The sequence below is a fragment of the Ctenopharyngodon idella genome, chromosome 13 (genome assembly GCF_019924925.1).
Source record: "Ctenopharyngodon idella isolate HZGC_01 chromosome 13, HZGC01, whole genome shotgun sequence".
Classification (NCBI taxonomy): domain Eukaryota; kingdom Metazoa; phylum Chordata; class Actinopteri; order Cypriniformes; family Xenocyprididae; genus Ctenopharyngodon; species Ctenopharyngodon idella.
Window position 1 is genome coordinate 35,063,681 of NC_067232.1, and position 288,358 is coordinate 35,352,038.

The window sequence follows — 288,358 nt, forward strand, 5'->3', positions numbered from 1 at the left end:
TCAGATTATAGCCTGGTGAAATCTTAATGCATCACACTCTTTTCGGTAAAAGTGGCCTTGTCTTCTGTAATGAGATATGCGCTGTGAAATGTTAATTACACGCAGGGCGAGAAGCAAGAACTGCTTCCAGTTCTGACCCCATTTCTATTCTTTTAATAACAATTACTCGAAGAGAAAGTGGGTTAGAAGAAAATGTAGAGACTTCACTCGGCCACACATCTGAGACAAAGAAAGCCCTATGCGAACACACCTTACACTTGCGTTGTACGCTGAACTGCCGATATCAGATACTCTGTCTAATATTCCTTCCCACCTTTTCTTGAATTCTAACCAGACCCAGACGGAATATTCTGCGGAATGGATTTAAACAAGGTAGAATGTGTTAAATCGACCAGAGTTGCTGATTAAATTAGCCAAAATATGTCAACTTTGTGAATGACAAGAGCTCTAATTCTGTGGAAATCAGCAGAGTTCTGCACTCACAGATTCCATGTTAGAATCTTTTTCATATTATGAATAATAATGAGCTGCACTTCCAGTGTGAATTCACGCCAGGCACGGACTGACAGATGATTAAGAGTATTTCTACACTTAGGGTACATCTAACTCAAAGTAAGAACGAATCTGGTCCTCTGCGCGTAGCGGCTGTTATGAATAACAGTAATTGTTCGGTCGCTCGCCTCCTTTGCGCCTTTGCCAACTGGCACCTGCTCCCCCACACATGTCACATGACACTACAGCTGTGTCCACATGTTCCCCGGGTCACCACATCAGTGCGGATAATGCCTGCTTTTGATCAGTCCCCCTGACTTTTTCCAAATGATCTCATCATATTACCGCAGATTGCTACCTATTACGAAGCGATACTCATTCGGCAATTTAGCTGCGAAAATTGCTCAGCTCTGAGGCTAATTTCGGCGCTGACATTTTACTGCGCCGCTGCTGGATAGACAGCAAATGACAAAGAGTAATTAACGCTAAATGAGTCCCTCGTTTTGTGTGTGTTTAAAGGTCTAGCCCATTCATTGAGTTCTCTTGTCTGACCCAGAAGGAATTAAACTTTGTGTTTGTCTATTAAAACAAAGGCGAACACAGCAGTGAGCTAAACAGCATAACTCAGGAGTCTAGGGTAATGCTACACTGCTTCAGGGACACTGTGAGATAATTGCTATGTGTTGTGTGTGTCTTACACCCCATTTCCCTCGCACACAAAGAGCTTCACACACTCACAAAAAGAAACACATGGATTTATTGTGTCGCCTCACTTGCTGGTAATTTGTTTTTCGCCTTACAGAGGACATTATTGTGGTTAAAAAAAAAAGACTGTGAGTGATTAGCTGTTTAGCATGATTGTGTTGCACGGCCAGTCAAATGAATGAGCCACTGGCTTTTTCCCAGGCATTGCATGACACCACTTCAGGAAGAAAAGCAATTCCAGTGTAGATTTATGCTGGCTCATTGACGCGAATTCAGTTGTACATGATAGATGTTACCTCACTAGTTTGAACCATTTCAGCTGCTTTTTAACTCCATATTGTCACTCTAAAGTAGCTTGATGAGTTGATTCTGTGGGTAACAGGGAGGAGACCTACACAAAAATACATCTTCATTCTCATGTCACCATTTTATCTAAGATGCATCATTCAAAAGAAGCTCAAAACCAAGTGCAAACAGAGCGACACGCGCGGAGAGTTATGAACTCATCTCCATTATGGACTGACCCCGGGATTTATGGAAGAGGAAGTTCGGACGAGGTAGTAAAAATGAAATCATGATGACATTTAAATACGCTGCCTATTAAACGTACGAAAACAGAAGCTTCTCCTGCCAAAAATAACTCGGTGCGGCCCGCCGTCCAAGGCTAAAGTATGGTGCATCGATCAGACCGATAGATATTTCCCCATATGTCTCTCACGCTCTGGAAAAATCTCCACAGGCTTATATATCGGGAATATTATCTATTAGGAGAGATGAAAACCTCCTTTCGTGGAAGGCTCGGATGCTAGAGATGAATAAGGCGGCCGTGGCTACAAGCTGCTTTGGGGTTTGGGAAAAAAGCCACCAGAGATGCCATTATTAGATATAACTCCACATTAGCGAATGAACGGCATTTGAATGATATACTAATGATGACCTATTGCGAGGGTCCTACAGGACTCAGCTGTGTTTAGGGCCAGAAGTATTGGCCTTTGATGAGGAAAAGCCAGACCACTTAATGGAGAGAGCTCTGCAGAGTGGCTCTGCCACCAAAACATATATGCATAATGGAAAAATAATGGAATTTATAATAATTTGTTTAGCTGGAGAGAGAAACAGAGGGAATTAGAGCTGCTTGGTGCCGCAGCCTGCAGACTACATGCACCTCTGCCATAACAAGATTAGAATTTAAACTATGGAGCGAAAGACTCTCTCTGGCTAGATGAAATATTAAAATAGGCCATGCCTTGGCGCTAGGCTGGAAAGCCTAGCTCTGTCTCTTTCTCCATGTGACATTTTCCAATTCTGACATATGCCTGCCAATCAAAGTGATTGACACCGAACACATCAGGCCACCTGAGCCGTTTCACGCGATGAATTGCAATGCGCCGCATAAGCATCTCTGCATACGTTACGCTTGCAGTATATACATCTGTTTTTATCCTTGTTTGGGAGCTGTAGCCCCCGAATGTCCCGTTCATAACTATTTGAATGCGAATTGTCATGAATTATCCACAGCGTTCCGGCTTGGCCAGCGGAGACTGGATTGAGCATCCTGGTGTGTCTGTTTATTTCACAGGGAGACGGGTTAAAAGGTTGTCAGAGTCTTCCTCCGGGCTTTAGGCTGACGTGGACACGTGTTTCCCTCCTGTGATCTTGCCGGAGCTGTGTGTGTTGTGCAGGGTGCGTCAGGAGGCATTTGGATCTAGAAAATCTCTGAATGATGCAGGAGGTGTGGAGCAGCGCTGTGACCTGGCCTCCAGGGAAAGAGACCTCCTCCAGACAGACCTTTACCTGCTATGTGAGTTTAAGCTCTATCTAAGCACTAAACAGACTTTTTGAGATGTCATATTGAATAAAGTTTGTATATATGAATGTGTATATTCAATGCCAGTACAAAGTACTGTATCTCAAAGGTTTGTATATGTGTCTGATTTGACTAAGAATGTGATGTATCATCGTAGTTATGACCTCAGAATGAACACAAAAGGCACTGAGATGTAATGGGGAAGAGGAAGGTAAAGATTTTCACTCACTAATTTGTAATTGCCACCAGAGGGAGCTAGGATAGTAGCTTTGGGTTAGGATGAAATGAGAGCTGACTCTGAAATGTTCTTTTCCTGGCCAACCAGATGGAATATTGCAACACCAAAATGCCATTTATGAAACATTATGAAAACCCTGGGAATTACAAAAGATTAAAACCAGGTTGTTGTTGTTGTTTTACTTACCTGTTCTTACTTATAAATTATTGAAAAAAATGTGAAAAATTAAAGCAAATATAAAAATAGTAATCAGAAGAAAACACCTAGTTAGTTTTTAAAATAATTAATATGCATAATAATAATAATAATAATAATTAGCATTCTAAATCTTTTTTCATGATTAGCACAAAATAAACTGACTTATCTATTATCTAGGCTTATTATTGGATTAATTAAAATATTACTATTAGTTATTATTATTATTATTACTATTGTTATACTACTACTACTAACATCTAGCATTCTAATTCAGGATTAGCACAAAAAAATAATAAACCTACTTATTAACTATTAGGCTCATTATTAGAAGTAAAAATATGAATAATTATTATTATTGTTTAATAATAAAAATAATAAAAAATAATCATCTTAATTTTTTGCTGCATAGCATAGTTTTAGTTTGTTTGTGTTAATCATGAAGAAAGGATACTGCCAAGTTTCTCTAATATAGACTTTTGTTTGAAAGACTTGCGTCTTCACCTTCAGTACATTCAAGCCAAATCAAACTGCGATCAGATTCACTGCTGTTTTTCAAAAGGCAATGACAATCAAGTGACTTTCACTGCTGTCTCTGCCAACAAAGCGCGTCATAAATGGAGATATCCCCGTCACATCTGCTGCAAGCCATGTTGTATTTCTCTCACGCAGTCACAATTCCACGAACTCATGGTTAAAAGCAAATTCCTTTCTTTGTCATCTGATTTTAATTTTGATTATAATTGTTGCCTAATGTCACGCCATAGCTTCCTGTCCATGATTCATCACTGAGGAATCTGTAGAGGCTTTGCCAGAAAGCTGTTTAGCAAGTGCATAACAGAACAGCCCAATAGAGATGTCCCTTTATTGACACTGTTAGAGCAGACTCACCCTCACCCCGTGTGTTTACACACACAAATGAGCACACAAGCACCCACACACACACACACACAGATGTCCTGAAATGTAAGTCTTACAGCTGCCAACTCTCCCCTCCTCATACCTGGTGAATTCTCTGCTTGTTACCCAGAACGGTTGTTGTATCTGCTAATGATATGTTTATTTTCACTCAGTAGGTGTTCATACTGTAAAAACATAATGACCAGAAGCCCCTTCTAAGGGTGTTGATTTGATTCAGGGGTTTTAAAACTTTTCAAGAATTTTGTCTCATATGTGAATGCTCTGAACGAACTCAAAAGCACAGTTAATTTATTAATTAATTTAATTTAATTTAATTAATTTTATTATCGGTATAAAATGGACCAAAATTAGAATTTCAGTCCGGTTTTAAGGTCAGACTTTGACATTGTCAAGCAGACTATTCATATCAGTTTTTGGTCCACTTAAATGGGGGTTGGAGGGGGGTCTAGTTCTGTTAGAGATACTCATGTGAAAATACTTTATTCCATTAGCATGAACAATTGTTGGGGACCCACAAATATTGTCAAATAGGTATGATGCCACACTTTAGAGTTCTGTTTGTTTCTTTGTTTGGTTGTGGTAATGGCTCAACTAATATGGAACATACAGCACATTAACCCTACAAACAGTGTTTAGTTGGAGCTTGTGTGAATGTGGACATTTCCTACACTGTAAAAAAAAAATATTTTCATGATTTTATCACAACATTTTTTCTCTTGTCAAATCAACTTAGATAATTAATGTGGTTCAGATAACATAATATTTTGAGCTTCTGTTGATTAAACCAATCACCTTCATTGTTTTAGCTTAAATTTTTAATTTCAATGAACTCAAAATTTTAAGGCAACTTACTTTTTTAAGTTAAACCAATTCATTTTTACAGTGGATGGAAATCTAATCTATCTTTAGATAGAACAAAGAAAAAGCATAGATAGATAGATTTTGGATTGATAAAATGTATCACGGTTTCCACAAAAACATGAAGCAGCAGCTCAACTGTTTTCAACATTGATAATAAGAAGAAATATTTATTGAACAGCAAATCAGCATCTTAGAATGATTTCTGAAGGATCATGTGACACTGAAGACTGGAGCAATGATTCTGAAAAATCACCTTTTTCAGCACAAGAATAAAATTTTAAAATGTGTTAAAATAGAAAACAGTTATTTTACATTGTAAAATTTCGCAGTATTACTGTTTTTACTTGTTTTTTATTATTAAATAGTGAGTAGCCTTGGTGAGCATGAAAGCCTTTCAAAAACATCAAAAAACCCTTACCAACCCTAAACTTTTTAACAGTATTCACTCTCTCTCTCTCTTTCTCTCATTATATATGAAATTGTTAGCAATTATTTTGTTAACAGCTTAGTTCTGTGTATATGCAAAACAGGCTGCTGTCACAGTATGTTCTCACAGTCCTGTGTAATTCCATAGAGTGTGTATGTGTGTGTTTGTATGTGAGAAACACTGAATGGGAGTGGAAGATACGGAGAGGCACGCTGAGATAATGAAAAAGAGACAATTCTTCCAGACACTGTCTCTTCTCATACTCTGCTTCTCCTTCTGTTGCACAGTTCTGTTTGGAGCCAAACAGTCAAGAATGTGGGGTATCATTTCCTGCAGAGAGATGACGTTCATGGAAAAGAAAAAAAGAGAAAGTGGCGAAGGAAAAAAAGCCCTCGCCAAAGGGAGGCTTAGTGGTGTCAGACTCAGGAAACAGAGTTTTCAGATTTGAGGGGTTAGAGACTGAATGTGTGGGGAGAAAGCACTGGAGCTTCCATGGAGTGTGTGTGTGTGAGGCCGAGAGCTGGCAGCTGTTGTGGTAGGGCAAGACTGGGCAGGCTCCGGTGCTCGGCCCCAGGGAAGCACCAAGCTGCCAAAGTGCCCTGGCAGGGGCCCGGGATGGGTCCGCAGGAACAGAAGAGCCTCTTTGTGCTCACCTTGCCAGCAGAAACCCGGCCTGCCTTCTCTCCTCCGCGCTCAGATCGGGTCTGCTCCGTTTTGCTGTGCTTAAAACACAATACGGCGACTCGCTAGCAGCGAAGCCACAAATCAGAGCCAGAGTCATGAAAAGAGACTCTTCTCTCGAGACGTTCTAAATTTAAATAAATGCACGACGAATTCAGAGCTTTTACAGACCAGATTGTCGGACCCGTACGTTTGGTCGGCCAGGCTTCAGAGGTGAGAGACGTCTGCCCACGTCTCCTTCAGCGGGCAACTCCAGAGTCAGCTGTCTAACAGCGCTCTCAGCTCATTAAACGAAATCCCACAGCCCGCATAGAAGAATTTAAATGAGAACACGCGTTTGATGTGTGGGACTCCCCCCTCCTTACTGGCCCTCCGTATGTGGTATGGCCAGGAAGAGACTGGGTGGTAAACGCCTTGTTTAAGGCACTGACGGGTGAAGGTCTCGCAGGCCGACCTTGGGGAACTTAGCTGAAACTGTATATGTGTAAATCCATTGCAAATCCCCAGACCTTTTTTCTCCCTTACAGACCGACTCCCTCAAGAAACTGGATCGCTGCACTGTTTACAAGACCTCATGATTCATTTGGGATAAGGGGGCTTGACAAGGCAGGACCTGGGTCACTATTTGCAAAGATTGTAACCTAAAACCAAAGTGAAAAAAAATGTCTTTAATGAGGACATGAGGTAACTAGTATGAAATAATTGGACTTTAACCCTGTTTTCTACCTTTCTCCTGAATATGGGAGAGAAAAATTTAGAGAGTTGGGTTCGGTTGGAGTGATACACAATTGAACCTCCCCCGTTTTTTAATAACTCCAAGAGCAACTAAGATATGGGTCAAAGATGACATAAGAGTGTCCACAATAAAGACAGGAGAAACTCTAGTTTAAAACACATATGACGAGTACTCATTTTGCATTTGAATTCACGTTGGTTCCATAGTTTCGAAAAACCTTTATACCTTTTTCAAGAAATAATTGTATTACTGATGTCATGTGGTCTAACCAAGTAAAATAACCTGGGCCATGCCTTGTCATAAAAAGGACAAATTATCTGATTCTTTAAGAGACTTGTTGACTTTGAAGGATAGTCATGAGAGTCTTCTGGGGTCTTTCTGGATTATTTCCTTTTATTTATTTATTTATTTATCCGCATATTGGTTGCACTACATGACTAATTTGGTGGATCAGTGAAGCCGTTTTGTTAAAAAAATTTTTTTAATATTTTTCTAAAACATTAAACAAAAAAAGATTACATTACGCAAAACTACTTGACAAGGTTTTTTAATTTTTTTTATTTTTAATAATATTAGAACAGTTGTATAACCCTGATATTTTTGACTGATTTTTTTTTTTAAATACTTTTTCTAAGAAATTATACAAAAAAAGATTACGCAAAACTACTTCAGGTTTTTTATCAAGAATATTCTTCTTTTTAATTTAGTATAATATTAAAACAGTTGTATAACCCTGATATTTTTTTTATTTATGCACCCCCCCATCCCCCGAAAATATCAAAACGATCTTAATTCAGAAATTAAATACATGCTTATGTATTCATGTTGCTGTATGTATGAACTGCATTTTATGTATTTTTATTAGTAAATTAATAGATATGATGAAAATGAGCATCATCATTGACCCCTAAAGTTAAATGTGAAAATCTATTGAAATAAACAAATACATTCTGTTCTTAATTCTTGATTAGGCTATTTATGCCAAGTGACAACAAATGACAAGGGTTTTGTTTGCATGGTCCCGTCCTTTTTATACACTGTCATTATGTCTTACAGACTCTGTTTATGACAACACCTTTTTGATATCAGGCTGCTCTCGCTACGCTGCATTCCCTGTTGTCGTGTTATTTGATTATTTGGTACTCGCACGAAACCACAAGGTCGAAACAATCACCAGCTCATAAACTCCCTGATCGGGTTTGTACATGGAATCATATCCACATGGCCACTCGATAATGATCAAATCTGTGAAAAGCAATACAAGATTTTATGGGATATTGCAGAACTTACCCACTTGGCACTTGGGCTTAAGGAGTCAGAATGGAAGATCTGAAGCCTCTATTTGAGTGTTTACGGAGGGCTCAAGGAGCTGGTGCGTTTCAGAGGAGCATCTTAACCCACCTCAAACCCCTTCATCCTCCTCCTCTCGCACCCCCCACCCTCCAGCGCTTTCGGTCTCTGTATCGGGTTTTGTAAGGGATTTGCCTCCCGAATCCCTCAAATCAACAGAGGATAGATGCCCATTGTGTTTAATCAAAGCACTTCCTTCCCATAATCCTTCAATTCTAACAGGAAGAATGGGAATGTGAAGGGGAATGCCATGGATGTAGCCCATGAAGGCCCACATTATCCAGTCTCATTTGGATTTCTCCAGCAGGCAGTGCCAGGGCCTGGTCCTTGTTTGTTGATATTTCATTTATCTGTTCTTTCTTACTTTGGTTTGTGTGTATTGGGCTGTTTGTGTTGCCATTGCTGACATGTTCAGTTGTGGATAGATGTCAGCTCCCCAATCATGTTTACATTGGAGAATAATTGACTTGTCACCTGTAGAAACCTGCTTATGGGTTTAAATCTGTAGCCGTGCTTGGCAACGTATGTGCATACTGTTTATGCCCCCGTCAGGTGAGAGCAGCAAAACGTGTTGGAGTTGGCTTGCCGTAATCCTGTTCGGTCTAGTAATCGAGTTAATCCTCTGGGACTCACCCTGTTTGCACTTTCTCCCATAAGTCCCTGGGGCAGTGCACCCACCTGACACCAAGGTATTCTAGACTGTTTTTTTACCACACTTAACACAGTGCTACGCATGGTACAAGTTCAGTACAAGCAATGCTCAGTTGACATAACGCTGACTACCTCAAAAATTAATTTCAATTTTTTTTTTTTTTTTTTTTTTAAATCTGGGTTACACTGAGATACTTTCAGTGGAAGTGAATGGAGCCAATACACTATTTTTCATCAATCGGAAGGAATCCAATCTGATTCTGTTTATATGAACCCTAAACATTGCAAATCTCATTCACATTTTTGTTTACATGTGTATTACAAGTATTCCAAAACTTTAGCAGATGCGCAGTCAAGCATTCAGAACCGTTTTTGCCTTTATGACATATCTAAAAAGAAAGCTGACATTTATATCAGAAGACCTTTTAACAAACATTTAGTAAATATTCAGTCTCCTTCACTGAGCAGTTCATAAGATGAGACATTAATAAACACGCACATTCATAAGTTGTAAAATGTATGTAAACAAATGCATCACTGCATATGTGTGCAAAGTATTGTTGATTCCAAATGAGAAAATAGTCAGATTCAAGTGTTTTTTTTTTTGTTTTTTTTGTTTTTTTCCACTATTACCAAATATTTCACTATTGTAATATTGGAGTGTTTATGGATGTTTTTTTTGTTTTTTTATGCATGATTTTGTTGTGAAAAATCGTTTACTGATCTTTTCTGTGTAACATTATATCCAATTTTGCAACTTTATCTATGACAACACAATACCATTAACAATAAAACCCTAAAATAAACCCTGAAACAGCTTTGCAGATCAAGCATATACAGTTTCAAAAGAAAAATAAAATAAATAGAAGTTTTATAAAAGTAGAAAATTCATATTTCTGTTTTTAAATCTTCCAAAAATTGGCTCCATTTACTTCAGTTGTAAGTCCCTCATCGTAACATTTAAAAAAAAAAAAAAAAAAAATAGAAAATTGAGGGACGAGTCAAAATAATTTCTAGTGCTAATCAACATTATTGCTACAAATGCTGTTGATTAAGCTTTACCTGTACTGAACCTCAAGGATTCCTTCAGCATGTTTTGCTGACTGAATGCATGTGCAGAATCCAGTTCCGAAAACAGTATGTCATCAGCAGACGGCAGGCAAGAGAAAGCGGAGAAAGCAAAATGGTTTAAGTTCACACGACATGGACTCTTGGTGGATCATTCATCCTTTACTCTGGACCACAAGCCTGGGCTCAGATCCAACCAGATCTCAGCCAAGGCCTTTCCATGGGCCTGTATTACTCCTGAGGGAAAGGTATCTAAGCCTTCTCCACTGCACAATTTCCCAATGTCTTTCTACTTGAGTGGGTGGCCCCCGTGTGCCCTAGCTTCTGGTCTTTCGGTGACGGAGACCGCTCTCTGCTCTGGAGGAGGTGAAATCAAATCCCGCTGTCGGAGACAGCAGCAAACGGCAGGAGACCATAGAGTGAAGATTAAAGATCCATCTCATATTTTCCCTCCATGTGCACTGAATAAGCATTGTAATCCGTGGAATCAAATGCTTCTAATGTACCCCTCAAGGGTCATGATATCTCGCATGTGACATTTAGCTATTTTAAAACATTTTCCCATCTCATATCAAATGCTGACAGTGAAGCCTGAACAGAATACTGTGTGTCGTCTATGCCGAATGCCTGACAATGACATTACCTTGGATCCCATGCATTTCAGCTTGAATTGTAAACGGATACTTCTGTATGTGATGTGTAAATTGATATTGATGATCAAAGTAAACAATGTGACCCTTCATATGAGGCTTGGATTTGAACCTTTTGAAGAGAGTCCAAACCAATTAATGAAGTTTGGAGTTGAGTCCCAGGAGCTTCATTAGAATCACGAACGGTGATTTCAAAGACAGCTGCCATTCCTCTCCTCCTTTCAACTTTATTCAGCACTTCAGCACTAGACAACTAACAGTTTGTTTCAGCTCATAATTTGTTGAAGCAGCAATTGCTGAATTGGAGTATGAATGCCAAATGATTTTTCAGTTTCTTCATGTAACATGACGTTTTCAAACAAGGACAAATGCCCTTCTTCCTGAGAAAGATTAATGATAGCTGGTAATCTGACTAGGGTAGTTTAAGAGAGGAACAGGTTTGCTGGATATTGATAGCTATTCCCATTTTGGACCATTCTCCAAGGAAACAGGAAGTGGCCACTGAGACTGCTGAGCTTAGGAGGAAATGCGTTATAGCTGTTTGTGACATCTGAGACTGCATTTAGATTTTTAAGCTGAATTGAGAAAAACAAATCTATACAAATAGATATATCATCAAGTTATTTTCATGAGTTTGCTATTTGCTGAAAATCTACTGCGTACAGCTCTCAATCCTTATTTGCACTTTTGAAATTTCAAACTTGGTATTTCAGGATTGATTATATGACTAGAGCGAAACAATGGCTTTTGGCATAACTGACGTCAAACTAGGGCTGCTCGATTTATAAAAATTGTGATTGCGATTAAAAATGTGTTGTTGTTTTTAACGCTCCAGAGCTGCACAATTTGTACAAAAATGTTGTGATTATACATCAATATCACCATAATACTTCTACTACTACTACTACTACTAGGAAAACAGTACTAACAAGTGGATGAAAATGGGCAAAATCCATGGAATAAGAGAAAAGATGTTGTCTTGTGCCTTTTGATGTCAGAATCGAATTTTTATATTAATCGTTTTTTTATAGAATACAGTCGTTGAAGACGCCCTTTTTAAACCTATTACATTTTACATAGTTAACATTTAAACAACATTTGATCTCACAATTCTGACTTTTTTCTCACAGTTGCAATTTTATATCATAATTCTGAGGAAATAAAAGTCTGAATTGTGAGTCATAAACTTGAAATGACCTTTTTTTATTCTTTTATTCTGTGACTTCCATAGACTGCTACTGCCGTATTGCGATTTCAGTTTTCTTTTGATTAACTGAGTTGCCCTGCATCAAACCTGGCATGATGTGTCCTTTTTGAATATGTACAAGCATAAATGAGATTTGAGAGAAAAATTCAGTTTCACACAAAGGGCTTCAGAAGACTTAAAATACAGTGCATGAGTCGTACATACTTTTATGGTGTGCTTGGTCATATCCTACAGCTTTTGTTGTATGGGATAGAGCAGGACAGGGAGTCAGACAATTTAGGAATGACATGAGGTGGACAGAATTTTCATTTTTAGGTAAACTCCACCTGAAACTATGATGCCTAGATAAGGTGTACTATGAAACTTTCAACCCGATCTCACTGCAATTCGTACGTATTTTACGAGTTGCTAAATTTATATGAATGAACTACCCCTAACCCCGCCCCTAAACCTACCTGTCACTGGGGTTTAGACAAAACGTACAAATTCGTACGACCTAACTCGAATTAGCCACCTCGTAAAATACGTACGAGTTGGTCGTGAGATAGCATTGTTTATTTATATAGCCAGATATCATCAAAATTGATTACTGAACAAATTGCTAAATGAACTAATATTTGCATTAAAGTTCCACATTTACAGGCTAATTTCTTTGGAGCGCGGTTTTTCCGTCTACTCTTCAACAGTGGCAGGGAAACCCCTCAGTTACACACACTTATGAAAAGCAGAGCAGCTTAACCGAGGCCGGCCTCCTGCAGGAGATTTTGTCAGTTTGCTTTTTTCCACCAGCAACAGGATCAGCCGTAAATACTCTCTTCCCAGGAGTGCGCATGGCTTCTCTTTTACACAGATTCACACACTCTCTATAGCTCGCTCTCTCTCTCCTTCCCTCTTTTTGTGGGTCCTACAAACAGTCCAACTCCTTTCTCAGCCATTGGTTCCTAACCCAGATCAAATGTTAGGGTTTAAAAAGCTAAAGTCTGATGTGGATGAGCAACTGCCCATAAAACACTTTAATCCCTAATGCTGTAATGTATTTAATTTCACACTCTCTGATGCTGTTGCCCCTTTTTAGGATTACTGAGGGTGGGGGCTGGGTCAGGGTCTGGGACAGTGGGGGCCACTCAAGCCCTTCCAATGCAAAAGATGAAGATTGAGGACGCCGCTCTAAAACAGTTGAGCTCTTCATAGAGCTGGATCCACAGAATGCCACTGCACTATTTGGATGCTTGTATTTAAATTGGAGCGGAGGGCTTTAAAGAGCAGGGGAATGCAATGATATCTGCATTGTCCTAAACCCTGCTTGAGAGACCCGGGCAAATCCCATTGTATGCGTGTTACTATGGAGCTTCATAAAGTTGAAGACCAATATAGTTGTGCCTTTATTAGATGAGGATCTGCACAGGCGGATGGGATATTGGATGCAATAATTCCCTGCTAGGAGCGCACACATAGCCTCTTTTATATCGCCCTCTAATATCCAATTTACGGGCGAGAGGACCTCAGCCAACTGAGCCCACTAAGTTAAAATGCAAAGTCTTCAGCGTGAGATGGAATTAAGGCCAACTTTTCCTCTCTTGTGTTTGCCAGCACTTTTGAGGTTTAAAGAAATATGAAACTTTTCTCTTTTTTATTTTCCCCCAGTCTCATTTATGTGAGATAGATGCAACTGAACACAACAACTAACTCAGTGTGAGATGAAAACTTGCAGCTTATGTTGTTCGATAAAAGGGTTTATATCATGTTTGGATAACTGTGTGTTTAATTAAAAAAGTAAATTAAGAAGATGGCAAAGTTGGCAAAGTTAAAGCACTGTTGGACATATTAGCTACTAACAGTTTCCTTTGGACCTACTAGAATCCTGTTATTCGGTTTAGGGAAATAGCTTAAACTTCACTTTGTGCACTTAACAAAAAAAGAACAGACTTCTTATCAGTTTAGACAAATCCTTAAGAGGCATTGTATTCAAATGCTTTAGTTCTCTAGTTCTTCTAAGAGGTTTGTTTTACGCGCACACACACACACACACACACACACACACACACACACACAGAGAGAGAGAGTCACTTTCCACTTTCTTTTGCTGTCTAATTCTCCCATGGACCCTGATACAATCACTGCCAGCGGATGTATTTACTCATAACAAGGGCTTAGCTGCAGCCCTGTAAATAAGAATATATGGTGATTTATACGCTAAGCACCAAGGATTGTGTTGCCCTGCTGGTTTAGGCATTTTACACTTTGATAAACTCACCCGAGGCTCTCTGCCACTTTGGGTACTAAACCCCCCAGTGTTGACCCAGCCCTGCTGCCTTTTGCCCTATTAAGCAGGCAAAACCAATCTGATAAGCGCACATGCCGTTTTTTGGCTCAGTGTTATTCGTGCTTGCCATGTAGTTTCTAGTTTGGAGCTGTTGTGATGATTTTAAAATACCTCAAACAATCCATTGTAAAGTTCCATAAGAATGCTGATGTCACCAACACAGCTGACACAAAAGCTTGAAATGGGGATGTTTACTGCATTTATTATTTACTTTCATGAATGCAAAAGCTAATGACAGTGGGCAAAAGTCATAAAACAATCGTTCATCTTATTTGATCATTTCTACTTGATGGCTTCATGGCCAGGAAAATGGAATGAAATACTGGACATGTCAATAGTGGATCCATAATGACTGTGCTATTTGGCTTTTGCTTTAGAATAATTTAAAAGCTCAGTAATCAATAACTAATCTTGGCTATAGTCAGATGAAATGAAATAAAGTGGTAAATGATGAGGCACACTATCATAAGATACACTCACACCTTCCTTAGGAAAAATCACTATCACAATGACTAATTTGATTAAAAAAAAAAAAAAAAAAAAAAAAAAACTCTGTTTGGGGGAAAATCTGCTCAGTTCTGTGGAATAGATTTAAACATGACACAATTTGTTAAATGAGCTGAGGGTACTACACACTGCATAAGTCTTTTTCTAAATGACTATGTCTTGCTTTCCAACAACAACAAAAATCTAAATGTCCTCAAAACAAGATAAATTTACCTGAAGTAAATCTGCACAACATATTAAGACTGATTTCTTATGCTTAAACCATGTGAGGGAAAAATACTAATGCATGAAGACAAAATACACATATATTAAAATCTATGAGAACGAATCTTAACTAGATTTTTCTTGGTTTTAAGGATACATAATTTTTTTTTTTTTTTTTTTTTTACTGACGGTAGTAAAATGAGATATTTTTAGAAACAAGACTTGACATTTATGAGAAAAGAAAGCATAAAAAAATTAGGCAGAATAAAACATTTTGCAGAACTTTAGAAAAGATGGGCATCTTGATTCTCTGGAAACTTGCAAATTATTTCTGCAAGTACAAGCCTTGTGGGTCTGCTCATTTCTGAAGATTTTAAACTTCACAATCTGGAGCAATACAGAAAGTAGCAAAAACTATTAGTCTGGGATCATGCTGAACTTCTACATGTGTGCCTTTACAGTGGCCCCGAAAGAATTAGCAAACCCAATCTCACAGCAATTCGTACGTATTTTACGAGGTGGCTAATTCACACGACCTCACTCATGCGAATTTGCACGCTTTTTGCTAAATCGTACCAGTGGCGTAACTTTGTTTTGAAAAGTGGGTGGGACATGTCATTGTACATACAGTGATATGTACAGTAACAGTTGCAGAAAAAATAACATTACAATGTCCAGAAATCAATTTCAATAGTACATTCAGTTTAATTTATCGACACAGAAGTCATGTTTAACGTGATAGTTTCATGCTTACGTCTATTATAATACAATATGTTAGTCCCAAGATTCTTCACGTTAGTGAATAAATATATAGATTCGCACTCAAGGCTTGTGTTCCGCAATAGTTTAGTTGTAGACCTTTTGTTAAGCATGTCAGAAAGGTTCTGGGTTCTAATCCGCCCTCGTATAGTTGTTTTTTTTGTTGTTGTTGTTTTTTTTTCTCATTAAATTCAAAGGTGTTCATTTGTTAATCAATGCATTTTGTTTTGTGATTTCACCGGAATCAACAGAGAGTATCCACGCAACAGCTTTAAGCGATTAAAGTGCTCGTCTGTGTGAAGGCTGCACTAGCCAAGCGCCAAGAGAACACTGTTCTGTTGCGCCACTGATAACTCATTTGACTCACACTCAGCATGATTTCAAAAACAGCATTCCTTCGCCAGATCGCCGCAAAAAGTTTTGTGGACATGTCCCACCTGTCCCACCTGCAAATTATGCCTATGAATCGTACGTATTTTACGAGTTGCCAATTCGTATGAATTCATACGAATGACCTACACCCTAACCCCACCCCTAAACCTACCCGTCACTGGGGTTTAGACAAATCGTATGAATTCGTATGAGTGATGATGTTGAATTTGTTGAATTAGCAATGAATTAGCCACCTCGTAAAATAAGTATGACGAATTGGTCATGAGATAGCGTTGAGAATTTGAACACTGTCTGAATGCCATTGCATTAAAATATCAACCAAGTGGCATCTGCAAACAGATGGCACACAAGTTTTTGGAGATGTTTTTGCAATGTCTGTTAATCAACTGGTGTTTCAATGATTTTTAGTGGATGTGTGAATTCATTTCTCAAATTCATAGATGTGTCCTATCTGATTAACCACATGTGTAGAAAATCACATGAACTATCAACATGATTGACTGCCAGTATTATCTATTTTCTATTATTTTATCTATTAGCTTATCATTTAAAAACAAACAAGCACCCTTTGTGAAGTCCAATCACTGTATGTAAAGGACATGACTTTCACAGTGCAACATTTGAGACATGCAGTGGAGTTCGGCTGCTTGCATTTATTAGCGCAGGCCCATCTGTAAATGTTTCTGGAGCTTTAGTGTGTAGTATTTAGTGGACATGCTCACAGCTGCTTTGAAACAGACCACTGCTTTGTGCAGTCACCCTGTGCCCTCTATGACCTCTACCTGCACTGCAGAGCAAACAGAGTCAGGAGAAGAGAAAGGATGAGAGAGAGAGAGAGAGAGTGAGAGAGGAGGGCGCTGGCGGAGCTCTGTTAATTCTTCCATATCTAAGCCTCTTTGCTGAGGCTCTCTTTGTCTTCAAAGTCCGAGTCATTAAGGACTAATCCTATCACTCCACCTAATCTGAAGTCGTGGAGTCAGAGTCCAGCTTTCCCTAAAATGGCCTTTGTAGAGCCCAAATAGACATGGTTAAGTTTTAGTCAAGAGCATCCAAAAGTGCCCCTCTCCTCTATTTTGTGACCCCAGTCCTTCAGGCTCAGTCCTCCCCAAAAATTTAATGGAGTGCTGTTAATGAATCTTCCCCTCTGCTCTCTATTCAGTCCAGCTCATGGGTCTACAGGCCCCACGGGTGGGGGGAAGAGCACCGCTCAGTTTCACAAAAAAGCAAGGTTTAAGGCCTTATATACTGGCAAAATCGAAGAACAAAATAATTTCGAACGAAATCGGGACAAAACGAAGTTCCCTTGGAGTTTGCTTCGGGAGTTCGAAGCAGCTGGTAAACACCTTCAAACTATCATTGGTCCTTGGCAATTACGTAATAAGTTGATGTGCTCTGGGGCTCTGCCATCTTTGACATGGAAATCTTTTCCGCTTCATTTCTTCTGTTCATTCTGTTTTTATATATCTGTGCAATATAAATGGAAGTGATTTGACTTGACTGGAGTGTCTAATTGAAGAGCTTGAGCAAACATATCCACATCGCTATCATCAGATGCTTTCTTACCTGCTGCTTTCTCAACACTGTCTTTTTTTTTCTTCTCTTTTTTTTATTGAAAGGAAAGCGCATATATTTCCATATTAATCTAAATGCCAGCAGCGTCAGGATGTTTGCTAACAGTTTACTTTTGCAAAGGTGTTTTGAACTTCTTTTTACCCCTTAACAAAGAATGAAAAGAACTTTGGCTTTAGTATATAAGGACCTTTATTTTATGGAAATCCCCATTGAGACATTGAGACAGGACATGTTCCTCCCTGATATTCAGATCGTCACTTAATCAACATGTGCTTTTCAATGACAAATTCTTAGACTTGAACATTCCCTCCCGTCTAAACTTGAATATGTGGTTACATCCTTGTTTTGCAGCATGCTTTATAGCAACATGACATCTGCCAGCGTGGATTTTCCCCCAGTTCTGTTTGAGGACAGCTGTTCCTAAACACACTGTTCAGGCATAGTTGTCTGGCGTATTAAACTGTTAAGAGAGCATTGCTCAAATAGTTCAAACCATTTGATTCTGGAGAGCACTGGAGGAAAGTGTTTACATAGTGTCTTTCTGGGGCTTGTTAGCCAGGCTGTTGCAGAGAGAGTTGGGTCTGCTCTGGTGAACTGGAGTGCTTTTGGCAGTTACCCACCCTACTTGACTAAATGTGGCTTAATTAGGCTCAGGCAAAACTTTGTAAACATGTTAAGGTAGCCTGCTGGTTTATGTGTTTCTTATCAAGAGCTGAAGCAATAAAAATGAATGATAAGGAAGTAACCCAAGCAGATACTCGATTGACTGGTAAGTGAAGAACTTCTTGATCTCTATATGTTTACACTTGTTTTGTCTTTTGTCATGCTTGTGAGAGCCAAGTTTTTAAAAATGTCCTGGCAAGAAACTTGTCATGAATATGTCTGGGTCATATTTCATGCCAATATCAAACAAAATAAATATTATTAGGACCATTATTATTATTATTATTATTATTTTGCTTTTGTTGTCATGACAGTTAAGCACATTTTCAACACTCATTTGTGCCTTCTTTGCAGTGTAAAGGCACCTATCGATGTGAACATTCTAAAAAAAAAAAAAAAAAATGCTGGGTTATTTCAACCCGAATTTGGGTCAAATATGGACAAACCAAACCACTGGGTTAAAATTTTTATTTAACTATTTAACCCAACGGCTGGGTTTGTCCATATTTGACCCAAATTTGAGTTGAAACAACCCAGCATTTTTTTAGAGTGTAGAAAGATGCAAGAAAGAAAAGACCAATTAAAACTCAATATGGAAATAAATGCAAGAAAGAAGACTGATAGTATTTTGGTGTGCAGTTATTACAATGAGATCATTGCTGTTAGTTTAGCAAACAAAGGCAAACAAAACTTCTGTCAAACTTTAGATTAGGGTCCAATTCTTACTATTAACGAACTATTAACTACGACTTTTGCCTCAATAAACTTCTAATTACTGCTTATTAATAGTTAGTAAGGTAGTTAAGTTTAGGTATTGGATATTAGGGGATGTAGAATATGGTCATGCAGAATAAGGCATTAATATGTGCTTTATAAGTACTAATAAACAGCCAATATCCTAGCAATATGTATGCTAAGAAGCTAGTTAACAAGCATTAACTAGTTAATGAGAATTGGACCCTAAGCTAAAGTGTTACCAAAAATTATTTTTTTTTAAACTTTAATCTTAAGTTTCTCATATGTACAACAGAAATCTTAAACTGTTCAAAAGTTTGGTGTTGGTCAGAGTTTCACCAAGGCTGTATTAAAAATACAGTTTAATGCATCTTTGCTGGAATGAATATATATATATATATATATATATATATATATATATATATATATATATATACAGTCAAACCAAAATTTTTTCAGACACCTTGAATATTATATTCATTAATACAGTTTATTCACTATAGTAATGGTAATCAAATATGACAAGATCTCAGAGTTAAACTGTGTCTGAAAAAAATTAATCTTAATTATGTCAGATAACAAAACATGGTCAGGTCAAAGTGTCTGAATAATTTTGGTTCCAAATTTTAATCAATTTTACTGGTAGTCCACTGTATGAAGAATGTTTGGGTATAATATGTCACAGTTTACTTTATTTTGCTATCCTCATTTACATAAATGAACTATAGTGTCCTGCACCCACTAGTAAAAATATATAAAAAATATCAAAAATGGCTGAATAATTTTTGGTTTGATCGCACTTAATTCATGCAAATTTACATTCAAGAGACAGATTTAGAATAAAAAACAACACAAAAATAAATGCAAATTCATTTGCAACGCAGCTCTGCACTAACCTCCATGTAAACAGTAAGCATGAATTCTCATTTATTATCAGGTTTATCTAGCAGTAAGGTTGTTTCGTATTGTATAATTCATGCACATAACTATGTACATACAGCCATCTTCTGCCTAAAGCCTAGTGTCTGTCTTTCTGCTTTTATTGTCACTGGAGAAACAAATGAAAACCATGTGTTGTTCAAGGGTAATTATGGTGCTGTAAAGTGACAGAACAACAAGAGTGTAGTTTTACTGTGCCGTAAATGCAGGTACGAGTCTTTATCAAGGGATCTCGTGTTGCAGGGATGCTGGTCTGGGAACTCCTGCCCATGGAGACAGAAACGGCCCTCACTCTGGCTCCAGGGCCCCCACCCACGCCAGGAATTACGCCAACACCAAAGGGTCAGGGGTCAGTCTCTAAAATGTTTATGCTCCGTCCTGTGATTTTGAACTCCCCCCGCTATTTTGGTAGGAGCCCCAAATTTCAAAATGACTTCAAATGTGTATTTTTGTTGTCACAGGCTCAAACTCTGAGAGACTGCTGGGGTGTGTTTATGAACGCTGTCTCCGATGGTAAAGATCAACGGCTGCTCTCGCCACAGTGAGTTGGCGGTTATGGCTACGCCATTGTAACTGGCATCACTATAGGGAAATAATGGTGAACATAATGGAGTCTATATTTTATTTTACTTAATTATAAAATCAGGGTTATTATTAGTAACTAAAACCAATAACTGAAATAAAATATATAAAACTCAACATTTTTCTTTTATTTTTATTAAGTTTAGCTTGTAGTACTAAAATAATTACAGCTAAATAAACTAAAACTAATAAATAAAAAAAAAAACTATATATTAAATGATACAATCATACAACAAAATTACTAAAACTTTAACTTAAAATATAATGACACATCAGTTAATTTTTACAGACGATATGTGTATTAACCTAAAAAATTTAATATTTCATAAAAAAAGTATCATCTATATGTCAACAAAGTCACTGATGAGGGACACGGCTAGCTCACTCCCATAACAACCTTCTTGTAAAGCCACGCAATTACTATAGAGGTGTAAAACTCTGACAGCTTGTTATCTTTCAGTGACAGAAGCCAAATCAGCATGGCTTACCGACCCAATGTAAATCAGCAGCGTAAAATAAGCAGTGGCTAAATCAGCCGGAGACAGAGAGGCTCTTTGTTGCAGCGTGCAGATTAATATCTTAAGCGTGTACCATTGTTCAGAGTTATGTCACCAGCGGCCGTAATGATATCTTAAATTAATGAAGTGATGAAAGCAGCGAGGGAGAGGCCTGTGATTTACAGGATTGCTTTTAGCTGATGCACACCGCCATCAGTGGAGATAAATCAGCCGCTGGGAGCCATGGGGGAAAATGAATGGATCTGCACACGGGTTTACAGTTCAATTAGTAAGGCACAAGGACGCCAGCGCAAAGTAATTCGCCCGGCCAGGTGTTTAGATGAAAGAAGCAGCAAATGAAACAACGGAAGATGTATTTTCTGTCAGAGGAACATCTTAGGTCTTTGATGAGTTAACATCTGAGTTATGCTTGTAGAATAGATGTACAGCAAACACATCATTTCTTATTTTTTTTATGTAATAGCAGGTGACAAATTCAATCATTTAAAAAATAATCAGTTTCCAAGCTGGCTTTCTGAACACTCCCTCCATCTTTGGTTGATCTTTAACAGTCAGGTAACACTTTATTTCAATGGTCCACTTTAGACATTCTACTAACTGTAAGTAACTTCGCAACTACATGTCAACTATTATTAGAGTATTAGTAGACTGTATATTTAACATCTGCGAACATTTTGATGCTCCCCAACAGACATTCTATTGACTATAATTAACTTTGCAACTACATGTCAACTTATTCTACTAACTTGAACCCTAATGTCCTAACCAGACGCGACGCCGCAACATGCAATAAAAGGTATCTTTTCCATGTTAATCAGAGTTTTTGTCCTTACTAGCCTTTGACGGCGACACGTGACGATTCTGTTTTAGAAACGATTTCTATTTTTCTGCGATGTCGTGGGTGGAACAACAACACAAAGTATGGCAAAGATAGTCTCAGGTACTGTTTATGTGCTTTATTTAATGTAAAAGCATCTAATGTGAGTTTGAATCTCATTTTGTGTGCCGTACTGAAAGCAAAAATGGACAATTCACCTCAGATCTTCAAAATAAATTAAAGGAAACAAGAACGTTCAAACTGTCAACTCATTTTGAACAGACAAGTATGACAAAGATTGTTTCAGTAATTCAGTATGTATTTTTAATAATGTTAAAATGGTATAATATTCATGAATTTGATTATGTACTTGTCCATTTCGTTGTGAGTGCTAGGAGTTTGCCGAGAGAGCCCGCCCACGCGGTCTTCTGATTGGCTGTGATTTTTGATTGACTTTATCGCTTCTCATAGTCGTGTCGCTTCTAGTGTGGACAGACAAATTGTTTGTCGCTGGAATCTTATCGCATCGCATCTGGTTAGGACATGGTGTAACCCTAACCCAACAGTCTACTACAGTCTACTAATACTCTAATGAGAGTTAGTTGACATGTAGTTGCAAAGTTACCTTTGTTACAATGTCTAAAGTCGACCATAGAAATAAAGTGTAAATGACAGTCCCGCCTCAAACTCACGCTATTGGTTCAACAGATCAAGATGCAGTGTTTAGATAGAACCAAAACCGACATGACTCGATACCAGTGAATTGGCTTTTCGAACAAGTAAAAATATAGGGCGGGACTTGATTTTGTTCATCTGGAATTGATTGGATGGTTGTGGTTTGCTATTGCTGTGATGTCATGTGAGTGACAGGATGCCCCGCACTCGCACCAGTAAACACATCATCAGAGAAGGGAAGAGATTTTGTCACAAGAGGGAGAAGTTATTTTGATTAAAGATTATGAGGGCACGTGAATTAAAAAAAAAAATAATGAGGTCCAGAGATAAATCATTTCTAATACATACTGCAATATTCCATTAAAAAAAGAAAAAGAAAAAAAGAACTGCCGATTCTGATTTCATGGTGACTTTGAAAGATTAAACGTGTGTAACTGCTAATGGCAAAGTTAGCCCTAATTACTCCCAACCTGAGACGGTTCCCCAGTAAAGCAGAATGACCTCCACATGCCCTGACCTTCCTTTTATTCTGCTTAAAAGGCAGGCTAAGGTAACTACTAAGGTAACTGATGCCACTTTCTCAGAAAATCAATAATTAAATTCGGTCGTACATGGACCGGTGGCCTGCACCTGAACTGGAGTTTTGTTTTCCATTCCCCCATAAAGTGGTCCAGCATTCTCTCCAGATTACTTTACGCCATGTCAGATCACATACACTGGCAGTCAAAAGTTTGATTACTATTTTCCACATTTTAGAGTATTAGGAAAGTCTTCATTCAAAACTATGAAATAACACAATTGGAAGTATCAGAATTATAACATACTCAATAGATAAATAAATAAATAATAAAACCTATGTTATATCTGAGCTTATATTTGCTAGTGCCTCTGCTGGACATTCTCTACAACTTCATGAGGTCATGTCCACTTGTTGACTGCTTTTCTGATCCATCTCATTTATTTCTTTTGTCTTTAATTATTATTTTAGTGTCATCATTTTTTAAAGTAAAATTTTAGTTTAGGCACAAATTGATATTTGTCTACAAACTCAATCTGAAGCATTGGAGCATAAGCATTTAGATTCAAATGTTTTAAGATCATGAGAAACATATTCAGTCAAGTTTGTTTACACTTCTGACTGATAGCGTACATAATCTGTGGTGTTTTATCATTTGATTTTTTTATTTTTTTATTTAGCAGTTAAATTGATCAAAAATGGCTGTAAAGACATTTATAATGTTACAAAAGATTTATATGTCAAATAAATGCTGTTCTTTTAAACTTTCTATACATCAAAGAATCCTGAAAAAAGTGTTAGCACTTTATTTTACAGTCCTGTTCCCCATGTGTACTATGTACTTATTATAGTAATTGCAATAACTGGGTAATAACTAGGTACTAACCCTGAACCTTCCCCTAAAGCTAACCTTAACCCATGTAGTTACCTTATATTACCCAGTAGTTTCTTAGGTAAGTCCATTGTAAGTACACATACTGTAAAATAAAGTGCAAAAAAAAAAAAAAAATGTATCAGTTTCCTCCAAATATTAAGCAGCACAACTGTTTTCAACATAATAATAATAATAATAATAATAATAATAAGATGAAGAAGAAGAAGAAATGTTTCTTAAGCAGCAAATCAGCATATTAGAATCATTAGATCATGTGACACTAAAAACTGGAGTAATGATGCTGAAAATTCAGCTTTGATCACAGGAATAAATGACATTTTAAAATATATTCAAATAGAAAACAGTTCTTTTAAATTGTAATAATTTTTTACAATAATACAGTTTTTAATTTTGATTGCAGCCTCTGAGCGTCAGAGACTTTCAAAAGCATTCACAATCGTACCAACTCCAAACTTTTGAATGGTGGTGTAAATCTTTAAGGTCTTGCTATAACATCAATTCTCAGCTGTCAGTTTCCTGTATATGTTTAAAGGGTGTTGTGGCATTACCATGTTGTAGTTATCACCTTATCTGATGTTGTTTTTTTGTTGAATTGAGCTGTAAACTCATTTAACAGGGGTGCTGCATGTGACAGTGGTGTAAACTTCACTCTCAGCCAGCACCTCAGTGTAAACCACATTCCCTGTGGCCCGGCTCAGCGCTCCTGTTCCCACACCATTTGTTCGCAGACGCAGTCCCACTTTCCCGTGGCACAAGAGGCTCACCTTGAGAGTGAGAATTCCTTCTCTGGTGAACCCATTTTGTTTTGAACTATGTCATTTCATTACACAATTTTTGACATTTATGTTGATATTTTTTATAAACTGTAAATCTGATTACAGATCAGCACACGACCAGCGATGTTCGAGCTAATGTTTGCCTGAATACAGCCTGTATCGCCTTGGAGCACCTCTCTCTCTCTCTCTTTCTGGTTTAAGTTTCCATTAGGGACTCGGCGAGACCCACAGCGTCAGAGCCCATTCAGTCTATTGTTAATCGAGAGCGTCTACAATCAAAGTGTGGAGTGTTTGGGTCAGAAGCCTCAGCCATTGTGGCCTACCCCAGGGCAAGAGTGTGGCCCCCAGGGACGCAAGCTCACCAACCTCCTTTACGCCGCACCGCTATGAGGTTTAGCCTGGGGACTCGAGTGCTTCAAAGAGCTAATGACCAACTCCAGAAATATTTGCTTGATTGAGTGCGTGGTTGACTTTAAGGCTATCTTTTTTCTCATGTCGATCCACAGGTGAGGTCTTCTTTTTCACTTATATAAAAAAAAAAATAAAATAAAACTTTTTTTTTTCAGCCAGCTCATCAATCAAACTTGTTTAACCATTGAAATGAAATTGTAGTAGTAAATGTAATATCGAAATCTGTTTTATTTTTTTTTATTTTTTTTTTAATCAAAATTGGTTTTTTTTCATGGCTTTTATTCCATGCCTGTTGTCATTGAGATCATTTATTTGCTAGTGTACTTGAATTAACTTGGCAAATAGACATAATTTAAAAAAAAATAAACACAAACAAAAAAAATATATATTGATGACTCATCTTGCACTAATGGGCGTGTCCAAATTTTGGTCAAATAAAATGCTCTGCCGATGAGGAATGTCCCTCCCCTTAATACTCAATCAGCCTTGTAGTATTGTATGAAATTTAAGTAATACATTTTATATTAAATCTTTTTTTTTTTTTTTTTTTTTTAAACCAGTATTGGAGTTGTCTGGCATTTATTCCATGTCTGTTAGCATTGAGATCATCTATATGCTAGTGTACTTAACTTCATTTGGCAGATAGACATAATAAAAATTAATAAAAACAAACCAAACACATTGATGACTCATCTTGCACTAATGGGCGTGTCCAAATTTAATGCTCTGCAGATGAGGAATGTCCCTCCCCTTAATACTCAGTAAGCCTTGTTGTATTATTCCAACACTATCTCACGACCAATTTGTACGTATTTTACGATGTGGCTAATTCGTACAAATTCATACGATTTGTCTAAACCCCAGTGACGGGTAGGTTTAGGGGCGGAGTTAGGGGTAGGTCATTCATGCGAATTCATACGAATTTGGCAACTTGTAAAATACGTACGATTTAGCAAAAAATGTACAAATTCGTACAAGTGAGGTTAATGAGTGAGATTGTACGAATTACCCACCTCGTAAAATATGTACGAATTGCTGTAAGATCGGGGTGAGTATTCAATGAAATTATAGTAATACCTTTCATATTAAATCTATTATTTTATTTATTTATTTTTTTTTACCAAAATTGGAGTTCTCTGACTTTATTCCATGTCTGTTAGCATTGAGATCATCTATATGCTAGTGTACTTAATTTGGTGGATAGACATAATTAAAATAAATAAAAACAGACCAAAAATATTGATGACTCATCTTGCACTAATGGGCGTGTCCAAATTTTGGTCAAGTAAAATGTTCTGCAGATGAGGAATGTCCTTTCCCTTAATACTCAATCAACCTGTTAGTATTCCAATGCTATCTCATGAACAATTCGTACGTATTATACGAGGTGGTTAATCTGTACGAATTTGTATGATTTGTCTAAACCCCAGTGATGGGTAGGTTTAGGGGCGGGGTTAGGGGTAGGTAATTTGTGTGAATTCATACGAATTTGGCAACTCGTAAAATACGTACGATTTAGCAAAAATAAATAAATAAATAAAATAAAACACCAAAAATATTGATGACTCATCATGCACTCATGGGTGTGTCCAGATTTTGGTCCAATAAAATGCTTTCTAGATGAGAATGAGGACCTACTACTATCTACTAATACAACCTGCTTTGCAATATCAAGAAGCATGTTATGGTTTACATCTATGCAGAAGAAAGACTATTGGCTATAAAAGGAAGGGCCCATTTGACATAGTTTCAATATGTATTACATAAACACTGAGGAGAAAACTATGCTCGGTAAGAGCTATTTCTATCTCAGACCACCCTTGTGTTGGTGTAACCTCGGGTTGATAATATTATTGACAAATAGGAACTTATTTTAGGTTACAGTCCACGCTCATGTATTACCTTAGTTGGCATTAGTGGGAATGTACAGTACATCCAAAAAAGTGCCCTATAACTTCTGAATGTAAAGAGGCGGATGTGACGATGTACATGAAGCGCACTCAAGGATGGTCTTAATATTAAGACGTCTGTGTGTACAGACAGAGCGCCACTGAAGAGCTCATTAGAGTGTGCTGGTACTCTGAGCCCAGGCCTGGCTCTCCCAGTGTCCTTGCACGAATATATGGGTCTTCACACGTCCTCCGCAAAAGCACTCTTTTGCCGCTACCCCTCCTTTTTTTCCTCTTCTCTCTTTCTCTCAAAGGTGCTGATCAATTCACAGCCTCCTCCGGAGGTGTGAGACTCATCCCTGCACTTTGTGATTGGCTTAGGCGTCACAAACCCTCTGTCGTTCTCTCCCGTTCTCTTTCTCCCCTTCTCGCTATCTCTCATTGAGGGCAGCGGCCTACTCTTTTCACCTCTGGGCTCTGCCAGCCTGTGGCTGGGCTCCGGTCAAATGAAATCACACTAATCAAACCCCCTCCTCCTGCCTCTCTCTCCCTCACCTTCTCCTCCTCCTCTCTCGTGGCTCTGAGCCCATTAGCACACCTGAAATAATAACTCAAGTGACAAATGTTTTGGCACTTATAGCTGATAGACCAAGAGAAAGGGTGGGATAGAGCACACCCCGCTCTCAGAGACTCAGACATGGTATTTTCCGATCCCAACTGTGTCAACAGGGAGAGCTGACATATTCAGAAATCATCCAAAACTTGATGTTCACAATAAAAACACAAATTCAAGTGCAGTGTTTTGTTTTAATAGAAATCTCATTTTCAGACATTTACAGTGAATTCACGTTAGTTTCATGTTTAATCATTTTCAACAACACAATTCAATTCAACGATACAAAATTCATAAATGTAACAACACACTGATATCTCACAAGTGCTTTTCTTTATGCGTCTTCAATCTATTAATGTTATTGAAAAATGCGCCATGCACCTTTCTTAGTGTGAAATCCAACGATAATCCCTAGTGAATAAAACTGATTATAATATTTAAAACTTTAAGGTAAAAGTAAACGCTGTCGTGTAATTTGTGAAGAGCTGTTGACTTGTTTAGTTTTTCATTTTTGATTTTGACACAAGCGTGCGTTGACGAAAGCTATTATACATATCTGCATATTCATTTTTATTTATTTAGATTTATAATTTTAATAGCCTATTACTGTTTTTGTTTTACTTATTACTAATTGATGTTTGCCAGTTACGGAAAACAGATTTACAGCCGAAAACCTCAAGAAGTCAACGGGCCATTTATTTGTATTAATTTTTAGCTAATTAATATGAACACAGGCGAAGTGAGACATTTTCTGATGATTTGTCATTAGCATTGCTTTTAACAAAAAGTATCCAAATGACTACATAAGTATCTACTTTATGATAAACAATACAGATTTTTAGTAGCTAATGGAGGAATAAAGATGAAATAATAACGATTAAGCGTAATCTGAATTAATAGTAAGTTACCAGATTTTGAACCTTTGACGGATCTGTCACAATGATCCGTCTTCAAACAAACACTTTGTCAAGTTTTAAATAGTCATTAATACATATGCAGTCTCCTAAATTGTCACAATCGATTATTATCATCATTAATAAACTAAGAATTAGTATTTTAACAATTATCTAAGAGTAAAGCGATATTATTGACGGCAATCCGTCTGTTTTTGTGAGTGTCAAAAAAGTCATTGCGTCTCTCATTAAGAAACAAAGAAAGAAAATTCTTCATGTTTCCAGTAGAAGGCGCACATGATCAAGCATACAGGTCACTGCAAGCCTTTGCAAATGAAAAATATGTTTTTCTTTAGGATCTTGTGTAGTAGTTTACATTACTGCAAATCCAATTGACCTGCAGTACGTTTCTTAGAATTAAGAATGTTTTGAAAATAAAATAAGATCAAGCAAAATAAAACAACAAAGTAAAATAAAATCACAAAGCGAAATAAAGTCAAAACACTGATTTCTATGTTTAATTAGGCCTATAAATAAACACGAAATATGCTTATTGCCAAAATACCGCTTTCATTTCAAATGTTTCCAACTAATAAAACGTACGTAAATAGCCTCTATCCAGTCATTTTAACTACACCTGTAGTGTAAAAATTATTTTATCCATTGTTTACCCCCTCCGATTAATTATACCTAAATTCCTAGACTCAGTGTACGTATTTGATTCATTCACGTAGCCTGGAAAACGCATGAATCAAAGTTTTTGTTTAGTTTTACAGTTTCGTCGTCATATATAGCCTTACCATGTAATTTTATTTTCCCCACGATTAGTAAATAATGTTTCTCTTATTATTTTATTAGCTAGTAATTGTCTAACACGTCTCCGTTGTGCGCAGAGAAACGCATAGAGTAGCTAAACGATTATTTGAATATTCACACACTTCACATTTGACAAGCACATGAAACACACATGCAGTGGAAAGATTAAAAAAAGAAAGTTAGTAGCCTGCTGTTTTATACCAGTGCGTCTTACCCATTCCCGATAGTCTTGTAACTTTCAGGCAGTTGTCAGTAGTGGAGAAGGCAGGGTTCACTGCTGACTGGCCCCTGGTCGCTGATCGCTGCGGGGGGATATAAAGGATGACCTCCGTTTGACTTCTGAACCACAGCGGCATGTTGCTTTCAATAGCGACTTAGGGAGAGAAAGATTCAAATGAATAACAAATATTGAGGGAGAACGGGAACATTTTTTTTTTTTTTTTTTTTTTTTGTAATAAACATCCACTTGACTTCATGCGTTCCATGCGTTCTTGTTTTCAAATATGTCCGAATTGTTTAAAAGCCCCTTGTTTTAAAGTTAGATATATCTACTTTATACTCTACCTTAATATATTTGGTACACGTGCTCCTAATTATATAAATAATTTTGGTTACTTTATTTTAAGGTGTCCTTGTTAAAGTGTAATTATACATTTAAATTCTGAGTAATATTAATTAACTACATGTACTTACTGTAGGGTTAGGGTTTGGCTTAGGGTTAATTGCATTATTTATAGTTATTACTATAGTAACTACATTGTAAATAAAACACTCTAAATTAAATTAAACCTAAATTAAGCATAAATGAATACTTTGAAACACACTCGACCCTATTGCGTAGTTGTACAAATGTTGTGCAGATATGCTCCATCTTTTCCATGTGATAATATCTGTTTAGTTTACTCGGCAAATAGTCGGACTTATTTTTAAACATTTTACGTCGAACGTTTCACATCTCTGTCTAAGCCCAAATTATCTGAAATGATGGCATTAACTCAGTGATGCGTGCTGCAATCTGCTGACCCTCACTAAAAGGCAACCTAAACAGTGAAAGTCCATGCACTCATTGTGCTCTATTGCGTCCTTTTATAGATGCTAATTGAAGGAACTTAATTACTTTATAATGCTATTCTGGTTCTGTGACAGCAGTTAAGCGTTTGGGTAAGTACAGCCTTAATGTCATCCCGTTTGGTTCTCACATAATTGAGACAGACACAAAAACTAATGTTAAGATTATAAACATCAATAAAACAAACGAGTTAACTCCAGGTATATATAAATTATAATATGTGTTACATCTATTGTACAAGCTTAACTTAAATTATAAGACATTTTTTGAACTAACAATATTTTAGATAAACTAAAACTTTATTGTCCTTGAAAAAGACAATATAGGGCACTTACCAATAAACGCGTGCGTGTTTATCTGTTGTACGGCGTTGGGTTAGTCATATATCTGTTACATTTGCTTCACGAATCCTCCTTTCATTTGTGTTTAAGTCCACATCCGATCCCTCACCCGCGCGGCGCGCACCCTTCGTTTGCCGAGCGCTTTGGGGATTTGATAGTAATTTCATGCCTGTAAATGCGCGCGGCGGATCCTACCGCTGCTCTTCTGCGGGAAGCGAGGATTGTGTGATGCTCGTGGCAGCTGATAAGACACTGTTCCTTGCATTAATCGCTTCTGATCGATGACAGATGCTCCTCAGACAAACTTCATACACCTTGTCACCGGGTCAGTTGTATTGCCCACAATGGTGCACTTCAGCCTACACCAGTCAGTGTGTGTTTAAAGCCTTCACTTGAGCATTTTATGGAGGATGTATTATTTATAATAACAAAGAGATTTCTTTATTTGGGGAGATGGATTTTAAATTGACCAGAACACAAAGCTCCTCTCCAAATTGTTTAATCTTGTACATCACTGTACAGACTGACACTGAAACTACTACTGGAATGCCTGTTAAAAGTTCTGTCCACAACTTTGAATGATATAGGAATAGACAAAATATGGAACGAAAGACTTATTGCAAATGACATAAGTAAAAAATAAAACAAACATTAACATTCAGATATTAAAAATAAAGATCTCCGTGAGTATTATGTGTGTTTAAGTGGGAGAGAGAGAAGGAGACTATGTGGGAGAGAGAGAGAGAGCATTAGAACAAAACAGAATATACGAAGACTACATTTTCCCTCCAGATTACAGTATTTTCATTCCACCCTTTCTTCATTTATGGAAGCATATCGAGCGATAAATTAATGATTGATCATTCTTTGCACCAATAGACGACTTGATTCGCTGTAGCACGCTTTCATTGGACACTGCACCAAACTCCTAAGATCCTACAGTAAGTGGATGAGCCCATTCACAAATGGCGGGGGTGTTTTGGCTCAGAGCGCACACAACACTGCTGAAGTGCAGCATATGCTGTTTCTGAATAATGATGTTTGTGTGAAATATAAAGTAAACAGGCATATGGTTCGGGGGGAAAAAATGATATTTCGTATTTTTAATGCAGTACATTCTATATAGCTTCCGCGTAATAGTACACAACGCGTGGGTAAACTTCATTACGCTGCTTTAACGTGGTGTCCAAGTTTCTCGACTATAGCATTCTCCCTTTCGGATACTAAAATCATAACTGATAATAGCAGTTTTGAGTGTGACCTAATGTGAAAGAGTATACGCTTCCCTAATAATCATATTTAAAACATTGTTTTTACTTATTGTACTTCTTGGCGTGCATTATGAACGCAGCGCCGTCAACCAAAAGCACAACGCGGTCTCTCTGCGTGTTACACCTCGGCTCATGTCGAGTCGTGGTAGTGGTCTGCGCTTTTTTTCTGCGTCCCACACATTTCACCCCCCTGCTTTGGCAGGGACTTGATGTGGCCCATCGCATTGTGCAAGACGCGACCTGTTATGGCCACCACTACTTCCGGGTTTCAGCAGTCTGGTCCAGATTCAGCTGCTGAGCCGCGTTCAACACACACTCATTGTACACAAACGGGGAAAGGCAGCTCGCAGCATCGATCGTGGCTCCTTTAAGAAAAACTAAGCCAGAATTATCAGCCCACCTCCTCTTGATCTCATTTAGAAGCTATTGCATAAAAAATCAACTCAGGAGCCGAGAGTGATCAAAGAAACGAGAGAGAGCTTCATTTTTGTGCATTTGAGTAGTATTCTCGTTAGGGGTGCTAACCAGTGGAAGCGCGCGGAGGATCATCATTCATTCAGCACTTTGACAAGCTCGCGTTTGATTGATTGACAGCCGGAGTGGCAAAAAGCCATGAGATGCGCTAGTTTTGTTTGAGGGGCTATTTTCATACTGCTTTGGAAAAGAAGATTTTGCTCGGTCCTTGTCGCTGTCCAGGGGAAAGAACGCGAAGGGGACTTACCGCCGAACGCTTCTGGCTGAACTTGCGGTGAAGGACTGGCTTCATCGCTCGCTTGAAAGAGGCGCTTGGATTTTTTGGGGAAAACATATCCCACGTTTGGAATTTGCGTGTTTATTTCCTATTCACCCTGGCCACATAGGGGATATATTTTTCATTAAAGGAAGACGAGGGAGTGTGGAGGGCGATGGCGCAGAGGGTACGTATCCCGAAAAGTTTCTTCGACTCCGTATTGTTGAATGCAGTTGGAAATACTGAAACGTGGCCGATGACAGTCTCGCAGTCAAACTTTCTCTTCTTTTGCCTGCCAGTTTTTTTTTTTTTTTTTTACATCCAACTTTACATCGCTCACTTGCGTGCATGTCTCTTTTGGGACACTATTTAGGAAAAAAATAGTATACTGTCCAATTACGTTTGACAGCGAGCAATTCCTAATTTTTAAACCATACTTTTACTACACGTACTGCGCTTGTTTAAGTATCTTTTCAAAAGGCCAAATTATTTAAAGCTTTTAAACTATTAGAATAGTTCAACTTTCATAAGTAAACCTTATTATAATACATGTTATGCTAATACACTGTGCAGGAATATTAATCAGCCGAGCTGTATTATTTCTATCTTCTATATAATAACAGTCACTTTCAAATAGCATTACAATGAAACATTTGTGCGCTTGAACTTGTCAAGTTGACATCTACTGGTTGGCCACTTTTTCTTTGCATTTGTAATCAAATGTAAACAATCACAAAGTAGATTTGATCGCAACCCTCCGACCTTTTGCTTTTGACGGTGGAACTACAACAGCACCCTGCTGTCTTTCTTACACCTCTGTAGATTTAAATGTGTCATGTTCTCATCATCACACTTTCTCATATTACTATATCATGAAACTTATAATAATTACGATGAATTGATTATTTTAAATAAACTAACCAGATATTCATTTTAACTGGTAGGCACGAATTGACAATGTAAATTTGTATTTAATCAGACTAATCTTAATAGTGCTACAAATGTTAATATTTGAACTAGCATATAATGAATTTAGTTTGACAACAATATAATCAACAACAGTTATTACATGCTAATTACATGACCTGTTACTCGAGTTGCACTTGTGAAAATAAAAATGCACATAAAAAGTGGCACAGTCGTGTGATATTTTTGTGATGATCTCGATAAAGCTGTAGCTCAGTACTTCATGTGACCGACGCTGAATTCTAAGTCTGTTTATTTAAAAGCACATGATAGTTTTTGCAATAAATTGCTTTTTTTTTGCGTATAGTCTTAGAAGCACGAGATAGGATGTACAGTTGATGTATTTAATTACTTTGTAATACTAAAACAAAGTGTTTTCATTTCGCAAAAGCCATATATATATATATATTATTTTTTATTTTTTTTATTTTATTTTTTTTTAAATCCGAGAACATCCGATGTAGCTGGCATTTATATTTTCTTTTAGTGCAGATTTTTCTCTCTCTATTTATGCATTCTGTAAGAGATAAAAGTGACAACATGGGAATGTTGCCCTTCGTGTGTGTGCAGTACGAAGATATACCCCACTATGGGATGGACGGAGTAGGAATCCCGAGCACGATGTACGGGGACCCGCACGCTGCCAGATCCATGCAGGCTGTTCACCTGAATCACGGGCCCCAGCTCCACTCCCACCAGTACCCGCACACAGCCCACACCAACGCCATGCCGCCCAGCATGGGCTCATCCGTCAATGACGCTCTAAAAAGAGATAAAGACGCCATTTACGGGTACGTGTAGATAGCCAAGACATGTATTTTATGATGAAGTTTGTCCATAGCACATTATTTGACCCGTAATAGTTTCTGTATTGAGAACTTGAGGCGCCATGAATGTTTAGTTTTTGTCTTTAAGGTTTTTTTTTTTTTCTTCTTTCCTAAAAGTTTCTCCATTACTTTTGGATTAGTTCATTCTTTACAAAAATATTTTTTGTGACAGATCTTTTTTATTTGTTTACTAATATTTAGTTTTAAACTTCAATATTTATGTCGATAAATATTGCATTTAAAAAATCGTTGCGCCTAAAACATCGATGTTTATGTTATATGCTATTTCAGCTAGAACTTTTTAATTGTTAACATCAGGCCTACTTATTTATTTGTAAAATACATATTTGCACAGATGCGCACAGAAATGATTCTCATGAAAATTACGATGAACACTCTTAGAAAGCCATAAAGGATTTTCCCCCCACATGTTATGGTAATAATATGTGCAAATATATCTGGTTGTGCGGAGTACTAACTCCTAATGCGCCTAGCATACAAAAGCTGCTTGAGTATAAGAGTTCTCGTCACAGTATATAAATGTTGTAACAAGCTATAGAACTTCCTCTCATTCATTATGGATTAGATACATTACTCAAGATATAGGCCCACTATTTGAACCATGGTTAAATTGCATGCATGGCCTAGACTCAGCGTGGGCATTTTAGGTGCTCTAACTTTGTACTCCACTGTTTATATTGACTGTTGTCTTTGACAATACGTTCAGGAATCCAATTTACATGCGATTTGACACTTAAGCACAACTAACAAGCTCGTTATAATGCAAGTCACGGGAAAATAATCAACATTTCTTTATATTATCGTGGCGCAGTTGTACGCTAGTAGTTTTGTTTGCTGACATAATTTAAAAAGTAAAAATATAAACTTCTCAAATAAAACTTAGATTGTTAGAATGCGTTCTTATAGAATGAGAGGGAGTTGTGAAGTGTTATGTGCTAATTCAGAGCTTCCCCCGCAATGACCTCTGTGTTTTTATTCCAGGCACCCTCTGTTCCCACTTCTAGCACTGATTTTTGAGAAATGTGAATTAGCCACTTGCACACCTAGAGAGCCCGGTGTGGCTGGGGGCGATGTGTGTTCATCAGAGTCTTTCAATGAAGATATAGCAGTGTTTGCAAAACAGGTCAGAAACTGTTTTATTGCGCTGGAAGTTTTTGCATATTTTAATGTGTAGTTTTAATGTACCGTCTGTAACTTTATGCCATACTGTCATAATACTTTATATCACAAATAAACACATGCATTTAAATTTAATTTGCGTTAAAAAAAAATGAACGTAATTTTTTCTCACAATTTTAAATGATTTACATGCATATCGTCTCAGATTCGAGCAGAAAAGCCGCTATTTTCATCAAATCCTGAGCTGGATAATTTGGTGAGTGCAAATTATTATTTTTATTATTATTATTTTGTATTTGCCTGCAAGAGTTTTAATTTTAAACTTTTGTAAAATATTCAGAAAGTGTTGTTTTGTTGATTTCTTGATAGCATTGCTTATTGTTATGGATAAGTGCCGTTTTGGTTTTTATTTTATTTTATTTTTTTCCTTTTTGGTAAGGTTGGAATTTTTTTAATACAATTTATTGCTTAGCATTAACTCTTATGTTGACACATATCACTCTCATTAAAGCATGGATTAAAGTGATAATTTATTCATAAATTAAGTATAATCTGACTTAATTGCAATGCATTGCCTAGATAGTGATCTCAAGTCCTAAATTATCCTAAATGTCATAAATCACTTAATTGGGAAAGTATTGTTTGTAATTGTCCTGGGCCTGTTGATTTCGTCACCTTTAAAGTGAACCCCCCTTTTTTTCTTCATTTGTTCATTTCCCCCAGATGATACAAGCCATTCAAGTTTTACGGTTTCATCTTTTGGAGCTCGAAAAGGTAATCAAAGTTTACCCCAACTGGCCGGTCCTCTCCTCAAACCTATGGGCCTCATCTGCATAAATGTATTTTTCCTGGTCTGTTGTAATTAGTGTCAAAATCAATCACGCTGCCTATTTCTCCTCCGAGTTTAATTACAATGCAACCTGCTTCCACGGCCACAGATATTTCATAGCAGTAATTTCAATGTTTCTCTGCTTGTTGTGCCACCTAACGTAGTTGTGAGCGGTGTTGTGTTAATTTATTACCTATAAGATGTCGACTATCGTTATTGCCGGAATAACGTCGACCATGTTGATGGCACGTTTGGCGCGCTTCTCTGTTATCAGCAATACACTTAGGAGGAATTTTATCAACACCTGTTTCCACGACTAGAGTGGGCCTATCAAGTGATTTATCGCCAAACCATATAGCTTTACAGTATTGGATACACATAATAACCATTGGCTCCGAGTCTCCAGATATTTGCACGAGCCTCTAGGGTTATGTGTGCTGAGATAACGCGGCAAAGCGATAGTTTGAGCATTCAGCCATAAATGAAGAATTCTCCCATCGCCACTGAATGTCATCCGCCATATTATTCCCTTGTAAAGAGGTGGTAATGAAATAACTAGACGAAATTAAACAGTTTACCTTAAATGTCAGTCAAGCAGGTCATCTCTCTAATGGCCACAACCCCGGGAGCAGATGAATTTAACACGGGTGTTGAATACGGTGTAGCCCGTGAGTCGTCTTGTCAGTGTCAATTTTCTGCGATATCTCTATTTTGAGAGGCAGTAAAGTTATTTCCCATTCCGGATGCGTCCGATAGCTATCAGAGAAGGCCATTGGGAGAGGTTTTCCATGTCAATAGGAGTTCTGGATGCACTTGTCAACTCTCTGTGATGACCCTTTGTGATTTTTATTTTTTTTCCCCCCTCCCTGCTTCCATTTGTATCTATAGGTACATGAACTTTGTGACAATTTCTGTCATCGGTACATCAGCTGTTTGAAGGGAAAGATGCCCATCGACTTGGTTATAGACGACAGAGAAGGAGGATCAAAATCAGACAGTGAAGAAATTACAAGATCATCGGGGCCCCTTGATCAGGTACGTGAAGGAGTCCATTTCTTTTCTGGTCATTCAGATCGTCTTTTGGGTCACTTTCTCTGCCTCATTGTTATTTGCATACGATTAAGGCTTTTAAATTCCATCGGATTGAAAAATTTGGAATAATGTGGCCCATTATTGCTTCATTACGGTTTGATCCCGGAACTGACCCGAGGAGATTAGCTCGTGAAAGCATTGCCATAAACTTGACCTGTTTCTTGTCGATTTTAATTTAGTCCTTTCCCTCTTTCTTTTCTCTCGTTTGCCTTTTTTTTAATCAAACCAAATGGTTAGCCTGTCTATGGTGTATATTACGAAAATATTACGAACCTAATGGAGACATATCTATAGTAGACATTTAGAGATTTGGTGCTTTGGTTTTCTGCTGTTGTTCACGCTTCATTAGTTGCCTTGTCAGTGTTTTTCCTCACACAAGAGCGCGCATATGCTCAGAGTTCTACTCTCAGCGCTTTGAATAGCATAAGCAGCGCGCGTTCATGTTTGAGTAGCACTGTGTCATACAGTATTCTGTGTATATACGAAAATATGGAATTCTCTGCATGTTTAACTATACGCCAGCTTGTGCTGGTGGGTTCTTTGACGTTTCTTGAACTTTACGCACTTTAAAATAAACTTTTACGCGTCCGTTGGTTTAATCGCAACACGCCGATAATATTTATTTTAAATATAGGCTACCTATATATTTTTTTAATTAATAATATGAGTCCTGGGAGAGACAATTGTTAAAAAATAATAATAATTGGTTATATTAGGGGGATTAGTGGATTCACCAGCATAAAAAGTAATGAAGCGATTAGGCTAAATAATTTAAATCCGTCATCTTCCATATGGCTGAGTGATCGAATAAACCAGTTTTAGCTTTCCAATGAGTGCGTCGGACACCAGCTTTTATATGAGGGAGAGAAAACCTTGTTCCATTCATTACTAAACAGGGGCTTCAATAAAACGAGCTCTGGTTGCTTTAGTCTATCTCGGCTGTATTGATGATTATGTTAATGAGCAGATCTGTACAGATAATGCATCTAATTCAAAGGCAGCATTAAATAGCATCATGTCAATTGTGTTACAACTTTAACAAAACTCTATCAGAGGGCATGTCAATTTTTTTTTCTTTTTTTTTTCTTTCTTTTTTTTTTTTTTTTACTTTTGAGCAGAGATGAATTTAAGCGATAGAAATAAATTAGGCTTATATGAAGACCCCTGGGTATGCAGGTATATAACTTGATAAGAGCAATTTATGCTTTGCTCGAGGGCACGAATTCAGATCTTTAATTGACTTTAAGATGAAGACGTGTCCTATATTTTTTTTTCTTGATGACGTCTAATGTCTAAATATTAGGGCCTATATTAGGTGTTTACATCTTCATGAAAGTCTGATTCCTCAAAGTAAACTGACCAACTTTTCAAAAGTTTGTTAATGCGAGGTAGAATCTGTTTTTGTTTTATTTTGAATCGTACATAAATGCCGCTGGTTAGTATTGTACTGCTTAAAATCAGATAGGCAGTAAAAAGAGCTTTAAAACTTAAATTTAAAAATAAGTTTAAGATAACTAGAAGCTCAGTGGGCGATCTCTGTGTAGTTTTTGGTTAACTGTGTTAAAGTTAACTTCGAGTGTTTGACTGTCCTATATGTATTTTACTGTGTGTGTGTGTGTGTGTGTGTGTGTGTGTGTGTGTGTGTGGCTACAGTTCTGAGTTTGCTAGGCGGTGACATCCCTAACGAATTTGCGTCGCTCATGCATTATCTCGTTCCATATGTATTTTTAATATATGCCCTCGGGCATAAAGTTGAATTGGACTGGAAAAAAAATCTCCTTTGTGCAAATTCTCAACAATGTTAACAAGAGGGAGAGAGACGGTTCATTTATTCAAAGGCCAATTTATTCCAGCAGGAATACTGCAGCATAAGAAAATCAGAAATATACATAGAATTTATTAAACTCTGTGGTCCAGCGCTGTTCTCTGTTTTCGTCCTCCGTGCACCGAAGCATCGTATCAATAATGTCTCAACTCCAGCTTAGCATTGTTTTGCAAGTATCGAGTGAGGAGAAGGAGGGCAGAGCTCAGGGGTGAAAAAGTCAGAAGGACCCCCCCCCCCCCCCCTCTCTCTCTCTCTTCTCTCTCATCTCTTTCTCTTTCTCTCTTTCTCTCTCTTCTCTCTGATGAATGCGGCCGAGCCAGTTTGGATCACGTTGTTTTCCTCGTACTGCGCTGATAAACGCGCGGCCATATGAGCCTCAGGTGCCGTATGAGCGGAGGGACTAGTTAACAAGTAGTTAACCCCTTCACTGCTGTACCTTCATTCTGGAGGATCCTGTTTAGAAGTTTTGGGTTGTTTGACTGCTACCACTTTATATTGTATGTGTATAATTACCACACTAATGGAAAAAAATAATAATTTGACATAATAGTAGGCCTATATCTTGTATTAAGTAGTGTATTATAACAAAATTAACGCTAACGTAAAGTGTGACACACACACACACACACACACACACACACATATGCATCTTCAGGCACATTTTTTACTAGGTGAATTTTTTTAAGCTATGTTTCAGACTGTTTCTCTAATATTGATCTGATCACAGGCTTGATCAATCTTAAAGTGTATGTTTGTATAATTAGTTCTAGACTGGATTTATGACAACAGGACGCAACAGGTTACCTAGTACTCAATTAACTTGAAACTCATAAAATGAAATTGGTTGTTTCTGAATTAAAATTATGAAATACTAACTCCATTGGTTAAAAAAAAAGCTACTCTCACATAGTTTTTTTAATGGAAAAACTCTTAATTCTCTAAAATTCTTTGTGTGATGGTAATGACAGCAGTATAGACAGTGATTTTTGTTATAAAATACTAAATTTATTGAGATTATAAATTAACTGAAATTATGAAATTAATTTAGGAAATAATGCAAAGTTGAATTTCTCTGTTATTAACACTTTTTATGCATTTATTATCAAGGAGAAGTTAAAAAAAAGTCTGGGTAAGGGACAAACCCGAAATGAAATTATGTCAAATTCAACGTTTCAACCTTTTTAAAAAAAGAACTTATAAAGCTACAATAAAAGTATAAATCTATTATAATGTAAACTTTAAAACTTGCTAAGACTTGGTTAAAGCTCGAATGATTTTCTTTTCTTTTCTTTTCTTTTCTTTTCTTTTCTTTTCTTTTCTTTTCTTTTCTTTTCAATGTAGGGGACAGAAAAGTTTTCCCATTTTAAGAATCACCCATATATCATCTTTTCCCTCCCCTTATTTGCTATAATTATTGTTTAAATATAAAAAGTGTGCTGTGTTATAGAAATTAGTCAGATTGGTTTTGAAACAACCATTTATCAACTAATATATTTAGTGTTGTCAGGTCAGAGTAATGACTTTATCTTTTGTTTCGGCATGTTTATTGCCTTCTTGTGCCTCAGCGCAAAGTAGGATAATTTGTTTTCCGATTGGCTGGCTTATGGTAACTTGTCTGTGACGTGTTTGCTCCGTGCTGACGCTCAAAGTAAAGAGTCTGAATGCATTTCCATGGGCTGCAGCGTTTGCACAGTTGTCTTTAATTGCAGAGAGGCACTGCCATTTGCTAATGAACTCAACGCCATGAAATCCTCTGCAGTGCTTAAGACTTCAGTACTCGAGGGCTCTTTAGATTATTCCATGCGGCCTGAAGAGGGGTTGAAATAATTGAAATGCTGAATAGTTTCTCTGTTTGCAGTTTCCTTTCTGTTTTGTTCAGGGACAATTTAAAAACTAGGGGTGTTATTACAGAGTAAGCTATGTTATTGATGTATGGCGTAGAGGCCACACAGAAGTTGTGTAGTTTTTGTGTTTAATAATTTGTGATTGAAAATATAATTCTATAGTGAATAAGAACATTTAAAGGGTTGTATAAATAATGTCACTGTTTCCCTGTCATGAGAGATTCTTTTGGTTGTTGTTATATCCTAACCGTCGAATGTATCACTTGTGCTCAAGCAAACATCTTTTTGCACTTTTGGATAAGAACTCAGCACACAAAATCTGTTTTTATTCTCTCTGTTTATTATGTCTTTTTTTAAAGTGCAGACTGAAGTGCATCTTTTGATAGTACAATAGTTGTGGGCAATGTTAAAATGTGCTGTAATCATAGCTTTTGTTGAAGTAATGAGAAGGTGAGATCCCTCGTTCTTTATCTGAACAAATGTGGGCTGTTGTCAACGATTCAACAAGTGTTATAAAGAGCAAACGTGACTGTTTTACCCTGTGAAAAAGTGGCACAGGAATATCTCATATATGTGATTACTCTGATTTATTAAACTGAAAACAGGTAGTTTAATAACTGCTCTTTTTAAGTTCGTGAAAATTAAAATTACACTTAGCATGAAAAAACATATAATGTTTCTTCATGCTAAGTGTAACTTTCTCTCTAAATTATATTATTTAGAGTTTTTCTACAGACTTCTTTGCAGTTATTCTATAGGGTTTTCCCCCCCCCCAACTTTTAAGAAACGAAACTAGAGGATTCTACTCCAAAGTCTTTTAGCCAGTGAGGTGAAAGCTTTTGTAATTAAAGGAGATGTGTGATTATCCTATAGTGCCATTAAGGGTGACTGTACTTGTTTCTAAACGAGATCTCACCCACAGGCCATTTTAAGAGATTTCGCTTTCTCTGTAGAGCAAAACTCCCTCCTCCTCAATTTTGCTGGATTTTGCTTTGTAAGATTTGTTAAAGGAGGTGTTTGGGGTATTGGACTCTTCTAGCATTCGCCCTCCCTTTCTGTGCATGCCATTACCACATCCATTCATTTAAGAAGCCCTAATGTTTTTCAGCAGAGTTGAACCAACAGCCACGTGGTCTGTTATCAACATCGAGGATCTCAGCCTTATCAACAAGCTGGGGTAAACAAATAAACAAGTGTCCTGAACAGATTTAGTTTTTGGTTGCAATCCACTGGGCAAAGTTCATGTGTGAATCTTGTGCTTCCCAAGTATTTCCCAGCAGAGCTTGAGTATTTTAGTGAGCTTGTTCAAGTGTCCTTGCTAATCTGGTTTGATGAGGCATATAAAACTCTCTCTCTCTCTCTCTCTTTCTTTCTCTCTCTCTCTCTGTCTCTCTCTCTCAGTCCGTTTTGTTGTGCTATCTAGATGAAGCCAGAACCAAAAATAGTACAATGTGACACTGGTGAGTCTGTGTTAAAAAAAATAGAGAGAGTGAGAGAGCAGTCACTGTGGCATGAAATTGTAAACATATACTGTTTATGAGTTTTCTTTCCCCTGTGAAGTCTACAGTAACCTGAAACATTTTTCTTTATTATTATAAATGAATTGGAAGCCCAATATTCTTTGCATGAGTGCGTGTATAATGTGCAGAGAAAGAGAGCTTCCATCTAAGACCCAACACAATGAAAATGCAATGAATTGGAATGCCTCACCGATCATAGCAGAATCAGAATTTCCAGCAAGGAAAATCTTTTCATGGCGAATTAAGTGGTGGAGGAAGAAAATGGTAATGAAAAAAAAAAAAAAAAAAAAAAAAAGGAAAGGCACAGATGACAAACGCTGCTCCCTGGGCTACGCACTGCAGATTTAAGAACTTTAGCTAAAGCTATGCAGAATAGAATGTGGAAAATTGAATTTACTAAACAATTAAGCATTGAATTAATCTACATCCTGCACTGGAGAGAGGGAAGGACATAAGGAGGGAGAGAAAGAAAAAGAGCAAGGGAAGAGAAAATGTGAAGGGGGAGGGGAAGAAGCCCCCCCACCAAAAAAAAGACAAAAAAAAACCGCACTGAATAAATTCTAGCTAGCTCATTAGAGGGACAGTGAATATATCAAGTGTGTTGTTGTGTGCAGCAGACAGCATTCTCTCCGCCACAGCACTCATCTCTCCTGTAACCATCTGCATCCACACCGCCTCCACCCGCTGTTCATTTTGGCCCACATATTTACTCCTTCGCTTATGCGCCTGTGCGGTTTCCTCCGGGTGTCTGCTCGATGGTGGACTGCTCTGCGTTTTGGGTGTTTTTTGGTTTTTTTATTAATTAACTGTTAGATCTGTGGTGGACGAGATTGTTGGGGCAGTTATAAATAGACTCGAGTACACCCTGGAGATGTCACTCACCCTCGGCCGAGACCCTCCCCCATTCCCATGGGGCCGAGCGTCAGCCTCCCACAAGCCCCGCTGCTCTTTTGTTCAATTACAGTTAATGCAATAGTTTGCTATTTTCTCCATTCTAATTATATTTTCAAGTGGGATTTGTTGTGCGTAAAAAACATCCTTTTACGTGTGGAGACTCTAGGGTTCTCGGTCTCCAGGGTGCTGTACCATTCTTTTCCACAAAGCTCTGAATAAACAAGTTCCCTCCATTTTTTTTTTCTCCCTCTCTCTCTTTCTTTTACAAAGAGTTGTAGAAACTGGCAATTTCAGTTTTAACTGTTTGCTCCCTGGGCATGTGTTCTAGATTACCTCTTACGGCATACTTTTGGTATGCTGCAGAATACACCATTTTTTTTTAATTTTTTTTTTGTGACTGTTTCTGGACATTATTTTAATATATATATATATATATATATATATATATATATATGTATATATGTATATATATATATATATTAGTCTCTTCTGCTCACCAAGGCTTAATTTATTTGATCCAAAATACAGCAAAACAATAATATTGTGAAATATTTTTACAATTTAAAATAACTAACTTAATGTTGCAAAAGCTTTATATTTCAGATAAATGCTGTTCTTTTGAACTTTCTATTCATCAAATAATCCTGAATTTTTTTTTACACAACTGTTTTCAACATTGATAATAAAAATAAATGTTTCTTGAGCAGCAAATCATCATATTAGAATGATTTCTGAAGGATCATGTGACACTGAAGACTGGAGTAATGATGCTGAAAATTCAGCTTTGCCAATACAGAAATAAATTGTATTTTAAAGTATATTCAAATAGAAAACAGTTAATTTACATTGTAAAAATATTTCACAATATTACTGTTTATATTTATATATAATAGAGTGTCTGGCACTATTACGCCTCACAAGTCTTTAGGAGACTTGTGGCAAATATATCAAATGCAGTTTGGTTTGTTCCATAATTTGTTTTAATTTTTTTTTTTTTTTTTTAAAGATTTATTTTGTGGTTTTTATTCCAAGAGTACAGTAAATAAACGAGATCAATATTTATATGTTTAGCTACTTCAGGAGTGTCATAAAATCAAAAGAGCTAAAACTTTCTCTTTTATATTTTTTCTCTATGCATTTATCCATACATCCATCCATTTTCCAAACTGCTTGTCCTTTATACATATATGTTTATGTTTACATTTAGACATTGTTATGAATAATGAAACATTTGACCACATTCACACATGAATACATTTTTCACTTTTTTTTCACAGCTATTTTTGTGAATACATGTAGTAATCTGTGGGTGCAAAACTCTTCTCAGTTTTCCACAGAAATGGAAAGTTGTAAAGCCATTCCTGAAGTTCTACTCATTCGCTTATTCAATATTGTGTCTATTTTGATTATACTTTCAGCTATCAGTAAGAATACTTAACTAAGTTTAGCACATTATTCCATGTTTAAATCCTGAGAACTGCGAATATTCACCTCAAAATCTGCATTTAAAATGCAAAAAAAGATTTCCTGGGCCTGCTCTTGAGCATTGTCATCTCTGATCCTCGTCTTTCTACATCAGAAAAGATGCTGCGGCCTTCATCTCATATTTTCCTCCCACACTAATGTTACTTTTGTGGAGGCACCCAGTGATAAGAGGCAACATCTGTTTTGTTCTATAGTACAAGTAGGCCCTGCATGGGGCTGAGTGTGTGCAGGCCCCGGCTCGCCATTGTTCCGTCCACTTCTCTTTATCCCCATGTCTGCTCCATTTGCCACATACCATCCGCCCAACAGCTGACACTTTCTCTCTATTATACACCTAAGCTTAATTGTCAATAGGATTTCTCTCTCTTTTTTTTCCTCCTCCTCTTCCCAACTTCAAGGAGAATGGCTCTTATTTGATTTCATTTTGATTCGCTAGGCCAGCGACAAGCGAACAGGCACACACGCACTCTCACACATATACCCTCCCTCGCTCTGGGATATAAGAGAGATGACTGACTGGCTCTTGTTGTATTCAGAGATCTCAAGTTAGCCAGTGCATGTGTGTGGACAGGCATACACATCTTAGCTGCTATTGCTAATACTTCTTTCATTGTTTTTATTTTTTGGTTTCTGGATTATGGATATCCTGTCTCGGGTAATACAACATTTTTATTTTACTTTGTGTTAATTAAAATAGTGCTGTTTTCTTTTTACAGTACCTGCCTTCTGTTTGGCCACATTCTGTTTGTTTTGTGAAAGTCTAAGGAAGCCAGCGACTGTGTGGTGTCATTAAAATGCTTGGTCCATAAGTCTTGTGAGCTTTGCTGATTGAAGGTTGTAGGGATTGGTAAGAGGATGAAAAACAATGAAATGAGGAACATCTGATAAAGCCAGCTGCCTTTGTAACATGGGACTGTAGCGTGTTCATGTTTCCCTGTGATCTGATGCCTGATTGTGAGCTTTACTCTCTGTCTGTCTCTCTCTCCCTTTCCGCACAGACCTCATGGAACAGAGACCATGATGATACAGCTTCTACACGCTCCGGGGGCACACCGGGACCATCCAGCGGAGGACACACATCGCACAGCGGTGACAACAGCAGCGAACAAGGTAAGGTTCTGAGACATCCTTTGATGCATATGTAAGGGATAATGTACAGTCAGCCCGTCATTATCATAAAATAAACCCTGAGAGTGTCATCAGGACTGTAAATGATCTTGCATGTTAAACAGCTACTTAAGTAAATCGAAGGACATGGAATATTGATTTAGAAAGAGTCCACAGAGTGAAACGAGAAAAACTAGCAGAGTTAGGTAGAAAATATGGGATCAGTTGTATAGTTTGCACAATACTTGATCGCAGCATGACCGTGATTGACCAATCAGAGTCAAGTATTCCAGAGGGCAGTGTAAAAAGTATGTTTCTATGAAAGTGTCACTGTCTGACGATGCAGATGTGTCTATTTGAAGCCAAGCTTGTGTATAAAGAGAGAGTTAAAGCAGATGTTTAGGCCGGTGATGTGGCGTAGGTCCATCAGCTGGTTGTGATAAGGCTGCATTAATGAACCTTCCTCTGGGCCCATCTGGATAGGGTGTCTGAAGAAAGCCGCTGGTGATGACAGTCTAACAAAAGAGATTTTACACTGATGGAGCTTTATATGTTCTGTTATACTCCAGTCCAAGATTTTTGAATTTTCAAAGAGAAGAGATATTTTCTCTTGGATATCTTCTTGGTAGGATTTCCCTCTCAAAGGAGTGAAAGCCAGCTTCACTCACTTCTTCATGTCAGTAAAATTCAAACCGTAAACAGAGTCATCAGATGTTCGCCATGGCGATTGGCTAGTTGTGTGGTTTAGCCAATGAGAACTGGTGTAGGAGGTGCCGACTGGAGGAGTGGAGGAGGGTTTCAAGCAAACTGTAGGCAAAAAGCAACTTCATTTATTATTGAAAGGGATGTCAAGGCAGCAGTTTGAGGGCTGCACAGCCAGCAGGCAAAGCAGGATGAGAGCAGAAAGGACCACATTATGTTCCAGATGACTGAGCAACGATTTATATACCAGCGCCGGTTTTCCCCCTCCACAGAGAGGGAGAGCAATAAGAGAGAGGCCGGCCTGGCCGAGTCGGTCAGATGGCCGATGACTAATGGCCGGTTGCTCGCCACACTCTGATTGGATGCCTTAATGAGCACATTTTGTGCCGAGTTTGGGCTCCTGCTTACGGTGACCTTTGCTCTTTATTGACCAAAGTGACACGTCATTTTTCACATACTTCCAATTATCGCCAGGCTTTTAATGTCCACCCCCCTCCTTCCTCCCCTCATGTTCCCTCACCCCAGTGTTTTGGATGAGTGTTTGTTGTGTCGTGCGCTAGCAGGAAGGGCCGCTGTGAGGCTGAGCTATGAACCTGGATGTATGCTGAGTTTGTTCAGCGTGAACAAATGACCCGAGCGCTTCAGCCCCTTCGGTCTTATTCACGCCAGTGGAGGTTTAGTGGAAGTATTATGTTAATGTGGGTTAATTGCTGATTGTGTAAAGCAGTGCTGCTAACCGCATTAGCATGTTCTGTAAGGAGTGACTTCATAATCCCAATAAGACCATTATTCTGCTGTTAGCCAAGAAACTCATGCCAATATGTCCCCAACTGGTCCCCTCGCTCACTCTCAGACTTTTTTTCGGAGACTGTTTCTTTCCATGTGCTTACACTTATAATTAGCTTTAACAAGCTATCTACCTTATAAATATCTATAAAACCACTGAAAAAAGTCGTGTTGCTACTGCGTTTTTCCTGCATCTTTGAAATTAAAACTGGAGTGAATGAAATGAGAATGGCTTCCATGCAATAACAGCATCATAACAAACCTTCAAACTGTACCCACATGCATAACATTGTACATCTGTAACCCATCAACGTAGAGATTGGCACCATAGCTGATGGTTCTAGTGGTTGCCATCCACACCATGTTTTCCATACCGCACCTAAATAGCATCTTAGTACGACTGAGGACAGCATTTTCCTTGTTCATGATTCCGTGCCCTTCAAAGTGCATGTGTCCCCCTCTAAGGCGGGAGAATAAAGCCCGCTCCTCCCTCACTGCACTCATAGAAACTTTCTTAGCGGAGTCCAGCAGAGACTCAGTCCGGCCCATCTCTAATTAGACCCCGTTTATTAGCGTAGCGTGCTCGTATGCACCCGCCTTTGTTTAACAGCTGCCCTCTCGGGGGACATCTTCTGGAATTGTATCTTGAAGCCATCTTTTCTGAGCATCCACCCTCAGTGGCTAAAAAGAAAACAAATCATTATTATGGACTGTTGAGTATTGCTCGCTCTGGATGCTTGGCAAGACCAGCGCCCACCCAGATTAAAAGAGACACCCTTGGGCTGCAGGGAGAACCAAGGCGATATGAACCCCTACCAAAAAAGGGCAGGGCGCGTGGAAAATGACATGCTCTCACATACGCAGAGATCATGCTGAGTGTTTTGAAAGGCTTTGGGTTTCTCTGCCTCATCAAAGGGTCTGGGAACAAGGTGATGACTACAGGAGTCAGATATGTATCAGCAATTACCAGGACCCATTTGCGAAAGGCCCCATGTGTGCCAAGTCAAATAGTTCCTGTGAGGCTCTTGTTATTGTCTGCATAAATTTACATGCAGAGCCATGGACTCCAAAACTGTACTGCGGTAAGAATGTGGGAGCCAGTCAGAGCTTACTCAAAGCGAGGTAAGAAGTTCATTTACTTCGACCAAACTCTTCTGGAATGACTATTGACGAATGTGACCATTCAGCTGTGGTGTAAACAGCTCAATGTACTGTAAAAACCCACTGAAACGGCCTAAGATGTGTGAAAAATTTGGAATGTGCTTGTACAATATATACAGGTCAATGAACAGTACTGTGAATGTTACAAGGACTCACTTGGTGCTGTTACTTGTGTCGAGAAAAGCTGCAGCTAAACTTCATGCATCAAACTAATCATTATTTTGTCGGATTGATTGTGGTGAGTGCTGTTGTCATCATTGACTTAATGGTCAGTTTGCTACCGGCCTGTGTGAAGGTCAGTCTGAGCAAGAGATCTCATTGGCTCCTGGCCACCATCTCTGCTCTGCGATTGGCTGACATCTGAGACTGACCAGCAGACACGGCCTCTGACAGGATGCCAGCGAACCTCTAAGGCTGGATCCGCCCACCGAGCCCCCGCCTCACGTGTTTGTCAAAGTCACCCGTTAATTGCAACGATTGTCCAGCAGACTGGAAGAACCCTGCCCCTTTCTCTCTCGCTCTTTCTTTCTGTCTCTGAGTGCCGCCTGCATGCCTTTGCATTTCTCATGTGCTATTTTCAGTGCTCTCCTCAATTGCTGAGTGCACTACAATGCTGATCACTTTCCTTTTTGATTTTACAGCAGGGTCCTGGCTTTGTTTAGCTCAGTCACTTTGAGCTGTTAGGAGGACGCTTCTCCATTCGCTCGCTGTCTAGATGCCCTTGCTCTTTGACTTTGTTTTTTTGCTTTAATCGTGCCTGGTGTGTGCGAATGTTGTGCTTCAAAGAGCAATAGGAGCTGTATGTTGTCATTCAGGTGTAGTCAGTCAGCGGTTGTTCCTGCCTCACTAGATTCTCCTCTGTGCATGCAAAAGTGCTGCACGCAGGAGGGGGAGGCTGAACGCTCTGTGCTCTCCCCGTGTATCAGTGGCAGCACGTTGGTGGGGTAATCTGGTTAAATCAGAGGCATAATGGCTGATAAAAGGTGTGCGGTTTTTATAGTGCAGGGATCTAAGACCGGCACCGGGCGGCCCGAGCAGCCCCTGCTGTTTTTCTCTCTCATTCACATCACACATCACATCATGCACACCCACAGAAGGAGCAGGGAAGAAAGAAAGAGAGGGAAAGGCATAGAGAAACAAGGGATCACAGGAAACAGAGCAAGGTACCAATTCCAGTAAGTGTTTGGGAATGCACTGACAGGAAGTACGAAATCAAAGAACAGTTTTTATTTCACACAATGCATCATGTTCTCTCTTACAAGCCCCTTTGCATGATGCGCTCATGAATTTCACATTGTGCCAACAAATGGCTGAATTTTGCCATTATGTCAAAGTCATAGAGGGACATATATGGAGCTGTGTCCTCAGGAGTCACTTGCAAATTTTGTTAGGTTACCTAGGGGAAGGACAGCGTGGGGAACCTAGGGGAATCTGAACCACTGGCGTGTTTATGATCCCGCTGAATCTCAGAAGTGATGGCACAACCAACAAAATCTACCGCTTGTTTCTCCGAATACGATCAGCACCAATGGCTTTATGGCCCCACTCCTGATAAGACTGTAAGTACGCATAGCGGTCCCATGGTGAAAAAAAGGGGAAACGCCACTGGTTCCCACACCAAGGGACAGTTTGCCTTTGGGATTAGGCTGATGTCCTGTGTCATGTGGGAAAAAGGAGAGTGAAAAGTGAGAAGGTGCAAGCAAACAACCTTCCCCCCCCTCCTTTCCCCATATATCAGTTGTTTCTTCTGCTTTCCTAATCATTGCCTTTAACTAGCTTTCATAGCCTGATTGAGCACCTTGTCTCTGGGCAGATAATACTCATAAAGCTGGTATGATAAAGTGTCACTGTTGTGTTTGCTCTTCTGTTTGCTCTGGGATTTAACTACTGCTGAAGTACTTCTCTTATCCCCCCACCCATGACCATGTGAACTCTTGGGAGATGGATGGCTATAGCGCTACTGACATCTTTTTCTTCCTCTATCTACTCATTCTCTGAGCTTGGTTTAATGTGATAATGTGGCATCTAGTTTTTTTGTTGTAAAGACTTTTTGTAAAGGTTTTTTTGTAATTGTTGTGCCTCTAGTGGTACCAAACAGAATTGAAATTAAGCATTTTCTCAACCAATGGTGTGGGGTGGGACTACTTGTTTATTTGAGAAATGGAAGAGTGTTTTAAACATGTTTAAAAGCCATCATTATTTTTTGAAATTGTCTTTGGTACCACCGGTAGTGCAGAAGTTCCACACTTCACATTTTAAGGAGTTTCGGGTTGGACTCATTTGCTATGTGATGTTCAGTTTAAGTGGGAAGCAGGCGTAAATTTAGATCAAATGCTATAATTGTGGTGTGTTAATGATGTAGACACTTTGCATCTGTCTCCATGTGTACAGGAAGTCCTTCTAAACCAATCCTCCTTAACTTGCCAAAACCAGATTTTTGGTGTTTGCTGAATATTCCCTTCACAGCCACTCACTGTCATCATCGCTCATCTGCTTGTACGTTCTCAGAACTTGAAATTCTTTCATCTCTTTTCTGATGTTCTGGTTAGCAACATTGCTGTATAAGATCAGATCAACTGTGGAATTGTTGGTCATCAGTAGAATACTGATAATTGTTTATTAAAGTAGCTAGTGGGAAAATACTTTTTTTCAGATAAATACTCCAGCTTTCCACTTCATTCATAGTTGATAGTCAGATGCAGGGTCACTGCTGAGAGGGGTCACGTTTTTTTTTTTTTTGCGCAATTTCTGTTGCTTTTCCTGATCTGCTTCTAATGGCTGGGAAACCCCATGGCTCCTTTCAAAAAAATCCCCACGCCATGCCCCGTCATCTGATCTGTGCTGTAGAGGTTCATGTGAATTTGACAAATCAGAGCAGCTCATCACTGATGTGTCACAATGCATTAGGTCTGCTTTAGAAGACCTGAGTGAACATTACTCAGCACGGCCCGGGAGGAGCAGTGCGAACCCACCAGCGTCTATCAGATACGCTGTATCCAAGTTTTTAGGAAAGAGCTGATATCACCCAATGAGATATGCTATCACCGTTTGGCTCGCCTGATAAAGAGGGCAGGAAGGCCAGAGAGGGGAGGCAAAAAGGAAGGGAGGGAGAAAGGGGGATGTTGGGAAGAGAGTTTGAGGAACAGTGAGTGACAGTAAACAAACAGGCTTTAACTCTTTGTTCATTAATCAGGTGCTTTTGTGTTGTTGTGTCACATGCACTCGCCTTAGTTTATTTAGGCCTTTGATAAAGAGATTAGCAATCTCTTTTCGGGTTATCCTCTGCCAAAAAGACGTCTCTTGTTGACGATTCACTTTTACAATATCCCCACTGACCTGTAGGAGCTATTTTAGTCAACCATGATGAGCGCCTGATAGATTGTTTCCGAATAAAATTAGATTAAAAATATAAATCTTTCTGCAGCCATTGCAGGAAAAAACATTATCCCAGCAGGATAATCCTCCTGTGATCTGTAGGGATGTACATTCTTTCTCTAAGCAGGAGGCCAGTCTTTTTATTAGCGGTATCACAGTGGGTTTGAGTCCAGCTTAAAGCCACAAACAGTATTGTGCTAATTTTAGCCTCCAAAGAGGATGAGGATGAGTAGCCTGCTGCTAGTTTGCCATATGCTGCCCTACCGATAATACTGCATGAGGAATATTTTCCTGCCGATAGTGACTGGGACAGTGCGTGTGAGGTCCTGGGACTGTTACAAAGACATGTGAGCCGTCCAGAAGAGATATGACGAGGAGATGCTTGGGAGCAGGTCAAAATATACTCTTTGATAGACAAAACTGTACTCTCTGATTGTTTTTCTCTTCCATATGTCTTTCTCCTCACATTTATTGACATTTTCCAGAGCCTTTTTAGTATGTCCATTCCTGTTTTCCCTGACATGTTAATTTACCCTGATAAATAACAATGAATTTTCCACCACTTGACACCAAATAAGGAAATTTAGATATGTCAGAACTTCAATCGCAAAGACATTTAATGCATGAAGCCCAACAAAGAACGAAGGAATTTACCAGGCCTTTTTGGAGACACCCCAGAAAGCCAATTTCATGCGAGCAAACACCACCAAAGCTCCATATTTGGGGAATTTGGCTTCCCTTGCACTGTGTGCTAAAGCTATTTGACCTTTGTATTTGTCACCAGAGACTTCTCACAGAGAGGGATTATTTGCTGGGGTGCTGGAGTTTTGGAGTGGCGGTCGACGAAGGTGTGTGCAGATGGAGGCCGGTGCAAAAAGCACCAGGGGGAGGGCTGTGTTAACAACGGGCCGAAAGCTTGACCCAGGACTGACCCTTACTAAACAATCCTCTCCCAGAGCCCAGCCCTGGTCTTTTGACATGGATACCTGCTGAAGGGATTTAGGGGGAAAGATAAAGACCTCCTCAAGCATTTTTTTTTTTAAAGATTTAAGGAGTGAAAGAGAGATAACAAACAAACAAAAGTTGTATGCTTTTAGAGGGTGTGTATGTATATGGAGAGAGGGTGTGTTTGCTTAATGTGTGCTTGAGGGAGAGTGAATGCATGTGTGTGCGAGCATGCGTGCACTTTTTTTTTTGCGTGCCGTAACCTGATCACCAACCATGCCCTGGGAGCCCGAATGAGTCAAAGAATGGCAGGAACCAAAAAGATTCCCAGCTTGATAACCTAAAAAATGTCCAAAAAATTCCTCAGAGCTGTCCCTGCTCTTTGTGAATATATATGCAAGTGCGTGTGTATGTGTTTTGTGGTCTCAATAGAGGACTGCACAGCCGAGCTGTAATGGTATCGCCCACGTCCAGCCGCCCCTGCTCTGTTGCTGTCAGGAAGCAGACGTTCAGCCCAGCTCTGTTTCCGTCACTTCCAGCCCTGAGCCTTATCTCCCTAGTTCACCCCAAGCTGATAGAACTACAATTCCCCCACATTCCCTCTGCTCCACTTCCTGTGGCCTCAGCATGTCTGACAGGGGTGAAACTGAGGCCTTCGTTAGACTGCAGTAAGTATAGGTATAATGAATATGCCACTTTTAAATGAAGGACAGCCTATTAAAGAAATGCCCCCTGATGTTATAGTTCATCCTTGAATTACTATTTTTTGTCCTATGTCTTTATTCTTAACCATTTTTCACAACCAAGGGGTCAAGGTTTGTCTGTCAGCATGGCTGTCTACATTAAGCGCCATTCAAAACGGACTTTGGATACAGTCCCTGTGAAAAGTTTGGAAACATTACAATTTTTGTAATGCACTTATGCTTACCAAGGCTACATTTTGTTTAATCAAAAATACAGTAAAACAGTAATATTATTATAATTTAAAATAATTGTTTTCTATTTTAATACATTTAAAAATGTAATTTATTCTTGTGATGACAAAGCTGAATTTTCAGCATCATTACCCCAGTCTTCAGTGTCACATGATACTTCAGAAATCATTCTATGTTGATTTGCATTTATTATTATTAGTTTTTGCAGCAGTTTTTGTTGCTTAACATTTTTGTGAAATCAATGATACCATTCAAATATTTGTGAAGAGATTAAAAAAAGAGAGAAATTAATACTTCTATTCATCAAGGATGCATTAAATTGATCAAAAGAGACAACATGTTACAAAATATTTCTATTTAGTAAATGCTTTAATAAATGTAATAAATAAATGTAATAAATGCAAATAAATGCTGTTCATTGAACTTTCTATTCATCAAAGAATCTTCACAATTTCACAAAAATGTTAAGCAGCACAACTGTTTTTAACATTGATAAAAATGAAAATAAGGAATGTTTCTTTAGCAGCAAATCAGCATATTAAAATTATTTCTGAAGGATCATGTGACACTGACTGTGACAAAGACTGATTTAGTAATGATGCTGAAAATTCAGCTTTGCATCACAGGAATAAATAACATTTTAAAATATATTCAAATAGAAAATGGTTCTTTTCCATATTTCGCAATATTACTGGTTTTACTGCATTTTTTATCAAATAAATGCAGGCTTGGTGAGCATAAGAAAGAGACTTCTTTCAAAAACGTAAAAAAAATTTAATGTTTCCACATAAATAACACATAAATCTAAGTCACCAGCAAAATGCTTGGAAGTGTGTTCTTGTAGTTCCACAAGCCAATCTGTTTTCAGCGTCATGTATATATGTATATGTGACTGCCAAAAAAAACTTTGTCTAACTTTGTCACCTTAAAATAAAGTGTTACCAAAATAAATCATTGTGTATGAGTGCCTATGAGCAAAGGTGTCAGGAAGCAGGTTGTCTACTTGTGACAGGCTATCCAAGCAGATGGAATTGAGATGAATAAGAGCGCTAGCTTTTAACTTTCTCCAGATATTATACACTCTTTAAGTGAAACGGGGGTCTTCGTTAAACTGCAGTATGTGTAGACATAATGGATCTGAATGAAGAGCAGCTTATCATTGATGTTACATTTCAACCTTTAGATGACTTATTATTTTCCCTGGCTGCCTTTTCTTTATAAGCAGGGATCATTGTATGCAATTCTGCCATACAATTCACTCTCCATATTAACTACATTTAACAAACGCAGGGGAGACCAAGCAGGCTATTATTAGAAGTGAAATACCCTCACATTATCTACTGTACTACAGCCCAATGGATGGCGATACGCTGTAGTTGGGGAAAATCCCTGTGCATTAGAGCACTTATCTCAGCCTGTGTCATTTAGATAGCCGCCATGTGGAAAATTATCTGCCAGAAGCCAATAATGAAGACCGCCGCAGTTAACCACACGGCTCTGGTTCCGTTTCGCTCATTACCAAAATATACCAAAAAAACACAAAGGAACAATACAAAACCGTTTGTCTACAGGCCTCTGTCTGTTACCGATATTGAAAAGTAGCTCTGCTCAATTGAGTCAGAGGATGGGTGTCATGTCTTTATTTGGCTGTGTGTGTGTATTGTTTTAGGTTCACCTAGAGTAGATGATGAGAGGTTTAAAAGCGCTCAGATGAGTTGAATTCCAGGCAGATTGCTGCAGTAGTGCTGTTGTTGCGACCAGCGAAGGCTCTTAGCTTTTGTTGCGAGCCATGTTCCTTTTTTTAAAAAACACTTTCCTCTCAGCCATCCGGTCTGCCTGGATATCGAACAAAGCTGGCCCTGGAGAAGGTGTCAAAAGCTGTCTGAGAGAGAGAGAGAGAGCGAGGGAGAGAGAGGGAGAATAGAGCATGTATACTCTTTGTGAGTGTGTGTGTGTGTGTTGCCTCGGTGGAATCAGAGGACTCTTAAAGTGTTCCCGTTTGAACCTCACCAGCCTGCCTTTTCTGCCCGCCTTATATCTTCAGATTAAAAAAAAATTACAAAGGAGAAAAATCAATAGTTACACAGTAAAAGTGCTCGACATGAAAGGGTAAACTCAGGGCCCTACACTTTCATTTGACCGTTTTCCCCCCTCGACACACGGACCGGAGGAAGAATGAAAAGAGGAGGAGGGGAGGGAAAGGGAGAGAGTGAGTGAGAGAGACCTCAGTTTAATGCTGTGTTTGTGCCCCTGGGCCTCGGTACGCTTTCCAACGTGTCGGGGGCTTCAGTGGAAGTGACCCCTACACAGACATGGACGAAAAAGAGCCGTAACATTTGCAATGACATTTTTGCCATCACCTGTGGGTATGTCAGCGGCCTGATCCCGGAGACCTGGGAATATGCATGAGGAGCTCTCAGCTAGGACTCACGCGGGTGACTCTGTTTAATTAGAGGCATTATAACACTGAATATGAGCCACATTATGCATTACCCTCTCTGTTAGCCCCGCTGCGAAGCGATGACAGAGACGCACGAGGTACGGCTGAAAGACTTGTAATTACACTCTTTTTCCCCTCAAATTATGAATTACAGATCTGTCACTGTCATCATACATGTGTAATAAAAGGGGGGGAAAACAGTGTCATTATTTAAGATGCCTGCAGTTATTTAAAACCGTCATTATTTACTGTCATTATTTAAAATGAATCCTGGGTAATTACAGATTGCAATTATGACTCTCCGCAGATTAGTATTTACAGTGCTATTTTTTCTTTCTAAGTAAGTTGAGCATAAATACACACATATGCACAGCCATGCAAATCACAAGACACAAGTGATCAATTCTCAAAGAGGCAAACACAACTAAAGATCTGCCACATCGCCGCCATGTCGCATCTCATTAAACCCTCTACTTTCCTTTATATTTATCCTTCCAAGTCAGAAACTGGAGGAGCTAAGGCCATTTTGCTGGAGGAGCAAGTGATTGCAGTCAGCAGACCGCTACTAATGTTTGTATGTATTTTAGGAACAGAAAATGTATGGTGGGGCAAGCGTGCACGGAAAGCTCCCTGCTAATCTGAGTGTCTCTTGTTGGGAATCATACCGCAGGAATTCCTGCATGTTCAGAATATTTTTGAGGTGGGAGGCGCTTGTGACCCATGCAAAGGGAACCCCCGCTGCCTGGTCCATTCTAACCATGTGAATGGCCTGAATACAATGAACCCGGCTTTATCTTTTCTTCCCCGACCCTCCCCTCTTCCCATTCGCCCACTCTCTTTATTTGCGACTCTGTGTGTGTGTGTTAGAACGGAGAGTGTGTGAACGTGTGTGAATGTGTGCATAGTGAAAAGAAGGCGGATGGCAGGCCCTTAAGGCTGAGGTATTGCAGGACCGGGAAAGCCGTAGTACAGTCATATGAGAGTGTGTTTGAATGCTAAGGGAGAGTGAGAGAGCAGCACAGGTCACCTGACTCCCTCCGCAGGGAGAGGCCAGAGGTGCTCTAGAAATCATCCATGGACCAAATGTGGTGTAAAGCAAAAGCCAATCTGTTTCCACAGCTTGGCCCCATCCATCAGACCATGGCCAATAAAATTTAGTCAAAACACTTCTTAAAATTGGGCAAGATGCTGTACAGCATGATCTATGACAGCCTGACTTATCCAAATGTTGAAAACATTAAAATTAAACCCTGATGAAAAACAGCATATGTTGTGTTTTGGATGCTGTTATCCCCATTGGCCTTGTTAATGGTGAAATGTCCAAATTCTACCACTAATGGCACCAAACAGAAATGCAAAAATAACATTCCCCTGTCATTCGTTGCTTAGTCCCACCCCCAAAGCCGCACCATTGGTTGAATGGCGTCCCTTAGTCACACCATTGCTTGATCCAGTGCTATTATCATTTCAGAAAATCACAGATATTACACACTTCACCTTTAAACTAGCTTTACCAGCAAGTTCTGCTTGATGGACCGAGCCACCATCTAGACCTAACCAAACCAACACCTAACCAGCCTAAAGCTAGTGATATACTTGTACGTGAGGGTCTGCTAGGGTCCACGTGACGTAAAAATCGGAGGGTGTACGCAGAGGCTCTTTGCAGACATCCCCATGCCTCCCATTTTTTTGTCACTAGGCTACAAAAGCACCAACTGCGCATGTGCTGTAAAAACAACATGGACGTCAAATTTGAAGAGAGGCTGTGTGAAGAAGTCCGTCGCTACCTGCACCTCTACAATCCGTCGTTATAACAATATAAAGATGTGCAATAATAATGATGTGCAATAATCCATGTTTGTTTACTGTTCGATCTATTGCGCATGTGTGGAACACGTCCGCCGAGCGGACCCCAGAATACACTTTCAGTAGTATAAATACAAGTAGTCCGCATCCGTGCTGTCCGTGTACGTATCCGAACTGGAGTGTAATCGAGGCTTTACTGGTCTCTTCAGCAGAGGTGGTAGATCTCCATCTCAAAAATGTCACGTCAAGTCATCTTGTAGCATGTAAATGAACGCTTGATGGATCGGAAGTGCCACTCTGCTAATTTGTAAAGCAGCAGAAAAATGGCTGACACTTTGGAGTTGTGTACGCACAGGGCAAGAGGAACAGGTAGTGCCCTTTTTGAGTAATCGGATCATAACAGATTAGCCTACATCTTTCTGATAATGTCAGAAAGCGCCTTTAGTAAGTTAGAGAGAGTGGTGGAGATAGAGAGACAGAGAGAGAGAGAGAGATGGTTGGAGAGATCGAGAGAGCAGGAGACAGGTATTGAGATGGAGTAGATGAGCCAATCAGAAGAGCTGGCTGACAAAGGCATGTTGGGAAGCTAACCTGATTTTAGCAGCAGCCAGGCATCTAGAGCGTCACAGGCTGATCTCACACACGGATGTGTGTGCGCGCGTACGAGGGGGTCATAAAAAATTCTCTCCCTGGTTAGCCGCGGGGCATCCTCCTAAGCCTCTGGCCTGCTCCAGTCACTGGCCTGCTCTCTAATTGCTGCATAGACTCCACCACACATGGCCAGATGAGATGACATTTTCTTCTCTGTCAGTGGCGAACCGGACCGCGTGTCCCCCCTCCCTGCAGTAGTTGCTAAGACGCTGTCATAACCCATTAGCAGTTGGCCAAAGTTCGCCCGTGGCATTTCCTCATGGCATCAGCGAAAAGGCGCATAAATCTGCCAGTGGAGCCTGCTGCTGGACTAATGAGGCTGTGAGCTTGTTTATGGACTAGCATCATTTTTATGATTATTTCCACCTTTTCAGTCTCGCCGCCATCATTCGTCTTTATTTGGCGCGGGTAGAGTGCGGAAGCTCGGCATCGGCCTGACATTTTGACACAAAAATGCCGTATAGACACTGTCATATGCCTATGCCGTCACACCAGTGTTAAAATAGATGCAAAATTAGGTGAGCCAGTATTAAATTGCATCGAAGATGGGGGAAAAAAAACAATAAAATTGACAGCTATAAGCACACTGAAATAGGTGTCCCGAATGCACATCTCTGTTACAGCCCTAGACTCTGTGAACGGTGAGAAAAGAGTCAGGGAAGTGACACCTTCTTAGCCAATCAGAAATGCTCGCTTTTTGTGAACCATTTTGCATTTTTCTGACATGATTTTGGAGGACAGTGTTTTGGGTGGGAGGCTTTGAAATAAGCAAAATGGTTGAAATCACTTACAACACAACAAAAATCACATCATACCATATTTTTCATAGCATGTAAATGAATGTTTAATGTTGTGTTGACTCTTAGCTTAGCAACGGGCTGACATTGTGACAGAAACTCGCTGCCATGTGCTCACACTGACACTGCAATGCTAAAAAAGAGGTGAAATTAGTCCCAGACTCGACCAAGTTAAATCGGTATCAAATTGCGTCAAAAATGGAAATCCCAATAAAATTGACAGCTTTCCTTTCCCTCCCCCTCGTTTGCCTTGAAGGTGTAGGCCTTCAGAGGTCAGTTTTTAAGGAAAATATTGGGGAAGAGAGGTTAAATAGTTCAAAATGGCTAGAAGAGGCGGAAGACCAAAGCTCAGGAGAGCACACACACAACAGAGTTACCTCAGACATCACTCAAACGGCCCTTGCCCTTTTTTACTCTTTCGTCGTACCCCCCTTCCCTCTTCCTCCGTCTGACCTGATATCCAGTGTTTGCTTCTGTTTTGCTAACTCGCATGGGACAAGCCCTGGGTTTATTATTTTAGGCTTTGCTGAACACGAACTAGTCTTTACACCGGATTTGGAGCATTTGCTTCTAATGAAAATGGTGTCTTAGATTACAAACCAGCGGTGCCACTGCCTTTCCAGATGGGAGCTGGGGAAGTTCTATTTGCCTAAAAACAGTCGGAAGACAAACTGCTCTCTAAGCCAGGGCTGTTTTTGGCATCAGTTAATGATGTAATCGAAACTCGCCTTTGACGGCTTATAGTGAGTATGTTTTGATTTTTTTCCCCTTGTGTCTGTGTGTGTTGGGGGAGGGCGATTCAGCTCTGGTCAGTTTCTCAGTAAGTGACTGGCTGAGGGAAAGTGCCCTTGTGTAAAAGGCAAAGCCATTGTATCTACATAAGTCTTCACTTAAAAAGTCTCAGCCTTTTCTGGGGCTTCTCTCCTAGGCAGAGAGGGTTGGTGGAGTGTTTTATATGGAATGTAGAAAGCCTTCGCTCTCCTAATGGCGTATATAATTCAGGTGCCCGCAAGGCATGCTTTCAGGAATTCTTTTGCCTGAGGTAATGGGGAGCAAAGACTCTTTTAGACCCTTGATTATTCTATTGATGCATGGAGCTGGGAAAAAAATTATCTCCAACCGGATTACTGCAGACATTTCCATTAATTATCAATGATACAGGTGCCTTATGTCGCTGACTGAAAGCTAGAGCGAGAGAAAGAGTTAACCCACCATAATCTCTCTGTACGAATAGCGCTGGGGCTTTTGGAAGTGCTTTATATGTAATCAATAAAGTACTCTCTTCATTCCTGTGCCTCCGCTACTGAAACCCTTGCAACGTGCTGTTGTTTGCCTCGCTCGTGTTTCTTTTATGGTTTATTATTTGAATTGCGGGCTCATAATAACAATTATCGGAAGTCTTCTCAGTGGAGTGTTTGAGAGGGAATGCGTACGATAATTGGGGATCTGAATAAAATCAGCGTACGCAAGCAAACTGGCTGTGTGAAGCTGAAAAGGCGACGTAAGCCATCTCCTCTGCTCTGGTATGTTGAACTGCCCATTATAAAGCCTTATCGAGCACCCACAGGTTGCTGCAAGCACCCATGCAGCATTGTTATTAAAATGCAGCTCTTTGAAAGGCTGCCGTTTTGTGCAGCAGCCATATTCACCCCCTCCTTCCCCTTTTTCATAGTGTGTAACTCCCCCACCTGAGGTAAAAAGACACCGGGGCGAGCTTCAATCAATATTTCCCTGGGATAATGAAGACTAAATCTCTCTGTCATTCTCAATTCTTTGGTGACTCACTGTGTTGGAAGGCAGGGGGGAAATGCGACCTTACAAGTCCATTGTGCTCTCTGTCTCTCTTTCTGAGCGTTGTGTGGGGGATGAGAAAGGGGGGTTATTTATAAAAGTATTAAAAATGAATGCATTCAGACGTGACGCTTCAAAGAAGCACTATTGTTGCCAGCTTACCCTGTTGCCTAGTTTTTGGAGAAAAAAAAATGCGCTGCCTGCTTCTGCGTTTCTGTTACTGATCAGGAACTGACCATCCCTTGACTCCCTGTGTGTGTGCGGTGTGTGTTTTGACAGGTGACGGGCTGGACAACAGTGTGGCGTCACCCAGCACAGGAGATGATGACGACCCCGACAAGGAAAAGAAGAGGAATAAAAAACGGGGCATCTTCCCTAAAGTGGCGACCAACATTATGAGGGCATGGCTCTTCCAGCACTTGACGGTGAGTTCAGTAAAGTGATCTTTCCTCTTTCTGCTTCTCTTTGAGTCTTCTACAGCCAATACTGAATGCTGCACTTCAAAGCCCTTGAAATGGTCAATGCACATGCTTACTCACACACACATTCACTTCATCTTGCCCAGCCTTAACAACACATGCTCTAAGTTTTAAGCCAAGAAAAAAACCCCAAAAAAACAGCCTCAAGCTAAATATAGCAGAGATAGGTGATACAGAAGTCATCATTTTCCATTCTTTTCTACTGTTATTTGTCGAGAATTTTAGGAGTTCTCCATACAGTGTGTGTCAGCATATTATCCACATTAACAATGACTTGAGATGGGGATTATTGTATATACAGCGGCCCCAAAATATTTGGGCACTATAGCAACACTTAAAGATGTCTAGATGCCATTACATATATATATGTCAGGTTGAATTTTATTAAATAATATATACATTTTATATTTTAAATAAAAATTATATATTTTCGATACATATCAATTGGCTTTCAATACTTATTTTCCACAGAATTCGATACCAGTTGCGTTTTTTTTTTTCCCGCTCTCTCATCTCTCCGACAGCGAGTTGACACACAAACCCGCCTCCTCTCACTTGCTTGTTTAATTTGTTCTGGATGAATATTGTTGGTGTTACAGGGTTTGAATTTCGGCATTGGATCACGCATAATTTTACTCGTTCACACAGATTTTGTGCTCATACCCAAAGTGCACGCACATAAAGCCACCTCTCAGTACTAAATTGAGTTCTTTTTCGCTGCTTAGTGCACTTAAACAATCAAATACACACAAAATGCCAGTCTTGGTGAGTATTCATGTAAACACAGTCAGTTATGTTTTAAGTGAACGTATACAGTTGAGAAAGAAAACGCATGTGTAACAGTATAATGGATCCATGCGTCAGGTCTTAAAGTGACAGCAGCCTAATATACCTGCTGCCAAATTATAATTCTTATAATTATATCAAATTATAAGATATAATATTAAAAATATCTATATGGCATGGTATCGATGTCAAAATTGTGGCCAGTGAAAATGCTGAGTGGCTAGTAACTTTGAAAAACCACTAGTCACAGTGGCTGGTGAGTAAAAAAGTTAGTCAAGCCCTGCATATAAAATGAAGACTAAAAGTATTTGTAGTAAAATATCAAAAGTAGTGCAGCAATTAAATACTAAATACTTTTTGGAGCCACTGTATGTCTAGGTTACATGATCAAAACTGGGTTAGCTGGTTAGTCGAATGTGTTTTTTGGGTTGGTGGTTAGTTCTCTTACTGTGGCTGTCCACACCTGCCATGGAGAAGTGATAGAGAAGCGCAGGCCATTGATGTGGTTGTCTCTTCCTCTTGCTTTGATGGATTTCACTTCCACTATTTCATTTACCACAAAGTAATCGGAGTGCTGTCAAGACACCACTTATCTCCATATATCTACCCTTCTCACAGGCTTAACACACCTCTGCCAGCCTCTCTCTCTCACACACATACACACACATGCACACTCTGCACAACTCATAATAATAATGTCTCTTAATTAAAGACAGTGAAATGTTCGCGTAGGTGTATTTTCAATAAACATATTACTTAAGACTTCACTTGTTTGTGTTACGCTTTATAGCTGAAGTAGCTATTATGGCTAGCAGCGTGTATTTTGAGGTGTTGAAAGGAAATGTGTTTCTAACCAAGCTGGAGTCAAAAGGGAGCCCATTTGATCAGTGCCAAAAGTCCCCACATGCTGGCCCCCCCCATTCTTACATCTGCGGCACAGAAACTATGCCTGAGCACCCCAGAACTTCACCTGCCCCAAACACACCCCCAACTCACACATACACACACTCAAACCCCCATCAACTCCCACCTTTAGCGGCCCCAGGAGAAAGGTGTGTGAAAAGAAAGCCATTTGCCAGTTCACACAGACACACACATACATACACACAAACAAAAGTGTGCAATATCCACAAGAGCACAGACTGATGGAAGTTTAGTTTCCTGTTTGTCTTGGCTGACTATTATGGTGGACAGTATTGTGTCATTGAGAGCTTGTTCTGTCTGAAGTGTTTGTGTTTGTATTTAACTATACTTCAGGGACAAAACTGTCCCCAGGATGTTTGCTAAATCTGACAAAACCCCTCTTTTAGGACATCTTCTAGGTAAAAATGATTAATAGTAAATGTTTATTATTATTATTATTATAAAAATGCAAAACCTTTTCTTTTAGATGATACAGTTAGAGTTTAGAATGCCACTCTTACTATTGCTCAACAAACCCCTTATTCTAAGTATTAAACTTTGCAGCATAACTTGTCCTGTGCTGTCCGTGATCTGTATATCTTAAATGATGTGATTTGTTAAGGAAAGATGTGCTATTACAATGAAGACTTACAATTTTTCACCCTAGCAATCACTTATCAGTGCTCTAGCAACTACTTAGAACACTTAGCAAACAATCACATAACATCAAACAAGCAAACACCCCTGACAGACTTGTATTGTGACTGTGGGACACTTTTGTATGAAATGTATCAATCTCCAATTAATTGAAAATTATTGCAAACACTCCTTAGAGAGAGAGAGAGAGAGAGAGAGAGAGAGCAAAACACAGTGCTTGAAATGAAAAAAGGTAAATAAACCAATGACATGGCATCAGAATTCCTGCTGAGGAGGAGAGAGAAAAAAGGGATAGATTAGGAGACCCATAGAAAGAGGGAGAGACAGTGAGTGCTTTTGTCAGATCGAAACATAAATGGAAACACTTTCAGGCTCTGCTGTAAATAGGTTTGTACAGCACTCCTTATTGCAAACTCGAGAAATTAGACTCGTTTCACTCCCTGCTTCGAGCGCTTCACTCTGACAGCTCAGCATTTGTATGGGGAACAAAACAACACGCAGCACGTGAGGCACGGATGACTGACCTTACGGACAATGCAGTCGTCTCGCCTTCCGTTTCCAACTGGCTTTTGCTCAAAGGACGTCGGAAAGTCTCAACTGGGGCCACAAAGATGTAAGGGAAAGTGTGAGAGCCCAGGATTGATGTACTGTAAGAGGTAGTTGCTGAACCTCTGATGTCCCTTTTCCTCTGAATCAATGTGTGAAGGAATAGTCCTCAGGTCTGGCCCTTGGAGATAAAGACAGTGGCAATTAGCAAGCGGCACAAAGAACACACAGATGATAGCCTTCTGTCTTAGAGAAATATAGTTTACATATATGTTGCACAGTTCAACCACAGAAAACAATGCGTTTTTTGCTCGTCACATGAATCAACCAGTAAAGCCATTGTGCCGAGACGGAAGTGTGAAGTGGGTGGCGGTGCAAGATTATTCTGATGAGCCATTCGGTGGATGAGGGGGAGAGAAAAACAATAAGCGGAACGGAGAACGATACAGAGGAGACGATGAAGGCTTTTGGGGTAGCTACACCCTAAAGCTGCTCTTTAATCAGTTGTTTTCGGTTCCCAGTTATTAGCCGGCTTGCAGGGCGAGTGGAAGAGGGAGTTTTGCAGGTCTGAGAATAGCATGGAGAAAGAGAGGGAGAAATGCTATAGCTAATTACTCTTCACTCACAAGTGTTTTAGCATGCTGTAAAGCTGGCGTGAACACATTCCAATAAACTTTGTGGTGAAGTAAAAAACAAAAAAACAAAGAGGCACTAAACTTCTGTTATTTTTCCTGCTTTAACTGTTGTTTGTTTTTTTATTTTATCTGAACAAAGATAGTGTGATTGTGCCAGGCATCCTGGAGAGGAATGCTGGGTGCACTGAGCAGCTTTCCTGTTCCCGTGGCCGTGAAATTGGACTCTTTGCCCCCCCTCCTTCCCATTCCTTGTTCCCTCCTGATTTTCACCCTCTATCTCACAAACAGTATTTTCTTGTTTAATTTAACAAGAAATGAGTAATAAATGGAAGCCATTGCCCCAAATCCCGCTGTGCTTATGTTTTTGCACTCAGCTCCCCAGTGAAAGGGCAATTTGCAAAATTATGTGATAGAGTAATTAGATGAAAGCCAGGCTTCAGATTGTTGCTATGCAGCCGCAATAAGGGCTGATCCTGGAACAGCTGAATATTAGGCTGGCACTACAGGCTCTGGGCTTCGTCCTGTTTGTACACAGAACCGGAGAGCGGGAGGGAGCCTCCATCACAGCTCGTAAAAAGCAAACCACAGCACAATGTGCAATCGCTCGTTTTCCCCCCCATTTTACGTGGTGTTTGTGTTCAAAATGAAACTGGAAGGCATAATCGCTTTTAATGCAATTAGGCTCCAATTTAGCACCCTCTTCACACACATGTAACAATTCTGGTGGAGGCAACATTCTTGTTTTTTTCTTTTACTCGCTGGGAGCACATTTTGCCAAACCTCAACTGTGCTGCATCTTGAGCAGAACCAGGTGTGAAAAACGCTATAACTCATTTCTGCACTCGATGGACTGAATCGTGCAGAGGGCCCTGAGCTGGTTGGACCAGCAGGAGGGGGAACGGGCTGTGTCCTCTTCGGGGAGTTTGTTGCCCCATAGTTGGAGGCTGGAGTCAGGGGGAGAGAGAGTTGGTTTGAATTGGCCTGCTGATGATTTCCTGGGCAAAATTACAGATGTTCAGCATATGACCTCCTCAAAAAGCATGGAAAGCACAGAGGGGGGTTTCAAGAGGCTGGGCTTCTTGGTTTTACTTAAAAAAAAAAAAAAAAAAAAAAACACTAGAAGGGAGTCATACAGTTGGCACAAAGCAGTGAATTTTCCTACATGTCCATTTTAATTCACCATGTCAAGATATTTGCACTTACATGTCTCACATATTAATCAAAATTGCAGGGCAGAAGAATATGTGTTGTGTAAGTGCTGTGCATAGCAAAATAGGAACATTAAAAATGTAATTATTATGACCAACACAGTTTTTACAAACAGAATGAAAAGTGCCATCTTATTCATAGTTTCCAGCATTAGATACCATCCTGAAAGTTGTCTGTGAAATGGTTGTGATGGTGCTGTGTGTTGACATGGTTCAAACAGCAAGACCCGCCACTCATATCGCCATAGCAACTGGGTGCCCTGACAGATCTTATCACAAGGGTTTGGACCTGACGATATGCTGCCTTGGCCACCTTTGGTTGTCAAGCTAGCCTGTTTTCACCTCAGTGAAAAGTTTTGAAAGACTTACATTGGACATTGCAAACACAAAATTAAAATTTTGATTATCAAACATACAATTTTGTAATGTGCCTAAAAATGTACATTTTTGCAGTGTGCCTTTACAAAATACTTTGCTATGGGAAAGAATTCTTTGATATATGCTGTGGTTTTTATTTGGTATCCAAAGAATACCATGAAATTACCATCATGGAAATGTTGAAGAACATGAAGATACAGCAGTATTTTTTTTGTAAATTTAAAAAGCATTTGTATTGTCGTCATGAAACAAAAACACCCCCAGAATTGTCTGTCTACGTAACATCACAGCATCCATTTTGTATCGCCTTAAAACATGTGCACCATTATTGCAAGTGAGACTCCTAGCTGGCTCCTCTTTGTCAAGAAGAGGGACATCCTTGTAAACAAACTTTAGGCATGGTAACAGTTAGCCAAGAGCCCACTCTGAATGGCCTTGTCAAAAAAGCCGCCACATCCATTAGAGGTCGGAGGTCAACCAGGCCTTAGATGCCATTAGTCTGTGGTTGTTTATTGCCGTGAGATGTCAGCGCACTGGTCACCCATGGCAACCTCAGCGTGGCAATCCGCATTCGGCCTGGTGGGGAGCCCAACTCTCAAGTTTTCTCTCACCTTTACCACACAAGGCCAAACCTCAAGAGAGCCATGCGCATACACAAATCAAATGACCTCAGCCAAGAAATTGGAGCTCTGAGTGTATATTGTATATTGTTTTTACATTCATTCATTCGTTCATTCATTTTTAACCAGAGCATGCAGATTAATATTTGCAAATTGAATTTAGCAGCCTAAGGTCGCTGGTTATTTCTTAATTTCATCTAAGTAGCAGTGAGTACTGGAGGCGCCACAAAATTGAAATAGCTTCAAGGAATTCTTCAGACAGTGAGGATCAAGCACTGTGGATCTTTGAAAAAAATGGCTTCTTTCTTGACTCCGTCTGTAGTTTATGTTCTTCTGAACTGTGTGTCTTTGCTGTTTTACTATGTTTCATTCAGCCAACTGGGTCTCTACTTCAGCTGTTGTAGCTTTTTTTGGTCTCTGTGGTGTTTTTGTTTGAGAGAGAGGATACATGTTTATTTGTGTGTGTGAGACATTTGGAAGCAATGACTTGATGCTTTTTATAAAAGTTGGTGTCAAAGAAGAGGCAGCTGAGTCAATCTTAGGGCTGTGGCTGCCCATTGAGGCAGGATGCGCCCCCCTGCTCCCACATCTTGTAATGAAAACATCATCAATTACCCCACTGACAGGCCCCTGGGATGTGGGGCAGGCAACTCTTTGGGGCTGGTCTTTGTGGATAGACAGCCCCCTGCACCCCCACCCCTCACCCCTAGAGAGGGAAAGAGAGAGAGGGTGGAAAAAGACTGTATATCCATCATTGGTAAGGCTTGGAGGGTGACAGCGTAAAAGGCATTGGTGTGTCATGGACAGAATGGATCGAATTGGCAGACTCCACATGGTGCAAGGAGAGGTGGATGGACGCTGCTCTGTCACTGCTGACACAGCCTTTCACAGGCCATCTGTGCCCTGATTGATGAGCACCACATCAGTAGACCTTTTTCTACCCAAGCCCACCACAGCGTCCCCAACATCAGCTGCACCTTCGGACTGAGGCTTTGGAACAAAGACAGAACAGTGCTTAATTGACACCACTCTCTCTTTCTGCGTCCCGACGCAGTTGGTCGGCTCCCTTTCTCTGTAATGTCCCTGAAAGGCAGTTAAGTTTTACTCCATGTGACCTCTGAACTGTTGAAGCATAGCTAGTCCAGATGAGAGCTGTCCCTCAGTCGTCCTCGCTGCTCTCAAGAACCTGACAAATTTATAATGCCCACGGGGCCAGCCACTGTTGCAGCCACGTCATTGGAGAGGATAGTATTCACGTACACTGTTTTCCACTAGTACACAGGTGGGCCTCACTGAATTCCATCCGTCCAGCTTGTTAACATGCACTCTTAGGCACTTTCATTACATTGTCAGTTGGAGAAAGTTATACTCCGGCCTGTTATATCATAACGGTATTGTATTTCATTATCAGCTACTTGTGAAGGATTAGCCGCTAACGACTGTTGAGTGTGAGATCATACTAGGCCTGCATGGTCCCCTGTCTGCATACCAGCCATGGCCTTAACGTGACAAACCGTGCTGTCTCTCAACTCTAGTTTCTAGTTTCTAAAATGCTCTGTCAGCATGAACTCCTCAGCTTGTTTCTGGAAGAAGCTTGGAGGTCAGGTGTGGTGCAAGGTTCTCCTATATTCACCACCTCCTGAGCAGTCTGTCTGTCAAAGAAATTCAGTAGCCTATAGTGGAAATACACTCAGTGTTGTTGACCATAGTAGTGTTAGTTCAGTTGTCATTGGGATGGACTTATGGGGCATTTAGGCAGGATGTTAATCAGGGATTACGGTAGATGCTTGATCCACAACTGCCAGAGCTGGGAAGGGCAGATGATACAACCTGAGGTGACATAAGGACAGTCATATTTGGATGTCTGTACAAGTCTACGTTCTACAGCATTGCCAATTTGAATCTTTGGGTGTCAGTCCAGCATGCTCTGTTCTGTAATGCATCTTAATCCGAGGAGTACTGTTGGCCAGAGTTTAGCTATGGTCTTGCCAAGAGGTAAAGGTCCATTGATGTTTTTAGATGGCGCTATGTGTGGAGATTCAGACCAGGCTTTGCTGATTTACCCTAGCTATGCTGTAATCGTCAGTGCTCAGGGATCTTTCCGCCTGCAGTCACCAGCTCAATACCTTTTACTTACAGCCACTGCAGAGCATTCCCCCACAGAGCAGAGCTCCAGCAGTCTGTCCCAGATACTCTTGGCTCACTCTGTTTGTGTGTGCATGTGCGCCAGTGTATGCCTGATGGATTATATGGCAGCAGAGACGCGGTAATCAGTTTGCACGTTTGCTGAACTAATTTATCAATTCGGTTCCTCCTACTTGTAATCTCAGCCATGCGTGCTGCTCTGAGCTCATTGTGCTTTTCATCTGGGGACAAACAGTTCTTCAGGAGAAAATGGCACTACCCTCAGGCCTCTTGATAGGGCTTTTTTTCCCTTCATGAAGGACTCACAGAGCATCAACAGCGTAATTGTCTGGCAATGTGTCTGAAAGAAAGTGCACACACATTAAAACACATGCACACCTAGACTGACACTGCTTCATTTTGCAAGCAAAGTGGGCCAAAACAGGAAAAAGGGGGAAAGCATTTTATAGTCTATCATTAACTGTGCTGTCTTGGAGAGGAGATAAATGAAATTAGTTTAAACCATCATGCGTAAGTGCATAAAATGTTTAATGGAGCTAGCATGTCCTGTGCACTGAATCCAAAACCCTTTTAAAGTGCCGTTGTCTTTGTTGTCATTGATTTCCCAAGGTGATGAACAAAGGGTAAATGGTCTCAGACACTTAAAACCTCTTAGATTTGTCTTATTTGCCTTAACTTTATCCAGGACCTGGCACATACTCAACTATTGAATAGGATTCTCTCCATTTAGCTCTGATAGTGGATCTTGACCTTTTCCTGCCACGCTGAGTGCATGGTGTTTCCTGTCGCAATAAGGGATGCATGGCTGCATGGGAGCTGCATTGAGAGCACCTGCTGATCCATGTCGTCCCCATGGAGATTGCAGCGTGCAGCCAGGGAATCACTCCCCTGTGTGAGGCATCTGCAATATGTGTCTTGAACCAGACGTGGCCGTATTTCATCAGATTAGATTCAGACGTTAATAGAAAGCGTGAGATCACTAGGAGAGGAAGAGAGTGTTGGTCTATGGGCCTTTTTATTTTTCTTTCTCTCTGTTATCAGTGGAGTGTTTTAGCTGTGGTGGAAAAGGAAGCAGACAGAGGCAAGGCGCTGCTCACTTGTTTGTTACGACAGATTAAGTCATCGATTTGTATAAGCTGTGCACCGATGGAGAAGGATCTGTCTTCCGCTCAGTGAGAAAGAGAGAGAGAAAAGAAATGAAAGAAAGAAGAGGTGGGAGAAGGAGATAAAATGAGATCACAGAAGAAGAGGAAAGGAGAAATATGTCTCTGTGTTCTTCCTTCCTTCACTCTGCCCACTTTTATCCAGGCAGTGAAATGGCATAAGGGAGCAATTGTAAAATACCTTTACCTTCTTTTAACTCTTTTCCAACCGTGACCAGGTTTCTCCTCCCCCTCAGGCCCTCCATTGAACATTAATTAAAATGGCCAGGGCAAAAGGGTAATTATGATAATAACATAATAATATCGTGCAGGTTATTAGAATTTTTTTGTGGTTCCGAAATTGCTTCCTTTGAGTATCACATTTCAGTGGAATTAGCTAAAGGATAATTTCCTTGAAAGTAAAGGCATTGGAAAGGATTCTTTGGTCAAGGTGCAATATAGTAACCCGATTCTCTTAACATTTAATGCACCATGAGTTCCTGCTCCTGCCACTCAGCCCCCACCTTCAACAAACCCAGTTTTGGCTGTTGGGAGGCAGGAGGGTGGAGTAGCTTGTGTACCGAAGCATGCATTAATAGCCCTGCTTTGCATTTCTCTCGCAGTCCTCTTGACAATAGCTAAAACAATCATTTGGGTGTTTATCAGCTTTAAACGATCTCAAGCCGCACTGATTTTGTGTGTCAAGCACAGCCGCTGGCTGGCACTCTCCGGAGTGGGTCGGCCGAGGTGGCATGTACCTCTTTGTCCGTGATGCTACCTGACTGACTGTGCTAAAATCCCCATCCCCACAGATATTAGACTCCCCCGCCAAGTGCCAGCAGCCCACCTCCAGCTGCGGTCGGCGTGGCAAGGCACGGCGCAGCTGAATTGCTTTTGAATGTTCCCCCTCAAATAGGCTGTAATTACAAGCTTAAAGAGGTTTAGTGGTCCAGTAAACTACATAATCACCCCTGAATTAGCCCGGGCTCATCAGCCGCAGTCCACCAAGCTCCAGTCAGTGTTTGCAGGCTGGCCCCCTTATTACCGTGTGACTGTGAACAGCAGGTGTGGAACAACATGCATCCCCCTTAAACACAGACTCCCCACCCTTCCACTGATATCTGTAATGAGACTGAATAAGAGGCTGCCTACCCTACTGCGACTGACTTTTATATCAGTGCCTGAACCTGGCTTACCTCGTTGCAGGCGCTTGAAGCTATAGGCCACCTCATGAAAAATATAGCTCTGCTCTCCTCTATGTAAAGCTATTCAAATACCAGCCACCGTCTTCAAATGAAGTGGCTTACAAATCCGGGTGTCCAGATATGTGTTATTTTGTCTTTTGCCTGTTGCACTTTGCATTTTTGGATGCAAAGCCCTTAGTTTAAATTTGATAATGTTGATTTAGAGCATTGTGGGCTTGGAAGTTTACACAGATATGGATAGATCTGATTTGTATTCCAGCCCACACCCATCTTTTAATTTTAGACTTTCATTCTGTCCTCAGCTGCCTTCAAAACAAGAGTGCCTATTCCCTACCCAAAAGCACTTGTGTTACACCCTATTTCCTAAACCAACAACAACAAAAAAAAAAAAATAAAAATAAAAAATGTTTTTGAGAGGATGACTAATTAAAATGCTGGAAACCAAATTAAACATATCCTCTTTTATCAAAAGTAGAGATTAAATGGTGAGAAAATTCCAAGGGTGAAATTTCCCCAGCTTTAGCTTGTTGTAGTACAAGGATTTCTAAAAACACTGTGTGTGAATAATTCATGTGCCGGCTTTGTGTTGACTTAGCTCGCTACAAACTTAGTGGCGCTCCCAATGAAGCATTCCCACTTTCTGTGAGCCAGCCAGTCACCAACTCCGCCAGGGCATCTTAAACCCTGGCCTCCAGTTGTTTTCCAAATCTAAGATCTTTCTCTCTCTTTTGTTGTTGTCTCATTGGTGAATCAATCTTAGGAAGAAATTGGGTTACAGAAGCTTTGCTGTTTTGTCTTTTCTGTGCTCTCTCTCTCTCTCTCTCTCTCTCTTCAGTTTTCCATATGAAGCATGTTTTGTTTTTCCTTAATGAAGGACAAAACTTCATGTTTATGCCACGTACACAAAAACGAATTTAAAATGTCTCAACTTTTCCTTAGCCGAGAAAAATCTCTGAGGTCAAGACTTTTTCTGCTTTCTTGAGAAATAACACCTTTCAATCATAGTGAATAACTTTGCAACAAAGCTGTGATGCCTTGATCTTACTGACGAAGACAACAAGTGCATAATTGTCTGGAGAGATGATAATGCTCTTAGCCAAATATCAAGGGTAATCCTTCCTCCCCCGGCCTAAGGTTTGGGTTGGATGTTGTAGGTGGCCCTATCTGCAGAAGGCCTGAAGCTGTGGCTCTGGTGCAGTTAATGCTAGCAGAGCTGGAGTAGGTGGAGCACTAAACTTCAGACATAATCCTGTTTTCTCAAGGGCCAAGCCACGGAAGAGGGGTGGACGCAGCCCACAAGTACAGTGGCTGGTTCTGAGATGGGATGTTGAAATGATACTCAGTAGACACCTAGGCCAGAATGGCCCCTGGATCAAGCCTCAGGCATTCCTCAGGGGCAGCTTGGCTTCCATGGGGATTAGCCACAAGGAATATGGAAGTGAGGCTGCAGTAGGACCTGAAATGAACCATCAAATACCTTGAAAGGACCCACTGACCTTAGTCGCCCCTGCAACGTACTTAGTATTAGACATCACATTTCTCTAGGAGATGGGCACTTAGTGGAGGCACTGTCGGATGGAGCCACTAGGATTAATTCTGTGACAGCGTCCTGCAACTCAAGAGCCATGTTTCATTTTTGTTCCATGCCTCCCCACTAATTTTCTGTGTGAGGAATAAGCACCATGTTCAGCACACACTTATTTTATTAAGTTAATCTTGTATGGAAAGCTTCTTTAATCCAAATCACACAGGATAGAGAGAAATGTTCCCTTAAATAGAACATAACGATAATAACGGTAATGTGGGTAATGAAGGCAGCAGAGTGGGGGAGAGGGGGATTGTGGCTGATTGTAATTAACTGGTTAAATGGAACACAAAAAGATGTGTCCACAGCGATTGGGGGGAGGATGTGTTCAGTATGTGGCCTTAGCCAACCCTGGGAGTCGATGGGTAAAGAAATACTGCTGGGATTCTGGCTTTTTTTGCGGGGGAAGCAAAATGATGAAGAAAACTCAGAGATGAAAGGAACTTCCAAAATAGTTCTCCCCTCACAGTGAACCAGAGGATCCTGTCTAAGGACCTGATAAGGAGCGCAGCTGGAGCTCATCCAGACCTCCTCCTCCCTGTTCTACATAGACACAACTCTCCCCACAAAGACATAAAGACCAAGAGTACACACCTCTCATGTTTCTGCTCTCATAGTCTGGGTTGTACCTCTCAGCTTTCAGGGTACAGTGCAGTAAATACTGGAATTCTACCCTCTCCCACGGAAAGGTCTCCTGACACAACTTGACTCCTCATATCTTGGCTGTATTCAAAACAGCATTCTCATCCATCGCTCTGAATTGTGGGTAAGGAGAGCAAGTCAAGAGAGGGTTAGGGGGGAAGTCTGAGTTCTGTTTTGAGCAGCAATCTTCGGCTCAACCAGTGAGAGCACGAGAGAATGGGAGAGACCTGTTCACCTCTCTTATCTTGCTGATAGGACATGGACTCTACGCTCTTCCCCGCCATTCCCTGTCTGAGGGGGCCACGGAGGAAGACCGGGAGGGACAATTGTTGATGCACTGGTAGACACACACACACACACACACACACACATAAAGATAAGATACATGATGGAGAACTGAGCACGGGGAGGATCGTTGAGCATCGTTGGCTTGGTATCCACCAGTGCAGAAGAGACTGGAAATTCTGATGAAAGGAGTAGTATATTTGGACAAGACGTATCATTAAGATAGGCGAAGGGAAACGGGGAGGATTCGTTGAGACTTTCCATCTGTTCTTTAGGCAGTGTTATTGCTTTCTCACTAAAGCATCACGAGACCCTGAGAAAACAATTCTCACCCAGTACTGCTGCCAAGAGGATTAAAATACTCAGTCGCTCTCTGACTATAATAAAATCTGTTGGTTTCTCTCAGTTAAACCAGAATCTAAATCACACTGTTTTGACGCATAGAGATAATTTGGTGTTTGGAGACCCAGACAAAGGGAAAAAATGGTTTCTGAACATTTCCACTTAGTGAGTTCATGAATGCTTTAATATTATGAAATACATCAGCCAGTATGAAAAAGATGTTTGAGAAGATTGTTGCAAGAGACGGAATGGAAGAACATTTAGGGATGCCATGAGGGAGGGGGTTGCACAAATCTGAAATCTGCAGACAGAATTGTGCACAGTTATTTGAGAACAGGCATTGGAGAAAAAAATAATGTTGCAACAAATCAATAACCCAAAGTCAGGCATAGTAAAGTAAATTTCTGTATCGCCTGTTGTGATTGCAAAAAGACACTGGACAGTTAACATATAAACAGAAAAAAAGTCGGGACCTAAGTTAGAAGTGTATCTGGATGTTTTCCAGATATCACAAGGACAGTAATAAGTGTAAATGGGGCCTCAGTCACTGCTAACCCATTCTACTCAAATACTGGTGTGGCTACGTCGAGGTCATTATGACAACAAAGGTGAGGCACGTATGATGCTGTAGGCGGAAGAGCTTGACCCAGTTGGCGTTTGTACAGGAATCCTGTTTGGGTACTGCTGAATGCTCACAGTCGAAGCCACCTGTCAATCACAGAATAGGTCTTTGTATGGGGTTTCTAGGATTTAATGAGAAGTTAGGATAGGATTAGGTTACATTTAAGTTGAGCTGAAACTTGACTGCTCGTTTTCTCCACCCCATTGTGCATTGTTGTAACATTTCATTTCGTAAAGTTGTCTAACAAGTTGCCTTAGTTGACAGTCCTCCTCCCACTACTTTTCTTGAAAGTGAAGCCAGTACCACATTCTTCATTTTATATTTTATCAATGTTCTTATGATATTTAATATTTGAATCAGTGTGAATCATTCCCCTAGTTACCCCTACCTTTACAAGTTTGGGCCACATAATTTATGTGTGACTCATAAAACGTAGCTATGGAAGAGATTTCAAAATAGCAGTTGCAAAAGAGTCTTGTGTGTAAATGGTCTGGCAAAATGATCATTTCTTCTTTCCAAATTGTGTTGTCTGAGTGAAACAGAATTTAAAAGGTTTTAGCGTAGGAGAGGTGGTGAGAAGAACACAAGGATGTGTGAATCTCATCCGGTCCCAGTGCTCTCATTCCTGGAATTGCAGCGGCCCAGAACTGGAGTCATTCTTTGTGGGGCCGGCAGCAGAACAGGCAGCGTTAGTGCTGTCATATAGCCTTCGGCACGGCCTTCCCCCCAAAAATGTCACGAGGCCTCTGATGTTCTTCAGTATAGGGCTGACTAGCCATTGTGCCATACTTTTTCTGCACAGTCCATTTGTAAAGTTAAGCACGACTTCTTTTCCCTCTCAGATGATTTGGTGAACTACAGAAAAGCACAGGGATGAAATTAATCTACTGTTGGAGTTGATTTTATGATAATAGTTGCCATTCAATTTTTTGATGCTCACAGGCCTGCTATCAATGATCAGATGAGAGTGAGAGAGGCTGGAATGTTGTTTTCTCACATTTCCAGTCCTGGCACTGGTTTCACACAAACTTTACCATTGTGGTTTACAGCGATGGACAGTGGACATGATAAGGGAAAATTAAGAATCTTAAAATCTAGTCAGAAATGTCTGGAGGCGACACTACAATTATAACTTTCTGCATGAAATAATCCACAGTTTGTTCCAATTACCTACAATTGGATCACATGAAAATGACAGAGAGCGACAAGGAAAACAGCCTGCTTTCTCTGGCAGTACCAGTAAATAAACATGCATTCAGCAACATGAAAGACATTCCAATTTATTATTGCTCAAAAAAAGGAGCAGACAACCCGTGGCGCCAACCATTTTTACATTTCTGTTTGTTCATTTGGAAGCCTTGTTCTTATTATACTTCTCAAAGGGTGAATCAGAATCACAATTGATGATGTCTTCCTTTGCAACGCTAAACGTTAGATCGCGTAAGTAAAAGCAAATTATATTCATAAGCACCCTTTCGTTGCCCCATACATGGCTCAACCAGAGCTGCAGTGTCAAGGATGTTGACTCATTATGGTGTGAAGTCATGTTTAACAGCGATCCATTGTCACATTAGTTGATTTGCAACCCAAAGCCAAGTTAAAGCCCCTGTCTCTGTTAATCTCTAGCAGGTTGTGCCAGGTTTGGTAATGGGCTTATAAGGTCTGAATCTGTTAGCATAGTGAGACAAAGAGAACACTGAGCCATCCACAAAGACTGGAGGTGTCCAGGTTTCTGTATTGTGTTGACAAAGCATAAAAAGAAAATAGTATTCCACAGAAATGGAAAAGCAGTTATTGCTGTGATTTGAGGCCATGCACAGGGTTCTCTCTCACTCTTTTCTCTCTCTCTCTCTCTAGGTATAAATATGGTGTAAACATCTTTGCACACTGTACCTCCCATTTTACATGCTCAGCAGGGGCCTCAACGCAGGCTCTGTCTTGTCTTTTTCGTGAACAGCACATTGTTTAGACTCAAAGCTAGCTAGCTCAATACTTCACACTAACACTAATATAAATCAAGCAAATCTCAGCTCACCTTTATTTAAACAGCTGGATCAGCTCAAATCAAGTTCATAACTTTAAAAACTCAGAAGCTGATTTTCAGTACTTTGGTATTGTCCATGTTGTCAACATTTAGATGTTAACTGGCTAATCATCAAGAATGAGGGTAATCTTAGAGCTTTTAAAAAGGGAAGAGGTCTGTAAATATATGTGGTCTGTATTCCACGCAAGGCTTCAGATATCCATTCTCCATCATGCATTCATGGCAGCAAGATGACTAGAATAAATTTCAGTAAGGTTGCACGGCATAGCACTCTAATTACTGTTTCTGTTCCCACACTTCACTTAACTTTATAATTGGCTTGCCTTTTTCGCTGCCATTAATTACACGATTTCATATTCCATTAATGACTCTAAGAAAGAGACACACCTCACTTTTTCACACTAATTAACAGCTGCTTTGCCACTTTTCGCACAAACGTGTGAGCATCGTCTCCCTTCTGTACCTCAGACCTTTCTCTCACTAACAAATGTGCTCATTAATTGATTTATTTACAATGTTTCTCATATCATTTCCTGTGTTTTTTCCCTCTCTTTTATCAGCACCCCTACCCTTCAGAAGAACAGAAAAAGCAACTGGCACAAGACACCGGACTCACTATACTACAAGTGAACAACTGGTAAGTCAATTGTACTTTTGTGTTTACATGCAATCAATAGCTTCGCCCCTGGCAAGCGGCTCCTAATGATTTGAATTAATACACTCCCCTCCCCCCGCTTTTACTCGCCCCTCCCATCAGTCTTCCACTTATCGCCTCATCTCCCTGCAAATCAATTCACCCAAAGGGATATTGCCGCCAGGATTTTTCCAACATTGTTCTTTTTGTTCGCTCATTCATATACGAATCCCTGTGAGAGCATCTACTCTTGTGCCTCTCTGAACCCCTCTCGAAACCCGTCTGCCCCGCACTCACTGTGACACGGGTCTCGTTGTCTCTGCCTAGTATTGTCGCAGTTCCCATGTCAAAAGTTCTGTAAAGTTTGACAGAACCTTTGCACTGCTGTGTTTGTTATCAGAGATGGCTATCAGCACATACTTACTGTTATTAGCCATGTCTAATGAAGGCCTGAGATAGGGAGTGGAGAGGTGAAACTGAGCACAGGACGGAATGTTTGATTCGAGAACACAAAGAACAACCTTTGCCACATATTTCTTCTCAACAACCTCGCCAGGCCCTCACATGAAATTCTGTTCGTAATCGCTCTCAGCTCTTGTTCTCTCAGTGTCAGAGATTGATATTGTTAAGGATCTGATTACATGCCCTAATCCATTTTGCTGAATAAAACGGCCTTGATGTAGGCACTCTAAACATGGGATGGCTTATTTTACTTTAAAAATGCATTCTGAAACAAATTACTAATCACAAAATAATTACCTCACAAAGGTAATCAGTAGCTTAATCATCCAAATATCATTTCCATCAAACTAGTTTTAGTTACAAAGGAAAAGCAATACAAACTAAATCACTATATAAATTATTATTATAATTATAATTACATTTCTTAAAGGGTTAGCTCAAATGAAAATTATCCCATGATTTACTCACCCTCAAGCCATCTTCTTTCAGATGAACACAATCGGAGATATATTTTAAAATATCCTTGCTCCTCCAAGCTTTATAATGTTTGTGAATGGGGGGCCGCGTTTTGAAGCCAAACATAATGCATCCATCCATAATAAAAGGAATTCATACGGCTCCAGGGGGGTTAATAAAGGCATTCTGAAGTGAAGTGATGGGTTTTTGTAAGAAAAATATCCATATTTAAGACTTTATTAACTATAATAACTAGGTTACGGCAGACGGCCGTACGCATCAATTTGAAGCGGAAGAGTAATCGCTGACCCGACGCATGATGCAATGACGAACGCAGAAGCGCAGAGGATAGAGCAAAACAAAACACCAGTCACGAATTAGTCTAAAATGAGAAATTTTAAAGAGAAATGTCGGAGGATTTTGATATAAGAGGACCTTAAGTTTGTTACCTAGCCCTATTTGTTTGAACTGCGAAAGGCCTCTAAGCTTACGATACTCCCCCCATTCACAACTATTATAAAGCTTGGAAGAGTAAGGATATTTTTAAATATATCTCCGATTGTGTTAGTCTGAAAGAAGATAGTCATATACACCTAGGATGGCTTGAGGGTGTGTAAATCATGGGATATTTTTCATTTTTGGGTGAACTATCCATTTAACATGTAAATATTTGTATGCACATTAAAAGATTCAACAACTGCAACATAAACTGAACAAATTTCTCAGATATTTGCCAAACTAAAATAATTGGTGTGGATTCAATATCAGAAGTAACGGTCAGTATCTGGTATGTCCACCAGCTACTTTAAGTACTACAGTTTATCTCATCCCACTCCTCACCCAAGGCTTTTGCAAGTTCTATAATGCGTCTTGTGGGTACATATGGTTACATTAGTTTGGCACTGTAAGGACAATCAGCTGTCCTTCCGGTCTCCCTGAGGCACTGTCTTAGGTGTCTTACATTACAGACATTGCAGTGTATTGCTCTGGCCACATCTGTAGTCCTCATGCCTCCTGCAGCAGGACTATAGCATGTTCATGCAGGTGATCAGAGACCCTGGCCATATTTCTCCTGGTGTTTTTCAGAGTCGCAGAAAGGTCTCTTTGGTGTCTTATTGTAATTGTGACCTTAATTGTTTACCGCCTGTAAACTTTTTGTGTCTTATGGACTGTTCTTATGGCTCATTGAACAAGCATGAAAAACATTGTTCAAACCATTTCCAATAAAGATCTGTAACAAGCTTGAAATTTGGATTTTACAGAATTATCTTTAAAAATACAGTCTCCTGAAACAGGGACGTTTCTTTTTTCTTTTTTTCTTGTTTATATTGCATTTTTTTTTTTTTTTATAGAACATGAAAACAAAGTATCCATACATTTAAAGCATTTTTTTTCAGCAGCTGTCATCACAATGAGTTGGCAACTGTAAAAATGGTTTGAACATGTTTCACTTGAGCATCATGTCATTTACATGTGACAGTTGCATTTATTAGTTTTATTAGCTTGTGCTAAGTGCTATGGAATGCAAATTTGAAAGTTGTTTGTACTATAGTAATTGTTGGTGCACTATCATTTTTTATTTAAAAATTTGAAATCTGCTGGCAGTTGTTTTTATAAAATGTATTGCTAAACATATTAAATTTAACTGTAATCCATAACACTTTTTGTATCCCGATTATGTAATAATGTTATTCCATCAGGATTCTCAAGCTTAACAAGCAATCTCTTGCTATGTACACCAGATGTTAGGAGAGCTAGAGAGATGGGAGATGTATTAAAGCCCATTACACAAAATGTAATTTCTGACAACATAATCCTTACCGTTGTTCAGTTTGGTACCTTGGAGACAACCTGTGACTAAGAATGAGGATTAATTTACAAAAGTGGCCTATCAGTGGGACACAGGCTGGCGGACACAGGGGAATCTTGTTGGGGTTATCAATTTCTGTGACCTCACAACAACCCATGGGAGATCAATTCTTTCAGCCATATTAGTTAGTAGAGAACACACAGGCAATTACTTCACACACTGTCCTGTCCTACACCAGCACTCATTTTGTAGCAGGGTTTGGTGTATGTTGGAAGAATTGTCACGCTGCCTGTGTTGGTGTGGATGCGGGAGAAAGAGCACTTGTCTAAGCGATGAACCAGAGGTGGTCAATTTAAGCGGTATTAGCCGCTAAACCCTGCATGCTGAGATCTTGCTGCCCTCTCCCAGATTGTGTGCATCAAAGTAGATGTGTGTGTTCGGGTATGTGTAGAAGGAATCAGATGACATGGAAAGTGTCTATGAAAACAGAGAGAGAGAGAGAGACTCAGCACATTTGGGGTTAGAGAGTAGGATCTGTCATTTCATAGGCCCGTGGTTGTGCTTAGTAGGAAGCTCACCATTGGGTGTCTCCATGGCAACCCCTGGTGATGTTACCTCCTGACCTGCTGATTTTTAGAGGCAATTTCCCTAGCTGTGATTCTATTTATCAGACTAGTCAAAGCACAGGACCGATATAGCTTACTCCCAACAAACAGTATTCATGCGAGATTTACATAATTAAATTGTAGCATTCCACTCTAGCATGAAAGCATTTAGATTTCATTCAATTAGTATGCAAGTCCATATCATTTCGCTATATCTCCGAGCAAAAATTTTGTTGATTATTGGACTCAAGGGCGAACACGTGGAAACGTGACACCAAACAAACAGCTAACAGATGGAGCTAAACAAGAGATCAACCGAAAATGACAGCTTTCTCAAGCCCTGCTCTCATAGACTTGTTAACACACATGTACGTGTCCATTATTGATGAAGACTCAGAGAATCCGCGGGCTGAAGATTAAATAAAAAATGCTAAAGGCCATGCGGGGTGCTGATAACTCATGAATTATTGGCGCTAACATAACGTGAGGGACCGCTGCAAATCTGGGTCCACATATTAACAATCGACCCACATGCTTGTGCGTTGTTTAGTCAACATGCACTGAGAGTGTCTGAAAACTATTCCTCAAATCTGGACGATAGGCAATAGATGTACACTTAGTCACACCTTTATGGACACTCTTACGCACACATGAGCAGAGACGCATGCGCGTCCGTGGACACGCATGAGCACACAGAGACAGCCTAAGACACAGCGAGCGAACGCGGTATCGAGGAGGGGATGTGGATAGACTGTGGGATCTATTTTTGGAGGGAGATGTCAGAGCTTTGATAGGGATTATGTACAACCACATAATGATGTGGAGGTACAGTCAGTCTTTCGACATCCAAATGCAAAACTTCGATGGCAGAGTAAGAAAAAGGAAAGATGCAGAGAAAGAAAAGTTTTAGCCTTTGACGATAAGAGGAAGCATTCTCAGAACACTCCATAAAGATCAGTGATGTAAAATCAATGGGCGGGTCATCGGGTTTCACATGTTGCCCGTTCTTCCCTTCCTGACGGAATTTAATAATCCCTTTAAAGATGCTGTTTAAACCTTAGGGATGGATTGTTTTGTCAATAAGGCAGCTTTTATGAAAGTCTTAAAAGCATGGAGTGAAGTGTGGCGGGGCTACTTTAGAGAAACAGCGTCCACACACCCTGGATCAGGTTTCTCCGCCTGAGAGAAAAAAGGAGCGAGAGAGAGAGAACTGGATGACTGGCATGCTTCACTTCTTTGACAGCCAAGCCCGCCCATGTCAAGAGAAGTTGAAACTTGTTCAAGAAAAGCTCTGGATGATTGCTCTATGTGCATTTCGTGTGTAGTATCTGGCAGCGTTCTTATAGCTTAAGGGAAAATGTGACCCTTGACCCAGTAGGTTTCTTGGCGAGGTGATACACAATGTTTTTACCTATACCAAAGCAAAATCACAAAAAAGCGAAATATATGTGGTATCTTGGTTGTTTCCCCTAGATTACAATGAGATTTAAATGTAAAGCAAACTTGTTTGAGAACAAACATTGTAGTGAAGTAGATATCCACATCTGTGCTTTGATTCACCAAAAAGTTGCCATCAAGCCAGTTATGAACCTAAACATTTCTCATCCAGTTTAAATCATCTAAGACAGTGGTTCTCATCTGGTTTGGCCATTAAGGGTCATTAAGCCGCGACCCAATTTTTTGAGGAATTTGACTATATATATGCCGCATTTGCACGTGCAATTGAAGAGTGCGCAGAGAGCTCAGTAGCTATAATGGCTGATAGGACAGGAAAGTTTACTTTTCTGAAGTAGGAGATTTTTACTTCATAACAAGTTACGAAAATAGCGTTAGAATAATGATACTGACATAGTTTGACATCTCATCTGACCGCAGATACTGAATCAGGACAACCCGTTTTTCTCAGGCACTCTTTACTTAAACTGCATCTAACAGAAGAATCAACAACTTTCATGCACGTCTTTCGAAATAAAAGTCTTGCATGAGAAAAACATAACTTGCGTTTGTTGTTGTTTCTTTTACTGGATAATCAAAACGGTCTTGCAACCTACATTTGGTTCGCAACCCACCAGTTGAGAAAAACTGATCTAAGCAATACTTCCACATTAACTCTATAGCCTCCTTCTATGTCAACAATTTACTTCATTTTACAAAAGGAATTTTTGGAGAAACATCTGAGACAGTGTACATACTTGCATGAAACTGAACTGAATTAAACCTCTCTATAAAAGAGAAACCTTTGTAAAAAAAAAAATTCATCTGGGTTTTCCACAATGCCCATAGGCGGAAAAAAAAAAAAAAAAAGTCACAAAGTAGGTCTTAATATCTCAGTTGTTTCTATTTTTATGTCTTCCAAGGAATTTCAAAGACAAATTGATACTTATAAAACATAACTAGTTACATAAGTTACATAACTATCCACACCATTAATTCTGCTGAGCAATCAAAGAGCAACATCTGAGCAATAAAATGTTTCTCTGAGTTCCAGCTTTAGACTGTATGTGTGTAAGTGTTTGTTAGATCTATAATTCTGGATGTATTTCAATTATTTGCTTAAGCTGAGCATGCATGTGTTTCTGTGAGTGTCACTGTTCATGCATGCATATGTATGCATCTGTGTGTGTGTGCATGCAACAGCAGCCCAAAGGACGTGAGTAGGTCTGGGTGAGATGAGCCATAGCCCATGTCCCGGAGCGGCCTTCACACAGCCTTCCTGTCAAGGTGCTTTAGCGTGAATATCCGTGGCCTTTCAACAAAATACCAACACACCCTGGGGTCAAACTGCCAAACAAAAGACATATTTACACCAGCGAGACACAGGCATGTGGCCCAACCTACACCCTTAAAATCCCCCTGCTACATCAGGCAAAGATGGAGACATAGTGGAGAGCTCAGCTCCATGAAGCTGGATGGATATAGGGATTGTTTGCCTTTCTGCACAGTTGGGCTCAGTCTGTTCTGAAGTGTTTGCTAACAATTCTGCCATACTGGAATTTCAGCACTTGCTCAGACCTGATCTCTGTGTTGTGTCAACAGCAGACAAGTTGGAGTGGTTCTCTCTCTCTTTCTCTCTCTGTGTGTGTGTGTGTGCATGTGTGTGCGTTTAGTCATGTGAAGTCTTTGGTAATGTGCGTTGGACTGGGTGTGCATATGTGTGTGCGTGTAAACGAGACCAGCGCAGTTAAAATAGTTTCTTTGTCTCGGAGAGAATGTGTCTCTATATGTGGAGATATATGTGCATGGATGGCTCTTTGGCAGTAAGTTGTCGTAAGATATGTGCGTGTGTGTATGCATGCATTCGTACAGAGTCTGTGAACCATACAAGGGTGCACCCCCCTCTTTCTCTCCTCTGTCTTACATCACAACAGGCCCCAGGCACTGCCTACATTTTTCTTCTTTTCCTTTACTTTTTTATCCTCTTTTTTGTGGGGGAATGTGAACATGACAGACGGAGGGTGGATCGGCACTAGAGCATATTGGTTATGTTTATAAATCTAGGAACAGATTGGACCGCTGATTAGCGAGCCGACCACTGATTAGCTAATGAGCTTTTAGCATTACAGTGATTGCAAGGTCATGCTGAACTTCACCCCTCCAACAACAACCACAAAAATAAGCACACTAGAGCGAGTAACGCCTCATATATTTATTCTATATGTATAATATATAAGTATAATGAATAAAAAGTAAAAATATTGTCCTAGCCATAATGTTCTCTTTAAAATGTGAAGTGTGTAATTTCTGCACAATTAGCTTCACCAAATGAAATTGCAAAAACAGGTTCCATGAAAACTCCTGTCTCTTATTGGTCGGCAAAGATACATTTTGTCATTATGCCACTTGCTTTCTATTTTTAACATTTAACATATTCTTTGCAACACCTTAAATTACCTATTAAATATAATGGTACATAAATCAAACAGTACCATGGTAATATATATATTTCAGAATACTAGGGCTGGGACAATACATTGATTCGCAATACAATGATTCTGGATCAATTCTGATATTTTCTCTCTCGAATCGATTCTGAGCTTAGTTTTAAAAGCAGATGGAGCTTTAGGCTAAGTTTTTAACCGCACACTCAAATGCTCATGAAGAAGAGTGCTGGACATCGATTGTGCGTTCGGCTAAATCATGTAAGTAGTTAAACGTACTTGCACCTCGGCTCAGAATGCTTTTATGACGTGAGATTAATGTAAACACAGGTTTAGGTTTAAGTGGTGTGTGGAAAGAAACTGGAAGCAAGCAGAGTACTGGTGTTTCTAAAGCTCGTAGTGCCATCTGCTGTTAAAAACTAAGCTCAGAATCGATTTGAGAGAGAATATGCGATACATCGGAAAATATCAGAATCGCTCCAGATTCTTTGTATCGCGAATCGAGAATCGATGTATTGTCCCAGCCCTACAGTATACTTGATCTGATATTAGCATGGTGCTGCCACAGTATGTTTTGTCATTTATGGTCTCGGCTGGTTATTCAAATTAACATACCATCAGTTATTAAAGTTAAACTGTTTTTTTACTCAGTTGGTTAGTGCGTGGTTAGTAAGACCAGTCAGATTTTATGTGTAAGGTCTTGTATGTGTGTCAATAGAACTGGCGGTGCCAGCATGAGCTCTACAGCACCCGGCAGAGACCACCGCAGTGACAGCTAGGCGGAGGACCTATTAAACCTGCCCCGTGATGTCATTTCCTCTCTAATGTGCCATGTGCTGCCACACACACGGCTGCAGTTGCCGTCCCAACACTGTGTGGTTGTTTGTTTGCATGTTTGCCCAGACGGAGTGGCAGTACCCTCTGGCCCAAGCGCTTGCCTGCGGCATCAGGCTGGATGAAGAGCCCTCAGAGATAGACGACAACATGGAATGGAGAGCGTTCCAATGTTGTGTTTGTGAAGTGGGCATGTGATGGTGCCCTCCCTCACTGATGTATTTATTGCTCTCTTTCTCTTGCTCTCTCTGGACTGGGTGGAGAATCAGAGGAGAGCAGGCAGGCCGCATTCATGCCAAGAATGACCTCATAGTCCCCGACTCCAGAGGAGTGGGGAACCGTCTCTGAAGCATATCCAGCACCTCGCAGTAGTTGCGCTCCGCTTTGTTTTTCAGCGGTTGTTCGAATGCCACAACAGAGGTTGATCACAGCAATGGTCTCCTCTTGCCTCAAGCTGGAGGTTTTTGGTCTGAAGTCTTCATGCATGTTCCTGGCTGAATTGTTCTCTCGAGCAAGTCGTAGCGAGCGTTTTTCTCACAGACCGACTATGTGTTTATAAAGTGTGTTCCTCAGCCCCCAGGCGGCGGCCCCACTCTTTAAAAGCGGCTTTAGAGGGGACTTCACAGCTCTGTTAATGGAAAGGTTTCGACTTTGTTTGGTGAGAGGAGCTTGTGGGGGTGCACCGGGGGTGAGTTTGCTGAAGTAATAGCCAGCCTCTGTTGGAGGGGGGCTGATGCAGCAAAGATTAGACCAGCCCCTACTTGAGACTTCCCCAAAAGCCCTCTTTACATCTCCTCTGTTTTCTTTGGGCAGGCTGTTTTGCTCTGCTAGAGTGGGCCAGGTAATCCCAGTAATATCTGTGGAAATAAGAAGCAAGGAATTGCTGGCCATGTACACACTGCAAAGTTTTGGGAGTGACGACTACATTTAAATGTGAGAGTGAATCCCCCAAAATATTGTTTTGTATGTGTACAGAATACCAGAGTCACTCCAGAAATTCCAGTGGTTGACATGATGATAACTATGGCAAATCTCACAGTTATATGCAAGAAACCTGGGAGCCAACAGGTTTGGTATTAGCTGGTGTAAGCAGCTACAGCAAAATTTGCGAATAAGTCCAGACACACACCTATGATTCTGTGATTTTTCTAGCACCACACCTCAAATGAGCTGTCAGTGCCTAAAAAAGAATGATGTCACTGCACTAACAAGTAGTTCGCTTAAAGGGTTAGTTCACCCAAAAATGAAATTTCTGTCATTAATTACTCACCCTCATGTCATTCCAAACCCACAAGACCTTCGTTCATCTTTGGAACACAAATTAAGATATTTTTAATGAAATCCAAGAGGTTTTTTATCTCCCATAGAAAGCAACGAAATTACCAAATAAGGTCCAGAGAAGTAGTAAAGACATCGTTAAAAAAGTCAACAGGACTACAGTGGTTCAACCTTAATGTTATGAAGCGACGAGGATACTTTTTGCATGCAAAAACAAAACAAAAATAACGACTTTATTCAACAGTCTTCTATGCAGTTGAGGCAGTGAACGCAGTGCAGAGCTTCCGTGTTTACGTCCAAACACCGGCTCAGTATTGGCCGACGCTGTTCACGTGAGCACAACGACGCATGGGTGTGATGCTGACGCAGGAGCCGGCCAATACAGAGTCGGCGTTCTGATGTAGAACACGGAAGCTCTGCACTGCGTTCACTGCATAGGAGACTGACAGGGAAGAGGAAAAATTGTTGAATAAAGTCGTTATTTTTGTTTTGTTTTTGCGCACAAAATGTATTCTCGTTGATGAACAAAGGTCTTGCGGGTTTGGAACGAGATGAGGGCGAGTACTTAATGACAGAAATTTCATTTTTGGGTGAACTAACCCTTTAAGCACTCTGAAGAAAGAGTGGCATCCGTCTTTAGCAGTAGTATGTACAGACCCAGCAGAGTGGGTTCTTCTTATGGGATCCCAGCAACCAGGGCAGCGTAAAAGGCAGCGGAGGGGCTGAGGGGGAGACCTGTGTTATTAAGAACATGAAGAGAAGTGAGAAAGGCAAGGAACATGCAGTGCGAGGGGAGGAAGAGGGGTGTGATGTGGCTGAATGGAATTGTCTGAGGTGAGAGATGCAAACGGGTGTTGGAAGTTGGTCCTTTATGTATGCCTCGTTGCCCCTAGCCTGTCTCCAGCAATAGAACAGGTTAACACCACTCCTCCAGGCCTGGCTTGCTGTGCACTGATTAAAAGGAGTGTGTAAATGTATGTATGTGTGTGTATGAGCGAGAGTGGGTGGATCGGGGTGGGGGGAGGAAGAGTGTAAATGGAATTTGTGCAGCAAACAGCTGGACTAGTTTATTTAAACACAGGCAGGCCATAGCGACTGACCCCAGATTGACTCGGAGAGAGGAGGAGCCGAGGTGGACTTTTATGACTTTTAGGTCGAGATGAGATGCTCGTATTTATGAAATTTGCCTTGAGGCATGCCAACATGTGAATTACTAATTACTTAAGTAAATGGATCTCTGGAGCAGACACTGATAATAAAGTTGGTTTCACCAGAGGGGTCTTATTGCGTGATTAGCTAGTTAAATTATAGCAGCTACTTCAAAAATGTAGTTTGCCAATGTTAAAGTTACACATTATGTGAAATTGCTACACAGTTGAGCTATCATTTTGAAAAAGCAGTTCATTACATTACAAGCTAACAACTACAAACTACAACTACACTGTTAAAGGAGCAATATCATTTATATAACTATTTGATGATTTAATTTATAATTATATAATTTATATTTAGTTAATATAATTTAAATCTGGCACCAAAGCTGTGAGTGTTTTTGAACGAATAAACATCTCAATTATGGTGGCAGCATTAAATTTGAACAGATACATTTATAGCTATAAAACTACAAAAGCTCACTAATTTAAAGTTTGTTTGTTTTTTCATTTAATATTTTTTCTTTATATTTAAATACTTGTAAAAAAAAAAAAAAAAAAAAAAAAAAAAGACCTACATTTTGAAGCAGGGTCTCAAAGTTTAGTTCTAGTTTGAACAAATCAATGAACATTACATTATGTATAAATCAATTTTATTAGTTTGATGTGTGTGCCCAATACGGTGCAACATTAAAAACAGCAATGGAGTGTTATGTCACAAAGTAACTTGTAACTGGAAATGCTACAATGTTTTAAAAACAGCTGAGCTTCTGTCACAAAATGTAGTTTTGTAGCTATTTATAGCTTGTTATTCCTAAAAACAGAGTTTGCACAATGGATAAATTGATAATGCGCTCTTACTTCATTAAAACTGATAATTATCCTAAAACCATAACATCTTTTATTTATTTTCTTTTAATGCATATTTTTACCGGAGATTCCTGTAGAGCCACAGATGCAGATCCGAATCATCAGATCATTCTATTCCATTGGTATTACTGATATGCCTGTTTGTGGGTTTTTAATATACATGTAAATGTAGCTGAGTGTGTTGAAATGTGATTTCATGAGTGAATTTGGTCCTCCGTAGTCATGCATGCGCCCCCTCAAACAGTTTACATCTGAGAGAAAGAGAACGAGCAGACGAAGGGGGCATTTCTGAGAAAAATGACACACTTCATATGCATTTAGATAGACATACTGAAATATAACCTTTTGTATCTTCAATCCGGATCTCTCCAGCAACACTTATTAAATTATTCCCTAATTGGTCACGCAACAAAGGCAGCTGATGAAAAAGACAATTTCTTGCTTTTAATTGGCCATTTCACGTGCCGTTCGTGCTACACCTGTGCGTTTGTAATGAGAGTGGGATATTAGCGGAGGCCCTGGCAGACCCGACAGAGATCAGATCGACTGTCAGTGAAGTCGGGAATGAGCAATAGTGCTCCAACACATTACCAAACACACACACACACACACACACACACACACACACACACACACACACACACACTAACAGAATGAGAAGAACCAAACTGCCCTTTATCAAGGTTCATTTGGCTCATAAACACTCTTATTTCAATCTTTTTTTCTCATCCTTTTAGTGAAGCTCTGTATTTTTAACCCTCCTCTTTTTACCCTTCTTTGGAGGTGCCACTAGTGGCGTTTTGCTTTAAAATAGCCCCCCATTGTCCCAAGCTAGACTGAATAGTTGGCTTCATTGTGTGCCTATGGGAAGTAGAAACTGAACAGGCCATAAACGCAGTCCTATAGCGTGGAGAGGTCGCGCAAAGGTGAACTTTTACTCCTAATGGAGGCTCCAGCTTTAGCCTGGCCCGTATGGCTCTCTGCTCCTTTTGATTGCCTTCTTAACCGTCAGCGCCAGGGCGTCCGCCTGGCTCACAGAACAGAGCATGACCATTCTTTCTATTTTTCCTCACACTCCTACACCCCCTCCCTCACCCCCACCACCTCTCCATCCCCCTGCCTGGTATTGTGTAGCACTTGTCCTTTGTTCCAGCTTTTGGCGCATCTGGCCTTAGATATAAGGAGGAACGAGAGAGGAAGCTTAAGATACCTTAAAAAAAAAAAAAGAAAGAAAGAAAGAAAGAACAGCCATTTCCACAATTTGAAAAAAGTGAGCGGAAAAAAGGCGAGCGAGCGAGCGAGGGAGGAAAATCCAAACGGCAGAGGTCAGCAGATAGACAACAGTGCCCCCCCCCCCCACCCCCCCTTTTGACCCCAGCCTGAGATGAAGGCAGTAAAAGGAATGCCTAGTCTGAGACTCCCCCTGCTCTCCAGCCCACTGCTGGTGATAAAACTCCAGACATTCTCTCATTTGATGGTGCACTGCCATGTCAGTACATTCCTCCCCGATATTTTTTTTTTTTTTTTTTCAGCCTTTAAGGTGATGGCGTAGAGTGATATTGGTGATAAATATATGAGAAAGTTGTGTTGTGAATAAAAAACAAGCTTTATGACATGAGAGGCCATTCCCTACACTAAGGATACCATGGGTAAACATGAAGAGTACCTAAAAGTCACCTTAACTGTGCTAAATTTAAATAGAACAGCGTTGATTGTATCACAAATTGTTGAGTAGTTACATTTATTAATAATAATTATACTTTGAATAAAAATAATTTTCAGAGTAATATAGTTCATTATTCAAACTGTAGGTGGTTTCTGGGTTAAAATGCGGCTCACACAATCAAAATTTTTGGAATGATCCATTTTACAATTAAGAAGCAAGAAGCTTAGCAGATGCCTATGTGAACATTTCTTTGTCCGTTAGTTCTGCTCTTTCTCTTTATTTCTCCCTTTCTCTCTTTCTCTCGCTCTCTCCCTCCACCCCAAGCTCTCCTCTCTTGCTTTTCTCAGCCTGAAAAGAGGAGTGGAGCTATTGTTTCCTTAAAAGTCTACTAATTCCCCCCTCAAAGGATGAAATGGAAGTGTCCAACTGTGGTAACAGCAGGAGGACATAAATCAAGTTGGAACCCCTGAGCTTAGTCTCCTGGAGGTGACCAGGGTCACAGGGTCACTAGAGGGGATTTAGGCACAACAAGGCCAGAGCCCTCCGATGTATGGTGAAAGGAGGTTGTGGGTCAGAAGCTACAGGGGCCAGATATGTTTTTGTCGCAAAATGTTATGCACAATATGCAGAAATGCAGAGCAGCCTTCTCTTGTCAGCGAGTTAAAAAAAAAAAAAAGTCCTCATTGAACCCCCAGTTTCATTATTTTCCCTCAAGGGAGACACAAGGAAAAAGAAAACATGGCTTGTACTTGTGTTCTTTGACAATGCAACACTTTTTCTGTTAGCAAACATTTCCTAAACACGTTAATTCCTGTGGTGCATATCAACTGCGTTACATCTGGCATCAGGGTTTGAATTTTGCTCAGTGGTTTAAAATAAAGTTGATAAAAAAAAGGAAAAGGAGTCTCTTGAACTGCAGATGGAGAAAAACACCACTTTCTTCAAAGTGCTTTTGTGCACTTCGCTTAGTAGGCGATATATATTAAGCCAGTGCAAGTTTGTACAAGTCATAAGCTTTGTGAACATTTCTGTGTTATGGAACAACTCTCTGACACTCCCACTGGAGTACTAGAGGATTAGAGAAAAAAATCCCCCAATTACCCCTCTGATTAGTTATCTGGGCTGATCTGGACAGCAGCAGGCATGGACATGATTGTGTTTACAGAAAAATACAGCAAAAACTCCAGTTACTTTTCCATCATATGTTGCATTTTCTTGTTTTTTACAGGTTCATTAACGCAAGAAGAAGAATAGTGCAGCCCATGATCGACCAGTCCAACCGAGCAGGCAAGTCCCCCATAGTTTCTGTATTCAAGTCCCGCAGGCGAAAGCCCCCTGCAAGCCATGCACCCGGAGGCCCACCTGCCGGTAAATACTTAGCCCAGCCTGGATGTCAACAATGATTGACCACTAAAATCCATCCAATTAACCCAAAGCACTAATCATGCTGACTTGGGCGCTATATAACCCAGTGACAAAGAGAAGCGGGCAAACACATACGATGGATTAAAGTATTGAAACAGTAACTACAACTGGATCCTCCATGTCCAACTCATTATCTTCCAAAAGTTAAATGGAGAGCAGTTTAATTTAAGAGGATATTAATCAGTATTTTTTAACTTTATATTTTATTCTGTAGTGGCGGTGTTTGCCTCCTAGTTCAGTTCTTCCTGTTAGTGAACAGTGCCCCTGGTGCATGGCTTGTTGTGGACTGCTGTAAAGTTTATTACCTGTAATAGGGTTCAGGGGGCAGGGTTGCATTAGGGACTCAGTAAAGTTCAAAGGCATTCATTGGGGTTGAGCTGTTGTTTTTGACCAAATAACCCCCAACACACACACACTTTCTTTCAATAGTGTGAACTCACGGTAAGTACATCTCAATTAGTTTGCGTGGGGAAAAAAAACATCACTTTAGTTTTTCTCATATTTTGTATCGAACAGTTTCACTGCAGTGTTGTCTAAAAATGTTTTCCGTATCTATAGGATATAGGCTTAGTTTCGCTGATCCCAGTACTTAAGCTTCATTGGGCATGTTCTGTCAAGTGTTTTATCTCTCACAAAACCCAAAGAAACTGTGCGAAACGCCTCAGTCTGCATGTGGGTTAACAGATGATGTTTCTCCTGCGACTGAAACTTAATTAAAAGCACTAATTGACCACTGTTCATTTCCCCCACATTCCCTCACCATACCCTCCTGCAGTAAGTCAAGGAGCTCCCTACAACCCAGATGGTCAACCCATGGGAGGCTTCGTGATGGACGGCCAGCAGCACATGGGAATCAGACCACCTGGTAAGACCTTGGCGTGTCGTCTTCTCCTCTGACATCTCCCACCTTCCCACAAGCCCCCCATCACTACCTCCTTCTCAGACTGACTCTGAGACTCTTGGCTAGCACAGGTGTGGTCCAATGCATTATACCCCTTTGTCTCTTCATGTTTCCTTTCTGAGACGTTAGCTTTCTAATACCCATCATCACAGAATTTGCTCTCCTCTCTGAATCTAAGCCTGTTCCACCCTGTGCAAATGGTCACTGTCGCTAACCACTCATTCCCTCCCACCTCACCAGTTAAGCTGCTGGATTTGTCCAAAGCCAGGCTTCCTTCCAACCTTTAGCCTTGAATGCATTATTTACTTGTTTGTTTACTTATATTGTCTTATTTGTACCATATGGTGTTCTTCTCTTTTCTTTTAATAAATGGGGATTGTGCTTTTGTTTCTTGACCTCCTGTCTCTGAGCTGTTGTCTGTTTATTTTCTCATCTTTCGGCATCTTCTTCTTCGATTGTTTTCTCTCCTTCTAGGGCCTATGAGTGGGATGGGCATGAATATGGGAATGGAGGGACAGTGGCACTACATGTAACCTTCTAGTTAACCAATCGCAAAGCAATGGGGGAAGTAAGTACACAAGCAGGGTCACCAAGCATCCACAATGTTTTCAGCAATTCATTTGATTTGCTTTTACGAAATGGGAGATAAATGTCTCTTTTCCTCCAGACAACATACTGCTTTTTCCTGCTTACCAATACTAATATTTCTTGTTCTCGTGGGTGAGAAGCTTCAATCAGGAGTTTGTGTGCTTGCGTGTGTGTGATCTTTGTTATATTTTCTTACTTATGAACATTTTTTGTCCATGTTACTAAACAGTGCATAGAGTCATATAGAAAGGGGAAATGAGTGTGGGCGAGAGAGAGAGGCGAGGAGGAATAGCTGTGTGGGGAAAGAGGCGAATGGAGGGTGGGGGGATTGAGATTGGGGTTTTGGACGGAGAAAGGGAGGGGTGTGTTACCATAGCAACAGACTGATTGGCAAAATGTAAGCAGTCTGCAGCAGTGCAAGGAGAGAAAAGTGCATGTCCCCAAAGTGTCATAAATCTGTCTCCCTACAGTTGATGCATGAGTTACATTTATACACCAACCTGCGAGGCAACGCACAAAGAATCGCTCTCTCACCCCACAGACAAATACATAGCCACACATTTGGAAATTATGTCAGTCTTGCCTGGAATGTTTTAGGTGGAGCTGCTTCTATCGACCCTGACTTGGTCCACTATTTTCTTGTCTGTCTTTCCTAATAGGATTACTAATGGCAAAGGCAGGGGAGATGAAGGAGTGCAAAATGGAGGTGTGCACAGCAGGGTACACAGCTTAGTCCAGCCTAATTGACTATATCCAAATTAAATATGCCATCACAAGCGGTGTGACAAATGGATTTGACTTATTCGGTATACAAAAATAGCGATCATTAATGCAGCCAAGCACAGAATGCCTCTGTTGTCAAAGATACTCTCTACTTCACTGTCTTTAACCAAGAGACATGGGCTGATAACACAAGCTCTGTGCTCTGAAACGTCACGTTCCTGCTTTGTGTGCATATCTAAACACTGAGAGTGTTTCCCGGTGTCCAAATGGCTGCTTATAGCAGCTGCCGTAGTTCCCAGAAGACATGCGAGAAACCTGCTTTAAACAGCCTCAATTTGCTTGCCGAATTCTGTAATTGGGCCGCGTGTGGAATCTTAGATGAGATGGGTTGAGGGGAAAAAGAGAGAGAGCGAGAGGGGGAAATGAGGAAAAAGAAGGAGGCAGAGTGTGACAGAAATATGTCGCCATGGTGAAGAATGCCTGGTCTTTATGGCTTCATCACTGAAATTTCCTAGCTTGTCTAATTTAAATATTGTTACTATAGTTTCTAGGTCAATTAAATGTAAGTGATGTGTTTTATACTTCGCGACCAATTAAATTAATAGGTTATTACAAAAAAACGTTATCTTATTTGATTAAGAGACCAAGGCTTCATTATATTTTATAAGCAATTTTCATTAGTTGAGGAATTCTCCTCAAGGCGAGATTAAGCAGTTATTTGCTGGGAAGTCCCAAGACCTGAAATTAAGGTGTTCCAAGCAGTCACACTGCAACATTACTTAAAACCAAAGCCAATTAAACCTACTTAGCAAAGCGTTATGCTTTCTGCCCATGACGATTATAGAGCTTATAGCTCTCCGAAACAATACACCTGTCAGCGTGGATAAAGCCTGGTTACTCAAGCAGAAGAGGGCGAGCCTTTGATAAACGGGGGAATGACTGTTTTATGACCATTTCCCCCTGTACCATTCTTTGTGTTTCTTCAACAAAATTAGCCAAGGGTGGCCAAAATTTTTTCATTTTAATTTCAAGACAATAGTGAACGCAGAGAGCATTAATTATGGGCATATGGACAAAAATGTTGCCCTCCCCGTCCATACTTGAACGCAGCTGGTATGCTTTGGTGAGCTGGAAGCTCTGCTGGAGACTCCTTTGTCTGAAATTTCATTCCTCCCATTCATTAAGCAGAAGTTTGTTAACCTTTTGCAGGGTCAAGGTACCCATTTTTCTGCTCTGAACTTTTACTTTTAGGGGGGAAAGGGTCTTCGGGGATTTGGCTCCTGTATTGTCTATGTCAAACATCCCCTGTTGATTCGGTCCCATGGCACCTCTCAAAATAGACAGGCAAGGAACTCAATGTATTGATTGACTTATTAAGTGAAAAACCACATTTGCAACGTGTGCCCTTTTCACGTCCGAGCATTGCTTTCCTGATAGAGTGGATGTTTTCCTTCCTCACTAAACAACGTGTTCAAGGATTGAAATCAAATACAGCTGATGACCCCTCAAAAGCTTGGGTCAGGCCTTTAGTAGTAAATAATTGCAGGGGCATACGGATTACCACTAGTGCTAGTGCAAAACACCAACCATTATATATGTCATTCTAAAGCTGAAACCTAAAGACCCATAATCAGAGCAATAACAAAAGGGCTGTTTTAACTTGAGGTTGATTTGTTGCTTTGTATTGCCGCTGTCACAGGGTTAGTGGCCTTTTTGCTCGTGGCACGTGCACGCACCCAGGTGAGGCCTCTCAAGTGACGGCCTTTGTAAATTTTCACCTTTCGTCTCTAATTTAAGCACAATGGTGCCGTTTCTCTGAGGGGCTCTCAGAGCGAGCAACAGACCTTTGCTCATTGTGTTTAAAGTGAGATAAGTGAGGGGAGAACGTAGGATAAAGGCATGGCTTATTTTACCTCATTTGTCATTGTTGTGGCTTCCTCTGGCATAAAGACTTGGCTCGCGCTTAGGACAACCGGCAGTTCATTTCCACCTATGTGCCATTTAGTGTTAGACTTTACATTTGTATTATTTCAAAAAAATGTTAAAAAAACCAGTAGAATTATCGACGATTGTCCTTTTATAATATAGGCACATCATAGTCACTGTAATCCAGTAGGGAGCCAATTATATAGATTTCATCATAGTGTTGTTCACTGAGATTAATATAAAATTAGCAAATTAAGCCTAACAACAGCTACATATCGACTTTCTGGTTGACCTTAGCGAAGGACAACCTTCCAGTTGACTAGTCGGGTATGACCGTGACAGATTCCAGACCTGATGGATACGGCACTGAGTACAGATCCCTGGTGCAGGCAGCAGCAAAGTGCTGTGTTCAGGCCAGTGAGTTAGTCCCTAGAGAGCCACCCTCTCCCAATACACAGATTCCTCTTCTAGTCTCTTCCCATTCATTACAGAGGACAGTCCTCTCTTGAAGGCTTCTCTTGCAACCACATGACTCGTATGCTTTCTGGTGCTGTGACTGTGGTCAAATCTTCCATGTGAAGGAAACTATTGGCTTGAAGACCTCCCAAACATAATATAGATAATGTTATGTCTGACTATTACAAATGCATCATCACTAATCAATGTAATCTTTTGCTTTTCCCCCCCCCAGGACTACAAGGCATGCCAGGGGATTACCTGTCACACAGTGGCCCGGTGGGTATGGCTATGGGGCAACCAGGCTACAGTGCCTCCCAGATGCCCCACCACCCTGCTCAGTTGCGGCACGGCCCTCCCATGCGTTCCTACATCCCTGGACACCCCCACCACCCAGCGATGTTAATGCACGGAGGACCGCCACACCCTGCCATGCCCATGTCAGCCTCTAGCCCCCCTATGTTCAATCCAGGAGACCCTAACATGGGAGGACAATTCATGGACATCCATGCCCAGTAATTTACTAAAACGGATTCTTTAAATGACTGCGATGGACAGATGAGGAGCTGCGATTGGTTTTTCTGGGGCTTGCGAAGCACCGATTACATACTGACTTGTTACAGAGACTAAGGAGCTTGCATCTTGGCTATAGATTCGGACCAAGAAAGAAGCAGATTTCTGTATACTATGGGACACTTTAAAAGGAGGTGCCCTTTGCTTAGACACAAAAAGAAAGAGAGAGAGAGAAAGAAAGATTGAATTTATTACTATATCAGCCTCTAAAGGGGAGGGATGAGGACATACTGTATACTGTTGTAAAATTGCATTGGACTTTCATAAGAACTGGGAAAAAAGTATTGTAAATGCTATCGTATTGTTCTGCATATTATGCTGTTTCTAATAGATTTTTTTTAAAAAAGGATGTGAACTTTTTTTCTTTCCACACTATGTGTGTGCCATCTCCATAGACTTTTGGCCTCCTCCATAAATCACTTTGCGTTTAAACAAGAAAAAAAAAAATATATGTGAATAAATCAATAATTCATTGAATACATGTTTGCCAGGCCATTTTTTTTTGTCCTGTGGGAGGGCGGATTTTCCAAGACCCATCATGGCCTTAGGAAGAAACTGAGTGATATCTACCTGTCTGAGCCACATCCTCCTGCCTTTCTGGAGGTCTCCATTTTGCATTCCCAATTTGTACATCATAATTGAACTGGCCCAACATCACCATTGGAACCAATGAAAATTATTTTCACTTACCTTTACTGGATGTGTGAGAAGCTGAATGTGAAGAACAAGCAAGTGTAAATGATTTTGTGTGTGTGTGTGTGTGTGTGTGTGTGTGTGTGTGTGTGTGTGTGTGTGTATGTGTGTATAAAGCCAACCCATCAAACTTTCAGAGTTTAAGTTATAAATGGGATTTGGGATTCATATATGCTTTTGATTAAGCAAACCTGTTTTTTGGGATATTGGTTTAACGTGTTGCTATCACTTGTTTGAATTTTGAAGAGTTTATGTATACATTGTAAATGAATAAATTTTGTGTAAAAAGAGGGGAACATGAGCTATTTTCATATATTTGTGGATTCCTGGCCTGGTTCGATTTGAGATAGGACTTGATGCTTTATGTTTACCAGATATAACCTTCAGGTTTTGTATATCTGTCATTCACAAATACTACAAATCCTTTAAATATTTTGTGCAATTTAATGTCCTTGTTTGTTTTTAGCTACCAAATAAGAGTGTAATACTCTCTGTTTCCTTCAACATTAGATATCCCCCATTAGACAACTTTTACTTTTTTTTTTTTTAATACTGATGATGTTCAAAATGGTTCTATTATTCATTAGCCAATGTTCATTTTAATTTGATTGGCAGTTTTTTTTTTTTTTTTCTTGTTAATTTTGATAACCAAATTACATGCTTTTCCCACCCTTAGTAATGAATCCAAAATTAAACTTCCTGATCTAATTCCCCAAACTATTACACTGAGGTGTTCAAATTTGTGATATGATTGAGACATAAACCTAGAGCTTATGTTGGTGCTTGAATCAAACTTTATGGGTCTATAAGCCACCTATATTTTCAGCCAGGGATCATAATTTGAGACTTTTATAGGCTAGGCCTACAGGTTTATCCCATCTAAAATCTTTGGGTCACACCTTTCATTGCAGTGTCCACAGAGTAATTAAGTTCTGAGTAACACAAATGAGCAGGAAGTTATTTTATGAGTTGCATGTAATTACAAATTTTGTTGTAATTAATTAGAATAACACGAGTTACAAGAACACTGTAAAGTATGAACACGATCTGAACATGAGGCGCTAATGCACAAGGTGAGTCCAACTTTTTAAAGATGTTATCATCCGTCGTCAAGCAGAATGAAATTGATGACGTTTGTCTAAATGCTGCATATTCAACTTTCATACGTTTGCTAATGTGCAACAAATGTGCGGCCCGTTCGAAGGATCGAGGCTCAAACGGGGGGCTAGATGAGGTGGAGGGACGGATAAAAGAAGAATTATCCCCCGTTTAGCATTAAAATTCATTTAGATAAAATTGCCACAAACACTTAAATGGGAAGATTAGTTCCCCCTCACGCCTTATTTCACTCACTCAATGGCTCCGTCAAGAGCGCTTGAAACGGCATTATCCAGGCGGTGGCTGTTTCCAAGCTACCCGCTAAAACCGAGCGCCTAAATAATTCTAAATCAGACACAACGAATCTAAATGTATGTTTACGATGGATTCGATACGACTACGACATGGAAATGTGGTATATTCTTGTGGGAATTCTGAAAAAACTTACCCAGCTTGTAACTAAACGGGTGATGTCAGTTAAACTACACTCCCATGATAAATCAATAACTTCCCTTTCTCAAACCCGTCTCTCAGTTTTCTACCGCCATTGTATTTTTATTACCTTCTCTTTGCCGAATGTTTTGCTCTCAAGCAACGCAGAACACAGGCGACGGTTTAATGACACCGTTTCAGCTCCTCAGATTTGAATTCCTCAACCATTCGCCATTCAGTGCTCTGGAGACACGGGCTGAGATAAATCCCATGTTTGACTGCCATCTTTAGGGGATCTGGAAAACTGTCCTTAAGGGGCATATATATTTAATATCTTGAAGTTTATCCAGGTATTTCATTATGGACTGAAGTAGTCAATTACTAAAATTATTTTAAAAAAATACTTTTGATAATTTTACCTATGTAAAATTAAAGAAGCTGTTTTAGTGTTTATGTCACACTTTATATTAAGCCTACATGTTTAAGTTACCATATAGGCTAGCTACTACTGAGTAACATTATGTAGGCTACAACATAATGTACAATATTTAATATTAATTATGTAGCCTATGTCATATCTAATTAATCTTTTTTGGAGCACCCATTGTTTATTGTAGTAATTAATTATTTTAATGTGTAGGCTAAAATATGAAGGCTAACAATAATAGCTAAGTGTGTTAAGCGTTGCGTGAAGGCTACGTTAGCTAGCCTACTGCCAATGCACAGCTAAACCGTATATCAAAGATATGAATTTTAATAAATGTAGTAGGCTAGGCTTAGTAGGCCTATCAGACATCAGGCCTGCATACAGAAGTTTAGAAAGATCGGTTTGCTGTTAGTTCTGTTCTTCCCGCTGGGTAAGTAAGTTTCATAATGAGCGTTTCGTGACCTTTGCAAATGAACATGATTATTGATTTTCTTCATTTATCCGCAGTCAACGACATATAAAGACGACGCCTTTTCCATCTGTTGTTTAAGAAGAAAGAAGAAAGCTTTTATCTGGCTTTGACCACATACTGAACTCTGTGAGTAATGACTGAAAGAAATTTGTTCCATAAGCACAGAGGTGCCCAAACAGGACTTTCTGCCTCCCATAAAGAGCAGCATGGGCTGTGCTGTTGCATGTTTCTGTCATCTGTACTCTGTATTCAAGTAGTTTTGCTTCAGTTTGAAAACTTTCACAAAGGGTCATGTGTCTTCGCAGCACGCAGGCAGTAGCAGTGGCAGATGCAAATGCGGTCCACTCTCCATTCATTGGTCATGTTTGAGAGGGTTATGTCCACGCTCCATGAAGTGTGTGTGTGTGTGTGTGTGTGTGTGTGTGTGTGTATGTGTGTACGTGTGTCAGTGACTTTTTGTATGTTAGTGAGAAATACCGCAGAAACAAAACATAAGCACATTTACATTGTCCCACACTGTATCAAATATTTTACTTGCAAATGTAATATTAAAAAAGGCTTAAATAAAAATAACAACAATACAAATCAATTATATATATATATATATATATATATATATATATATATATATATATATATATAATTGATTTTTATTATTGTGTGTGTATATGTGTATATATATATATATATATATATATATATATATATATATACACACACACACACACATTTTACAGTATCCCCTTTGATATATATAAGATGCAAGAATGAAAGAGTTGTAATGACCATCGCAACATTTCACGCTAGTTCAAGTGAAGTATTGAACATACACTTCTGTTTACAGTATATGCTTATATATGCTATGTCACTTTCTTTTTAACTAACCGAGTCAAATGATGTCTTTTAGCTTCTTGATTATTTTGAAGGTCTCACAGACGACAAATTTAAAATACACGTTTCGGCAATCACACCAGGCCAACCCAAAACAAATAAACAACAGCCTAAATAAATGATCAGTCAGGTCGATTTATATAAAATTGCAAGACCAATAAATAGACAGAATTGTGAGAAACCGATGCCTGATGTGTCTGTATGAAATTGCAATTTTGTTTGACTAACGTCTCGAGCGTGTTACCACACATAGAATAATGTTATGTGGCAGCTGGTGGACTACCAGAGAGAAGTCTGGAGAGAAGAGATGGACTGTCCAAAACTGCAGGGCCATTTTGGATGTCATCTGTTTCCTTGGTGACTTCGCCCACCCCTGAAAGCCCCTGGGCTCCAGGATTGTTGGAGAGAAACGCGCTATTTTCTGCACTATCATCTATCACTGTCACCACGTAATGATTCCCCTCGCAGCTCCTTATTGATGTTTGTAATTGCATTATCTCATAAGGGGGTGATCAATGAAAGCGGGCTGCATTCGGGGGTCAGAGGATGCAGGATTGCTTTCTTGTCCGTTCAATTCAATAAGCGCTTATTATACCGCGTCGTACTCCACAATTAAAGAAAATATATATTTGTTACACAGAATAGAGAATAGCAGTGTTTTGTGTAACCTCGTGAAAGCGAGCAGTAGCCTATAAAAATGATGAACAAAAATTAAGTGAACACATTCGACAAAATTTCTACATTTCACGTGCGTAAAGAGACATTTTGCTTGCAAAATAGCACAAAATTAAATTATTAAATGGTTTTAGACTCTTTATGAGGACTGAACGCACGAAAAGCCTACATTGTGCCAGAACGGACCTGAAGAATATATTTAAAAACACCAAGTGACTTCTGATTTTCTTTTTTTCCCCTTCAAATTGCACTTGATGGCTTTAAGAACTTGAGTCCAAAATGAGGCACGCAAATTAAGCAATAATATAGTGTTTCAGCTTCCAGAGGGAGGGTTGGTAAGCCTACGAAGCAAACAAATGCGTCCATTGCCATGTATGACGGACGATAGTATAGTATTCCCACTGATGTAGCTACACATGAAGACAAGTGAGAATAATTTATCATGAAAACTGCACCAGAAATAAAAATAAACATAATTATTTTATGTGTGTGTGTGTGTGTGTGTGTGTGTGTGTGTGTGGTTTCTCTTTATATTTTACGCTAATGGCAGCCGATTTTTAAGTGTTTTGAATGGCGACAACACCATTGGAAATTTCAATATATTTATTTATTTACTGATGCATAACTTAAGCTCTTAGCTCTGCTATATGGCACAGAAGAGCTGATAACAATATAGATATCAGATAAGAATATATAGACGGCGTGTAGATTCCTGCAAATACAATGAAGTTTTTACAGAAATGATTTATAATTAATAATAATTATTAATTCGTGTAAATTGTGTCAGGCTACTTATTTGACTGTTTAGATGACAAAAGTAGGCTAGTATATAGGTGAAGCAGAAGGAGCGCTGCTATGTTACAATCGGGGCATCGTGCAACAGAACCGCGTATATCTCTGAAGCTCTCTCTCACTTTCTCTCTCGATCACTATCAAGGTCACCACGGCTGCAGCTTACGAAGGACAAGAGCCGGCAAAGCAGCCTCGGATGTCAGTGAAAGGTGCGCCAGCCCGGCTCCCATCTTCACCTGGTGAGATCCGATCCAATAATAGCCGTTGTGTGTTAGGCTTTAATGAGAGCTCACCGACCCCCACCTGCCCAAAAGTCTCGATGAATGCCAAAACGCACTCAGCAGCATCATCTCTCCGCTCTCTTTTATGTTATGAGGTATTATGTTTCGCTTACAATAACCACTTATGTTCTCTAGTCGCTTTGATCCCGGTGAGACAGTGAAGTACGATGCATCTGCTGTAAGGGGCGAAAGATAAACGCAACACACATTCAAAGAGAAAAATATCAAGTTATGAGAACTTCTGCACGATTGCGGCAGTGAAGTAATGTAGTATTTTATAAATAGATTTTTTTTTTCGATAGCATTTCAACAAAAGATAGACACAAACATAGGCTGTACATACAGAAAGTACAGCCTACTCACATAGAGTACGGAAAATAACTCTTTATTAATTATATTAACGAATGCATTCCATTTACTTTGTAATTAATAATTATTATTATTTTATTTTATTGGTTATTATAAAGTTGTGTTCGTCGCAATATGCAGATAGCCTACCCTTCGTAAAGCAATTAATCACATTGAAAATATTCCGTAGGAAATAATTATTTAAAAGGCATTAAGAGTGTCTTAATGTAAATCAATAAATCTGTGAAATGAGTAATCCTCTAATGAAGACTAATGAATTCTTATTATTAATTTAATTTTAAGTTGGTAATGCAAATATCTCTTGAGAGAAACTTTGATACAGTATAAAAACCCCTGTGTGTCACGTGACTGAAACCGAAGGTGAAAAGGTCACGACTACTTTAGGTAAATATGTGAGCTGCAAGTTGAGACAAGGCAGAGAGTCACAAATTCCACTCGCATAGCAGAAGAGTGATAAACCTCTGACCCGAGGCCAGTGGCCTCCTCATTTATTTATTTTCGGAGGCTGTAATTCGGTCTATGGGAGCGTTTCGTTTTGATGTGCCAGTTTTGCTGCAAGAATCTGATGGACAACTAGCCAAGAATGACCAAAACCGATATATCAAAAAGAACCATTCAATATTACATTACTGAATTACAGTAGTCTATTATAATAGCCTTCTTTTCAGTTTGAATAGGCTATAACCCTACACATTATGGTAAAACTCGAGAATTAATCAGTGGATTGCCATATTAGTGAATCAAAGATTTAATTAAAAATATCTGAAAATAGCCTAATAAATATTATTATATTGCTACACTTTCATTAATTATAACAGCTTTCATTAACGACGTTCAAAATAGTCTATATTGAATATACTTCTACATAATCATTATTTTCAGAAATACTTAAAAAATGAAGGTAAAGAAATAAAAGCAGTTGGCTATGTAATGTTTTTTGAGTCATTAGAGGTTTACTTGGGATTAGTCTCGTTGACCTTAACAAAACTTTTTATTACTGATTTTTTTTTTTTTTTAAAGTCAAAATATCTGATATAAAAAATAAATAAAAATCTATACATAAAACAATAAAAATAATCTGACCTTACACAGTTATGAGGGACTATCCTTGCATATAATTTTCTTGTCACATGACAGTAAAATGACTTCTTGCATGCTGGTCAAGAAAAAATAATTAAGCAGGGAAGCTTTATATATATATATATATATATATATATATATATATATATATATAAAAATATATATATACACACACTTTTTGCAAACCCTAAAATTGTCCCACCAGGCATTTAGTTCGCTTTTCTTTGTGCTCTGGGCTGATTCTCTACTATAGTTAATGCTGTAAATGAAACAGTTGTTTATTCACACATCAAGCTCCGTTTTAAGACAACCATTTCCTAATGATGAATTAAATCCGGTAGCGATTTCCAAGTAACACCCAGAGTGTATCTGAGCCTTACAGCGCGCATAATTATCAGCCACACATCCGTGGCGGGTTAAAAATGTCAGCAAGAAGCTCTCTCACCTTGTCAGTTTTTCGAAGTTGCGTGTTTTCACTTTCCCACCCTGAAGTCGTAGTGCGTGAATCAGACACCAATACTCTGTTATTGTTGCAGTGAAGAAGCGCGCGCAGATCCACAGGATGGTATCAGAAATGTATTCGCAATGTTCATTAAGTAAATCTAATTATAAGTTTTGGTGTGCAGCTGTTTTTTCTTTTTCTTTTCTTTTCTTTTTTTTTTTTTTTTTTTACTTTTAATCAACGGGAATCATTTTCACACTTTATCACGAATGCATCACTTGTAAACACCGTGCAAGTGCGGAGAAACTATTATTTAGATAGAATGCAAATTCCTCAGGGGTGAAATAGATAATGATATATTTCATTTCAACACAAGACTCGTATACAACAATCATGAACGTTTGTATTTCTTTGTGCAGCTTCACATCATTAACATGCAATAACGGCTGTTTCAAGTTATTAGCCTATATCGTTATAGCAGACTTTTTAGCGTGATTGACAGTGCTTATTATAACAGATTTTGTCATTGCAGAGGCATCAAAACAGATTATCCTACTGACTCACTCATGCATCCATTTGAAAATCTTTATATTTATCCATTTATTCATCTGTTTGGTTTTCTTTTCAGCCATCCCTCAATGTAAGCTTATCGTTACAGTACGGATATTTTGCTTTTTTAACGCTTTGCAATGTCTGACTGTGAAACGGGCGTTAGACCATGTGACAGGCCGCAAGTTTATACCAGTAGGACTGTTTATTTTACACAAGCATTTTAAGGCGCACCCATTCAGGCAACACAGGGATGGGCACTCTGCTGGATTACCAACTTAGCTGCTATGGTGTCATGATGCCAAAATATTAGAACAACTGGGAAAGAATTTTTTGATACCCAAATCACAACACTATGGAGCACTTGAAATAACCTGCTTATATGTCTTTGTATTATGTGGAGAAAAGGGACCCGGTTACAGTAATAGAAGCTTTCAGAGGTCTTAATCCTGAACCCAAAGCCACGCTTTCTGCTGTGTAGTTTATGGTCCATAGACAGTTTATAAAGAGCAATGTAGTCTATCAGACTGGCTGACTGCCTCTGCACAAGAGATTCAGTTAGAACGAGTGTACTCACTCTTCTGTGGAGGTTTTCAGGTAACAGTGGGGAGCCCGTCGGCTACTTACCCTAAACCAAACATTAAAGGAAGTGGAAAAGCCACTTCTACCTCTTTAAACTGAAAAGCAGAGGAGAACATGAAAAATGGATGGCATGACTTGCTATATATTGTTGTTCTGTTCCTGTGGTGTTGCATTTGTCCAGTACTTGACAGAATTAAATTGTACCATTGTTTGACAGAATGAATGGTACTTATTTCTAAAATTAATTAATTAATTAATATAATATTTTGATAGTGATTTTTGATAACACTTTATTTTACAAGGTCCTTGTTACACATTACATTATATATTTTTTTAAAGGCAAAAATATAGCTTTGTAACAACTTATGTTGTAAAAAGATTGGGGTTACACTTTATTTTACGGTGTCTTTGTTACACTGTAATTATACATTTAAGTAGTGAGTAATATTAACTAAATGTACTTACTATAGGGTTAGGATTAGGATTAGGGTTTCGTTTAGGGTTAGTTGCATGTAATTATTCATAATTTATAGTTATTACTATAGTGAATACTAACAATGGTGCTGTAAACTAAAGTGTTACCAAGATCGGTTATACTTTATTGGTAACACTTTATTTTACAGTGTCCTTGTTACACATGTTACATGTAGTTACTATAGTATTAACTAAAAATTATGCATAAATACATGCAACTAACCCTAAACCAAACCCCAATCCTAACCCTAACCCTACATGTAGTTAATATTACTACTCAGTACTTAAATGTATAATTACACTGTAACATGGACACCTTAAAATAAAAGGGTTACACTTTATTGTAAGGTGTCCTTTTTACAGCGTAATTATACATTTAACTTCTGAGTAATAGTAACAACATGTACTTACTATAGGGTTAGGATTAAGGGTTACACTTTATTTTAAGGTGTCTTTGTTACACTGTAATCATACATTTAAGTACTGTGTAATATTATATAATTACATATACTTACTATAGGGTTAGGATTAGGATTAGGGTTTGGTTTAGGGTTAGTTGCATGTAATTACACATAACTTATAGTTATTACTATAGTAACTACATGTAACATGTAACAATGACACTGTACAATAAAGAAGATTGGTTATACTTTATTTGGTAACACTTTATTTTACAGTGTTCTTGTTACACGTTACTATAGTATGAACTAAAATTATGCATAATTACATGCAACTAACCCTAAACCAAACCCCAATCCTAACCCTAACCCTATAGTACATGTAGATAATATTACTATACAGTACTTAAATGCATAATTACACTGTAACATGGACACCTTAAAGTAGTGTATAGTAATATTATCTACATGTACTATAGGGTAATTAACAACATGTACTTACTATAGGGTTAGGGTTAAGTTTGGTTTAGGGTTAGTTACATGTATTTATGCATCATTTTTAGTTATTACTACAGTAACTACATGTAACGTGTAACAAGGACACTGTAAAATAAAGTGTTACCAAATAAAGTATAACCAACATAAGTTGTTACAAACTACAGTTTTGCCTTTAAAAAAAGAGTAAATGCCCTGTAATTCTCTGTTTTACGCAATATTATTTCCCACTCCACAGTAATTTAACATCTATACCTGTGGCAATATGTTGAAAGAGCAATGAAGGATTAACTGAAGTGTGAGTAAGACACAAATTCATTGATGCGTGAGAAACAGAACGCCCAAATATTTGAGCTGATTCAAAGATGTGCCACCTCAATTCCTGCATCTGTTTATGTATAAGATAAATCCCCTCTCCACTTAGATGTAGAGGAAACAAATCCATCTGATAAGGGACCCCTTGCCCCGACCCCTCACACTTTACTTTGGACGAGGCTACACATTTAGCATAAAAGCTTTTAGTGCACCGTGCCACAGTTGAGGCAGGCTATTGTTAGGCTTTGTGATGGATTATCCTGAGATCCAACTAAGAATGTTAGTGTTACACGCTATAACATTTTTGAATTATTAGGGTTTGTATAAGCAGGGTCATCGGCACTAAATGGGATGTCAATGGGTAAAACACAACACGAAGATAAATAATAAGCACTTTAAATGAGTAACCTGAGTTGCACCTCTGCAGATCCGGGATAAAAGCATTATTTGAACTGAAGGGTGTTGGCTAAAGGGTTAAGAGGACAGGCAAACCGCTCTAATGCCGCCAGGTGTTTTTGACTCGATTTTACATTAAAAACAACATCCATCAGCCTGAGTCGTGTTTTATTTTCGTTTACATCTTTGTTCCAGATTTATGCGGTGCTCTGATGTTGTATTAAAAATGACTTTCTCTTTCCTGTCTATGCGTTATCATTCATCTTCATCAGTTTCACCTGCGTTCCAGTGAGTTATGCTAATTTCCTATACATGGAAAAGGATACCAATATTTTTACAGTTTTAGTGTGGACCACATATGATGTCATGAGTGTTTCAGCCAGTGCTCTTAGTCGTTGTAGTGTAGGTTTTCTTTTCCATTGCGCAATCCACATGGTTATGGAAAATATAGGTTTAGAAGCCTATTTTAAGAAATGTGACTGCCACAGATGAATGCCACATTTAGCCTTAAGCAAAAGTATTTAAAATATTTCGAAAAGAAAATGATGATACAAAATTCTCAAAGTTCTCTTGCTGTGATGGTGTAGTCCATGCTCGCTCTTGGGACAACAGACCTTGATTTTTCACTTACAGCAGCAGTTCAGTTTACCGATGAATTGTAGCTGGGTGCTAAACTGCGTCCGGGCCGCAGTCAATGTTTATGTCTACCAATCAACTGCAGTGTGCTTATGTTATATGGTATTATGGACACAGCAACCTTAAAACATGCCAGGCGTATTCAGAGGGGTAGATTTATGACATGCTGAATTTCAGCAGCACGCTGGAGATGTATGAGAGAGGGTGTTTGTTTTTTCGGTGAAGAAAACCTCTATTGTTTATTCTACATGTGCCTACGGATGATGCCTACATCTTATACAGTTTGTAGGCTTTTATATTCTCATGAATGCATCTATCCGTCCCTGACTCATGTCAAGAGACTTAGTTTTTTGATTTAAAATAAAATCAATGTTTATGATTAAATGCTTTATAGTGAAATTGAGGCATGTTGAACATCTGACTTAAATTATGTTCATGATGCATTTACAATCAGCAGACATTATTTTATAAAATATGAATAATGGAATTATTAAAATATTGTTTTGTGAAATATGGAAATATAAAAGAATAGTGATTAATATATCAGACCAAGAGAGATTAAGTGAAAGATGAAAACTAAAGAAATCATTAACAACCAATCAGAATCTGCATGCTTTGATAAATGCAAGATATACAGTGAATCATTTGCATTAAAATCACTAATTCCAACTGGTCCCTGCATGTTGACAGATAAAAAAACATATGGTGTGAATAGTTGAAGCTTTAGCTATAGAGCTGAAACTAGCACTGTTTACTTGCAAGGTCACTGATTTCTATATCAAAAGATCATTATTTTTGTTTTCATTATTCCTTTCCAAAACAATTTTTTTGTTAACCTTTACATTTTTTTGGATACTGCAAAATGTATGAATTATTATTTGATTTTTGACAACCGTTGTCATTGGATTGTTTAATTTTTTTGTCATTTTCTGGTCAGTGAAAGTTTTTGCAAAGTTTACTTTATTACTTAAAATTACTATATATATATATGAAATAAAAACACAATGCCAGTATAAGACTTAAAAATTAACAGCATTTCACTTTATTAAAAAAGGTACATGCACAGAAAACAGACACCACCCTTTTACAAACCAACAAAGAAATACATTTTAAATAAAATATTTTAATATTTCATATTTACCAGTTCACAGTGACAAAACATGCAGTTTGAGGACATTAGAGGATATCATTTTTGAAATGTATCATTTACTCACCTTCATGTCTTTCAAGCTTTAAAAAGGACACAAAAACGCTGTAATAAGTGTAAACATGGTCTATATGATAAGTACATTATATTCCAAGTCTTCTGAAGTCATTTGATATTTGGTCATTGGACCAAATTGTATGTAATTATTCCTTAAAAACCTTCCACAGTGTGCTGCTCAGTGATGAAATCACTTTTACTGTGTTTTTTCTTCCTTTTTGAAGTTTGAAAGCTCTAGTGACTATTCATTGTAATTACTTGGAAAAGAGCGACAGCAAAATTCTTCAAAGTTTCTGCTTTTGTGTTCCCTGGAAGAAAATCGGTCGTACTGGAACGTATTGGAACAATATGAGGATGAGTAAATGATGACAGGTTTTCATTACTGGGTGAAGTAGTTGTTTCCATCCCGCTTTCTAAACAGGGATCAAGTTTTTGATTTGCTCAGAAGAGCTTTTTTATTCATCAAACTGCATGTGAGCAAAAAGCAAACAGACACTTAATCCTGACAGAGAGAACAACCTGACATCAATTTGTCCCTAGAGGGGACAGACAGCGAGTACTCAGGTCCTCTATCCACACACACACACACACACACACACACACACGCACGCACGCACGCACACAGAGTGCCCCAGTGATAAATCCATAACCAGGTGCTATGTTATAAACGTAATGCTAACCATAGTTAAAATCAAGAGATATCTATATTTATTGTAACTTCTAGACCCCATTCTTTTCCTAGAGCTCTGTACACATGGAATCCCCATCGCGCGGGAACTTTAATGATTGAGAGGTTTTTTGGACTTTCGGAACCCCAAGGGAGAGGTCAGCGGGCCAGAACACACTAGTGCGGACAGAGGGAGTTGCCCGTCCCTTAATCCCAGACTCTCTACATGGCCGTCCCTCAGAAGGAGAGGCCCAGGCCAAGGGGAGCATGGGGGAGTGTCTGGTAGAGGCCTAGTCAAACATCCCCCCCCTTTTTTCCTCTTCTCCATAAGGTAAAAAACCAGCCGAAAACCAAGGGGTGACTCAGAGGACACAGTGTCTTGTAAAACACATGCACTTAATATTAGAGCCATAAAACTTGTTAAATTAAAAGCTATTTTGGAAAATAGAAAGGGAAATATTTATGTGTCTGGCCCATGATAGAAGCCATTTTATCCCAGGGCCAAGGGTCTGCCAGGGCACAGGTAACTACTGTCAACAAGTGAGAAACCCCGTGGTACGAATTCTCAAGTGTGATGTGGTCCTTTTAACAGGTCTGCACAATTCATTTGACTCTGAAAAAAAAGAAAGAAAGAAAGACATGACATATATTAAGACTTGAGGTTAAATTAAGAATTAAGAATGAGGTGAAAATCCCTCTGGGCCGCTGTGTATGGTTCAGGCCTTAGAATAGGGTGAGAGACAAAACAAAAAGAGCTCTCAGTGATTGAAAAGCTGCAAAAAGCAATTATGATGTGAAAATATACAGAGCTCTGGTTGTAGCCGCAGCAAACGCCATAAATCGTGCCGTGTGCTGTGTTTACACTGCGTTGACCTCACAGTGCCCGAACGGATTGATCGCTTTCTATCTGTGCCATGGAGGACGCATGACCTATATAAACACAAAACTGTTATAAGAGAAAAATATATTAATTTTTAATTTTTCTAAAATTATCTTTATTTTTTATTCACTTACAACAAAATTCCTATTTAATTTTCCTAATGATTTTTATTACATAGAAAAGGTTATTTTAAATAATTTACTTTCACTCATATTATTTTTTTCATATGAACAGTGCAATTTTTGGTTTGCATGAAGGTGCCCCTAAATCTTTTGATGCTGCAAAATGCATTGGATGGTTTGCCTTCCAAGGATTTTTCAATCTTTAATGTAAACCAGCAAGTACGTGAAGGAACTCCATAGAGTTTGGAAGATTTATGGACCATTTGATCTTAGAATGGAAAGGTGCTTTAAAGCCCACAAAGGTTTTGGTGTGTGTGTGTGCGTGTGTGTGTGTGCGCATGCCCTTACTGAAACGACAGTGAAAAGCCATCATTATTAAAAATAATAAAAATACAGACGCACTCACACGCCGAAAGACACATGCGCAGACATGCATTTACCCAAACACATAACCAAAATGCACTAAAAATTTACAGCTCTAACATTCCTACAGGGTCAAGCAATTTATCAAATCCTCCACATTCTGGTTTCAATTACACAGCCTATTGTGAAAAGCGGCTATTTTAGCAGGTTCATTTGACTCAGTAGGGGACGCGAAAGCTCTCGGTTAATGCGCCTTCTCCAAAGGCTGCTAGTTTGGGCCTTGCTGAGGAGCCGAGCCGGAGTTTTGCGAGAATAATGGACAGTGGCCTCCCTCTCTCTATCGGCTCTTAACAGAAAGGGCTATGACTGTGGTAGAGAGGTGATAAATCCACGTTTTATTACTGAAGAATTCCACTCTCTCCACAGGCCTGACAGCTCCCCACGTTCTCAGACCCTTTTGGACAATTTCGACACCGTGTCCATCTGGTTCTGATTAAGTCCCAACTGGCCTGCATCGTATCCAGAGACAAGATGGTGAGAGAGAAGAGAGAAAGGCGGCAAGGTGAGAATGTGGAAGAAATGGCAAGAGCCAAAATCAAAAGTGAGATCGACGGAGAGCGACTGAAAGCCAATGCCAACAGCAGAGAGAGCCGTAACTGATGCCCAACATGGGCGTCATTACTGCAACACAGTATTGTTACATCAATGGCCCAACCATAGCCAAAAGACATTATTTGGAGTGAGTATCCAGCTTGTAGCTGGTTTATTAGCCTCTCTTCTGGCACCTGCTCCCACACAAAGCATGGCAGCAGTCTTGCGCCCTCATTCTGCCTCTCTCTATCAAAAGGAATAGTTCACCCAAAATTGAAAATGTCCTTATTTAATCACCTTCATACACCGTCTTTTGTGTGGTTTCTTTTTTCTGTAGAATACATAACATTTACTTTACTATTTACTAGGGATGCAACAAGTATCGGTATTGGGCCCGATACTGTGCTTGTGTACTCATCAAAATGCTCCAATACCAACAACCGATACCACGCATATATATAACTTAGATTACACATTTCAGTTTTACTCAAATTAGGGTGATTCAAAAATGAGTACACCCCACAACAAAAACTTCTGCATCTAGTACTTTGTATGGCCTCCATGATTTTTAATGACAGCACCAAGTCTTCTAGGCATGGAATGAACAAGTTGGCGACATTTTGCAACATCTATCTTTTTCCATTCTTCAAGAATGACCTCTTTTAGAGACTGGATGCTGGATGGAGAGTGAAGCTCAACTTCAGAATTCCCCATAGGTGTTTGATTGGGTTCAGATCAGGAGCCACTGAATCACTTTCACCCTGTTCTCCTTCAGAAATCCAACAGTGGCCTTGTGTGTTTAGGATCATTGTCATGTTGGAAAAGTGCATTCTTTGTATTCCTCACCTTTGCGACGCCATACAGTTTTGAAGCCATCAGTTCCAAAAACATTTATCTTGGTCTCCACACTCCAGAGTATAGAGTCCCAGTAGTCTTCATCTTTGCCAGCACGGGCCCTGGCAAACTCTAGGCGGGCTTCTTTGTGCCTGGGCTTTAGGAGAGGCTTCTTTCGTAGACGGCACCCATGCATGCCATTCCTCTGCAGTGTACGCCGTATTGTGTCACGGGAAATAGTCACCCCAGTTTGGCTTTCTACTTCTTTAGATAACTGCAGTGAACTTGCATGCCGTTTTTCTTCAACCCTTCTCATCAGAAGACGAGGTGTTAACTTCCGTGGACGACCTGGACGTCTCTGTGAGATGGCTGCAGTTCCATCTTTTTAAAATTTTTGTACCACTTTTGCTACAGTATTCTGACTGATAAGTAAAGCTTTGCTGATCTTCTTGTAGCCGTCACCTTTCTGGTGTAAATAAATTATTTTCTTTCTCAGATTTTGAGACATTTCTCTTCGATGTGGTGCCATTGCTGACAGCATGAAATGGGAAGGGGTTTTAACACCCCTTTATAGTCAACTGTCTGCTGGACACCTGTGTAATGAATAATTAGACTCACCTGTGGTTGAATTCCTGTTAAATTAGACATTTGTAGTCTAAAATTTAGCTTTGCTCCAGAGACTTTCAGTGGGGTGTACTCATTTTTGCATCACCCTAATTTGAGTAAAACTGAAAACTTTGTTCTCTAATTTATATTATTAACCTTACTTTCATGTTATAAGTTAAACAGATGTTATATAAAACTTAGTCTTGTCAACATTTTGGAAATTGTTTTTGTGTTCATTGAAATATTGTTTAAAATGTTACTTTTCAAAGGGGTTGTACTCATTTACGCTGAGCACTGTAAATGTATCGAATTAAAAGAATGCTAAACAGATCAAATATTTACGCCCATATAGCTGCTGTGCGAAAGCTGATAAGAGAACGCGGAGCGTATTGAGTGGCACAGACGCATTTCCCTTTGCGTACATCCCTTTTTCACAGACATCGCTGGAAAGTTTGTAGTTCTGTCGGATATGGCAATAGCATAGAAAGTACAATGAGGAGCATATTACTAACGTTATCTGATGGTAAAGAGAGAGAGCGAAGGTGGTACAGTAATCACATGATGTTTTCAAGACATTTTCTGTGCCCAAACATCCAAAGCGCGCGCCCAGAAAGCTGCCTGTCAGACTATATATATAGTAGCCTATTAAATCGCTTGAACGTACAAATTCCCACAAAATTTTGTCAAAATGCCGGTATAAGTAAGTATCCTTGTGAAACATAGTTGGTTATGTCTTAAGTGAATGTAAACAGTTGAGAAAGAAAACACGTGTGTAACAGTGTGTTGGATATGTGGAGCTCTTAAAGTGACAGCAGCCTAATAAACCTACTGCTGTCTTTGTCCTCAATGTTACTCTAACTACAAAAGACAAAGAGAAAATTACTCAATGCTTTTGACTGGCTGAGCCCTGCTTGAGCAGCTCTAAATATTCACTGTGCTATTAAATTAAAGATAAAATATGATAGAGCAATAATATGAACAGTGAAAGTAACAGTAGCTCCTACAATACATTTAACTAGTATAATTAGACATGAAAATAACTGAAGGAAATATCTATTGGCTAAGCCAACTAATTTGATTCATACTCTTTTGGTTTCTTTGCCTAGAATTTTTTAAAAATAAAAATGCAATGAAAATACAGGTATCAGTACTCTGTATCAGCAAGTACTAAAAATAAGTATCGTATCGGACTTGTTATGGAAAAAGTGGTATCGGTGCACCCCTACTATTTACTAAAACTCATTCTGAATATTCAATCTGCTACATCATGTTTGACCAAATGGCGATTTCAAAAGTAATCAATGGACCATTTTTTAATCTGAACATTGAATTTTTCCTTTAGGTAAACTACCTTTAAAAGGAGGTTGCTGTTCAGATAATCTCACCAAATCATAACCCAAATATTTCCCTAAGCAAAACTCACTGACAGCATCTGGCCAACTCTCACCACAACAACCTTCACTCCCATATCACACTGATTAAACAGTCATCAGCACTCAAAGGTTAACCAGCCTCTATTCTTCCCACAGAAAATGCCAGTGGAGATGGATTAAAGGAATAAACACCGTATTAAAGGATACTGTACAATCCAGTGCTTATTTCCCACAATGGAATAGGGAGGTGATGTGTATGTGCATGTGTGTGTGTATGTGTGTGTGTGATGGGAAGGGAGGTGGGGCAGATGGTGGAGGTGTCATGGTGTGTCTGACCCTGTGGAGACCCCACGCCTCATCAGACGATGAAACTCACCTACGCAGCTCGGCCTTTTCTCTTGAAGAGGTTTCTCTGTAAAAATAGTATTAATAAAAAACAGATGTGGACATGGACAGCCGCAGTCCAGCACTCAACATGTGCCTCAGATTCTCACAATGAAAGAATACTTCTGCATATATACAGATTAATAAAATGAAAAATCATCATTCAGCACCTTTATACCCAAGTGATGAATAATGATTTTATGAATAGCTGTATCTTTTTTTGCTATAAATTCAAGTGAAAATGAAAACCTAGATTTTTTTTTTTATTATTATTTATTTACACTGCATGATAATTTTACAAATCATTACACAGACTATAGAGATCATATAATATGGGAGAGTTTAGCTACTGTTTGGGACGAGGATGCATATAACTGTGGAATAACAATATCATTAAAAGCCAGACCGGACAAATAAATCATTATTGCCATTAATGTCTGCTAGCCTATTCAAATAGGCTTCTCTTTCCTAAAGTCTACCATCTGTGTGGGCTTGTGTTATATTCAAATCACCATAATCAACTTTGCTGTGCATGCTGCATCTGGAAACAATAATTAATGGCATTGTTTAAAACCTAATTTTTGCATCCTTGATAAATGAATAGATTGTTAATGGTATCATTTGAATAAAAAATGAAAGCTTAAAAAAGCATATTAGCAGGAGGGGACTGGGTGCGTGTTGATCCGCAATGAAAAACGCTCCAATCTGTGCCATGTTTACGGTTATTTTGAGACAGGGAGCGTTGTAATGGCATTCTTTAAAGGAAATCTTAGTTCAATAATCATAAAAATAAAAATGAGATAAGAAAGCTATTTCATGCACCGGCATCACTCTGTCTAGAATTCCTAAAGAAATGCAATCAAGCCTCTGTCATCACCTGCCATTTGAGCCTTATTCATGTCATATCATCATTTCGCCCCTGCAGAACTAATTTCACACAGCCTCCTGATTTTTATGCTTTGGCTTTTCAAAGAATATTTATCATAATCTTCCATTTCAGGTTTTGTAGTGTATTCCTTTTCTTTGAGGTGAACCATATTGTGGGATTAGGTGATTTTTATGAGCAATTATCAGAAATGACAAGCTTCTAAGAAATCTAAGAAACTCAAAGCAAATGAAGTGACAAAATAAATGATTAAATAAATCATATTTCCTTGATTTTCATAGGTTCAGGAAATAGTAAAGATTGTTACTGGGAACTCAAAGGCCCAATTAAATATGATGGATCACACTGCTTGTGATTTTATCCGCTATTGATGAGTGTGAGCTTTGGCTGCAAGAAAAACAGAAATGCAAGAAGCAGAAACGTTACGTCAAACTATATCAATTCCCACTTAAACTCGGTGACATGCTTCTTAAACTGAATGGAAAACTGAATTTAACACATAAACACTCCAGATTTGTTTTAACACAGATATGACGCAGACTGATACGTCTCCTGTAAGCAGCACTCGGACTGCGATGACATTGATTATGATTTTCAGCCTCTCTGAGGTTGATCTGCCCGCCAGCACAGTCAGACTGACCTGCTAATGCCATATGTCTAGAGTAAGAGCTTCTAAAGGGAAATCTGACTCTGGTCAAACTCTGCTGCCTGAACTGTGGTAAAATCACTCTGCCTGGTGTTATTTCTGACACGCCGGCCACTATTTTTTGAAAGTTTGCGTTGACAGAGATTTTAAATCAGCCTGACACAGCTTCATGAATGCTCCAAAAGCGTTCACAGGTGAGCTCAAGACAAGCACAATTTACGAGTCAGGTTGGAGAGCAGCCTCACAGAGATGGGGGAAGTGTGAACAAATTAATTTATTTTGGTAATCTCTCTCTCTCTCTGCCTCTCTCTCTCTCTCTTTTTGCTGTCTTTGTCAAAATGAATGACAACAATTTGGCTGAGGATCTGGGATGTGCAGGCAGCATTGACAGGCGAATTATCAGGGGCCCAGCGCTCCTTATTATCAGCGGAGAACTCATCAGAGGTGCGGGTCCAGGAGTCCTCTCTGCTGTCACTATCTGTCAGTAGGACAAGCTCTGCTGCAAGGGCCAGCTGACAGGTCATTTCAACAATAACAATTACTCCGATTACTGGTGTCATAAACAATTCACCCAAGGCAGAGCAATAACAAAGCTTTATAATTCACAGCCACATAAATAAATGCCAGCAGGTAACAAGTAATTTACCAGAGGAATGGATCCCAATACATGACGCGTTTCATTGTTGCGGGGTAAATGAAAGCCAGGCGCTGGAAACATACATGATAACAAGAAACAGGAATTCAGCCATTAGAGAAATTACACGTTCAACTACTGCACAAGGTGCAGTGTGCAACATTACAATACAGTACAATAAAAAAGACGATAGATAGATAGATAGATAGATAGATAGATAGATAGATCATAGCCTATATATTAGCAAAATTTACAATATTAAAATATTACAAACATTATATCGTATATATGCACTGATATTTTTAAATATATATTTTTTAAACTATTAAAAATACGCTAAAATGTAAAATACTGTGAAGTGACTGATATAATGCGTATATGGCAGCGCGTTTGATTCGGACAGACATCAGCTATCCGCCCTGCAGCACTTCAACAATTCCAAAATCCCTAATGAGGAGAGCTGTTGAGCAATTAACACATGTCAAACTCGCCATCATCAGGTGCCTCTCTAATTTTCTCACTAGGGCTGCATTTTTCTTCTCTTTTTTTTCTCTTTCTGTGTGTCTATACCCGCGGGCACGTACGTGGGAGTCAGATTCTGCTCTGCTGATTTCTGTTGTTCTGTCGCGCGCACTGCTCTTCTGTGATCACGAGCTCGCGAATCCTTCTCTCGACACTCGATTTCTGTCTTTTAGAAGCAGTGAAATGAGACGGATGCTTAACGAGAAATAATCGCAGCCCTCGCGATGCCCATCGACCTCATTGCTGACAAAAACACCCTCAAATGACATTTCTACAGGGTAAAATGATTTACCTCAAAATCATGTGCAGTTTCCAGTGAATTTTACAAAACATTTTCTCTTGTTTTGATGTTAATATTCTATTCTATTCTATTCTATTCTATTCTATTCTATTCTATTCTATTCTATTATTCAATGTAAAGATGCGCCAACATTAATAAATAAATATTAATAAGCATTATTATTAATGTAGAATAAAACAAAATATATATTATGAAATATAATAGACTTTGACATGATTAGTCCCTTTTAATGTCACCTGTTAAGACGTAAAGCATATTCTCGCTTTGTCAAATAATTCGATTTTCAAATAATTTACAAACACCTCAAATCAGCCCTCAGTCAACTTTAAACGAGCATTTATATTAAAAACGACACATAGGCTAGCTAATTCCAAAATGTTTAATAATAAAATCCATTGAAATTATAAAATGATGCTTAACGAAAAAAAAAAACACGCATGAAAATGCAAATATAATATCAGTTAAAAGGATAAAATATTACATTTCTGCCCTCTTCCCAGCAACATAAAAGAGTGAGAGAATCAAACCCGAGAAGAACGACACGCTTCAGAAATCTGTTGATGACTCTCCACAAATTCAATTACTTGAGAAATTACAGCTCTTTTATATAAAGCAGAGAAAATCGATTCTGATTATGTTTGTTATAAAATTACATTGCCTTCATTTTCTTAAATGTAAGCAAATTAATTAGCAACATACATAGACATTACATATTCAATATTTATTAGAAATGTATGTACTTTAGTGTAAAAATAAAACCATACAAGTAAGTAATCATAAGTTTGTAATAGCAATAAATAATTTAACCAAAAAGAGAAAATCACACCTTTAATTATTTATAATAGCCATAACTGTAAACATCACATTTTTTTTCCGTCAGCTTATTAACAAATGATTTGAGTTGTAAGCATTGGTTTACCATGCCTAAGAATTAAATTTACAAATTAATGTGCCAAGATTACATACAGCAAAACACTCCATCATTTTTCTGCCAACATTCCATCCTATCCATAAGGATGCTCCTGACATTTCTAATTATTTCAACTAAACCTGATTGAATATATCTAGAGGAATCACGATCCAGCTTCACCCTGACTTCTGATTAACTGAACTAGTTAAGCACAATTCCACGGGGTGTAATTGAACAAAAGCCCATTGCCTACAGTGGAGGATGAGAAAATGTGCTTTTGTTACCAGTCCTCAGATGAGAGAGATAGTAGAGCTCATCCTGGTGCTGGTTTGGGGAGGGGGGGACTCGCTCCTCTCTCAGTCAGCTGCAGTTCGTCTTCTCTTCTTGGACCACCATCCTTTTTGGGTTGTGCATCTCATTTGCATACATTTGTTTCCAGCCAAGGAGGCCTTCAGCTCATTAAGGCGTTCTCTTACAATCTCCCAGAATCCTGCTGCTCCCAGCCACTACCTGCTGCGGAACGAGAACACTGCTAGGCGCAGGGGGAAAAAAAAGAAAGAAAAGAAAAGAAAAAGGAGAGGGGAAGAAAGCAGAAGGGAGGGGGGAAAAGGCAACACGTTCTTCAGTCCAAAACAAAAGACGAGGGCTGGTATAAAGGAATCCACTGTGTGTGTTTGTGCCTTGTTTTCTACTCTCCCTTGGAAGCGGGCACCGTTTTGTGTTAAGTAGCCTCCTGTCATGACAGATACCTCTGTGGGTCAAGAGTCAAAGTTGAGGGGAGGGTCAGCAGCACAACATGCGAGCCAAGTGCTGAACTGGATACCTATCTGCCAGTGGACAGCATTGCCGCTTGGGTGTTTTTTGTAAAGTACACTCTTAAAAAATAAAGGTGCTTTATTGGCATCTATGGTTCCATGAAGAACCTTTAACATCCACAGGAGCTTTCCACTGATTGCACAAAAGGTTCTTTGTAGTAGAAAAAAGGTTCTTTTGATTTTTTAAATGTTCTTCACACTAAGAAAAAAAAAAAAAAAAGGTTCTTTTACAGAAAGGTTCACAGAAAGGTTCTTTGGGGAACCAAAAAAAAAAAAAAAGGTTGCTGTGAAAACCCCACACCTTGCATTTGGGGGTGCATGTGACTCTAAAACATATATGAGGGTATAGAAAGAGGAAGAAATTGCATTGTTCAAACATTCTCTCTCTCTCTCTCTCTCTCTCTCTCTCTCTCACACACACACACACACACATTGGGGTTCCATGTTTTATAGGGACATTTTTATACTGTATTAATGGTATATTCTGTCCCCCTACCCCTAAACCTATCCATCACAAAACACTTTTTGCCATTTTAGATTTTCAAAAAAAGATAATTCTGTATGAGCTTTATAAGTATAAGAATATGATTTTTAAGTTACCTCATGGGGACCAAAAAAATGTCCCCATGAGGTCAAAATTTACTGGTACATGTGGGGACATTTGATCCCCATAACATACACTCTAAAAAATGCTGGGTTAAAAACAAACCAAGTTGGGTTGAAAATGGACAAAACCAGCGATTGGGCTGTTTTAACCCAGCGGATTTTTAATTTCCAAACTATTTTGGGCTCATTTTAAGCCAGCAATTTTTAAACAATAGTTGGGTTAAATAAAATTGCCCAGGATGTTGGGTAAATATTTAACCTAACTGCTGGGTTAAAACAACCCAATCACTGGGTTTGTCCATTTTCAACCCAACTTGGGTTATTTTTATCCCAGCATTATTTTTGGAATGTAGGGAATACCACAGTGTAAAAAAAAAAAAAATCATAATTTGTTATCACAACATATTTTCCTTTGTCATATCAACTTAAATATTTAATGTGATTCAGATAACATAATATTTTGAGTTTCTGTTGATTAAACCAATCACACTCATTGTATTAACTCAAATTTTTAATTTCAATGAACTCAAAATTTTAAGGCAACCAGGTAACTTTTTTTTTTAAGTTAAAACATGAATTCTTTTTTACAGTGCAGGAACACACACACACACACACACACACACACACACACACACACACACACACACACACACACACAAACCCTACAAACCTGTAGCAATTTTTACATTATTAAAAGTAAATGTGAATGGTGCTGTAGATTGCTGCTATGCAATTGTTAGGGTGCTTTGGGTTGTTTTTAGCACATTGCTTCTTTGGTTGCTAAGTGGTTGTTTACTGGCCCAGTCTAATAAGTCTCTATATGCTGTATTGGTTTCTAGAAATGCTCCAGCTCCCTCCTTCCATGTCAGTCTGTGAGCTTTTTTGTTTCCAAGGTAAAAATTGTAAGTCTGATTGCTTGGAAAACTAGCATACCTCTTCTCAATAAGCCGCATGATTTGAGGTATCATTCATGTCAGTAGCACAGATGGTGTTGGACAAGATTCAAACCAAAGTATAGTTCTTAGTGTTAGGGGTTTGTTTAAATCCATATCCCTGAGTATACGAGAAAGAGTAATAGTGATGCTTGCCTTAGCAAACACCACTAATAAACAGTCCATTGAGTCTGAAGGCAAGGGTAAATGCTGATATGGGGTGAAGTGCTGGAGTGACTTGAGTTTATTTAAAGCATGACGACCCCTGGCCAAAACCTGCTTCAGTGGAGGGATGAATAAAATTTTAATGGCTCATAAAACACAGCAATTCCTCTCAGTGCGTTTTTTGACCGCATTATTCGTGGCCGCGCCGTGTCGCCTCTTTTTGTCTGCAAAGTGAAAAGCTGCAGTGAGTGGCCACGGCTGGAGCTCTACTGGCATGAAGAGAGGTGGGAAGAAAAGGAAAGCCATGAATACGACGGCATGATTAGTGGAGGGAAAGAGACTTTCACACGCGCACACACACAAGTACACGTTTACTTATCTAAATGAGCACATACCAGAGACTTCTATTGTATTACACTCAGCTAAATATATTTTCTATCCCCTAAACCTTTTTTGCATTTTACGATTTTTATTAAGGCATTTTTTAAAATGTGTTTATTGAGCCGTTTTCCTCACGGGGACGGTTGTCTGTAGGTGATTTCAAGTTTTACTATCCTAGTGGGGACATTTGGTCCCCCTTTGTGGGAAAATTTTTTTTTTAAATAACAAAAACACTTTATTTTGAACATGATCAGTGTTGGGTGTAAATAATTACTAAGTAATCTAATTTGAAAAAATAAAGTAAGGGACTACTCTTAATTTTTCTATAATTTAATTAGTTACTTCTAATGTAACTGCATTAAATACTGTATAGACTCTACAACAATTCCACATAAAACAATAGTGGATTTAACATCAAACTTTAATGTTAAAATGTATGTTTTTAATATAACCTTCTCCCTTTACACACTTTGGTCAGTTCAAAAATAATTTATGCAATTGAATATGGTTAATTTGAAAGAATTAAAAGAGCAGTTTCATGTCTATCCTTGTATTGTTCATCTGGTCGAGGTTGATGTGGGATTTAGAAAGTAATTAGTAGTAAGTAATCCAATACTTTTTAGAGAGAGTAATTAGAACAGTAATCTAATTACAATGTTGAAGATGTAATTAGTAGCTAATGAATTACTTTTTTAGAGCAACTTATCCAACACTGAATATGATATAGTTACACATTACATGTACTTACTATAGTAAAAACGGTAAATTTGGCATAATTACAAGCAACTAAACCTAAACCAAACCCGGTTACAATTTATTCTACAAAGTAATTATTACATATGTTACATGTAGTTACTATAGTATTAACTATAAATTATGCATAATTACATGCAACTAACCCTAAACCAAACCCTAACCCTAGTACATGTAGTTAATTAATATTACTCACTACTTAAATGTATAATTACAGTGTAACAAAGACACCTTAAAATAAAGGGTTGCGCTTTATTTTAAGGTTTCCTTGTTACAGTGTAATTATACATTCAAGTAGTGAGTAATATTAAGTAACTGCATATACTTACTATAGGGTTAGGGTTAGGATGAGGGTTTGGTTTAGAGTTAGCTGCGTGTAATTTATAGTCATTACAACAGTAATGTTGCATGCGTAACAATGGCACTAAAATAAAGTGTTACCAAATAAGTGTAACCCTAACCCTATTTTAAGTACATGTAGTTAATTAATATTACTCTGTACTTATTTGTGTAATTACATTGTAACAATGTCACCTTAAAATAAGGTGTAACCTTATTATTTATTTGTTTATTTACTTACTTATGAATCAATAATCCAACTGTCCCCAAAGGGAAATTTTTGTCATATTTAGCTTACTACTAAGAACAAGCTAAACCCAACACACATAAAGATAAAGAGTAAAAACTGTCACTTTCAAAAGCTTTCAGATGTAAAGCCAGTAGGCACAAGCACAATGGGAGGGGGTGGGGGTTAAAAAAATCAAGCATTGTCTCTTGATTAAAAAACCCTCTCAGCCATATTCATGTTTGCTCCTCCCATGACATGCGCCATTTGCTTGCATGGAAATGGCCCTGGTGTTGATTCACTCACCAGTCGAGCTGGCCCGGGGGCTGGATAAATAAACATGCATCTGTTGTGTTATTTAATGCTCTGCATCTTAACTGTTGGGTCCGAGTCTGCAGGCTTCACGAGGCGCAGCTCAGCCGCCCGTCTGCCCTCAGCACGACAGCTAATGCTGTTAGCATAGCGGCAATCCATCATTCTCTGTATGCGTGTGTCTGAGAAAACGTATGAAAGAAATAGAGATGTAAGCTGGATCTCCCTGTGTGCTTGCTTTCAGAGTTTGTGTGTATTAGGGGATTATGGAGAGCGGGTGTCAGACAGGACTCTATATCCCTGCTCAGTGTCAGTGCTCACCACGGCTGCTCAAGGTTTCAGCTTTTCGCCGAACACTTTAGGGGTTTGTTACGAAATGTCGGGGCTGTAATTTATTTTTATTAATCAGTTTTTGGCAGGTATGCTGCATATCTGAAATATAGTGTGTTGTAATTTAAGTTTATTACTTTGAGTTTGGTTTGCATTGTTTTGAATTAAAAAAATACATTAAAGTTTGAAAGTCTCCAACTGATCCAAAATCTAATTAAGCGCAATGAAGTCATCATAATATTTGCATAGAGAAATGCAATTGGTAGTCTTTCGTACATCTATTTGCATAATGAATTGCAATTAGTCTTTTCTTTTTCACATTTATCCCTTTACTTTGTATATCAGTTTTGCATGTTACTCTCCCTCACACGTTAAAATTATATTAACTTTTCTGTCTAAATTTTCTCTTAAAACAATCAGTTGTTTCCTTCAGCACTGTAAAAAAAATGTTTTCATGATTTGTTATAAAAAAAAATTTCTTTTGTCAAATCAACTTAGATAATTAATGTGGTTCAGATAACATAATATTTTGAGTTTCTGTTGATTAAACCAATCGCCTTCATTGTATTAACTCAATTTTTTTGAATTTCAATGAACTCTTAACTTTTTTAAGTTAAACCAACAATTCTTTTTTGCTGTGAGGGAATACAAATATATTTATATTTAAATCCAAACACACTACTGGTCAAACGTTTGGAATAATTGTGATTTTAAAAAATGTTTTGGAAAGAAGTCACTTATGTTCACCAAGGCTGCATATTTGAGCAAAAATACAGTGAAAAACAATAATATTGAATATTGTAGGATCATGTGACACTGAAGACTGAAGTAATGATGCTGAAAATTTAGCTTTGCCACCACAGGAATAAATTACTTAACTCAAATATATTACAATAGAAAACAGTTCTTTTTAATTGTAATAATATTTCACAATATTAATGTTTTTACTGTATTTTGATCAAATTAATTAAGCCCTGGTGAGCATAATTATATATATATATATATATATATATATATATATATATATATATATATATATAATTAAACTCCAAAGTTCACTGAAATGAACATAACTGAGCATTATTATTATTCAGACCTTTCTAATGATGATAAATAGACCCAGTGCTTTGGAAAATTAGCATGGAGGTTTGTTTATATGAACAGAATTTGTAGACAAAAAGGTTTATACGTTGGTTTTAGATTGTTTGTGTATACGGAGGACTAAAGCCCTGCTCTTGAACTGTGGATCTGCTCAGGTCGTGAGACTGTAAATATACAGGCAGAGACCTGAACCGATAAATCTCTCTGTGCAGTGCTCGCCGTCTCTTGCACACACACACACACACACACACACACACACACACACACACACACACACACACACACACACACACACACACACACACACACACACACACACACACACACACACACACACACACACACACATCTCTATAATGTACTGGAACTCAAACTCGTCCCAAACCCACAAACATGACCTGAACTGTGTTAAGAACAGCGACTGCATACAAGTTACTTATCTGTTTCTCTCATGCAGCCTATAATGACATGTAGCATGATGTCTAAAGTGATATGGATATTTGACACTCTTTTTTATTTTTCATAATTTGTTATAAAAAAATGCATGTGGTATCAATATATTAGGAGTTAAAAAGCATTTTGCCAAACCATAATGAATTTCCAGGGAGGATTTTATCCTTTGAAATATATTTATTTGTTTTGTAAAACTCCCAGGGTCTTAAATTCATTTGTGTTTTCTCAAGGGCACATATACAAAAGTGAATAAATGGAAAGGCATTTTATCATATTTTTGGCATCCTTATTCACCTAAGACACGCTGTGACAGTTCCAGTTTGATCGCAGGCCATTATTCCATACTCTTTTTAAAATAATTTATCATAAGAGAAATACAAATCTTACACACAACAAATGTGATTCTCCTTGAGTATTGTCATTTTAATTTGTTTTCTTCTTTCATTTTTATTTTTTCCCTCTAAGCTGTGAACGCATGTGTTGGGCAGTGTGTAATTTTAATTGATTTTCTTTTGTTTTTCTTCTCTTATTTACCATTTGTTTGGATTCACCGTGCGAATAAACATCACCTGGTGCCTGGGCTTTCTTTGTCTCTTGCACAATGCACAAAATCTCAAGGCGCTTTAACGTTACCCTGGCACAATAAAAAAAATTAATAAATAATAATAAAAAAAGAAAATTATATATGTATATATTACAAAGTATTATTAAAAAATAAATTTTGCGAAAATATAGAAATAAAATATAAATGTTACAAAAAAATAGAAATTTATTACAGAAATATAATTTGATATTATTATTATTATTTCCCTTGCACAATAAATAACTGAATAAATAATAATAATAATAATAATAATAATAATAAAAGAAAATTATGTGTTTATATTACAAATTAAGTATTAATAAGTATTAATAAAATATCAATTTAGCAAAAAAAAAAAATTGAAATAAAAATATCAATTTTGCAAAAAAATATACAAATTTAATACAGAAATTTAATTATTACCCTGGAACAAATTATATATATATATATATATATATATATATATATACACACAGTATTAATAAGTATTAATAAAATATCAATTTTGCAAAAAAAAAAAAAAATATTATTATATGATTTTTTTAAGTAAACAAATAGTCACAGTCATTTATTAAAATTAAATTCATTTCAATAAATTTAAAGATTAAAAAAAAACCCTGAACATAAATGTCTTTTGTATCCAGCAATTAGAAAGTGTAGCACAGGGTCTCCCGACACACCACTGCCTTATCTCACTCACTGCTGCAGCAACAACACACTGCGCTGACCTGATGTAAAACACTCTCACAGAGCTACTGTTGTTGTGTGTGAGAGACAAAGCCCCTGCTGCCCCCTACAGCCCCCCGTTATGACATCACTGCCTCAATGTTTTCACACAACAAACCCTATGACATAAAAAGACAAATTACTAGCCCGAACTAATGCTTGAAAGTGGAGGAAAGTAATTACAGTATACCAAAACACACTTAAGTAAATATTGACTCCACAGCATATAGTTCAATACAGCAGTCATTTATAGATTAAGCAGTGGATCTTTAAACACACATATTTTTAAGGCTGTGATGTCTGTAATGTGCTCATTAGAATTCATTGTATTCACACAGTTAGCAAGGTCACCACTTTGTATTGAGCGACGAGTACCGGAAGAGAGAGAGAGGAACTGTCTAAAAGTAATTGCTTTGATTCAAGCACACTAGAAGACCTTGAACCTGTAACTGAAGTTTAAATCACCTTATGGAGAGACTGCTGTCCTTTTCAGGAGATGAGCTATAATGAGTGTTGTTACAGCGCTCCTGCAGAGCTGCTTCATATTACAACCATTTCAACACTGATATAAATGATGGAACATCACATAACTATAGATGATATATTTAACTACACACTTAACATGGTAGGTAAAAAAAAATACACTTTTCTACATTTCCAGAATGAATGTGTGCGCTGTGTTCCTCTGCAGAACTCACTAGCACAGTGATTGGGTGTTGTGGATGGTTACCAGGGTGTTGCTATGCAGTTGCTAAGGTGTTCTGATTTTTAGTGCATTGTTTTGTGGTTGCTAGGGTGGTCTGAATGGTTGCTAGTCCAAGTTAAAATACAAAAAAGTTTTTCATCATTATCCACAACATGAAACTCATGGTATTACCACCTCTCTCACATGATTTAATATACCATTCATGTCTGTAGTACAAAGTTAACAATTAGCGTTACTTAGAGAGTTTTGTTTAGGTCCCTATCAATAATAGGGTAGGTTTCATTTGTTAACATTAGTTAATCAAATGAATTAAAGTGTTAGTTCACCCAAAATTAAAAATTCCATCAATAATTACTCACTCTCATGTCGTTCCACACCCATAAGACCTTCGTTCATCTTCGGAACACAAATTAAGATATTTTTGATAAAATCTGATGGCTCCATTGCCAGCAAGATAATTAACACTTTCAGATGCCCAGAAATATACTAAAGACATAAAACAGTTCATGTGACTACAGTGGTTCAACCTTAAAGTTATGAAGCGACAAGAATACTTTTTGTGCACCAAAAAAAATAAATAAATAACGACTTTATTCAACAATATCTAGTGATGGGCGATTTCAAAACACTGCTTCATGAAGCTTCAAACCTTACGAATCTTTTGTTTTGAATCAGTGGTTTGGAGCGTGTTTTGACAAAGTCACGTGAACCATTGAAACTTCGAAACACTTATGACATAAGGAAGCCTCGTTTACTGAAATCACATGACTTTGGCAGTTTGATACACGCTCCGAACCACTGATTTGAAACAAAAGATTCATAAAGCTTCGAAGCTTCATGAAGCAGTGTTTTGAAATCGCCCATCTCTAGATATTGTTGAATAAAGTCGTTATTTTGTTTTTTGGCGCACAAAAAGTATTCTCGTCACTTCATAACATTAAGGTTGAACCACTGTAGTCACATGAACTGTTTTAAATAAGTGTTGATTGTCTTGCTGGCAATGCACTGAGCCATCGGATTTTATCAAAAATATCTTAATTTGTGTTCTGAAGATGAATGAAGGTCTTACGGATGTGGAACGACATGAGGGTGAGTAATTAATGAGAGAATTTTCATTTCTGAGTGAACTAACCTTTTAACATGCTCTAACAATCTTAATGCGAATTTCAACATTTACTAATGTTTTGAATCAAAAGTTGGGTCACACTTTAGGGACCAAATCTCACAACTAACTATGATTTTTGCCTCAATAAACTCCCAATTACTGCTTATTAATAGTTAGTAATGTAGTTGTTATGTTTATTGGGTAGAATTAAGGGATGTAGAATATGGTTATGCAGAATAAGGCATTAATATGTGTTTTATAAGTACTAATAAACAGCCAATATGCATGTTAATAATCAACTAATTAATAGTGAGAATTGGACCCTATACTAAAGTGTTAACAAAAGTTGCATCTTTTAACATTAGTTAATGCACTGGGAACTAACTGTAAATTAACCAATATTAATAAATAATTTAAATATATATATATATATATATATATATATATATATATATATATTTCTCAATGCTGATTTATGTTAGACAATGCATGTAACAAATGAGAACTTATTATAAAGTGTTCCCAATAGTGTCTAATTCTGATGCTTGTCTTAGCAAGCACTGTATTAAATATAAATAAATATTTTGTTTATCTTGTGCAGCTTCATGCATAAGTGCATAAGTGGATAATAATAGACAGTTCAAACACATGATCAGTCCTATACTGGACTCATTTATCCATCATCAGCAGATTAGTAAAAGGATCTTCATGTTTTGGTGTTCTTTACCTCATGGCATATTTCACTGGATTTCACTGGTGTAATTGCAGATTTAAATTTCCCTTTTCCAGCAGGCTCTGGTGTCACATTCGGAGGTCGTGTATACTCCCATCAGCGAGACAGCAGGTATGCGCATCCCAGGCCGCAGCCATTGTCTGCACAGGAAAATAAAACAGCATCATGTGGATCGCCTTTCTTTCCAGCACACCTCCTGCGCCAGAGCTGAACTCAATCCCACAACAGCGCACTCACTCCCCACAAACACACCCACCTCCCCTTGGGATCAACACACCACTGCCACCAGCATACTGCTGAAATGGCATAATGCGTTATTTTACAACTAGGTTACACTAACACATGTTTACCATATTACCATGGTTGGATATTAATAAGTTATTAAAATGAATGGTCACACTTTACATTAGGTGTCTTTAACTACTATGTACTTACATCAAAATAAGTACTTATTGTGTTTATATTGTATTGCAAATCACTTTGCTGCTATTGAGGTAGGATACGGGTAAGGTTAGGTAGGTTTAAGGGTGGGTTAAAAGGGATAGTTTACCCAAAAATGAAAATTATCCCATAATTTACTCACCCTCATGCCATCCTAGGTGTATATGACTTTTTTTCTTTTTTTAAGCCAAACACAATCAGAGTTATATTAAGAAATATCCTGGCTCTTCCAAGCTTTATAACGGGAGGGAATGGTACTATTTTTTTAAGCCTAAAAATGCACATACATCCATCATAAAATAAAGGCCTTCTGAAGTGAAGCGATGATTTTTTTGTAAGAAAAATATCCATATTTATAACTTTACAAACTATAATATCTGACTTCCGGTAATGGCCGTATGTGAGTCTAGTTCCTTTCAAAGACACAAGACATACTGACGAACGCAGAAGCGTAGAGGATAGAGCAAAACAAAAAAACAGTCACGAATTAGAAGTCTAAAACGAGAATTTTTAAAGAGAAATGTCAGAGAAGCTTAAGTTTGTTGCCCAGCCCTATTTGTTTGAACCGCGAGAGCCGTCTACTCTTACCTAAACTTAAGCTACGCCTATGCATCCTACGTCATACGCTGGAACTCGATGTTACAGGAAGCTAGTGATTATAGTCTATAAAGTTATAAATATAGATTTTTTTTAAATATAAAAACCCGTCACTTCACTTCACTTCAGAAGGCCTTTATTAACCCCTGGAGCTGAGTGGATTACTTTCATGATGTGTGGATATGCTTTTTTGGGCTTAAAAAATGGCACCATTCACTCCCATTATAAAGCCTGGAAGAGCCAGGATATTGTTTAATATAACTCTGATTGTGTTTGTCTGAAAGAAGAAAGTCATATACACCTAGGATGGGTTGAGGGTGAGTAAATTAAGGGATAATTTTCATTTTTGGATGAACTATCCCTTTAGGGGGTAAGGGAAAGGTCAAGAGTGGATTAATTTCTTTAATTACATCTATAATTGGTCCCACATTATATTAGGTGGCCTTAACTACCATGTACTTACATCAAAAAGTAAGTTCAATATACTTATTGGGTTCATATTGAATTGCAAAACACTTTTGCTGCTATTGAGGTGGGATACGGGTAAGGTTAGGGAAAGCTTTGGTGGTATGGATAGGTTTAAGGGTAGGGGTAAGGTGTAAGGGATGGGTCAACAGTGTAATTATAAATGTAAATACAGAAATTAATTACAGCTGTAATTACATGCTGGTATTTTAAACATGAGTACAGTGTAAAAACATGTATGTACACAATAAGTGCATTGTATCAAATGATACGGTGTTGCCTCCAGGCAACAGGGTCTATCTTAGTTTGTTTTTAATAAAATAAGGCACCAATTGATTGATCAAATGTATCTCAGGACAGAATAACTCAAATACTAATCAATAAAAGTGCAAAAAAGACCAAAACATGACCAACAGGGGTCCATTTTGTGTCCTGTTTCAGCACATGTGCACATGTCACATGGCTCCATATTTTCTCCAATGAAAAGTGCATTTTTCACGTGTTTGTATCCATTTAATCACCCACAAAAAATACGAGTCACCTTCACTGGCAAGTAAAAAAGTATTTTCAAGAACTTTACATTATATATTATCAAATGTTTTAGAGAAAATAACAAAAAAAAAAAAAAAAATATGTGTGTTGCCTCAAGGCAACATTATACCATAATGGAATCACATAAGGCCATACAGGCATAATAGGTTTGAATACAAATGTATTCTATTTGTAAGGAAAAGAGTTAGAATTATCTAAATATATTTGCATTTTCACATGATTTTGTAATGCACTTATAAGAATAGTAATTCACATACTATATCTGCATATATTATGATCTGCACATTTTCTATAGCACTTCAAAAAGGTATTTTTCCAATGTGGTACAATGTTGCCTCAAGGCAACAAACTTATAAAAAATAAATAAATTAAAAATTTATGAAAATGTTTATTGATATTGTTAAAGTGTCCAATTTTAAGCTGGAAAAACAACACAAATAATTTTTTCCTCATTGATATATTGCACACCATAGAGGGTTAAATGTTAGTACATAGTAGTTAAAGACACTTAATATAAAGTGGGACCAAATTGATTATTTAGTTTCTAAACAAAATTCAAATCATGTTTATTTATTTATTTGTTCATTCATTCATTCATTCATTCATTCAAATAGCAGCTGAAAAGTGATCTACTTCCAATGCTGTTTAAAAGCATCCCAGGATGCACCTCATGAAGTTGTTGAGAGAATGACCAAAGTGAGCAGAACTAGAATCTACACAGAATCAACTAGTTTTAATAGACAGTTTTAATTTCTTAAACTTTGGTCACTAAATAATTCTCATACGTTCATGTGTACAGCATTTTAATATATCCTAGTCAGTGTATATCAAAGTACAATGGTATTAGCATCTGATATCATCACTGTACCATGTCCTGTACCATGAACTAAGGCATATTTTTCCAGTTACATGATCCTGTGCTTAAATATTGAAGTTTTCCTCTAATATGAACATATTATGTTTGTGTCTGTGAAGAAGAAGTGAGCACATTTCTCACGGCTGCATGGCGTTCTAGTCATCTTCTCCTTAGCCTTGCGATTAGCTGCTTCCTGACACAGAGCCACAGAGGAAAGAGGCAGCAACGGTCACAACTCACCACAGCGCTGCACCACGACAAGCCATACATCCGACACACACTGCTTCTGAGCTGTAAGAAGCCATGATGGATGTCATGATGAAAGCCAAGCGCAGATCGTTAGCAGGACGCATGATTGTGTATGCTTACAGACATCACGCTGAGAGCACTAAACATACTCTACTTAGGGAGGTTTGTACTGTTTAAGTGTTCAGTAGGATGAAAGGTGTCTGACACATATCAAATGACTTTTAGGTCAAAGAGCTGGGGCAGTAGAGGCTGTTATGATGTTTTTGACATTTTTGGGATTTTTGTAGTTTGATTTGGTCAGGGCATTGGAACAATTAGTTATGCAATAGCATATGGCTTAGAGTAGATGTTTGAAACTAGTGAGTTCTTAAAAATAAAAGTTCCAAATGAGGGTTTTTGAAGTGAAGTCATTGAAGAATCATTTTTGGTTCCCCAAAGAATGGTTCTTAAAAGAACCAGTGTGAAGAACATTTTCTTCATGGAACCATTGATGCCAATAAAGAACCTTTATTTTTAAGATTCAGACAGCAGGGAGAACAATGCTAAATACAAGCAATAAAATTCAACTAATCATATGATCATGCATACTTAGGAAAGCTTTAAAAAGGATAAATGAAAGGGAGGAGGAAACGCTTCATATATCTTTTGTCATTGACATCCAATCTAACATTATTATATTTTGGCACAAATTAATTTGTCAATAAGCAAAAGCTAGCCAAATTAGACACATGCCACCATAGACAGACGTCTCCTCATCTTTGAAAAAAACTAGAATAATACAAAAATGCAGGATACATTAAATAAGGTTTCACTTGTTAGGATGACAAACTTGACATTTATCTGCTTGCATTTGCATTTATCTGACATTTATCTCTAATCTCCTAAATGTGACTATAAAACATGAAGATATTAATATATTATAAACATTAATTTTAGAATTTTCTGTAAATCTGCTTTGGAATAAAGTATATCGTGAAAGCTCTATACAAATAAATTAGACTTGTCTGACATTTTCGCTTTTTAGAATGACACTAAATCACACCTCCGCGTTTTTTATTTTTTATTTTTTTGTAATCTTCAGATTCTGCCTGTCATGTTAATTAATAAAATCAAATAATTGATTATTAATTAAATAAATAATTAAATGAAATTATTATTTTGGTAACACTTTAGTATAGGGAACATGTATTCACTATTAACTACAACTTTTCCCTCAATAAACTCCTTATTTACTGCTTATTAATAGTTAGTAAGATAGTTGTTAAGTTTAGGTATTGGGTAGGATTAAGAATGTAGAATAAGGTCATGCAGAATAAGGCATTAATATTTGCTTATTAATTACTAATAAGCAGCTAATATTCTAGTAATATGCATGCTAATAAGCAACTAGTTAAAATACCCTAAAATAAAGTGTTACCATTATTTTTAATAATAATTTATTAACATGTTATTACTAAATTATAACATGTTATTACGTGTTATAACATGTTTCTATTTTCTTTAATGAATTTAATGATAAAATGTAAAGTGACTACAAAACAAAATTAATTAAATCATTTTCAATAACTGAAAAATTTGATTTTCAAAGTTTTCACTGCTTGGCTAAACAGGTAGTCTTGCCACAAACTCCAAACAATGTTATCCAACCCAACTGGATGACTCAAAAAGATTTCCATTTGTTACCACAATTGGTGCAACAACAAGTAAAATAATTTCACTGGATTCGTTTCAACAACATGTAGGTGTACATCTTATATACAATTATATTATAGTTTATATCACACTCATATGGTTTCCACAAAAACTTTTAAGCAGCACAACTGGTTTTAAAATGTGTTAATACTAACATACGTTTCTTGAGCATCAAATCAGCATATTAGAATGATTTCTGAAGGATCATGTGACACTGAAAACTGGAGTAATGATGCTGAAAATTCAGCTTTGCATCACAGAAATAAATTACATTTTATAATATATTAAAATAGAAAACAGTTATTTTAAATTGTAATAATATTTCACAATATTTTAATGTATTTTTGATCAAAGACTTACTTTAAGTTACTTTGCAACTCCTTGTCAACTAGCAGTCATTAGAGTAGTAGTAAATTGTCTGCTTAATATCTGCTAACACTTTATTTTGATGCTCCCAACAGACATTCTACTGTATATACGTAACTTTACAAGTACATGTATTTGCAAAGTTACTTGTAGTAAGTAGAATGTCTAAAGTGGACTATCGAAATAACCTAGTATCAAACTATAATATTTAAAAGCTAAACATGTTTTATAATATATTTCTAAAGCATTATCACTTATGTGGTGAACAGCTGGAAACAAACAAGAAGACATAAAACTTTGATCATCAGCTGAAATATCTAGGCTTCCTACAGTATATTTGACTTAAAAACATGGACACACACACAAACGCTCCATTAGCGAGCGCAGGCCCAGCCCAGGTCATTTGTGTGAGAAGGGCAGTGGGCATAAAGAACGGGGAGTTTAGTGAAGTGGATCGGCACCCGGTGCTCTCTTACAGTTCTGCCATTACAAGCCATTACAAGCGACCTCTGACCCTTATCCGCCCTCAGATGAAACAACAAGTCTGGTCTTGCTCCACTCGTTCAAGAGGAAGATAAAAGAAGGGAGGGGGAGAGTAAGTGACCCATTCTTCAGACATGTCCCAAAACCCACAGACGCACAGCTCCAGGGCTCTCCTGTGGCTATGCAGATGCGAGAGAATGCAAAAAAATGAATTTTAATCACCAGAAATCTCCAATTACCGCACAGCAACCTGCCATGAATCTGTCTCCTCGGGACGCGTTCCAGAAATGACAGAGGCGCTTCGGCGAGGCCTCGACACGCTCTTCTCCATGGCACACGCCACCCTCATGAACCCATCCTGACAGCAGACGTATCTATAGTGGATGTCTCCTAATTACGAGACGTCTCCTTTCCTTCCCCACTGGCCTAAAGGAGCCAGACGCACAAATTCTGATCCGGGATTGGTCGGCCATCCTCGCTGCAATCATATGGCGCAGGGTTACCGTACTGTCCGCAGCAGCACGGCACGGCGGACGCATGGAGTTTGTGTTAATTAACATGGGGCTTGTGCGAGGGGGCTGTGCTGTGGGTAACTAACCTCAGATGAGACTTTGTTGTCAGATTCATTCAGCCATGCACACGGTTCATCTTCCTCAAGAGCCATTATTAGAATACAAAGACTGATTTAAAGCACTTGAAATCAGTTTTCAAATGAGAAAGTGCACTTTTGATATCCGTTCCTTTTTATTTTAATAAATTTTAATGGAATAATTGCATTTCTAATTTAGATTGTAATATATTTTTGTATTTTGTTTGTAAAAATAAATTAAATAAAACACTTTTTGCACTTTCTTTTAAAAAGATTGTTCTGTTTTATGCTTCCCAACTGGCCCAACATAGCAACAACCAATGCTGTGAGTTTGTGGGTGGGACTATCTAATGGGTGGCTGACAATGTGGAGGTAAAATCAGGAAATCACTTTCTAGTTCTGTTTGCTTATGCTAGTGGAACAGAAATGACACAATATAGCTTTAAAGGATTAGTTCACTTCAGAATTAAAATTTCCTGATAATTTACTCACCCCCATGTCATTCAAGATGTTTATGTCTTTCTTTCTTTAGTTGAAAAGAAATTAAGGTTTTTGAGGAAAACATTCCTGGATTTTTCTCCAAATAGTGGACTTCAACAGGGTTCATTGGGTTGAAGGTCCAAATGTCAGTTTCAGTGCAGCTTCAAAGGGCTCTACATGATCCCAGATGAGGAATAAGAGTCTTGTCTAGCTAAAAAAAAATAAAAATGTATATACTTTTTAACCACAAATGCTCATCTTGCACTGCTCTGCGATGCGGCACGCATTACATAATTACATTGGAAAGGTCACGCGTGACGTAGGTGGAAGTACCACGGTAGGGCGAAAAACTCCATCTCATTTCTAGTCCAACTTCAAAATTGTCTGACATTGTTGTTTTACCTTTTTTTGTAAAGGCCGTTTGACTTATTCTTTGCACATTCGCTTTGTAGACATCACGCGTGACTTACGTGACTACGTAACGTGTGGCGCATCACAGAGCTAGTGCAAGATGAGCATTTGTGGTTAAAAAGTATATGAATTTTTTTATTTTTTTTAAGAAAATGTCCGATTGTTTCACTAGATAAGACTCTTATTCCTCGTCTGGGATCATGTAGAGCCCTTTGAAGCTGCAGTGAAACTGACATTTGGACCTTCAACCCATTGAAACCTGTTGAAGTCCACTAAGGAGAAAAATCCTGGAATGTTTTCCTTAAAAACCTTAACTTCTTTTCGACTGAAGAAAGAAAGACATAAGCATCTTGGATGACATGGGAGTGAGTAAATTATCAGGAAATTTTAATTCTGAAGTGAACTAATCCTTTAATACAGTTAATGAGTTTGTTCAACCCAATCTTGCGAAAAGACGTAACTATTTTCGTGAATTGTTTTGCATGAATTTGTACGATTTTTCCCAAAGTTATGCTATTTTAGAAAAAATTCATCAAGGTCTACCCTCAAACCTAACCCTTTAGTGGGGCATAAGCAGATCGTATAAAAACGTGCAAATGAGATCGTACAATTTCATATGATTTTGCCATCAGTTCGCCAAAATGTAAAAAAATTACGAATTGCCATAAAAGTGTGTTGGTTTGTTATGTACTGAAACCGTTTGTAGCAGTGTGTAACATTGGCCCAACATAGCAACAACCAATGCTGTGAGCTTGTGGGCGGGACTATCTGTTTGGCTGACCAATAGCTGAAAATGTGGAGGTAAAATCAGGAAATCTGTTTCTAGTTCTGTTTGCTGATGCCAGTGGAGCAGAAATGACACACTTTAGCTTTAATACAGTTAATGAGTTTGTTTAACCCAATCTAAAACGTAACTATTTTTAATTTTCATGAAGTGGTTTGCATGCATTTATACGATTTTTCCCCAAATTGTGCTATTTTAGAAAAAAGCATCAAGGACTACCCTTAAACCTGTGTTGGATTGTTATATACTGAACCCATTTGTAGCAATGTGTAGCATTTATAATTAACTGGTGTTTATCATTAATATGCTTCTGATTAATATGCTAAGGTACATTTTTACCAGTGCAGACAGATTTTTTTTTTTTAACATTTGACATACAAAATGAGTTTTAACTCATAAGTAACAATTAATCATTGTCAAATAAATATTCTCTGTGTTCTAGCTTTTGGCGCTAACGAGAATGCGTGCAGCGTCTCAAACTTCAAAACATCGACACAAATCCCTTCTCAAAATCCTTCAGTCAAGAGCAGAAAGCAAAATTCCTTTCTTCACAGCAGCTTTGATATCCTTGCGCTGGAGCCAGGCTAATATTCAAATGTAAATATTAAACAAGGCGAAACAGAGATCCATGCAAAGGCGTTTTGTTCGGAGGCACTGAGAAAGCAGTCACCCTGAAACAATAGGTCAAATTAGCATGCAGCAGCCCCGGAGCACAGGGCCGTCGCACAGTGACGAATCCCCCCTTCCTGCTGGGATGAGGGGGTGGGGGGTCACCGTTGAAGATCCGTCTCAGGCAGCATGTCATACCCATTCACCTTATTCCTCACTTAGAGCACCTATCCAAGAAGAGAAGATTAATATAGGAAATACCTGGTGATCTGACAAATGATGACAGCTGATAATTACCCATGAGCCCTTGAGAGTGACTCACCCCCTAGCACGGTTATCTAGTCTGTCTGTTTGAAAAGGAGGAATTTTTTCAACTTAAACCCTCCGGTTTATAAGTGCGCTTTCATTATAAAGCCAAGAAAGGCTGCATAGCTGAAAGAAGATACGTTGTGAAAGTGGAAAATCAGATTAATGCAAGGAAAATGCGAAGGTAGAGAGATTAAAAAAAGTGAGTGAAATGACGTCAACACCATTACCACATTAGGAATATCGAGAGACCAGCTATACACATAAAACCTCAAAAGTGATCTGCCCTTAAAACAATCATGATTATTCTGCATTGAAGCATAATTACACTGCCTGTGATTTGCCATTAAAAACATTTCAAAGCAATTCAGAAAATATCTCAAGGACACTGTGAGGTAATGCCTTTGGTTTTCCATCTAGCTTTGAGGTGGCAGATGCAATTATGAAGACACACACACACTCAACCCCCACCCATCATCACAACCTGCATAAACAGAGACGACAACTTGAGATTAATGAAAGAGCCCAATTTAATTGTCAGGCATCAAGATCAAGCTAAACTTAACCAGAAAATACACGAAAGGTTATCAGGCTTTTAAAAGGTTTCTAATTGGTTATGACCAGTATATAATTAGAAAACCCGATCTGTGAAAAGGGCACACTTCATGATCTTTGGAGAATAATCAAGGACAACAAAACATAAAATCAATAGAGACTGGATATAAAAAGATTATACTGCGAGGAAAAGACTGACGTACTGCAATCATACAAACCAAAGGACCGCCAGGTTCACTCAAAACAGTCTATTTTGTGAGGTAAACTTTGCTTTTCTTTTCACATCAGTGGAGTTATACACTCAACGCGCCACTTCAGTCTTACAGAAAAAAATAAATAATCACATCGTATATACATCATATCAGTTGATGTAATGGACGTTTGTTATTGTAGCAGTTCAGGGGTTGCGCTGCCATTCCACGAAAGATTTCTGCCACATGCAGCTCTGTTTGATATGCTTAGATACACAGTGAGCACACGGCATCGCTCCAACACTGTCAAAATCTCACAGAAATAAATTCACAAGGGCACGGAAGGTTAGAGTCTTGTACATTTCACACCTGTTTTTTTTCCTTCAGATTTCTCTTAGCCTGACACAGGAGCGTATTTCTGGCCAGCCCTCCTGAGTTTTAATTGAAGTCCAGCCCAAGATAAGCTGACAGCACCCTTGCTCTGTTGGCTTGAGGAAGGAGAACTTTTGGCAGTCCTGTTCGCATCAGCTTAATGGGAAAGAATGTGAAAAGCACTTAACAAATGGAATCAGAACGCTGCAGGTGTGACCCTGCACATCGTAATACACATGTAGGCTCATGGTTGCACAATAGTACAGTGATGATGTCAGATGGTCATACCAGGTAACTTCATGTTACCATATTCATATACCTTAGTATTTACATGGTACTCCAAAGGACCTGCATGGTATTACCAGTTATGTGTTCACATAAATAATGCAATTTTTAACACAGAGAGTGATGTACACTGTAAAAAAATGACCGTGATTTTAACGGTAAAAGACTGTAAAAATACATCGGTGAAAAACGGTTTACAGAAAGTTTCTGTACTATATACGGTGAATAACTGTAATAGATCTAACGGTACATTTGATGTCATTTTACAGTAAATTTACAGTTTTTGGAAGTGAAAAATAATAAGTCATTGTATAATTTACAGTGAAAAACAGTAAATTGACATTCCCACAATTCCCTGCGTGACACTTCACATTTGATGTATTTTCGCTGAAATAACTCTGTTTCTTCTTAGTTTTTTTCTAATCAGTTATGTACATTAGGGTTTTATGTTTCATCTAATTTTGTTAAATTAATGTTTATTGCATTTTAAAATTTCATGTGTGTTACCATGATGGTGTTTAGTGTTTGTGTGAATGACACTGTGTGCACCTGCATGTGATGAACTTTGATTCATCATGTGACTCATCACCGCTGTTTGGTGGTTGTCAGTGTATTACAAAGGTACAAAACAAATATTACTTCAATAGGTTGGTGAATTAACATTATATCAGTTAATGAAATAAGATTTTTACTGTAAATTTAACAGCATTTTTTTACAATGTGTAAAATAAACAGTTATGAACCATAATTATTACAATATAAACCTTTAAATTATACAGTTTGAACTGTAAAATAGACCGTAAACTAAATACTGTCCCGTAAAACCTAAAACATTGCTACCATATTTTTTTTTTTTACGGTGAAGTTCTGGCAACCACAGCTGCCGTTTTTTACCGTAATTTATTTATTTATTCTTTTTACACTGTAAGTATATTATATATATATACACACACACACACACAATGTATTTTGTATACATTTTTTATTAGTATTTAATAATGATTCAAACTATTTATAATTATTTTGAATGAATTTAGAAAAATGTTAAATATATATTTCAAGACAAGGTATTCTCTTATCTCAAGATAAGATTTTTATCTCAATACAATATCTTCTGTGTTAGGAACAGACTATCATGTTACAGTTCAGACCGATAATCTTGCCCTCCACTGAAATATTGCTTGCGTTCAAAAGAAAGAGAAAAAAAGAAGAAAAAAGGTATATAGACGCATTGCCAAACACCATTGTGTTGTCCATTGTCTACGGCGTACGCAAACACCACCAACATGGCGCAACGTGAAGAATCACAGACAGTAAACTGATGCTCCTTACTATTTCTGACATACTCCATGTGCTTGCGCTACTTTTGACATGAAAGACAAATGGATTTGCAACATGATTCAGTTACACTTCATGTTAAGGTAGTTACATTGTAATTATTCAAATAATTACTGAGTACTATTAATTAACAACATGAAATATTGCTTGCGTTCAAAAGACAAACAGAAAAAAAGAAGAAAAAAGGCATATAGACACATTGCCAAACACCCTTGCGCTGTCCACTGTCTACACCGTATGCAAGCACTGCCAATAAAACCCATTATAATTAGAGATTCTGTCTACACTAAACAACATGACGCAACACGACGAATCACAGACAGTAAACGGATTCTCTGTACTATTTCTGACATAATCCACGTGCTTGCGCTACTTCTGACATGAAGGACAAACAGATTTGCGACAGACGCTTTGACGTGTCCAGTGTGGACAGCCTCAGTCATAATGCACCAGTTAAAATATGATGAATGAGATTTGAGACATTTTCAGTCAATAACAACTTACATGTCAGTCTGTTCCTCACGCAAACCTTTCAAATGGCTTCAAAAGACATGGAATATAGTGTATGTGTCATATGGATCACATTTTGTGGTTCTTTTGTGGTCATTTTGATCTATTGTTCAAAGCTTCTTCAAAATATTTTCGCTGGTGTCGCATAAAAGAAGAGCGTACAGGTTTGGAATTCCATGATGGTTAGTAAATAATGACTGGATTTGCATTTTTGGGTGGACTGCTCCTTTAACAGGCTAGTCATTCCAACAGGCACATCATACTACGCCATTTTAAAGTGAATTAAAGAAACAAATGAGCACACTGTTTATGAGGGAGGTGCTTTGATACCTCAACATAACTCACTCAGTGACTCCCTTACTTTCCAGCCGTCAGCGCCGCTTTGAAGTGAACTTCAGGATGAAATACAGCAAATGAGCCGGCACAGGTAACACCATCTCCACATCAGAGGTATAAACACCAATGAGTTACACGGCCTCGCCAACCAACAGGCCCTTATTTGGGCAACACTGGAGCCAGATCCCATATAGAGGCTCCCTGTAGGAGCCACTGCGGATGTCTCAGTATGAGGAGGACTGTGTGTTTAACACCACACTACTGAATCATACACACCGGGCGTCGCTGGACGAACAACCCGCGGCTCTATCATCGTCCTTTCGCCACTCCTGTTTGGCTCATAACGCAGAGCTGTGGCTTTGGCTCATTGAAAAGAGGTCATGAGAAATTTAATAGAACACGGTGGACACAGCATCATTTATTTCACTGCTTACAGGAGGGAAAATGAAAACTATCCTTCTTACGCGCTCCGAATCTTAAGCTCATTAAGCTCTCCGACACAACACGGGTGGGAGGTGGATGTTCATTAGGATGTGATTAATTGCGGTGTCAGCGATTTGGCACCGACGCAAAAAGACGCCTGCGTTTAGACCGCGAAGGTGTAGATAGATCTCATACTAACGCAGAGAACGACACCGTATGCGAAAACGACCTCGTTCCGACATTGACTTTGTCGAGCTGCCATCAACCCCTCTGTAATGTCGCAGGCAGCACAATTACCCATTCATTTATTCAAGCAGCAAGTGCACAAAGAGCATTTTCACATGCACAGCTAAATCGAATTTAAAGTGTTGAGGTGCTCGCCGCCTTTTACTTTAAAGTGTAGTAGCTAATGATATGTGTGCGAGAAAGAGGGTGATAGGTGGAGACTGTGTGCACATTCTCCTGCTGTGCTGTGAACCTGCTCGCTAAAAACAGGAAGATGGTGCGTCCTCACTGCTGACACAACACGACACGGGCCTTACTGCAGTCCACACAGGCCCTGCTCTCACCCCACGCTGCTTTAAAACACACCCGGGCCTGTCTGTCACCTGAGACGCCCTGCAGACCAACTGAGCACTTGACATTTGTGCATCCGGGACATTTTAAGGTCATGTCTAGGATGTTTTTGTGGTTGAATATTCGTCTAAAGCTCAGATTTAGCTTCAGGTATGATTTTTCATAAGAAAAAAAGAAGTTTCATAACTTGCAAGGTGGTGTAAATTAATTAGTGGTGGCAGAGTAATTAGGATGTGTGCAGAGATGGAAATGAAATGGAGGCTTCCCTACTGCTTTGATGAACATCCCAGCCTGTCAAACCTCAAAGAGCCTGTGAGACATCTGCAATTCACAGAATATTGGCACTGGACATGTGAGAAACACACACACACACACACACACACACACACACACACACACAATTTTTGTGAATTGTGGGGACATTCCGTAAGCGTAATGTTTTTTATACTGTACAAACCATATTTTCTATTGCCCTACACTACCCCTAAACCTACCCATCACAAGAAACTGTGCACATTTTTACTTTCTCAAAAAAAACAAACTCATTTTGTATGATTTATAAGCCTTTTGAAAAATGGGGACATGGGGAAATGTCCTCATAAGCCACCCTCTCCTTGTAATACCTATGTCACACCCATGTCATTATACAAATTTGTGTCCTGATATGTCACAAAAACACGCACACACACGCACACGCACACACACACACACTTGTATATGTGGTTTACGGGGACTCTCCATAGACGTAATAGTTTTTATACTGTACAAACTGTACATTCTATCTCCCTACACTACCCCACCCCAGAAAACTGTCTGCACAGGAAGTGTCCTCGTAAACCATGTTTACTTTGTAATACCCATGTTATTATACACATTTGTGTCCTCATAAACCATGTATACAAGAACACACACACACACACTTAGACTTATTATTATAACAATTTGTATACATTTTAATAATACTAGGCCTATTTATAACAATCAGGCTTGGATGTGAAACGCTCACATTTTTACATTGTAAATGAGTCTTTTTGTTCTGGAAGGAGGTTAGGTTGGGTCAGTGTGTGAAATAGTGGCAGGCCCATATCTGTACGTGCATCGTGTATTGACTTACTACTGATATATTTGCAAGATACAGAAGTTAATGAAATGATCTGATGTAATGCAAAAGAGCTTAGACTTTTAAAATAAATCATTCAACATCAGGCAGTTTGCATATGACTATTCATTAACATTATGTTTTAAGGGGTTTTGTACAAAAAATATTTCTAAAATTAGTTGTTTTATTCATGTCACTTCGACTTTAAAAATAATGGTTTGATTATTGGTAAAATATACAGAATGTTTTAAAATGTCACGGCTTAGTAATATTTTTCCATTATAATGTGTGATTTACTAAATTTAGTCAAATTATTCAGCATTCAAATTCTAAACTTATTTTGAAAGGAAATCATGCAGTGCTATATAGACCTGAAGTGGGAAAATGTGATTTTATCAAAGTTCAGCAGGAACTGAACTAAAATATAAATGAAATCATAACGAAAGAATGTTAAAAGTCAAAGATAAAAACACTACATTATGAGTGCTGTTTTATTCAGGGTTATACAGAAATGGTGGTCTGGTAGGTCTATACTTTGGTTGAATAATGTTGGCACCTGTAGTGTATAGTTTCATGATCTGAAATGAAAATAGTTAATTAGAGATGAATAAAACATGGTTTGACTATCAGTAGCACAGTGCAGGGGATCAAGTGCTCGGCTAAAGGATCTTCAGATCAATGTTATTGCGATGCACTCAAGTTACTGGAACACAACCGACAGGAAATGATGATCATTAATAAGAAACGACTGTTTCTCTGTGAGAAACACTGATGTACTGAACAGGAAGCACATGCAGTGATAGGCCGGCTGTTGACTCGATAAGACTTGATAGGCTGATTAGTTTATTTTACTATCCTATATATACACACACATATGTAGTGAGTTGCATTTTATCATTTAAATATAGCATCATTTTTCCCTGCTGTTCATGACCCTACGGGAGGAGACCTACGGCCCATTTTTGGTTTCCGGCCCACCAGTTGGGAACCACTGATTTCCTATGATAATATTCACATTTTATCTGGAACTGAACACCAGAATCTCTTTTTCGTTTTCCATGGCCAGACCACTTGATTCTAAAAAAGCAAAAAAGTGCAATATATAGTGAACATATAAAAAAATAAAATAAAATAAATCATTTTAATGGGATTCACCCACCATGCACCATTTTTTGCCGCAGACCTTTGCGTTTAGCTGTGTGCTCTGGGCTTTGGGTGCGCTCTAAATGTGGAAAACGCTGCGAAGAAGCACAGGGAATAAAAACTACAGAAATGAGGTCATGTTCCTGGATTAGACACACAATGCAAAGGAGGAGAAACTACTAAACGACTCGCAAATCAGAATGAAACAGTATTCATAAAACATTGAATGTTTTTGCATTTTAGATGGATTGTCCTTTGAGACGCAATTCAAATGTGAATTTGAAGAAATTAGGACAAAGTGCCTCATTATCCTCTACAAGAAGAATGAGAATAACTTATCTCCTTAGTGGAAAGGAAAAAACGCAAAACTGGTCCAAAAAACACTATTTAGAAATCACGCTACTGTAAGAACTTTTTATAAATATATAAATTATTTGTTACAACACAAAGTCACACACATCATTCTTTTTTTTTTTTTTTTTTTTTTTACAACTTAACCAACACATGCCTCTCAAAAAAAAAAAAAAAGAGACTTTAAGGCTAACGTTTACACTAATGTGTTTTCGTTTTAAAATGCATAACTTTTGTTATAGTTACGCCTGGCGTCCAGAGTTTCTGACTCTCGAAAATGGAGACTTTTGGAGACACTGAAGACCGTATTTTAGTTTGAAAACTCCGGGGTTGCGTTTCAGTTTATACGGTGTCATGACAAATCGGGTCCTCCCTCGAAATTGGGTCTCCACAAAATGTCAGTTAATGATTATCCTAAGTATATACAAAATGATATTAATTTAAAATACTCATAATACTATATAATGTGTAAGAAAACAAATTAGTGCATAATAAAACCAAATGAACTTAATTTCTTACACTTGATTAACTATTAATAAATAATAATATAATAATAGCCTATTAAGTGAATAATTGAACATCATTCATTTGTTTTATTCATAACTGAAATATTTGGACATTAATATAACTTAATATAACACAATTACATTAAAGATGATTGTGAATACATGTAGGGTAAGTGCAAATGCGTGTATAAACTAAGCTAAGGCTAATCACTATCTGTATGCTATGTTAGTACGTAAGCTTTGATTAATACAGACATAAATGGTCATAATGTAGTTGAAACAGCATTTATCATAACATGATTTTGTAGGAATTTTAATCAGGTGCTAAAGAGAGTACCTATTAAAAGCAATTTGAACCAATGGGATCATGTGGGGTCCTAATGGAGACCCTAATGGAATACCCAATTTGTCACTACAACAGACCAAAATGGAGACATTCGCTCCCTGATTGGGTCTTCTGGATCATTCCTTCCCTGATTCATCAAGACTCTATCATATGACCATTACGCTACTTGAAGACAACAATAACAGACCAGCCTCGAGAACCATGTAAACAGTAACATGGCGACAGATGTGCAAGCTTTGCTGACTTTGTTGTCCTTTTTTGCAGCCATTGTGCAGTTAAACTCGACAACAAATCACATTTCAAGTGGCACAAGGAATGCTGGTTTTGGGTTAGCCAGGAAGAACCAGTGCCTGCTGGGACATGTTTGTCAATGAAGTTGTGGTTCCTGAAGAATGGTGACTGAACTTTTGGATGTCCAGAAATGCACGCAAATGTACATGCCCAGAGTGCATGAATGGTCATGTGACATACATTTTCGGTCATGTAGTGTGGACGGAGATCTTTTCTGAAACGCAGTGGAAACGCTACTATGGACATCATTTTAATGCCGTGTTAAAACGAAAATGCACTAGTGTGGACATAGCAAAATAATACGCTCTATCTACTAAATAAAATTATAGCATGAGATTACAAGCAATATTATTAATTAAATTCAACATATAAGAATTAAGTTAGAACTAATCAAATTAATTCCTTAAAAGTCAATCATTTAAAATGTGTAAAATTAGCAAACACCATTTCAAAACCCACAAACTGACATAAAAAGCAGAGTCAACTAAACGAGACAATGATCACCATAATGGTGATCAAACATTTTCGATAAAAACAACATCAACATCTAAACCTCTATTAATTCTTGTGTTTCTCTTTCCTTCAGTGATTCTGCTTGTTATCATCAATTCTCTTTGTTGAATTTAATTAATAATATTGCTTGTAATCTGTTGCCAAAATTTTAGTAGATATAGCATATTACTTTGTGTGTAAGGAGCCAGATTGATTCAGTCATATTAAATTATTATTATTATTATTTACTTAAACCAGTTTAAACTAGTTTTGAATAAAACCAGTTCTATTAGATGTCACCACATTGCTGCCGTCTTAATGTGTATGGATGTCACAGTGTACAGCATAATATGCTGATATTTTCAATACAGTTTTTGACAGTTTTTACAACTTAACAGATTGGGTTTTGTCTGTAAATATGCATAATGGGTCATAAAATAAAGTATTAAATGCACACTGAATATGGATGTTTTTGTTCTGTTGTTTCTCAGAAAAACTTGCGTGCATAACAGCACAGCAGTCACTCCTGGGAAGGTACATATGGGAGCGCTTGACAAGGGGGTAACTTGATAAATTGTTTTTTTCTTCTCACTCTGCAGTTGTTTCATCACCTTACAAAGCTTTGGTTTGCATATACTATGAAAAACAGCTATTGTAATTAAAAAGGTGGCATGGTTCACCTCTCTGTGCTGGTAAATTGTTAGCAGGGGGGTTGGTTGGGGTCTGCATGCCCTCCACCTCCTCAGGTCTCTGCCTCTGAGACATCTGCGTATGACAGCGTGAATCAAGCACCCCTGCCTCTGAGCACGCGTCACCTACCAAAGTGAAAGGTTTATCACCTTGGAAACACATCTGTAAGCATCGAGTCTGGCGTGTTAAACACTCAGAAATGGTGTACAGAATAGTAAGTAAATATGGTGCGTTTCTCCTTTAATTACAGTACCAGTTGGCTTGCTTAATTGTGTTTATTTCATTTGCTTGGGAAGAGATATATATATATTTCAAGTTACATCTGTGCCTGCAAAGCTGTTTGTTTCTTAGCTACAAAAGTTCTTGTGTTGTGACAACATTGAGGAATGTTCCATAATGAGGCTTAAGAAAAATTAAAACAGCTTTGAAGCTGTTGGATAAAAGCAAGCGCAGGTGGACAGAATGAGTGTGAAACCTGAGCCCGGGTCTTTGCTTTGATGTATGTCTGAATCCAGGGGTTCCCACTATAGTACATCTGTGTCGACCTTGGCCAAAGCTGGCACGGTCCCTTGGCGCACACCCCGGTTTACATGGCACGTGACCAAAGAACTGCACAGAATCTCGGTTCTTGAGAGGAACTCATCTCCTCACTGGTAGACCAGTTGTCCCCTGTATTTTATTATGTTTTGATTAAATCGAAACGTAATATTTTAATTGAATGTTTAGAGCCAAACCCCTCTGAGCAATAAATTTCCTGCATCTAGCTATCATGTTTCTCCAGTAATTGCATTTACATAAATGATGTTTGATGGAATTATCATGCAGGTTATATGAGCACAGGATAGACACAGAGAACGCTGGAGAGACAGATGAGACGTACTGAATGAATACACAAATCAGCTTTGCCCATTAAAACTAACGGCAAATCATTAACTATGCCAAAGAATGCAGTCACATTCCTTATTTACACTTCAAGACTTGCACATTTCATTACAAGAAAGTACCATGATGGTACATGAAGCGATTGATTACCATATCCATATATTATACCATGCATTTATATGGTGCCAAAGTAACTTAAAAGAATATCATCATTACCAAAAACATGGTGATAATGTTATATTATGGTGTAAGTGTTATGTCAGTTTTATTCTGTAAGATTTAATCTAAAACTATACTGAAATACAATTCATTATGTTACATGCATTAAGATTTTTTTTTTTTTTTTTTTTCTTTTGCATTTTCATGACACACTTCTCCCTTATATTCTCATTACCAAAGTGCACCCACACTGCAAAAAAAATGTTTTCATGATTTGTTATAAAATTTTTTTCATTTGTCAAATCAACTTAGATAATTAATGTGGTTCAGATAACACAATATTTTGAGTTTCTGTTAATTAAACCAATCACCTTCATTGCATTAACTCAAATTTTTAATTTTAATGAGCTCAAAATTTTTAAGGCAATCAGGTAACTTACTTTTTTACGTTAAACCAACAATTCTTTTTTACAGTGCATTTCCTTTTCTTTTCTGTAATTCTTATTATTATGAAAGAAGATTCTCATTAGATTATAATTACTGCTATACAATGAATAAATACACAAAAAAATAAATAAATAAAAACAACTTACTACCATGTTGTAAAATTCCTCTTCATTTATGTAAAATATAATTTTTGGTTTTATTTTTGTATTTATGCATGTATTTATTTATTAATTTATTTTATTTACTTTTATTTATTACGTTTTTTTTTTTTTTTTTTTGCATTATTTTAAAGTGACTCTAGACTTGTTCTTGACATCTTAAGACAAACCCATGTACCTTACATTATCAGGAAAAAAAAAAAAAAAATGCATTTATAGGTTTTACCCATCTGTGCATTTGAAGCTGTTCGAGTTTAAGCCATGCCATCTCAATGACTGATAGATCTGGGAAACCCTCCATAGAAGCACACTTACCCTGCTCTAAAAATAGACCTTATTAAGGGCAAAGTGATTAAATCAGTGAGAGGTTCGCACTGCTGGATTCTTCTGGCCAGGGTCAGTGCCCCAGTTATTTTAAGGACGATGCAATTAGAGCAGTGTTAATTTACAAAGGAAATTCTTCTCCTATTTAAACACCAGAGTCGTCCATCAACATCAGGTGTATAATTACAATGTATAAGTACTCAGTTTCTGCAGTCATTTGAATACAATAAGTGTCATGCAGGGGTCGCTATTAATGTGCCACTCAAACCCTGACACCGGCGCAGCACTAATGCAAGTCGCCCCGTCAAACCTGTAAGTAATGGGATGGGGTAAAGCGATCTACTGTAACATGAAGACCACTTGTGGCATATATACACACTACTTCAAAGATTTCAAGTGGATGTCAGCTATTGATGGAGGCTGGATCAGAAGACAATATGTGCTTGAAGAAGAATAGAGACGCTGCTGGACCTCAAAGGCTCCAAAGAGATGCAGGTTCAGCACAACTTGTCCCACCTCTCCATTCAATGTGGAGAGAATGTCCATTGGAGGCATGTCCATGGGGTTTTATTCTTGGTTCTCAGACATTTGCAATGGGTTTTAATCTTGACTTAATATTCTTTCTACTGCGGAACACAAAAGAAAATATTTTGGAGAACTAAAGCAGCATTGGACCCTATTGACTTTCATTGTAAAAAAAAAACAAAACAAAAACAACAACTCTGAGCTTTCACAGAAGAAAATCAGACAGGTTTGGAATGATATGTGGGTGAGTATCGGGGTGCTGTGTAAAAAATACTTCAAACATTTTTAAATGGTTAAAATGTGTTAAAAAATAAAAATAAAAAAAATCACAAGAAAGGTTTGTCTAAATTTCTAATTTGCACTTGGAGGAGTTGCACATAATTTTCATTCCTGTGCTCACATCCAAAGTGCGCACACATAAAGCCACCTCTCAAACAGCTCGCGAGTGTCAAATTGATTTCTTTTTTTGTGGCTTGTTGCGCTTAAACAGTCAAATACACACAGAAATATTGTCACAATGTCCGTCTTGCAGAGTATTCGCATAAACACAATCAGTTAACTTATGTCCTGAGTGAACGTAAGCAGTTGAGAAAGAAAACGCATGTGCAACAGTATACTGGATCAGTGCGTTACGTTTTAAAGTGACAGCAGCCTAATAAACATGCTGCTGTCTGTGTTTTTAATGTTAAATCAAACAACAAAAGACAGAGAAAATCACTCTTTGCTTTTGACTGAATACCTTTTGTTATAGATATAAAAATATCTATATGACAGTATATATGGTGGTTCTTCCCAGTGGTATCGAATATCGATACTTTTCAAGGTATCGTATTGAAGTTAGAAACTCTGGTATTGTGACACTAGGATGCCACAAACTTTTGAAAATGTTCAAAGGGTGCTATGACTGAAAAAAGGTTGGGAAACACTGGGGTAAACTATCCCTTTTTTTTTTCTACATGAGAACAATTTATGCACTAGTGGCAAATGGAATAGCAAAAATAATGACTGTTTCCAAACAGGTTTCTCAAACAAATCATCTATTATTCAGTCAAACAAAGTAACTGCATTCATAAACTTGTGCTATTAACATTGAAAAATTGCACACTTATCTACTTCACAGTTATCTATTTCTGTTTCTAAGGGGGAAAAAAAGATGTTTTACACTATCTAAACCCATGGTTGTATTTTATCCCTGAAGATGTTTGGAGACGAGTAGTCTGCTTAAGGCCTCAGCGCTCAGCGATCCTATTAAGAAGTGCCTTGTAAGAGCTTTCCTCCCCTCTTCTCAGGAAATGGCTGCTGTAATGTCTTTCCCTCACTGTTTTGGAATGCTGCTCAGCTCCCATGCTGGGAAAATAAGTGAGAAAGAGAAAAATGATTAAATCATTTTTTCAGGGGGGCCCTCTTAGAACAACATTGGTTACATTGTCAAAGGCCGATTCAGTGCTTGTGTTACAGAGGCTGACTTACTTCCAGGGAGTTTTTGAGCCTCGCGCCGCATGTGAAGGCAGCTAAAATACGCCTGGGCTCGAGTGCTTCTTACAGAGATTGAGGACTATTGCCGACTGCGAGTGGCAAATGCAGGTTACGCTGAAAGGATAATTTGTAGCACACGACACCGCTGGAGACCGTAAACTTTTTCTCTCAGACTCCCTCGGAGCACGGAATCTCTTCTTCCTCCAGAGAACTGCCCATTCCAGCCTCTGTGGCTGAAAAATGATATCATAATTAGCAATCTGAGGGAAGGCTGATGTGCTATCTAAGTCCCATCTTAGCTTTTGTCGTGATTAAGGGCATAGTACGATGCCTGGGGGCAGTCTCCTCTTGTCTGAATGAGACAGATTGTATTACCGGTCCCGCACCAGACAGACTAGGGCAGGTAGCCCATCAACAAACTGCTTTATGATGGCGAGACAGCGAGCACGCTAGCATTGTCAATGCTGGCAGCTTACTGGGTTTTGAGTGTCACGTCAAAGGCTTTTTCTTCCCTCATCTTTGAAATGCCGAACAGGAGGCTGTAACACAACTGCGCTGCTTGGCCAAAAAGGGAAAACAAACAAAAAACTTCAGTCTTGATTATCTGCCTCATCTGATCCAATTACCAGAGAGCTTTTACAATAATTCTAGTGTTATTTGGGGGATGGCGGAAGGCTCTCTGATTTAATGCTTCGTTCAGATTAACTGGCAAAAACATCAGACTGCGAATGCCTCAACATGCACAATGTACCACAAAGTAATAGCAGGTAGACAACTAAATGAAAAATTGCTATCCATTGGCTCTGTTCCAAAACCTAAAAACCTAAAACACTGACTACATAGGCAGCCACACTCTTAAAAATACTGGTTCTTTTTTGGCACTGATGGTTCCATGAAGAACCTTTAACATCCATGGAATATTTCCATTACACAAACGGTTCTTTATTGTGCAAAAACGCTCTTTAGATTATTCAAATATTCTTCACATCAAGAAAAATGGTTATTAAAATGGTTAACTGTTAACTGAAAGGTTCTTTGGAGAACCCAAAATGCATTTTCTACACTGTAAAAAAAGAATTGTTGGTTCAACTTAAAAAAAGTAAGTTACCTGATTGTCTTAAAATTGAGTTAATTGGAATTAAAAATTTGAGTTAATACAATGAAGGCAACAGAAACTCAAAATATTATGTTATCTGAACCACATTAATTATTTAAGTTGATTTGACAAAAGAAAAAATATCATGAAAATAATTTTTTACAGTGTAAGGCATCACTGCGAAATCCCCCATTTGAAACCTTTATTTATTAGTGTAACTGTAGTAGTAACTGTAACAGTGTTTACTGTTAGCATGTTGCTAAGCTAACACCACAAACTCCAATTAGCAATACATTTCGGTATCAAAATAATAGTATTTACTGTATAATCAACACTTCCCTTGCTTAGTCCGCCATCTTGGATGGATTATTTCATTGACCTAGCTGCAGTCCATTGTAGGAATGCGTTCTCTGCAGAGCCAATATTTAGCATTACGCAGACTACATTTTGACCTTAAGCTGCTAAAAGTTAAAAGACTCCAATAATGCTTGAGGAAGTGGGTCTGGGCATGAGTTAAGATGGGCCGCTTTGTCAGTGGGTCACCCACCGTGTGATCTAACTTTGATGCACGCACGTTTGGTAAGCACAACTTCTGCTGTCAAAGCCTATTAAAAGCAGTTTACATGTGCATGTCCGATTTGATGAATATGTATGTGACCTCCTTCTCTGGCGGTTGCCCACTCGACAGCACAGGGGCCCGAGGCTCCTCATTGAGCTCAGCTTGCATAAAGGCGGCGCTTTAACACTGCCAAGAAGAGACTCCCCTGTGCCTGGCCTGACCTTTAACTCTGTGGATTTAACTGGGGGATAATGGAGAGAGAAAGGGTTAGCCTTAAGACAGACAAGAGGTGGAGGTACTGATTTAAAATTCAGGTTCTGACACGCCTTAATGAAATAATCCCACCGAGCTTGTCTGTGTGCGTCTGGGGCGTATCTTGTAAAGGAACGAGGTAGATAGTAATCTCCTTTGATTTCAACAATTAAAAAAAGATCCATTCTGGAAAACCCAGAGGAAATTGTCTTTGCTCAAAGGTTGTTCTTTCATTGCTCAGGAGACTTAATTGAGCTCTCAGTTATTTTTCAGTTAAGGCAAGACACTACAGGCAATTTTTTTTTCCTTTTCCTTTTTCTTTTTCTTTTCATGCACTGGTCAATTTTGAGATTCTGGGCTATTCTGCTTCCATAACATGTCTTCTTTCAGACTAGTGGAAAGAAAACATACATTTTTGTCATTCTATAGATATGACAATACATATCTTTAAAGGCGTTTTCTCAAAACCAGTTCTTTCCATCAGCCACTTCAACAGAACTTACATAGACCAAACTAAACGAAATATATAATAAAATGAAACAATGTTCAAAATGTTCCAATGTTCAGATTTATGCTCCAGAAATGTATGCAAATGAGTACATATTTAATTAGATAATGCATCGTTTGCATATTTAAACAACATTTCAGAAAACTTATAATAAAAAACAATTGATTTAAATGTACTGTGATTAATCAACTGGGGAAAGTATGGTGACATCTATTATTTTTTATTTATTTATTTTATCCTGTGGTGTCTTGCCTTAACTTTGTCTTATATATTTCACCTAAAATGACTAGATTAAATAAAAAACAGAAAGAAATTAGAAAACTGTTGATATGCACTAAGAATATACAGCTATAAAATTGTGTTTGGTGTGGTTCAAAATTCTAAATTTATTGTTTGTTCTTGGAAGAATATGATAAGAATAGAGAAGTTTCTTGAGATGAAATCTTGGGGATTACTGGGTGTTTTTCTGAAGAAAAAAAATCTGAGAAGCAGGAGAAATACCCCATTTAAACTTGTCTAATTAGCTGTCAGGGAAAAACAATCGCGATACTAAATATTTTTCATTTGTGATTGAAGAATTATTTCGTCATTTAAGATGTTTCTCCTAATATTCCCTATAGGAGGAAAAAAAAATGAAACTAAGGTGACAACTAGCTAAATAATATTAGGTTTGGAGAAAATCTGATGAGAAATTTTTGAGGTCGTATTGAAACCTCCCATTTGATTTCAGTCTTGGTAGATCTGAGCACAGTTTGAGATGTTCCAGAAATACCTTCTGAACCTAAAAGACTTACTGACAACTTTTTCTAAGGAAAAATCGGAGAACCAAAAGAGTGAAGCAAATGTCTCTATTTGCTCTTCATCTAATTTATAGTTGTCGATGGGAAACTGATTTGATGTCACATTAGAGAGATAAAGTAACATTTTTGTTGTCTGTGGGAATGTATTAGAAGGGAATATGCAGCTACATAGTCCGTCGAGTGTCAACTTGTGCTTAATTGATTTGACATCTTATTTACCTTAAATACCTAGTATTCTTGATTAAATAGCTTGTACAATTGTCTCGAGCTATAAAATGAGAATGTCTTCCATTACAGATGGATTGTCTTTAGTAACCTCTCGCATACAGCACACGGGCAGATGTAATTGGAATCCTTAATAATTGTCACCTCTTGAAAAACTAATTAAACAGTGGCCAAGGTCAGACTGGCTTTGGTAATTAACAAGGGAGCAAGCTGAAGGTAATGATCACCAGCACTGCAAGGGCACGTAGTGTATGTGTTTGTGTGCCGTGGGATTTGGATGGGTGTGTCCTGCTCTGTATCTGTGAAATAGAGGCATCAGACTTATTTAAACCCTCATCTACCTGGCCAGATGAAGAGTAGAACATCAACCCTGCTATCTGTAGGCCTGAGAGAGTGAGAGAAAGAGAGAGAGACAGACAGACCTGGATGAACCTGACCAACAAAAGATAGACAGAATGTGCTCATACTGCACTAAAAATGAACTGCACTTCCTGACCTGCCCTGAACATACGCAAATTAGCGATACTTTCATAAAAAAGGACAATAGTGAAATGCAAACTGTGACCTAAGCAGTGCGCTATTAATACTGATTTGCATAACCCTAACATGATAATCTTATAAAGGGTACAATGTAAAAGCTAAAACCAAAAATTCCTCTAAGCTTGATAAAATCAACGTAAAACATGGATTATTTCTGTATAGCTGCCTAAAAACATATCAACTTTAATACACCACATTAATATATATTGTATGTGTTTATCAGCGATTTACAATTGTGGCTCATCCAATAAGAATTTACAAGAACTGTATCATTTTATAAGCTTTCTTTGCATCTAAAGAGAGTGTCTATTCTAGTGGCTATAGAAACCTTCAGCGGTTCTTTAGTCTAGCACACAATCTCAATGTCATGTTATAACATGCTGTCAGTCCTCCTATTGTATTACTCCTGAACCTCAAAACATGTAATTAAGTCATTTTCTATACAAAACAATGAGTTTCACTGTGGAAACCAGAAGCTAATGTAACAATATCTTCCTCACTATGAAAGTACACTTCAAAAAGGACTTGAGGTACAACTGAAAAGTATTCAATTTGCATACCAGTTGCAAACACTGTAAAAAGTGAAAATATGTTGTTGTTAGTGTCACAAGAACTCTTGTACAAAGAAGTGCACATAATTGTATTGAATGTGCACTTGCAATGTACTTCAAATCTTAAAAGTATATTTATAAAAAAAACTACTTTAAGATAATGTAATATAACTTAAAGGCCACTTAAGTGTACTTAAAGTGTTGTGCTTTAAAGAAGTACATTTAAAGTTAATATATTTGTAACAAATGTGTTACAAATGTGTAATTACACATTTAACTACATGGCATACAAGAAATCACATTAAAGTATATTTTAGTTGATCATATAGCCATATTTCAAAGGCAATAGAAGTAATTATAAAATTACATATAAAGATGTAACAAAGTCCTACATTACATTTTCATTTAATTGCAATTAATTGCCTGGAAACATTAAATTCTGTTCACACTACATAATAAGTACTCTTTTTAAAAGTAAGGTAAAGTACTTTTTTTAATAAGGGAGCTACAGTATTTATATCTGTTCTGACTTTTCAAAAATGACTTTTGTTGGTATAACATAATTCAGTGAGACTTAATACAGAATTCAATACAGATTTTAAACATTAAAACTAAATTTGAAGGTGGAATAGTCCATGGTCTATTAGGCCATCAAGTGTAAATGCTAGTGTATGATTACTTTGTCTGATAGCTTAGACAAGCAATCACACACCTTTCCTCAGTAACACATATGCTTTGATATAATAAAAAGTTTGAGGAATGGTAATAGTGATGTTAGCCTATAAGCACATCAATTACAGATCCCATTGTACTAGTAAATGAACCCCTGTCCCTTTGAGATAAACCTCCATTCCCAGTCAGTAACATCCTCTCTTTCCCAAAGGCTCAACTGGAAGGAAGTGAGAGAGGGGAAATTACACTTGTCGCTATTAATGTCCCAACGCAGACGTTTCCCAAGCATTGGGGGACAATGTGCTTTCTGTGCTTGTCCGTGACACTGAAACGGAGCACTTTGTGTGTGGTGGCACCACAAGAGAAAACATAGCCGCCGGACCGGCGGCCCATAATGTGTGGCGGTGATTCAGCAGTCAAGTATGTCACACTTATCTATATTTTTGTGTACACAAATAAAATTGGAATAGTTGGGCCATTAGTAATAGATGGCTGCACACAGGAAGTGCAGGGTTCAAATGGGCAAGGCCATGCAAGCAGACTCCCTCGACCCATCCGTTAGCTTGTCAGAGCCTAGTTACTTCACACTTATTCCTCTGCAGCGTTATGTCATTTATGATTAGCAGAGCAACTCGCTAAAGGCCGTGGTGTCGGACAGCTAAATTCCTCTGGACAAGATTTGTTTTCTTTCCCATTGATCACTGGGGGCCGATGACTGATTCTCAGCAAAGCTGAAATACTGCAGATATTTTCTTTAGAGTTTAGCCATGAGGACAGAGCGAAGGGAAAAGACACAGGGTGGAAAAAAAAAAAAGTGCGGTTCAGTCTCAAGGACAAATCCAGCCAGACAATTCAAACATTTTGGCTAGCTTGCTGTCTAGATTCCTGCATTGACTTTTTAAAGTGCACATACATATTACTTATTTATTTTCCTCCAAGTCCAGGTTATTGTACCAAAACAGTCATAATGCAGTTCATAATCATACTCATTGTTCACCCTCTCTCTGACCCTTGAAATTATTATTAAAGGGTTAGTTCACCCAAAAATGAAAATTCTGTCATTAATTACTCACCCTCGTGCCGTTTTACACCCGTAAGACCTTCGTTGATCTTCAGAACGCAAATTGAGATATTTTTGTTTAAATCCGATGGCTCAGTGAGGCCTACATAGGGAGCAATGACATTTCCTCTCTCAAGATCCATAAAGGTACTAAAAACATATTTAAATCAGTTCATGTGAGTACAGTGGTTCAATATTAATATTATAAAGCGACGAGAATATTTTTGGTGCGCCAAAAAACAAAACAAAATAACGACTTGCTTAGTGATGGCCGATTTCAAAACACTGCTTCAGGAAGCTTCGGAGCGTTATGAATTAGCGTGTCGAATCATGATTCGGATCGCGTTTCAAACCGCCAAACTGCTGAAATCACATGACTTTGGCGCTCCGAACCGCTGATTCGACACGCTGATTCATTATGCTCCGAATCTTCCTGAAGCAGTGTTTTGAAATCGGCCATCACTAAATAATTCGTTATTTTGTTTATTCTTGTCGCTTTATAATATTAATATTGAACCACTGTACTCACAATTTGCGTTCCGAAGATTAACGAAAGTTTTACGGGTGTAAAACAGCACGAGGGTGAGTAATTAATGACAGAATTTTCATTTTTGGGTGAACTAACCCTTTAAGTGTGTCAGTTTCTGTTTTTAGGTGGGTTTGATACGCATTTCAGTTTAGTTTCCATGGATGTTCATTGTTTGGTTAAGTTTTGCACCTGTTCTCTATTTCATTGATTAATTTGTTCTGTGTATTTAAGCTCTGCGTTTCTTTCATTTCTTGGTCTCTTCTCATCATGTTATTGGTTGTTCTGTTCCCGTTTGCTTTTTTGTGTTTTGGTTTCTGAGTTTAAAGTTAAATAAACTGCCTGCGATTAGATCCTGCCTATCTCATAAATTTATGACAGTTATGATCACTGTTGGGGAAAGTTACTTTTAAAAGTAATGCATTACAATATTGCGTTACTCCCTAAAAAAGTAACTAACTGTTAGTTACTTTTTATGGAAAGTAATGTGTTACATTACTTTTACTTTTTCTCACTTGGGGGGTATTCCAGAAAGCAGGTTATGTGAAATAGCTGGGTATGTTTAAGAGTAAGCGGATAACCTCAACTTTCGGTTCCAAAAACAGAGGTAACTTTCAGGGTATGTAAGTAGCCAAAGCAACTTACTCTATGAACATAACCTCCGGAGCAGGTTAGAAACCGTAGAAAGCATAGCATAGAAAACATCTATATCTAAATAAATATATATAATATATAATTATATATATATATATATATATATATATATATATATATATATATATATTATAAAGCAGTAATGTTTAAATGTTTATTCAGTTCTAATATATGTATTTATTTTACTGTCATCTCAGACATGGATCTGCTTTTTCCCCCTTTTTATAACAAGTTTTCTATACTATAATTTATAATAAAACACATATATGATATCTTATTAAATAATTAGCACCAAACAAACAATATAATTATTATTCTCAGTAAATAAAGATTACTTATTAAATTAAAAGATTTAAAAAAAAAAAAAAAAAATGATTGCACAACCACCAGATAGGAGGCGATGTGCACTAAGCAGGTTATGTAAATCGGCATTAAACAAAAGAAACAGAAAAAGTAGAATGGCTCGCTTTTTCTTACCATCTGTTTCCATAGTGAATCATCGTTTCGTCGCTCTGTTGAGAATGTCTTGTGTGTTAACCAGGAACATACTCTGGGTTGACTGACCGTACTCCCGGACGCGCTTTTGGAACCAGCATACCTCGAGTAAGCAAGGGTTGGGTTAATCAACCGAGAGTTCAGGGTATATGTGACGGTAAGTTAACCTTGCTTTCTGGAATACCCCCCTGGGCTGGGCTTGCTTGTTTTTTTGTTTTTTTTTGCTAGTAAAAAACAGTTTCATTTCACACCAAAAAGTTCAACACTCTTACTTCAGCAATAAAAAAAGAAGAAAAAAGAAAGATGTTTATCTAAAGTAATTTTTGCTTATTAGTATGGTTGAATTGGATCCTCGAAGGTCAGCAGGGAAGACATTGGTTAATAAAGTGAGATTAAATACATTATTGCAGGTTTGGATTGCATTTTACTGTTTTTATTCATTTTGAGGAAAACTGACTGTTTTTGTGCAAGTGAGATGAGTAAATGCATGTTCACATTTAGTCTAGAACTACAATAATCATGTTCACACAGCGCACACAACACCTCTGCACTTTATTTCTCTCAACATGGAGACTGGAGAGCTGTCAATCAATACATGGGAAAACAAAGTAACTTGCATTACTTATTTGAAAAAAAAAAAAAAAAAAAAAAAAAAGATTTTTTTTTTGTAAATTTAAAAGTAATGCATTACTTTACTAGTTACTTGAAAAAAAGTAATCTGATTACGTAACTCAAGTTACTTGTAATGCTTTACCCCCAACTCTGGTTATGATAAATTTAAGTATCAACTTATGCCAAATTGTTAATTTTTACTTCTAGACTCTACTTCTTACTTTAAAATTACATAAAATAACATTAAAATATAAATTGAGCCAATGTCAATACAATAAATAAATTTATATCATGTGCATATACAATAATACAGGTCAAAAGATAAGATTTTTTTTTTTAAGGGATCCTTTTATGCTCACCAAGGCTGCATTTACTTAATCAAAAATACATAAAATATGTGAAATGTTATCAAAATCAAAAACTGTTTTCTATTTTAATATTTTTTTTAAATATATTTTACTGATTTTTTTCAACTTTTTGTTTTCTCTCATACATACATAAATGCATTATATACCCATTTATACAAAAAAAAAAAAAAAAAAAAAAAAAGTGCTTGTCCTAGGATTACAGGCCAATTCAAGTGTCTCAGAAGGAGGGAAATACCATGGATGGATGGCCATTCTAACACTCACACCTACATTTAAATTACTGTCTCCATCTCACCGGTCCTGCATTATAGGGAAAACCGGAGCAAAACCTGGAGGAAACCCATGCCAATAGAGGGAGAACATGCAAACCCCACACAGAGAAGACTCCTCAACTGGAACTCAAATCGAGAACCTTCTTGCTGTGAAGCAACAGTGCTACCAACTGAGCCACTGTTCTGCTCTTAAAGAGATCTTTTTCTTCTATATGGCATTACTGTACATTGTGACAGGCTCATGAATCAATTTAAAATGCTAAAATGTGCAGCATATACTGTCAGATCAGACTGAATTTATCAGGAATCCTATAAAAAACAAGTTTCAGCCATTTGTTTCTAACATTGGGATCCATCAGAAAGGTCATGTGATGTTAAAAAAAATGAGGTTAGAAAATGTCTGAAGTTCTGAACGAGCCATTTTTCGAGCTTAGTTTCAATAAATGTGTTTTGTTTTTTTTCCTCCCTGGATAGGAAGTTTTGAATTGTAAAATTTACACTGTGCTTCTTTGACAAAAGATCAAGGGAATTTCTATTATTCATGATAAAACCTCTTTAAAAGAACCTGCACACTAGACACGGAGCAAGGTGTATCTCAAGAGCAGAAAAGAGGATAACGGGAATGCTGCAGCCACATTGAGGACACTGACCGTGGTGACTATGGTGACCTCAGCATGCGCCTGATTGGTCAACGGCTATCCAAGCCGGTAGATATTGCAGCCATCCTTCCTCCTTTAATAAAGAAGCAGCTGTGGTAATTGCCGTCTGTGAGGAGTCCATTATTCATGCAGATATCCAATAAAGACCGTGGGAGGGGATGGAGATGCGGGCGGAACCCGTACATGTTGATCCATATGATTGATTTTTCCTCCTCCTTCCAAACTCAATTTTTCATATTCAATGAGCGACTTGTAGATTGCATCAGTCAATACAGATACGTCTCAATTAAGCCTCACCCAGGAGCTCTCGGGGGTGGAAGCCAAGGATTAGGGTGGGCTTCCCAGCTGCCTGCAGATTCACAGAACCACCCGTAGAGAAAAGGGGAGATAAAAATGACAAAAAACAGGCTAAGTGTTGAGCCCTGATGTATTAACATTGAGATTAATTATAAACTCATTTCTTGGCACATTTCTTCCCCTTTATTAATTACAGACTCTCTCGGCTTGCAGAACTAAACTGTATTAATTCTCAGCCGTGGAGGACTGTATATCACCGCTCTAGATCTCTCTGCCGTTCTGCGCCGCTCAGCATTTTTTCCTTGTGGACCGAAGAGGATCATTTACAAACATGACATGGTGGCCACAGTGTTCACTTGTGTACTTCATCTTTCCTGCCCCTGAATGGACAGCTATTTTCCTCTGGTCCAAGGGCACAAAGAACATGGATCGTGCAGAGAATAAATGGGAACGACTTGATGGGAAATGGAGGAAGTTGGTTTGGTGTAATTGTGCACTTTCTATCCGAAAGATGGAAAAAGAGACGGAGAAAGGGAGAAACTTTGCAACGGGAAACTATAACTATAAAGAAACCATAGGCACTTTAAGATGTCTGTGGCATTGTGGAGACGGATATGTTCATTTGTGGTAATGCTATGAAGTCACAGAGGGTCTGCAGCTGGCATCCTTTTACAAACACACGCATTGATTCTTACAGCTTTTTATGTAAAAATACTTACTTTTGTATGAGTTTCATGTGCTGGGATGGGTTTAACTAAACCATTCGCAGGGTGACTTCCCCAAAGATTGTAAACACTGTGGCTTTGTGGCACTTGCTGTTTGTTTGAGTGGACTGACATTGGCTCAACCAATGACGTGATTCTGGGGTGGGACTGTCTGTTTGTCCTAAGTGTTTGGGACATGTATTTCAGAACTCTCAATATTTGGTGAATTCAGAATCGAAAGACGTCAAATGAAAAGACTGTAACATCTCATTTTCCTTACATAATATGGCATATTTCATAATGAATGGAGGGAGGCACCTACAGTGTCTTAACAGCTATTTGGCTATTAATTAACATTAACCAATAACCCATACAACCTAGTTGTATAAAACAGCACCTGGGCTTACTGCAATTCAATACATACATGCACATTCAATGTCATAGTGCTTATTTTGGGGGTAAAACTGCTGTAATTCCACAAGCCGAGAGAGTCTGTAATGCTGTGTTGAATTACAGCAGTTTTACCCCCAAAATAAGCACTATGACATTGAATGTGCATGTATGTATTGAATTGCAGTAAGCCCAGGTGCTGTTTGCTGTTTACAGAGTATCTTCAGAATTGCATTCAAAGCTAGAATAAAAATCTGATTTATACAATATTATATTAATACAGTCTTTGTGAGGACCCAGTCATTCATCATGATGGAATCCACCTGTGTCCTAACAAATATTTTCAGTCTTTTTTGCAAAGCTGTTGCTTGTGACAGATTCATAATGTGATACACAACAGTCAAGATTAACTGAAATGATTAAATGACTGAAATGATTGTTAAAAATCCTTTTCAGCTGCTCATTTAGTATCTTTCAAATGGATCTGTAGAGCAGAAGGTGCTACACACCCAAAAACAGAACAAAGTTTGGCAGATTTCCACACATTTTAAATTTTCCAATTGTTTTCAATGGGATCGCCGCGTTTTTAAAATGGCAACAAACTTGATGAGGTGCTGAACGTCCATTTCATGCTGAGCTCTGAGCACTCTGCATTTTTTACTGGTCGCTGAGAACTGAAGAATGTTCAACTTTGGGTAAAATGCAGCGCTAATTACTGTCACTTTTTACCCAGCCGTCCAATCCCAGTGGAGGAGGGGCGGGACAAATACCACACTGACCAACCTGCTTGTACAACGGTAACAGACCACAACAACAAGCATAATAACGGATCAAAATAATTCAAAACAAGAGCCAGAGCAAATACTTTACATTGTACCTACATTTTTATATAGAAACAATACAGAAACAAACTATCTATGAAATGAGAAAGGCCTACTTCCACGGATATTCCGTATCATAGCTGTAACGCTTAGAGGAATGAAGAAGATAAATATTGGATAACGCATCAAAATAGACTTAAATGGTAAATCACAAGAAGAACTCCACATACACGAAACAATAACCGACAAAGGACTGAACAGAACAGGTAGTATAAATACACATAGTAAATGAGGGAACTAAAAAGGAACAGCTAGACGAAGATTAACTAATCAGAAACCATAGCAACTAACGAGAACTCATACAGACATGACAAACGACTAAACAGAACATAATTGAGACATAAGCCCCCCTCCAGAAGGTGCGGCCTCGCACCTGTTGTGGCAAAAATAATATCACTGCATAGGAGACAAACATGTCCAATTGTCTTTCGAAAGTTTATTTTCTTGCAAGAAAAGGTCAAACAGTCATTCTGAGTTGCTGCAGAGTGTGCGACAAGGAAGGGAGGGCTTCTTCCCACATTTATATCTCTCTAACTTTCAAGGCTGAAGCCTCCATCCAGTTATAGTATCTCTTACCATATTAGGAACATGTTTACCATTCTTCTATACCTCGAGTGTATTCTTTCTCTTGTCTCTCTGTCTCTCTAAGCAGTACAAAAATGCAAATATAAAACAATGTTCCATAAGCATAATAACATTAATAATAAACGTACATATCAATAAAATTTCTTCCACACACCGAAATAGAAAAAGTTCAGGACGTGGAAAGAGGGTGGAGGGTGTGGAGCTGACGGATAGGAGCCTGGGGTAGGTAGGCACAGGCACCATGGTGGCGCTGATGATGGCAAGATCCAGGGTGGCAGATGGAACCCTGGGACCGATCGGCGGAGGCAGAACCATGGTGAGAGGAAGAACCGAGGACTCTGGTGACTGGGGTGACGATGGGGCGAGCGAGGGGGAGGTCGGAGGAAAGGAGGAGCCCGATGACACCGTAGGGGAGCAGGTTGTAGGCACAGCCAGAATCCCGGAAGTCCATGGCGGAAGCTGGGCATCAACTGCTGGACACCGACCTGGAGTGACGCGGGAGCCCAGCGGAGTCTCAGGGCAGATGGGCCGCGGAGGTGACAAGGCAGCGGTGAACCGAGACAATGTCGACGGGTTGACAGGCCGAGGTGGAGACATGGGCCTGGAGGCCCGTGGTGCAGCCAGGGACTCAGCCTCGCACCTAGCTGATGGAGGGGAAGCCCAAGGCGAGGAAGATGAGCCGCACGGAGTGAGCGGCGGGGGCAGAGCCGAGGAGCTGGACAACATAAGTGGTGCCGACGGATCTAGGGGACTGGACATGACCAGTGATTGAGACGGAATCAGGAAGTCAGGCAGGGACACAGGCAGGTTGTCATTTTTGGACGGGACCGGTGAGGAAGACGAAGACTCAATGGTGGGGACTTGGGTGGGAACTGGATCCGTGGACCACAGATCTATCAGGTCTAGGTCCACTCCTGGCTCTGAGGTGACCTGACCTGCTTGTGTCAACTCCGGCGCTTTGGTGTTATCCGGCTTTGGTTCCTGGACAAGCTTTTTGGGTGCCTCGGGATCACTAGCTGTGAGGGAGAGGCTTTCATTCCGGAGCATCCAGGCTAAGTACCCCGGAGAGAAGAAGGTGTCGCAGCGCTGGTGAGTCCATTTCCTTTGACTTGTTTTTGAGAGGTTGTTTATTCTATAACGCTTAGTAGAGCAATAAAGAAGATAAACACTGGATAACCATCAAAATAGACTTTACTTGTGACTCACAAGAACTCCTCCACATTCACCAAACAATAACCGGCAAAGGACTGAACAGAACAAGGAGTAAAAATACACATAGTAAATGAGGGAACTAAACAGGAACAGCTGGACAAAGATGAACTAATCAGAAACCATAGTAACTAACGAGAACTCATACCAACATGACAGAAACTAAACAGAACAATTATTAGCTGTTTTCTTCAATAAGTACTCTTTGTTTTTGTACAGGAGAGGAAGTTTTGAGGTATTATAGATGTAGCATGTTTTCATAGTATGAAACTATGGTATGCTTTCACGAATGAACAAGAAAACTTGATTCCTCTTGATAGGAGCCCTTTAATGGAAAAAGAGAGAAAAAAAAACAGGGTCTAGGAGGAGGAGAATGGATTCTTCCACGGCACTGCTGTCTCTGGGAGGCGGGCACTTAATCAACTTTTACCAGGTGGTGCTCCAGCAATGTCCAATATGCAGCGCTTGTTATCTTTCTCACAGCCAGCCTGCTCATATTTCCTTTGACATTCAGCCCCAAAGACCACGTCCTATATGTTGTTCCTCTCCCTCTCTCTGTTCACTCTTTCTCTTTTATGGGCGGGAGGAACGCGGGGTCTCCTTAGTGATTTATAAACATACACATAATAAATGGCCGTCTGTAGTTTAAGCAGTGATGAAGCATTCTGTGCCTGGCCGCCAAGCTCCGATGTGATTTAAAGAGCTGACATTTACAGCAACCAGGCCTATTATTCAGAGTGACTGTCTATGTACAGACTATATTTCACAATGGGCTGTGTGGAGGTGAGTGTGGACCGGTCCGGCTCGGTGTCATAGTCAGTTCATAGTCTCTCTCTTCCAGGCCCCTGTACAGGAACCCCCTGCACGGTGGGAGTCACGGCCAAACAAGCCCTTGGACTCTCAGCTAGCTTGTTATCGCTAAGATCTACGTAGTGCAATGAGAGATTATGACACTCGGTGCAAAAGAATTACAAGGCAAAAAGCTGTGCAGATAAATTTTTAAACAGATAAGGGGATAATCCAGCTGAATGTACAGCTGTGTGCGGGTGTTTGCAGGAAACAACCTCTCGGTGGTTCTTTCACAATGCTAATCTGTGCGTAAAGTAATGCGAGTCTGTTTTTTGCTAATCCACCATGACGTGGTCCACATTCCCTGTTTAAACACCGTCCTATATGTATGGTCTTCACAAACAGCAGACCTTAGCCTTTCCTAATCAAGCAGAGGCAGACGTGGTGAACTTCATGAAAGAGTGACAGTGTCCTTGCGAGGGCTCTGCGTCCTTCCATGAAATTCGTCGACTCAGTTTTCAAACATTTCAGTCAAACGTCTGCCAGACGGCCTGGTCGTACCTCCTCTCAAGTTTCCATTCGATTGGTGTGGAACACAAAACCACGGGACAGACCTCATTTTCGCGGCGCCATGTACCGTACATGAAAATCAATACAGCTTAAAGAGAAAACACTCATTTAACGTGTATCTGAAAACTTGGTGTCACTCTTCCACCCCTAAAATCCTGTCACTCTCTATGTCAGCTCTTGAACCCTTTGCTCAGGGCAGGTACTACACAAACTTTCAGGCTCTGACATGGTGATTGGCGGTGTTTTCTGGACAGGAACAGTCTCTGGAACTGCATTACAGGCTCTTGTAACTTAATTCCAGCAGCTGAGTAAGGAAATAATTGAATCGTGCTCCGAAGATGGATCCAGAGAACAGGGCGCAGAAATCAGCTTTGTCCACTATCTGGCTTAACTCACAGGAGATTAGAAGCTAACCATGAGGCTCTGTTGGCATGGAGGCTGATTGTTCCTGTGTCTCTGAAAACTAAAAGAGCAGCCTGCGGCCATTGCCCAACCTTTCTGCAGATTACAGCAGCCACGCTTTACATCTCGATAGCACCTTGAATTACACTACCTTGTTACTCATACGGTCTCACAGCCTCCAGTGTCTGCTGTCTTCAGTTTTCTCATGTGTATTCGGCAGTCAGGGCAGTTAATGGAGCTGAGTGCGGATATCAGGCAACAGTGTTTACTGCAAACTCGGCCAAATGGAAGGGTATTCCTGATATGATAATGTGAACCTTGCAAGATGGGTTCACATTTTGGAGAAAATAAGTCATTTAGCGACACCAGCTTTAGCTTCAGAAAAGCAATGTTATGCTGCTCGCTCTGAGGTGAGCTTTAATGAGGTAAAACAGCTGTCACGTTTTATTATGTTGTAAGGGTTTTGTGTTTTGCCTCTGGGTAAATTCAGCTCTCTGCCACCCATGTAGCTGGGAAGGAGGTGCCATATCCATGTGTGTGTGTTTATGGAATCTTAGTCAGGTAACTGAGGCAGTTCAGTGAACAGGGTCCGAGTCGAGGTCATGACTTTGCTGGGAGTAGAACGAGACCGAAGTTACCCCACTGGGAGGACTGGAATGCCCTCAAATCAGTGAAGTGCAAGCAAACGTTACCCCACACTGACTTTACATTATAGTGACCCTGCATGAACCCTGCCAAATCCCCACAATTAGTATCTGACAAATGAAAACAAAGCTGAAAAAAAAAAAAAAAAAAAAAAAAAAGTCATTTTGAGTTGAGGTAACAGCAGACCTGAATTAAAATTGTTTTTGAATAAAAACGTTTTTGAAAGTAGTTTCTTATTCTCACAAAAACTGTTTATTTAAGGAAAAATACAGTAAAACAGTATATATTAAACGATTTAAAAGAACCATTTTATATTTGAATACATTTTAAAATGTAATTTTATTCCTGTGAGCAAAGCTGAATTTTCAGCAGCCATTACTCCAGTGTTCAGTGTCCAATAAGCTGATTTGGTGCTCATTTATTATTGGTGTTCAAGTATTAATAATGGTTCTTATTATTATCAGTTAAGGCAGTGAAGTTTCCTGCATATCTGTGCTTTTTGACATTTATTAACATTTATTGACAAGTATTAACTTAGTAACTTAGTATTTGAGACCTGCTTCTAGCATTGAACTTTTTTTTTTTTTTTTTTTACCTCTATTAAACTTAAACTAAACAAAAAATAAAAAAAATAAAATGCATACATGCCAATACAACCAAACACCATTACGGAGCGAGAACAGTCTTAAAAATAAGGGTTACAAAAGGGGGTTTTCACAGTGATGGCAATCATAGAACTTATTTGGGTTCCCCCAAAACCTTTCAGTGAACAATTCTTATTAGAACCATTTTTTTTTTCCTGAGTGTGAATAACATTGTAATAAACTAAAGAACCATTTTCCACTATAAAGAATATTTTGTGCAACAGAAATGTTCTTTGTGAAACTGTAGATGCCAATAAAGAACCTTTATTTTTAAGAGTGAAGGGTTAAAATTTCTTTCTATCTACTAACAGGAGCTTCTCCCTCCAGAACTGTATGGTAGCTTGCAATATTCTTGCCCAGAAATAAATGATACCGAAACAAGAAGTGGCACATAAATTAAAGTGACAGTGTGATTGATGAGTTAGCAGCCAAGGGAAAGGATGTTTGCAGCATTTTAGGGGGGAGAGGTGGGGGAGACGTAGCCTCGTGCGGCTTGCAGGGAGTGGAGAGCCATCAATCCCAAGCTCCCCTGTGCGGTGAAGTACGCCCCTGAGAGGAGTGGCTCTGGGCTTCTGCCCATCCACTAAATGAACTGCATGCAATATTAAAAGATGCAAAACGAGCCGAGGCTGGACCGCTCCCAGGAAAGCCCACTGGCAACTGACCCATCAGCTACCAGGGGAAATAAACAGCTTCCAAACTCGTTTTCTCCTGTCTAACATTATTCTTTTCTTTTGTTTTGCTCGTAATGACTCGCTTTTTTATGTTTGTGCTTTTCCTTTAAAAAGGACCAAACCACTTATTGCTTCTTTAATAATCCAATTCCTTTGCCCTGCTTGAAAAATCCAATCTAAACTCCACGGTCGTCTTAGATAGGCAACACTGGTCTGTTAAAGGGATAGTTCACCCCAAAAAATCATTTACTCACCCTCAAGTTGTTCTAAACCTGTATGAATTTCTTTCTTCTGCTAAACACAACAGATTTATGTTTATTTTAGTTCATTTACATGGGAAAAAAAGGCCAGTTCATTTTTTTTTTTTCAATCATGTTAGCATGCAGTAATTAATTGGCGTACATTTTACTCATTCAGTCAGAAGCTTTGTCCACAATGCAATTTCTCTGAGATGCTGCTGTAACAAACATGATATCTAAGGACTACTTCACTATTTTCATTCCCCATCGCTTTATTTGACCTTTGATTCATAGCGGGTTCCCTCTTACATCATACTTCGAGGTACCCACACATTTTCACACATGCACACTCTTCAAAAATGGCACTAAATGGAATGAAATATACAGAATGTGTTGGATGCTAGTTTGCTTATTGTGCCCAAGAGCATGATCTGATCTAAGTCCACGTTTCCACAAGAAACTATGCATCTAACCACAGGTCGAGAGCTGCAGTTCCAACCATTGTTTCTGCCATCTGGCGAGAGCAGTGTAAAAAAATACTTCAAACATTTTTAAATTTGCTAAAATATGTAAAAAAATAAATAAATAAATAAATAAATAAAATAACTCCAATAACAACAAATAACACACAAATTTATAATAAAAATACAAGTCACAAGAAAGGTTGTTCTAAATTTTGGTGTGGGAATTTAGAACAGAGGTTGCACATAATTTTCATTCCTGTGCTCACATCCAAAGTGCGCGCACATAAAGCCACCTCTCAAAGCTCGCAAGTGCCAAATTGATTCCTTTTTGTTTTTTTTGGCTTATTGTGCTTAAGCAGTCAAATACACAAAAATATTGTCACAATGTCCGTCTTGCCGAGTATTTTCACATAAACACAATCAGTTAACTTATGTCCTAAGTGAACGTAAACAGTTGAGAAAGAAAACGCATGTGCAACAGTATATTGGATCAGTCTGTCAGGTCTTAAAGTGACAGCATCCTAATAAACATGCTGTTGTCTGTGTTTTTAATGTTAATCAAACAACAAAAGACAGAGAAAAATCACTCTCTGCTTATTTGACTGAATAACTTTTGTAACTTGTGTTTCTCTATATTTATTTTTTGAATGAAGACTATCTAAGGTTATTTTTACATTTAAATCTGTCATCGTATAGAGTGATCTCTTCAGAATAAATTATTGATTGCCTAGACTTTCAATGGACGGACAATATGAGATAATATTAAAAATATCTATATGACAGTATATACGACAGCTCTTCCCAGTGGTATTGAGGTATCGTATCAAAGATGGAAATTCCAGTATCGTGACACTAGGGTGCACAATTTTTTTTTACATTTTCAAAGGGTGCCATGACTGAAAAAAGGTTTGGAAACACTGGTTCCAATCATGTAAGTTTGCAATGCTGTTGGCAAATGTTTCTTAGACCTATGGTTTCAGGAAACTCAGAATCGGTGAACTATGTTGGCAAAGATGGAATTGACGACAATAGTTGGCTAATGAAGCTTTTGGGAAACACACCCCTGGTTGTTTTTACAGCTAAAACCCACCTGACTAGCTAAACCACCATTAAAAAATTAAAATATAGGCCTACCTTGTACTTGTAACCAGCAATAAACCGGTCAACTGGGCTTTTTAAATGAATGAAACAGCACTGAGGGAACCTTTTCACCAATGCAGTAGTTAATTCCTGTGCTGCTGTCTGTTACAGTTGATGATGATGGCTCATGCAGATGAGGGATGTAAAGATGGAGGGTGGGGGTTCTCGCTGAAGCACTTAACACTGCAGGTGTTTGTTTGGGGCAGCGTTAATGAAACAAAGAGCCTGGATGAGATCAGCGTTCACCTCTGAGAGCGTTACGCCGCTTTTACAGCGTCTGAGATGAGAGCTGTGATGGTAGGGCAGTCACCGTGCAGTTTGCTTTTTACTGCCCATTCGAACAGATGAACAGCATCAATCTTTAGCTCGCCATCAAGGTACGGCTGAATGTCTGAGAAGGGGGTCTCGGCTCGCATGTAAAAACAATGTGCAGCAATTCACGTGAGGTGCACTATAGGGTGAATCTCAAGAAGAAACACACACACATACATATAAGTATATATTAGTGTATGTGTGTGTGTTTTTATTAATAAGAAACTATGCCTTGTATAAAGAAAATTTTGTTTATTACTTTTATGAAAATCAAGTTTTTTGGCATTTTTATGTCAATATTATTTTATTTTTTTACTTTGATTTTTTTTTTTTTTTTTTTTTTTTATAATTCCCATTATGCTCTGTAGTATTTCTTCTACTACCATAATCTATACTACAACAAACAATCAGCATTTTAATAATGTCAATGATATTTTTGCATTACAGCAATAAAATCTGGGAGGAATTGTGTTAAGCACTATTGCACATTATTGTTGTGGGAAATAATGTCACAATGCAAAAAAAAAAAAAAAAAAAAAAAAAAAAGGTTAATTTCCTTACAGCAAAATTTCTTTCTATAAACTGGGTAAAATATAATTGGAAATGTTCTTGTTTTGTGAGATTTGCCCATTAACATATGCATACAAGGCAAATAAGACAACTAGCAAATAGTTCATCATTTTCAAACATGCAATAATTAATAACAATAAATATAATACATTTGCACAAATTACACTCATTTTCTAATATACACATTTGTATGCACATATTCCCTGAAACTGTACACATAATAGACTTAACCTTAATTCCAATTGGGTACGCTTTTAAATCCGCCAACTGCCAGCATGATCTGACTGGGAGTGATTGTATAGTTAAAATAAATACCATCTTTTTTTGTGAACTGGCACAAAACACAGTTAGTAGTTTTGCCTTTCTGTGTGTACACACCACACTTTAAAAACAAACCTAAAGAAATTTTGTAAATAAAAAGTGTTTTGAGTTATATATTCCTTGCCTCAGTGACAAATTGAGATGGGGATTACTCATAAATCAAAAGCAGTGTTCTCCTGCCTGCAGAGGAATTGCCTGGTGAGCAGACGTGATTTAAGAGTGGGTTCAGGCTACAGCTCCACTGTTCCATCCCCTGGGAAACAACAAAATCCCTGCACTGCTTCACACTTATGCTCACACAGTCTGTTGTGTAGAGAACAATGCACAGATGACAACCGGCAATTTATATGTTCTACTATGAATCTCTTGTTATTTATTTATATATCTGCTTAAATACATTTGATCCCTTATGAAAAGTACACTGAAGGTATCAGATGGCACTAATCATTATCATACAGGATTGCCATGGTGTCAGTGTTAGGGAGTAACTAGCTAATGTAAATATATATATATAAAATATCTTATATATTCAATTAAATTTTAGCGAATCAGAATCATCTGTTCAATTGAATGTCTGCACAGAAATGCCTGGGCAGCATTTATATATGTAGTTATGTATATATGTATTTATGTAGTTAAATGCTGTTTGTATGTAATGTTTTGACAAAAAAAAAAAAAAGGTCTAAATTTAAGATTTATGCATTTAAATTGCAAATAAAATTTTCATTTAGATTACATAAACTAATTAACTTGTGGTGCATATTTGTTCATTTACACATAAATGAAACAGGTATGTACTAATAAACAGAATATTTTAATCAGTTTTATATATTTATCCATTTATCAATTGAATTTTGCTTGTTCCACAGCTAGCCATATTTTAATCATGCTCATATTTTTTTAAATAAATGAATAAATGTAATTGTTTTCACAATGAACAGATTTGCACTGATTCTAAGCAACAAAAAAAAAAATTTGAAAAAATTGAAAGAAAAAAAAACTGAAAATATGATTTTATGATTTAAATGAAATCAAATAGATGCAAACTGCTAATAATAAAGTATGCCATTTTAATTGTTTCATTTATGTATGAATGACAAATATGCATCATTATATATATATATATATACATACATACATACACACACACACACACACACACACATATACTTATTTTCGTAAGTAGAATATGGAAGGCGGTCTGGTGGAAGCTAGATATTTTACTTCATAACTTGTTAAATATGGATATATTTAACAAGTGGATATGGATATATTACTCGTTTGGTAAGGCTTACTGCCATTATAAAGCTCGGATGTGTCAGGATATTTATTAATGTTTCTCTGACTGTGTTCATCAGAAAGAAGAAAGTCATATACACCTAGGATGGCTCGAGGGTGAGTAAAGCTTGGGGTAATTTTCATTTTAAAGTGAACTAATCCTTTAACATCTGTTTAAACCTTGACCATGAGTGTTTAGGTGAAAACACTGGATGGTGTGTGGTGTGGCTGTGGCCCTGACCCTGACCTGTAGAACACCTGTGTGCTAGGCACTCCCAGGGCACATCAGCCCAATTTGAGGGCCCTCTGCCATAAATCAAGCCCTGCGTGAGCTTCTGTATTTGTTCAGTGATTAAAAAGCACCAGGAAGAGTGCTAAACCAAGGCTGACAAAAACCTAATGAGACGGGACACCATCAAGACCTGTTAATGATTTACTCGCTACTAAACTGCCAAACATGTGGGAATCCACATGTATCACCCACACATTCACATCTACACACACTCTGAAACTATTAAAACTATTAAAGAGTTCAAGAAACTCATTAAATTCATGCCAATACGTATCATAACAAATAATGATAAATTAACCATTGTATGCATGTGGGCGGTGATTAGGTGGATATGTCAAGTTTGTAATTGAAGGCTGTGCCAAATGACAACTGAACCTGGTGAACTGGTGCTATTTTAATTCGAGAACTACAGAGAGAATAGTACGCTAATTAATTTCTACATCTGTAACAGCACGCACATTAAAACGTATACCAGATAACACAATGTATCTGACACCTTGTTGAGACCCTATGATGCTATTAAATATCTTCACCAAGCGCTATACTTGAATATTAAACATACAGTATGAAACTACACTGGTACACATACTGTAGACAGAAAGATCTAGTATGATTTTCACATACGTTAAAAAAAGTGTGATATCACTGACTACTCTGATAGTCGCTGGTATTTGGTAATCTTTTGTGAACATGAACTGATTCGTAGTAATGCATTTAACATCTTAACATTCAGATACTACTAACGATTGTGAAATTAGTACAATGATACAGCAAAATGAATGGCCAAATAGTGCATTAAATCATCATGATATTCACAATGTTGTTTAATTTTATATCACCAGCAAAATCACTGAAAATATATCATGAATATTCAATATGTCATTCAGTAGTGTTAAAATGAGGCAGTTTCTCTCATTCTCTTAGCTATAGCTTAAGCACATACTGATGAGAAAGCCATTGAGGGCCCTGATAAAGCCTGATCTAGAAAATGAAATATTTTGTTTGGACTTAATAATATTGTCTGGTTTTACAGTACTAATGGCGTTTTTATTGACCAGACCCTTAATGGGAGCAGGGCATATTTGATGCCGCTCATTTAAAGGGGATGTGAGTAATAGACGGATCAAAACTAACCATAAAGCCTCAGTCAGCTAGCGGAAAGAAGCACATGTCATCTACTATCCATGCAGGTGAAGAGAGGTCAGGCGAAGTGGTCGAAAGCAGAATAGGAAAGAGTCTGAATGATTCAAATCATTAACACATATATCCATGCCACACCCAGTAAAATATACCTTGTTTTCACTCACCGTCACTGTAAAATATGAAAACAGTATCTGAGCTACACACCTCACCTCCCACCCTCTTCTGGTCATCAGCAAGCAAAAAAACATAACAAAGGGGCCGTTTCTACAATGACCTTGGCTTTGACATCATGTGCCGGTAGAAAGAAATGAAGCCATTAGACTGAGGCAGCGGTAGGCAATAAATCAAGCTATTTCCAATAAGCTGCCTTAATGGTCATCCATCATGGAGGTGCGTGAGGCAGGGCGAGGCGAGATCCAACTCTGCAGTGCGGGGTAGCCGAGCGGTCCGGGCAGGCCAGAGACATAAACAATAATAATCCCCATCTCATGGCCTTGCAGGAAATTTAGGAACACACTCCTGCCTTTTGTTTGTCAACGGTCATTTTTAGAGGGTGGGAGAAATGGATTCTCATTATCAGCAAACACAAATACGCATACAGGCACATTGTAAAACTGAAGACAGATTATAGTAGAGGGGCCAGGACAATGAAGGACACAGCAGAATGAAAGTATATATCTGAGATGGACAGACACAGTGAAAATAGACTGAAATTGAGTATGACGGTTTGCTGGCATATCAAACAAGCAGCAGGTGCTTCATGTAAGTTTGTGACAAGTGATGGTTTATATTTTCCAGGTTGAGCGTTTCCCAGAGGAAATTTGATCGCTCAGATGCTCTTTCATAGCTCAAAATTCCTTATAGGAGAAATAAAAATAGGTAGACATAAGACAACTGTTGACCTACAAAGTGTATAAAGTATAAAATTGTGTATAAAATTATAATAATTGGTCTTAGAAAAAAATTCATATTGAATTCTGACTTTTTTGATCTTTGGAATCTTTGCCATTGTTGAGCTTACTTCTGAAACTCTAAAGGAAACACAACTAAGATTCTAGAGTCTTTATCTCAGGGGAAAAATCTGAGCGAAAACAGAAAAACGGGAGGGGCAGGAGGAAGAGCCCATGGAAGAATGGGAGGAAGAGTCCACAGAGAAGCTGGAGGAGGGAGGGGCCACAGAGCAACCCAGATAAGGAACCAGAGGAAAACTAATGGCGGAACTGTTGGAGGGAGGAGCCAGGGAGCAACCCAGATCCGAGCCGTGAGGATGAAAGCCCACAACTGAAACAATGGAGGAAGGAGCCAGGGTGGAGCCTCGGCAGTGAATCTGGGTGGAACCAAGGGGACTTCAGACAGAGGTGGAGCCATGAGAGCTGGAGACCTGGGCTGAGCCGAGGGGCCAAAGACATAGGGTAACACCGCAGATCTGAAGGGTCAAGGCGGGACCCAGGCGAAGACGGGTGCTCTGAAAACTTTGGTGGAGCCGGAGCGACCAAGGACAACGGTGGAGCCGGAGGGAAGGCGGAGCCAAGTGGAGCAGATGGGGTGGAGGGTTGAGGCATAGCCAGAGGCCTGAAAGCCCATGGCAAAGCCAGAGGGGCAAGGGAGCCTGGCGAAGCCAGTGGAATGACGGACCATGGTAAAGAGTGTAGCCACGGTGGAACCGAAGGATCAACAGGCCGAGGTGGAATCGTGCTCGGAGGCCTGAGGTGGAGCCATGGGGTCCATACATCAAGGTGGGAAGCCCAAGGCGAAGCCACAAAAGACGAAGCAGAGGAGCTTAAGGGAGCCGGCAGAGGTGGAAAAGAGGTGGCCGAGCCACCGTAGGCAGAGCTGAGGAGCTGAAGGGAGCCAGCAGAGATGAAGGTGAGTGGCTGGAGGGAGTTGGCAGAGGAGGGGAGAGGGAGACTGAGTGGGACCAGCGGCGATGAAGGAACATAATCTGAAAGCAGCTGTATAACTTTATTTATAAACAAAAACAAAGAATATAATCCAAATAACATGAGTCACAGGAATAGATAAAAGTAACAGCTTGGGCATGTGTACAAAGACAATACTGGATAGTGTGTAGAACTAAACTGAGGGCCTAAATACACAGAATATAACAAACTGAACAAGAAACAGGTGCACAAAGCAATCAGTAACAATGACAACAAACTAGGGCATAATAACCTAGGAAACAGAAAGGAAGCACAGGAAAGAATGTAAACCTGACATAAGTAAATGTCTCAATTCACCTTCCTTTTAATCTCATTGCTGCCGAGTAGAAACAATTGGGATACTGAGATTTTTTTCTTATGAATGAATTTCTTTACCCTAGGGTGAATTTGTTAAGAAATGAGTTTGAGATCTCTGGCTTTTAATGGAAGTCTTTTGTATCTTGGCAAGAGCATAATTTAAAACATTAAATTAAAGTTCATTAAATTAAATTATGTTAAATTAAAGCTATTCTAAAGAACTCTGTGAACTTATAGATTGTTATAAGAACAAAAACTGCTGGCTGATGATGATAAGCTAGTTTTTGACAAGATCACTGCACGTTGTTAAGGAGAAATGGACCGCTATACAATACTGGTCTGTTTTCTGGTCTGGAGAGCTCTGTGTAAGCTCTCTTTGGAGCTCTAGGGAAAGATATCTCCAGGGCTGCCAAAACCCCAGGCCTCAAAGCCAAACAGTGCAGTTGGGATGTATTCCACAACGTCCCGACAGACATGTCAACAGGAGTGAAGAAGGCCCACCACACTGACCTTCTGCTGACAGCATTACTGCAATTCATTACGTTTACAAGCTGCAATTACGGTCTGAGCATTTCACTCACCCTTTTTGTTCTACTTTCTGTTTCCTACTGTCTCTTAGTTTCTGAAAACTGGGTAAAGTCTGACCAATGTGGCAGACCAGTGTCAGTTAGAATTCACTCTCACTTTTTTTCAATCTTTAAATGAAACCTGAAATATTCTTGCACATTGTCATTGTATTTCTCTTTCATAGCTTTGGATACTCAGTTCTGATTCTTTTAAGTGTTTTAATTTAAAGTCAAAATGAAAATTTATTACATCAATTTTTTAAATACATGTTATTGCTCTTATTGTGAATAATTCATCCATGCATTAAAATGGATTTTTTTTTTTTTTTTTTCAGTGAAAAGATACATCTCATGAAGTTTGCCGTTCTTCTCCAATCATTTACGTAGTTCACTTAAACCCAGCCCCTGCCTTATAGTCAACTGTAAGCTCGCATTCAGATTTGCCTCCATCCAATCAACTAATGATGTATAGAACCAAGTTCCATCCCTAATATTTTTATTTTTATTTTTCGATAATCATTTTATGTACTTTATAATACTAAGGAAGAGATCTGCTGCTACTTCAGTTGCTCGTGATATTCCTTTCATGGATAAAAATATAATTTACACAGATATGACAATCGTTGTCTTACAGCAAGTATGGAGCTACAAAATTAAAGTGGATAGTATAGAGATAATTTGCCCTTGTAAGAATTTGATTAAAAAAAAAAAAAAAAAAAGATGTGTATGATTCTGATTGAGCAATTTCATGTTTCTGTCTTTTTCAGGAAAACTGAGAGGCATTCTGTAGCAATAAAATGCTATAAAGTACAAATCAAAAACCTGTGCATAGGTGGGTAATTGATTGTATTTTATTACTGATGTATTTCCAAGAATTATGGGAAGTTTAGATTTTCTGCAGAAACTGTTTTCTGGCAAAATTGATCAATGTTTTCAAACTACGGTAGCTATACAAAATGAGAAGTCAACATTCACAAACATTAAAAAAAGAACAAATAGCAATTTGCTTCCACAATGATTTGAGTTTCCCCATCGGTAAGTGTGATGGCGTTCACGTGCGCTAAATCAGCATATGTTTCGGGCCTTTGAGCTCATATTAAAATGTTTATGATTTGACAAGAAACTTGTGAGAAAAATTCCAAATTCACAACCACAATATTCCCCAAGACATGCAATAATAATAATAAAAAGAAAAAGAAATGACGTGTATGATTTTGATTGGGCAATTTCATGTTTCGGTCTTTTTCACTTATCAGAAAAACAGTCACTTTCACAAAAAAATAAATAAATAAATAAAAAAATAATAGCAAATAGCACTTTGCTTCCACCATGATTTGAGTCTCCCATCGGTACGTGTGATGGCGTTCACGTGCTTTTATCTAAATCAGCATATGTTTCGGGCCTTACTCAATACAGAGCTCTGAAGCGAGTCAGTGGAGGCTCTTTATGGACTCTTTGTGCTCATAATGGGGTTATGCCTCTCAAACCGCCACATGCCCCTGCTTAAACCAACAACATCTGCTGCAGGCTACCCCTCACACTCAGCCGAGCTCGTTCTATATGTCTCGGCGAGAGAGCGCGCACGTTTTGCGACGTGTGTCAGGAGGAGAACATTAGCGCAGCAGCCTCTGTTGTATTCACAGTGCCTAATCCCTGCTCCGCTGCGCTCTAATCCCTTGCTATTGAGCTTTCTCTTCTAGCTTCCTCTGGCCCTGGCTGCCAAGGCACCGGTCACTTGTCTCCTGTTATTCACTTTCCCTCTGGGGAGCTCCACTCCCTCTCGGAGCTGTTATACGGCCCATATGTTGTTGTTGTTGTTGTTGTTTAATCCTAGGGCAATTTGACGTGCGTATCCATGACAGTGTCTCGGCCGCCGTCCAGGACTTGTGGCAGAGGTGTGGGTGATTTCCTTTAGCCAAGGGGGAGCTGGGAGGAGAAGCCAGCCCTGACAGCCCTTCACACAGCCTGCACAGAGCGGGCAGCCACCCAGACGCACACCCACACACACACACACTAACAGACCATCTGAACACAGGCAGCCAGGCATATTAGATTGGGTTACACTTGACATACGCAACTGGGAGCCGGGGAGTTTGCAAATATGGCATGCCGAAGGAAGTGTAGCAAGATGCCTGTGTCAGTGCTTACACAAACAAACAATGCCTGCAGAGAGAGAGATGCGATCTGCGAACAGCTTGCATGCTCTTTCCCTGTCTTTATTAATAAATAAAGGCACTCTTCAGTGTCATTTAATACGGCTAAAGACTCTCAGTTAGAACAGAGATTAGGGACAAAACTGGCCAGTTTCATCTGCACAATTGTGGTACATTTACACTACCGGTCAAAAGTTTTTAAACATTCAAAAACATTTTTAATGTTTTTGAATAAAGTCTCTTATGCTCACCAAGGCTGCATTAATTATGATGAATAATACAGTAATTTCATGGAATATTATCACAATTTAAAAGAACTCTTTTCTGTTTTAATATACAGTAGTCAACATTTGAAGTGGATCAAAACCTTTCAAAGTTATCCTAAAACCTTCTTCTTAGGACAACTTTGATTAACTTTTTTGATCCACTTCAAATGTTGACTACTGTATTTTAAAATGTAATGGCAAAACCGATTTTTTTTTTTTTTTTTTTTGCAGCCATTACTCACCTCTTCACCTTTATTTATCTAGCTCTTTTTACAATACAGATTATTTCAAAGCAGCTTTACAGTGATGGCAGGAAAATAATGTAACAAAGTCTGTTTTGGCTGTGCAGCAGGTCTGAAGAAAATAGCGTCATTGTTCAGTATTATATATGTAGTGTACCTAGTGTACATGGTTCAATGTTAATTCATTTCCATTGTTAAAATCATTATTATTCGTCGTTATTAATTTAGTTCATTTATCTATACAGCAGCTCTGGAGAACACGGTGATATTTAATGCATTATATTTAATGATATTAAATGCATATTAGTTTCAGAGAGGCAGAATGTGATGTTAATTTGACAGTGAAATAATGAGAAAAGATGGTGCCTCCAAATCACTGTGATTGGCTGATTATTCTGTCAATTTAATAATCATGATCAATATCATGATAGCAACTAGTTCACAAATCCACATAAATGGGGCAATGTGGTGAATGGACAAATTACAAAACCTATCCACTTGGACATCACCACTGTCAAAAACAGAATCAAAAACTTTGAAATTAACTGAAATGATGATTTATGAGTGATCCAGTTATGACCACTAAGCTCAGTCAAATTAAAGGTGTAGCTCTACGCTTGCAACCTTCATGACACTTGAAATGTTTGCAGAGGATTTGCTGACTAATGGTCAGAAGAAGCAGCTGACAATTAAAAATAAAAATAGCCAAACTTCTTGTTAATAGGTACGTAAAAAGGATACATAAAATATGCTTTGAAATGTGTTGTAGTTATTTATCACTGTATTATTTATTTTTTTAGAGATAGAACAATAAATAGAACACATTGATTAGTCTTCGGTGACTGGTGGGTTTAATTAACAAACCAATTGTGTAACATTCACTAACTACCACTGTCCATTTAAATGTATTTCCCTAAATATGCTAATTTAAATGTACACTATGTAACTATTGGCCCTCTAGTGGTTACAAAACAAAACTGCATGCATTTTGCGGAGGAATATTGTTTGGTTGTGCTTCGGCTCTGCATGACTGTGTGAAATATGATCCTTGACAACAGATAATGCTTTACAATGAACTCTGTTAGAGAGTTACATGGACGTTTATCTGTTTAATAAAATACATTACTCAGCTGTTGAAACCGCCATGTCCGTGTCCCTTTTACAGCATTTCAAATCCCTCAGTTCTCGCCATCTCCGAAAAGCCAAGCCAGTGTTGACTCTGGTTTTATTACAAGCTCTGTCACGTTCTCTTTTTGTCAGCAGACTCTGCTCTGTTCGGTGTTTGTTTAAAACGGGTGATTCCCTGGAGATTCGAGCGGCTCCATGTCAACCTTTTTTTGCTCGTTGTAACAACTAACCTATGCCAATGTAGCAACTTTTCTCTATTTACGGATATGACGTGACACGCACAGGTGAGTGACGCATGCATGCAATTTCCTGCGAAAACCATCCCGCTAAGGTTTAAAATTTAAACACTTAAAACAGGCTTACCATAGTGAATCAGGGTAAGAAAAAATATTGAAAAAGGATTGATGATGTATTTTGTTGATTTTGAACAAAAGAACATACATAATCTACCTTTAACGATAATATAAACAAACATAAAATTATAATGAAAACAAAAAAAAATATTATAATATATATTGAATATGCATTAATTATATTAATTAATATGTTTATAATATTTAATTATATTAAAATATATTACTATAGTGTTTGCTTATTGAAGAATGTGGTAAATATATAGTAAATATAATCAAATCAACAGAACTGGAACATGAATTTATTACTAAAAAGACCTAGAAGGGGCTTTGCCTCCTAAATTTTGAAGTCCAACACATGCCACTGGTACGTGTTCCCTAAAAATCAAACCCATGATAGCATTGCTTATGCCACGCTATAGAAGTTTTTACAGTAAATTCCTAATAGCAACATAATTGCTCCAGTCATCTCCATTCGATCTTCAGAACAGAAGCAAATTCACTCTTCAGCTGGGTGCAAAAGGCGTTCGATGTTTAAGTCCGCCAGAGTGATGCTCATTTCCATCATTTAATGTGTTAGATTACATAATTACACTTCCAACAAAGAAGTGCAGCTGTGGTAATTTCAACTTAATTACATTAGCTAACACATTTCTTAAATTTAAATAATTTTCCCAAATAACATATCTTATCTCTAGAGATACAGATGGCAATGATTCAATTACAGAGAAGAGAGGGGAAAAAAGTGGAAGAAACACTTTAGTAATGTGGAGCACTGCTTCCCCCTTCAGAGCTTTTAGAATAAACCTCTTTGCCCCAGATTTCACTTTTATTTTTTTCCCCCCTTTTTCCCCCTTCCATCATCAAACATTAACGTTTCGTCTCACGGGATGGTACCGAGACTGCCGTTTTATCGCTCAAATTTCCAACCTTCTGTCTCGAAAACAGCCACCCACGGCCATTCTTTACAAGAGCTTATAACTATAGTGAGAATGCCCTTGCAAATGTTCCTTTTATTGTTTAGAGCAAGTTCACATAAAAACGCTGTTTGCCAAGTTGAAAACGAGTCTATCACTGCAATGGCACAGAGCTACTCTGTCTGTGTGCGACTCAAGATGGCCGCCGTAAATCAATAAACTAGATGTAATCTGTGGTGTCCAGAAAGCTGGGGCAAAATCTGGAGTATAATGCTGCTGGTCTTCTATTGTCATTCAGACACAAGCTGCATGAGAAAGAGGGGCTTGTGTGCACCTGATAAGGCCGAGCCCAGAGTGAGTCATAAATCAAGTCGACCAGCCGCTATTCCACTGATTTCACACAAGAGTCCCTGCTAGTCAACACCACACAGGAGCAGGGAGACAGCAAGAGAGACGCACAGAAATGATAGATCTGCAATTTGCTTTCTTATCTCATCGGGCAAGAAGTTTTTCTTTACAAAAGCCTGACCTTCAGCGAATAAACAGCCCCATACAGAAAACACACATGGGGCGGCATGCAAATTTAGTGAGCCTTTTACACCAGTGCTCCTCCACTGTTGTTTACTAGGTCAAACAGGACAAAAACGACAAAGATCGAGGTGCATATACGAGAGCTTTACTGTATAATAAAATCAAGCATATGTTGCAGCAGCAGCAGCATCATGATTAAAGCTGCTATGAGCAATTTCTTCAATACAATGTATAAAATGTTCCTACTATACCTGACAGATATCTTGCATTGGTGTTCTGAAATGAGGAGGCAAAGTCCTCTTTTGTTTTTTTTTATTTTTTAATCAATCAAATGTAAATTCATGTCCCAGTTAAACTTCCTGGTAAAATTAACATTACGTTACATCAAAAAAAAAAAAAAAAAAAAAAGAGAAAAGAAACCAAATACAATTTTATTTTGTATTTTAAATTAACAATGTTATTAATGTTCTATTTAATAAAACCAAGTATAAATCTCATTAAGTTAATGTTTTTAAGCAGTTTTACATTTATTCCAAAATAATTACTAAAGGCAGTAACAATTTAAACAATATATTAGTGAACAGATGTTCAGCTGTTCTTATTTTTGGATTATCAGTCATCAAGCTCGGTAAACACTGGTCACAGACAAGAAAAGATAGGCCTACCTTTAATTTCACCAAGCTGATTGCTGATTGGGTGAGTAGTTTACTTACTTTTTAATTAGTCTTCCCATTAACGGCATCATTTTGTTCATTCAGACTGATTTGCGAACATGGAACTCGAACTAAAACAAGAGACAGGATTTATCGCAATAAGCAATCATATCCTATTATAACAATCATAGCGCGATGGAGGCATTGCCTCCTCTCGTGTGATTTCCCCCATTCATTCTCAGTTACCCCCCACCAAACCCACCACACACTTTAGGTGGGTTTGTTGAAACTCAATGGACTTAATGAAATAAGACGTGTGATTTATATATTTTTTCATGTCATATTTTGTAATATTTGTGTTGTTTTATTTTTGTAAAATTGATTATTTTCTCATCCAATTGCACTGCTTCCCTCGGAGGAAATGCTCCTGATGTCTTTGTGTCTAGAGAAACCGCTATGTGCCTTTAAAGCCCTGGGTATACTTCGTTTTTTTATGCGTACGCTAGGGCAAGCGCACAGTCAAATGCAAAGTATACTGCACTTGACTCATACGCGTACACAGGCGTTCGATGCATGCGCAGTTTTGAGCAATCTCTCGCCACAAGTTGCAACCCATTTAAACATCTTTGTATTCTTTCATGCTAGAGTTGTACAAATGAGGGTACTTTCTAAACTCGTCGCACAATCTGTCATCTATGTAGGCCTCCATTGTCGCTGTAGCTTGCATGTGTTCTGGGCTGCGTTCCACTCCACTTTTAGACACGCACTCGCGAACTTCCCTAAGCACTTCCCCACGGGGGAATCCCTGACGCCATTTTGAAGTGCGTTCCACTTCGTGAAGTGGACGAGGGAAGTTTATATGGACAGTCTACTTCATATGTACACTTCAGCCAGCTCCATATACCACAATGCAACACGATTGTGACGTCAGTGCATATCGCGTTTAATTTACCCCACCACAAACTTTGATATATTAATTATTTTTTTTAAATATCTAAAACAACCCAAACACACCTATATACATATAGAATGCTGCATTAAACAGTTTCGTAAGGGAAAAAATTTAATTGTTGTGCCATTGTGCTCAATCATTCCGACACAACTTGAAGGCAACATGTAAACAGGCTGTGCAAACAGCATTTAAGAGTCAGGGTAACAGCTCAGAAAATGAGCCAATCAAAAACGTTCTATGCATGTCAGTCATTTTGTGAGTTCAGATTTGCTGACATTGGGTTTGCTAACATGTCTAGAAGATGAAGAGAGGGCGCTAGGTTACAATGGAGGAAGTTAGTAAAACGCCTCAAATTGCTTACAGCTATTAAGGGGCAAAATCTCTTTGAAAGATTAAAGAAAAGACTGTATTGCAAAGCCTAGCGTGATTAAAATGACCTCACCACAAGCTTTCTCATCTCCTTGTTCATATGCTAAAAACTGCCAAAAACAGCACGTAATGAGCGTTAACATGTGTAATCCTCTCTGTTGCTGTGTGTACGCTCTTGTCTGTGTCTCTTGACGCCCACACTCCCAGAGGGATTAGCTCTGTGTGTTATAGCGCAGAGATGCTAATTTCAACCATTCAAAATGTCTCTGGCTCTATGTCATACTGTATCAAGCTGCATTTAATAAATAACAAGTAAGACACATTCATGGACATGTAAAGGCCCTACAGCACAGCGTTGGAGTAAAGTGCAAAATAAAGACCGTAGCAGACACACAAAAACTTGTTTTTCTGGACATGTACTATGGTAATACTATGTTTTTAGACAACCAATTGGAGTACCATGTAAATACTGTGGCGCATGAACATTCAGTCATTCAGTACCATGTTTTTATATTCACACTCTCTGTATAATGACCTTTATTAGAGTTGTGTTCGACATCGGCTGCAGCTGGATGTAACCGATCGGCGAGAGTAGCCGCGTGCAGGCGGGGAGGTGAAGTCGGACGCTTTCTGATTCCCGTAGTGACGCTCGCGCTGCGTTTGCATACTTTATCACAGCTGAAGTGAAATAAATGCAATGTTTCAGAGACATTTTCATTCAATACTTTATGTACTGCTTACAGCTTCTGTTTTTACAAGAATAAAGTTCAATATAACCATATACTATATAAAAACTAATGTAGTGGGGTCTAAGTTTTTTATCAGTTTTATTTTGATAAAATAACACAATATAACATCGTGACTACATGAAAAGCTTTAACTGCTTTAGCTTTAACCGTTATAAAAATACAGATTTGTGAGCATTAATGGAAATGAAGGCGTGACAATAAACACGAAAACACGTGATCGTTGTCATGCGGTGAATCCGGCCAATAGTGAAACAGCTGTGTAGTCATCAGGGGCACGTTCAAGCTCAAACCGGTGCGCAACGTTTTGCTACGGTTTCCGGGTTGAACGACATGTTTCCTGGAAACGGTGTGCAACAGGTTTGAGATACCTTGGCTGCGTTCAGCCCCGATAAAACGTTGCAAAACGTTTTTAAACAGAAACGGTGGTGCGTTGAACACCCCGTTCTGATGACGCAAGCGTTGCAACTACGGCAGCTGAGAAGGCCATTCTTTGTGTTCTTTTTGAAGAAATTTCGGAGCCTGATGAAGTCGCTATAAATACGTGTTTAATACTGCAAAATACGCACGATGTTACAGTCACTGCCCTTGCCATCCAGAATAAAAGAGAACATCCCAATCGAGTGAAGGGATTTGTGGAAACTTCTAATTATTGTGATCCAACATTTGCCTCGCATTTCAGGATGAAAAGACAAACATTTCAGGTGAAGGATAATCCACTTCTTACCTCCGAGACTATGTTATGATCTATATGACCTTATTCATTTTATTGTGAGTATTAGGCTTATCATTATTGCTGATCACTGTTGTTGTGCTGTGATATTGTAATATTTACCATTATATAATCAGAGGAGTATAGAAAGTTTATGAAAGTGTCACTTCACAATACAATAGCAAAATATATAAATATGTATAGTATTACATTCATACCCATTGTGCGAGCTGTCTCTTTAATACCGCGTGGTTTATATACATGTTGTTGCTGATTGGGCTAACATTTTTAACACACCCACCAAACAAGAGAAAACGTATCTCAAACCCATTGCACACCGTTGCACACCATTTCCAGGAAACATGTCGTTCAACCCGGAAACCATAGCAAAACGTTGCGCACCCTGTTTGAGCTTGAACGTGCCCCTTTTCTCTTGTTTGGTCGGTGTGTCAAAAATGTTAGCCTAATCAGCAACAACATGCATATAAACCACACGGTATTAAAGAGACAGCTCGCACGATGGGTCCATGTAAAGTGATAACTGTAACATAAAAATACTATACATAAGCCTATTTATATATTTTGCAGCGCTGCATCAAGTCGAACAAGCCTAATGATTTCTGAAGGATCATGTGACATTGAAGACTGGAGTAATGATGCTGAAAACATAGATATACATACATAGATTCCTCATTAGCAGCCATTTCAATGAGCCGCTATACGTAAGTCGTCCACCATATTGGAGCGGCCCATGAACATTCGAGAGCAAATTACCATAGCAAAAGTAAAAACATTAAAAGTAAGTACCGTAGTAAAAGCATGTATTATTGAGTTAATACATATAAAAACACAAACCAACACATTCTCACCTGTGAAAGGTTATCCAATTTTTTGGGGAATTTAAATCTTGGCGGTTTCACAACCAGAAGCTGCGCAATGTTGCGCCATCATTGATTCTTACTGTGAGTGACGGCACCCTGACCATTGCAAAATGGCAGATGTCTGGAGCGGTGGAATGAAAAATCTACGTGTATATATATCTATGGGTGAAAATTCAGTTTTGCATCACAGGAATAAACTGCATTTTTAAAATTACATTATTTTAAATTGTAAAAAAAATCTCACAATATTACTATTTTTACTGTGTTTAAAAAGCAGCAAGACACCTCTTTTAAAAAACATAAAAAGTCAATAAAGGGTAAAATACAATAAAAGTAAATGTCATTAAAAAGTGCGCAAGTGGAGTAGAATAGTTTAGCATAGCACAGGGAGTGTCCTGCACATGCCCAGCTCAATCTTAACATGCATTCTCCCTCAGCCAAACCAAACGCAGTCTGTAATGATGCAATTGCCTGGGCACAGAGCTTGAACCAATCTAAAGGCCGTTAGCTTAAGGACAGTTGGAGAGCTCTTTAAAGGCGCTGTTACCCCAGACTGAGGCTGGAGATGTGAGGGTTCGACTACTCCAGCCTCTTCCCATGAGGCACAGTACAGATTGGAACCTTCTGGCACGCTGATGATCACACATATTACTTACAACACAAAAGCAGTCCAGACATCTGACATAGATTACAATCTAACAGTCAGTGGCAATAAATGCTTTCCAACATCCCCCTCTGAAGAATGTCATTGGGTAAACGAGGAAGAGCAAAGTGTGCAAGTGAGAGAATGCAAACTTTAAAAGAAGTTATTATTATGCCATTATGTGTCCGAACTGGCATTTGCAGAGCTTATGTGCCAGTAATGAAATTTTAATAAGAGTCAATTACACACATTAAAGTAGACACCATGGAAATCTAGCGGGGTCATTGGCAACACAATATTCTAAAGCCCGTATGCTGTTACATTGCATCAGCATGGGAAGTTCAACAAATGTGTTAATTGCTGGGGTCCTTTCATGCAACGCCAAGTGTTTCGCAGTTGAAAGCCTTATACCATCTATTATATAAAAACTGTCCTTCTAATACACTTATTACATCATGTCTACAGCAATTGTCATCAAAGGTTTGGCTCTCTATGTGACAGACCTGCTCCTATGGCTCATTAGGTTTCATGTTCAGGCGTTTGCTAAGCAGAGATGAACAAAGGAAACCAAAGATAGTCGATCTTTAAAGTTTTGTGACATTCTAGTGCCGTTCCCCTTGGCTTCATTTCAAAGCATGCCTCGCTTGAATTAGAAATACTCACACCCTTCATCGTTTTGACCATTCGTTTCTTTTATATGACACTATAATTTGAACCCAATGATTTCACTGTATAAAATCATTTTCTTAATCAGCATTTGTCCTGATCTCCTGGAAAATATTTTAACATCTCTGAAAAAAGTTTAGTAACTTTCATTTCTATTATTTCATTATGTGCCTTTCATTTCTATTATTTCATTTCTATTCATCTTTCATTTTTTGTCCAATCAAATGCTCTCGATAATGACAAGGTCCCTCCCTCTAATACCACCTGCCACTGATTAACAAGACAGGTAGCAAATCATGGTTCATGGTTCTGACATAAACTAAAGGATAATGGTTATTTTTTCTTATCTTATGTCAAACACCAACTGCACTTCTCAACCAACTGCATGGGATGTTTAAAACAAGATAAATTTTCTTGAGAAACAAAATTGCATAGGATAATAAAGTTTAAAATTATTATTATTATTATTATTATTATTATTTATTTTAATTTTTTTATCCAGTGAACACTTTCTTATTCATATTTAAAGCATAAATCTAACAAAACATAATTTATGGTTAAAGGTACACTATGTAACTTTTGGCCCTTTAGTGGTTACAAAACAAAACTGCATGCATTTTGCGGAAGAACATCGTTTAGGTTGTGCTTCAGTTCTGTGTGTTTGTGAGGATGAGTATGATTATCCTACTGCTCATAAAACATTCAATAGAGAGATAACCAATTTAGATGGAAAGGATCTCAAGCTGACTAGCTGAAGATGTTACTGTAGCTTTACCCATTAAAGGGGTCATATCATGAAAATCTGACTTTTCCCATGTTTAAGTGCTATAATCGGGTCTCTGGTGCATCTACCAGCACAGAAAATGTGAAAAAGGACAACCCAGTAACTTTGTTTTGGTAAGCCTTTCTCTGCAAGCATGAGACAAATCGAGCCGTTCTGATTTTGCTCCCCTTGTGACGTAGGAAGGGGATCTTATTATAATATTACCGCCCCCTGAATCTGTATGTTTCCACCCACGGCACCGCCATTGTTTTCGCAAGCGACGAGTAACACTGGTCCTGGAGTGCAGCAGCAACAGCTGTCCCGCAGTTTAGCTACAACCCTGATCACACACACTTGAATGTCTTCAGGATTACTAAAGCTACATGAAGGAAGGTGAGTTGTGTCAGAGCAAAACTCTGCAGGACAGCAGCACTCAAGAAAGACCGTCCCTGAGCTCGTGATATGTCTTAGCTATATAAACATTATCACTGATCTGTTAACGGCTATAATAGTAAACATATGAGTCTCCATAAACTCCCTGGCATCTGAGCCACTAAGGACGCAGTGGTGCAATTTTATTTATGAAGGGAATGTGGCTAGATAAATTCATATACCAGTATGTGCAAGTCATTTTACACCAGACTGCTTTGCATACGAGGATCAGTAAAACACAGGATTTGCACAGAAATTGATTCTCAAAGATGGATCGATACCAACTGATCCAATTTCATATATATTTATTTCGTGATGTTTGCAAATTGTCTTCCTCAATGTGTTTAGTTAGCACGTGCTAATGTACTGTTAAATGTGGCTAAAGTTACCATTGTTTCTGACTGTGTTCACGGAGACCAGAGCCATTTGGTTATTTTCATTTTTAACCTAAGCCTAGCGTGTAGTCTGTATAATTCATAAACGCATCTCCATTCTTATTGAGTCTCTCCAACAGTGTGTAACTTAGCTTTAGCCACGTTAGCCGTGGATCACGCTAAAAAATCATTCAGAACAAGCAAACATAGCAAACCATTACAAAATACATGCCATATTTATGTTATATGCTGCATCAAGAATAGTTTGTAATGATCCATTTTGCAAGTTATATTTGCTGTTAGCTTTTGTATTATGTAAAGCCTCAGTGTATTGGAATGATGAGAGAGCTTGGGGGCGGGGAGCAGCAGCTCATTTGCATTTAAAGCAACCCATCCACAAAAACGGCTTGATTTTGCTCGCACCCAAATCGAGCAAATTTGACAAGCTATAATAAATGATCTGTGGGGTATTTTGAGCTGAAACTTCACAGACACATTCTGGGGACACCAGAGACTTATATTACATCTTGTCAAAAGGGGCATTATAGATCACCTTTAATAGACACGATACTTCCTTTACACGGTACTTTACTTTCATTGCTTTACAGTGAACTCTGTTAGAGAGTTACATATGGCAATTTATCTGTTCAATAAAATACATTACTCACCTGTTGAGTAATAAAAACGCCATCTCCATGTCGCCTTTACAACATTTCAAATCCCTCAGTTCTCGCCATCTCCAAAAAGACAAGCTAATGTTGATTCGTGTTTTATTATGAGCTCTGACGCGTTCTCTTTTTGCCACCAGACTCTCCTCTGTTCATCTTTTTTTCTTTTTTTTTTTAACGTGTGATTCCCCAGAGATTCAAGACTTGTTCCATGTCAAGCTGTTCCATGTCAACCTTTTCCGCTCACTGTGACAACTAACCTATGCCACTCCCGGAGCAACTTTTCTCTATTTATGGACATGACGAGACAAGCACGGGCGAGTGACACCTCCCGACAGGTCGAAAATATAAACACTTATAATAGGCTTATCATAGTGAATCAGGGTAAGACAAAAACACGTTTTGGAAGAAGGATTGATGATAAATTTTGTTAATTTTGAACAAAAAAAAAAGTTACATAGTGTACCTTTAAAAGAAGAAAAAATGTCATTTTTTAAATGTGTTATTGCCAACACAATAAAAAAACAAGTCTTAATATCATGTACTATTTTGCTTCTCAAATAAATTGATATTATTTTAAGGATATTTAGGTTTTGTACTTTTTCTTTTTTTTCTTTTTTCTTTTTTTTTTTACCTGAAAACAAGAAAGAAAAAGAAAAAATACTGTTGTCTTGCAAAGTTTGTTCGTTGTTGCATTTATATTCCTGAACTGCAAAAGTCAACAGCTCAGGAATGAGATGAATCCTTATCAAAAAGGAAGCATTTTTTTTGTCTTGTCGTTTTTTGTCAGTTAAGAAATTCTTTCCCAATCTCCTCCCTGGAAATAGAGAATTAGCTGAAACACAAGGACAATTACGAGTGGGCCTAGTGTAAAGACCACGGGGACTAGGAAAATAAACCAATCGCAGTTCTCCAGAATCAATCTGGTTTACTTTAAAAAAGCCCTCTGAACTCATGCCAGCTCCTTCCATCCAAATAATTTATCCCTGCACAGCCTCATGTTTTCACCTTTAAAACATCGACAATCAAGGAGAGCGTACTTGTCCCCCTTTGCTTTGTCTTTTGTTCGCCGCAGCAAGGTCGACTGAACATCGCACCTTACAAGTAACATTAGAAATATCTAATTGCGCAGAGGAATGCAGGTCAGCCTTTTGAAGTCGCTTGTTTTTTTAGCACTTAAGTCTATGGGAAAGACTGCGTGGGCCAGCTTGTCTTTCAGCTTCTTGATCCGCCTTTTTTCACCATCAACCCTTTTACAGCTTTTCTCATTACAGCATTTGAAAAACAGTGTCTGAGGAGCAGTGATGCATGAATGAATTATTTAGACGGAGCAGTGGATAGGCCTGACAGTGTGTGCAGAGTTTTAGTGCGGTGCAAGCGAGTCCTTCGAGGCACATCAGAGGGGCCGAAAGCCATAATGTAAACCCACTTTTATACCGCCGAGGGAGGAGCGGGACTACAGCTGTAAGCTTTATTTAGTAAAACAGACAGTATGTAAAGACGAGCCAAGTCCGCGGGATTTCGGAGGGTTGACGTACTGCATTTCCAGTGTTTATTATGGACAAGGTGGCTCAGATCAGAAGCACAGGATTGCGAAAAGAAAATAGTTCTATTGTAGTTGCTTTGTTTAAATGTTTGAAATTGGTAGCCATGGAGAACATCTGAACGATTAGGAGTCTGTTGTCTGAGACAATATCATTGAATCTTTCATCACTGCATACTTAGCTTGACGTTAGTGAGCGAATGTCCACAGTACTCAACCCACGCGTTCTCCCAGGGCTAAAATGCAACTCTCTAGAAGTAAATGACAAGAGCTAATCACATAATTGCTACATTTTTAGCATGCTATTATAGCTCTTAAAGCAAGAGTTCAACCCCAAAAAAGACAATTTTGATAAATTTGATGGCAAAGCTCCAAAGACATAAAACATCATATAAGAGTAGCATAAAAGTTGACACGTTCTAATGGGTCTTCTAAAGAGGCATGTGGGGCCAGATTTACTAAACTCGGCAAATTAGCATGAGAGCGCAATTCTAAAAAAGCGGAGTGGAAAGTTCTGCACGTGATCTACTGACGATGCACAAATTAAAGAACACAGACACAACCGGATCCACCAAGAGCAGTGCAAATTAGCATCTGGTTTAAGACGTGCTTTTTTTGGGCAGTAAACAACGGAGCAAATACCAGTAAATTGATGAGCGCAAACCTAGTAAATCGTGTTGTGTGATTCATTTAAAATCTCTCCTCCCATAAATTTTGTGTCTGAAAGGGAAACTACTAAATGCATATGCAATAAGGTCAGCCGCAAAAATAACTGTGCCCATGCCTAATGCCTTCAGCGCTAATTTTTCACTGCGTGTCTTTTTTTAACACCAAAAGTGGGTTTGCACTGGCGCAAGCTGTTAGTAAATCTGGCCCATGGTGACTTTGTGTAAGGACCAGAAAAGTAAATTGCTGTTCCCTTATCTCCCTGTCCATCAAAACTCTCGAACTGTATTAATTCCAGTGTCAGGATCATGCTAACAGGCATTAGCCAAACACCCTTAGTCCTCACAAGTCACGCGACCAAACGAAATGAATCTTGACGAATAACTGTTATTGTATGAAATTCATTTAAAGATTCTCCTTTTGTGTTCCATGAAATTGGGAGGGTGAGTAAATAATGACAGAATTTCATTTCTTGGGTGAACTATTCCTTTAATTCTTTTTCAGTTTATCACAGCCAGTACAGCCGCACAATAAAACTCCATGTGCGGCTTCAACACTTCAGCTGTTTAATGATCTGTGGTTATCTGTAAGCCTTTTAAATGTTCACTGTGAAAATTGCATTAGCCTAGTAAAGGTGGAATTATGCTAATGTAATTAAAAAATGGCCTGCCAAGCATATGGAATTTACTTTTATAATCGAGTATGTTCGTTTCTTGCCCTCACTCCTACAATGCCGGAATATACTTGAAACCATCTGATTAGATTTATTCCACTCTGGTTTAAAGTCAAAGGGTGTTTCTTGTGATTTGCATTAAGCAATAAAACTTCTCCTCAATCTGATTTCTTCCCTTGTTTCTTGAGTCCTCTGCTCTGATAGCTGAGGGTTGGCACAGCATGGCTCATGGTCTATTTATAACTGACAAGGTAACAGTCGGTGTGGTGGCATCTGTGTGCCAGTGCCCAAGCGCTCCCAACCCTCTGACAGTCTCTCTGGCTCAGGTGGTGGGCACGGCCCTACCGTATGACAAACACAGCTTGGTAGAGGGCAGCTGAACCCGTGCCAGGCATCCAAAAGACAAGCGGCAATGAACAGAAGAGCTCCTAGAAATAGGTGCTCGTATGGCATGTTTAATTTTTTGACCTTTTCTGCAAACACTTTTTATTATGTATTTACAGATATTTTCTTGATGTGACAAGGAAACTTGTTTGAAGACAGTTACAAGTTTTGCAATTCTGTTGCTGCTAATGGCACAAAAATGACACACTTTACCTTAAATAACTATTCACTGTCTTCTCTCCCTTTTTCACTAGAATCATTCGTTGGATTGATGTCATTCTGCAAGCACTCCATTAGAACATGTATCATACATCACTTGACAGACTTCCTTGTTTGCTGATCATATCACTGGGATAACTTACAAAGTCTGTTGAAACATGTTAGGTTGGCTAAAATCCAAATCAAAACATGTAGTGTAACTGCGTAAGACTAACAACAACACCACTAGAGGTCATGATGAAGATAATATTTGTATTTCCAAATATGCACGGAAAGCAACTGTAGTAATTCAACACTGAATTCATTTGAAAAAATACTGCTAATATTTACACTGCCTGCCAATACCATTTTTTTTTCCACAGATATCTGGCACAGATCCGATCTTGATACATCACACTGATTTGGACCTCATTCAGATGTGGTTCTAAATCCAGTATGTATCTGATGTCTGACATTTCTGATTTATGTTAATTGTAGTGTAAGGTGCTTCCATCTACCAATTAGCCTACTTAATATTCTAAATTGTTGTCTTACAGATAGTTTTATTTTATTATGATCTGGCATAGAATCTAAAAATGCTAAAAGAGCCAACAACAACAAAAAAGCACTAATAAATGCATGATCCACTGGGTTGTTTAAGAGCAGACCATTTCAGATCAATTTGGTAAGCACTGCTCTCCATGATGGGTGTTAATGAAAACACAGTTGAATATGTCTTAAATGAATGTAAAACCAGTTGAACAAAAAAATTCACATGTTTAGAAACTTAAGAAACATAAGATATGTGCGTTAGGCTTTCCACAGTAAATGTATCAACGTTTGCACATCCCTGCAGAGAATGTGAATTTACACCAGCACTGGAACAGCATGTTGTGCTGTAAAATTTCGAGACTGCCCAGACAACTGTGCAATGCTTATGGCTCTCTCGTTTCATTAATTTCTCTTTTGTTTTAATTGATCTTTATTTCCCCTGATTATGAGCGTAATTAAACACCAGAAACTAATTCCTGGTCCATACCATCTGCCTGGACAGCCAGACTTCCAGAAGGGCATATGGATGCTGAGATGCTGGGCATGAACCATCACCATCACCTGCTTCCCAAAGCATTCTCTTGACATGCACTTCATCAACAAGGTCATTTTTAGGACACTATTAAATGATGGTAAATATACTCCAAAAATACATTACGGTATTAAAACAAGTCCATTTATCGAAAACCATGCATTTGTTGCACTAGTGATTTGTAATTAAAAATATCCATTTTGACGCCTTTAAACAGGCACCAAAAGGATGAATGTAACAAGCCCTTTATAGTGGCGCCGATGTAGCATGTTCACATATTTGTTGTGATGACTTTGAGACCTGTAAGAGTAATTAGAAAATGTGAGTAGGTCTAATTATAGACATCCTTTGGCACTCGGGATGCCTGCTCATAAAATTTTGTCATTAAAGTGTCAAATTGAGCTCTCTAATGCCAAGCTATGTCGTCGCCAAATTCTCTGCTTTTGTGTTTCCGCTAAGTGGTGGCTTATTTGATTAGCTAGGATCTGTTTAATGAGCCAGCGATATGAAGTTAAGCCTATTCAAAGCTAAAAGAAGAAATCTCCCATTAGAAAGGAGAAACAGTGCTATCAACTTTTGACCTCCACAAATTGAATAAGTTGAACTAGTCATTCGAGTAGCTGAGACTTGGACTAGCTAAGTCCCCACTTACTCAGGCTTACATTACAACCATATGGCCATTGCCAAGACTGAGTGCTTAGTGCAGTTTCACAGAAAAGCACCATCAAAGTGTATTGCTTTTCCTTCTCAAAGCATTGTCCACAAATCGTTTGTAGTCATCTTGAAAAATTTCTAAGTTATCTCAAAGGCAAAAATGAGCAGTTGATAATGATTGAAATCTACAAACTGAGGTTATTTTACTTTTGGATTTTCTAGAATTATATCCCTACATTTGATTTATTTTCTAATATATTATATATCTTGATTTTTATTGTTCTCACTCAATATGCCACAAATCGAGTTATGAACTTGATCAATCGCCACTCTGCTGCTGTGACTGTTTTATGATTGGGCAAGGTCAGGGATTTTATTGACCCGATAACCCTTGATGAAAATGGACATGCTTGAGGACTGGAGGAGGAAGCTAAAGAGTAAGAGCCAGAGAATTCAACAAACTCTTTCTTCTCTGTGGCATCTGCCAGTTCCACAGTTCATAAATGAAAACCGACATGGACTAATTTCTTCCGGAGGTATCTCAAACGCTTCCTTCACCAATCACGCCTGGAGAAAAGCGCATAAAGCTGGACTGAGACAGACGGAAAGCTGGAAGAAAAGCAGAAGAAAAACAAGGAGAGGGTGATGGATGGTGCGAGAGACTGGCGCAAGGTTCTCTGAGATTTCCCCCACCCCCACTCATACCATCTGTATTGGGTAGATACATTCCTGCTCCTCTAAAGGAGGTTGAAGCAATTTCCTGGGATGCTCACTACGCAGATAGGAGATAAACATCAGGGGGCAAATTAACAGTTGTGTGACTACTTCAGCTCATAAAATCATGTTTTTCTAGAAGTTTCTAGAAGGTTAGTTCTCCCCAAAAAAACCCTTTAACTAACCCTTCAAGGTACAAATATGTACCATTTAGAAATATATATGGTACAAATATGCAGACTGATGTTAAAGGGGAACAACGAATGTACCATTGAGGTAACTGCCTCAGTAACAAGTTTTTTTTTTTTTTTTTTTTTTTCTGACAGTGTGAAGACACTTTAAAGTCATTGTCATTTCTTACAGCACAAACATGTAAAATAGGCTTATTATTGAATGTGGCAACTGTATTTCATCAAATAATGATCATATAATGTGAAAAGTAAGGTATGCCAAATCACAGTAGTCTATTAGCGTCGTCTGCCAAAACCAGCCTACAAGATGGGCAGTTGCGGTGTGTGAAAATTGTGTTCATCACAAATTTAAAACACCTTGCTTAATTAAAGTAAAGTGTGACTTAGTTAGCTGGGAAAGGAAGACCACTTGCCAACTCAGAGGTTCCCAGTAAACCATTTTAAATGGTTTTCTGACTGCTAGCAGTCTGACATTCTCCAGACCTTTCACTTCCTTCATCACATAATTAGGAAAATTGCTTTTTGCAGACCTAAATTAGTAATGGTTCTCTTTTTCCCATCCTCTGACAAGAGTAAACTACAATAAGATGTTACCTCTTACCCCACTTACCGTCACTACCTCCGAACCATCAACCAATCCAGCCTGATGCGGTCTTTTCATATAATGGTCTAAATAAGCTCAGCCATTGTCTGCTTCATGGCTGCAGGTCTTTGATCAGGGAATGATCATAGCAGTGAGTTCCAAGATTCGGGCAACTGCCGACACACTTGTGGAGATGGTGAGGCGGCCCATTTGAAAATAACCCATCCAACTTTCATCTAACAGCCCTGACACCCACTAAAGCTCCCTGTTCATCTAACAGCTTCCCCCTCCACAAAATTAAATTGGAAGCAGATGGAACAGACCCGCAATGCTTGTCCTGTCAGATTGTCATGGCACATTTGGAGTGATTTCTCTGCGGTTCTGGACGAGAGGGGGTTATGTGGGGATTGGGTAGGGGGGTTGAAGAGAGAAATGTGGAAGCCACTTCTGCCAAGACATCAGTGTATGATCACACAGCTGGCATCGGTCTAGAGAGAGTCCACATACCACCTTATGGAGGAAGCAGCCGGCATTCCACCATCAGTATGGAAGGTTCTTTGTCATTTTCATCCTCCCAAACTTCAAAACTTCCTGTCAGTTCGAATCTCTGTTTAGTTTTGTAGATGCACCCTTGAGGTTTATGTCATTGCATTAAGGACTGATGGTGCAAAACGTCCAATACTAAGAATAATAGCTCATTCTGACATGTCTCAATGTGATCTCTGGGGATACTGTGATTTCCATATCCTTCGTACTGTTGGAACCGTCACTGTCAAATCTGCTTCTTTTTTTTTAAAGCCCGCTAGAATCAGAGCAGTCCCAGAGCATTGAGTCTCGTCTGCCATTATGCTTACCTATCCCTGAATGCTCTCCATACATCCATACGCTCTGCTCTCTGATGCGTCACGGCCGCATGCTTTCAGAGGTTCCATCTCAAACAAGGTCAGCAGGGTCGGAGAGAGAGGAGGTCTGGAATGTACAGGCTGATGTGATGTGTGCTTTGCCATGGTTGTGTAGTTGACAGGTGGAGTTCTGATGACGGGTTGAGAGAGAGACCAGTACACCTCCAGTGACCTTCTGTAGGCCTGACCCCTGCCCCAGCCTTCCCAAAAGGCTCCATAGGGGTCACAATAGCTGAACCGTGGAGATGTTCCCAGCAGTGGTGAGAATATGTCTGAGAGGATCTAAATGGATGATGATTAACATCTGCTTGGATTAAGGCTTCTAATGCAACTTGAAGAACTTGTTATCTATTTACTCATCCTCAAACTATACAAAGCAAGAGAAGGCTGATTCATACTACCAAAAAAGGACAGCACACCAAATACACATACTTTTTATACAATCTGATTATGTGTAAGTGTGAACTCGTGAAATGACATTTCGCTAACTAATGTAACCATTTGACAGATTTGTCAAATCCTCACATGTAACGTATGACTTCAGAACACTTACTTTTATGATATTTATGTAGTGCTTTGTTTTGTAGTATGGGAAACAGAAGCCCCAACATTCTGTCTAACATCTTTAGTGGAATGTCATGAGTGTGAGTAAATCATGAGCAAATGTTCATATTTGGGTGAACTATTCCTTCAACACTTTTTTTCAGCTCAAAAGTAATCTGTTTTAGATCTTCATCACAGAATTCAGAGAAAATTCCGAACAGGAATTGGACATTGCAACAGATTTCCATGGAATAAACTGGAAAGCTAAATAATCAATTAGAAAGAACAGAAGAAATAGGTTCTGTTGAAAGAGATTTCAAGTACAGAACAGCAAAGCAATGCTCCCCATAGGATATAATCCGAGCAATTTCCTGCGAACATGCAGTAAGTGTGATAACATCTCCTCCTTCAACGTTAACAGGTAATGAGTCCCCTGACATTCTAGGGCTTGGTCTTGAGTGCTTTCATCACATGGCAGAGGTCTCACACTGTGCTAGAGAACCACACTGGAAGTTTGATTCCAGTCGGTAATGTTATTTCCGCAGGTGCCATTAAGCTCTAATAATTGGCAGAATCATTAACATATCATTAACACATAAGCTTGGACTTATATTTGAACCATTTAATGAGGCTATCATTCAACATTAATAGATTTGTTATCATTAGTAATGACTTTGATGTCATTTTCCATTCCCTTAGGTCGAAGTGGTGCGAGAGTCACTTTGCATAATGTAGGTATCAGACTGCGCCTGTGTGAACGTGAGGTCCTCTGGCTGTCCCTGGCCAGAAAATGAATGGTTTCCTTCCAGGGAGCAAGCTTGGGCTGGGAGATGGGGCCGAAAGCCAGTGATGGCACACACATCACCGTAGATCCAGGGATCCGACGGCCTGGCCTCGTCCTCACAAAACACCTGTCTATCCCCCAGCAGGGCCAGCAAACCCCCACTCATGCCTCAGTCCTTCAACCACATCCATCAGGCCTCTGTCGGAGATTCGGCCATGGGCCAAAGCTGCTGGCAGGCCCGCGCTCCGCTCCCCTGGCCCCAGTACTGCTGCTCTCCACGCCAGAGCTTTTAATGGCACTCAAGGGCAACTCGGAAAGATATGGGGCTGAAAATCCGATGGGCCATACAATGAAGCACCTCACTGAGCAGTGAATGACAGAGCTGATGTCATTTCTTGCATGTTTTGGTGAACTTTTTGTCTGACAGTGCTTCAAGAGTAAAAAAAAAAAGGAATGAAATGAAGGATCTAATTTACAGCATGTATTACATTCTGACACCCACATCACTCCCACGTTCAGGTTGACTGCATCCAAGCCTCTTCAAACCAAGAAGAGCATGAAACAAAATCTTTACAGCAGTAAAACGTTATGAAGACCAAGCGTGGCTTCCTTTACCCCTGGATTAGGGCGCAATTAATCCCACAAAATGTCGCCCTTTTCATTTGAGAGGACGATGACTGATTGAAACGATGCCATGGCTGGAATTAGCTTGCGTTTCAGTATTGAAAGCAGAGCAATCCTTTGATTAGGGTCTGAGAAGACCTCTTGGATCACGCATGAATGCACAGAGACATTTCTGGAAGCGAGGCCCTGTCATTTTTCTTTTTCCTCTGATGTGAAAAACAGGTAGGTGTTTTTTTCCCCCTCGCCTCCTCTTCTCTGACGGCACGGTGATGGATTATATCTCGGTGCTTAGAAACACATTGTTTTCTTTAGCACAGCAGGGTATTCTATTTGCTGGGTCTCCCCATGAAATATTATGCATATCTATCATTGGCTAGATGCCACTGCTATGCAATTCCAAAAGGGAGCATTTGTAGGAGATTGCAGCTTTCCTTGACTCTCAGCAGTACACAAATGAATACAAGGTGAAACCTGGGCGCTGATGTTAAATGGCGCTAGCAGGGATGAGCAATTGGAAAGTTTGTGCTCGCAGGGACGGTGAAGGAACAGAAGAGTTCAGACTGTTTGCCATATTGCTACAGAGGCCACACACACTTCAGCACAAGAGATTCATGTTCACTGACAAAAACAGTTACAGGTCACATCCAAGCTGGCGCTGAGAGTGCAAAGCCTTAAAAGGTTATTTCACCCAAAAATGAAAATTCTGCCATTAATTACTCACCCTCATGTCGTTCCAAACCCGTAAGATGTTTGTTCATCTTTGGAACACAAATTAAGATATTTTTGATGAAATCCGAGAGCTTTCTGATCCTCCATAGACAGCAACGCAATTACCATTTTCATCATTAAAATAGTCCATGTGACTACAGTGGTTCAACCTGAATGTTATGAAGCGACAAGAATACTTTTTGTGCGCAAAAAAAACCAAACAAAAATAACAACTTAATTCAACGATTTCTTCTCTTCCGTGTCAGTCTCCGAAGTTGTTCATGTGAGCACCACGGCATATGCGTGTGATGCTGACGCAGGAGCTGGCCAATGCTGAGCTGCTGTTCTGACGTAGAACCCGGAAGTGCTGCACTGTATTTACAACGTGAACAGCATCGGAGACTAACACGGAAGGGAAGAAATTGATGAATTAAGTGTGTTTTTTTGTTTTGTTTTGTTTTTTCCGCACAAAAATAAATCTATAAAATTAAGGTTAATTTATAAAATTAAGGTTGAACCACTGGAGTCACATGGACTATTTTAAAGATGTCTTTACTACCTTTCTGTGCCTTGAAAGTGGTAATAACGTTGCAGTCTATCAGTGGTCAGAAAGCTCTCGGATTTCATCAAAAATATTTTAATTTTAGTTCCAAAGATGAACGAAGGTCTTACGGGTTTGGAACGAAATGAGGGTGAGTAATTAATTACAGAATTTTCACTTTTGGATGAACTAACCCTTTAAGATGCTTCATGTAAATCTATTGCATCAACTGGAAGAGTCCTTTCTGTCTTTTATACTGTGGTGGTTTTAGTCTGCCATTCCATCAAAAGGTCCTGACATGATACATTATTTTCATTTTAACAAGTACATATTTGGATACATAGCGAATAGCAGCAAAAAAAAAAAAAAAAAAAAAAATACAAACAAAAAAAAACAAGTGTATAATACCAAGTGAATAATCTATGTCAGAGGTCAACAATTGGTGTTTTGCTGCCACCCAGACTGCAAAATAATTCTTAGTATGTGTAATTTCTGCTCCACTAGGGATGGAATCTGAATTGCAAAAATAATGTTTTTAAACAGGTTTCCCAACCACTCCCAATGTCTTCTATTGGTCAGACGAATACATAGTCCTGTCAAAGCTCAAGCATGTAAATCTAAAAATGGATAAAAGTGTTTTTAACCTGAAAAATGTACACCTTACATTTCTTTATTATTATTAGTATTTTTTTTTTTTTAAATAAACCAGCACAATATTACAATACTGTACAGTTAAATGTGACTTTTTAGACATTTACTAGTAAGTAAATTTAGACTGGACCTCCAAGAACTGTAATTGTATCCCCCTGATGTATGCTGTGTTCAGTTATGTCTATATCACAATGAGAAGTTTCAAAAACAATACTTACAAGTGTTTAAAAAAAAAAAAAAAATGACTGGGAAGCTAACCAAGCCATTTGTGTCTCGTCTGAGTTTGAAAAATACATTTAGGTCTGACACCCGCTCCTCTGTGCGCCTGGCTGGAGCCAGCTTGCCGTCACAGGGGATGTGCTCCTCTCTAGCCGACCAGCCCCATGAAAGAGAGCCTTGTAGCACTGGGATCATTCCAGCCCTTGGGAGAGCTCCGCCTGAGCACAAGATGGCTGCTGCACAGGGCTGGGAATGATCGAAAGCCTTTCAAATCCTCACTGCGTTTGAGAAATGTCTCTGAATGCATTTGTGTATGACGATAAAAATGAACTTGTTCTTAAAAATGTGATTTTAACAGTTTGGTAAACCGGGCAGCCCCTTAGCAATTAGCGTTAGCGCAAATGTTGTGAGTGAATGTTTATTTGCTTTGTTACATAGGAAACCACGGCCGTTGAGGGGCAACAAGGGCACTTTCTGGCACAATGATCAAATGGAAGATTACCAAAGAGGGATTATCGATCTAAATCCTCCTTTTATGATCTTAAACAGTGAGTAAATAAGAGTGGGGTGCTTGTTTGCTGCTGTTGACAGCACTTATGCCATAAGCACTTTGTGGGCGCCTTGTTTGAGTCAGATGAAACTGTTTGAAAGGGCTGTTTCATGGCATTTCCTCCTCTTTATGTATCTCTGGAGAAGCTGAACACATATACACTCGTTTTGACATGCTTTACATGTATTTCTCCAGAGAATGAAGGTATTTAAAAACAGTACAGTGACAGGCCTGCGATGATGAACGTGCGGTACATGTCGAAATAAATTGGAAATGATCTGCAATGCAAACAAGACCAACGATCCAGCGAGAGCAGAGGTTTTGTCGACTGTGCATTTAGACAATTTTTAAACTTACACTGCCCTCATGAACTATTGTGATTATTTGCAAACAGATATATTTGCAAAACAGTCAACCTAGAGGAAAATTTTATTGTTCGTTGGTTGCTCTTTCAGGAGATCTATTGAGGTTTCATTTAAAAATCTCCTTTGTCTTTGTCCTAAAATACCTTTGGATAAATTAAAACAGACGTAAATGAGACATAAGTCTAGATTCGAAAGAGATTTCATTTGTGAAAGGTTTAACCTCACAATGTGCTTTAAAAATTATTAGGTGTTAATTCATGAATTTGTGAGGGATTGAATAAAGCACATTATTATTATTATTATTGTTCACTGCTCTGTGTTTCTGATACCATTTTGAAAAGCAAGCTCTATTTATGATATTTCTGTGTTGGCTCCAGTGTGTGTGTGTGTGTGTGTGTGTGTGTGTGGTTATGGGTCTGCTGTTCCTGTGTGAACAGCAGACGAGGGAGCTGAACTTCTGACCCATCCCTGAGGTGGGGGCCCTGAGGCTTCAGCAGAATCACAGAGCCCATCTACTCCAGCCATCCTTACAAACTCTCACACACATTACACTGAAATACATTTTTACTATACACACTGCCATTTACAGTTCATGTACAGTATATAAATGCATATGCACATGGCTGGAATAAAACAAATTCTCATAATACATTGTATAAAATGCTTATACATGGAGATTTTGAATATATATATATATATATATATATATATAGGAGATTAAAATCAAATTACAATTATTTAAATTTTCTGATACTTCACTAATTTGTGTTAAAATTGAAATAGCAATATACAGAGACTAACAAATGGTAAATTCACATAAATAAAATTGAACAAAATATTTCTTATTTTAATCAAACTATTGTTTATATGAAATGGCCCATAACATATATTTTGCAGCAGTAATATCAAATATAAATTATTTAAATTTTGTGATCTTACTTCACTATATTATTAGTGTTACAATTAAAATACCAATATACAGAAACTATACAAATGCTAAACTCACATAAGTAAAACAATAAAAAAAAAAATAGCAAACTATTGTTAAGATGATGGTTATTAAAAATAACCAATGTCATGATCATTTAAATATTTTTGCTATTTGTCAAAATCAAATCAATTTTGTTTACACTTTGCAAATATACTAAAATTAATAACATTGTGAATGTATTGTGTTTATTTCTATACTCATGTATACAATGCATTTGTATTTTATTGTCTTTTATCATAATTACCATTCAAAATTCCATTCTGAATTTAATTAGCAAAACATTAATTTGTAATGCATTATTCCTTGCACATATTTTTTTTAATGGTATCAATTAAACAGTAAGCCTTTCACAATATGAGTCTATGTGCAAAAAATATAAACTAAAAAATAAATACTATTTGTATATAAATATTTAAATAAAAAAATAGCTGCATAAAATCTCATCTGTTGAACATGAATTTTCTGTGCAGCGGAGCTAGTGTTGGTCTCTTTCCGCGAGCTCAATTTTTATTTTCACTACACAAATACAGACGGTCATTGACAGACACAGAACGGGGAAGGATTGAAAGAAGGAGAGTGGGAAAGAGGAAGAGAGTGGGAAAGAGCAAAAGAAGGTGGGGTTGAGCAGAACATGGTTCCCAGAGTGTCAGCACCCCCTGCTGGTTCTGTAGCACCCTGGGCTAAAACTTCTGACCCTACGACCCTCCAATCTGCCCTGGGCAACCCTAGAGCACAGGCCCCTCCAGCACACTGCTTTAAAGAGAGTGTGTGTCCACTGTCTGTTTACTTCAGCTTGGGAACATGGTGAATGGAGCCATAGTCATTGAGGCCAACAGCGCTCTCCTCTGATAACCCCTCCATGGATCATTTCAGCACTGAATTCAGGGATGGAGGGGAATGATGAGAAAAAAAAAAAAAAAAAGCATGAGCTGCAGTGTTTGTCTGCGAGCACTGTGAATGTGTGTGTGTCTGTGTGTGTTTGCGGGGGGCTCGTATGAGAGGAGAAGACGGGGAACATGCCTCTCGACTGCCGATGATCTGACGACCCCAGATGGAGCGGCGGGGCTGCTCTGTTGTTTCATTATCAGCGAGGTTCACGTTCGGCAGAGGTGCTATCATTATCCATCAGCCTTAATGAGACAATGCCACTGCTGTAAAGGTCAGGCAATTATTGTGTGCGAGACTTTCCATGAGAGGCAGCTAAAATGGGGAGATAAAACCAAACACACTCTCTCAGCACACACATACACACGCACACACACACACACACACACACACACACACAGACTGGTAGTGGCAATGCAGACATGACAGTCTTCAGGCAATCAGCACAGCACTTCTCGAACACACAGACCTTTAGGTTTTCAAGAGCAGGTAATGCCACTTTTCTTGGCTCTCCAATTCAATTACATTTAATGAATGTTACATTAACATAAAAGGTGGATCTGTACAAACATAAGAGGCAGGAAAATGGAAGAAAATAAGCTCAGTATAAGTCTAATATTAAACAGGTCATTGCTTCTATAAAGATTTTTTTTTTTTTAATGGATAGTTTATGAACAACATGGAATTCCACTTTTTTTTGCATGTATGCATTTAGCAGACACTTTTAGTTCTTTCACTTTTTTAATGTTTAATGAAGTGAAAAACAGTAAAATTGTGAATTATTACTACAATTTAAAATAACTGTTTTCTATGTGAATATGTTTTAAAATGTAATTTAGAAAAAGCTGAATTTTCATCATCATTTCAGCATCAGAGTCACATGACCTTTCAGAAATCATTCTAATATACAGAATTGGTGCTCAAGCAATATTTCTTATTATTATTAATGTTGAAAACAGTTTTGTTGCTTAATATTTTTGTGGAAATTGTGATACACTACCATTCAAAAGAAAGAAATTAATGTTTTTATTCAGCAAGGACAAATTAAATTGATCAAAAGTGACAGTAAAGCCTATAATGTTACAAAAGATTTCTATTTCAAATATTGTAAATGTTGTTTTTTCTATTCATCAGAGAATCCTGGGGAAAATGTATCACACACAAACACACACACACACACACACACACACACACACACACACACACACAAAAAGCAGCAAAAATTTCGAGAGCCACCAATAATAATTAATAATAACTGAGCATCAAATCAGCATATCAGAATGATTTCTGAAGGATTTTAAAAATATTCAAATAGAAAACACTTCTTTAATATTACTGTTTTTACTGTCGTTTTACTGTATTTACCGTATTATCAAATAGATCAGCCTTGGTGAGCATAAGAGGCTTCTTTCAAAAACATCAATGTCATTAAAATGACCTGTAGTGTACATGAACTGTCTATATTTTATGAGCTGTAAATAATATTTTAAGAGTTTTCATAGTTTATTTTGTTTTGCACTATTTTTTTATTCATTCATTGTTGCAGTTTACTTAAATGGTGTTAATTTTAAAAGTTCAAATATTCAAAACAGTCACAATAAATGCAAATGTAACAATAAAAATAAAAATAATGAACACAAATGCAGTTTTACATGTGTCATACCACAGTATACTGCATGAGAAACTCCTTGATGAGTCATGTCATCTTTAAACTACTGTATTTCTTGACAAGGCTGTCCAACCATCTCTCTAGAGGCTAGATCACATGAGCTGAGTTATTAAATGATGCTGCAGTGCACAGAAAATGATGTGTTATCCTCTTAAAGGTAACAATGTCAGCAAATATGATATCACAGCTGTTATTTAGCAGTATTTATTGGTAGGAGCAGGTGAGGGAGATCAGGCGTTTAGCAAGTGCTCTCTTAGTCATCAGATCATATGTGGTACATAAAGGCTCGCTGCCAAAATCTGTAACAGGATCAGTGTTAAACCTTTAACCTCTGACATATGACATCACCCCCATGCCGTTAGCCTGTTAGCATTACATAGGGCTCTACCGCAGAGCTGGCACTGACGGCACCAGCGCTGATTTCTTCATGTGACATAACTGAGAGCATTTCCTTTGAAGCACATAACCCACGAACGCACATCCATTAATGCCACACACACCGAGCCAGAGAGAACAGATCCATTTACATTTCACGCAGCCTTGGCAGCTATAGCTTCTTCTGGCTGATTGATGCATTAATGGCAAACGATATTTTATCTAGACACTTGCAATAGCGTGACTTTTCAATGGCACATTCTTTATGTGAAAAAAAGTCTACTTTTAATTTTTACATTACCTTGAAAGCCATAACAAAACATATGTGCAGTTTTTTAAAAAAAAAAAAGAAGAAAAGAAGAAATGTTATTTAAATTTTAACTCACATAAAATGGTGAAATAAGATCACAAAATTTTATGCTGTTACATTATAACTTGATTTTTGTTTTAGTTCTTTGTCTTCAAAATGTCAATGGATAAGCATTTTGTACAATTTGTCACGTGTTGTTGCAATAATCGCACAATGACAAGGAATATCTTTAATAAATCCAACAGGAATACACAGAAGATGAACAGGAAAACAGTAGAACTCAACCATGATAAACATCGATGAGACTAAACACTAAACAGGAGCTAAGGGCTTAAGCCCAAAGTGTACTTCACTTTTTACGCGTACACGAGGGTCAGCGTACAGTGCGCGTGACATGAATTTCATCATCAGAAGAGTACGCGCACCACCGGTGTCATGAGAAATCGAGTCCCCCCAGGAATCGGGTCTCCTTTAGGACCCAGGCGGTAATGCCTGATCAAAAGTTGTTATCGTGATGTCTTGACTAATTTTAACCTATTTCACTATTGTATGATGTTTATTACATTAAGTGCAAACACCGTGTCCTAACCAGACGCGATGCGATAAGATTCCAGCAACGAGCAATTTGACTGTCCACACTAGACGCGACGCGAAAATGAGAAGCGATAAAATCAATCAAAAACCACAGCCAATCAGAGGAGAGTGTGGGCGGGCTCTCTCGGCAAGAGCACAGCGGACACAATGAAATGGGTTAGTACTTAGTAAAATTCATAAATATTACACAATTTAAGCATTATTTAAAGTACATACGGAGTGACTGAACCAATCTTTGTCATAGAATACACTTGTTTGTTCGCATTGAGTTGACAGTTTGAACGTTCTTGTGCCCTTTTTTTTATTTTTTCAAGATCTGAGGTGAATTAGCCAGTTGTTTTCATTACAGCTAAAAAGCTGGGAACATAGAACAATATTCAAACTCAAGTTAGACGCTTTTAACATTAAATAAAGCAAATTATATTATCATTGCCATATTTTGTGTTGCTGTTCCAGCCGCGACGTCGCGGAGAAATAGAAACCGTTTCTAAAATAGAATATTCGCGTGTTGCCGTCGCGTTAGGACAAAAACTCCAATTAACATGGAAAAGATACCTTTTATCGCTTGTCGCGGCGTCGCGTCGCGTCTGGTTAGGACACGGTGATATGCTTGAAATATAAAATAAATGCCTATATATTGCATAATAAAACAAGCTGGAAACAGATATTGGAAGCAAAAACATACCTAATATAATATAAGCAAAGCTAGCAGGCTAATTGGGCAGATGTATGCTAGTACATAGGCCTAAGCTAAATACAAAAACAGTAAGAACGAAAAAATGCTTGATTTCACAACCTATAGCTTAAATTTATATACTGGTGTATAACCCACGTAAATTAAAAGACATTAATGTTCACTGAAACGCATTTTAAACGATATAAATAATAAGGTGATTTTGCAGGAATTATAACCAGGCACTAAAAATACTACCCATTAAAAGCTCATTGAACCAATGGGATCTCTTGGGGTTCTAAAGGAGACTCGATTCCTGAGGGGACTCGATTTCCCACCACACTGGATTTTTGTAACCACGCGTACTTTGTATGCACAAGTCGCACATGCACATTTAAAGAGGTTAGAAAGTACCCACATTTGTACAACTCTAGCATGAAAGAATACAAAGAAGTTTACATGGGTTGTAACTCATGGTGAGAGATTTAAACTGCGTATGCGTCAAACACCTGTGTACGCATACGAGTCCAGTGAAGTATACTTTGCAAGGCTGTGCGTTCGACTGCATGTGCATAAATACAACAAAGTATACCCAGGGTTTTAAATACACAGGGAAGCAGAACTAGAGACAGTTGCTTAACATAATGAGTAACCATAGAAACAAGGATCGGAAACACATACAGGAACAGAACAGAACCAAACCAAAAACAGATTTGTGACATTATTGTGATCATTTGTTTTATTCCAGCTGCTATGCATTCATATACATGAACTGCAAATGGTAGAGCGTATAGTGAAAAACGAACTTATAAAGAACTAATATGGAAATCACATTTTATTGCTCAGAGGTTGTTCTTTCTTAGCTCAGGAGGCTTAATGGAGTTTTATTATTGAAATAAAAATAGAAACAAAATGAATGTATGAATGTAGAGCTAGAAAATGACTGTACAGCAAAGCATTAGAAGAATTTGATGAGAAATGTTTATGTTGAATCTATGACTTTTGACTGCAAGTTTAGAAAATCTGAGCACAATTTCAAACTCTTCAGAAATTCTAGAGGACACATAAAACGGACCATATTTACTTTTTAAAATTCATTACATTCCTGTTTTTGTGAACACTTCACCATTGCAATGAATGAATGAATGAATGAATGCTTGTTTTCATAATGTTATATCCACTTTGAAATGACTTTCTTCACCAAGACCTCTTTTTTTTAATCCTCCTCTCCAACCATCAGTCAACAACACTTTCCAGATCAAATTAATTGCTGATGGTTAAAATCAGGTCCTGCCTGAAATGTTCTCCCAATCTTGTTTCGCTTGGAAATACATCAGATTACAGAAGAATGGTTGTGAACAGTGTGTTCATGTTAAGCAAAAGCATTCATTTATTCTCACTGAAGTCTTGAAACAACTACAATATGAAAGATCTCGTTTGAGATTGTTTGGTCCTATGGGACAAATGACACTCAAGGAGACAGTGGCCAATAAAAAGATCAGAGCCTACTAGAAGATATATAACGTCAACCCTAGAGTAATGGCTACAGTTGTGCAAAAGCAGAGAACCAGCCAGACCAGGAAGAGCAAAAAATAACTCTCCAACACAGTCAATGGCATTTACACAGCCACTGGCAACACAGGGACAGCTTTATGCAGACCCAATGGTTACAGTATTTTAACGGCTGGATTAATGGGGTGGCAAGAGGGGCAATAAATTGGTAATATAACCGCCGAACATACTTGCCAGGACAATTAAGATAATACAACTGGAAAAAGAGGGCCTATGAATCCGGCGTAAGGAGCAATGTGGCTATTATGACACACACGCCCTTGAGGCTCTGCGGGGAGAACAGAGAGCTGGCTGCGGATAAAGGTGACTGTCATGACTATACTGACTACACAAAACAACCACATGCAGGAAATGTTTGCTCTCATGACAATGTAAATTAAATGTGTGCATTTCTTTTTTTTATTTTAATAAAATACTTAAAACTGTATTCCAACTGTATAAAAAAACGTGATGCTATCAAACTCTGTGATGCTATCAACTTCATCAGTTTGATCATCACAATGCATCAAAACTGACTCAACCAATGGTGTCAGTTTAGGTTGGGGCTAATCTGTTTGTCCAATGGCAGATAGGGAGGGTAATTTAAGAGTAATTTATAATTATAAACAAATGGACAAAGCTTATGATTGACACAGTTAGCTTAAGACTACACTGTAAGTGGTAACCTGCAAATGTTATATTAAAGAGCTATTTCTACCTGATTTAACCCATAATTTACCCATAAAACCCATAAATGCTGTGTTTCCATGTTTTATGGGGATGTTCCATAGACATAATGATTTTTATACTGTATAAACTGTACACTCTAAAAAATGCTGGGTTATAAACAACCCAAGTTGGGTTGAAAATGGATAAATCCAGCAATTGGGTTGTTTTAACCCAGCAGCTGGGTTACATGTTTGCCCAACCTGCTGGGTAGTTTTATTTAACTCAACTATTGTTTAAAAATTGTTATATTGCTTGCTTAAAATGAACCCAAAGTATGTTGGAAATTAACATTTATTAATATGTTTAATAAATGAACATTTATTAATAAGTTTAATGAATAATAATTAAACAATAAACATTTATTCAATTGCTTATTAATAATGTTCACCTTTTTGATTATTATTGTTGCCTCTAGTGTCTGATTTTTAATATCCAACCTATTTTGGGTTCATATTAAGTCAGCCATATAGCAATTTTAAAACAATAGTTGGGTTAAATAAAACTGCCCAGCACGTTGGGCGAACATTTAACCCAACCGCTGGGTTTGTCCATTTTCAACCCAACTTGGGTTGTTTTTAATAGAATAATAGAATGTTTTTAATTTTCTATCCACTAACACTAAACCTACCAATCACAGAAAACTTCCTACATTTTTAAATTTTTAAAAAACATAAATTTGTATGATTTATAAGCTGTTTTCCTCATGGGAACAAAAATAAATGTCCCCACGAGGTCAAAAATTACTGGTATTAATATCTTTGTGGGGACATTTGGACCCCACAACTTAGGGTTTACCAGGACCACACACACACGTTTCACTATATAAGTGAGGACATTTGGCCCTCACAAGTACACATGCACATGGTACCATGATGATTTCACAATATTGTTTGTATGTCTACCATTAATAAAATTAAATAATAATAATAATATTAACAACATGATAGTCTTTGTATTCCATACATGGTAAATAAAGTTATAGCCTAATTAATTTCCATAGCATCTGATACCATCACTGTACTACGGTACACCACAGTACTTTTTTGGTAAGGGGAAACTACTGGTAACTGCGAGTTGCTGTGTAGAAATGAATTAATCCTCAGCAAACATACAACTCCATGTGGCTTTGAGTATTAGACTTAATAGAGCAAAACTGAACATTTGCCAAGTCAATCCCAACTTTAACCTCCTTTTCACTTAAATACCTGCCGGAAGCGAAGGATCACATTTCTCAATGACGACCGCAGACTCTTTAATGTAGTCTGGAGGTTTACACTAAATACCTCGGCAGGATCCTTCAATCAATGGAGCTTTCGCTGATAATTAATCCCGTGCCCCTGCTGAAATAATGGAGGCACTTTTATGGCTTCATTATACGATTTATTTATATTAGACCAAAAATACGAATTGCGGCTTGATTCTTAATCATGTTAAGTGCTGCTGCAAGCATGCAGCTAGAGCCCATTTCAGAGCGTTCTCCAGAGTCATTCTTTACACCTTCAAATAGCATTTCACTTCGGATTCTGAGCTATCCGTAATGAGCACATTTCTCAGTGCTAGCCATTTGTGTATCTAGAAACAAAAAACGAATAATAAGAAAGTGAAAAATGACAACGAGAGGCCGTAATTAAGATGAAAAGACTATCTGTGATACTTAATGAAGATACATACCCATATTTCTCAAACACAATGCTAATTACTGGGTAAGATTCCATTAATCGTTCATGAATTATTAAGCTCCATTAACTAATAAACCTTGTGCATAAAATAATTCAGAATTGCCGGAGCATTGTGGGACAGGTAAAGACACACTCTCTTTGCTTTATTGGTTGGAGCTAAATGATAGAATGCAGCAGTGACTTCATTAATTCAGCTCAGTGCTAATGTGGCAGAGATTGATTAGCCTGCGACGGAATATTGAAGATAAAGCTACAGGAGAAGACTCCCGCAGAGAAATATAGATGATGTCTGAATGATACCAGAGAAAAATACATGTCCAAAATAAAATCAGAGTATCGCCTGCATCAAGACTAAAATTGAAAATCTACACAGAATTAGTTACAGATAAAACTTATTTGCCAATGTAGTCTGAGACACAAATGTTAGTACAATCACCTTGACTGAAATAAAATGTGATTAAAAAAAAAAAAAAAAAAACATGAAACAAACAATGATATCAGAGAGAACCCTTGCAGTCCCTCATGAATGTCAAGGTCAGTAAGTCTAGTAAAATTTCACATAACTTAAAGATATTACATTAACTCATTTTTGAAAGAATAATTCATGATTTGTAGAAAAAAAAAAAAAAATTGAAAAACATGTGTAAACTGATGTTTTCAAGGAAAATATGTTATTACCAGCCCAAACTCAAAAGAAAACATATTTTACAAGGTGGTGATTTCGTATGAATTCGCATATGTGATTTGTATGGAAACACACTTAGTAAGTGTGAAGGCCCACCCCTAAACTGTCAGTCAGGTGAGAGCAGATCATATGAAAGAGTACGAATGAGATCATACAATTTCATACGAATTAGCCACCAATTTTCCCAAAACCTAAAATCATTATAAACTGCCATGAGAGAGTGTTGGTTATTACATACATCATTAAATTTAAACTTTTGCTAAAAATGGTATAATGATTTTCAAAAAATATATGAAACCAACATTTAACAACTTAAATTCAAAAAACTTGGCACGTGTTTTTTAAACTGGATTTTTAGAAAAAGATTTTTATTTATTTATTTATTTTTTATCGTGCACACTCTTATTCATCACTGACTCTATACTTTTTTGTATAATTGCCTCACCACTTTGGCCCTGTTTACACCTCGTATTAAGATGAGTTTTGGTCGATCACATCACAAGTGGACAACGCTAAATACAGGTGTAAATGGGTTGTAAAACGTTCTGAGCTTGTCCACTTTCCACCACTTCCAGAGGTAGTAAAAAATGCATTTGACAGGATTGTTTTCATAGTGTAAACGCTCATGTGGTTGAATGTGTTCGAACAGAGCAAAATACCACCTACTTTCCACCTACTGACCTAACACGTGAACATTTTAGAAAGCGCGCTAGCCAGAAGGGATTTAAACTTTGTTGGGTAAAGACCCAAGTTTGGTTTGAAGACAAAAAAATGTACCAAGCACAATGTTCTCTTACCATTCCTGATTTCAGTCTTGCGGCTGTCAGAGCAGAAATGAAAACTGATGCTCTCTGTGTTTTTCCGTTGTCTCCGGTAGCATTCATTTTTTAAATTGCGCGAGCTTATTTTGTCCATTAGATCGAAAGATCTGAAAAAAAATGTTACCCTTCCATAGACCTTTCCCTCAAAGTAATTAGGGCAGAAAGTGGACAAAAGAGACGGATTAAAAAGCCAGGTGTGAAAAGGTATGTGTCTGCCTCGTCTACTTATGATAAGATTGACCAAAACACATCTTAATACCAGGTGTAAACAGGGCCTTTATGTCCAATGTATAATCTAGGTTTTGAAGCAAAACCAGTTGTGAACCACTGGTCCAAACCAATCAATTCAATTATCAAAACAGGTGCAACATCTTTTAGAGTTTTGTTAGTAAGACATCTTGAACAAGGAGAGGCGGCTTAAACAGAGCCGATATGTATGAGGTGCATTTCCAAGAAGCATTCCTCACTTGCAAAGAGTGGAGCCCAGAGGGAACAACTCTGCAGATGAAAGAATTAATCATTAATGCTCGGGCAGTAATGATCCCCAAAGTTGGCGTTATTGGTAAATTATAATGGATGATGCTTTGTAAATGTCTTCCTGCGCTGGCCCTTAGCTTCCCGATCCAAATTAAAGCTGAGTGCCTCAGAGTCAGCAAGTAGCGGCCCGGCACACGTGCAGGATTGATTTTCTTATTTTCATGTCAGGCTCGCTCCAAAGAATGAGTTTTAAATCTGGGTGAGTTATTAAGGCATTGGCTTTAGCTCGCATTGAAGAAGGATGGCGGGTTGTGGGGGGTGGAAAAGAGAAACAAAACAAAAAAGAAAAGGCATGTGGTCGGTAGCCAGGCCGGCTGCGGGACTGAATGGCACCTGTCACCGGATGATAAACGACCTCCTTTGCCCTTCAATTCCCGCCGCTGTCAGTCAGGATGGGGTCATTAATCTTCATCGCAGGCTTGTCAGGTCAGGCAGGCGAGGAGAAGAAGAGTAGGAGAACAGGACAGGGCCGCATCAGACAGGCCTGGGTCAAGATGAGACGAGCAGGCCCCGAACAATACCTCCGAGTTCGTATTGTCAGCTGAAGGCCTCGTTTGCATAATTTATTATGATTCGCTGAGTAGCCCCCACCCTCTCGATGGATCTGCGAGGTGAGAATAAGGTCTGAGGATGTGCAGACAGATGGATAGTGGGCCGTAGCTGCCAGCCACATGGAACCCCGACCAATCAGAGATGGGTCGCAGCCTCCACAACCAATCACAGATGTGGCACTTCAATTACGGCGTAATAAAGGAACATTCATCATTCAATTAGGCATCTGTCATGAATCCACAAAAGGGGAAAAGTTCCAAGCCAAGACACGGTGAAGGAAAGCAGGGACAGGGACAAAATCTACTTATAGCCGAAGTCCGGGGGCGAGAGAAGACAATATTGAGGGAGTTAATTGCAATGCCATGGCAATGACAGTGTTATGACTGAAGTGCTGCTGTTATATAATGAGGCTGACATCAGGGGTCACATATATGAGTCCACAAAAAAGTTCATGAACAATAAACACAAGAAAACCTTAAAGAAAACAGATCAAGATTGACTGTTTTTGTGAAATATAGATCACCTCATTTGCAAGACGTAAATGCTAGATAGATCTTCAAGCGGCAAATTGATATCCTTTCTCCTTTTTATGCATAAGTGCGGCATTAGCAGTGCCAAACAGAATTGCGATCTATTTTTCCTAACAATAGAAGACTGGGCGAGTGTTTGAAACTTTTTATCCACTGATAATCCTCTAGTCATTTGTGATTATGTTCAAATACAAAATGGATGACATCATTGAAACCAAATGCCATTGGTTCACATGCATCACATGACCAATCACAACATGCAACTTAAAATTACACAACTGCAAATTAAATTTTAGAGTTACAGCAGAAAGGAAAATAAACCAAATATTTCCATAGATACTGAAACATGCATAATAAATCTATTGACTGCATCTAAAATGTTAGAATTTGTACAGTTGTTTATGAGTGCTTTATGGTTCGGAGAAGAATAATCAAATTTATTTAAAGCTGTAGTCCATAACTTTTTTTTGGTTAAAAATTATCCAAAATCAATTTTTGAGCAAGTACATAACCAGCCAGTGTTTAAAACTATTTCCTTACCTTAGCCCGATTCACAACGATTAGCTTGTAATAATGTGTTCTAATCCGAGTGGTACTGGTGGGTTTCCGTGGGAAATTTGAGCATGCCGCCATTCATCTTTGCCTCATTACGTCACATCTGTTTACATAAAGAAGGAGTTCCAGCTAGTAGGCTATATGGCATGTGAGGATGCGTCACATGGCAGATCATTTATAGCCTTTTCTCACAGCAGCTGCAATAATTAAACATATCATTTTGATGGCGGATTGTATGGTATGACAAATTAACGTTAGAGATTAGACTGTACAGAAACTGAAATCTACAGGTAACACTAATACACACTAAATACACGTAGTTACGCAATGCTGATGTTAACATTAACAATTTGAGAACAAAGTATAACAATAATAATAATTTGCACGGTTTGATGTGATATGAGCTAAGCTATCATTAGATTTAACCATTTGTAGCACGATTTATTGTAATGCTTTTTTTCCTCAGTTGGTCAGAACAAAGGTGGCAGACATTTTGCTTACTTGTTCAGATTACATTTTCCGGTGAAAATTCTTATTTTGGTCATACTTCCAAGATTACAATCTGTGATTACAAAGTACAGTATCCACCGATGCGGTGACTGACAGCCACACATTCTCCTCAAAACATTAGATTAATCCGCGCTAAGGAGCCGTGCCGATGCACAACCCACGTAAAGATAATAATTCTGCATATAACTGCAATTGCAGGTTTCAAACAGAGATGGCGACAAAGAGGTAAAACTTACGGACTGCAGCTTTAATGTATTTACGTATCTGATTTTACATTATGTATGAAATATGTATGAATACTATATTGTGACTAAAAGTGTTGTCACTGCAAATTAATCTGCCTATGAAATGTTTTATATTGTTGAGAAAAGGATAGGTTTAGGGTACACTTAAAAATAAACGTTCCAAAAAGGTGTTTTCCCAGCGATGCCTTAAAAGAACCATTTTGGGTTCCCCAAAGAAGCTTTCAGTGATCAGTTCTTAAAAGATTCCATTGATGCAATAAAAAACCTTTGTGTAAGTGTTAGGGACTTGAAAATATCTACAGAATTGTTAAATATTATAAATATAATAAACATACATAACATCACATACATACATAAACACTTTTAGATGTTGTCGACACATCCATATTAGACTTTTCGCGTTTCAATCTATTTGTAAATGTTATGTGCATATAGTAAAAAATTCTTGTGGGATTAAGCATATTTTACTCTAAAAAGAAACTAATACGGGTTTGGAACAACATGGGGTTGAAAAATGATGACAATTTTGAGATGTTGAGAAGTGGTTTTTATCCTCATCTCAGTATTTTACCATTCGACATGAAAGCGAAGCTTCAACATTATAACTCTCTCTGCATTCCCAGCTCTGCTCTTCCAATGAACATCCAATAAAAGTGTGAATCTGTCATATTGCGTTTCCAGCTTTTGTTTTTCCGCCGTCCCGCTGACAATAGGCTAGGTAACACTCAAAGGCTCAAGATGAAAGAACAACCAAAGCTAGACGGAAATTCAGACCGGCACCCATCTGTTGAAGAGACGAAACACGACGAAGAGATGAATGGAGAAGCCAAATGGAAGAAACAGACGAATAAAACAAACTGATGAGAGTAAAGAAAGGGTAAATAATTGATGAGTTCTGGGTTTAGAAGAGACTGCTCATTAATATCCTCATGTAGCTTCATTAAGGAGCGAAACAACACGCTTCTGAACAATGGTCCTTGGTATTCCGCTTAGAAGTCAAACGCTGCCCTTTTTTTCTCTCTGATGCCAGGTGCTTCAAAATCCCAACGGCCTGTTCTCCAACCTCCTGTAACCTCCCAGAATTCCCCTGCCACACATTTACCTCCCCAGCCAAGAGAATGAGACCTTGTAAATAATATATCAAGATAAATGATAATTGCTGCGTTTTTCGAACCCATCATTTAATGAGCCCCATTAATTAAAAATGAATGCAGCTGACAGTGTTTGTCGGAACACATCTGATGTAAACACATCGTGGCAGAGACACAAAAAGTTGTACATTGGGAATAAATCCTTCTTCCGTCTGCCTCCTCATTTCTCTGCTATCAGTTTTGCTGCACATATGAAGATGGAAACTATCTGTGATGCTACGACAGGCTCAGAACTAGATTGTCTCTGAAAATGACATGAAGACAAAAGGGGTCATCTGAATTACATCTGAGGCCTCAATGACTACATGTGCTTCGCCATTTTACTCTGTTACAAATAAGCTAGCTGGATAAAATATCCCATCGTTATTGAATCAGCCTGCTCTTCCATAACAGTTCCTTGAAAGCAATGTCAAAGCAACCCGAAATGCCGCTGCAGGCTGCGACTGCGAGCCGGGGTGAACCTCAGTGACTAAGTCGCGTCACCGTGTCCCCGTCAGACTTCAAACAGCCCTTTGGACATGTATGGCATGCAGGACCCCCACGAGACCGCTGATTGAATTCTGGCAAACAGAACTAAACATCTGCTTCAAACAAAAGACATCTGCATATTTCAGATTTGTTTTTCATAAATTAAAGCCGCAACCTGCCAAAACCTGGGCGCAGTAGTGTGTTCTAGTGTATAATTAGATAAAGTTTACAAGCTTTGAAAGTTGGAAATTAGCATGAAGCATCAGGGCTCACCTGGGAGCCGGAGTCCCACAATGGGAGCAGTTTTCCGCCTCTCTCCTCTATCGTTTCGAGGAGGAGGGAAAATGCAACTGAAACTGTTTTACAGAAGTCAATTTTGTGTGTTTCCTATTTAGTAATGTTGTTTCATTCAAAATAAATAATGTTGCTAACTTACTGTACCATGGTAAAGTAATGCTGAATTTAGTGGAAACCAGAGCACTGTAGGATAGGGCTGTGTGATTAATCGTAATTGATTTTTCGATTTTGGCTTCCAACGATTATGAAAACAAGATAATCGACGTAAACGATTATTTTGCCGCTGCCGCATTCCATCCAGCGCACCATCCTTTCCTTCACAGCGGTGTGCTTTCGTTCCTTCCTAAGCTAAACTTAACATCAAAATAAGCAGAATAAGTGAGTGTCTACTGTTGTTAAACTGCGGGATGTGCTCGATATTAAACAGTGTTATTAATAGTGCATTAGGCTGCGAAAGAGATACTGTTCTCTAGACGGCTTCCTGTGCGTGTGCTCGTGCACAAAAATGCCGAAAAATGCCCCACACAAAAATGCTGAAATGCCATTTTGGCGAGCATCCTCATAAACACAGTCGGTTATGTCTTAAGTGAATGTAAACAGTTGAGAAAGAAAACACATGTGTAACAGTATATTGGATCCGTGCAGCTCTTAAAGTTACAGCAGCCTAATAAACCTGCTGCAGTCTGTCATTAATGCTAATCAAACAACAAAAGACAAAGATAAAATCAGTCACTGCTCCTGAATGAATAACTTTTGTAGTTGTAATAAAGATTATATTTAATGTATATGGCAGTGTTATTTTACATTTAATTTACTTTATTACTATATTATCTTCCTGAAAAAAATTAAAGCACTGTTTACTAGATCGGAGTGTATTTACACTAAGTGCAAATAGCGTCCCTTGTTGGCAAATGCTACTTACACTAGCTCCACCCACCAATGTCTGGTTAGGCCACTCAAGTTTTAAAAAAGACACCTAAAATTCAACATGGCACAATAGTAGCGACTCTAGAGAGTAAGGTTCACAGACCTAACTTTTAATGCGATCGCCACAGGTTCGAATCCGCCTTTTGCTGAGCTCGCTCTTCTCCATTTCCCATTATATATCACATCAGAAAGGCATTTATTTTCAGTAAAAACAAAAAAAAATGTTCTAAAAGTGGAAATAAACTGCGAACGAGTGTTTAATAATATTAAAAGTGTTTAATGGGTAGGGTTAGGGGAAGGTGTAGGGAGGGTTTTTATTCTCCCAATAAGGCAGCATCCATTTAATAATTGTAATAAATATATTCATTTACACTATGATTTTATTGCATCCTGTTCATGTATAAAATACTGAGGTGCAAATAGTATCTGCCAATATAAATTATAGATAGCATCTAATTACTATTTACTCTTATTGCAGAGAACTGATATTTTACATGGTGTAAATAGAATCTATCGCTAAATTCACCTAGTGTAAATATCATCTATTGCGAAGAAAATATGCTATTTTCACTTGGTGTAAATAGCATCTAATTGCTATTTACACTTAGTGCAAATAGCCGCTGCCTTACTTAATTTGTATTTTTGTTCTGTTGTATTTATTTGTCGGATTTGTTTGTAATTTGTTTCTTTGTTCTTATTGTATTGATGACTGTTTACTTATCTTCTATAACTGTTTTGAGGACCTTTTACTTACATTAGTTAACCATATATTAGTTTTTACTGAATTATCGATAATTGTGAAATTTCACTATCTAAAATTACACATATCATGAAATAAGACTTTGATCATATCACCCACCAATAATCGTGTTTTCAGTATTGACTAATATAATTGTGATTATGATTTTTTGCCATAATCGAGCAGCCCTAGTGAGTTGTCACAATAGACATTAGTCATTTTAATTTGTTACAGCCAATTTGTTTTTTTTATCAAAAATTATTTCTTTTACAAAAGAAAAAAACATTCTCACAAAGTAAAAAGATTTGACCATACTTAATCAATATATTTATTTTGATATAAGCCAAAATGCTAACAACTTAACAACTTAATTTCACCATAAACAAAAGCTAAACTATAATATGAAAGAAGTTTCACTTAAGATAAAACTAAAAGCATTTTGTTAGTCAATGTTTAATTTAGTTTACTTACTGCAAATAATGACAACTTTAAAAGATCCTAATGTTTATTTTCAGTTAGACCACTGTAAAAATGCACTTTAAAAAATGGCATGGTCATTTCACTCTTTTCAGTGTATAAAACACATGGTAGTTTGCCCAAATGTGACATAAAATGTAACAGCATGGCCAAAACTTATATTTATCTTATTTAGTCATTATTCTTGCCTCAGTGTGGTTTTATTCTGTAACATTACCTAAACAGAAACAGCCTCAGCATTTTTTTTTTTTTTTTTTTTAAGAGAATGGACTTTTCACTCAAAATGCTAGAGTTACTGAGCTTTGTGTAAAAACCTCTCCCATATTCTCTGCCTCTAAAATGGTTTAAGGTTCATCATAACTTACATACAGACAACACTGCAAGTCAAATGCTTTCAGATTATATAAATTCTATATAATCATTCCAAGAATAATGTTATAAAAGAACTATGACCCCCAAGAATAACATTAAGCAAAACAAGCAATCATCATTGTGTTCCTTGTCTACCAAATGCAAACATTGTGTTATTTGTGCTGAGCTGAATCCCTCTCCCTCACTTCCTGCAAGGCTCTGATAGTCTCTTGTACTCGCTTTATGAGGTCAGATAGCGGGCTGTTGCCCTTGTAAAAACAGCTTCAATTATTCAGTGAAGTCAAGTTCTGGTTTATCTCCCACTTGTTCCCGGCCCTGAGAGAGATGGTGGGCAGGAGGGAGAGAGGTGCATTGTGGGCTATGTCCCTCTCAAAGCCCGCCTGCTACTGGAGTGTGTGTTCAACAGGGCTCCTGCCTCTAATTACCAGCCTATTTGAGGCAGCTTCTGATATAAATAACTCAACAGCTGCTCCGAGTGGGTGGAGGAAAGACAACAGCAAGTGTGGAATTATGGAATCAACCAAAAAACTAACACTGGCCCTCTCCATCATCATCATCCATGATGTGGCCGTGACAAGTTTCCATCAAAACGGAAAGTGTCTGTTCACACTGAAAGTGAAAATGTTGCACAATCACAGGGAGTCAGAATATATTTGATGTTTAATATAGAGTTCCACCATGCCCTAACCAGACATGACACAGTAAAGTGACAACTGAATAAATCTCTCTCTTCTCTGTCAATCTGAGTTTTTGTCCTATCCAGCCATGATTACAATGACAGGAAGTGTTTATTTTAACAGATGTTTAGTTTTAGTCACGTTGTTTTTTGACAAAAATATTCTTTAAAGGATTAGCTCACTTCAGAATTAAAATTTCCTGATCATTTCCTCACCCCCATGTCATTCAAGATGTTCACATCTTTCTTTCTTCGGTTGAAAAAAAAATTAATGTTTTTGAAGAAAACATTTTTCTCCATATGGTGGACTTCAGTGGGGCACAACGTGTTGAAGGTCCAAATTGCAGTTTCAGTGCAGCTTCAAAGGGCTCTACACGATCCCAGACGAGGAATAAGAGTCTTATCTAGTGAAACGATCAGTCATTTTCTAAAAAAAAAAAAAAAAAAAAAAAATTTACATATATACATTTTAACCACAAATGCTCAGCCTGCTCTGCGATGTGTCACGCCCTATGTAATCATGTTGGAAAGGTCACGCATGATGTAGGCGGAAGTACCACGGTAGGGCGAAAAACACCATCTTATTTTCTCCTCCAATTGTGTGATATCGTTGTTTTACCTTTTTTTTTTTTTTTTTTTTTTTGTAAAGGTCGGCACATCGCAGAGCAGTGCAAGACAAGCATTTGTGGTTAAAAAGTATATAAATTTTTATTTTTTTATAAGAAAATGACCAATCGTTTCACTAGATAAGACCCTTATTCCTTGTCTGGGATCATGTAGAGCCCTTTGATGCTGCACTGAAACTGACATTTGGACCTTCGACCCATTGCACCCCAATGAAGTCCACTATATGGAGAAAAATCCTGGAATGTTTTCCTCAAAAACCTTAATTTCTTTTTGACTGGAGAAAGAAAGACATGAACATCTTGGATGACATGCTTGAGTAAATTATCAGGAAATTTTCATTCAGAAGTGAACTAATCCTTTAAATGTAGGCAGTATCACATGATGTCAAATTTTACTTTACATTAATCATTGTTAATGTATTTTTTTCTCGTCACATTTTGTCAACAGTAGGTCTATGTTTATAAAAAAAAGAAAAAAATATATATTTTTTTTTTACCATCCCATTATTGACAAAATAACAAATAAACATTTTCATCAGTAATTTGTTTGGCGAGAATAAGGACACTTTTGTCTCCTTTTTTTTTTTTTTTTTTTTTAATGTGGCAATACTATATTCCAATCCAACAGAGGACACCTGATTCAAACTTCAAACAAACAGATGCAAAGACTACAAATGATTCATCTTGAATCTTTACAGTTTATTTTTAACATAAAAGCTAATTGTTAAATTGTTTTCAAATTATTTTAATTTAATAACATACTAATAAACACACTAATTTGACCATTTACTGCACTTTGTTAAGTGATTAACACATCAGACGTGAAGTGTCACGCTGTGCTGCCGCTAATGAGAATTCAAGTTTTGCACATACACAGAAAATAGTCCTTCTTTCCAAGAAAAGTGAATTTAAAACCAGAATATAGTTTCTCATATATTGAAACAAATTAGATTAAATTTTTCAAGAGTGGTTGCCAAAAGGTATATTTAGGGGGTGGTTAGGACAATAGGCTAAAAGCTAGTTTTACGATCTCTTTATGAACTTTTTGAAGCCTCAAAGTGGTAGTTGCATAGCTGTCTATGCAGGGACAGAAAACTCTAAGATTTAATTAAAAATATCTTTATTTGTGTTCCTAAGATGAACAAAAGTCTTACAGGTTTGGAACAAGATGAGGGTGAGTAATTAATGACAGAATTTTAATTTTTGGTGAACTATCCCTTTATAGGTTTAATAGAGACAGGTGAATTGTTGTCATTTCGGACTGAAATCGCGTGGGTGTTTGAATCGTGATCACGATCTTTTAATGATTAATCGTGCAGCTCTGCTAAGTATTTCCTACTAAAGCAAGGCGGTATTTGACACTAGTAAGTGTATCCATAGCAGACTGGTGGGAGTGGCCTTGGAAGGCAACATGCCCAGTGCATTATGGGTGTTGAAGTTGTCTTTTCTCTAGACAGGTAGCACTGATTTCAAAAATGTTTTTGCCTTTCTACTGCATGGGTAGCCAACTTTTATTGAAAGCCTATTTTGCCAGCAGCAAAGTACCCCATAGGGCAATGACTGAAACATGATTTTGGACCAATGCAATTTCACAGGAGGCTGAGGTACCCAGACAGCTCAGGAATGGAAACTAAGTCAACAAAAATGTCCTGTCGCTAATCACAGCTGATCAGGACTGTGTGTGAATTGAATGCTATGGTAAAACTCACACATTTTCTTTTACTAGACAACATATTTTACAGCAGTTCTTTGAACATGATCATACTTTCATTGAGATTACTTACAGTAGCCTATTGTACTCTGTCTCCTATTGAATCCTCTAAAACTAATTCCAGCTAATTGCCAATAATACATTAACAAGAGATGGATATCATCTTGCCCTCCACTGTGCTTGAAAGCCTACAGTGATATCCTAAAAGAGAACAGCATACAGCGTGGCGATTTGTAATAAAAGTCTGGCTGAGCGTTCGGTGATATGCCTCCAAGGGAGAGCTACAGGCACCATTTAATGCATGTTTGCAGAAAACTATTCTAAACAGGCTCAAATTGAGAGGTGATTATATAGACGATGTGGGACCTGTTATAATTACTTCAAACCGCTGTGTTGGTGATAATCTATGGTAATTGCAAGTTTCTGAGCTTGAGCGCTACATGTATTATCTTTATGATGAAAGAACGAGATACACATCCTTGGAGATGCTTGCACTGAAGATGTAATTGTTTCACCTTGTAGAAAACATAAAAAAAAAGCTGTCAATAAACAAATGCAGTCCATGTGGACAGCATAGCAATCTTCACTCTAATTTAATTCAAAATTAGATTAGATATCTTCGTTTTAATTAGATCTGTTCGTATTGCTATAAATGGAATAAAGACACTTAACGTAATACCTGTGTGAATCCTGGAGGAAAAACCTGCAATGTAAAACTAGATTTGCTGATGATAATGTGAGTGGTGCTTACCTGTGCACCACAATTCTGGGTGATTTCGCAGACCGCAGAACCTGATTTTACCAAGTGATCCTGGAACAACATTCCAATCAACCAATCAGATTTAAGGGATAAGTTTACAGTTCATGCCAATTTTAGGCTTACAACCAGGGTTAGGTGCTTCTACATCAGTGTTATTCACCTATCATTTTCCTTTGATTTTAGGGATACCTTATGGATAGGGTTAAGTTTAGGGGTAGGGATAGGGTTCGGATTTAAAGGAACACTCCACTTTTTTTGAAAATAGGCTCATTTTCCAACTCCCCTAGAGTTAAACAGTTGAGTTTTACCATTTTCGAATCCATTCAGCCGATCTCCGGGTCTGGCGGTACCACTTTTAGCATAGCTTAGCATAGTTCATTGAATCTGATTAGACCGTTAGCATCTCGCTCAAAAATGACCAAAGAGTTTCGATATTTTTCCTATTTAAAACTTGACTCTTCTGTAGTTACATTGTGTACTAAGACCAACGGAAAATGAAAAGTTGCGATTTTCTAGGCCAATATGACTAGGAACTATACTCTCATTCTGGCATAATAATCAAGGAAATTTGCTGTCGTACCATGGCTGCAGCAGGCGCAATGATATTACGCAGCATCTCTCACAAATGTCTCCATGGTTGCAAGGCACGCTCCCTGTGCAAACAGGGGGTCACAGGCGCTGCGTAATATCATTGTGCCTGCTGCACCCATGGTACGGCAGCAAATTTCCTTGAGGGGAGTTGGAAAATGAGCCTATTTTCAAAAAAAGTGGAGTGTTCCTTTAACTTTCAGACAGCAACTCAGAAAAATCAGGACATGCTCCAAGGCCTTTCCTAGGCCTAAACTTTATTGCATCATTTATTTATTTTTTCCTAATTTTAGATTGATTTAAATTTATAAGTAACGTACAAAGTTGTTCTAATTAACAATTAATTTACATTGATTCAGCTTAAAGGGTAAAAATAAAAATTAATTACTCATTAATTACTCACCCTCATGTCGTTCCACACCTGTAAGACCTTCTTTCATCTTCGGAACAAAAATTTTTGTGCGCCAAAAAAACAAAATAACCACTTTATTCAACAATATCTAGAGATGGGATATTTCACAACAATGCTTCATGAAGCTTCGAAGCTTTACAAATCTTTTGTCTCGAATCAGTGGTCCGGAGCATGTATCAAACTGCCAAAGTCACGTGAACGATTTCAGTAAATGAGGCTTTGTTACATCATAAGTGTTTCGAAACGTTTCAAAATTTCAATGGTTCACGTGACTTTGGCAGTTTCATACGTGCTCTGAACCACTGATTCAAGACAAAAGATTTGTAAAGCTTTGAAGCTTCATGAAGCAGTGTTTTGAATTTTTTTTTTTGCGCACAAAAAGTATTCTCGTCACTTCATAACATTAAGGTTGAACTGCTGTAGTCACATGAACTATGGATATGCTATCTTGCTGTCAATGGAGGCCTCACTGAGCCATCGGATTTTATCAAAAATATCTTAATTTGTGTTCTGAAGATGAACGAAGGCCTTGCGGTTGTGGAACGACATGAGGGTGAGTAATTAATGACAATTTTTGTGTGAACTAACCCTTTAAGTATTTTATGTAAATTAATGAAATGCTGTGTTTTTATATTGTTAGAAAAAAAAAAAAATATATATATATATATATATATATATATATATATATATATATATATATATATATATATATAGGAAAAAAGACAATTCTACACTGTAAAAAAGAATTGTTGGTTTAATTAAAAAAAAACGTAAGTTACCTGGTTGCCTTAAAATTTTGAGTTTATTAAAATTAAAAATTTGAGTTAATACATTGAAGGCGATTGGTTTAATAAACAGAAACTCAAAATATTATGCTAGCTGAACTACATTAATTATCTAAGTTGATTTGACAAAAGAAAAAATGTTATGATAACAAATCATGAAAACATTTTTTTTTTACATTGTAGGGTGCAAATTTACAGAGCCCTGCATATGACATGGCAGAAAAAAATTAAATCATGCGCACGATTTACTTATTCGTTCCCTCGATATACTAAATCGTTCCCTCGATTTACTAAATCATGCGTGCGATTTACTATTTCGTTCCCTTGATTTACTAAAACGTGCGCACGATTTAGTAAATCGAGGGAACGAAATAGTAAATCGTGCTTATGTTTTAGTAAATCGAAGGAACAAATTAGTAAATCATGCGCACGATTTAGCCTACTGTTTTTTCTCCTGCATGTCATGTCCGGGGCTCCGTACAAATTTGATCCCTCCAAAAAAAAAAAATAATAACCCCAAGTCTCTCATATTCTGGCCTCCGGCTCAGGTCCCTTTGTCACTGTAAGTCTATGGGATTTTTGTGCCCATTTTATCAACTGTTTGACAAAACCCGTAATTCTAACTGTTCAACAAACTAATAGCACAACTCTCTCCCTCTTAAAAGGGATTTCTTTAAATTGATTAGTGGGTACTAGTGAAATGGGTATTTGTGCCCCTGAAAAATAGTTGAAAATAGTGATATTTGCCTTAGTAAACACCACTAATAATAAACACAAACAAAAGTTGGCCAATTAAATTTAAAGAGTCCAGCGATTCAGTGTTCTCACTTGAGCAAATTAAGCTTTGATCTTTCTCCTTCTTTAAGCAATGCCAATTACTGTGATTGCCCTATATTACGGAGACATTCCTGGCATTAATTACAAGAGAAAAAAAGGAGATCCTCCAATTAAGATAATAAATTACATTGACCGCCTCCCAACAAATGCTGAGTTTGTCAAATCTGTTATTTTACGAGGCTCGAATGGCTTTTATACGTGTTCTCTTTCCTTCGCAGGTGACAATGCCGTCAAGTGGCTCTCAAATTAAGTGTGCTCATTTATCAATTGAAGGACATGTTGATCATTATTACCGTGCCTTAATTCCCCTGCATTAACAAACAAAGCTTCAAGGATATATGTAGAATGAATGAAAAAGGATCACCCATTTTTTTTCCTATTCAGGGGTCCAGCCAACTTAACTAAATACATCAGACATGTTAAAAGAAATAGTTCACTCAATAAGAAACAATCTGTCGTTATTTACACACTCACGTCATTCTAAACCCGTATTAAGGATGTCAGACAAACGCAGAGCGCATTTCAAAGTCTAGAGGAGACGGTGTGTTTGTGCATATGCGAGGGAGGGTGGGTTTGGGTAGCACCCTGGGATTCGCCGATGACAGGATGCAGGAATCGGAATACGGTCCCTCCCGTTGTCTGAGAATCCAGTGAGGGTGTTTGCCATATGCTCGTCGTTTCCCAGGGAAAAGGAATCAGAGGATAAAAGCGACGGCAGCTATGAGCCTTTTCAATATGTTCAAAGCCCATATGAAAATTACTGTACACAAGTCTTCTACAGAGGCCAATTTTAGATCAAAGCCTGAACAGACAAGAAAGTTACAGATGACAAGAGGAGAGAGAAATGCGAGATAAGTTGTGCTGTGCTGTTTGCTTGAACTAATAGAATTAGTCTTACAAAATAAAGACAATGAAAGAAAATGATTCCCATGAAAAAGGAAAGAAAACAAGATATCAGTCTTAGCTAATCACAGAGTCTTCATATAGCAGGTCACTTTACCAAAACTGTTTTAAACTAGTCATTGCTAAGACATTACTAATTGGGGACTCTGATATTCTAGGAGTTTGCATGGGGCATTGTAAGATGGTTGTTAAACTGTTCTAAATGGTCGCTTAGGTGTTGCTATGCAGTTGCAGAGGCATTGCTATGGTGTTAATAGGTGGTTGTTCTGGGTCATTGTTAGGTGGTTGCTAGAGTGTTACTAGGCAGTTGCTGGGGCATTATTATGCTATTAGTAGGTGGTTGTTGTTCTGGCCTGTTGCTAGAATGTTACTAGGCAGTTGCTGGGGCATTGTTATGGTGTTAGTAGGTGGTTGTTGTTCTGGTTTGTTGCTAGGTGGTTGCTAGGGTGCTACTAGGCAGTTGCTGGGGCATTGCTGTGGTGTTAGTAGGTGGTTGTTCTGTGTCTGGTTGTTAGAGTGTTACTAGGCAGTTGCAGGGGCATTGTTATGGTGTTAGTAGGTGGTTGTTGTTCTGTGTCATTACAAGGTGCACTATAAACCCGGATAGTACTACTAATTTATAAAGATTGAGTACGCTGCAATTAAAGTCTGTTAAATCATCGATGCAACTTAAAACAATTACATTTTCTGAAGGAGTTTAGTTTTATTTTTGTGTAGCTCAACATTTTTGAGTAAATCCTTATACTTAAATTATTATTTGTAAGTTTACTGAGCGATACAAAGTGATGTCATCCATGTCAAGTTGACGCTGATGTTACCGACGTAACCGACGTTATCAGAAGAATCCATTCAACATTAAACTGAGTTGCAGCAGATTTCAAGTTCCCAGCATGCTTTGCGTCACACTCTGTAAGGGGGAATAAATGTTGGAATTGAGTGTTATTTTGTATGTTTTTGCACAAGATTAATACAGGGGAAGATGTGTTATTGTTTAATGTTCTGTTATTTTGGTATTTAAATGTGTTTCTGTGGTGTTGAAGTTTTGTAGGGTTACCATTGTGGTGAAGAGTAGCACCTGTGGTTAGGTCTAGAGTGGGCTGTGAAATTTCAAGGCTATATATACTGCATGTTGATTAACAGTTCATACAAGTAAATAGTGATAGTCTTTTTGATAGTTACATTAGCGCATGCTGGTGCGCTGTTAACCATAAAGATTAGGTGTTAGTTTATTCAATATTTCAACTAAATTGTAATTACTGAATTTGTGTAGTATAAAATAATCTTTGAGTTGTTTACCTAAATGTTTTGAGTATTCTGAACTTATTGCGTTTTACAACCACTGCACTAAAATAATTGAAAAATAAGAAACATTGCGTATGGTAAACAATAGTTTTAAGTACAGTGGACTTAAACATTTAATAAAACTTAAAATTAAAAAAATTCAGTTTGATTTAATTGTTATTTACAATTATTCTTTACTTAAAAGATTTGAGTTGCTTTACTTAAATTTTTTCGGTGTCTACAATAATTTTGAGTACTTTGAACTTAACGGGTTTTACAGTGTGGATGTTACAGTATTACTAGGCAGTTGCTAGTTGTTAGTTGGTAGCTGTTGTTCTGGTTTGTTGCTAGAGTGTTACTAGGCAGTTGCAGGGGCATTGTTATGGTGTTAGTAGGTGGTTGTTGTTCTGTGTCATTACAAGGTGGATGTTACAGTGTTACTAGGCAGTTGCTAGTTGTTAGTAGGTGGTTGTTGTTTTGGTTTGTTGCTAGGAGGTTGCTAGAGTGTTACTAGACAGTTGCTGGGGCATTGTTATGGTGTTAGTAGGTGGATGTTGTTCTGGTTTGTTGCTAGGTGGTTGCTAGACTGTTATAGGCAGTTGCTAGGGCATTGCTATGGCATTAGTATGTGTTGTTCTGGGTCATTGCTAGGTGGTTGCTGTTACTAGGCAGTTGCTGGGGCATTGTTATGGTGTTATTAGGTGGATGTTGTCCTGGTTTGTTGCTAGGTGGTTGCTAGACTGTTATAGGCAGTTGCTGGGGCATTGCTATGGCATTAGTATGTGTTGTTCTGGGTCATTGCTAGGTGGTTGCTGTTACTAGGCAGTTGCTGGGGCATTGCTATGGCATTAGTATGTGTTGTTCTGGGTCATTGCTAGGTGGTTGCTGTTACTAGGCAGTTGCTGGGGCATTGCTATGGTGTTAGTATGTGTTGTTCTGGGTCATTTCTAGGTGGCTGCTAGAGTGTTACTAGGGAGTTGCTGGGGCATTGCTATGGTGTTATTAGGTGGTTGTTGTTCTGGGTCATTTCTAGGTGGTTGATAAAGTGTTGCTAGGCAGTTGCTGGGGCATTGCTATGGTGTTAGTTGGTGGTTGTTGTTCTGGATCATTTCTAGGTGGTTGCTAGAGTGTTACTAGGCAGCTGCTGGGGCACTGCTATGGTGTTAGTAGGTGGTTGTTATTCTGGGTCGTTTCTAGGTGTTTGCTAGAGTGTTACTAGGCAGTTGCTGGGACATTGCTATGGTGTTAGTAGATGGTTGTTGTTCTGTGTCATTGCTAGGTGTTTGCAGTGTGTTACTAGGCAGTTGCTGGGGCATTGCTATGGTGTTAGTAGGTGGTTGTTCTGGGTCATTGCTAGGTGGTTGCTAGAATGTCACTAGGAAGTTGCTGAGCCATTGCTATGGTGTTAGGAGGTGATTGTTGTTCTGGGTCATTTCTAGGTGGTTGCTAAAGTGTTGCTAGGCAGTTGCTGGGGCGTTGCTATGGTGTTAATTGGTGGTGGTTGTTCTGGGTCCTTTCTAGGTGTTTGCTAGAGTGTTACTAGGCAGTTGCTGGGTAATTGCTATGGTGTTAGTTGGTGATTGTTGTTCTGGGTCGTTTCTAGGTGGTTGCTAGAGTGTTACTAGGCAGTTGCTGGGGCATTGCTATGGTGTTAGTTGGTGATTGTTGTTCTGGGTCGTTTCTAGGTGGTTGCTAGAGTGTTACTAGGCAGTTGCTGGGGCATTGCTATGGTGTTAGAAGGTGGTTGTTGTTCTGTGTCATTGCTAGGTGTTTGCAGTGTGTTACTAGGCAGTTGTTCTGGCATTGCTATGGTGTTAGTAGGTGGTTGTTACTAGGTGACTAAAACAGTTTTGAAAATGATGTGTGATCTAGGACCTTTGTACAGTGCATGCCATTAGAAAGATTGTAAGTCTGTCCCTCACAGCTTCATTTTCATTTACGTAAAAATTCTATATGTTGACTAAGGTCTATTGCTCAAAGTTTGCTGTTCATTCAAGTATCAATTTTGTTGCAGATATTTCTAAAAAATCAAATAAAACATAGAAATAAATGAAGCAATTACTGACATACAGTAAAACTATGCTGCTTTGGAAGAATTACTTGAGCAGAAAAAGTAGTTACTAAGAAGCCAAGAGTAAGCACACTCATAAAAATGATGTAAATTAACTGGTTTTATTCAAATTGTTTAACCACAGTGCTGTCTATGAGTAAAGACTGAGATATTAAAGAGATCTCTTTTTTTTTTTTCTTTCCTGTTTTCACTCACCTTGAATGCAGTGCAGTTGGTCAGGTTGAGAGCAGCCCACTCTGCCTACGCTCCTGCACCATCTGGCCTAGTTTCTGTCATTGCTTCCCCAGGAGAGACTGACCTGAGCAGGAAAACACTGCAGGAAGCAGCTGCCACCCTGTGCTCACCTGCAAGAAATCCACACATAGTGACAAAGTTTTGTTGGCAAAACAGAACAATGTAGACTTGAGGGTGTGCAATAGTAACTGTAACTTTAAAAGTGAGCTGCTTTCATTGCCATCTGTTTGCTTGACAGAGAAAAACGGCTGAATTTATTTAAAAAAAAAAAAAAAAAAAAATGTTTCATAATGCTAAAGGGTGTGCATAAAGATCTTTTTGCATTAAAAGAACAAAAGGAGATGGAAGTGATATAAAACAGCTGTGCACATTGGCTTTAATCAGAGGGGCTTGATTTCAGATTTGGCATTATGATTTTCTTCCTTTAATAGTCCTGTCGATTAACAACAACGATTCTCAAATTTGGGTCTGTTTCTGTAGGAAACCACATCAAAGCATCAAACACATTATTGCCTCCTCACACATCAGTCGACATGCTAATTTCGCAAAGAGGAAATTATAATTGGTTAATAGCAAGCACACGGTGTATTCATCTCAATGTCTTACCCGTGGCCCGCATATTCATATAAATATAACATGACTTGTCACCACTCCTAGAATTTATTGGTTTTCCACCTTCACAAATTAAGAGTTCCAATTTATGAATATTTTAGCACATGTGCGCTCTGCGGGACATTTATCACCGGCGTCGCTATTCTAAACAGAATAAATGAGCAGTCAAGCTGCCGCGCAGCCGGACGTTCCTGTGGACAGATTAATGAGAGAGCAGGAGCGATGGGGCAGCCGGGCAGGTTGGGCCTCCCTTGGAGGGGAGAGGGTGGAAGCGCTCTGAGAGGAGGACGGAGGAGAAGAGAGCTGGAAGCACAACTAAGATCCACGCCAGAGATTCTCCTCTGACTAGAGAAAATGATCTTCCTGCTCTCTAATTAGGAGCACTAAAATGTTGCACATAGAAGACCTCCATGACTCTATAATTACCCACAATTCTCTTTGTCTATTTGCATCACCCATTTCTAACCTTAAAGGGTTAGTTCACCCAAAAATGAAAATAATGTCATTTATTACTCACCCTCATATCATTCCACACCCGTAAGGCCTTCATTCATCTTCGGAACACAAATTAAGATATTTTTTATTATATCCGATGGCTCAGTGAGGCCTGCATTCAAAGCAATGACATTTCCTCTCTCAAGATCCATAAGTGTACTAAAAAACATACATGTACTAAAAACAGTTCATGCGAGTTCATTGCTTCGGATCTTTTACGAATTGAATCAGTGACTCGGAGTGCCAAAGTCACGTGATTTCAGCAGTTTAGCCATTTGATAGGAGATCTGAGTCACTGATTCGATTCGTAAAGCTCCGAAGCAGTGTTTTGAAATCGGCCTGTCACTATATTGTTGAAAAGTCGTTATTTTGGTTTTTTTGGCGCACAAAAAGTATTCTCGTCACTTTATAATATTAAGGTAGAACTACTGAACTCACATGAACTGTTTTAAATATGTTTTTAGTACCTTTATGGATCTTGAGAGAGGAAATGTCATTGCTGTGAATGCAGGCCTCACTGAGCCATCGGATTTAATCAAAAATATCTTAATTTGTGTTCCGAAGATGAATGAAGGCCTTACGGGTGTAGAACGACATGAGGGTGAGTAATAAATTACATTATTTTCATTTTTGGGTGAACTAACCCTTTAATGATTTTCTACGCCATGTCAAAAAGAATGCTGAAATGTCAAATGAATGATCATCAAAATGTTGCCATAATGCCAAAAATGTTGCAATGCCAAAGAAATTGTAATGCTAAAATAGTCGAAAATATTGTAATGTCAAAAGAATTTCAAAATGTCAAAAGAATGATATAATACCAAAAATATTGCTAAAAGAAAGTAAAAAAAAAATGTTGCAATGACAACATTTTGTAACATCTTGCAATCTTTAAAGGCCCACTGAAGACCCATAGAACGTGCAGCATTATTCAATGTGTTGACGTAATTTCCACTGAAATAGGAAGTCATGGTGGGACATAACGAACAGCTCCTCCCCTTTTTTTAAAAATAGCCAATAGTGTTTTATTTATATTACAGCTCGGCCAGAGCCATTGAGCTCGGTAAAACCTCAGTTTCCTTCTAATCTCTAACCGTTTCTCCTCCGAATCTCCTACATATCACTTTAAAATATAGCATTCTGTGCTGAATTTAAATGGGACTGATACGTGTTGTCTCTGAACCGGAGCAGACTGTGCGTGCGCCGCGGTTCGCGTGACACTAACGTTAAACCAGACTTCATTTGCCTCAATGAAAACATATTTACACCGTCTTAGTCATTCCCTGTCCCCTATATAGTGCACTATGTTCCATTCACCATGTAGAAAATAGTAAATGTGTGAACAAGTGACCAATTTCAGTTTTCAAATTAAAAAAATACTGTAATGCCATAGAATTTTCTTCATGTCAGAAAAATGTCATAATGCCAGAAGAATGATATGATGTAAAAACTGTCATAAAAAAAAAAATTGTATTGCTAAATTTATGTTGCCATGCCGAAGAATGTCGAAAAAAAATCCTGTATTACCAAAAAATACTGACAAAAGAAAGTTGTAATATTATAAAATGTTGTAAAGAATTGTGCGATTTTAAAATAATGTTGTAATGCCAAAAGCGTGTTGCAAAAGTAAAAAAAAAAAAAAAAAAAAACATAATTCCAAACAAATATTCTAACTTCGAAAGAATCTTGCAATGCCATAATAGTGATGCAGTGTCAGATGATTGTCATAAATAATGACAAAAGAATGTTGTAAAGTCACCCAAATAAGTTTTCGTACAAAGTTGCAATGTAAAATGCGGTAACACTTTAATTAGCAGTGTTCTTGTTACATATGTTACATGTACTTACTGTACTGCTAACAGTAAATTATGCATAATTACATGTAACTAACCCTAAACCAACCCTATCCCTTATCCTAACCCTACAGTAAGTACATGTTGTTAATTCATATTACTCAGTACTTAAATTTATAATTACAAAGTAACAAGGACACCTTAAAATAGCGTGTAACCTAAAAGGCATTTTGTAACGCTAAAAGAATGACAGTGTCAAAAGAGTGAACTTGGCTCATGAGGTGTCAGGTCATCATGTTCTGCTTTTGAGAAAAGGCATGATGGTATTCATGCTCCCTCCAAAACAAGCTGCAATCATGCAGAATTTTCCTAAAGTTTACTTTGTGAAAAAAAACCCATCTGCTATGGGAGCCAGTAGCATCGCTTGACAACAGCCTCAGTGGTGACTCAAAAATGCGTGCCTTATTTCACATACTCCCACCCAAAACACCTGGCACAGACAAGTGTGAGATCATTTAGATAAAAGCTGGCAGAGGATCTGTATCCTGGATTCCTTCCATATCGCCGAGTCCCACCACATGCTCGATGTCATCCTCAAGGTTTTGCCTGCCTAGGGGAGCGAGAGCCCAAGATAAGAGAAAGAGAAGCCCTCGGTGGTGGTAATTATTTCTGCAGCTTCCATTCTGTTCCGCCCTGGAATGCACACCCTGGCGACTGCTCGCCGCTCACCTGGCTCTCTCCACCACATCAGAAGGAGGATGAGAGCTCGCTCTCCTCCGAGAGAACCGCAGAACCGCCCGGCTTTTCATAAACACTGGCAGCTGCTGCGGCAATTAGCCATGCGCTCTGTACTTTTACAACAATGCAATCCTCCCTGATCTCCACAATTAGCCTCTTAATTGGGTCTAAACAACCAAGGCGGAACAGATAAATAAAAAAGGCGAGGAGAGCAGAGGGGTTGGGCGGCTGAAGCTCGAGAAGCCAAATGCTCTCCCTCAGCGGCCTTTGGCATTTTGCCGTTTGTGGCGGAAAGGCGATGGAAAACACTGCGAGTGAAAAAAGAAAAAAAGAAGAAACTCAGTGTGATGCCTCATATTCAGATTGAAAGTGACATATCTTTGCCCTTTACTTCCTCTTTAACTATCCAGCTCTGTGAAATGCTAACATTTCGTGTGACAGAGGGTGTTATGGTGACTTTTAAACACGCTGTTCAGTGCCTCATGACTTCGTGAAGATGGCTTATATGACCCGAAAAGCACACTTGACAGAACAATAACCATGTCTATATATATCTTCATATGGGGATCCGATTCTAATCTGTTAATTAATGATGCTTGCATGTCATTATAGAGTATATCCTCATCATCCCTTAATTGACATTAATTTAATGTCTAGACCCACACTACAAATTATGATTTTAACAGCTTTATACCGCTTTCTGTATTTGTGAACACACATGGGTGAATTGCACCAAATCTGTCAAGAACATATTTGGATCATATTTCATCCTTCAAAAATAAATAAATCATATTTTCATTAAGAAAATAAAGCCTGTTTAAGAACCATTAAGACTTTTTGCATTGTGGCAAGCACATTTTTCCCCATAAATTTTAATTACTATTATGGAGAGGGGAAAAAAGCCACATTCTCAATACTCATTTAATAAAAGATTATTTAATTTGTAAAGTATTGATACACTTACACTAACTTTACGCAAATTTAAAGGGTTAGTTCAACCAAAAATGAAAATTCTTTCTTTAATTACTCACCATCATTTTGTTCCAAATTGGTTCAAAGATGGCTCAGTGAGGCCTGCATTGCCAGCAAGATAATTAACACTTTCTGATGCCCAGAAAGCTACTAAAGACGTATTTAAAACAGTTCATGTGACTACTATCACTGGGGGGCGTAACTTTGGCAGTTTGATACACTGATTTGAAACAAAAGATTCGTAAAGCTTCGAAGCTTGATGAAGCAGTGTTTTGAAATCGCACATTACTAGATATTGTGGAATAAAGTCAATATCTTGTTTTTTTGTGTGTTTTTTTTTTTTGGAACACAAATTAAGATATTTTTGATAAAATCCGATGGCTCAGTGAGGCCTGCATTGACAGCAAGATAATTTCCACTTTCTGATGCCCAGAAAGCTACTAAAGACATATTTAAAACAGTTCATGTGAGTATAATGGTTCAACCTTAATGTTATGAAGCGACAAGAATACTCTTTATGCGCCCAAAAAAAAAAAAAAAATGGCTTTATTCTATAATATCTAGTGATGGGTGATTTCAAAACACTGCTTCATGAAGCTTCGAAGCTTTACGAATCTTTTGTTTCGAATCAGTGGTTCGGAGTGCGTATTAAACTGCCAAAGTCTTGTGATTTCAGTAAACGAGGCTTTGTTACGTCATAATTGTTTCGAAATTTCAATGGTTCACCACTGGGGGGCGTGACTTTGGCAGTTTGATACACTAATAAAGTCGTTATTTTTTTGCCGCACAAAAAGTATTCTCGTCCCTTCATAACATTAAGGTTGAACCACTGTAGTCACATGAACTGTTTTAAATGTTTTTAGTAGCTTTCTGGGCGTCTGAAAGTGTTAATTGTCTTGCTGGCAATGGAGGCCTCACTGAGCCATCAGGTTTTATCAAAAATATCTTCATTTCTGTTTCAAAGGTGAACGAAAGTCTTATGGGTGTGGAACGACATGAGGGTGAGTAATTAATGACAGAATTTTCATTTTTTTTAAAATAAATGAGACAGTACGGTAATGGGATTTACAAAAAAAAAGTTAAATATCAAGATGTATAAAATTAAAAAGGAGAAAATTTAGCTTAATTGTTATTAAATAATGTTTCACTGCTTAATGGTCTTAAAATAAGCTTTATTTTACATATGCAAAATACATTCTAGTTTTTATTTTTTTATTTTTTTGGGCTAAAAACACAACCTAGACTTATTTGTGTGAGATTCATTGCAAAAGATAAGGTTTGTTCTACAGTATAGTGGGCCTGAATATTGGATTACTAGTATTTCCTTATATTATTACAAATATAAACATTGTAGGCACTTAATATCAGTCACTTACATTGCAGAGGCACAGATTAATGCCGGAACGTCCATGCTGCGTAATCTGACAAATCATTTTGTTACAGTGCATTAACAACAAAGCAGAACTTGTCCATGACACACTACTACTACAAGGTCCCTTGCTTTCATAGAGGCCTTTTCTTGTCCATTTATTCCAGAGGAGCATGTCTCAACTAAAGGTTTTTATTTTGACTAGTGGTTCCTCTCAGCAGGTAGAGTTTGAGGCGTGTGTGTGTCAGCTGTGAGTGCTGACAGCAGCGTCTGGCCCTCACACACACCACTCCAGCAGGGGAGCCCGGCTGCACCGTACAGCATTTCTATATCAGCAGCACACTCAGTATGCAGCCTCCACAACAGACACACACACACACACACCACTTATAAAGAATACAGGCACCATCTAGTGCTTTCAATTGGCAAAAACTTATAAATACAAAAATACATATTTAAAAGCATGCACATATTTAAAAGCATTAGTCAAGACAATGGTGTGCACTTTTGCAAACATACTGCTGTAAAAACATATGTGTAATATATGTGTAAAGAGCTATCTGTCTGTCTATCTATCTATCTATCTATCTATCTGTCTTCTGTCTGTCTGTCCATCCGTCCGTCCATCCGCCGCCCGCCCCGCCTCTCCATCCATCCATCCATCCATCCATCCATCTGAATGACTAAATTCTCTATACTGAACAGCTAAATAAAGAACAGTATATATATTTATTCTTGTAAATTTGCTTTGAAACAATCTGTATTGTATAAAGCGCTTTATAAATAAAGTTGACTTGACTTAACTGATGGATAAACATCTCAGTGTCTGAATTGTGTCGAACAGGCATGTAATGCTCTGAGGACAACCAAATGAATGGAAATGGCATTTTAACTAATAATTGAAAACGAGCTCTATACTGGTTCATAGGGTTTTAAAACAAGAACCGGTTCCATTACTGCAATTGATATTCATGACGGTTCTCGAATGTGTATTTTTCTACAAATGCCGAGAGAACCCTTCACTTAAATACAGAAATTATGTTATGTTATGTTAACACTGCAAATGACTTGGTTATTTTTAGTGAAACAAAAACAAACAATGCCAGTAGTGTAGTCCAATTCTCCAGCAAATTACTCTTTTGAGTTGATTCTTTTAAGTTATTTTAACTTAAATTATTTAAGATAGACCTACTTTATATTAATATAAATAAATGTAATATTTTTTTACATTATACATAACTGCATTAATAAACAAACGGCATGTTTTACCAATTACTGTTTGTTAGTATTTAGCAATTTTTTTTGTTTTTTTTTTAATTATTAATAATAGGCTATTAATAGGCTTTTTAGTTATGCTATATGTTATGTAGGCCTGTATATTAATTACTACAGCAAACATCACTCATCATTATCATCACTTATTTTTAGTATCAGCATATCTGGTATCCTACAATACACATTCATAATACACTGTGTTTACTCTTTCTAAGCCCAATGGAGTGTAAGGTGATATGCACGTTTCACTTACATTAACAGGATGGATTTTTTAAAAATTATTATTACTTATTTTACTTTCCTTTTTATTTTCTTTCTTATGCCCCTGCAATTGGTTTTAATATTGTACATGGTCAAACTATTTATTTTGGATAACATCAACAACAACAAAAAAGTGCAATGAGAATGTAAAGTCTCACGAGATGTTGCGAGATACCAAGAACCAATCAGAGACGCGTCTTCATGTAAACGTACAGAAAACATGGCGACGATGTAGGAGAGCACTCTTACCTGAGTAGCCAAACACTTTCAGAGTGTACACCAAATATCGCAAACGTTTTGTAGCTAGTTCAACCAAGTTATGACTACTGGAGCGGTATTGTTCATATTAGTTCAAATAAACCATGACCGACAAGAGAAACATCGGTGTGCGACATATATCAGACGCGAGAGAAAGTCGGAGCAGAACTCACAAACTTCCCGAGAAGAAAATGAAAACAAAGACACGAATGATCGGACTCAAACAATCACAGTCTCCGTCTTATCCCACTCCATACAACTGTCGCAAAGGTAAACACTTTTGTAAGACATCAGAACGTGTGACAACGCTTCGGAAAGCAGATGTATGTTTATCCTTACAAAAGTACAGTTGCAGTGTCGTGGTGGTATTACCATGTGACTGAATGATTGCCATATTTATGTATAATGTTATTTACATGGCACTCCAGTGTGCTTCAAAGAATAGCGTTATTCTACAGTGGTACATGTCCAAAAACTCATGGTACTTCTTGTTGGTGTCCACGTGAAATCTTTTTTTTCCATACAAAGTATAGTGTTGTTGACATTATTATCTTAATTCTCAGATTTCACAACTCCAAAACGTCGACCAAGAATCAGATTCAACGGTTGTTACAGCGGAGATTCGCCTAATGAGACTGAACCCCCGCAAGACATCATCTGGGACCCCAACTCACCCACGCAAAGCTTGAATGGCAAGTGTGATCATGAAACTTACACTAGTCTGTATTTATTTCATTTCAAACACTTGTGTACCGATTAGGGGTTGGTGGTGTGGGCAAAATCTTAAATATGGCATGAGTATTTATTTATTTTTATTTAGTTATTTTTTGTCACAGCAATGGTATATATTAATATAGCTGCATTTGATGGAAATTAAACTAATAGTTTAAATATTAAATATCTGGTAAAGCATATTTACTAGACAATCCAATTTAATTGAACAAAAATCATTAAAAAAAAGATACTTAATCTCACTTGATTTCCCTTTTCACTTCATGGACACAAAATAAAATGAACTAAACAAAAATAAAATTGTTCATAACTAATAAACAATAAGTGACATCAGTGCAAAAACAGTTTCACATTAAATAACACTTAAGTTAACTTGTAAAATTACAAGTGTTTTTCCTTAGTTTGATTTGTTTAGGACACACCCAACTCTGTATTTTAGCATTACTCTACATTTCTTTGTATAGTATATTTATTGTCATATAAACTGTAACTGTAGATATATTTGTAAATATATATATACATTTGCATACATCAAATTCTTTTTTGGTACTATATATATGTTTGTAACCATTCACAGGAGGAGGAGATGCGAAAGTCATTGAGATATCAGAAATTGTCAATAGGATTGCACCAAAAGTAAGTATTGAACAATATATATATAGTTAAATACAGAAAAAAATAAAAAGGAAATGATGTGTGTCATGGTAATTTCAATCTAACAGTCATACTGTGTTTAAGGTTGAAAAGTCTAAAGAAGGGGACTCAGTGCTCCAGTGGATTGGAGACAGTGCCATACCCTGCACTCCAGAGATCAGACAGCCCAGAGTCAGGAGGATCTCAGCACGGTATGTGTCCTCTAATCATTAACATGCTGAATACTTCAAAGGTTGTTTTTTTTTTTTTTTTTTTTAGACTATCATGCATAAAATGTCTGTATTACCTGACAGATGTGCTGCAACTGTATGACATGGGTTATAGATTAGGGGCACATTTTATATAATGATTTGATCAACTTGACCTCTAGTGTACGGCCTATTATCTATCTATCTCTTCACCATCTTTTCCCGTTTCACCACTGGATCTGTGTTCACAGTGACTTAATATTGTCATCATTTACTCACCTTCAAGTTGTTACAATATTGTATGAATTTCTGTCTTCTGCTGAGCTCAAAATAAGTCAGTGGTGCCCATCAACTCTTACCCATTATCTTCTTTTGTGTTTCTTATATATATATATATATAAATAGTAAAACCAACATGAATAAAATAGTGATAAAATTGTAAATCATGATTTTCCTGAAAAAAAAAACGTAATATGATATTTTTGCTATATGGCCCACACCTAGTCTGGTTTTCTCGGAAAACAAAATAATTTAACTCCAATAACTTTATTTACAACCTCAAAAAATGTGATACCTTATAAAATCATTTGAATCAGTGTCAAAGAGCATGTCCATGATAAACAATAGAAAAAAATATTTTAAAAAAATCTACTGTAAATGCATGTGGCAAGTTCTTAGAAATGTACTTTTTTGTGTTAATGTCTGTTTCCTATGTTTATGAAAAACTGGTACAAAGAAAACTTATTTAATTTTTGGCTATTTATGACTTTATATGCCATTTTTGCATAATAAATATTAATAAAAAATTAAAAGCATCGACATTGCTCATCCTAGAATTGGTATGTTCAAATTATTCAATGTATGAATTGTATTTTTAATGTATTTTAGAACAATTAGAGCCTTACAAAATTGACCCGTTTGTTTTGGCATACACACTGATATCATATATTTGTGATTTTTCAGATTTACATTAATTCCACATCTTTTTTCCTTTAGGCAGAGCAGTGTTGAGGACCTCAAGAAACTTGCCAAGCAGTTTGACATCAATATGACTCGTCAGGACAAGGAGAAACAACAGGAGAGCACAGAAAAAAGAAATAAACTCAATAAGCTACAAAGTGATAGTACAGGGACAACGGAAAGACCAACATCTATCCCGGTCTCGTCGGAACAACTAACTGGATGCTCGTCTCTAGCCCGCCAAGAAGAGGAGGAGCTTCAGGCACTGTTTGATGGTCCCACGCAGCACATAAGTGGGAGGCTGAGCCCACCATCAGTAAACTGCACACCAGTAAGCAGTACTGAACCTTTAGCTCAGGCTGGACAGAGGTCATGTTCTGCAGCAACCAAAAACGCTCCTGTAGATACACCTAAAGCCGCTGAGGCGAAGTTTGATGATGACTGGGAAAATGATGACCTTCTGAATGACTCGTTTGTGTTGGAAATGACCCAGAACCCAGTGCCTTTGAATGTAGCTCAGAAACAGAGCACTGCTCAACCCGAGTCTTGCTCTAAGAAATGTAATTTTGAGGCCAAGGTTAATCCCTCTGTATCTAATGGCAGAAACATATGCTTTCAAACTCAACAGAGCACCACCAAAAGCAGCACCTTTACCAAGACACTTCCTGATGTCAAAACGTCTAATCGAAGCACTTTTACATTGAAGCCACCTGCTTCTGCCCAGAATCATACTACTGAGAAGCTGCTAAAGACTTCACCTGTGAACCAAGAAAAACAGCAAACACAGCCATCCCAGGGTACAAAACAAGTAGAGCTTGATAGAATGACCAAAGATTGCGGAGTTTCAAGTCAGACCTCTTCTCAGTTTGACGGGGTTTCAGAGGAGGACATGAAGTCTCTGTTTGATTCCGATGGTCTGTGGAATGACGAAGACGACGATGATCTCCTTTGTCAGGCTTGCGATGATGTGGAAAAGTTATCAGCCAGTCAAGAACAGCAAAGACTCAGTGAAGAGTACAAAAATCTTGCACATGACAAATCAAGAAGCATTGCATCTAAAGCACCTTCCTCTTCTGACACTATTTGTTCTCAGAACATGGGCAACAACAGCAGGGGCCAACCACGAGAACCCACACGCATATTTGCTCGCTCAAACTCAGTACCGTGTACAAGTGGCAGCTCTGGATTTAAACAGGGCTACGGTGTGTTATCGACAACTAAAAGTTCCAGCTCTGTATTGGGGAGTCATAGTGCTCAGCAATATGGACATGCACAAAACCAATCGAGTCATGTAGGATCCAGGCCTGGTTCTGCCAGATCCATGTACACCTCACAGACTGTTGTGCCACACAGCGCAACAGTAGGAAATGCTTCTAACTCCCACCATTACACGTTCAAAAGACATCTGTCTGACTCCATGACGCTAACCAACAAAGGTAAGCTTTGTACGTTGTGGCACCTGCAGCACATGACATTGCATCGTAGAATACTCCTACAGGAGATGACTGTAATAGGCAAGTTTGCTTAACCTGTTAAAAGAATAGTTCAAACATAAATGAAAATTGTGTCATTATTTACTCTCCCTCATGTTGATCCAAACCCGCATAACTTTCTTTCTTCCATGGAACATGAGAAAATGTTTTCAGAAATATTCGCAATGTTCTTTTCAATTCAGTGGAAGCACAAAACAAAGCACCATAAAATTATGATAACGGTAGTCCAGTAGATTTGTACAGTACATTCCAAATCTTTAACTGATGAAAATGTTGGTTAATGAAGCATTTTTTATAGTGACAACAAGAAAAAAGACAACGAAAAATGTGCATCATGACCATAATTAAATTATTTTAATTAAACCATACTGTTTAAGAAAATTACAAGAAAAAAATAGCACTACAATATATTAACATTGCACAATTATTTTTTTTTTTAAATAAAATTTAGAAGTAGTTTTATTGTTAAAATTAATCTAATCATGGTCAATAATTTTAGGAGTTCAATGAAATGATTGGAGCTGGGAGAACAGTGATTGAACACCAGTAAACTAAACTGGTGGGTTAACTAACCCAAATGCGCCCTGTACATATGAGATTAATCAATACATTACAGCTTAAATCTGCACATAATGACGCAAAAGCACAGGTGAGCGTAAACTTGAAATAATTGAATAACTAAATTATAAAGGACTCACTATATTTTATTTGCAATAGTATACTCATTTGAATGTTATTATGTAAATGCTGCTGCAGGTTTAAATTAATATATAAACTGTTTGAATATTTGGTTTAATTCTCATCAAATAAATGCTCTTTTTGGTAAAGGATGCCATTCACAATATAATTGACCAATATTAATAAATTACAAAATGTAACAAAATGAAGACAAAAAATATGACTAAGAAACACACACACAAAAACCCTTTAACACTGGGCCCGAGTGATTATTCACTGAAAATATTGGCCTTGCCGTCACTCTTAAATCTCATTTTCATTTGCACATATTCAAACATGGTTGTGAAATACTCCAATTGCATTTGCTGTCCTTAATGTTAAACCTGGCAGGACTCTGGAAGTTTGAGAGTGTGGAAACAGAAATTATATATTAGAGCTACAAAGTAGGCAAAGATTTTCAGTGTAAATGATTTTCAGTTTGTTTCTCTCACAAAGCTATATCGTGGCTTCAGAAGACTTAAAAGGTTGTGCACAATAAACTACTTTGATAATACTTGTTCACATGGCTGGGTATTGACAAATTTCATGATTTGATTTTGATTTCGATTCACTAATCTGGAAATATATCAGATACAGTACATGGCAAATTTTCTCATGGGAAAAAATCTCTCGAGTCTCAACTAATTCTGTAAACAATTCAGGGAGTCAGTTGGTACTACATTACTATAATATTGAAGGTTAAAATTAACTGATTTGTATACAAACAAGTAATTACACACAAGAAAGTTTTTTCTAATAATAAAGTTATAATACTAACTTTTTTAATTACATAATTATGATTCTACTCATTTTTTTTTTCTCCATGTTATAACTAGTAGTAAAGCAGAAAAGATGATCCGTTCACATGCGCTTCACACTGCAGCTTCGCTTGATCTGAAGCCCTACAGCGATCTGTCACGCCACATTAAAGAGTGCCAACACGGTATTTATTGTTTGAATTGGACAGAATTTGAAATCTGAGGCTTTGTTTCATATCAAAAATAACAGCACAAAGCATGTTGCGATTTAGGTTGGATGAAAGGTGTGCTGGAATTGATTATCGGTTCATAAAAATAAGAATCGATAATCAAGATGAGAAATGAGAATCGAGAAATCAATATTCTTTACTCAGGCCTGCTTGATTTGGTCCTTTGACAGCCACTGGCCATTGTAAAAAGTGCAATGCAAACAAATATTTCTCCTTTTGTGTTCCATTGCAGAAAGACACATCATGAGGATGAGAAAATGATATTTTCATTTTGGGGTGAACTCTTACTTTAATGTCTTCTAATATGCTTACTGTTATAGAAAAAGGGTGTAGAGAAAGTTTGACAGTAATAGTTCATTTTTATGAGTGCTGAATTAAACATCGAAACTCAGGGATTACAGTTCATGCTTTAAAAGTTTCACGTGTCCCAGTTACATTCCACAGAACCATAACAAAACTTTTGTTTTTGTTGTTTTGCAGTTTTTATTTCTTCCCATGTGACAGCCAAATGTTCGGCTGCTGAGATTGAGAGGAAGAAACAGGAAGCGATTGCGAGAAGGAGATCACGGATGCAGGCTAGCCAAAAAAATGGAACACCTACATAGGACACTACAGAGGAGCTCGTACTATACTGAATGTCAGGGATGTTCTGGCCAGTAAAGAGCTAAATTATGTGATTATGACACGAATGCAATGAAGGCTGGAAAGCATATAGCCTGGAGATCTTAGTCAGTCCTCCAAATCCATCACTAATTTAGAGTTGAACACTAATTTGTCTCTTTGAAGGAAATGTTACTTGAAGATTTCTCATGCTTTTCTGAATAATGTACTGCAGTGTCATATCTGTCTAACTGCCAAACTAAATGGCTTGAGTTACAAGAAAAGCAATTTCTCGCACATTACGGTTCCGTTATTACAACCCAGTATTGTCAGTAAAATTAATGGCTGATGTCTGCAAGTCTTCACACTTTTTTTTTCAATGTTTGATGAAGCATTTCTAACCATGTGTCATCTGAATCGTGAAAGAAAAGGAACATAGACTTTGGATTATGTCTTATTTTATATGCAGTTACAAATATGAGGTCACTTTCAATTGGTCAAAGGATTGGGTCTAGTCTTCTGATCATAGTCTTTACCTGTTGTTAATGGGGAAAAAAATACTTGAATTTTCGTCAATCAAGCTAAAGGTCCTGGAGATCTTTTTCTTTGTTGTCTTTATGTTCCATATTTTTCTGTTAAACACAATTGTGTCAGTATTAAAAGAAGCCAACATATTGTTGCTTCCAAAAGTCTCTATTAAAACATTTTGAACGTTGACTGACTGCAATCTTTGGGTCTCTGTCATTGCCTAATAGTCTAATGACTTAATTACATCCATCAATAATTACATCCAGAAATAGCAGTTCAGATGTCTAAACCTCATTCATAACAATTAACCTTCTTAATGTGTAATGCTCTTAAAATATAATCTTTTAAAAATTACATTTTCTATGTTAATAAAAAAAAAAAAATAATCTCTTTCCTGTTATAACCCATCCACACCTGGTTTATTGTATATGTCACAATGTTAGTCATTGTGTGCCTCAGGGAATGTCGGCATATCATTGGGATCCGGCCCTGGCCCTTCTCAGGTGTAAGCCCCACAGGTGTGTGCGTGTTTGTACTCCACCGGCCGAGATGTAGCATAGCGTATTGTAGCGTAACCCCCCACCCCTCCTCTCCCGCACAATTACTGTAAATCAAATGCCACAGTAATTTGGCAAGAGGATGAGGACTTTTTTATTACTGTGATTATGGTTATGATGATGACTACAATTTATTCCAAGCAGATGATGAAAACGCTGGGGCCTACAGGTGTGGAGTTCATACAATATAGAAGTTGGTGAAGGATTTTTCTGTAATGTGGCATTATCAAGCTGCTGTGGAACAGAGTAATGGGTGTTTCGGTATTTTTGCGTCAAAAAATGGAGAGCAATTACTGATTATTGTGATGGATCCGTGCCATGCAGCGAGAGCGTACTCTGGTATCAAGCTGTAGTAATTACGTCAAATTACTGTGTCTTGGTGCCAGATGCAATTTGCATTTCAGCATACTTGTTGGTTTGGGCAGAAACAAGATAACAGTTCTCAGACTAACCAAGAAGGAAACTCTAACTGTAAATTAGAGTCCGGAGACTAAAATGTTCTTGAGCAGATGTTAATGTGGTGTCTTAAAGCTTAGTGTACAGTGATGACATTGTGCTTTCTCAAAAACTAACAACACCTAATCCTTTTCACTCAGTAGTGCCCAGTGTAGTGTCATGCCCCCACTTACCAAAGTCAATTCAGCCAGTGAGAGTTGATGAAAGGTGCTAATTTAAGCTCTGACAGAGTGTTATCTGTATGTTAACAGCATTAGGACACAGTATGGGTGACATTGACCTAGTTTAAAGTTCCTTAGAACTTCAACATCCTGGGAAATTATAGATCTTAAAAGGTTCACCCAAAAGTGGTGTTTCTGTCATTCCCTTTCATGTGATGCCAAACCCAAATGCTGTTGGAACACAAAATGAGGCATTTTGAATAATCTTTATTCATTGCTTTTCTATATATAGAAAAAATATAGAAGAAAATATAATGTATAAAATGTAATTTATTTTATACATTGTAAGTTTTTTATGTATTATATATTCTATATTTTTCTACTTCTTCACTGGCATCTATAAAGAACCTTGTACTCCATCATTTGATCAATTTGATTTGTAGTGGGAAAAGGTTCTTTTTATAATTAACATGTTCCTAACACTAAAAAACTTTTCAAACCCTAAATACCATAAAAACCATAAAATACTTTATATGATGAACAGATTGAATTTAGGCTTTTATTCACATTTAAACATTCATTAACACACATCAGTTGTGGTAAACAGAAGCTCAAGCATGTTTGCTTGACGTGCAAGAACCAATGAAGTTCATTCTTGTTATGCAGCACGTTTGAGCTTCCGCAAGAACAAATGAGGTTTGTTCTCGCGCATCAAGCAGGTTCGGTTGAGCTTTTGTTTATGTTAGCTGATCAATGTTTATATTTGAGTAAAAGTAAATTAAAGGGTTAGTACACCCCAAAATGAAAATAATGTCATTTATTACTCACCCTCATGCCGTTCCACACCCGTAAGACCTTCGTTAATCTTTGGAACACAAATTAAGATATTTTTGTTGAAATCCGATGGCTCAGTGAGGCCTGCATAGCCAGCAATGACATTTCCTCTCTCAAGATCCATTAATGTACTAAAAACATATTTAAATCAGTTCATGTGAGTACAGTGGTTCAATATTAAAAGCTTCGGAGCGTTATGAATCTTTTGTGTCGAATCATGATTCGGATCACGTGTCAAACCGCCAAACTGCTGAAATCACGTGACTTTGGCGCTCCGAACCGCTGATTTGACACGCTGATTCATAACGTTCCGAAGCTTCATGAAGCAGTGTTTTGAAATTGGCCATCACTATATAAGTCTTTTTTTTTTTTTTTTTTTTTTTGGCGGACCAAAAATATTCTCTTCGCTTTATAATATTAATATTGAACCACTGTACTCACATGAACTTTATTTAAATATGTTTTTAGTACATTAATGGATTTTGAGAGAGGAAATGTCATTGCTGGCAATGCAGGCCTCACTGAGCCATCGGATTTCAACAAAAATATCTCAATTTGCGTTCCAAAGATTAACAAAGGTCTTACGGGTGTGGAACGACATAAGGGTGAGTAATAAATGACATTATTTTCATTTTTGGGTGAACTAACCCTTTAAATCTGTTCATCATATAAAGTGATTGAGTCTCTTTGGAAAATTTGGACTAAACCGCTCAATTCAAATGGATTAGTTTTATCTCTTTATGAACTTATTAAAGCATCTAATTGGTAGTTGTGTAGCTGTCAATGGAGGAACAGAAATCACTCAGATTTCATTAAAATGATCTTCCTAAGATGAACAGAAGTCTTACAGGTCTGGAACAACATGAGGGTGAGTAAATGATGACAGAATTTTCATTTTTGGGTGAACTATCCCTTTAAGAATGTATTTTTCTATAATATTACAGTTTATTGACTACTTCTGTCAAGTTATGAAGGACTAAGAAGATAAAAATTGATAAAAAAAATTTTGTCCCACAAATCTATCAAGTGACTTAAACAAGTCTGTGATTTTTTAACCAGCTTTGTATTGTTGCAGTGTTGGTAGTATACTGTATGTAAATGAACAATGTGAAATATATAAACTGTCCCTCATTAGATTATTTACTTTTTTCCTTTTCTAATCCACAGAAAAAATAACAGCATACAGGTTTGGAATGACATGAGAATATAAATAAAGTTTGAATTTTTATATTTGTGTGAACTTTTTTATAAGCCCTTGTCATGTCATCATCATTATATCAAGTGAGCTTTTCTTTTCAGTATTAAACATATAAAGAAAACATCACACAATAGACAATTTGATGGTATTCCCATCCATTATGCCTGCTAGTTGTTGTCATAGCATCGTTCGTTGCAGATTACGACACGAAGGTATGACTAATACACAAAACAGTGGGACGGTGGGGCACAGGGGGCTGCAGTTGTCATCAAGCTAAATGAACTGTGAATATTTTCACGGTGCGTGTCATTAGCAGCTTAGATTTGTTTCAACAAGGCTTACCTGAGGGCTCTATTCATTGGCCCCCAGGTATGAACGGGCTAATGCACACTGTAAAGCAGAGCCTTCTCCCCTCCGCAGGCATCTCCAAACTCAAAGAAGCCTCATGTTTTCTCCATTATGAGAGCATTCCTGCGCAGACAGGTTGGTCAGATTGCACACGGAATATGCTGAATGTACTCATCTGAAAAGACCCTAGCTGTTATTATAGTTTATTTTTGGAAATATTTCTAGGATATGACAAACCTGCCTTTGGTAAACAGTTTTTGCTTCTAAAGTTTGCCTTTGCTTTCTGAGTGTTTTCTTTCTGTATATATGCATGTTCTTGTAGACGGGCTGCTGCAAAACTATTTTTGGTTCCATAGTATAATTCTGTTGTCTTAAAGTGGTTAAAATATACTGTCAAATGACCTGACAAGCATTTATAATAAACTTTAATGTAATTTCTATTGAAACAGATATTTAAAATTTACTTTAATATAAAACTTTTAATTTGACATTATTACAAAGTGCACTTTTTAAAAGGGTACTTGAGTGTACTCTCACTTAAAGCTGCAGTCCCTAAAATTTGCCACTTTGTCGCCATCTCTGTTTGACACTTGCAATTGCAGTTATATGCGGAATTATTATGTGTATTATTATGTTATTATGTCAGTCACCACATCGGTGTGGATACTGTACTTCGGAAACACAGATTCTACGTCTTGATAGTATGACCAAAATAAGAATTTTCTCCGAAAAATGTCATCTGAACAAGTAAGTAACATGTCTGCCATGTACTTGCTTAAAAATTGATTTTGGATCATTTTTAACCAAAAGAAGTTACAGACTGCAGCTTTAAGTGGCCTTTTATTTCATTAATATTATATTATTTGCAAGCAGAGCCTAAAACTAACTTTTTGCCATCTAATAAAATTTACCAGGCATAGATTTTTTTTTTTTCTTTTTTTCTTTTTACGAGCCATGAAACTGTATTTGCAAAAACAGGCAGCTATGACACCAAATTTTAGATACCAGTGAAAATTAACAATTTTCAGGTACAGAAAAGTTCAAAGTTCAATGCAAAGGGAGATATTTTCTTTTAAATAATTCTGTGTTTAAGGACTACAACAAACGGCTGGTACGGACTACAACAAGCTTCTAAAATGTACATAAACCCTGACCCCGGGAACACGCAACAATAAGGGCGAGGCCATGTTGGGCTACGTTAGAGAAGAGGAAGAGTTGTTGTAGTAGAGTGTTGTTGCCATGCTGTCATTTTACGCCGGACTGCTTCACAGACGAGGGTCAATTCAATGCTGGATTTGCACAAAAGATTAACATGACGGCACATGCTAGTCGATGAGTTGAATCAACTGACACCATTTCATATACTCGCCAACATTGTTTTTTACTCACATTTGGTGCTTGCCGAGTGTTAATTTTAGGCCCTGTTTGCAAGTACGTTTTATATATATTTATACAACAGTTCTTTCTGGTTCTCGAATCTGATTGGCTGATAGCCGTGCGATATCCTAGTGATAACAGCACTCTTACCTTTTCACCGTTCGTATCACTCCGCTTGATACAACTAGGGGTGTAAGAAAATATGGATACACATGAATATCGCGATATTATGTTTGGCGATACTGTACCGATTCTCAAAAACACTGTATTGATCTTTCTTTCTTTCTTTCTTTCTTTCTTTCTTTCTTTCCAAGATTCGTGGCTTTGTGTTCGGTTTAAACCACAGACTGTATAAAACCCAACCGCTAGATGTCAATGTTATCTCAGAACGTAAAGTGACGCGTAGAAGCGCAAGGTGCATCGCTATAACGTTAGCATTAGCAAACCCAGCTCACAAGACGATAGAATTATTCCGCTCCCGCGGCATACAGAGCTGAAGTGTGTGTGCTCATTCACTGTATTTACCTACGGCCGAATCACAGCCGTGCTGATATACAGCCAATATCGTATGGCTACTCCTGTGATATTGCTCATATTTATATATATATATATATATATATATATATATATATACAGTATCTCACAGAAGTGAGTACACCCCTCACATTTTTGTAAATATTTTATTATATCTTTTCATGTGACAACACTGAAGAAATGACACTTTGCTACAATGTAAAGTAGTGAGTGTACAGCTTGAATAACAGTGTAAATTTGCTGTCCCCTCAAAATAACTCAACACACAGCCATTAATGTCTAAACCGCTGGCCACAAAAGTGAGTACACCCCTAAGTAAAAATGTCCAAATTGGGCCGAATTAGCCATTTTCTCTCGGTGTCTCTCGGTGCCTTCTTTCGGTGTCATGTGACTCGTTAGTGTTACAAGGTCTCAGGTGTGAATGGGGAGCAGGTGTGTTAAATTTGGTGTTATCGCTCTCACTCTCTCATACTGGTCACTGGAAGTTCAACATGTCACCTCATGGCAAAGAACTCTCCAAGGATCTGGAAAAATAATTGTCGCTCTACATAAAGATGGCGTAGGCTATAAGAAGATTGCCAAGACCCTGAAACTGAGCTGCAGCACGGTGGCCAAGACCATACAGTGGTTTAACAGGACAGGTTCCACTCAGAACAGGCCTCGCCATGGTCGACCAAAGAAGTTGAGTGCACGTGCTCAGCGTCATATCCAGAGGTTGTGTTTGGGAAATAGACGTATGAGTGCTGCCAGCATTGCTGCAGAGGTTGAAGGGGTGGGGGGTCAGCCTGTCAGTGCTCAGACCATACGCCGCACACTGCATCAAATTGGTCTGCATGGCTGTCGTCCCAGAAGGAAGCCTCTTCTAAAGATGATGCACAAGAAATCCCGCAAACAGTTTGCTGAAGACAAGCAGACTAAGGACATGGTTTACTGGAACCACGTCCTGTGGTCTGATGAGACCAAGATAAACTTATTTGGTTCAGATGGTGTCAAGCGTGTGTGGCGGCAACCAGGTGATGAGTGCAAAGACAAGTGTGTCTTGCCTACAGTTAAGCATGTTGATGGGAGCGTCCTGGTCTGGGGCTGCATGAGTGCTGCTGGCACTGGGGAGCTACAGTTCATTGAGGGAACCATGAATGCCAACATGTACTGTGACATACTGAAGCAGAGCATGATCCCCTCCCTTTGGAGACTGGGCCGCAGGGCAGTATTCCAACATGAGGACCACAAACACACCTCCAAGATGACCACTGCCTTGCTAAAGAATGTCTCCAGACCTAAACCCTATTGAGCATCTGTGGGGCATCCTCAAACGGAAGGTGGAGGAGCACAAGGTCTCTAACATCCACCAGCTCCGTGATGTCATCATGGAGGAGTGGAAGAGGACTCCAGTGGCAACCTGTGAAGCTCTGGTGAACTCCATGCCCAAGAGGGTTAAGGCAGTGCTGGAAAATAATGGTGGCCACACAAAATATTGACACTTTGGGCCCAATTTGGTCATTTTTACTGCAACAATTCTGTGTTTTTCTGTCAATATGGGGTGCTGTGTGTACATTAATGAGCAAATGGCTACAATATAACAAAGAGTGGAAAATTTAAGGGGGTCCAAATACTTTCCGTGCCCACTGTATATATATATATATATATATTAGGGCTGTCAACGTTAACGCATTAACGCATGCGATTAATTCAAAATCCTTAACGCGTTAAAATAATTTGATGCATTTAACGTGAAAAAATTACTGAAGCATGTGAAATTGCGTCATTAACGTAATTTACGTCACGCAGTTAAATGATCTTAAAAGTCCATGCTAATTATATCAGAGACTGCAGAGAGAATTATTCATTCCAGTGTCTGTTTCGCTTTAAAACACAAACTCTCTGTCATATTGTGTCATTGTATCTGAAGACCGCGAGCCCTCCCGCATCGTGCTGTTCCTGTCTGAACGGAACGTTGAAACATCCCGCCGCTGTATGGCCAGATGATATGAAAAATATGTTTCTCGGCTGGATAAAGCAAACCAGCTTCTTGCTATAAAAGTTTTAATGTATGAGGATTGCAATCAAACAAAAGACGATTGCGGTGACTTACAGAAGTACGCGTGAGTCCGTTACATTGATGCGCAAACAAATCATGTATGAGCGCTCTCGACACACTGATCGCACATTGTATTTATGCACAGACACATTTCAGTACATTCACGTTGTTTTCACACACTTTCAGGATAATGTTTGGATTTGTCCTGTGTATGTTGCTGTGTACTTTTAGTATATATGCAGGTCAAGGCGGTTGGTTTAGGTTTTTTTGGCATCTCCATGTGGTCCTGTTCAGTATCGCAACTTGACTTATCTAAAATGTAAACAAGCTGTTTGCTGTTGCACATACTATATACTGTGAATTCTGAAACTTTTTTTTTTTTTTTTTTATGGGTGCTTTGGTGTAGCCTACATAAATGTATGAATTATATTAAATCATATCATTTGGTTATTTGGTGTCCTTTTTTGTAAAGACATCTAAATTTACCTTGAAAAAAGCTGAAAAATACAGTTTTGTGAAAATCACACTTCAATCTGATGGTTTACTTTGCTGGATATAGGCAATGATGGCAAAATGGACGTGTTAAACAAGATAAATGGTGTATGCTTAATTTCACTATAAGTGCGATTAATCGCAATTAAGGGTGCACGATTAATCACGATTAAAAAAGAATTAATCTATTGACAGCCCTAAAATATATATATATATATATATATATATATATAAGATGCTGATTAGACAGCATGATTATTGCACAGGTGTACCTTAGGCTGGCCACAATAAAAGGCCACTCTAAAATGTGCAGTTTTATCACACAGAACAATGCCACAGATGTCGCAAGTTTTGAGGGAGCGTGCAATTGGCATGCTGACTGCAGGAATGTCCACCAGAGCTGTTGCCCGTGAATTGAATGTTCATTTCTCTACCGTAAGCCATCTCCAAAGGCGTTTCAGAGAATTTGGCAGTACATCTAACCGGCCTCACAACCGCAGACCACGTGTAACCACACCAGCCCAGAACCTCCACATCCAGCATCTTCACCTCCAAGATGGTCTGAGACCAGCCACCCGGACAGCTGCTGCAACAATCGGTTTGCATAACCAAAGAATTTCTGCACAAACTGTCAGAAACCATCTCAGGGAATCTCATCGTCGTCCTCATCGGGGTCTCGATCTGACTGCAGTTCGTCTTCGTAACCGACTTGAGTGGGCAAATGCTCACATTCGATGGCGTCTGGCACTTTGGAGAGGTGTTCTCTTCACAGATAAATCCTGGTTTTCACTGTACAGGGCAGATGGCAGACAGCGTGTATGGCGTTGTGTGGGTGAGTGGTTTGCTGATGTCAGCGTTGTGGATCAAGTGGCCCATGGTGGCGGTGGGATTATGGTATGGGCAGGCGTATGTTATGGACAACGAACACAGGTGCATTTTATCGATGGCATTTTGAATGCACAGAGATACCGTGACGAGATCCTGAGGCCCATTGTTGTGCCATTCATCCACGACCATCACCTCATGTTGCAGCATGATAATACACGGCCCCATGTTGCAAGGATCTGTACACAATTCCTGGAAGCTGAAAACATCCCAGTTCTTGCATGGCCAGCATACTCACTGGACATGTCACCCATTGAGCATGTTTGGGATGCTCTGGATCGGCGTATACGACAGCGTGTTCCAGTTCCTGCCAATATCCAGCAACTTCACACACCCATTGAAGGGGAGTGGACCAACATTCCACAGGCCACAATCAACAACCTGATCAACTCTATGCGGGATGTGTTGCACGGCGTGAGGCAAATGGTGGTCACACCAGATACTGACTGGTTTTCGTTTTAGAGTGGCCTTTTATTGTGGCCAGCCTAAGGCATACCTGTGCAATAATCATGCTGTCTAATCAGCATCTTGACATGCCACACCTGTGAGGTGGATGGATTATCTCGGCAAAGGAGAAGAGCTCACTAACACAGATTTAGACAGATTTGTGAACAATATTTGAGAGAAATAAGCCTTTTGTGTACATAGAAAAAGTCTTAGATCTTTGAGTTCAGCTCATGAAAATGGGGGCAAAAACAAAAGTGTTGCGTTTATAATTTTGTTCAGTGTATATATTATATAGTTTCTTCCTGACCAATATTATTTTAGTATCACTGATATACTATTATAGTCTTAGTTAGACTTTTAGATTTTGTTTTCTTTTTAATGTTACTTTTTTGTCTTTTTTTGTGTTAGTCATTAAGTTTTAGTTTTAGTACTCTAGTATGACTTAAGAAGACTTAAATATAGTGCACACAAGTCAAATGGATTCATGCTGAATCCCCTAATTTGATAAGACCCCAGCCGCCATATTTATTTAAAAACATTTTTTGGGGATATGACAAATATTTGGCATGGGTTGACGTTTTTCCACAACAGATTACAGGGCATGCATTGTGTTGCTTTCAAAGTTTATTCTTTCTGCAAATATGCATGTTCTTACAGATGGGCTGCAAAGCTCTTTTTGGCTCCCTGTCCTGCATGAGTCATTGCTTCTCTAGACTGTAGCCTTTGGTTGCTAGTGTTTTGAGGTTTTTGTTTTTCTTTCTGTCTTTATCTGATTTCTCATCAAGATATTCCCCTATCTAACTCTATTAGGCTTACTGATAAGAACCCACAGACTGAAGCCTTTTCCCCTTAAACATTTCTCCATTGCACAAACTCTGTCCAACAAATAACCCTGTCACTGCATTCCTTAAGCCTACATCTGCCAACACCTTCTCGCTACAATGGCTTCAGTATTTTTTTTTTTTTTTGGCATGCCATCATATGGCGGCGTGGGCTGTAATGGTGTGCTGACAGGTTTAGGGTGAGGTAATTTTTTTTTTATACACCAGATCAGCCCCTGAGGAACTGTGCAGCCTGTGGCCTTCAGCTTTTAATCAAACAGACTTATTATGAACTAATTGTTGATATAAACTTTTAACGGATTGGACAAATCACTTTCCGTTCAGCACATTGTCATTTCTGCCGTGTCTTTTCAATGCACTCGCAGCACATTTGGTTTTGATTGCGTGAGTTGTGGTGTGTGTGTTCCGTAATGATGCTAAAACACTGGCGGTGTGTGTGAATAAGGCTTGCTCATGCTGAGCAGTGCTTCAGTTCATTATGTGTTAGAAGACTGCATAAAGAAGTCTCTGATTGAAATCCCAGCTGTCCGTTACACACACACAAACTCCATGGAAAATGCACCAGAGCTCAGGTCCCTGGGCTTTCCGTCTGCACTCCTCTGCTTTCCTCTCCGGTCCTCTTTCGCTCAGGTCGACTTGACTCCCATGTCCCACCTGGACACGACACATCCTGTAACACCTCCCTGCCTCACTATGCTCCATGTGAAAGCCTCTTCCACCTCTCCAGCCTTCCATCAGTGGCAGCTAATGGAGGTATTTGTTACTGTCAGCTCATCTGGCCTCCATTACACCCCTCAGTATTTTTCTCTCCTTTTGGCCAAGGCGCACAGTTTTTGTTTTGCAGCTTCATTATGCTCTGGTTTTGCAATTTTTTTATGTGCATTTTCAGAAAGTCAGCTCTGGAAAAAGAGATGGTATTGTTTTCGATGCTCTCTGCAGCCTGCCAGCAGTATGACCTTGAAAAGAAAATCTCCCTAAAATTAGGTCTATGGTTTATTATAAAGTCACAACACACACTTGCATGCTTCGACATGATGGTGATGGCCTATGCATGCTAGTTTATGTAGGTAGAGGTATCGTGCTCATTCAGATGAGCTGATTGTAAATGCATATTACAAAAAAATACACATATCTTTAAAAAATAGGTTGCCGATTTGGCTAAAATGCACATCCATCGCAATGTTTTTTCGTCAGTCCAATCTAGTTGCACCTTCCACAGATTAGTTGCTTTATACAGGAAAAAAAAATCTGTACAACATTTTTCCATACAACAAAAAATCCAAAAGGATCCAACGGGTTGAAGTTCCAAATGTCAGTTTCAGTGCAGATTCAAAGGGCTCTACACGATCCCAGCTGAGGAATAAGGGTCTTATCTAGCGAAAAGGTCGGTCATTTAAAAAAAAAGAATAATAAATTCATATACTTTTTAACCACAACTGCTCGTCTTGCACTAGCTCTGATGTGCAACGCATTATTATATATATATTATATATTATATATATATATTTTTTTTTAATATATATATATATATATATATATATATATATATATATATATTTTTTTTTTTTTTTTTTTTTTTTTTTTGAAAATGACCGATCGTTTCCCTAGATGAGACCCTTATTCCTCATCTGGGATCGTGTAGAGCTCTTTGAAGCTGCACTGAAACTGCAATTTGGACCTTCAACCCATTGAATCCTGGTGAAGTCCGCTATATGGAGAAAAATCCTGGAATGTTTTCCTCAAAAACCTTAATTTCTTTTCGAATGAAGAAAGACAGACATGAACATCTTGGATGACATGGGGGTGAGTAAATTATCAGGAAATTTGAATTCAGAAGTGAACTAATCCTTTAAACATATGTCAGGCTTTCTCAAACAGGGGGTTTGTGTAGGAACTACAGGGGGTTTGTAAATTGATCAAAAGCTAATAATTTTATCTTACAAATGTTAAAGTAAAAGCAAAATATTTTAAAATAAAAAAGATCAAAATAAAACACTTTCTAATACAATACAATAATACAATATGCTGTTTTAGAAAGGAAAATTTAAAAAATAAAATTAGGAGAATTAGGGAGAATTGTTGAATTAGGAATAGTTTAATGATATTTTGTGAATATTAAGTAATCATGCAATCAATAAAAAAGTAACTGTAGTCTGATTACAAGCATTTTAAAATGTAATATAGTCTAATTACAAGTATTTAATTTTAGGAATCTGATACATAGTGCTTTTTTTCTTTGGTCATGTTTTATTTTACCTAAGCTATGAAGTGAGTCAATCAATCAATCGATTGCTCAATCAGTAAATAAATAAACATGCATGAGGCCCTTGAATATAAGTGCATCCTCATGTACAGACATATTCATATACACAAGCGCTCCCCAATGCACAGGGACACATTATTCACACACACACACACACACACACACACACACGCAAGGCTGCATTCCCCTTCCATCAAGTAAGCCAGTAAAAAGTCTGTGACTATGATCAATGTTTATTGCTCTTGGCACTTCGTCAGAAGTTCCCTTACCTGGATGTGGCTAATTAATCGTGTCAGGCACAAGAAGTGCAAAGCAACTCATATATGGAGATGAGATCAGCAGTGGAGCAGAGCAGAGAGGAGACGGGCTGGGTTGAGCTCTCTGCTGACTGGAGATCAGCCTCTGCACTCGAAAAAAAAAATATGTTGCAACCTAAATCGTGGCCTTACAGGCAAAGCGGGAGTTCCCAGTCCAATTACACAAGCTGCAGGCTCATGCAAGTATGCATTAACAAATAAACAAACGAGTTTGTGATGCTAATAAAGCGCTGGCTCAGTTAGAAACTTTTTAGATTCGCTTTTTGCCATTACAACTAGCAAGTTAAGAAGAGTGTGATGATTTTTCATGTGTATGAAGGGCACATTCTGTGAATATGTTTCCTACTGTCCCATTACATTTTGAAAGCTTTTTTTATATCATATAATTATCACCAAAGTCCCTTTCAATTAAAGTCTGTTCACTTGGCCATATTTGCAACGGGCATCTAAGACCAAGTCCTATCTATTTGAATGGGCGAATACTGAAATCAATTAAATATCAATTAAAAACAATTAAATAACATATTTCAAATCAGCAACAAAATCTGACATGAACTGTCCCATAAATGTTGTTTCATATGCTCAAATAGCATAAAAAAAAAAAAAAAAAAAGCTTATTTTTTCAGGCTAGATGAGCCAATGCGCATGTGCAGTCCTAAGCGCGAGTCTCATGTTTATGTGGGAACCGGAGCTTCTAACGGCAGCTGCAGTGACGCAATGACTTTATCAATCAGCGATTGGCTCTTTTACTTAGAAAGCGGGACATATTCCGCCATATTGCGCGTTGCAGTTTCTCCCATTCATAACTAATAGGAGTGAACCGTCTTTCTATATCTATAGTTTTTATCACTCTTTGAGTCATTTAACCATGTATTGCTATGTCTTTGGAAGGCTTTTTTTCTTTCAAACACATTTTTATTATACATTTATTATAAAAAATTATTTATAAATAATTTTAAATTTGTATGATTTAATTAATAGCTTTTTATTAAACTTACGAACCCCTGCAGTTCCATAAGGAACCCCAGTCTGGGAAACTAATTTGGAAATCAGTAATCTAGCCAGCACTCTATATATAATATTTAGTTTGATTTTCTGAGTTTAAGCACCTCCTTACTGAACATTGTTGAAACAGAAAAAAATAGTACCATATTCATTGGAACATGCTGGAGACTGCATGAATTTATGTTTAGCTTTATAGACATGCACACCCCATAGGAGCACATTAGAGTTTTACCTGGGTTTAATGTGTAATTGATTTTTTTCTAGGCACTGCAGTAAGGATGTAGTTTGTGACTGCGGCGTCTCAGTTCAGATTGACTGAGGTGCTTTCAGCACTCTAATGAGTGTTGTAAATTACCAGCCTTAAAGCGAGTCTGCACCATGCTGCAAGAGATGGTATTTTAAAGGAAAAAGTGGCCAAGAAATTTATTATTCTTCTGTGATATGAATGAGTGTGACTACTTTCACTTAATGTTAAAAGTAGGACCGCTGATTTACAACATGTCATTTCCCAACAAGAAGCAAAAGCGTAATTCAGGGATAGTAAAACACTTTACGATGCATTATTAAATCGACAATTTAATGTGCCAACTCGAAAATGTGTTAGCAGAGAATATACTCATATTTGAAAATACATCAAATAGGTTGCCCCTGTTGAACAAATGGCAAGAGTGGTCCCCAAAAAATCATGTTTTCCAACTTTTTTTTTTCCAAACTATTTTTTTTAATTTAAGCAGTTCTCTATTGTGAATAGTCAATACTACTAAATGACACATTAAAGACACATTATTTTATTAAGCAAATTAATTAAGCACCATCATAGAAGATCCAAGTCCTTATTCATAAACTACTTTTTCACATACTTGTGTTAATATATTGTGTATTTTAGCACAGCTACCATGTGTATTGACCAAACAGAATCCAGAACTGCAACTACAGGTATCCATTGTATAATAACCATTAGGACAAAGTGGTAGGATACAAGTTTATTATTTTATTATTTTGATTATTTCAGGTGATCATGTGGCATAATTAATGCTAAAGGCTCGCTCACACCAAGAACGCTAACTATAAAGATAACTAACGATAACCAGGGCTTGACATTAATTTTTTTTTGCTCACCAGCCACTGTGGCTAGTGGTTTTCCAAAGTTACTAGCCACACAGTATTTTCACTGGCCACAATTTTGACATCAATATCAAGGGAAAAACTGCCATATATATTTTTTTAATATTATCTCATAATATTGGCAGCAGGTATATTAGGCTGCTGTCACTTTAAGACCTGACGCATGGATCCATTATACTGTTACACATGCATGCTTATGTTCACTTAAAACTGACTGTTTACATGAATACTAGCCAAGACCAGCATTTTCTCATTATTTTGTGTGTATTTGACTGTTTAAGTGCAATAAGCAGCGAAAAAGAACTCAATTTAGTGTTGAAAGGCGGCTTTATGTGCGCACACTTTGGGTGTGGGCACAAAATCTGCGGAAATGAGTAAAATTATGCACAATACGCACAATCTTACACCGAAATTCAAGCCCTGTAACACCAACAATATTCATCCAGAGCAAATGAAATGAGTGAGTGAGGGGAGGCGGGTTTGTGTGTCAACTTGCTCTAGGAGAGATGAGAGAGAGAGAAAGAGCTGGTATCGTGTATCTATTCTGTGGAAAATTAGTATTGGAAGCGTTTCAGATATTTCAGTATCAATATGTATGTAATCCATATTTTGACAACACTACATTGCACTTAGTCTATTATTTCAAATGCCTTTTTAAAAGACAACAACTGAAAAATGTATATATAAAAATTCAACCCGCCAAGGTAGGAGTGACTGTGTTACACGCCACTGCTGAAATCCACCCGCATTTGGTGGATTGGCAGGTGTTAATGTCAAGCCCTGACGATAACTATATTAGCACCCACACAATGGACGATAACATTACGCTTATTATAAGCGCACACTGCAGTTATGTCATCTGCTGCTTTTTTTTCATCAGCTGGAAAAATCATTCTGAAAGTGATTTCAATGATATCGTTCCCTATTCTCATACAATTGGATTGATTATTAAAACTTTATAGTTATAGTTATAGATATTGTTGTCGTCCTTGGTGTGAACAGCGCTCAATACTGCAAATCCAATCATTTTAGAACAGTCTTCATATGCTTTTGTGAAGTATGAATTAACATAACATGAATTAGCATAATAAAGCAGTATGCATTTCAACCTCAAAAACATTATTATCGACCACGACCACCGCAAAAGTCCACCTTTCCATTCTATGCATAGTATAGATGTATTAAAATACATTAAGTTTACCATGCCCTGTGGCTGTTATGGAAATCACATGACTTAAATTGGCAGCTGTGAACGATAGCACCTGCAAACAACTTGGCGGTTGTTCTCGTGGTCTGGCGGGAGTCTTACTGCGCAATTTAAACAAAGACTGATCATTGAGGCAGAAAAAAAGCAGGGTTGCGAGGAGAGAGGGAGGCCTGACAGCACATGATTGATGATTGGTCGGCACCCTAAGCCTGACACCCACCACTCACCCGTTCTGCATTTACAACAAAGTCACCAGTGTGTCGTCCGCCTGCGCCCTACCCCGGCGCAGCCAATCAATACGCTGCGGCCCAACACTCCAAATCACACTCGACCACATACTGCTGAGTAGACACAAGACACGGGAGGGCACATCGTACATGTAGATTAAAAATCTGCCAACGGTAACCTTAGCGTGGAGCGTGCATGCGCACACTTACACCGAAGACACACACAGGCACTCACGTTACGCACCGAAATGTAGGTCTGCTCATGCTGAGATGAACTGAGAGATAGAAGGACAAAAATAGTGCCCAATGCCAGAATAATCAAACTCTCAGTGCAAAGCATTGTAAACACTTGAATTATAAATTTGTTTTAAAACTCAAGTGTTTACTTTTTCAGAATATCACATGAATGAAGTCAACCAGGACCAACTGCAGTCCAAAGAGAGCAACAACTCTGAGGATGGATGTTTGAGAAACACCACTACAGTATACAACAGTAGCATTCAACTGTTGTTTATATATATATATATATATATATATATATATATATATATATATATATATATATATATATATACTGTAAAAATACTATAAAAATGGTACAGTAAAATGTTAATTGTTTAACTGTAACCTACCTTACCATACGGTGAAAAACTGTAAATGGTTTAACATCACATTCTATGCTTTCAAATGTATGGCTTTTGCAACTAAAAACTGTGAATTACCATATAATTTATGGTAAAAAAAAAAAAATGGTAACACTTTATTTGAGGGTCTTTTAACTAGTTGCTTATTAGCATGCATATTACTAGAATATTGGCTTATTAAGCACATATTAATGCCTTATTCTGCATGACCTTATTCTATATTCTTAATCCTACCCAATACCTAAACTTAACAACTACCTTACTAACTATTAATAAGCAGTAAAATAGGAGTTTATTGAGTTTATTGAGAGTTAATAATGAATACATGTTCCCTATACTAAAGTGTTACCAATGAAATTCCCAGAAGTCCCCGCGTTACACATCACATATGATTACATTTTTATAAATAACTTTGTTTCTTCTTATTTTTGTTAACAGTAATGTACATTAGTCTGTTTTGTGTTACATGTCGTGTTATTTAGTTAATGTTTATTGCATTATTTTAGTGTCATGTGTGTTACCCTGATGATGTTTTGTCTTTGTGTGTATGACACTGTTAAGTATTGACCATGTTTTATGAGTCCTAATGATGAACTTTGATTTTCATGTGGCTTTCTATTGTGCCACCTGTATTATTGTGGTGGTTATAGGAACGTTTTTAAAGTAAAAATGCAGATTTTGGTAGTTAAAGTAGGTATATTACCAATATGTCACTTACAGAAAATAGGCTGCTATATTGTAAAGCATTATTACAATTTAAAACAACTGTTTTCTATTTCAATATCATTTAAAATGTAATTTATTCCTGTGATTGGAAAGCTGAATTTTCTACAGCCTTCAGTGTCACATGATCCTCCAAAAACCATTCTAATATGCTGATTTGGTGCTCAAGGATAGATTAAATTGATCAAAAGAAAGAGTAAAGATTTATGTTTCAAATTAATGATGTTCTTTTGAACTTCTGAAGGATCATGAAGACTGGAGTAATGATGCTGAAAATTCAGCTTTGCATCACAGGAGTAAGTTACATTTTAAAACATCCAGTTCTTTTAAATTGCAATGATATGTAATAATAATTTTTTACAGTATTTTTGATCAAATAAATGCAGCCTTGGTGAGCTCAAGAGACTTCAAATTATTAAAAAGTTATGTTTCCAGGTCCGTCAACCCTGTTACCATTATATGTTATTCTTTCAAAATCACTATTTAAAAAAGACATTATTCTTTAAAAAAGTGAACTCTTCAAGGACAATTCAAAGTCTTCTCTTTTTATTACTTTAAATTACGCTTTTTTGTCAGTAGGCAACAATCTTAAAATGTCAACCCTGTTGCCATAATTTTGTATCGTAAACAACTGAATAACTGACAATGACATTCTGAAATTTAAATTTCCTTTCTAAAAACACTTTGCAGTTTATGACTTTGAGCACAAGAATTGTAATGTCAAATTAAACTGCAAAACTGTCAACCCTGTTACCTTTTTTTTTTTTTTTTTTTTTTAATCGTATTATATCACAACATATTAAAACTTATTATTTATCTTGTGATGGCACAATGTAACTTATTAGGTCTTAAACACATGAATAATGAAATGTTAAAAATCTTACAAAACTTTTATTTTTTCTAATTGAACTGAAGCACCTATCACATAATAATCAAAACTTTTTCTTTGGTTTTAGCTTCCTCCTTGTATTTTCATGGTTTGTTGTAAAAGATATTTTCAGGGTTATGATTCTAGTGGGTGACAGAGGAGATGTGTTTTCAATTAACTCCTGATCCAGGGACTGATGGTAATACAATCTAGCAGAGATTTTAATCTTTTTTGCAAATGTTCAGATTTGCGTATGTGTGCGTGTGTGTCTTTCTGCTAACTGTTATTATCAGTCATAAAACCAGAAGTAGTAATAAGATATATAATAGTCTTACTGAAATTATTTATTATCATGATTTTGTCTTTTATAGTTTGGTCATTATCTGCCAAACCAGACTAGTATTCGTATTTTGGCCATAATTCGCTCTCAGATTGATCTCTGCTGCCATTCAAGTCAAGCAGCCACTGACTCAAGGACACAGGAATCTAAATCAGCAGTTCAGAAACCCACCATACAGCAAAGAGATAGGCTTTCATAGAGGATATGACATTTGCTGCAGTATTATCATTTGTTCCTTGTTCAGGGACATGTCAGCGTCCTTATTAAGTACAATTAGTGTGAATGGAATAAAACAGTAGTTGGAGATTTGTTTTTCGACACTAAACCTGCTGCTTCATAGTGCTGAAAGTAAAATAAATCTTTTGCAATACAGTAAATCTATGATGTTTCAACTCAACTACTGGACTTTGTTCTAATTATGTGTTTAAAGAAAAAATCATCCAGCACTATTCAGTTCTGTCTGCTTTAAGACATTACAGACAAACCCACAGAATCATTTTCAGAAATGGTTGCCTCCAGACATAAGAAATTTCTTGAAGGATATGAGAAAATCTATTTTAAATTATTAGGTACATTTTTTTTGCTTTTGCACAAATTCCTCTTCATGACAATATAAGAGCTCTAATAGTTCTTTTCTTTCATTTAAAGTGATGAGTGATGAGTGTCATATTAGCATTGAATTAATTTATCCCATTACAATAACATTCACGTCTCATGAAAGGTGTGCATATATCTATTCATGAGCTAATAATGGAATGCCTTTCCATCATAATTATGTAGCACGCATAACTATTTACGGTCTCTTAAAGAACATTTTAATCATCGCTTTTCAAAACTGTCAAAAAATAAAAAAATAAAAAATCTCCATCATTTCCATCTGAATTAAAAATGTCTTCACCTGAATGTAGCTATAAAAAAAAAATTGAATCATTATAAACGGATAGTTGTGATTGGACAAGCTGAGTTTAAAGTTGTTATAAAATGCTCATATAGTCTACTCACACTTGTGGCTGTGACTGACCTATATCATGGGTTGGAAATTAACAGGGGCTTAGGACAAAAATGCCACCAAAATGAACAAAAATGCCCCTGCTCAATTAAGCTAGGTCTATTACGGCTATAGTGAAATGTGAAATGAATGAAAAGTGTCGATTGCAACAATACATTTACATTAATTTGCTTACGTTGCGTCACATTCCTTTTTATGCACAGTTTGCAGCGTCGAGCATTATAACCAATCACACACGTTTCTGTTGAGCTCATGAATGCAATGTCCAATCAGAGGTGTTTTGAGGTGTTTGTCACTGCGTTGTTTGGTGCGCATGTTGAATTCTGAATCTGCACAAAGTCTTTGAACTGCATTTGCAAATTCTTTTATCATCATAAACAACAAAGTGCACAAAAGATGTAAGTAAGTGATTTTGCAGTGAAGAGAGCTTCAGTGATTATCTAACTGAATCAAAAAGTTTGTGCGGAAGTGCACAACTCATATTAGACTGAAGTCATGGACTGCTTCAGTGTTCTTTGCTCACTTTGTAATATATATTTTTTATTTTTATGCTTAATAAATAACCATGCAAAGTCTTGCAAATTCATAAACCGTTCTTAGCTTGTTTTTTGTGGCCAGAATATGACTTGCTTTTTCCCCACAAAAAAAAAAAAAAACTTTCTATGAATCAACATTAATTATCATTACAATATTAAAGGATTAGTTCACTTCAGAATTAAAATTTCCTGATAATTTACTCACCCCCATGTCATCCAAGATGTTCATGTCTTTCTTTCTTCAGTTGAAAATAAAACAAGGTGTTTAGGAAAACATTCCAGGATTTTTCTCCATATAGTGGACTTCAATGGCAACCAACTGGTTGAAAATAAATTAAGGTTTTTGAGGAAAACATTCCAGGATTTTTCTCCATATATTGGACCTCAACGGTTACCAACTGGTTGAAGGTCCAAATTGCAGTTTCAGTGCAGCTTCAAAGGGCTCTACACGATCCCACCTGAGGAATAAGGGTCTTATCTAGCGAAACGATCTGTCATTTTCTAAAAATAATCACAAATTATATACTTTTTAACCACAAATGCTTGTCTTGCACTAGCTCTGCAATGCACCATGCATTACGTAATCACTTTGGAAAAGTAGCGGTGGTAAAGTGGTAGGCAGAAGTACTGAGCAAGTGTTTACAAAGCGAACGTGTAAAGACTAAAGGCTTGTTCGAGATGCATCAGCACTGCGCAGACCGATCAGCGTATGACATCAAAGTAGGCTACAGTGAGAGCGTTTGGAGAGCATACAACTACTTATGCTTTTGAATCGCTCTCGCGGTACTTTGTGTCATATGCTGATCGGTCTGCGATGCTTCTTGAACAAGCCTTAAGTCAAATGGCCGTTTTCAAAAAACAAAAGGTAAAACAACGATGTCGGACTAAGGCGGTACTTCCACCTACGTTGCATGACCTTTCCAATGAGATTACGTAATGCGTGACGCATCACAAAGCTTGTGCAAGAAGAGCGTTTGTGGTTAAAAAGTATATAATTTTTTATTTTATTTTTTTTTAGAAAATGACCAATCGTTTTGCTAGATAAGACCCTTATTCCTCAGGTGGGATCGTGTAGAGCCCTTTAAAGCTGCACTGAAACTGACATTTGGACCTTCAACACGTTGGTAACCATTGAGGTCCAATATATGAAGAAAAATCCTGGAATGTTTTCCTTAATTTCTTTTCGACTGAAGAAAGAAAGACATAAACATATTTGATGACATGGGGGCGAGTAAATTATCAGGAAATTTGAATTCTGAAGTGAACCTTTAAGTCTAACAATCAACAATAATGGTTTTGTCTTGATATTGCAGTGTCACCCTCTAATGAGCTCCTGTTTTTTTAATTTATAGGCTATTTACTTTATGCAATTTTTGTGTAAATGTCTGAACATGAGCAGCATTAAGCAGTCTTTGAAATAAACAAACGCCATATCAGATGCAGCTTCTGTTCCACCTTTGCAGTGTAAAAACGGCTTTTGTTGATGTTGAAAAAAAATTGATTGGTAACGATCTATATTAATGCGATTTATTAAAGTAACTGGATAAATGTACCTATTCGAAATAAAACAACAACAACAACAACACAGATAGATTTAATAAGGTAATTATAAAAATTGCCACAGGAAATCAATTCCAGGGGGCAAGTATTGCTTCTTACTGAAAAAGTTTATTTCTGACCCTGATGTTTTTACCTAATTGCCTGGCAAACAGCCTACAGTTAGAATAATGAACTATATTAAGAACTTTTTTCTGATTATTAATATTAATAATTGTAAAATGTAATGTCAAATGCTAATTGCTAACATTGGTGTCTTTTATCATATTTCTGTTTATTTTTTAATTAAAATTTGTTATGATGTGTTTTTTCTTTACTTCCCTCTCTCTCTTTTTGATGTACTGTATTTCCCTGCTGCCTGATCTGTCCCAAGGTCTGAGTGTAACACAAGCTCTGCATCAAGTTACAATAGTGACATCTAGTGTGTCTGTTCATATTTCCTTTCAAAAGCAAGTGCATGCAAGGGCTCTGCTCTTTATACAGAAAGCAACAAGCTGCTTAGGACACCATCCCATCATCCGGTCTAATATCTGACTTCTAGTGATAACTCTCTTTTTTTCCCTCTGATTTTGATTGGCAGAGCTGTTTGAAAAACAAAGATAGTACATCTTTACACTTCATTTTAAGGTGTTCGTATTACAATGTAATTATACATGCAAATACTGAGTAATAATAATTAACTATGTACTTACTAGTTGCATGTAATTGAACACAATTTATAGTAATTACTATAGTAACTAAATGTGAGGGGGAAACAGACAGGCATGATTGTAATATGCAATTCTAATGGAGAAAAAAATGGATAAATGCAGTTTCATAAACAGATGGAGAACCAGTAGTTTGAGCTAAATTCATTGCAAAAGTTTAATACTAATGGCCAGCGGTCTAGAACAAACACAAAGCAGATTGATTGAGAAAAATCAATACAGTTCCACCTTTGAATCACTGTAATATGCCTAATTATCACATTTATATACTATACTTTATAATAAAAATACAACAATCACAACAAAAAGATTTAGTATTAAACATGCGTTTGTTTTTGTGTGTGATTCTCTTTGTGTATGTGTGTGTTGTGTGGTTGGGAGCAGTCTAAAGTGGTGGGCAGTATGCATAATGGAGTTCCCATGCAGCTGTAAATAATTCATGCAGCAGGAAAAGAGGGTAAGCATTGACCTGCTGCATTTTCATACATTAATCTCGTCCTGACTAATGGCAGAATGCACTGAGCTGAGAGAGAGAGAGAGAGAGAGAGAGAGAGAGAGAGAGAGAGAGAGAGCGCACACCACACACTTCTGCTTCAGACGTCATGTGTTTTCCGGGTTGCTAATGGAGGTAAAGTCAAATATCTGCTGTGCTGCTACACATGTGTGGTGGGGATATTCTACAGGAATGATGAGTTAAAAGTTATTTTTTCTTCTTACTTGTATATAAGCATTAATAATTGTTTATTTTTGTGTTACATTATACAAAAATAATGGAAATCAATATGCTAAAACTGGAAATCACTCATCTGCTGTGTACTGACTGATCTTTAGCCTCTATATAAGACTGAAGACTCATATATTATTTATTATTTTTAGAGTAGGCATCCCCATACAGTGTATTAGCAGGAGTTCTCGGTAATTCAAGTAAGTATTAATCTAATTGCATTTTTGCCCCACACATATATAGAAGCAGCATTAGTGATCACTAGAGATGAATAAATATTGCATCAAGTCTTTGTTATTTGCAGAGAGCCAGAGTTCCTAATGGTGCACTTTTCCATACAATCATTTATCCATCCATTAAAACAAAAGGTTACATTCCTGAGATGATGCCACTCCATGCTGAGGAACACGCATTACCTATCCTCACCCTATGGTTCTGTCCCAAAGTCTACTGAGCGGCAACATTTTAAGGCATCATGGACATCATCACAGACACAAAGACTGTTCCAAAAGGGTCAAAACACAAAATAATTTTGGAATGTACAGATCTCTGAAATTAATTGGAAAGAAGCCAAATCCATAAACATTTTGTATTTCAAACAAGGTAAAAGTCAACAAATTCACTTTTTTTTTTTTTTTTTTTTTGACAAAAGAAATTGTAATTATTATTATAGTTGTGAATTTCTATATTCTGCATGCAAATACTATATTCCCAAACAAAAATTTGCAAAGCGTAAAGCAAAATGTAACTTATCTTTACTAGAAATGGAGTCGGTGCAAGAGTCGTTAATGCTTATTATGAACAACAAAATTACATTCTCAAATTCTTTACAATATAATGCTACTATACAGCTCCAAATATTATGGATCTTGAATTTGTTTTTGTTGTTCAAATCAGTCACTTAAGAGGTCCCATCCAGCCATCATGCTGTCTTAAGGTGATGCTACACGGGGGCAAAGATACTTTTTGAGCAGTGTTGCGGAGCAATGTTGCTTGGCCACTTTCCCACTGAGAACGAGCAACAAATTTCTATCTGGATACTTTAGATCGGTCGTGGGCAATTTTTTGAGATGCTCCAATCAGAATGCTAGCAGCCGATCACGTGACTGGCTTGGAGATTTCTGAAAAAATTCAAACAAGATGGCGGACTCTCAGCGGGAGTGGAGCGAAGAAACGGAGCGTGAACTTATATCTTTTTGCGCTGGTAAGTTGTTGTGTCAACCCAAAACAGGTAATTTACATCATTTAATGCTTAAAATACCAACAAGTGTCCAATTTAATGTGTGCAGGCTGTAATTTAACCATCGAATGTTTTCAGTTAAATACTAAAAAGACGCATTCTGTTCAATGTCTGTAGTGGCGTAGGCTGTAGGGCGTATGGCATGTGAAAGTAACATTTGACGCAATCGACTCGGGTTTGAATCTACTATTTGCCAAACTCGCTCTTCTCCCTTTTCCTATCACAAATCAGATCGGAAAGGCACTTATATTTAATAAAAACGAAAAAAATATTTGAAAAATTGAAGTAAAGTGCCTAACAAGTATTTATATAAGGTATTTACTGGGTTGGCAATAGAATTGCTCCTCTCTGATTGGTTGCTGCCAACTGACCGTTGCCCTAATTAGTTGCCCTGTGTCTCACCAGGTTGCCCATTGACAGCAACATTGCTCAAAAAGTTGCCCCGTGTATCATCACCTTTAGGCTACGTTTACACTAGTGCATTTTCGATTTAAAACACATTAACTTTTGCTACGGTTACACCTGGTGTCCACACTACTCTTTTCGACCCTTGAAAACAGAGACTTTTGAAAACGCTGAAGACCCCATTTTAGTTTGTAAACTCCGGAGTTGAGTTTCAATGTAGACTGACCAAAACTGAGACTTTTTAAAACGAAGGTGTGGCTGCCCACTTTAGCTCCCTGATTGGGTCTTCTGGATCATTCCATATCCTTCCCTGATTCATCTAGCCCTTATCATATGACCATTACACTACCAGAAAAACCAACTTCCTGTTTACACTTGTACGCACATGCCCAGTGTGCACGAATGGTCACGTGACATGCGTTTTCGGTCGTGGTCGTAGTGGAATGCCAGTATGGACAAGGATCGTTTTCATTTTAAAACGCCATGTTAAAACGAAAATGCACTAGTGTGAACATAGCCTTAGAAGGCAGCTGTATATGTGGGCTGTAGATAGTAAAGCAGGTTTTGGAACAGAGCCAATGTGTATGTGTTTTCTTTGACATATGACAGTTTTAACTTTATTCATGCCCACCATCACAAATTACTTACTTGCTTTTGTGCATGACGGGACATTATAAAACTTGTGAGATGCTATAAACCAAACCTGCAGGGACAGCAGAAATCCACTGAGGATTTCACTCACAGAAAGCCCCATCAGTAAAATCCCCCATAAGCCTTTGGTACCCAGTGACCGAGTGTGCGTGCGAGGGTGTGAAGGATGACCAGGATGTGTCTTCTTTGTGGAAATCCTCCCAATACCAGCAGTCTAAGACCGAGAGTCAACAAGACTTATTTCAAAAGCCTCACAGTATTAATAGCGTAGCATTAATAAATCATAGCGCCAAGCGGCTTTTATCTGAACCAGTACTTTGCCTCAAATGGAGGTTTTAAGCTCACAGCTATGACTTGAAAAGAGAAGTTCAAGAAAGAAGAAGCGCTAATGCAAGGCAGTTACCCCACAGTAAAGGTCACCAATTAACAGAACCCAGCCCAGATCCAGATCCTGGACTGGTTCCATACTGATTTATCATGAATTAATTAATTTTATACAACAGTTCGTTCTGGTTATTGATTCTGATTGGCTGGGAGCCTTTTCCAGACATGCAATATTCTACCAGTATCTACCAGTTCACCGTTTGTATCACTCCGCTTGCAGCATTTCTCTCACAGCGAGTGTCATGGCGGACGAGCAAACACCATAAGTTTACAAATACTGCTGTTGTTGTGTCACGGAATGTAGTTTTAAGAGTTTTTAGGCAAGAATGTAGTTATTTAGACCTCAAATATGTGACTTATATATAAACATAGCTCCAACTATTTGATTAGATGTTTTCAGCTCCAGACCGTCAGCGGCTGTTCAGCGCTCATGTACCCGCTAAGAACAGTTTTATCTCGGTCAGTCCTTCAGGAATTTGCAGCTGGCTCTTATGTAGATATATTTAAAGGGCAAAGTTAAGTTTCATAACTTTATATTTTTATTTAACTGAAATCCTGAAATCCTGAAAGCACAGCTTTTGTACTTTTGACTGATCTGTTTGCTTGTGTTTATATCAATATCACACTGTAAATGCAGATATCACTCTATATCAGCATGGCTGTGATTGCCTACAGCTGATATAAAGTGATACTGCACAGCTACTTGTGTGATATTGTTTATATAAAACAAACATAATGTACTGCACACAAAAAACAACAGGTATATTGATTGTCATGATTAGCGGAGCTAATCGGCAAGCGACTGATGATTTCATTTTATAACCATACAAAACCAACTGGCAACTGAAACAGTGTAAGTTGTAATTATCCATACCTTTTCTGGGAAGGAAATGCATAAACATCTTGAATCTAATTGAATACCCCTGATCTAAATTTGTGGTTGGTGAAAATAAATAAATAAATGTTTATTACATTACATTATTAATTGAATTTATCACATATTTTTTTGTGGGGAAAAAATTGCAAACAAAACAGATTTTTTTCTTTAGAATTCAATATATAGTTTGTTTTATTTCCATATCACTATCTATTCAATCAAGCTTGTCCGTCAGTCCAAGGCACAAAATACAATCCCTTTTAATGCACTAAATTAACATGTTATACTGACAGAGGGGATTCTGCAGAACTGAGATTGGCTCTGATGTTTTCAAATCCAGAGGCTGTGAAAAGAGGAACTGTTTTTTCAGCGATGAGGTCACGGATGTGGAATGCGTATTCTCCAATCGATCGTCCGTGTGAACAATAAACATTTTGTAAAAGATAATTCAGCCATTATCCACCGAGATATCAGCAATAACTGTTTGTTTAACCTTTGAAAGTCCCTTGCCATTGTTTCTCTTTGGCGTTCAGAGGTGAAACTCAATACCCAGCCAGAGCCTGTTTATACCTGGTCGTCACAGCAACTCCAAAACACAGAACTCCATGAATGAAATTCCTACATATCATCAATCATCCCTGACAAAAGAGGGATTGTTGTGGTATAACAAGCAGGGGAGGATAAGTCTATGTGTGTGTGTCTGTCTGTGTGTGTGTGTGTGTGTGTGTGTGTGTGTGTGTGTGTGTGTGTGTAGGCATAATGCAACATGCCCATGGTCTCGGAGCCAATCCTTGTTTCCACGGTTGTCACTATCTAACCACAGCCACTGTGAGCGACTCACCACTAATAATGCCCTGCATATCAAAAGATAAAACAACTAATGTAGAGTTACTCAACCAGGGTGCCCCAGGGAAAGATGTAGTTTCTAATTGGTTCCAGAAGAGTCGGTTGCAAATTGACCCTCTTGCCCACATGGCTAATCCACCGAGTTGTTGAGAGTGGACATGTTGTGGTTGTGTGTTCAGCGTTGCGGTATACAAAGGGAGGAGAGAAAATGCAGCTTAAAACACCTCCCATCAGCCCCCCTCATTTTGCATTTATAAATGTTAATGAGACTTTACAGGAAGTAGGCCAACTGCCATCATAACCCTCTGCATCCTAAAACCCAAATTTGGAGTCTGGTTCACATTTGTACCCCCGTGTTGATTCAGTATGGTGCGTTCAGGTTCAAAGCAAAGCCCGCAGAGAGGTACCATTTCAGCATGAAAGAAAACTTCTCTAACCGAAACAGGCACTTCGTGCTGTGCCTCATTGGTGGTGAAAAGCAAATAACTTCCATGGAAAACCACAGAAGCCATGGAGCTTTAATGCAGATAACTCCAAACTAACAGCAAGACAAAAGGAGAAACCATTACTTTGCTCACCAAACTAGATTGCATAACGTGCTATAGTGACACACAAGTAAAACCTACTTAAACTTTGTTTTTCCTGCCAACAGTGTCTAATGGAGTCAATAACAGCTTTTAATGACGCATGTTGATGGACAGGTGTACTGTGAGGGTGTGAGGTGAGGGAGGTAGACAATGCCGCCCTCTCCGCCCTCTCTCTGATGTTGTGTGCATTCAGCTGAGCTGCTTCCTTATCTGTCAACCTGCTGTAATTTAGGCTGGCGCTCTGATCACAGCCCCAACCTGCCGGACCTGTTGACAGTGCGCAGGAGTCACGCACACGGAAGAGACACCGAGACAAGACATCATCACTCACTTCCCTGACCCCACCAACAAAGCGCTATGCTGTTTCAAGGACTCTTCCCATTCAATTGCACTTAAAGCACTCTTTAGTGCCTCCACTCGCTCTTCAGCGAGCCGATCAGATGTCTCAAAGACGGAGGGCTCCGTTTTCCTCGCCTGGCTCCCTCTCATTTACCCAAAGCAATATGTAACAGTTTCCTTATTTTCTCCAGTGGGACGGCCATGACAGTAAATCTCTATTACTAATATTCTTCCATATGGTCGCATGAAAATTTGATGGTGGAGCGCCCGAGGCTGAGGTTGCAGCTGAGAAGTGGTTGGGTAAATGTAGCGCGGTGTGCAAGCCAGCCCAGGAGGGGCTTCCTCGGCTACATCTGCTCTGGGACGCTGAGGTGTAATCAGAGAAAGCCAGGCCCCAGAGCTCGGCTGCCACTTTTATCGGATCCTAGCTCGGAAAATGAGAGGGATCCATCATGGCGAAGGTGTTGACAGCATGTGTGTTTGGGAGTGTGTGAGCGTACGACCTTGTGATCATATGTTTCCCAGCTCAAGGCACATACACTTGGCTTAGAGTTGATTTCCCTGAATTGGAGAGGGTTTGGATTTTGTGTCAAAAAATATAACAGTGCACAATATTTTGCGTAACGTCTCTGCTATGTCTTGAAATCCCAACCTTCATCTCCTCTGTGCATTTTATAACCAGAACAGACAAGTAACCCCGAGGATGTCATTACACATTAACACTAAAATTTCCTCTGCAATTGAACACTGGCCAGAATAAGGCTCACATTGCATTGACAGTAGATTCTAATTGCTTGCTGGTAACACTTTCATCTCTAAGGTACAACTGGAGCAGCTTGCCAAATCCAAGATGACTGTGCCACCCCGAGGCTCCTATTGAAATGGTGTGAAGCCACAGGAAAACCAGTTGGCCTGATCCGATAAAGAGCCACATAATGTGCCTCACTGGAGTTCCCTGTGGAGAATACTACATGCATATACTCGGTACAAATCAACAAGAATCAAAATGGCTTTGAGAGTCTGCATAGCGCTTTTAAACCTAAAAAGGTGCATTTTATAATACTATAAGCTTACTTTATTTTCGTGACCCTATACTGAAAACACATACACATAAACCACACCACATGTTATCATCACAACCTGGCCCTCAGGGTTTGGCTGGATAGCTTTGGCAGTTTTTGATCTTGCTGGTAAATACCATATTATGCAGACAAAAAGCACTAAGGTGATAGCATCCAGGTTGCATACTTCCAGGACTGCATGTGCCAGCTAAGCAACTGTCATTGAGATAACTGGGAATGTTAAGGGATAGCTCTCTCAAGGTAATATAGATCACTTTGGTCACAAAATGCTCCAGTGTATACATTCAGAAATCTGTCGAACAACTAGCTGACGAAAAACCCCACAATATAATAGCTAAAACAAATCAAAGGTGTGAAATGTTTCACTCCAAGCAGTCCTGATTGGGTGACAAAGGGAATGTAGAAAGAGGTGGGAGGTAGGTATACACACACATGCACCTCTGCATGAAAGATGCATGCAATTAAATGTGATGTGGCACCACAGGCTGCCTCCAGCCAACTCAATCCATCATGGGAAACTTTATCAGTGGGTGTCCGTCCCAACATCCACCCCCCAAAGCTGCAGCGCTAACCTTCCATTCCAGACTAGACTTTGGCCGGGCCTACAGCCATAACCTGATACCCCAGCTGCAACTCTTGCACCGAATCTTGTACAAAACATTATGGGTTTGGCTTTAATTCCTGTTTTTTTTTTTTTTCCTATCTTGAGACATAACCTCAACTATACTACAGCGATTGTTCTATGCAAACAAAGGAAGGATGGCTTCCCCTAGAATTTCATGAAAAATGCAGTAATGAAATGTTTATTTATGTCCAAATAAGTATTTGGAGACACCATGCTTCACTAGGATTCAAGGAGTTTGGTTCTTTGAAACATTTCTAATCTCTTGTCAATTATTTTTGTCATTTTAGTAGTAGTTTGAGTAGCTGTACTCTAAAAGTTGTCATTGATATCAGTTATCTATATTTCCACACTCTTAAAAAGGACCAACCACCAGTGATACTCATGTTATGACGCTAAGGCTCAGATAAACTAAGGTCAACAATACTCTGTTACTAGACAAAAGGTCATCTTACATGCAAACCCGGGGTGAGCTGTTGTCTTTCTATTCTAATCAAAATGGTTCAGCATGCTGTGTACTCTGGGCTTTCTCTGGGAAACAGATAACATCTAGTAATAAAGCGAGATGGCTGGTATCTCTTTTACATGGATCAGGTGGGACAGAGACACGGTCTGCTCAGCCTTGCCGAACATAGTCGGTCCCTATGCTCTAAATGAGGTGGTTGAGAGTACCGCCAATGACTGATTATCCTATCCCGACCCAGAGGAATGCTGACCTCTGGAGAGCACTTCATTAGCTGGCTGGCACTAGCCTGTGATTGAGCTATCAGCAGTAGCGACGGAAAGCCAGCCAAGCCAGTAGAAAGGTGAGTCCCTTTGTCCAGAGACAGGTGTGTAACTGTAGCTAACTGACAGAGTTGCAAATCAGCGCCACTGAAACGCTATCTGAACAGGCTAACCGTGTCCAGATGGTCCTGTATCCATGACTATTTCTTTCTTCCTTTGTCTCCGTTTCTCATTCTCTCGTTTCTCAGATACACAGACCGTTTTATTTCTCCTCCATGCTGACGATGCATTATAAATGCGCGTCAACCATTGTTCGTGTTTACTTTGATTTGCTGCCTTCATGCATATTCATTCCAGACCTTGTGAAGATTCATGGCGTTGCTGCGCAAGCTGCTCTATGATGTCATCAACTCCTTTTGCACTCAATATACTGCACAATTAGCCCTGTTACAAAACCTAGTGAGATTGCTCCTGCCTACAGGCAATGACAAGTTTTAGGTTAAATGTGTGGATTTTAATTATTTTAATACTAATAATTTTAATAATAACTTTTTTTCACTATTGGATGAATTATAATTGTATTTATAAAATTTCCACCATCTTGGATTTATTTTTTGGGTACTTCTCAAACAGAAGGCTGTGTCCTAGTAAGGCTGCATATCTCGGCTGCCATGTCATCAAGCGCCGCCAAAGGCCGTCTCAATTTGAAGGGTTTTCGGAAGGCAGTCTTTGTTTTGCGTCCTTCTTTCAGCTCATTTTGAAGGATGCATCTAGTGTATCCTTCACGTCATTCAATCACCCACAATCCACTGCACTCATTCCGATTCTTGAAAAAGAAGTGATGGAAAATGAGTCAGCAATGGGCTTCATTATGAAATGTAAAAAAAATAATGTTTTCAGAGATGAAGGCTTATCTTTTGTTTTGGTGTAAATTAATCACTTAAACACTGAATTGTCAATAATATAAGCCACTGGGAGACCACAGACGGTTGTCATTCACTGTATTGCATTAATAGAAAGCAAGATGACATAAAAAAAATAATAAATAAAAAAATAATACAAAGTATTTTAAATTAAGTTTTAATAAGATTTTCGTGCCATGACCATGGGGGCGGGAACTTATGCGACGTAACCATTCCTACTGATGATTTACCACCGTCTCATTCTAGCCTACAAGTCTCCGAAGGACTGGACTAGGAAAGGACACAGCCTCACTAGGATGCAGCCTTCCATTTGAGAAGCACCCTGATATTGTTGCAATGCATTATGGGATTGCCTTTTACATGACAGATACATGCTGCTGCCAAGAAATCAAATTCTTGAAAATTCTTGTTTTTTAATGAAATATTGCAGTACTTATTATAAATTATTTATCCGTGCACGTCATTATTTTATTTTTTTAAATTCATGCGCCTGCTTAATTTTTAATCAAAATATTGTGACGACATCTCTTCTCTTCTCTGATGACGTGTTTACTGGTGCGAGGGCGGGACAACCTGTCACTCGCATGACATCACAGCAATAGCAAACCACAACAGTCCAATGATCCAATCAATTCCCGATGGATAAAATCAAGTCCTGTCCTACATTTGTCCTTGTTCGAGAAGCCATTTCACTCAGATATACGTCACAATAGGGAAGAAAAGACTATTGCATCCCGATTTTAAATGGGATATGTAACCTCACTAGGTTTCAGATCAGAGCATATATTCACATGCACTTTTTATGAATTTAACATAATATTCTGATAAGAGCAAAGGCTGACCTTTTTAAATCGTCCGTGACATGCGACTCCTCAGAAGCTGTTATCTAATGGCCCAGGCTGACCCTTTAAATAGGATGTCTGAATGTGTTATTGAGGATATTGTTTCCTATAAACATCTAGCACTCGGGCAATAACAATCACATCAGGCAAAATGAAGTTATCTGAGAATAGAATTAAACTCCAAATGACCCTTTGCTCTGCTTCACAGCCCTCCATTAATAATTTCTAATCTAATCAGGGAGGATAAATGTACTATCGCCGGCCACGCCAGGCACCTTGCCAGGAAGAGGGCCATTCAGCGCGAGCTGGGCCTCGGATGAGGGGCGAGAGGGGAAAAGAGAGACATCTTTTCAGGGGAGGCCACTGCTTGATTTCCTCCTTTGTTAGCTCTCTCTTGGCAAAGTCATGTCCTTGTAACTGATAGACATGTCTCTTTGTAAATAACCCGGGGTTGACTGATAAAATACGCAAGAGAGAGGGAGAGGGGGGAATAAAGAGGGTTCTCTAAATTGGCAGACATTACTCATCCGACCTAGAAGACGACTATGTCACATCCTCTTAATAATCTCTCTCATTTGAATTAGGTATTACTTTCATCAACATCCCAATAAAAATTCACATGCACGCACGCACACACACAACTTACACACACACACACACACACACACACACACACACACACACACACACACACACTTTCAGTCTATGCAGAATGCATTGATTTGGGCACATGGATATGTCAGTGACTTGAAGTTTCTACAATTTTAGACCAGCAAATAAAATGGTTAAACACTTAAAGTGTTCAATGAAGCAATACAGTTTGAGAGGCTAATGCTATATTGCGGATATAGTCATCACAGCTAAAGGAGGTTGGCATCTTTCAGCAATCCCTCACTCTACAATCACAGTTTGCTGCATTAAAGGGATAGTTTACCCCAAAATGAAAATTATCCCAGGATTTACTCATCCTCAAGCCATCCTAGGTGTATGGGTCATTGACGAATAAGGTTTTTAAAAGTATAAAAAAAATAATTAAAAAAACATAATGGAGATGTAATTAATTTTGAAGTTATTTTTTATTAAGTGTTAACAATAAGATTATGTGGTTTTTATAATCAATTAACACTGCTTTTTTCTTTTTTTTTTTTTTTTTTTACAAGATGGACAAAATGTTTCAACAAAAAAGTCATATGGTGTAACCAAAATTTTGGTTTTACCGAATGACACCTTTGGTTATACTGAATGACGATATTTTCAAACAATGCTAACAGGCTGATATCTAGCTAGCTAGCAAAAGGATAATCAAACATTTTATATTTAGTAAGTTTTTAAAATATTACAACTTTTTCCATGTTTTATAGGGGTTGTACCGAATGACCTGATGTTTCGGGACATGCGTATGAGCGAGTGAAAACATGAATTTTTCAAATAGTTAATAGACATCAATGAAATTCATTTTTCTGGGCATTCTTTCTCATAACAAAGCAATGACTTAACTATGTTGATATATCATGTTATGAAATTATGCCAGAAAAAAAAAAAAAAAAAATATATATATATATATATATATACACATTTATTAAATTTTAAGATATTTTAATCACAAATTAAATGGCTGTATTGGCCTTTGGATGGTTAAACCGAATTACCTTTTGACACTTCAAAATATAATTAAAACCTTTTAAATTCAATAAAATAGATCTAGATACCTTACATACTTTGGATGTCATATTTTTGCTTTTTTATTTTAAGGCCTTTGGACAAAAAAATGACCCGTCATGTCATTGACCTGTATATGACTATCTTCTTTCAGACAAACACAATCTGAGTTATATTAAAAAAAATATCCTGGCTTTTCTAAGCTTTATAATGGCGCTCACGATTTTGAAGCCCAAAAAAGTGCATCCATCCATAATAAAAGTAATCCACATGACTCCAGCAAGTTAATAAAGGACCTTCTGAAGTGAAACGATGGGTTTTTGTAAAAAAAAATATTCATATTTCAAACTTTATAAACTATAATAACCAGCTTCCGACAACCATCCGTACGCAAGTCGACTTACGGTGGAAGCGTAACCTCTGACATGACATACGATGTAGAAGTAGGTGAGAGTAGACGCCTCTCGCAGTTCAAACAAATAGTGCTGGGCAACACACTCAAGCTCCTCTTCTCTTAAATCGAAATCCTCATACATTTCTATTTAAAAATTTTCATTTTAGACTTTTAATTTATGACTTGTTTTTTGTTTTGCTCTATCCTCTGTGCTTCCGCATTCGTCATTACGACACACGCTGCGTCAGAGGTCACTCTTGCATACGGATGTTTGCCAGAAGCTGGTTATTATAGTTTATAAAGTTGTAAATATCTATATTTTATTACAAAAACCCATCACGTCACTTCAGAAGGCCTTTATTCTATATGACGGATGGATGCACTTTTTTGGGCTTCAAAATTGTGATCGCCATTCACTACCATTATAAAATTTGGAAGAGCCAGGATATTTTTTTAATATAACTCAGATTGTGTTCATCTGAGAGAAGATAGATATACACCTAGGATGGCTTGAGGGTGAGTAAATCATGGGATAATTTTCATTTTTGGGTGAATTATCCCTTTAAAATAGAATTTAATGTCTGTCACCGGTGTATATTTTTTGGCAGTTTTAAACAGCTTATCCAATCAGATTTTGCAGTCAGGACTATCCTATGTCCTCATTTGTCATTTTAATGACAATCCACTCTCTTTTTCCCCATAAATGGCTTTAAAGCATGTTTGTCTAAATACCATACTATAGTTTACATGTCTCTTGAATTCTGTTGATTTTTTTTTTTGTTTGAGTAGTTGAGGATGATGGCTTTAGTGTCTCTGCTCTCAGCAAAGCCATCATTCACAATTTGGCATACTTAACCCCCCCTCCCAAATACATATAATTAGGAAATGATCGCACACAGGGGCGCCCAATGGATTGACCCACTAATGTGACCACATTGAGACTTATGGATAACTTTATTTTTGCATGGGTGAAAAAATAAATCATAATTAATTTGGGCAGCAGTATAAAAGGAGCCCCAGCCCCTGAACCCTCAAGAGGGAGTAATAAGGTGATTGTTTGGATCTCAAAGAAAATTGAAAAAGGGGAAATAGCAAAGGTTTGTTTTTTTTTCTGTTTGAAATAAGCTTGTGTTTCCATTGTAACATATGGACATCAAAGCTTAAGCCAAGCAGAAGAGTGGAGAATGTAGGGAGCTATTTAGAAAGAGTGGAAATTATTAAGTCAATTTGGTGGAGAGAGGGTTCAAAAGCTGCCATCAAATTGTTTCAATAATGAGCTGTTTCCGTTATTATTGAGTGGAAAAAATGACGTTTTCCAACCCCTCAAAGATCTGCAGATAATTGGATTGGAATTTCAAATGAGAGCCCTCATCACGGCCATGCTAATAAAAGACCTTTTTTGCAAAGTTAAATTTACTCTAAAACCATCTTGTCGCATACAAAATACATCAATGAATTAAACTCACTTCATATAAAATACACCTGGCATCCAATCCAGATGATCTATGCCACTGCTAAAATGAAAGAATCTAACGTTTTCATCCACTTTTATGAGAGGATTATCAATCTGAGATGTCATCGCTATTAGACGTGCTAATAACTGGCTAGCCCATTCATTTGAAGTTTTCTCAGTTCCATTATTCCCACTGCTACCATATCTAACCTGTGCCGCACCAGAGTCATCATGCATCATTTATGATGCCTTATCTCTGTATCTGAGCTCTTGTCTTTTATAAGCCCTGCTTTAAACCCTCTCATTAGCCTTCAGTAGCTTTGGGAACCTTCCACTATTGACATTTCTCACTCAGTAGCAAGGTTTTTTTGATGGGAACAGCATCTCTATTGACAAACTGATAGCCGGGGGGGCAATGAGATCCTGACAAGGCTCCACGCAGCCTGCTGCCTGTCCAGGCCACGGGCACAGAAAGGCTCGTGATAGTCTTTTGAGGCTTTTCTCTAGTAATGTTTCGTATTTATGTGTGTGAACTAAAGAGTAGCTCCTCAGTATTTACCATGCTGCAACACGAGTTAGCTCACTTGATGCTTCCCCAATGTGCATTATTTATGATGCAAACACACAACCTAAGCAAACAGAGACTAAACGTCCTCACATAGAGACTAAATGTCCACATACAGAGCCTAAGGTGAAGACATAGAGACTAAGGTAAAAGTCCATAAATAGAGACTAAATGCCCCCACAGAGAGACAAAACATCCTTGCATAGAAACCAAATGTCCTCACATAGAGACCAAATGTCCAAACATAGAAACTGAGATGAAGTAAAAGTCCATATATAGAGACTAAATAGCCACACAACTAAACATCCTCGCATAGAGACCAAATGTCCTCACATAGAGACCAAATGTCCAAACATAGAAAATGAGATGAACTAAAAGTCCATATATAGAGACTAAATACTCACATGACTAAACATCATTTGCAAAGAGACCAAATGTCCTCACATAGAGACTAAGATGGACTAAAAGTCCATATATAGAGAATAAATGTCCACACATAGGTTAAAGGTCCTTACGTAGAAACCAAATGTCCACACACAGTGACTAAATGTCCACACATGGAGACTAGGATCAACCAAATGTCCATATGTAGAGACCAAATGGCCACGCATACAACTAAGAACAATTAAATGTCCTCACATAGAGACCAAATGTCCAAACATAGAAACTGAGATTAACTAAAAGGCTATATACAGACTAAATACCGACACGACTAAACATCCTCACATAGAGACCATATATAGAGAATAATAAAAGTCCATATATAGAGAATAAATGTCCACACATAGACTAAAGGTCCTTGTGTAGAAACCAAATGTCCACGCACAGTGACTAAATGTCCACACATAGAACTAAGAACAACAAGATGTTCTTACATATATTAAATGTCCACGTATTCGGTTGTTAAGTCTGACGTCACGCGGCAGCGCTTCCGGGTCCTATCTCATACCACAAAAAAAACAACAAACAGTGTGGTGTAATACTACAAAAAGATTATAATCATAACCTTTATCTCCATACCAAGAATCAAGATGGCCAGATAGTGATTCATCTTTTATAAATCGTTAAAATATTAATGTCTGTGATGCTGTGAGCACGGAGACTGTTGTGTAGACTGTAAGTATTTAAAATGTTTAACTTTTTAAAATGTTTGATGTTTAATATGAATAAATAGCACTCATAAACGGCCGTCGATGGCATTTGCAAGTGAAACGAGTTGAGGCTTGGACCCAGAAACGGCGTTCCTTACGTCACGACTTAACAAGCGAATAGAGATGAAATGTCCACAGATAGTCACTAAATGTCCACACATGGAGACTAGGATCAACTAAATGTCCATGTATGGAGACCAAATGTCCACACATAGAACTAAGAACAACTAGATGTTCTTACATAGAGACCAAATGTCCATACATAGATTAAATGTCCATGTATAGAGATGAAATGTCCACAGATAGTCAATAAATGTCCACGCACTTAGACTAATAGAGACCACAAAGGCTATAAGTTAACGCAATAGAAACTAAGTGAGACATTGAGGCTGAATGACCATACACAGAGACTAAACGTCTATATATAATTAGAAAATTGCTATAGTGAGAAAATGAAACAACATGCCCATATATAATGACTATGTCCATATAGAGAAATTAAATGTCCACACATAAATACAATTTGTCTGCATATGGAGACATAATTTTAACACAAAGAGACTAATTATAAGTTCAAACAGGGATAAGCACCATTATGTGGTCACTTGGTTGAATATTGAATATTAAATATTTACAGCCTCTCTGACAAGAAAATATCAGTGCTCTCATTTTAGCACCTCATTGGCTCATGACGTGTTCCAGGTGATTTTCATACCTGTAAATGTTATATATGAACACCTATGTATAAACAATAAGACCGGGCTGAATAATGTTACCATTTCCCACGGTGCTGTGTTTTTTAATTGCGG

At 38.2% G+C, this 288,358-nt stretch overlaps 2 protein-coding genes and 3 long non-coding RNA genes across 6 annotated transcripts; 3 read left to right on the top strand and 2 right to left on the bottom strand.

Moving 5' to 3' along the window:
• The first annotated feature begins 18,240 nt into the window (after positions 1 to 18,240).
• On the top strand, positions 18,241 to 25,952 carry LOC127525275 (uncharacterized). The gene is made up of 5 exons (XR_007933299.1): positions 18,241 to 18,516; positions 20,328 to 20,433; positions 20,546 to 20,625; positions 24,817 to 24,877; positions 24,970 to 25,952. It is a non-coding gene; the product is annotated as an uncharacterized LOC127525275 (long non-coding RNA).
• Positions 25,953 to 27,957: 2,005 nt separating this feature from the next.
• Positions 27,958 to 32,285, bottom strand: LOC127525276 (uncharacterized). The gene is made up of 2 exons (XR_007933300.1): positions 30,891 to 32,285; positions 27,958 to 29,859 (listed from the first exon to the last, which is right to left on the bottom strand). It is a non-coding gene; the product is annotated as an uncharacterized LOC127525276 (long non-coding RNA).
• Positions 32,286 to 32,462: 177 nt separating this feature from the next.
• meis1b (Meis homeobox 1 b) lies at positions 32,463 to 99,264 on the top strand. 2 transcript variants are annotated; one of them, XM_051917700.1, is made up of 13 exons: positions 32,465 to 33,084; positions 34,434 to 34,654; positions 35,693 to 35,834; positions 36,036 to 36,086; positions 36,554 to 36,604; positions 37,548 to 37,694; positions 46,318 to 46,429; positions 62,095 to 62,240; positions 78,600 to 78,676; positions 92,912 to 92,974; positions 93,888 to 93,973; positions 94,484 to 94,577; positions 97,938 to 98,170. In XM_051917700.1, the coding sequence occupies exons 1-12, from the start codon at positions 33,073 to 33,075 to the stop codon at positions 94,540 to 94,542; spliced, it is 1,167 nt and encodes a 388-aa protein (XP_051773660.1). In that variant the 5' UTR covers positions 32,465 to 33,072; the 3' UTR covers positions 94,543 to 94,577; positions 97,938 to 98,170. The 2 variants fall into 2 exon arrangements, with proteins under 2 accessions (XP_051773659.1, XP_051773660.1); XM_051917699.1 differs by lacking the exon at positions 94,484 to 94,577 and having other exon boundaries at positions 32,463 to 33,084; positions 97,938 to 99,264.
• Positions 99,265 to 110,870: 11,606 nt separating this feature from the next.
• Positions 110,871 to 183,508, bottom strand: LOC127525277 (uncharacterized). Its single transcript, XR_007933301.1, has 3 exons — positions 183,305 to 183,508; positions 130,956 to 131,101; positions 110,871 to 112,256 (listed from the first exon to the last, which is right to left on the bottom strand). It is a non-coding gene; the product is annotated as an uncharacterized LOC127525277 (long non-coding RNA).
• A 58,950-nt stretch (positions 183,509 to 242,458) lies between these two features.
• etaa1b (ETAA1 activator of ATR kinase b) lies at positions 242,459 to 249,571 on the top strand. Its single transcript, XM_051917689.1, has 6 exons — positions 242,459 to 242,792; positions 243,086 to 243,214; positions 243,832 to 243,890; positions 243,993 to 244,099; positions 245,093 to 246,492; positions 248,735 to 249,571. The coding sequence occupies exons 1-6, from the start codon at positions 242,627 to 242,629 to the stop codon at positions 248,857 to 248,859; spliced, it is 1,986 nt and encodes a 661-aa protein (XP_051773649.1). The 5' UTR covers positions 242,459 to 242,626; the 3' UTR covers positions 248,860 to 249,571.
• The last annotated feature ends 38,787 nt before the right edge of the window (positions 249,572 to 288,358 follow it).

Bases quoted from the DNA above. Each gene is read 5' to 3' on its own strand.
- meis1b (XM_051917699.1), top strand. The intron at 35,835-36,035 runs GTCAGAAACTGT...ATATCGTCTCAG, and splicing joins TAGCAGTGTTTGCAAAACAG to ATTCGAGCAGAAAAGCCGCT. The intron at 92,975-93,887 runs GTCCCCCATAGT...TCCTGCAGTAAG, and splicing joins CAGTCCAACCGAGCAGGCAA to TCAAGGAGCTCCCTACAACC.
- etaa1b (XM_051917689.1), top strand. From the start codon at position 242,627: ATGACCGACAAGAGAAACATCGGTGTGCGACATATATCAGACGCGAGA. The intron at 243,891-243,992 runs GTAAGTATTGAA...ACTGTGTTTAAG, and splicing joins TCAATAGGATTGCACCAAAA to GTTGAAAAGTCTAAAGAAGG. The intron at 246,493-248,734 runs GTAAGCTTTGTA...GTTGTTTTGCAG, and splicing joins CATGACGCTAACCAACAAAG to TTTTTATTTCTTCCCATGTG.